Source organism: Mustela lutreola, chromosome 10 (genome assembly GCF_030435805.1).
Source record: "Mustela lutreola isolate mMusLut2 chromosome 10, mMusLut2.pri, whole genome shotgun sequence".
NCBI lineage: Eukaryota > Metazoa > Chordata > Mammalia > Carnivora > Mustelidae > Mustela > Mustela lutreola.
This window is the reverse complement of record NC_081299.1, coordinates 104588693-104869041: the sequence shown is the minus strand read 5'-3', so window position 1 is coordinate 104869041 and position 280349 is coordinate 104588693. Positions and strand designations below refer to the sequence as shown.

Genomic DNA, 280349 nt, shown 5'->3' with positions numbered 1-280349 from the left:
CTTAAACGTGAAGTGTAGAACTCTTAGGAAGAAAAAAAAAAAAAGCTCTTCATGAGCTAGGGCTAGTCAAAGATTTGACACCAGCAGCATGATCCATAAAAGGGAAAAACTGATAAAGTAGACTTCTTCAAAATTAAATATTTTTTTTTTTTTTTTTTTTTTTTGCAAAAGACCCTCCTATGAGGATGAAAAGACAAGCAGTGATTGGGAGGAAATGTTTGTAAACCACATACACAACAGAGGACCATTACCTAGAATATATTAAAAAACTCTCAAACTCAACAGTAAAAAAACCCAGTCTGATGAGAAAATGTCAAAAGACATGAAGGATATACAGAGAGCAAATAAGCACATGAAAGATGTCCAACATTATTAGCCACTAGGGAAATACAAATTGAAATCACAATTAGATACCACTACATACCTATCAGAATGGCTAAAAAAATTTTTTTTAATGACTATCTAATGGTGAGAATGCAGAAAATGCAGAGAAACTGGATCACTCATCCATTGCTTTTGGGAATGTAAAATAGTGCAAGTCACCCTGGAAAACAGTTTGGCAGTTTATTAAACAAAAAACATCCTGAAGGGGTGGTGCAGTGGGTTAAAGCCTCTGCCTTTGGCTTGGGTCATGATCCCAGGCTTCTGGGATCGACCCCCACATTGGGCTCTCTGCTCAGCAGGGAGCCTGCTTTCTCCCCTCTCTCTGCCTACTTGTGATCTCTGTCAAACAAATAAAATCTTAAAAAAAAAAAAAAAAAACAACTAATCCTGAAAGGTTACACACTATATGATTGCTTATATAACATTCTTCTTCTTTTTTTAAGACTCTATTTATTTATTTGACAGAGATAGCAAGAGAGGGAACACAAGTAGGGGGAGCAGGAGAAGGAGAAGCAGATTCCAGGGAGCCTGACATAGGACTTGATCCCAAGACCCCGGGATCATGACCTGAGTTGAAGGCAGATGCTTAACTGAGCCACCCAGTTGCCCCTATATAGCATTCTTAAAATGACAAAAATCACAGAAATGGAGAAGATGAGCTTTTACTAATTTTAAGGTAGGGATGGAGATGGGAGGGAAGTAGGCATGGCAACATGAGGGATCCTTGTGATGGAGTAAGCTATCTTGATTGCAATATCGCGCTATAGTTTCCTGTTACGCCTGAGTTTTCGCATCCGAGAGACCACCAAGGAGGAGCCAACACCGATGCAGTCACATGAGGGTTTATTTTTACAAGCTTAAGCTTGGGCCCAAGTATACCCAACGCAGCGGAGTAGGGACTTGGACCCTAAACCAGACTATAGTCAGAGTTTTTAAAGGCGGAGTAGGTGTGGACTTGGGGGTGGGTGAGGACAAAGGGGTGTTCAGAAGGGCTATCAGGGTAAAGAAGACTGTCAGGATATTGAGGCCTGGTTATTATCAAGCCAAGGCCGTTTTTCCTCTAGTGAGGCACTAACATGAAGACAGTTGAGAGTTTCCTGATAGAATGTCACATTCCTCCTCTCAAGTGTCCTTGTTAGTGAGATTTAGCACTGGGACATTTGTAAACTGAGGAAGACTCCTGTCTTGCAGGATTGTGATTTCTGCAAGTTAACTATTTGTTCACACATACTACCGAGGGGAGGGGAGCAGGTGGAGAGGGGGGGCAAGGTGCCAGCTTTTGCTTTGTCAGGATGGCTGTACTTATGTCAGGGCTAGACTCAAGGTGGGTACAGTCTTGTTTTTCTTGGCCTCCACATTTCCCAGGGGGTTACCATTGGGAGAAACTGTGTAAAGGGTACATGGGATCTCTCTGTATCATTACAATTGCATATAAAGCTATAATTACCTCAAAAGGAAAAGTTTACATTTAATGAGTACGGAGTTTCAGTTTTGCAAGATAAAGAGTTCTGGAGATTTCGTTGCACAATGTGAATATACTTAAAACTACTGAACTGTACACTTTAAAATGGTGAAGATAGTAAATTTTATAGTAAGTGTATTTTACTACAATTAAAATTTTATAGAGAAAGAACAAAGTAATTAAAGAGTAGAAAGATTTTACACACGAACAAAACTAGAACTGAATGAGACAAAATGCAGTTAATTTCACCAGAGGGAGTGAAGAAACTCTGGGAACTCTGCTGCACATCAGTAGCAAAGCTGACAGTAGAATTCATAGCTCCTCTCCAAATTGTTTGAAATTGTCTTTTACTTGGAGCTTTAAGATCCATAGGATTGGAACACCTGGGTGGCTCAGTTGGTTAAGTGTCTGCCTCTGGCTCAGGTCATGATCCCACAGTCCTGGGATGGAGTCCCACATAGGATTCTTTGCTCAGCAGGGAGCCTGGGTCTCCCTCTGCTTCCCACTCCCCTTGCTTGTGTTCACTCTCTCTCTCTCTCTCTCTGACAAATAAAATACACTTATAAGATCCACAGAATCTCTTAGCCCCTTTGTGACATCAGATTTTCCCACACAATGCCAGATGGCATCAATCTCAACTCTTCCTACTGCCCACAGAAATTCCTGTCTACACGGGACTGACTTGTCTTCTTCATCCCTTTAGACTAACGGTTCTCAACTTAAGCCACATGCGCAATTGCACAGGGAGTATTAAAAACAAAAAAATCCTGGCAGTTGTGTTCCACCCCCAGAAGTTCTGATTTAATTGGTTTGGGGTATTCTCTGAACATCAGAATTGTTTCAACCTCCTCAGATGATTATAACATGCAGCCAAAGTTAAGAGCTGCTGCTTCAGGCACTGAATATACAACTTTTCCATTAAGTGCTGTATTACATTTACTTTGTAGATTTTATTTATTTATTTGACAGAGACACAAGTAGACAGGCAGGCAGGGAGAGAGAGGGAAGCAGGCTCCCTGCTGAGCAGAGAGCCCGATGGGGTAATTGATAGGACCCTGAGATCATGACCTGAGCTGAAGGCAGTGGCTTAACCCACTGAGCCATCCACGCACCCCATAGACTGTTATTTTTCATCTGTGTATATTCGTCTCCATGGCAAAACTGTATAATCTCCTAGAAGGCCTTCATTCTATCAAATATTTCTAGCAAATTTTTTTTAAAGATTTTATTTATTTATTTGACAGAGAGGGATCACAAAGTAGGCAGAGAGGCAGGCAGAGAGAGGAGGAAGCAGGCTCCCCGCTGAGCAGAGAGCCCAAAGTGGGGCACGATCCCAGGACCCTGGGATCATGACCTGAGCCGAAGGCAGAGGCTTTAACCCACTGAGCCACCCAGGCGCCCCTCTAGCAAATTTTAAGTGCTCGATCAACACTTGAATTCTCAACTAGCTGAGAAAGTTCCTTGGGTTGGCATCAGAATCCAAGTTAGTTTTGGCTGGTTAATACAGTACAAAACGAAGATGGAACAAAGGAAGGAGATAAAATCTAACATTTGGTGACAATGACAGACATAATTCCTGATACAGGAGTGGCTGAAGTCCAGGCCTAAATAACTGAGAAATCTTCACCTGATTAGCAATAAATGTCCAGGGACAAAAAACAAACAAACAAACAAACAAAATAAACAACCACAAGGCATCAATCATTAACCCTAATTATTAATTGTCTCTCATGACAAATTCTTCTACCAGTTCAATTTGTTTTAATGACAACATCTAAGTATGCCAAAAGCTCTTTGGTAAACAGAGGAGTCTGTATATGCTTGAATCATTCAAAATACCCAAAGTCCTTTTGAGGAACAGTCCAGGTGGATATCACCTCTGTATAACTAAAAATCCAGCAAGTAGACCCAAAGGGGTAGTAATTCACAGACTGAAAACTCGCCATTGAAGTATCTCATGATACTTCTCTGCTAATTTGCAATAATCTATACCCAAGAGGCCTAAAATGTCTGACACGGAGGAGATAATCCTGCTGTGTGATTTAACAGTATAAATGTCTCTGGAGCCCACTCAGGTTCCAAGTTCTGCTCAAACGATGGGACTGAGGAACAGCCGTAATTACAAAGACTTGGAACCAAAAGAGATACTTAGAAACATATAATCTGTTGGCTTTTCAATCCACTTAAGCAATAGAACTCTTTTTTTCTTAATGAAAGCATGCCCCAAATCCCAAAATATAAAAGAGCTCAAACCAGAGCTGCTCTGTTTGGACTGGGGTGTAGGAAATCCCTACAGCTTTGGGAGCATGGCTTTTAAATCCAAATCTACAGGGAAAGGGGCTGAGGGTTAAATTTGTGTGGCCCCGTGTTTAGGAGGCTCTAGAGAGAAACCAAGAATGTGAAGTAAAAGGAATCAAACGTCTCTCTCATATGAGAGTACTGGGAAAGTCGTGTCCTTGAGCTACACACACACACACCCCAAACCTGTTTCTAAAGCAAGCATGATCCATAACGTAAAAACACTTTCAGTAATCCAGTTTATCCAGTTTACGTCATGGTAGTGTGAAACCACTTGGGATTGAGAATATCTAGAAGGTTTCCTCAACCGTGGTGGTATCTTTGGGGTAGGAGGGGGGCTTTAGAAATATGCAGGGGTACTTTAAAAATTTACAGTGACTGGGTTGCAAGTGGCAACTGGATGCAAGTGGCACTTAGCAGGAGAGGTGAGACAAGAATGCTTACTGTCCTGCACTAGGCAGGACAGTTCTACAAAACAAAGAATTGTCCCTTCTCAAATGTTAATAGAGCCCCCACTGAGAAGAACTGCAGGCAAGGAAGCCTAAAAGATTTAGGTTACTTTATACCCAAGATTCCCATGACACGTTTTCACAGAGGATAATACACTCCTAAAATTTGTATAGAACCACAAAAGACCCCAACTAACCAAATAAAGAAAAGCAAAACTGATGGCATCACAATGCCGGACTTCTGCACAAAAACAGACACACAGACCAATGGAGCAGAATAGAAAACCCAGAAATGGACGCACAACTCTATCATTGACAAAGCAGGAAAAAAAGAGTCTTTTCAACAAATGGTGTTAGGAAAACTGGAGAGCAACATGCAGAAGAATGAAACTGGAGGGCGCCTGGGTGGCTCAGTGGGTTAAGCCGCTGCCTTCGGCTCAGGTCATGATCTCAGGATCCTGGGGTCGAGCCCCGCATCTGGCTCTCTGCTCAGCAGGGAGCCTGCTTCCTCCTCTCTCTCTCTCTCTCTCTCTCTCTCTGCCTGCCTCTCTGCCTGCTTGTGATCTCTCTCTGTCAAATAAATAAATAAAATCTTTAAAAAAAAAAAAAAAAAGAATGAAACTGGACCACTTGCACCATACACAATAAACTCAAAATGGATGAGAGCTCTAAATGTGAGACAGAAACCATCAAAATCCTAGAGAACACAGGCAGTAACCTCTTTGACCTCGGCCTCAGCAATTCTTGCTAGACACGTCTCTGGAGGCAAGGGAAACAAAAGTAAAAATGAACTATTGGGACTTTATCAAGATTAAAAACTTCTGGGGTGCCTGGGTAGCTCAGTCGGTTAGGTGTCTGCCTTCGGCTCAGGTCATGATCCAGGAGTCCTGGGATGGAGTCCCGCATCAGGCTCCCTGCTCAGCGGGGAGCCTGCTTCTCCTCCTCCTCCCTGCTCGTGCTCTCTCTCTCTCAAATAAATAAAATCTTTTTAAAAAAAGATAAAAACTTCTGTATAGTGAAGGAAACAGTCAACAAAACTAAAAGGCAGCCTATGGAATGGGAGCATATATTTGCTATAGATGTATCTGATAAAGGGTTAGTATCTAAAATCTATAAAGAACTTACCAAACTCAACACCTATAAAACAATCCAGTTAAGAAATGGGCAGACAACATGAATAGACATTTTCCTGAAGAAGACATCCAGATGGCCAACAGACACATGAAAAGATGCTCAACATGACTCATCATCAGGGAAACAGAAATCAAAACCATGATGAGATACTATCTCACACCTGTCAGAATGGCTAAAATTAACAACACAGGAACAATAGATGTTGTCAAGGACTTAGAGAAAGGGGAATCCTCTTACACTGTTGGTACAAACTGGTGCAGCCACTCTGGAAAACAGGTTCCTCAAAAATTTTTAAATAGAACTATCCTATGACCCAGCAATTGCTACTAGATAGTTACCCAAAGGACAAAAAAATACTGATTTGAAGGGGCACATGCACCCTGATGCTAATAGCAGCACTATCAATGATAGCCATATTACAGAAAGAGCCCAAATGTCCATTGAGTGATGAACAGATAAAGATGTGGGGTGTGTGTGTGTATAATGTATATATTATATGTATATAATATGTGTGTATATATAATACATATTATATAATGAAATATATAATGGAATATAATGTGTTATATATAATACATACACACATATTATATATATATATATATATAATATAATGAAATATTTACTCAGTCCTCAAAAAGAATGAAATCTTGCCATCTGCAACAACATGATTGGAGTTTGGGTGTATTATGCTAAGTGAAATAATTAGAGAAATACCATACAATTTCACTCGTATGTGGAATGTAAGAAACCAAACACATGAACATAGGGGAAGGGGCAAAAAAAAGAGGGGCAAACCTAAGAGACCCTTAACTACAGAGAAAAAAACTAAAGGCTGCTGGAGGGGAGATGGGCAGGGGTATTGAGAGCCTACTGAAGTGTCTGCCTTGCTCTCCTCACTATCCATAGTAAAGAGGTAGCTCCTTGGTGGTCTGGTGGCCAGGACTGAGGGCTTTTGCAGTGAAGAGGAGTCATGTCTATTCCAGCCCCCTTGCAGGAGGTATGTGTACCCTCAAGAAATTGTAGTTAAAAGGTCAAGGAACATACTTGAACATTTTTCTGAGGACAGGGCTAATATCTCTCATTAGGTTTTCAAAAGGAGTTTGTGATCCTCCAAAGTAAGAACCACTGATTTATAAACTCTCAATCCCAAATAATCCCATACTGCTAACACCCTAATAAATTCAACCAAAAGAAACCCATCTTTTACTGCATTAGCAGTCTTTGATTTTAGAAGCATTTTATTTTTGGAACTCTCTTCTTAATGCAGGGAAGGGCAAGCACTGCTTTCTTTACCTTTCCAGGAAATGATAAAAACACCAAATGTCTAGGTAAAGGTGGTACAAAGTAAAGAGTCTGTCTTTATGGAATAGTTCCAAATGGGTAAAATGGTAAAATTTCAAGCTATGAAAAATGACGCTTTTTTATTTAACTTAAATTTAAATTCACACTTCCAAAAATACTTGATTTGTTTTCATTTTAACTTTAATTTATCCACAAGAGGTTTAAAGAGAGTTGCAAAAATGTAAGCAACACCTCACATGCAACCAAAACAAATATAACAAAAACTAGCATAAAGATAGAAAATTCAAAAGCTATAGAAAAAAATATATAATAAAAACCCAAGTGTATATAAATACTATAACTAGATTATATTTTCCTCTGAACTTCAAAACAGTTAAAACCAAAAGAGAAAGAAAATGAGTTACAGCATTCTCACTGCCTCTTAAAAGGAAACATATCAAGCTGCCAAAAAAGTCAAACTTTCCTTAAATGGTGAACTTCTCAAATAGGCCCTTCTACCACAACAATTAATGACCTAATGACCATCACTGAGTTTATCTGAAATGAATTTTGAAAAAGTATCTTGTTTCCTTGTTGTTTCTTTCATTTGACACCAAATAAAAGATATTTATTTATGAATATGGATATTCATGAGGCTATCCAATGATGATCTTCTATGTTTTCAACATACTGGTTTCTACCAGTTAGAGGGTTAGTAATATAGTTTAAACATATTGAACTATATTAGAATTTTGTTTAATTCCTTGGGTATATAAAAGTTGGTTGCCAGCCATCTCTCTTCTTACCCTCAGTGGTGGGCTCATTCTCTGAGCCAGTGTTCTAACTTGAAGATCTTGGGACTGTTTTCTCTGGTCTACCTTCTCTCGCATCCTGCCTAAATCTGTATCTTTTGTTTTTTTCCCCTTTTCTCCATCTAAATTCCGCCACCCGGGAGCCTATTGAAGAAGCTATAATGCAAAGAATATTGACTTCTGGGGCAGATAAATCTGGATTTGAATTAGGCAACCTGAGACAAGATGGTATCTTCAAGCGCTTCGGTTCCTAGAAAATGGGGATAAAATTTGCCTTTCAGGGTTGTTGTGAGGATTAGAAATGCTATCACCAGATCACTCAGCATAGCATGTGGCACCAACAGATGTTCAACAATAATTAAACTATTTCTACTATGATGAGTACCCTTGTCCAGGTGGATCTGATATTTTTGTTTTGTAGTAAGTAAGGCAGTGGACAACTGTTACTCCTTAGTACCTTTTTTGAGAAAAGCTATCAAGTCTGCTCTTCCCCTCATCTGCTTAATGTCGGTGGAGATCATTTTTGTTCCAGGGAGGTACTTCTTGGGGTTCTCCAAATACTCATCAGTGTCTCCTCTCCCCAGGTGATGCCTTTGTTCTTGTTGGCATCTGCAGAAGACAAGTCAGGCCCTTGGTTTATCTTTTGCCCAGATAAACCATGGAGCTTTGGCCCAGTTTTGTGCTTGCCTCCCTTTTCCACAGTATGGCACTAGGGCACAATTCTGAACAAAAATCTTCTTGCCCTTCTCAATATCACCCATTCTTAAATCACTCTTCTGTTGCAAGTGAAACAAAGAAGCCCATTCACAAGTCAGAGGTCTCTCTGTAAACTCAACTTTGTTGACTATAAATGTGTTCTGGGTGGCATTTGGTAGATAGGTTTTGACAAGGATGACGATTAAACACACACACTCAAACACACATACACATACACACACACAAAGGGCTCACAGATAATTTCTGACTTTAAAATTTTGTTATGAAAATTTCAAACATTTACAAAAAGATCCTAGGGTAATGAATACCTGAGTTCTCTATCTCCCAGTTTGAACAATTATCAGTGCATGTTTCAATCTTCTGTAAGATTGAATGCCTATAAGCATTCCAGCTATCATATCATTTCATCTGCAAATATTCAAAGATAGATAAGCTCTTGCTTTTTAAAAAGTACCACCTATCACACTAACTTTATAAATCATTAAGTATTCATGAATTGTTCATTTGCATTCAAATTTCCCCAACTGTCTCATAATTTTTGTTTGTTTTCTTGAATTAGAATCCAATAAAATCCATACTCTGCAACTGTTTGATGTCTCTTAAGTCTCTATTAATGCCTAAGTTCCCTCTCCATTTTCTTCTTTTTTTCTTGAATTTGTTGAAAAATCCAAGTCATTTTGTCCTGTAGAGTATTCTCACAGTCTGGACTTGTGCCTCTGTGGTGTCATTTGATGTCTCCTGTATTTCCTGTAAATTAGTAGTTAGCTCTACACTAGTTCAGATTCAGACTGAAAGGGCTTTTTTGCATGCCTGCTTCAATAGGTGGAATTTATAATCCACCTGTGATCAGGAGGACACAATCTTTGTTTCTCCCTTCATGATGGATAGTAGCCATTGTTGATCATTGCCTAGACACATTAATGTATTAGGAGTTATAAATGTTGATTTTCTAATTATGCCATTCCTTCTTCATTTATCTGCTGGAAAACTTCTATAAAGAGAAATTTCCCCCTCCTCTTGAATTCTCACAGGAAAGATAAGATAAATGTTTGATTCTTTCCAATTATTAACAGTTTTCAAAATAATGAGTTGATCCCCTAGTGCTCCCCAATAATGAGTGGCAAACTCATAGATTTAAGTATATTTGATACAAAGATGATAGTTGAAATATCAAATATGCAAATAGTATCCATTTTGACACTTAAATTAGCCAGTGTAAACTATTCTAGTTGCTGAGTCCTTTTGATACAGTTCTAATAGTTTTTTTTTTAAAGATTTTATTTATTTATTTGACAGAGAGAGATCACAAGCAGGCAGAGAGGCAGGCAGAGAGAGAGAGAGAAGGAAGCAGGCTTCCTGCGGAGCAGGGAGCCCGATGCGGGGCTCGACCCCAGGACCCTGAGATCATGACCCAAGCCAAAGGCAGCAGCCTAAACCACTGAGCCACCCAGGTGCCCCAGTTCTAATAGTTTTTGAAGGCTTCTTCGCTTATCTTGAGCAATTCCTGACCCATACCTGAAATCAGCCATTTCTCTCAGGGGCTCCTTTCAAAGGAGCTTCCTAGTCAAATTACTGTGTTTTTAAGTCATTTGAATAGTTTGGTTGGCATTTTACATTTTTGTAGTAAAATCCTTATACTATGGACTCATGCGGTTGAGAGAAATCTAAATTTTTCAGAAATATATGGATAATGAAGAGAAGAATACTGTGTAGACCTCTAGATTCTGAATTAAATGCAAAGCCAATTAATCAAATGCCTTAGGGACATTATTTGGAATCAGCCTTTGTAGTCACTTCACTTGGCAAGTATAAGAGATGATGATCCCAGACGCCTATGGCCAAATCCCTTGGTTGCAATATCTTAAAAGGTCACAAGATTATGTTACTCTACAAAAGCATCTTTCTGAATCTCTTTTTTCTCGGTTTATCTCTCTAAGTCCCCCTCCCCTGTGGATGAGTAACCTTTAAAAAACTCTTGTCTCTATTCCTTCTTCACCTCTGCTGTTAGCCTCCTCCTCTAACAATGCAGAAGCTTATATTTTGTGTGTGAGTTGGTGAGAGGGAGGGAAGAGGAATGGCTGTATAAACGAAGGGAATAAAATGGATGAGGTAGGGGGATAAACAGCTGCAAGGATCTGGGCTGGTAGACTGAAACAAACCCTCCTCCTAAGCAACTCAGAGCTCAGATTTCTTCTCTGGACAGCTGGCTTTTTTAGTCCTTCTGAAATACTCTGCAAAGATGAGGGAGGGGATGTGGACTACCTCTGCTATGGACCTTATTTGAAGTCAGCTACCTCTTAGATGTGTTCAGTAGAAACTAAATGCAGTATTCAATATAGTGGGAGTGAGGGTGGTGACAGAAAGGTATGTAATTACCTACTCTAGTAGGTAATTTTAAAGGTTGGGCGTTTATTACTGAGAATGCTGGAGGGCTGCCTGGAATAGGCAGTGACTACTCACATAACCTGGAAGTGGATATCTGACTTGCCCATGATATTTCTGCCTCCCCTTCCCCACTTGGCACTGTATACTCTATATTCTTTCTAATCCTCCTACCCTCCCCACTCCCCTCACCCATACCCTACCCCCACTAACCTTCCTGGAATTTTGGACTTAGCTATTTTTAAAACAGTCAACTCAGTAGCCACCTCCCTCCCCCGCTCAGCTGTCCAGTACTCTGGCCAGCCATTTACTCCCCCTTCCCCCCACGCCAAAACTTCTCTGGTTCCCTGACCTCAGTGAGATTGCAGCCGGTGTGGGAACCTGGGGGAGACATGGAGAAAGAGACGGGGGATCCCCTGGCTGGAGCTGACCGACAGAGTAGGCAGTCATGGCTGGAGAATTGGATATCAGAGTAATGTTTGACCTCTGGAAACAGTAAGTCAAAATGAAATTGCAATTCCTTTAATAACTTTTGGAATGAAGTTAGACTTTCAGAAAATTATGACACCTACTTGAATGTCTCTTGTACAAAAGCTAGGATCTCTTTCATACCAAGGTGCCCCATCTCCATTTCTCCTGTCTTATTTCTGGTTGCTGGCCACTGGCCTCTTGAAGTCTTCCATCTTTCCTCTGGCCATTTTAGCCTTCTCCTTACCCTGTTGCCTCAGATTTCTGATGAAGTTTTAGGAGTTTTGCATATCCCCTATTCTGTGGTTTTCTCACCAAGACCAAATTTAGCCTCAGATGATTAGTCATTGGTACCCCTCCACCCTGCCTGTACTCAGCGTTGCCCTTCACATTGGGCTTCCAAGGGTGGGGCTACTCCTTGTAAATTGTTATCACCACACTCTAGTCTTGCCACCCCATTCTCCCTCCCGCATGACTCTGACTCCACTTTACCCCAAGAAATGGGAGTTTGGCAAGAGGGGCTTAGGCCCTCCCCAAGGCCTGTTCTCATCAAAAGATTGGGAACTTCTGAATTTGCAAAAGGAAGATGAAAAGAGTGGTTCTTCAGTCAGATTTGGAAAAAATTTTTTAAAAAATACAAAAACTGTTACCTCAGCACAAATATTGAATTGCATGCTTGGTTTGCGTCCCGTTATTCCTTAGGAGAGAGGGATTATACTCTTAGCTCTCTAGTAGATTAATGAGATGGGTCCCTTTTCCTTTGAATACTGATGTTCTAGAGAGGGAATGGGTAGTCCACCCTCACTCCTTGCAAAAAATTCTGACACAAAGAAGGAAGAGAAATGAATGACCCCTGGAGGGTCTCCCCTCTGGACGGGGAAGGGCAAATAAGAGGTATGTTTCTGAAGTATTTTCAGATCCTAATTTTATGGAGGATGACAGAGATGACTGGGGTCTGATCCATCCACATGATTCCTCCTTTTTTGATATTTCTGTTGTTTGGTAGTTCAGGATGGGGCAATACAGTGGACTCTGCCCATGTCCCCCCACCCCCCACCAGTCCAGTCAGCTTTCCTTCCACCCCCACCTCAGGGTATTGCATAAGTCGCCACAAGAGCAGGGCACAGAGGCTTAACAGCCACACTTGCATTTGGGGAACCCTATCCTCCCCAACTCCTGACCGCTCATCCTTTTCCTGATCTTCCCAAATTCTCTTCACATCATCCTGAATGATTTTCAACTCTTCTCTCTCCCCATGCCCAGCCAAATTTCTTTTTTCAGTCCCTTACAGGAGGTCCGGTCAAAATTCACTAGGTAGGAGGGTCATCAGCTGGAAAGAGCCGGAGCCTGGGGGGACCTGGCCGGATAGGTATGGGGAATCCAGGCTGGTCCCCCTATGGCAGCCCCCCAACTCTAAGCACTCTCACCCTCCTGCTGCTCCTCTGTGGACATGGTAAGGAAGGGCTAGGGAAGGGCTGGGGAACCTAGAGGGTCCTCTGCTGTGCAAGGGTGGGCAGGTGAGCATGTGTGAGGAGAAGAGATGGGTGCTGCGGAGTTCCAGTCACTGTCCCACCTCTCAAACAGATCTATTTTATTTCCCATTCGCCTTGGGGAAGGGCACTGGAAAAGCGCTTCATCTAGAAGAAGAGATCTAGCGGGCTTACACATTTTTATCAAGACTCAGCGAACACAGGAACTAGGGAGCTGGGGGCTGGGGACCCGGGATAGGACTGGAACTCGGGCTCAGTTGGGTTTTAGGAGCTGCTGAAATCCCACGCCCCCCCCCCCCCCGCATCAGACTTGGGAAAGTTGAGCCGGGATCTAGGAGCCTTCTCACAATTTTCTCCCGTTGTCCTCAGCTCATTCTCAATGCAAGATCCTCCGCTGCAATGCTGAGTATGTATCATCCACCCTGAGCCTTAGAGGTGGGGGTTCACCGGGAGCACTTCCAGGAGGAGGAGGAGCAGGAGCAGGGAGCCGGGGTGGCGCGGGCTCCGGCGGCCTCTGTCGAGCCCTCCGCTCCTACGCTCTCTGTACCCGGCGCACCGCCCGCACCTGCCGCGGGGACCTGGCCTTCCATTCGGCGGTGCACGGTATCGAAGACCTGATGATCCAGCACAACTGCTCCCGCCAGGGCCCCACGGCCCCTCCCCCGCCCCGCGGCCCCGCCCTTCCAGGCTCCGGCCCAGTCCGCTCCTCCGGACCCCCAGCCCCGGACCCCTGTGACTATGAGGGCCAGTTTTCCCGGCTGCACGGTCGTCCCCCGGGCTTCCTGCATTGCGCCTCCTTTGGGGACCCCCACGTGCGCAGCTTCCATCACCTCTTTCACACGTGCCGTGTCCAAGGAGCTTGGCCCCTGCTGGATAATGACTTCCTTTTTGTCCAGGCCACCAGCTCCCCCGTGGCATCGGGGGCCAACGCCACCGCTACCCGCAAGGTCAGGGACTCAGCAGCTCCTCCAAACCCTCTCATGGTCGCCCCACGGTACCCCTCCCTCCCATCCTCACTGTTCCACAGCAATGCTGCCATTCCCTTTCCTCCTCCTCCTCCACTTCTCCTACATCTCCCGCCATACCCTCCCACCAACACTTAAGTCATTTAACACTTAAGCTCCTTAAGTCACTTTCCCTCCCTGGGAATTTCACTCAAATGCAGAAAACAAAAAAGAACGTTGAGGGGAGAGCTGAGGAGTCCTAGGTTGAGGAGTTACAGAAGGGAAACTTTTCTTTCTCCTGTGAGTTGCTGAGATCGAGACCAAAAAGGAGAGGGAGGGGTTGAGCAGGGACGGCTGGGCAATACCAGAGTACAAAGAGATCAGAGTGAGGGAAGACCACAATAAGCCTACTCTGGAGGCCCAGATCAGATCCTTGACTGTGTGTGAGCCCGCTGGTGTTAAGGGGACGAAGTACTGAGCCCCAAATGAACTGTTTTCCCTCTTGCCCTCACAGCTTACCATTATATTTAAGAACATGCAGGAATGCATTGATCAGAAGGTCTACCAGGCTGAGGTGGACAATCTTCCAGCAGCCTTCGAAGATGGTTCTATCAATGGAGGTGACCGACCTGGGGGCTCTAGTTTGTCCATTCGAACTACTAATCCTGGGAATCATGTGGAGATCCAAGCTGCCTATATCGGCACAACTATAATCATTCGGCAGACAGCTGGGCAGCTCTCCTTCTCTATCAAGGTAGCAGAGGATGTGGCCAGGGCCTTCTCTGCTGAGCAGGACCTGCAGCTCTGTGTTGGGGGGTGTCCCCCAAGTCAGCGACTCTCTCGCTCAGAACGCAGTCGTCGTGGAGCTATAACCATTGATACGGCCAAACAGCTGTGCAAGGAAGGGCTGCCTGTAGAAGATGCTTACTTCCATTCTTGTGTCTTTGATGTTTTGATCTCTGGTGACCCCAACTTCACGGTGGCAGCTCAGGCAGCTTTGGAGGACGCCCGAGCTTTCCTGCCAGACTTAGAAAAGCTGCATCTCTTCCCCTCAGATGCCGGAGTTACTCTTTCCTCAGGAACCCTCCTGGCCCCACTATCTGGGCTCCTTCTTCTGTGGCTTTGCATTCAGTAACTAGGCCAGCAACCCCATGACTGGTTTGAAATGATCAGGGGATAGAGACAGGCAGGGAAGAACATGAAGAATCCCTGAAGGAAACAGAGGGAACTAGAAGACACATGAAATAATGACATTTAACCAGAGTCAGATAAGGCTATAGTCCAGGACTGAAATGATCACAGAATAAGGATTTTGGGCAAAGCTTCTGTAATCTAGACTTCTGTAGTGGCTCTTTGTCCATTTTCCCAGTCCCAGTTATGATACACGATTGTTGTAGTTCCTCTACTCCTGAAATCACCCCAACAAACTTAGAGTCTATAGGGATCTTGATGACCAGTAGAAAACTTAAGGGTTGAGACTTTTAAGATGAAAGAATTGAAAGAGGAAGACATGACCATTACCTATGAGAGATGTAAAAATCCAACAATATTTTCTCTTGGAAGACGGAAAGAGGAGGAAAGATTAAGGATGGAGTCTATCTGATAAATAAAAATCGGTAAGATGTGCTCTTTCTGGCTCAGAAATGAAACAGGGCTTGTCTGGATCTTAGGAGGAGGGAAACTCTACCTTTGGAGCATGGCATGGATAGGAAAGCAGCTAGCATCCCCACCTCTACATAATCTGTTATTAAAGCTATGAATTCTTCACATCCTCTTCTGCTGCCTTTGTTGAATCTCTTTACAGATGCTTGAAATGGAGTAAAGACGATGTATTTACTCCATCGAAAGAGGGCTCAGAAGTATCAGATACTATATCTGCCCTTGGGATGTTTACAGGCTATTAGGGAAACAAAACTGATTGACGTGGAGGAGTGATGAGTGTGCAATTATTCCCTAAATTCTGTGATGCAATGAATTCAGATGGGAATTAGGTGATGGAAGATAGATGACACATGAAATAATGGAAGATAGTTGATGAGAATTAAAGAAATAATAAGAGGCAATAGAAGGGATGGGATTTGAAGTGATCTTTGAAGACTGGAAAGGATTTGAATTTTTTTTTTTTTTTAAGATTTTATTTATTTGACAGACAGAGATCACAAGTAGGCCGAAAGGCAGACAGAGAGAGAGAAGCAGGCTCCCTGCTAAGCAGAGAACCCGGTGGGACTCAATCCCAGGACCCTGGGATCATGACCTGAGCCAAAGGCAGAGGCTTTAACCCACTGAGCCACCCAGGTGCCCCAGGATTTGAATTGTTAAGGGCCTTCCAGGGCAATGAAGACTGTCCGGAGTTGTGCATAAATTCATTCTTCAATGAGGAAACCAGCAAAACTCAAATGAAGGAGATAGGAAGGAATGGACTAGAAGATGGACAGAGGCCAAATTATGAGGGACCTTGAAAGTGAGTCCAAGGAATTTAAATTAATAGCTAACATTTACTGAGAGCTTAATATTACCAGGTAATGTTCTAAACATTTTTAACATATTAATTCATTTAATTTTCACAACTCTCTCAAGAAGGTAATAGTGTCATCTTCACTTTTATATAAGGAAATTGAGGTACAGCAAGATTAAGCAACTTTCCCACAATCACATAGCATGTAAATGGTTGAACAGTACTTAATTCAGTAACTGACAATAACTGTTGAACCCAGGTGACTGGGCTCCAAAGCCTTAACTCTTCATCACTACACTGTGTTGTCAAGGAAACAGAGCCATTGAAGATTCCGGTTGTGGAGGTGGACAAGGAGTGCAGCTTGTGTGGCTGCCTCCACACAAGTGACTTCTTTCTTAACTGCTCCTTAAATTAGTTTTCTGAACTCAAAAGAGTAACTTTATCCCTCAGATGTGGGAATATCAAGTCAGTTAAGAACTTCATGGCCAGGGGTGCGTGGGTGGCTGAGTGGGTTAAGGCCTTTGCCTTTGGCTTAGGTCATGATCCCTGGGATCAAGTCCCACACTGGGCTCTCTGCTCAGCAGGAAGCCTGCTTCCCATTCTCTCTCTCTCTCTCTCTGCCTGCCTCTCTGTCTACTTATGAACTCTGTCTGTCCAATAAATAAAATCTTAAAAAAAAAAAAAAGATAATTTCATGGCCAACTGATGAATTAGATTTTTCTATGGTACCTGTCATGTAACACAGTTTCTTTTGCCCAAACTTAAGGTTAGCCCTAGTACCAGTGGAGTGTTTATTTAAAAATGGGTAGGGGCGCCTGGGTGGCTCAGTGGGTTAAAACCTCTGCCTTCAGCTCGGGTCATGATCTCAGGGTCCTGGGATGGAGCCCAACATCTGGCTCTCTGCCCAGCAGGGAGCCTGCTTCTCCCCTCTCTCTGCCTGCCTCTCTGCCTACTTGTGATCTCTCTGTCAAATAGATAAATAAAATCTTTAAAAACAAACAAACAAACAAATAAATAAATGGGTAGCTCAAAATAAACGCATGAAAAGATGCTCAATGTTATTAGTCATTAGGGAAATGCAAACCAAATTAGTCACAATGAGAAAACACTACACAACCACTATAATGGTTAACATTAAAAAGACTGATTATATCAAGTGTTGGAAGAAGTGGAGTTCTCACAACCTACTGGTGGAAATGTAAAATGGTACAACTAGTTTGTACAAATGGTTTGGCAGTTTCTCAAAATTAAGCATATACATACCATATGATCTAAACATCCCACTTCTAAGTAGTGACCCCAGGGAAATGATAATGTGTGTCAGCACAAAGACATATGCACAAACGTTCATTATAGTTTTCTCTGAAATAACCAAAAAAATTGGAAGCAACCCAAATGTCCATCAACAGATGAAATCTGATTTCTTAGATTATTAGTATGTTGGTCATTTGAGATAAATTTTATCACAATTTACCAGTTGTGATAAATCCATAGACAATATCAGTCAGCAATAAAATGAAATAAACTGCAAATGCACATAACATGATGAATCTCAAAATAATTATGCAAACAAAAGGAGCCAAACAACAACAACAAAGAGTATATATTGGTTGTTTCCATTTTTATAAAGTTTTAGAAAATGTAAACTAATATATAGGGACAGAAAGGAGATCAATGGTTGCTTAGGAATGGGTGAAAGGAGGGAGAGATGGCTTACAAAGGGGCAAGAGGAAATATGGGAAGTAACATGTTCATTAACTTGATTGTAGCAGCAATTTCATGGGTATACATATGTTAGAACCCATGAAATTATATACTTTATTTTGTTTAAGATTTTATTTATTTATTTGACAGAGAATGAGAGAGAGAAAGAGAGAGAGTGAGCACAGGCAGGCAGAGCAGCAGGCAGAGGGAGAAGACGATGCAGGGTCCCGCCTGATCAGGGAGCTGGATGCAGGGCTACATCCCAGGACCCTGGGATCACGACCGGATCCGAAGGCAGATACCTAACCATCAGTCTCCCAGACACCCCTGAACCCATGAAATTATACACTTTAAATATGTGTAGTTCATCTTACTTACATCAAGTATACCCAATAAAGCTAAAATTAAACAAACAAACAAACAAACAGGTAGCCCACCTTTCCCTTTTCCTTTGGTGGATCTGACAAAGACTTAGAATGACCACAGCATCATAAGGAATATTAGAACAGACTTGTTCTTCTCGGAAAACACAGAAAAGAAGAGAACGGCGGGGCAAGGGAGAGGGAGTATTTCATGATTTTGTATTCTCTTTTCTACTCCTATCACAGGGACATATTCCTTCCTCCAGATTGTCATTCCAAAGGCCAAATACCATAGAAAGCACATTTTCTGGCTTAAAAACATCAGCCCTGCACCTCATAATTCTGTGTTTCAATTCCACCAATAGTCAGCAGATGGCGATGGTGACTAAAAAGAAGTACTCACTGGGGCTGGGGCGAGTCTCCCAGGAAAACAAATGTGATTTCTTAGATTGTTAGGTATGTTGGTCATTTGAGAGAAAATTCTAATAAATATTTGATGGAATAGGCATTTCAGGAATAAATTGGAGGTAGTGTCACAGTTAAATAAATTGTTTAAATAAATTATTACATATAACCTTACAACAAACAAAGGGTTGTTCAAGACATGAAATAATGAAAATATGTTACTTGGCTCCACAGTGGATATTATTTACACAGCGACAGTAATGTAAACACTAACTATTGATACAGCCCAAACTGTGCTATAACTATTAGGAGAATGAGGTAAAAGGAAAGAGAAGGCAGATATACAACATAATGTGAAAGCTGACATTTCAATTACTATAACAAAAATGTAAAATCTGTGTCTACTATTTCTAAATTAAGAAGTCAAAGGAGAAACATTTCACCTAGAAATAGGAAGTAAATGCCAGATAAAAAAGCTAACTGGGGGTGCCTGGGTGGCTCAGTGGGTTAAGCCGCTGCCTTCGGCTCAGGTCATGATCTCAGGCTCCTGGAATCGAGTCCCGCATCGGGCTCTCTGCTCAGCAGGAAGCCTGCTTCCCTCTCTCTCTCTCTGCCTGCCTCTCCATCTACTTGTGATTTCTCTCTGTCAAATAAATAAATAAAATCTTTTTAAAAAAAAAAAGCTAACTGAATTGGAAGAGACTCTAATGAATGTCTCAGTAGGAGGGCATGAGAACTGATGTTTTTTGTATGAGCCCTAAATATGTGATTTTAAGCAACATTATTTTGATTTTTAAAAGGGAAGATATTCCCACTTTGGCCAGTCCTGAGCTTTTCCCCTTAATTATCAAATTTGTGGCCACCTCACACACTTCTTAGGTCTACCCAACACCTCCCAACCCACTTCATCCACTTTGTGTGCTTTATGGCAAATTCCTCCCCATGCTTCTTCTCAAGGAAATAGAGATAATTTCCGTGCTGCAGTAATTATGGTTGCCAAAATCAATGTCAGGAAACTGCTCCAGCATAAAGGAAAGGAGAGAAGGCAAAGCATTAGAAAATAAAAGGCCTTCCTCAATTTTTCTGCCTACTCCCAAACCAAATTATTCATCATCCTTTCCAACAGGAAGAAATATATTACATATGTTTCCTGAGATAAAACTTGTGTGTGAATGGAAGGTGGGCTTTCAGAAAGTGAAAGAGAAATCAGGCAGGATAACTGGAATTTGCCTTCACCACAGGGCTAATGATTTTGGAATCATTATCTGCTCTTGGTTCAAAGAATATATATATATATATATATACATATATATATATATATATATGTATATATATATATATATATATATATGAAACTATATAGTTGACACAATGTTACATTAGTTACAGGTGTATAACATAGTGATTAGACAAGTCTACAGTTTAGTGCTATGCTGACCACAAGGGTAGTCGCCATCTGTCACCATGCAACACTATTGTAATATCATTGACTATATTCCTTAGGCTGTACTTTTCATCCCCATGACTTATTCATTCTGTAACTGCAAGGCTGTACCACCCACTCCACTTCACGCATTTTGCCCACCCTCATCCTCTCCCCTCTGGTAACCATCAGTTTGTTCTCTGTATTTAAGGGTCCATTTCTTTTTGTTTGTTAATTCATTTTGTTTTTAGATTCCACATATAAGTGGAATCATATGGTATCTATCTTTCTCCTTCTGACTTATTTCACTTAACATAATACCCTGTAGGTCCATCCATGTTGTCACTGATGGCAAGATCTCATTTCTTTAATGCTGAGTAACATTCCATTGTATGCATATGCCACATCTTTATGTAATCAGTCTTTGATACAGCACTTTTCTCCAACTCCTACCTCTGAGAAATGAGTGGTCAGATTTTTAAAAAATCAGTCAGCTTCTTCATCCTGCCCTCTCAGCCCACCTCACCCTGGCCAAGAATTGAAAGTCCCTTTGCTAAAACTACAGCATCAAAACCAGAAGATTCTGCTGTGGTATTCTCTGTGTGGAGAATACAGCCCTGCACCTACCACAGACAAGCCTATAGCCTTGAAATGTAGTGATGGAGAACAGACAAGAACAAGAAGGACGAGTCATGGGAGGGGCTGTCTATCTACACATTAGCTGATCAGGCTAAAATAATCCTACTGATTGATTTTGACCCTTCTTTAGAATTTTTGAATCACCTAAATTATGCCAGGCCATAAGACAAACATGGTTCTTACCTTCGGGGAACTTGGTTTAGGTGGGAAGAAACACAGATAATTATAAGATAAATGATCAATATTCATAATATGTAGAAGTATGTCCAACATACTGTAGGAATACAAAGAAGGTGGCGATTAAATCTGCTAGTAGAAATCAATCTTTACAAAGGAGATTAATTTTCTTTGTTTAAGGAGCAGAGATGGACTACTTAGATTTTTCAGCCATAAGTCAGATGAATTTTATCCTAGATGTGTGACCTTAGGCAAGTCAGTTGAACTCTCTGAATCACAATATTCTCTTCTGCAAAATATATACCTGCCTATTTAGTTAGAATCAAATGTTAATGCAATTGCTTAATAATGCACATGTATAAACAGCTCTATATACACTATAAAATGCTATTAACAAAGAATGTATTGTTAAATGTTAGTCTAGGTAAAAAATAGAAAACTGGCTTAATATATAGTTTCTTCCTCTCAGGCATGAATATCATATTCTTTCCTCTGCTCCTTCTTCTCACAATCAAAGAATCGTCTTTGTCACTTAGGGTTTCAGGTTTCAGAAAATCTTTGATGCATTTGAGACAATTCTTGGACTAAGGATCTTGACAATACATTAGTCCACCCACTAGGTGGCAGGGCTGAGCAAATGGATTACTGAATTGTGTAAGAAAAAAAAAATTCTCAGAAAAGAGGAAGTTGGGCTAAGCACACAATGTCCCAAATCTTTCATGTTTATAAATATCAACATAGTCCAATTTTCCCCTCAGAAAAACAAATCATCACCTCTCACTGACTTACCACCCTTGCTCTGATACACGACTGGGCCATAGGCTTTGAGGAAGGGACTGGTTGCATATGTTCTAGCACAGCAGAAGGAAGTGAGGTTGAAATTTAGTCTTATACTGGTAAGAAACAATACTAGGTTCTGATTAGTGGCATATTCTGTTCTATAGACACACCACAACCTACCAATTCAATTTATATTGAATAATATATTTAACCTATGAAATGTATTCTGCAAGGTGCTATAAAGAATACAAAGATTTTTTTTTTTTTTAAAGACTCTCTAGGAATTCATTGTCCAGGAGAGAAAAGAAAACTTATGTGTAGATTTTATATAAGAAATATAAGTAACATTTGTGTCACGGAGCATTTAAAAGAGAGTGAAATTCAACTTGATGGCAAGGTGAAAGATGAGAGGACTGGGAATCAAGAAAGGTTTCATAGAAGAAAGTCATTTGGCTGTCAACAAAGGAGTGGATAGGATTTCAAAATGCAGAGATGGGGGAGGAAGGTCAGGCATTCCAGGTAAAGAGAAAAGCATAACCAAAGACGTAAAGGCAGAGAAGGATGTATTTGGGGAACACTAAGTACTCAGGTTTGGCTGAGGTATAAGGTACATAGATGAGGAAGTAGAGGCAAACGGGACTGGAAAGTTTGGTTAAGGCCAATTTGTGAAGACTTTAAAGGCTAGGTTGAAGCATTTGGATTTGATTCAGTAATCAGTGGGTTTTGGAGCATCACAGGAACAGACAAGAGTTCAATTTTGTTAGATTAATCTGATTATGATCTATTGATTATAGCAGAAAGGTCAGTTACAAGGTATTAAAATAATCTAGGCAAAAGTAACAAGGACATGAATCAGAGTGCTGGCAGTGGAATAATAAATAAGAGGTAAATTCTAGAAACCCTGCAAAGATGGCCTCCACAGAATTTGGCAACTGATTGGATGTGGGGAATGTCATATAGATAGGATGGAATCAAAAGCAATTCCTGGATTTTAAGCCTTGATAATTGGGGGGATGTATAATAGTTCCATTAAAAGAAACAAAGGGAAGAACTGAGTTTGAACACAGGGGGAAGATTATTAATTCTATACTGGACAAGTTGAATTTGCGATGCTAGCTGCAGCTTTGGAAACAGGCTAAAGATAGAGTAAAAATTTTACATAAGTGATATACAGATGGGCAAACTGAAGAGCAAAGCTTAAAGGAAGAAAAGGAGAGGGCCAAGGACAAGTCCTCCAGAAAAGCTTTTGGGATTAGAGAAATAAAAAATTGCCAGAAAAGGAGAAAATCCAAAACTCAAGATGAATGTCTACATTTTAAAAAGATGTCAGTTTCAAACTATATAGGAGCCAAAGGGAATAAGGCCAAAAAAGCCTTCTGGTTTCCTCTGGAAACCTTGAAGAAAACCATTTCAGTGGTAGCAGAAGCCAGACTACAAAGAGACAAATTTAGTCAATGCAGAAAGCCTATATAAGTTATTCTCTTAAGAAATATAATAGTACAGGAAAGAAAACAGAGGAGTAATAGCACGAGAAGGGAACTACATTTCTTAATATAATAAGGCAATTTTAAGAAGTATCTAAATGAGTCTACAGTAGTTCTGAACAAATTAATTTACCTTCTCTCCCTACCTCTCCCTGAAGTTGGGCAACTCCTAGATGTCCATTCTTTCCTCCACATGATAGAAAAACAGACTCCAATAAACACGAAATGTGGGCTTCCAGATAAGGTGTTTTTAATAATTAAACCTAAATTAAAAAAACAAGAACACTTGCAAAGCATCCTGGAGACAAGAGCTTTATATTATGTGTTAAGGATCCTGGATTTGGAGAATGGCCCCGCCGGTTACCAGCTGTATGTCCTAGGGGTAGGGGGGGGGGGGTGTGGTGTGTGTGTGTGTGTGTGTGTGTGTGTGTGTGTGTGTCTTTCTCTGTCTCTCTCTCTCTTATCTCTTTTGTGGGGTGGTGTGTGTGTGTGTGTGTGTGTCTTTCTCTGTCTCTCTCTCTCATCTCTTTTGTGGGGTGGTGGTGGTTGTTGTTTGAAGACTGGTAGAGTCTGCTTTGACTCTAAAATTTTGTTAGTCTTGCCCTGAATCCTTATCCCTTATAGCAAGCATCAAATAAGATACAATGTGTTAAAGCACTGAGAGACAGGACAACACATTAGAAAGACTTCATACTTCAGTCCAGACAAACTTGGGTTCAAGATCTTGCTCTATTAACAAAATCTATGACCTCAGGCAAATTACTTAATCCTCTGAGCCTGACTTAATCAACCCTGAGTCACAGGGTTATTGTGAGAATTCAATAAATAATCTACCTTAAATCCTTTCTGGAACATACAGATGACATATTTATTTATAAATAAAATGTTATTGAAATAATTATGTTAAGGACTTTGTCCATTATAGGTGCTCAATAAATGACAAAAAAGTCACTTTGAACTCTTAAGATGCTATACAATTACTAATATATTATTAATGACTCGGAGGCAGACACACAGTTGAGCAGTCTGGAATTCCATACTTCTTTCTACTTCTAGTTGCCTCTAAACTAACGTTGTCTAGGGGGAAAATGGGAAAAAGCTGATAGGTTAGAGTAAAGGGAAGTTCACAGAGTGGAGGTGACAAAGGGGTTTATTTGTTTATCAGACCAGAAGCTAAGGAAAGAAACACAACCAGCTCTGACTCTGACTGGCAACAGAGTAGTGAGGGCATTTCTCTCCCTGAAAGCTTTGGCTTTACTTAACCAACTCCAGTAAAACAAACTATCACCTTTTGATTTTTATTGGCACAGAGATTGAAGAGGGTGGGGAAGGCACAGGTAAAGACGATCTCACTTGAAAACTCCTTGACTTAACCTGACTAGGCTGACCCTCCTGGACCCCTCCCACCCCCAGCCTGGCATTCCACAAGTGTTTGTACCCCGTTCTCAGGACAGGAACCTACATGATTTTTTATTCCTTTGATTCAGGAACCCAAAAAGAAGAATCAGGGAGCAAATTTTTATCTCAATACCAGGTTATAAGGTGAAAGGTCATAAACAACTCTGTCCAAGAGAGCTTCATTTCGGAACATGCCTTGGCCAGGAGCCTGGTAAGCAGCTGCTTACTGCCAAAGCTAAATAGTTTTTTGGCATTTAAGGGAATCCAGACATAGCACAGAGCAAACAAGTGGTCTATACTGAGTTCTACAAAATGGAAAAGGAAAAAACCCTGAGCCCAGAGAGGAATTCATTGCAAGAGAGAATTGCTTGATTTTAAAAAGCTCAAAAAATTTGGCCCTTCATATATGTGCCCAAATAAACAAATATCAGCATTCTCTTTTTCTCTAAGATGTCCAGAATCACTACCACCCTGATCTATTTCTATTCACCTCTCCTTCTTTCCTCTCAAAAACTATGTAGCTACATATCACACACAGTTTAACAATATTCACTCATATCTTTTTTTTTTTTTTAATGTAATCTCTACACCCAATGTGGGGCTCGAACTTAACCACCCAGAGATAAAGATTTGCGTGCTCCACCAATGCAGCCAGCCAGGCACCCCTGATTCATCTATTTCTTTGTAAACATTTTGCTGTTTTGTATTCATGTCCACTTTCATACCCATCAAAATGAAAGTTATCGGGGTGCCTGGGTGGCTCAGTCTGCCTGCAGCTCAGGTCATAATCCTAGGGTCCTAGAATTGATTCCTGCATCAGGCTCCCTGATCAGTGGGGCATCGGCTACTCCCCCTCTCTCTCCTCCCTACTCATGCTCTTTCTCTCCCTTGCTCTCTCAAATAAATAAAATCTCAAAAAAAAAAAGAAAAAAAAAAAGGAAGTTCTCCCCAAAGCCACAATTCTGAATTTTAAAATTTACTTTGGAGAGAGTCCTACCCTGCCTGCTCCTTGATAATTCGATCAATATTGCTGACCCACTAAAAAACAACTCAGACCTTGTTGACTAGGTTTCTAAAACAGGGTGCCACCTCAAACTCACACACCCTAAGGATCAACATGTTCCCCTTTTTGTTCCTGGGGGTTGATAGTGGGTGTGTTTTCCAACAGAGTTTTGATGTCTGAGTCTTAAGCTTGCTTAATAGTGGGGCTGAGTTCTAACTTGTTAGCCTTAGGGTGTCAACTCAGTTATGGTGTATGAGAAAGTAAGAAGGCTTCTTAATAGCAATGGATAGCCTTCTTTTTGTTGAGAATAAGATTGCTGTATATCTTAATGCTTCTTATTTACTTCCGCATCTCAATCCTGGAAACACTGTCTTCCTCTTTCCAGCACAAAAAAAAGAGAGAGAGAGAGAGTGAGAGAGATAGGGATGAAAATCTCCTGATACCTCAACACAGAAATAGGAGAGGCCCAGGATTCAAAGACAAGTTGGGGCGGGGGGTGGAAATCCCTGTAACTCTGCAAGTTTTTCTTATTGCATTTATGAATAATTTCTCATGAGATAGCTCTTTAAGGTATCTTATGGCTAGGTTGGGGGAAATCCTCACGGCCAAATAACAGCAGAGTGAGGAGTCAGGGTATCTTTTAGCTTAAACTTATAGTGTCGTAGTGACCCTTCTGTCTTCTTCACCGGGATTTCTAAAGGGCTTAGAAAAACACTTTTAAAAGATAGGGAAGCTCTTCCTTCAAACAGGAATACAGCCATCTCTCCACTGACATACTGGTTATAAACAAGAGAACTTTTAACTACGCTGTGAAGAGTATGGGCAACAGATTTAGGGACGTGCCTTTGATTTAGTGGGTCGCAGAGGGCATAAGGACAAGAAAGAGCACAAACAACTCAGAAGCAAAATGGAAAGAGTGAAGTATCTCTTCTCCTTTTCTTTCCTTTCCTGAAGAAGCACGGAGGGAGGGAGAGAGAGAATAGAGCCCAAAGTACACACCTTACTGAAGAGTAATAGGTGACTGGGGGAACATAACAAAGTGTTCCCCAACTTTGCAGGTAGAAACTGAAGAGATGAGAGGATAAGCAACAGGATGTGAACACGCCCTATTTCCGTTCCAGAGAACAGAGAAAACAGAATAGAGGGTACGGGGGGTGAGAACAGTACAAGCGCCGTCCCGAGCTCTGACGGACTAGAAAGGGGGAGAGAAGGCTGAACAGCACACCCCCCCATACTCACAGTCCACTGAGGACTGAAGAGAGGTTTACAATCTGTCACAAGTTCTCCTTTCTTTCACAGTAGTTTGGGGGTTTGACAAAGACGTAGGGCAGAAGGACAAAAGGGATCCTCCTGAACAGTAACGCCAGAGCTCCCTGGCCTCCGCCCCAATTCTGAAGTATTCTTGGAGTTATGGGATTATTCTTCACAGGACTTGCGACTTGTGAGCCGGCCATAAACGGTCGCCTCTAAATTAATTGCACTGGCTAAAGCGAGGCGCGAAATACCCACCTAAGCACATTTTCTTTTTGCCTCAAACCCTGCTCCCAGTCCAGAAGCATCTGCACCCGCCCTCCGACTCCACTAACCCGCGTTAAATCTTAGGGTCAGCGAGGCCGCCAGCTTCCTTCGGGCAGGAGGGAAGCCGCTGCGCAGCCCCTTGGCCCCCTCCTCCCTGCGACGCGGTGGTGCACAACAACCATTTTCCCCGCCAGGAGCACACCGTGTCCACGCGCCGCTGCGACCTCGCTGATTGGTTGGGCTCCTGGTAAACAAGGACCGGGCAGCCAATGGGGGGGCTGTGCACGAGGGCAGCACGAGCCTCCGGACCAGCGCTCGCGTGGCCCTGCTAGCCTGCTCGACTATATAAAGCAGTTTCCGGCTCCCACTTGTAACTAGCCTTTCCTCTTCTCTGACCCAGACGGGTGAACTGCTCCGCCGAGATCCAGAGCGATCCTCCAGCTGTTTGGAGGATAGAAAGGAAAGCTGATTCCCCCCCCCCCCCCCCCCCCGCCTGGGGCTCCCTTGGCATAATCTACAGCTTTTTCTGACATCTTTTTGAAAGCTTAGTGGAGAGTTGAAGAGTGAAATAATTTATTCCAGAGGGGTTTGTGGATTTGGAAATTTGGGGTTTTTTTCCCTCCTCTGTTTATAATTGTTAAGACAACCCAGCCCAATCATGGTGGTGTTCAAGAAGATCAAATCTTTTGAGGTGGTCTTTAACGACCCTGAAAAGGTGTATGGCAGTGGGGAGAAAGTGGCTGGCCGGGTGATCGTGGAGGTGTGCGAAGTCACTCGAGTTAAAGCTGTCAGGATCCTGGCATGCGGAGTCGCCAAAGTCCTGTGGATGCAGGGATCCCAGCAGTGCAAGCAGACTTCTGAGTACCTGCGCTACGAAGACACCCTCCTCCTGGAAGACCAGCCAACAGGTGAGTGGCCGGCTGAAAGCACATTCCAGAGGGCAGTTGAAACGAATGATTGGAGCTTACGCTAAATATTCCAAGTTGCTCAGGTTGAGCAGCTTGAATTTCGTGTTGCTTCCTTTTTTAGTTTTAACTTGCAGACTCTGTCCTCAAAAGGGGTGGTTTCTAGAATTTTTTAGTGTTGTGTTCTGAAGGTGATCCTGAGGGATGTTGCTTTAAGCTGTTATAAGGTTTCCTGAAAAGAAGAAGTTAATTCTTGTTTTCTGTTTGAGAGGATGGTAGCTTCTCTGTCCTGGTTGAGCCTTTCATCATTGCAGGGCTTTGTAACTTTTTGCCCAACACAATGCATCAGAATCTTTCGTTTTAAGAATATAAGGGGTGACTCAGCGGGGAGCCTGCTTCCCTCTCTCTCTCTCTCTCTGGCTGCCTCTCTGTCTACTTGTGATTTCTCTCTGTCAAATAAATAAATCTTAAAAAAAAAAAAAAAAAAAAAAAAAAAAGAATATAAGGGGTGAAATTGGGGGAGCTACAATAGGCTTGCATGCTGCCCAAGAATTCCTTATCACACGGATGCATTTTAAGTGTAACAGGAAACCTGATGGGCTACTCTCTTTTCTTCTTATTAGGTGAGAATGAGATGGTGATCATGAGACCTGGAAACAAATATGAGTACAAGTTCGGCTTTGAGCTTCCTCATGGGTAGGTGTTTTGCTAAATACATCTTTGGACTTTTTTAATGCCTAAAAATTGTCCCCACCTTTGATCATTTACTGTTGGTGGAGAGGACTTTTGGATTAATCGCTTCATTTTTCTTGACACAGGCCTTTGGGAACATCCTTCAAAGGAAAATATGGGTGTGTAAACTACTGGGTGAAGGCTTTTCTTGATCGCCCCAGCCAGCCAACTCAAGAGACAAAGAAAATCTTCGAAGTGATGGATTTAGTAGATGTTAATACTCCTGATTTAATGGTGAGATTCATTTTAAAATTCTCCTCTTTGGGCTTTAGGGATGATAAGTAAAGAGTCTTGGGCATCAGATTGAAACACCTCAGGGGTGGGAGAGAAAGTTGCCTATTCTCAGTAAGGAGTGGAAAGGAAAAAGAAGCGGAGAGGGATCTCTAGAAATTCTCAAAACGCCTTATTTTACTCCTCTTGAATATAGGCCCCTGTGTCTGCTAAAAAGGAGAAGAAAGTTTCCTGCATGTTCATTCCAGATGGACAAGTGTCTGTCTCTGCCCGAATTGACAGAAAAGGATTCTGTGAAGGTAAAAACCTTAAATTTAAAATGGTAGACTGATGAAACTGAAACTGTGGTTTTGGGAATGAGAGCAGGGGATAGAGAATGGAATAAAAGCCATTAATTGTACTAAGCATCAGCTAATAAGTTTTAATCTTTCTCATGATTAGGTGATGAGATTTCTATTCATGCTGACTTCGAGAATACATCTTCCCGAATAGTGGTTCCCAAAGCTGCCATAGTAGCCCGCCACACTTACCTTGCCAATGGCCAAACCAAGGTGCTGACACAGAAGTTGTCATCAGTCAGAGGCAATCATATCATCTCAGGAACCTGTGCATCATGGCGTGGCAAGAGTCTTCGGGTGCAGAAGATCAGGCCTTCTATCTTGGGCTGCAACATTCTTCGAGTTGAATACTCCTTACTGGTGAGTGGGTGGAGTCAGAGAAATTTTTCATCTTTTAGAATAGCAGTGGTTTCTCCTGACCTCTAGTTTAATGAACTACCATTTTCCTTTCTAGATCTATGTTAGTGTCCCTGGCTCCAAGAAGGTCATCCTTGATCTGCCCCTGGTAATTGGTAGCAGGTCAGGTCTGAGCAGCCGGACATCCAGCATGGCCAGTCGGACCAGCTCTGAAATGAGTTGGGTAGATCTCAACATCCCTGATACTCCAGAAGGTGAGCCAGACCTAATGTCTTTTCTTCTTTGGCCTGCTTGGGTTTGTGAAATTGTGATGGTCAGATATTTCATGGGCAGACTTCTTATGCCTATGTTTTTTCCAGCTCCTCCTTGCTATATGGATATCATTCCTGAAGATCACCGATTGGAGAGCCCCACCACTCCTCTGCTAGATGACACAGATGGTTCCCAAGACAGCCCTATTTTTATGTATGCTCCCGAGTTCAAGTTCATGCCACCACCTACTTACACTGAGGTGAGAATTGTCATTTTACTGCTGCATTTGTCCTAAGCCTTCTATAGGAAGTTGAGTGGGAGAGATTGCTAAACTGGGTGGTTCTTTTCGTTCTTACCCAAACTAAAATGGTCGTTTCTTTCTCTTCTCGCCCTGCCTCCCCCAGGTGGATCCCTGCATCCTTAACAACAATGTGCAGTGAACATGTGGAAGAAAAGAAGCAGCTGTACTTAACTTGTTTCTTTCACCTCTCTTCCTGGACTCTTAATTTTTCAGAGACTCAACAGTCTACAGTGGGGTATGGGTCCACCCCAGCCTCTGATTCCACAACATAGGAGGTGATCAGCAGGCAATCTCCTGGGCCTTAAATGGTGCGCACACGTCCTCAGGCAGTGAGATGCTGTGATTTGGGAGTGTTTGCTGGATGGGTTTAAAAACACACTAGAAAAACTCAGGCCCATCCCATTTTCTCAGATCTTAAAAACTGAGGCATTTTAGTAGTTTTTGAAGAAGGGGCAGAAATGGCCTCCTGACATGGTCTTCCCCAGGTTTTTTGGAGAAGATTATGTATCTTGAACTTTTGTGTTATGTGGAGCAGAGCCAATTTAGCAAACAAGGACAACAAAAAGGAAAATATCATGGCCAAAAATTTGGGACAAGAAGGTTCTTAAAAAAGGTGTTGCCCTTTGTTTTTACACTTATAGAGAGAAAAAACAAAGCATAAACCTTCCAGAGCTGATTTGGTTTGAACTTAGGAGAGCACTTCCCATGTGAATTAAAGAGAAAAGGCTCTAAGGTTGTCTTTGCTTAGAATATACTTTAATCTGGCTTAAAGCAGTTGTTAACTATGCCCCACCAAAGGTCTTAAAAGCCATTTTTAAAGCCTATTGCACTGTGTTCTCCTCTTGGCAAATGTTTTCATGCAGGAGAATGTGTTTTTCTTACGTGACTCCTTGGAATGGATTCTGAGGTGATAATTCTTAGCACTTTAGTTCCTGTCAAATTTTGGGTGTTTCTTTTTTTTGTTCCCCCTGATCTCAAATGTAAGCTAAAACTGGTCTACTATGTTTCTAGGGGTAAGCACAGTGACAAAATATATATATATATCGTGTTATTCCTCACTTTTGAGACTTTGTCCCAGTGTATAGAATTCTGTCATTCTGACACTCTAATAATTCTGTGAGAAGGGTTGCTGCTATCAGCCTTCGCCACTGTGACTTCTGCACACTTGAGAAGGAACTCTAGATCAAGATGCCCCTGATACTGTGATCAGAGCTTCCAGACATTGCCATGAGAAACAAGAGGATGGGTCTTCACCAAAACCCACAGGGCTCCCTTTCTGCCCAGTGTTAGGAGGCAAGGATATCAACAGTCCTCTCTCACTGCAGCCCTTGGCACTTGGTCAGTCTCCCTTAGCCTTAGCACTTTGTTCACTGTCCTGTGTCAGAGCACTGAGCTCCATCCTTTTCTGAGAAAGGGCTGAAGGTGGTTTCACTTTTTTTGTTTTTTTAATTGTTTATCTTTTTATATGATAAAAACTGTATTTTGTACTTAACCAGATATATTTTCACCCCAGGTGGGGGGTATTCTTTGTAAAAAACAAAAAAATAAAAATAAAAGTTTTTTAATGTCAGAAATGGTTTTCTTGTCTTTGAGATGGTGTTGAAGCTATTCCTAAGTATGCCTGAGGGAGCTTTGCCCATACTTCACTGTTCCTGGTTTTGGATATCTTGTGGGGAAAACACTACCTATGTGACAGGACCCTAAAGATTATAGTCAGAGTGGGGGTTGGGGTGAATAGGGAAGGAATGTGAGCTACATTTAGTTTTAATTCCAATTAACTAAAGAACTGTGGTGGGATATTCTGTTGGTATAGACTAGTTTTCCACAACTATAGATACTCATGAGGAAACGCCTTCAATTTTGGAGTGCATGAGTTTTTTTTAAAAGATGAGCTCTTTGGGCACCTGAGTGGTTCAGTCAGGAGAGCATGTGACTTGATTTCAGGGTTGTGTGCGTGAGCCCCTTCTTGGGTATAGAGGTTAATTAAAAATAAGATCTTTTGAAAATAAAATGAGCACTTGAGATACACAGAACTAAGATTGGAAAGGGGGTTTTAAAGGAAAGGTTACGATTCCCTGTTTTATCATTTGGTTTCATCCTAGGGTTTCTTAGCTAAACCTGGTTTATATACAGTAAGACATGATAATTATTTAGGACTGAAGGATTTAGATGTATGAGTATTCGTTGAAGGCAGCTACAATCTCTTCTGTTCCTATTGCAGTTCCTATCAAAGAAACACATTATCCTAACTCAGTAAATGTTTGCTGAATATTTAACCCCACCCTCATCCCTTAGGATAGGCTTCTGCAGTACCTATTTCTTCTTTATAGGGTGAGAACAATAAATGGATACCACAAGTCCCCCTCTAATTGAAATGATTTTTATTATTCTGAAAGGGGTGATGAGGATGAGCAACCCTGAGACTTTGAAAGTTAATGCACTTTCTGGTTTCTGGCTTATTTAAACTTTTGCAGACAGTTAATCCAGGCCCTTAACTGGGGATTTGGGGGTTGGCTTTTCTGTAGACTTCCACGTGGTAATTCCGAATCTCAGACTCCTGGAAGTTCATAAAATCAGTGTGAATTGAGGAGCAAGTTTAGATTGAAAAGATTGTTTCCCACTTCAGTCTTTGTTATCTGTCTTTCAATCTTAAGAGCTCTCCTCTCTTGGCTCTTAGTTTTTCCTTCCCAAGGTGTCTGGCTCTAGCTTCCTGTTGTCCTGGTGACTCTCTCCTTTAAGACTACCTCTACTGCCTCCTTTTCTTACCTGTATGAAGAGAGTTTGGTGGCTCCTCCTCTCTTCGCTGAATTTGACCAGGAAACTAGGTCAAAGTTGATGGAAAGTTTTTTGTGCAGCTTGTTTTCCAGGGACTGGAGGGGTGGAGCAAGGAGCAGAGCAGGCCAGAGGGCAAGAGGGAGAGACAGAGAGAAAGCCTGCCTGTTGGAGTAAATGGCTGGCTAATGATAGCAGGGAGAGGGTAGATAAGTTACACCTAAGTTCTGCTAGAGATCTGATTCTTTAGCAGCCACAATATATGCATCTCCTCTTGTTACCGAAATGCCTCAAATTCAGCACTGTCCAATAGAAGTTTCTGTGATGATAGAAATGTTTGCTACGTTCACTAAATCAAGTAGCCATTAGCCACTGGCAATTGAGCTCTGAAACGTGGTGGTGAGCTAAATTTTTATTTTTGTTTAATTAATTTAAATTTAATTAGCTCTGTGTGTGACTAGTATTAAATGACAATACTGAACAGTGTAGCAAAATATGAGAAGGAAGGAAGCTATTCACTCAGAGGAAACTCATCCTTCCCTAGACCACCAAAGGCTCCACTTAACTTCCTTTTGCCTTTTACACACAACTTCTACCTTACCTCAGGACATTTGCTGTATATAGGCTCCTTTAAGTGCACTTCCTTGGGTACTGGCCTACTTGTTTCTCCACCTAACTGGGTAGATTTGGGGCCAACCTTTCCTGTGCTCTTCTCACATGCTTTTTATTTTTTTATTTTTTTAAAAGATTTTATTTATTTATTTGACAGACAGAGATCACAAGTAGGCAGAGAGGCAGGCACAGAGAGAGAGGAGGAAGCAGGCTCCCCAAGGAGCAGAGAGCCCGATGTGGGGCTCGATCCCAGGACCCCAGGATCATGACCTGAGCCGAAGGCAGAGGCTTTAACCCACTGAGTCACCCAGGCGCCCCCTCACATGCTTTTTAAAGAGCCCAAACCTACATGTACAGCCATTAGAGGAGGTCCAGTTCTTAGTATCATTTATTCATTAGGTCCAATCTGGTATACAAAGATCTGCGAGAAGAGAGCAAGAAAATAATTTAAAGGGAGAAAAGAACTAGAAAAAGTAAAATTAACAAAAAAGTGCAGGTACTTCCACAACCAGGGTCCTTGGCTACCTTGATACCTCTGAGCAGACTGAAAACACAAGGGTGTGATTTGGGTCAAGCCCCTGGGAGGGAAAGCGTGGAAAGATCTGTCTGAACACCTGGTCAACAAAAACAATCACGCAGGATTGCAAAAGGTACAGAGTGGGGTGAAGGAGTATCCTTTGCCCAGTTCCCTCAACAACCTATAGACCACCCTCCCTAGCATTTTCCTTGGACTATCTACGTCTAGGTGATGGAATACGTAAGGGAGACAATGAAAATATTTTATTGATCCTCCAATGGCTGGAACCCCTGTCCCAAGCACCCTGACCTCAGTGGTTCTGGACTAGAAGAGCAGACATTTTTGTCCCATTCTCTATTCTTACTCTCATTCACTTCCATTTCCTAAGTTGAAAACCAGCCTGCAGAGGGGCTGCAGACCCAGGACTGTAGGTCCTGGCCCAACAGGTGAGTCTACAGCCTAGAAAAAGTGCAGAGATTAGCCTTCCTATACCATTTAGGAGAAATAATACAGTGTGGATTCAAACTATCTGAACCCCAATCCTAATTCCACCATTTAACAAGCCGTTCAAGCTTGGACAACTTGTTTAAGATTTCTGGAGCTACCGTTTGATATCTGTGAAATGGGGGACAAGAATAATACCTACCTCAGAAGACTGTTGACAGGATTTTAAAAATAAATGTGAAGTGTTAGAACAATGGCAAACAAGCACTTGTTATCTAAAATAAAGAGGAGGCATATCTTCCACCACCCTGATTAGTTCAGTTCCAGGCATGTCTCCAAAATGGTCCCTCCTTTGTGACTGAGCAGAAGTAAGCCCTTCTCTCTTTGCTCCTCTTGATTCCCTTCCTGTGTTAAGGGAACAAAACAGTCTGAGAAGAGGTCCATGTATGGCCGCGGACTCAGCCTGGAGTTAATCGTGGTAGGGGAGAGGTTGGAACTCCCATCTTCGGACCAGGACAGGCCCTCTGAACACTGCCAGCATTGCACGGTATAGCTCAGGAAGTCCTAGAGTTTTCTCTCTCATAATTCCAGGGTGCCTCACAGGCCTCTGGATTAACCCCATCACTTTCTGGAAATTAATTGAGCTTTCTTAACTTCTCAGTAGACAAGTTCAGGAGAAAGCTTCCCACCATTTAAAGTCATAAACTGGGGAACAGAGAGTGCGGGGCAAACAATGGGACCTGATGAAGAACTCTCAGACTCCTTATTTGAATGTAATGCCTCTCCTTCGATTTTCTTTCCTGAGCTGGACTACACTGAGTGGCACAAACCCAGTGGAGGTGAGCCCTCTGTTGAGGTCCAGTTTAGCCTATTTCATCTATTTCTGTCCTGTCTTGACCTTTCCCTTGGCTTGACCCTGCTGTATTCTTTCCTGGGCCCGTTGTTCCGTAAGGAGAAAATAATGAACCGGCTCTGAAGGCTGGGATTTTTCTGACTCCCAGTTGATTGGTCATCTCCAAGCAATGGGAGTGATAGGAGGAGGAGGAGGCAGATAGAGCATGGGTCCTGGATTGTGGCTCTTATGTGCCTTGAGTCCTAGGATGTCAAGCAAGGTCCATTCTCATTCTTTCTTGGTGTGATGGAGCTGCTAATTAGCTCTCTAAGTCAATCAAAGGGTCAGTAAACGGGTTCTTGGAAATGTCCTGGCAGGGACATTTTTAACTTTCTGGACAGATGGAGAGAGGAAGGATTTCAGTTGTTGAGAGGGGAGGTGGAGGTCAGGGGCATGAGAATTATGTTTCGCTTATACGGTTCTATGGCTAAAGACCCTCCTTCTCCACTTCACATATCTAAATTCTGACTTCCTCCTTCATCTACCCAGATTCACAGTGAATCCTGCTTTTGTCTCCTGTTCTCCCATTTCACTCCATTTCTAGTTTTTCATGCCTGTCTTACCTTCTCACTCTAAGGAGACCTCACTTTCTATTCAAGACCCCAAGATATTTTTAGCTCCATATCTCTGTAGATCAAGGAAAGGGTGGTAGGATTGTGGCCAAAGCCTGCTTTGCTTTTCTTGGAGAAAGAAGCCCATCAGTGGTACCCAGAGGCTTCTCTTCAGTCCTAGCTCTTCAAGCTATCCTGTAGGAGTGCTCCAAATTTACTTGCAACCTCATGCACCTCACTGCCCTCAACTTTTGGGAATAGAATTTGAGATCTTGAAAGCTCAGATGAGTCTCATACAGCTTTGGAAAGTTGAAGAAATATTAGTTGAGATCAGGGCCTGCAAACCAGGGGGCCATTGGTGGAATGAGCTTGCAGATGTTTAGAAACCAGTACAGTTTCTTCCTAAAAATTTGAATGGCTGGTAAAGATTAAAAAATCAGATTTCGGGCGCCTGGGTGGCTCAGTGGGTTAAGCCGCTGCCTTCGGCTCAGGTCATGATCTCAGGGTCCTGGGATCGAGTCCCGCATCGGGCTCTCTGCTCAGCGGGGAGCCTGCTTCCTCCTCTCTCTCTCTGCCTGCCTCTCTGCCTACTTGTGATCTCTCTCTCTCTGTGTCAAATAAATAAATAAATAAATCTTAAAAAAAAAAATCAGATTTCACTAAAAGCTACTGTTCTGGCTCCTCTTAAAAAGCAATTATATTTGGTAACAAGCAGCCCACATTCCTTCATGGCGTCCACCCGCGAGAGCTGAAGGGACCAGGCAGGCTCTCATTTGCTAGCTTCCACCACTACTTGTTATATCACACTCCCCAGCTTCACCCCTGTATGCCTGCCTGACTCCTGTCTGGTGTTTAGGTTTGTCTTAAGTTGTTTCCTAGAAGGAGAGCTTCTCAAATATTTCCTCTGAGGGACCCCTAAGATTAGGGAGAAGGAACCATTTTCCCTTGGGGCTTCTGGAACACTCCAAAGTCACCTGTCAGAAGCCAAAAATGCTGTTGAAGTACCTATTTTATGTTTAAAAAGGGCAAATTTCGATTTATACCACACAGTACATTTGTGTGGTGTAGCATAAAAATAATTTTATCTTCCTCCACCAGATCCTAAAAGTTAAATTGAAACACTGGAAGATATACTGTCTGCAACTCCAAATATTCCTCACTACATCACCCATAAATAACCCCAGTTAGGCACCACAGTGCTAAAGACACAAGGCAAAGAGAGACATGGAAAAAAAGACACGGAGAGAGCATCAACAAGAGGAAAAGAATATGAAAGACAATAAGAATGAGTGAGTGATAAGCTCTTTCTGGCCCTAAATCATACCTCCTGACCTGGCCCAAGCCAGCTCCTGGGAAATTTGTAGACATCCCTGATATCTCTGGACAGGTGTTGGAATGGTGGCTCAGGGTGAAAAGCAAGTCTCAAAACAGGATCCAGGCCAAGTAAGGGAGAGGTGAGGGGCTAACAGCAGCCAAGTATGGTCAGACGGGAAAGATTGTCTAGGGGCCAGGAGAGAGGCTTGGAGACAGGAAGGAGAGGGCTGAGAAAAGGGCTGGTCAGCATTTGCCCTTTCTCCCACCAAGCCCATCTTTGTTTCATTTCCTCTTACTTCCCCTGCCTCAGAAAAATGAAGTGAAAGAGTTGCCTTGACCTCCTTATATGAGGGAATCTTCTTTCCAGAATGGCTACATCTTCCGCCATACAAGAGCAGGAGATGAGTACCAGGGTTCCTTTCCCTGTCCAAATGGGATTTCATCTCTTCTCTCCCCAAGATAGGAAATACCCCAGATCTGTGTTCCTGACTTGGGTGAGTTTATTACCCCCACCCTCTTTGGTAAGGCAAAGACAGGTGTAACTAATCTCCCTCCTATTCCAGTACTTTCAATTCTGCCCTGAATGTAACAAAGAATGTCAAAGACAGGAATTGGATATTTCCCATTGACCATTGTGTACCAAGAGAAATGGAATCACAGGATGGGGAAGATTCAGGGAGAGGCAGGGGTCCAAGTTTTGGGAAGTCCATCTCACAGCTGAGGACCGAGGGAGGAGGAGGGGTTTAAGAATGGGGAACAGTCTCAGACCCAAAGGTTGTGGTGACATAGCCTTTCCCTGTGTTAGTCAGGTCTGGACCTGAGGAATCCTTGGACCCTAAAAAGGTCTTAAAAGTCTTGGTCCTTAGCCTCTCAGGTCCTGCAGTTAGGGCTGTGTCCCATTAGGGTGTGTGTATGTGGGGGGGGGGGACTTCCCTCCCTTTAGGATGCAAAACAGCAAATTAAGTTGTTGGAGATAAAGCAAAGGGCTTTCTGAGGTGATGCTAGAACTTTTTATTTTCAGTTTTCTGATCCCAAATGACCTTGAGGAGATAGTGAGTCTCAGTAGGGGAAAGGTCAATGGAGAAGGGGCACTGCTGGTCTGGCTAGGTTAGCTAACCGAGCTATTCTTGTCTAGCTCACGTCTCTTCCCTGTCCTCTGGCCAGACATAGTATGTCTGGGGAGATGAAGAAGCCCTGCCCCACCAGCCCCTTCCTCAGTCAGAAATTTCTCCACACTGCTTGATGTGAGTCCTGACCTGCAGATTGTGACCTTGACCTGTGATGCAGGGGTTGTCATCTCCCTCAATAGTTGATAGAATTGCTGATCCTCCTGTTACCTACCAGGGCTGAGGCAGTTTCTTGGAAAGGACTGGCTGCATGCCTGAGGTATCTTTAGCTTGCCCAGACTGAAAATAGGTGGGGAAATCCAGGGGATGGAATGAGATCAGGAAAAGCTGGACACGTCCTAACCTTTGTTCTCAAAACCATTTAGACTCTTGCAGGTGGATCAATGTCAGCCTGAAGTGTTCTTAGTGGATCGCTAATCCAAATTCTGTCTCATTTGAGGCTTGCAGCCTTGTCATGATTTTTCCAAGGGCACAAGGCTGTGGGGTGGTGAAATTCCATAATCCGTAACTCCATAAACGTCAGACCATAACTAGTGCTTTGCTCGGTGGAGACGGCAGACCTTCCTTTTGGATTAGTTCTTAACCAGCCCATGCCTACAGGCCACCCTTCCTTCCTTTCAAAGTTTACGTAGCAATAAAAATGAATTGGAAATAATTGCTTTTTCCTCACTAAGCCACGGGCGCCCTATCCACCTGATCGCTGACCTTCCAATTTTCTTGGGTCTCCAATCTTCTAAGTAACATGTTGCATCCAGGTTTTCCATTCAGCTGTCCCTCAAACCACTGGAGTCCCTGTGTAGTTTGCAGACCCCACTCTCAAGCTTCCTGCCCAACGTGGGAGGGCACTAGGATGGAACAGAAGAGCAGGGAAGGGTAGGATTCTTGCCAGAGAACCCACCCTGCCTGAGGCCACCATGGGCCTGGCTGTGGGCATGGGAGCGATCTGTTCAACATAAGCAGGCAGGTAGCAAAGGGCTGAGCAAGCACATTGTGGGTCCTCTCTAAATGTCTGCAGATGGATCCTCAACCTCTAACTTCTCAGCTGGTCCTCCAGAGAAATAAACAGTCGTGACTAGTTACTAGACCTTAGGCTTCAGCTTCAGCCTGCATGATGGAACCTATGGAAAGTAGGGGAGAGGTCAATGGAAACAGTCTAACTCTGCCTGGAACAGTTCTGGAATCTGGGGAAGCTGCTAGATCTCGTGTCTCTGGCTTTGTTGAGCAAGGTCACCTGCCAGGAGTGGCAGGACGCCAGATAGGAAAGAATCCAAGAATGGTCTGATCTTTCTGACGCTTTGTTTTTGAGGCAGTGCCACCAAACCCAAGTGATCACTCTAACCTTTGCCCTCCTTTCTCCCATTTCATGGGAAAAGATGTACATATATATAGTGGTTGGGGGAGGAATGTGTCCCGGTCCTCCTCTACTCAGTTTTGTGGAGAATCTTCTTTGCTCCTACTCTTTTAAGGTCCTAGGCTGGCATTAGGTGGGATCTGGGGGGATGGCTATGCCCCCAACATAGACACAGATACAGTTAATCAGGTTAGGACTGGTATATGTGTGAGAGGGGGACAGGAGGCAAAAGATTTTTCAGTGTCTTTCACATTTGTTTCTTGCTGATTTCTCCAGAGCGGCAATTACAGGCTTAAGTGTGACCATGGGAAACCCCAGGGACAGGTCCCGGGGCCCCTCCCCTACCATTCTATTCACCTAACACCTTGGAGAGCTAGAAAAGGAAACATATCACCACAAATTGCTCAATAACTCTGGAATGGTTCTCTTTCGATTCCTGCTTCTTTCTCTGTTCTCTTGGCTGCCTCTACCTTAATACCTATTACCACAGACAAACCAGGCTTTCAAGGTGCTTTCCCTCAATGGAGTCACAGCCCGTATTCATTTTTTACCACGGGGTCAGAAATATCTTACAGGAGACTGCCAGTCTCTATGCCTGAAGATGGCTGGATAATTTCTTGAAGGTTCTCTTCCGTCCCCTCTTTATAACTTTCAAATGTTTAGTAGGGTCGCTATGACAGCATGCCAGCTATCTGTGCCTGCCTCCTTATTCAGTCCCTATTCTGGACACGCAGCTCGCTCGTGACCGTTGCATGGCAAGTGGCTGAAGCCAATCAGCTCATGGAGGGCTACATCGGAAGCCAATCAGGGCCTAGGGAAGTGACCTCACCCCAGGGAGAGCTGTGTGGGCGAGAAAGCATCTCTCGGAGCTGTGAGTGTCCCTAAGTCACTCCCCTCCTCCCCACCCTCTTTACTTCCTGTAAAGCAATACCGCCTACCCCCTCTACTCCAAGAAGGGAGTAAGAAAGGCTAACTAAATTCCACAAAGGGAGAATCAAAAGAGAAACTGCAACTCAGCCACAAAGCAGCTTCTGGAAGTGGAGAATGGGGGTTCCCTTTGCACAGACCTAGCTTTCTATGTGGGGTTCCCAGGGGCCTGGAAGAGGGTGTACAATGAGGAAGAATCAGCACCTCCTCCCCACTCCCTCCCTGCACCTGGCTTTCTTGACTCTCTCTCGCAAAAATAGCTGTAATCTTTCTTTGTAAACAAGGCTAAGATCAAGGTCAAGTGTGGGAAAGAGAGGGCCCATGTCCCTGTGAACACATGTGAAAAGAGACAATCCCCAGGCGTCCCATGGTCCAAGGACCAGAGGCTCAGACGCCAGCTTCAGGGAATGGGCTGGTCTCTACTACTCTCTCTGCGCAGCCTCCTCGATGACTTCCTGACTGTTTCCTGGCAGGGCTTGATTGGGAGTATGTGTCCCACCAAGGGAGTGGGAGGTGAGGGGTAAAGGACAGGAAGGCTGTGACCCCCAGTGTGTCACGGTGGGCTCTGATGTGTCAGGAAAGAATGGCCCAGCTAGGCACTCCCTTCTTTCCTCCAGGCCTCTCCCACCAGGCCTCACCCTCCACAGAGAGACGGATGAAAACATTTTATTTAAAAATATAAAGCTGGTCTTATTCCTCCTAATTGCACACATTCCCAGTTATCTTTCACTATAAGAAAGTGGGTGGGGACATACGTTCAGCTGTCTCAGCTCCAATGATGCCAGTGTTTCTTTGACAATTAAGCCATTGGTCCTTTGCCCTTTGCCCAAGCTATCAGAGGTGATACACGGAAGGAGGAGGGGAAGGGTACAAAAGAGAGCTAGCTGTCAGCATTGTCCATTCCTATCCCCAGGGCCAAACAGTTCATCTGGGCTCTCAGCAAATGATCTGCCTGTCCACAAAACCAAATAATAGGGACAGTTATTCTCTGTATCTTAAATCAAAAAAAGATCCAAAGGCCCAGGGTGCTGTTCAGGGTCCTTTTTCAGTATATAGCCTCATCCATATTGTCATCACTGTCACCCCCAAAGTCCTCTCCATTGTCAAAATATGACATGATGTAATCAGTTTCCTGAAACAGAACAAATAGAAATCCAAGTCAGGCTTGCTTTCAGCCTTTTCCTTCCTCCCGGTGTGTCAGGCCCTTCCCCTCCCCTCCCCAGGAAACTATCCCAGGCCTGGGAAGTCCCTTCTGGCTGCAGTTTGCTCTTGAGAAGACCCTAGGGACACATGAAGTGGAGGGCACAATCCTCTGGGACACATCTCCTTTGGCTCTCCAACCCTCTAGAGAGAACATCGCTGGTGGATGGAGTCGAGACCCCCACAGCTGATGAGGAAGACACGGGGACTGAGGGTGGAAGGAGAGCCCCTTCACCTCTTCATGTTCTTCTTCATCATACTCCTCTTCTTCTTCCTCTTCCTTCTCTTCTTCTTCTTCTTTCTCCTCATCTTCCTCTGAAGTCACTTCTTCCTCCTTTTTCTCCAGGGTCTTATGTGGAGATGAGCAGAAGGAGAAACTCAGACTCCGCTCAGAGAAGAGAAAGAAAGAAGCACACAGAGGCCAAAGGACAGGCAATGAGTCCGGGGTCCAGGTGGTCTCTATGCACATTTCCCCCTTACCTCTAGTTTCTGTATTGTTTCTTCCTTATCTTCTGTGTTCTTAGGGGGCCTCTTGGGGATTAGGATGGTGGTCCCTGGTCAAGGAATCAAAAGGTGAACCATCAGAGAGCAAACTTCCTTATTAGCTTTCTACCACACCCTCTCCCAGAGATGATGTCACTCTGCTGCCCTCATGTGGCCACCATGGCATCCAGCTACAATAGTGGGTGGAGTGGGTTGGAACTGGGAGGGCAGGCAAGACCACCAACTGCCTCGGGGCCCTCCAGCTGGTGAAGGAAATTTCTTTTCCCAGATACACTCACGTTCCTTTTGTAGCTTCCGCACTCGGATCTTTAGCTCCCGGGGTAAACGTCGCCAATCTGGGAACAGTGGGAATGTAAACGTCAATAAGACCCTGCCTGGGGTCTCCTATGAATAACTGGTTTTAAAAGGAGAGGTAAGAGACAGAATAATGGTGAGGAAGGAAGGGATTAGTTGGGTCATAGTTACTTAGAACAAAACTGTGTCTTGGAAACCTCCAGAAAGCGGGGCTATTTAATAGGTTTCCACGTAGAGTCAGAGAGTGGTTTTGGAACACATCTTGGGCTCCAGTTTGTAAATACTTGAATAGAGTGGGGGGGTGGACAGAGAAAGGTGGACAGGTTGGTGGCTTGTGGCACCTTGAGGATTTAAAAAAGGGCAGTAAATGAACGGGCCCACCACCTACCAGGGTTCCAGTCGATGGCATTGTCAATCGGCCCTGACATCTGGTATTTATCTGAGTAACGCTCCACATCTGAGGGGTCAGAGGCCAAGGGTCAAAGTTTTATCCTTTCAGAGCCCTAGAACAGGGTTGTTCCTGAGGGCCCAGCCCACTTGATGCTCAGGCATTGTCTGTTCCTTCACCCCAAACCCAGAACCTGGGGGCGGGTCAGCTTCCATGAGGACCTTCAACATTCTTCTACCTTGTCCCTTGGTCACCCCAAATTGTAATACATCTCCCTTAACCCAAAAGCACAGCCATGTTGAGAGGTATGGAAAGGAAGGGATACTAAAGAGCAAGAGATCAGGGTTTCAGTCTTCTCTGGACTCTTTGTGGAGTTAATGGGGCTACCAGGCAAGTCTTTCATCCCTCTGAGCTTCAGCTTCTAAGGCTTCAGCTGGAAAGCACTGTTTATCAGTAACCTCAAACATTGCACTTCCACACCAGCTGGTAAATATCCACTATCCCAAGCCTCCCAAGTGACTCCCCTTCTTTGGTCCCTCCTGGTCTCCCTGATCTCTCCAGAATCCTGCTAACCTTAGGAGGGCTTCTCACACACCCAGCATCAGCCTCCTTTCTGATTGTTTGATGCCTATAATATCCAACCTGTCAATCATGTTGATATATTCCCTTCATACCTATGAAATGAGCACTGTGATGCTTAATCTCCTACTGTTGTGAGACTGTCGTGAGACTCAGAACAAACCATGGATAAATTTCAAATACAGGGGTAATTTTTATGATCTCTCCAGCTAAATAGTCAGCTTTCGGTGGCTCTTCTGGCCTCTCTGGCCCCCCAGTGGTGCTGTGTACAGGGCACTACTCATGAAAGGCATTCAGAACATGATGGTAGCATTCCAACTGACCTCTTTTGGGGACAGCTGGCCGGATGAAGTAGGGGAGCTGCCTCATGGCCCCTCGTAGCTCCTGCTTCAGTGCCAGGACATACTCCCCTTCCTCTCCTGCAGGCAGAGGTACTGGGCGGAACTCCAAGGGCTAAGGAAGCAGGGGCAGCGGTCAGTTCAGGGAAAAAACAAAACAAACACTAGAGTACAAACCTAGAACGGTCTTTCCCCCCAATTCAATCCAATGCTCCCACTGACCAGAAGTCCAGAGAAAAATGGGGGGAACGACACAGCATTTTGAGAGCTGAGGAGTTGGGGGTGTCAGAAACTACTTTGCCTGGAAAACATCCCATGTGAGTTGAAAGCATAGAAACAGGAAGGGGCAAGCTGAGTTTTATGCTGGCCCATGAGGAATCCAGGCTCATATACAGTCAGCCAGGGGCACACAAGGGGAGAAGATACTCACGGGGAAAAGTGGAGAAGGCTGAAGGGTGGATGGGGGCAGAGCATCCCCCTTCCCAATGCCCACAGCCTCCATGTTGAAGGTCAGCTGGCCCCGGCCACGACCCCGGCCCCCACCCCGACTGGCCATGGTGGAGGGGGCCTGGGTATTCAGTGATCCAGTGAGAAAAACCTGATAAAAACAAAAACAAAATGAAAAGTATAGTAGAATCATGGGAAGCCAGAGAGGTATAAGACACTCAATATTTTCCCCTTAGGACCCAAATAGCCAGTGTAATTCAACATATTTTGATGGGGTAGGCTGCACTGTACCAGGCAGGATATTTTTGGAAGTACAGACATGGATGAGACATGGTCCTACAGGATAGATAATTGCAATATAGTGTAACTGTAGGACAAATGGGAAAGTGGGGGTGCCTGATGACTCAGTAGGTTAAGCGTCCGACTCGATTTCGGCTCAGGTCATGAACTCACGGTCATGATCTCAGGGTCATGAGCTGGAGCCCTGCATTGGCTCCTTGCTCTGTGGGGAGTCTGTTTGGATTCCCTCTCTCCCTCTGCACCTCCCCTTACTCTCTCTCTCTTTCTCAAGTAAAAATTAAAAAGGGGGTAAGTGATTAGACCCTTGGCTACCGAACTCTGCTTCTTGTTATCGATTTTGAGGGGCCAGTGAGAAGCAGATAGGTTAGAAGGTAAAGTTACCAAATGAAGATGAAATTTGCAAGAAATGATATTCCAGTGATAAAGAGCACACCTAGCACCCAGATCTTGGTTTCCAATACCATTTTCCAGCAAAAGGAACATCTTTTTAGAAAAATGGCTAATTCTAGGGCTGGGGCAGAAAATACATAAGGGAGCAGGGAGCATCTTCTAGTGCCAGAAAGCAAAGAAGTACTCAAAACAACGACACACATACATACATGTGGGGCTATTTCAAAAGGGCCTAAGAGTCAACCAAAAGAGCTCCCAATGGCCAAAGCTGGAAGAATTTGAGCAATAAAATAAAGCAGTATTAGCTTATAACCCCAAAGTATAAAACAAATATCCATGAGTTTACACTGATATAAATAAGTAAGTTAATACATGGAGGAGAAAATACAAAATTCTCATGTAGGATTCTGAATAAATTATATAAACTCTACCCTGAAGAGGGGAGCATAACCTTCCACTCCCTAAGTGTAGACTATATATAGGGAATTTTGTCTAATTCAGCTTAGGAAAGGGGAGAGTAATTCTATAGTGGAGAACGTGGACAAACACTACTTTAGTCTGTTGACCAAGTCAACATCAACAATATTAAATTATGTTGCTAGTAAGGGTATATACCCTTAATAAGATGGGAGAAGGGAGAAATCTAGAAAGAATGGGTTGGTGAAATGAGGCTTGATGAATCACAAGGTCTCAAATTTGGGAGAGCTCTCAGAAATCATGTATTCATTCATTCAACAAATAATTACTGAGCATTTACTATATGCCAGACACAGTGCTAGACAACAGGGATCATAGTGAATCCTCTACTCTAGACATGTATACTTCCTGTGTATGTCACGTAGAAAGAAACCTAAACCATTGGTTAGAGTGTCCTTTCCCTTGAAAGGGCCTGAAGACATGCTCACATGATATGATAGACCATATTTAGTAAATTGCTTTTTTTTTTTTTTAGTAAATTGTTATATAGTTTCTATTTACCCATCTTTAGTAAGAGGATTGCTTATCTTACTTCACAAGTTATTCCCTTTTGGGGTATTTGTTCTTCAATTAATATCCAACAAATACTCTAAACAAGAAATACGCGGCTCAACAAAATGCCCTAGTTGGTGAAAAAAAAAAGATTTAGAAATACGAATAAGGGGGCACCTGGGTGGCTCAGTGGGTTAAGCCGCTGCCTTCGGCTCAGGTCATGATCTCAGGGTCCTGGGATCGAGGCCCGCATCGGGCTCTCTGCTCAGCAGGGAGCCTGCTTCCTCCTCTCTCTCTGCCTGCCTCTCTGCCTGCTTGTGATCTCTCTCTGTCAAATAAATAAATTAAATCTTAAAAAAAAAAAAAAAAAGAAAGAAATACGAATAAGGGGCACCTGGGTGGCTCAGTGGGTTCAAGCCTCTGCCTTCAGCTCAGGTCATGATCTCAGGGTCTGGGATCGAGCCCCACACCGGGCTCTCTGCTCAGCGGGGAGCCTGCTTCCTCCTCTCTCTCTCCTGCCTCTCTGCCTACTTGTGATCTCTGTCTGTCAAATAAATAAATAAAAATAAATAAAATCTTAAAAAAAAAAAAAAGAAATATGAATAAGGTTATCTATTTTGTCAAACGCGCATATACATTTTTTATATATACATATACATTTATGCTTTTAAAAAAAGTTGTTCTTGAAGGATACACATTGAAAATTAATATTGGCTAATCTGAGGTGATGGGATTTGTGGGGCTTTTTTTGGGGGGGTTACGTATATTTTAAAGTTTGTTTTCTATACTGAATATTGTTTTTTAATTTTTAATTTAATTTTTTTTAAAAGATTTTATTTATTTATTTGACAGAGATCACAAGCAGGCAGAGAGGCAGGCAGAGAGAGAGAGGGGGAAGCAGGCTCCCTGCTAAGCAGAGAGAGGGATACAGGGCTCCATTCCAGGACCCTGAGATCATGACACCAGCCGAAGGCAGAGGCTTAACCCACTGAGCCACCCAGGCACCCCTGAATATTGCTTTTTTAATAAGAGAAATAATTTAGAAATATAGCAACAGAATAGTAGATGAGATTAATAATAAGTAGCAGGAAGGAGAAGGTGGAAAATGTGTGTCTGAGGAATTTGGAAAGTTTTAGGCTCAGCAAAAAACGTGAGGAAAAATGGCTGTCAGTTAATAGATTAAACTGTGAACTGACTGAAAGAGCATATTAAGGGGCACCTGGGTGGCTCAGTTAGTTAAGTGGCTGCCTTCAGGATCAAGCTCCATATGGTGCTCCTTGCTCAACAGGAAGCCTACTTTTCCCTCTCCCTCTGCCTGGCTGCCTGCCACTCTCCCTGCTTGTGCTCTCTATCTCTCACTCTCTCTCTATGTCAAATAAATACATAAAATCTTAAAAAAAAAAAAAAAGAGAGAGAGAGAGAGAGAGCATATTAGGGGGGAAAGAATGTCTCATAAACACTAGAGAAGGAGAACGAATTTGTGAGCATGTCTTCAGGCCCTTTCAAGGGAAAGGACACTCTAACCAATGGTTTAGGTTTCTTTCCACCTGACATACACAGTTCTAGCAGTGGGGATGGGAGCTGGTTTGATGCAAAGCAGTAAGGAGTCAAGAAAAGTCTGTGAGCTTTGAGGTTAGACAAATCGAACTCCATTTCCAGATACTAACCAAGTGACCTCCAAGGATATGGTGTAAAAGGAAGACAATATTTTTACTTAACTGAGGCAATATACTAGTGATTGGAAAACTACAAACTGCCCATCTCTACCAAACTCAGGTCAGGAAGGTACGGTGTGTCTCTTCTATTTAAGATTGTGATTGAGTCTAACTTCTTGGGGATATTAAGGTTCTTCTATGATCTGGACCCAAACTGCTTTTCCTTACTGTCAACCCTCCCTAGAGGTCATCCTTGTACTCTCCTTCTCCCAAACAACATCTTATATACATGGTACTCACTGTAGTAACTGTATTCTGGTGGAAATTATTAAGAAGCAGGTTTCAACAAAACATACAGAAAACTCACTACATCAAATTCCAGAAAGGCAGTACATGTAGTGGTTAAGAACAGGGATTTGAATTCCAGTTCTGTTATTTCCAGCTGCACAACCTCCAGCAATGAATTTAATATCTCTAAACCTGTTTCCTCACCTACAAATGGGAATAATAATAATAATAATACCATCTTAATTCAGTCAACAAATATTCACTGAGTGCTTGCTATATGCCAGGCACTATTCCAAGTGCTAGGGATATAGCAGTGAGCAAAACAAACAAAAACTGCTGTGCCCGAAGACTTGAAATGGAGCTTACATTCTCGTAGAGTTACCAATAACAAATATTTATTTTCCACCCGAGACTGAGTGGAATGCCGAATGGGGTAGATGTGAACAGAGAAAAGAAGAGATCCAGAGACTGAGGCCTAGAGCACTCTAATATTTAGGATTTGCTATATTTATCATAAATATGACAAGGAGTTAACCCTTACTATATGAACTCATGGAAATCCAAATGAAAAAAAAATCATACCAATAGGATAAATGTGCAAAGGACATGAATAGGTAATTGACAGAAGAATGATTAATAAAACCACTCTTCAAATTTACAAAGACATAATAGATAATCGGGCTGCCAGTTTTTTTGACATGGACCTTCTTATAACTGACTGGAAGGATTTTGTTTATACACAGTCTGTCAGGGGAGCAACTTGCAACAATTTGGTCATTTGAATCGACAGCCTCTTAAATGTTCATATCCTTAATCCAATAACCCTACTTAAAACATCTGTGCAAAGAAATCATCATATATATAATCAGATTTGTAAATACAAGGATGGTCATTATAGAGCTATCCATGGGAGCAAAACTTCTGAAATAACCTAAATGGCCCAATGAACAACGAATGGTCAAAAAAAAGCAAATATCCATTTTAGACTATTATATAGAAAGAAAAATGACTTCAAGTAATATTTAAAAGGAAAAAATGTTCACAGTATAAAGTGGAGGGAAAGATGATATAAAATTGTATTTGTTGTATAGCCTGATTTATGTAACATACACACACACGTATATACATATGTATGTATGCAGAAAAGAAATTGAAAGGATAAGTATTAAAGTAATAATAATGGTTATCACTAGATCATGGCCATTAAATAATAAGCATTTTGACTTATACCTTTATGTGTTTCCAAGTTTTCTAGAATAATAGGCATTTTGATTTACACCTTAATGTATTCCCACAATTTTCTAGAATAAATGTATATTACTTCTTTAATCAGAAACCATAAGGGATGGTTTTCTTTATTTTTAAGAATGCTACTGGAATTCAAATCCATGTTCTTAATCAGGATAGGTCCCTCTCTTTTGCAACGAGAGTGAGGAATGCATTTTGTTGAGCTATATATTTGTCTAGCATATTTGTTGGATATTAACTGAGGAACAAATATCCAAAAATGGAATGACCTGCAAAGTGAGAGAGGGAGTCCTCTTTAAAACAGAAGCTGGATAACAATTTACTAAATACAGTTTATCAGATGAAGGATGCACATCTAAAGTAGAGAATTCACTATGATCCCCATTGTCTAGCATATGTCTGGCATATAGTAGGTGCTCAATAAATATCTGTTGAACGAATGAATGAATACATGATTTCTGAGAGCTCTTCCAAACTTGAGACCTTGTGATTCATCAAGTCTCCCCTTACTGTCCCATTCCTCCTAGCTTTCTCCCTTCTCTTGACTGTGGGAGCAATTATATTACAAGCCACTAATTTAAGATATCTTAATTAGATATTGTGTTGTGTTTTGTGTTTTATTACTTGTTCCCCAATTACGTTAGGAGTTTAAATTCTGCCTTCCCAATCCATTCAATTCAATTAACCTTTATTGGGCACTTCCTATTAGTACAAGAACCTGCTTGCAAAACCTTATGTTCTCAGAACAGAAACATTAGAGAGCCCACTAAGGGCTCTAACGGAGATATGCATAAAACACTATCGTCAGACTGGGGAACGGTTAATTCTTTAGAGGAGGGGGAGTTAAAAGGAGAAGAAGAAAAATGTAGTCCAGGAAAGCTACAGGTAGGAGGTAATATTTCAACTAAGTCCTGATAGATAACAGGAGTTTGTCAGATTCTTAGACAAGGGAATAACAGGAATAGATTCCAGGGAAACTGATGCCACAGCAAACAGTCAGAGATACGAGTGAGCATTCCTCACTTTGTGCTTTAATCTCTCTCCTCTATGAACGAAAGAAAAACTGCAGTTTTCTGGTATATAATCAGTCCAGCAATGGGAGCCCTGGAGAGAAAGGGAAAGAAGAGTAGGAAACTAGAGGGGGCTAGATCCAACAGGCTGCGGGAAAGCGTTGTCTATTTCGCAGCTTGGCCCTGGTGAACTAGTTCGGGAGATGTGGGACAGAACCAGGTCAGGGCCACCCGGACCGAGCCTTACCTGCTGCCCCTCCCCCACGCGGAGCCCTCGTCGCAGCCAACTTGAAATTTGCTGGTCTTCCTCTAGCTGGTGGCGCTGTAGGTCCGCCTCTCAGAGCTCCCCATTGGTGAGTTCTCCCGGCCAATCTAGGAGAAGACGAGGAGGGAGATCCGCCCACTTGAAGGCCTAGGAGACGTAGGGAGGGGGAGAGTTCAACCTGAACCCGGGTTTGGGAAGCAGGCGGCGGCGCGAAGGAAGATGGGGTTGCAAAATCAACCAGGGGTCGGTTTTTTCCGACCTCATCTCAGATGGGGGATCTGCTGGGTAGCGAGAGTCCGCAGACGGAACCTGACACTTAGATCTCACCGAGAGACTCTGTTGAGGAAGCTCCCACAGAAAAATGAAACGGTTGTTCATTAGGATCAGTCTTTTTGTGACTCGGGCTTCACAGCCTGGCCCCTCCATTACTCCAACCTTCCCTCTAATCCTACACGGCTTCCCTCCAGCACCACCAATGACTACTTCTTTTCTATTTTTCCCCTCTTTGTGGGTTGCTGCCATGTCTATGAGAAGATGGGAGGAAAGTTTGGGGAAGGAAGGATTAGGAATCAGAGAACCAGAGTTGTGGCAGGACAGGAGCCCAGTGTTTCCTGCATTTTCGCTTGCCTTTCAGTTCTTCCTAGCCCTTGGTGAAGGGGGGCACGGTGGTGAGGGTGGATGGGGGATGGTGGTGGAGAGGAATCCTACTTTCATACACATACACACACACACACACACACACACACACCCCACAAAAACAACCCCAGAAATGGGAAGAGAGAATAATTCAGAGTGGTGATAAAACTTAGGAGTCAGTCAAGACTGTCCTACATGTCTGAGAAAATGGCCCTGGAAGTGAAGCCTCTGGACTTGGAAGGCTATAGGTGTAGTGGCAAGTGCCCAGTCTTTGGAAAAGGACAGAAACAAAGCTGTGAGGCTTTGGAGAACTTGCTTAACTTTAGTAAGTCTCAGTTTCTTCATCTATAACAAGAGATAACAAGGAGATTCCTATCTTACAGCATTGTTCTGAGGATTTGAAATAACGTATGTGAAGTACTTAGCATATAGCTGGTGTCCAACAAATGTAGCTGGTGCAAATGGGTAGCTTCCTTGCAATATTTCTCCCCCTCCTTCTCCAGAAACACTATTTTTAGTATCTTTTGTCTGGTGGCTTCCAGTCTGAATTATATCAGGTGAGTTTTCCAAATCCTTGGGATTTTTTCCTCATCTTCCACTTCCCCTCATGCCTTCCAGCTGGACACAAACTCCTTCCTAAAATATGCAGATGGAAGCATGGTAACCATGGAGACAGGGCAGGTGGCAAGGAGAGGCAGAGACAGGCAGCCGAGAGACCGATAACGATTGCGACAGATAGGCAGAGAGAAGACTTAAGGAGCGATTGGACAGAGACCCTCAACCAACATGGAAAAATAATGAGTCTAAGCAAGACGGAGTGTAAAGAGATGCAATGAGAAAGGGATGTGTTACAAGGTTCGCGCTTCTCTCTGCCCCTTTTCTCTCTCCCTCTCCCCCTCCAAGAATATGGGGAGGAAGGCATCTGGGAATGCTCCCTGGTGTAGCTAAAAATGACCCAATATATCCACTCTCCTCATACTTATCTGAGGTCTGTACAAGGGATCTGAGGTTCAAGTTTACGTGTGCTGTGTGTTCCGTTTGGGCGGAGGTGGAGTGAGAATGTACCGCTGTGCCTAGCTCCAGTTCTCCCTGACATGTAAACTACAAGAAGGCAGCCAGATCTCTTGCTTCTCTCTGCGCAGTATGGACTCCGGCTGTGGATCTCAATCGCCTTTCTCCGCCTCTGCACAGTGTGCCATGTGCTCTGACCTGTGGCAGGTCAGAGCCGGCGCATAGGAGCGCATAAATACACCTATCGCGGAGAATGGGACTCTGCTCAGCGAAGAATTGGGATGGTCCCAGTCTGAGTCGCGGAGGAGTCTCCTAGAAACATTTAGGTTTGTTGGGGCTGAGGGGAGGTCGGCTGAGCAAGAGAAGTCAGGATTGGAGCCTCTAGGGTTTGGGGCTTTATGTGTGCATGGGTGGGGGAACGGTTTGGTGCCCAACGCCCCCACCCGCAGAGACTAGGCTATAAATAGCAAGGCAGAGCTCCGCCCCCCCCCCCCCCCCCAGCTTCTCTCCTACCGAGCCGGCGCCTTGCCCGGGGCGCACCGGGAGGAGGGACCAGGATTCGGTGCCCGGGCGCAGATACTGACACCAAGGGAATCCGAGTGCCCCTCCCCACGCCATGTGGGCCCCCGGGAACCCAGCTCCGCCACCCAGGCTGCCCCATGGCCCTGGCCTCAGTCCTGGCCCGGCGGAGATCCTGCGGAAATTCAGGTATCTATTTGGGCGCACAGCCTGGGAGGGAAAGAGCAAGGAGTGATGGGGAACATAGCAGGGGCAAAAGAAACCCCCCAATTCTCCCCCACCCGTTTTAGGTCCCAAACGCAAGCTGCTTCCCTCCCCCCATTCAATTTTTGGGGCTGTGGCAACCTAAAAGAGGTTAGGAATGGGAATTATGTGTGTGAATGTATGGGTGCATGTGTGTGGGTGGGTGGCGTTCAGCATCCTAGAAAGGGGTATTCCAAGTGCGGATAAGAAAAGGGGGATGCTGGAAAGGTCTGATAAGCCGTGGGGTGAGGGTGGGGTTGCGGTATCCTTGCGCGTGCACGTACGCATTTGCACGCGCGCTCGTCCTTCAATGCGGGTGCACCTTCCCACCTTCTCAGGCATGCGCTGGGGGGCCGGGGCGGCTCAAAGGCATGAGTTAGAGGAAGTAATAGTGCCGTGGAGATCTCCCCACGCCGTCTCCTTCCACCGGTGCCTCAGTTTCCTTGCCTGAATCCGTCAATAAGATCTCTCTCTTTCTTGCAGGGTTTGACTTCGCCACTGAGCCCTCAGGCCTCCGCCAGCCACCACCCCCACGCCCCTAGACATCCTCGGCGGGCCCCAGTCCCGGCTCCATTGGTGCTCTCGCCCCTGCCGCAGCTATGCTGCACACCGAGGGCCACGCTCTTCTTCGGGCCGTGGGTCAGGGTAAGCTACGCTTGGCCCGTTTGCTTCTGGAGGGAGGCGCCTACGTGAATGAGGGTGATGCCCAGGGGGAGACTGCACTAATGGCGGCCTGTCGGGCCCGTTACGACGACCCCCAGAACAAGGCGCGCATGGTTCGCTACCTCCTGGAGCAAGGTGCGGACCCCAACATCGCAGACCGCCTGGGGCGCACCGCGCTGATGCACGCTTGCGCCGGGGGTGGGGGCGCCGCCGTGGCCTCGCTGCTCCTTGCCCACGGTGCAGACCCCTCTGTGCGAGATCACGCGGGCGCCTCGGCGCTTGTTCACGCCCTGGACCGTGGGGACCGCGAGACTCTTGCCACGCTGCTGGACGCCTGTAAGGCCAAGGGCACCGAGGTCATCATCATCACCACCGACACCTCGCCCTCGGGAACCAAGAAGACACGGCAGTATCTCAATTCCCCACCGTCCCCGGGGGTGGAGGACCCTGCTCCCGCTCCTCCTAGCCCCGGGGTCTGCACGTCGCCTTCCGAAATCCAACTGCAGACTGCAGGAGGAGGAGGAGGAGGGGGAGGGGGAGGAGAAGGAGGAGGAGGAGGAGGAGGACGGGGGTTGCTATCCCCTCGCGCTCAGGAAGAAGAGGAGAAGCGGGACGTATTCGAATTCCCTCTTCCTAAGCCCCCTGATGACTCCTCCCCTTCTGAGCCGCTCCCCAAGCCACCCCGTCACCCTCCAAAACCACTCAAAAGGCTCAACTCCGAGCCCTGGGGCCTAGTGGCCCCTCCTCAACCAGTCCCACCCGCGGAAGGGAGGCCGGGGATCGAGCGCCTGACTGCGGAATTCAACGGCCTGACCCTGACCGGTCGACCCCGTCTTTCCAGGCGTCACAGCACTGAAGGTCCGGAGGATCCGCCCCCGTGGGCGGAGAAAGTGACGGGTGGGGGTCCTCTCTCTCGCCGAAACACTGCGCCAGAAGCTCAGGAGTCTGGTCCGCCGTCAGGGCTGAGGCAGAAACTGAGCCGCATGGAGTCGGTGGAGCTCGATACCCCCGGAAGTATTTGCCCCGACTCGCCGGAGTGCAGCCGCTTGTCCCTGGAGCGCCGCCGATACAGCGCCTCCCCGCTGACCCTCCCTCCAGCCGGCTCGGCTCCCTCCCCGCGCCAGTCCCAGGAGAGTCTGCCCGGGGCTGTATCTCCGCTGAGCGGACGGAGGCGGAGTCCCGGGCTGCTGGAGCGGAGGGGCTCGGGGACGTTGCTCCTGGACCACATCGCGCAAACGCGGCCTGGTTTCCTGCCTCCGCTCAACGTCAGCCCCCACCCTCCCATCCCCGATATTCGCCCCCAGCCCGGAGGTCGGGCGCCTTCGCTGCCCGCCCCTCCCCAGGCGGGGGCGCCAGGCTCTCCTAGGACCAAACGCAAGTTGGTGAGGCGCCACTCAATGCAGACTGAGCAGATCCGCCTGCTAGGGGGCTTCCAGAGTCTAGGCGGGCCAGGGGAGCCAGGGCGCTGAGATGAGTGAGAGGAACCAAGGAGGGTAGGGATCAGGACCTTGATGGGACAGGTGGGAGAACCAACTCACACACACACCACGGACATAGGGGTCTTTTGCATGTGCTGTTGGGCACGGTGCACGCACACATGAGTAAAAAAAGTGTCCACAAGCACAGTACTCTTATTCGCAGTGAAGGGTAAGTACTCTCTTTACTGGGCATAGACACATGCATTCATGTCCTGGTCACTTCACATGCATATGGGAATACTTGTGTACCCAGCCATAGAAATGGCACACACAGGGCCACTTGTGCTAGGGCCCCAAGTGGGTCCCAAAGTCACTTGCATTCGTTCAGAAGCAGTAAGAAAACCCTACTTACGGTTAGTCTCCAATCTCTTTGCCCTTTTGCAGAGGCAATTCCCTGCTTTCCATGTTAAGCCCTGCAACAGCCCGTTCATGACTTTGCACACTCTACCCTCTTCCTGGATATCCCATCCCGTTGTGTAGGTCTTGCTTCTCTCTCCAGGCCTGGCTCCTTGTTCACATCCTGCTTCCAGCCCTAACCACTTTTCAGGATATCTTCTTCACCCTCCTTGGGATTTTCCTGCAGCAATCCTCAGCCTCAGTTCTGCTGCTGCCCTTCCGGCTCTCAGCTTTACTTCTCAACTTCCTGCTTTTTATTCTCACCTTGTTCCCCCAACCAACACAGCAGGTTGTCTCATTTTCCCAAGGAGTGGGTCATGGGCTCTATGCTGCTCTTCTGTCTGAGCTTATGAACACCCCCACAGGTAGAAGTGGGGAGTAACCCTAAATCACTCCTCTCTCCACTTGACATATCAAATAAATGTGTTCAGAAGTCTTTGGTTTGTCACTTCTGCCTGAGGGTTTGGGGAATGAGGAATGGGGAGGGAGGGTGATGCTAACTACAGCTCTAATGATCTAGGGGATACTTAGAGGTTCCATCCACTTCCTTGCAGGAGACCAACTGACCAACTGTGGTTGCAGAAGAAAAGACAAGTGTCCTGTGTCCTGAAGGTTTTAAGGCATTTGACAGGCTTTCAGTTCAATCAGTCTCCCCTATGTCTATCCTTAAATTCTTTGACTTAAGATTTCTACAAAAGTACCTTCTACACAAATTACCTCCCTCCACCATCAACAGATGTATCCCGATAGATTGACTAACCCTCTTTCAAGCTTCTTATTTCATGACCATTCCTGGCGGTTCTAATTTTTTATCTCACCAAGCGCATTTCATCCATTTTTTTCTACTTCTTCTTCTTCTTCTTCTTCTTCTTTTTTTTTTTTTCCCATTTGGCAAACAAGAGATCACAAGTAGGCAGAAAGGCAGGCGGGTGGGGGGGTGGGGTGGGAGGGAGCAGGCTCCCCGCTGAGCAGAGAGCCCCATGCGGGACTCCATGCGATGAGGGGCTCGATCCCAGGACTCTGGGATCATGACCTGAGCTGAAGGCAGAGGCTTTAGCCCACTGAGCCACCCAGGCCCCCTCTACTTCTTTTTTAAAAAAGCTTTTAGTTATGCAAGCTCTACACACAAAGTGGGGCTCGAACTAACAACCCTGAGATCACGAGTAGCATGCTTTTCTGACTGAGCCAGCCAGGTGCCCCCATTTTTTTTTTCTACTTCTGACTTTTCTTTCCCCATCCTGAGCCACTGCAGAGGGAGGAAAGAGAGAGAAAAGTAGTATAACCTCACCTAGGTAAGAATGGCATGATGGTTAACTGACAAAGGATGTGTAGTATGTATCTGTGTGTGTATGTGTGTATAAGAGTAATCTGAAAAACCCAGCCTAACAAGTTATGAACAGGGTAACTGTCTTAATCTGCCCCCTAGACTTCTCAGTTTTCTTTCTGCATATATTCTTATTATTCCTCACTCTAATGGGAGGTAAGGGAACAGCCCATTCCACTCTCTCTCTTGGTTTCCCCCAATCAGAATAGGTGAAATCAGAAAATTACCTAACGATGTGTGATATAAGGAAAAGATCAAAATATTGGGAATCAAAAGACCTATGTCTGAACCCCTCTTTGCCATCTCCTAGCTTTAATTTTGAGCAATTTATCTAGCCTCTCTTAGTGTCCATTTCCTTATCTGTAAAATAATAAAATCTAGTCGTTGTGATTATTAAATAAGACAATGCACTAAAGTATACTGCGCAGTGCCCGACATATAGTAAGCATATGGTCATTAAATGTATTCTTTCCTTGTTTTAGCTCCACCGCCCATTGCATGTGATCTTGGACAAATCCCGTAACTTATCTATTTCCTCATCTCCATCCATGAAATGAAGTCGTCAGACAAATAATCCCTAAAAATCCTCTTACTCTGTCTACAATTCTCCTCAGCCTGACATCCAGTCCTTCCCCCGCCTTTAGTAACCGCTCCCCCCGCCCCCGCCCGCCCCACTGCAAGCTTCGTTCCAGGGGTCTGGCTTGCTTTCCAGTACTCCCCACAGGACTGCGAAAAAGCGCCCAACATAAGCTTCTCCCTTATAAAGAGTATCGCTTTTTCTCTTTGCAATTGGTTGCCCAGAACCTCCGCCCTCCTCAATGATTTGCCTATGGTAGAGCTGGAGCCCTCCAGTTCCCGCCCAGTCTCTGGTGATTGGCATAGAACCGGGCTCGTCCCCGCCCCCTCTTGACTGACGGCTGGGCCCCAGCACCGCCTCAGTCCCTGGGCGCTCGCTGGAGGGGGTGGCTGGGACCGTTAGCTCGCCAGGCTGGCAGGCTCCGGGCCGCTACTCCACTGGCGGCCGGGATGGAGACGATGCGAGCACAGCGGCTGCAGCCTGGAGTGGGCACCAGCGGGAGGGGTACTCTGCGAGCGCTTCGGCCCGGAGTGACTGGGGCCGCGGCTGCCACCGCCACACCCCCAGCAGGGCCCCCGCCCGCACCGCCGCCCCCTGCACCGCCCCCGCCGCCCCTGCTCCTAGCCGGGGCCCCTGGGCTGCCGCTGCCCCCGGGCGCCGCCGGCAGCCCCGCGGTGCTGCGGGAGGCTGTGGAGGCCGTGGTGAGGAGCTTCGCCAAGCATACGCAGGGCTATGGCCGAGGTGAGTCTGCGAGTCTGGCCTCCTGCGGGACACCGTCTGTAAAGGAGCCTTGCTCCCATAGTCCTCTGGATCGCTTTTTCTGGCGCAGAGCCCTCACATGCATTTCCTTTTGGGGAGTTTCCTTCTGGGCTACACACACACACACACACACACACACACACACACACGCACAGGCACAGGCACAGGCTCATACACACGTCTCACCCACTCCCCTTTATTGAGTTAATACTATATTGCTACTATATTCTCCAGGGACCCCTTTTTACAAATACAGCCATCTTTTCTTCCCACCCTTTTCTCCTTCAGAAATGGAATTCTTCCTGTAGCTTAACATTCCTTTGCCTTTGAGGACCAGTCCCCATTGTGTAGGACCCTATCCTTTATGTCAGCTTTAAGACATTTATCATCCATACTCTCCCAATCTTTCTTTTGTGATCTTGGCAATTCCTGGGCTCCCCTTTTTTGTGATCTTGGCAATTCCTGGGCTCCCCTATTGACTTATTACACCTTAATCTTTTTTTTTTTTTTTAAGATTTTTATTTTCTTAAGTGATCTCTGCTCCTAATATGGGACTCAGATTTACAACCCTGGGACCAAGAGTCAGATGCTCCACAAACTGAGCCAGTCAGGTGCCCATCAGCCTCCTTAATCTTGACTTTTGAATTATTTTCTTACTTATCCTGACTCTGAAATTTCCAGTGCAACTTCGGATTTGCTGGGGAGTTAGGTGATGCCTTCACAAGTCACTTATAATTGTGCTTTTGAATCTGGAACCATACTACTGAGCCCACACCAGCTTCCTATGACTTAGTATCTCTCTTTGGTGTCTTTTTTAGTATGGAGCCTCACAACTTTGGCCTCTCTGTCTGTCTGGCTCTGTTTTCCTGGCCCTTGCCCAGGAACTGAGGATAAATCCCAGGCCTTGGCTCTCTCAATGTTAAATTCTGTGGAAATGAGCCAGGCAGAAACCCTATTTCCATTAGAAACCTTCATTTTACATATGCCTAATTTCTAGGGTTTCTGAGAAGGGGAATGTGAGGGTTTTCTTTGTTGTTTATGTTTAATCAGTGCAGATTTTCCTGCATTTGAGCTCCAGATTTATAGTGTAACAAGGAACACAATATAGTGAGGGGTGTGGGATTCAAAATGTAGGTCTGGCATTTCTGAGACATCACTTCTTTCTGCTTCTTAAGTCCTGCCTGAGCTGAAAGTGACTATATCTCTAACTTTCTAGTAAGACAATAATACAGAGAAAGGTTGTAAGGCCTTCTCAATGGACAGCAGTGACTTTTTTTCCCCCTCCTATGAAACTAGCGAAAAGAGCATATGCGGGTTTTGGAGTCAGACAAATGTGGATTAAATCCCAGATCAAATCTCTGTCACTTGCCAGCTATGTTTTTGGGGAAGTGACAACTTCAGCACACTTCAGTTTCCTCAAGTGTTACAAGGAGAATTAAATGAGATATTACAGCTGACATGTAATGGGTACCTTCTATAAATGATAAGAATTGCCTCAGATTTGTTGGTTCATTTTCTTGGAAAGAACAGGTCTCATTTTATCCCATTCTTCAATTCAAACAGTGTAAACTCAAAGATTCCTATGAAAACATATTTTTTTAGCTCCATTTGTTAGATGTGCCCAATAATACATTTCCCATTATTTTCCTTTTGTTCCTCAACATTTTGAACTGCTACCATGGAGCTGGCACTCTGCTAGGTGCTTGGAATGCAAATGCATGTGATTCTGAAATTCATCATGAAGAAATATCATTATTTGTCTAGTTAAATTCCTAGATTTAACAGGGCTTCATGATGGAACTGTCATCAGCTATGGTCCTGCTGCTTCCAGTCTTTTTAAGTTGAGACCAAGGGAAGGTCTTTTCCTCTGGGCATAGGAGCAGTCATCCTCACAAACCATTCCTCTTAGAAACTTACAGGCATTTATTAGAATTGTAGAGGAATGAACCATTTTTCATGTCTGTGTTACCTAGCGAGCCTCTGGTTTGGCATCTAAACTGAGTGTCCTGTAAAACTTTTTCACTTCCTTAGACAGGATGAAGGAGCAAGGGGATTTTACTGACAAAGAGCAATCAGTCAGGCTTCAGACTCTGAGGCGAAGCCTTCCTCCAACCTCCCTACCTCCCACCGCACTCCCCATTTTTTTCTGAGTTTCTCATTTCCAGTCTGGGTGTCCCGCCAGTACTTTGGGAGAGTTTGGCAGATAATTCAGCTTCAGACAAGTAGAATCTCTGCCGATTTGGCTCAGAAGTCCTTCACCACATGGAATTGCTTATTCTGCTTCGATTAATAGGCAAAACTGCCATTGGCATGTACCCATGTACCCTTGTGACTGATGGTCTGGTATTTGGGGGCTGGCACTGTTCCCCTGAGTATAATTTACTTTGATCTTGCCCAGACCTTTATCTGATCCAGCAGTGCTTTACTGTATCATCTGCAATTCACATCCTCACCTTCTTTCTGACTGCTTCAAATTTACCTTTTCTGCCTTTAGATTTACCTGCATCCGTATAGGACCTCAGCATTCATTTTAAAAACACAAAAATGAAACTATTCTATTATTTCATTTGTTTCTCCTATATCTCCCCCTCAAAACACGCACCATAGTCTCCACCAAGACACATATCTAGCTCAGTACACTGTAAGTTTTTTTTTTTTTTTTTTTTTTTTAAGATTTGATTTATTTATTTGACAGGCAGAGAGGCAGGCAGAGAGAGAGATAGAGGGAAGCACGCTCCCTGCTGAGCCGAGAGCCTGATGCAGGGCTCTATCCCAGGACACTGGGATCGTGACCTGAGCCGAAGGCAGAGGCTTTACCCCATTGAGCCACCCAGGCGCCCGGATCTTTTTTTTTTTTTTTTTTTTTAAGATTTTATTTATTTACTTGACAGGCAGAGATCACAAGTAGGCAGAGAGAGGAAGGGAAGCAGGCTCCCCACTGAGCAGAGAGCCTGATGCGGGGCTCCACGCAGGGCTCGATGCGCGGCTCAATGCGCGGCTCCATACTGGGCTCCATGCGGGGCTCCACGCGGGGCTCCATGCGGGGCTCCATCCCAGGACCCTGAGCCGAAGGCAGGGGCTTTAACTCACTGAGCCACCCAGGCGCCCCAGTATGCTGTAGGATCTTAATTAGCTTGTAGTGCATAGGGTTTGAAATCATAGTACCTCACCCCGTGAAACAATGGCTGTGTGATTGCGGATAAATCGCTTAATCTCTCTAGGCCTCATTTACTTCATTCATTCAACAAGTACTTATTGATCACCAGATGCAGTGGTGAACAAGACAGGTACTCCGTCCCTATCTTCATGGAACTCACAGTCCACAAGTATGTGTGAGGGTTAATGGTGCAGTAAGGCAAGATAGGGCAGTTGACATAGGGTCAGCTTTGAAGCAAACAAACATTGATTCTAAAATCCTGGTTCTGCCGCCATGGCCTGTTCCTTAACTTGTTCACTTTTTTTTCTTTGTTTGTTTTTTGTTGTTTAAGATTTTATTGTCAAGTAATCTCTACACCCAACATCGGGCTCAAACTCAAAATTCCGAGATCAAGAGTTGCATGTCCTGCTGAATGAGTCTGCCAGGTGCCTTCTTGTTCACTTTTTGCAAAATGGGTATTATAATACTTACCTTGATAGTTTAGTTTTGTGTGGATTAAATGAGATAATGAGCACATAGTTGGTACTCAGTGAGTGGTTGCTATTATTATTATGCTTTTGGAAACCCTTTGAAAACTAGGTGAGAGGTATTGGTAGCATTCACATTTCCTTTGCCCCTTTTTGCACGTGGCATGTAGTCCCCGTCTAATGTTTGACAACTGGCAGTCACTTTCCTTGCTCTGTAACTTCTGCATTGCCCTCTTCAAACGCATCATTTCAGAATTATTGTTCTCCCTTTATATCACAGTATATCACAGTATGGCTACATCATTGGAAGTTCTGCCCAGCTGCTTCCCTAGGTTGAACAAATGGATCTTGTGTGGCATTTTCTGTTTAAGTTATTGTTCCTTTTCATTGGAATCACAGACAACTTCTTTGTGTACAAGTGATTGTGGAGCTAAATTGGTAGTCTGAATATTTCCATTTTGGGGGATGTTGGATTAGACCCTGTATTAGTTTCCTGTAGCTGCTGTAACAAATTATTGCAAATTTGGGGGTGCTGTTTACCACAACAGAAATTTATTCTTTCACAGTTCTGGATGCCCCATCTCAAGATCCTTAATGGCATCTGCAAAGTTATTGCCACCTAAGGTAACATTCACAGTTTTAAGGATTAGGGCATGGACATCTTAACAGGGGGCATTTTTCAGCTTCCCATAGTCCTTGTCATAAGTCACAGTCATCTTGCCATCCCTCCCTTCAAATGAATCTATGCACTGGGCCATCAGGAGCACATTCTCTTTTAGCCCAGCATCTCCAGTTACTTCTAAAAAGCAATTGTAGTTGTCAGATGTGTCTGTACTACAGACACAGACCTGCTGACCCCTTGATTTTGGCCCATCGTTACTTCCAGACTTCTGGCCTCCAGAACTGTGAAAGGACACATACATACATGATTTCATTGTGGGTTTTAGGGGGCTTGTGAACTCCCATGAAGTTCAGTCATGGACCTGATCTTGGACCCTGGGTTAAGAATCCCAAATTGGAAAGAACCCTGGCATCAGGATGTCTGAATTCAGTCCCTATCTCTGCCACAGCAGGTGACCTCAAGCAGGTCACTTCCCCTTTTGTAGCCTGAGTTGGACTAGATGATCTCTGAAATCCCTGTCAGCTCTAAAGATCAATGAGTCTGTGAGCAGTTTCAAATGAGGATCACAATTAATTGCTCTTCTCCTGATCATTCTGCCCAATTTCCCATTTCATCCATTTCTGAAACAAGTCTCCCCATTTCCTTTGGCTTTGAGTAATCATTAAAAAATAGTCCTGTGCTGTGAGCCAAGAGAAATTTAACTGGCTATAGACTGGACATAGGCTTTTTAATAGGACCTTCCCAGTTGCAGTGGTTTCCTCCCCTTTCCCTTTATTTCAATATTCTCCCTGTTATGTGCATGTCAGGAAAGCTGTCACCCAGTGCATTGTGCTAAATTGTCTCAAAGAGGGAACTGGGGCTGAAAAGATCTCAGTGGAAAGAACAAAAAGATGGCTAAGCTTTCTGGGCTCAGTGACCTTTGAAGAGCCCCTGCCAAAAAACTAAGGGTGGGAAAGACAGAGTTTCCTTTTCATGCTGCCTTTTAATGGAAGAAGGAACACTGTAAGAAGTCAGATACAGAGTGTTAGGAAAGAGCTTGTGCGCCTTTCACACCGCTGATGCAGGGAGTGCTTGCTTCAGTTGCAGAGCAGGTGAGCTAACGGTTGTTGCTGGCAACAAGATTTCGGATGCCTCCTTGGCCGGCAAAGTGTATTATTCATCTCTGCATCTCGAATGCTCAGAATAGAGCTAGGTACATATTATGTGCTCACATTTCTGCATAATGTGTGTGTGTGGCAGCTATGAAAATGTGCTAGTCATATCTCCTGCTGCAGGGGCATAACTGACAGCCTTAAGCTGCTGTCCTCTCTGTGTCCATCACCTCGTGTGCACTGAGGCCACACATCCTGTGGCTGCCCCCTCCCCCCAGTCAGTGACATGGCCTAGCAGGGACATTAACTCACGCACATCCTGGTGATATGTGGATTTCCTTTGGCTTGTGGGCTTCCCACTGGCCTGGCCAAACCTTTTTTGGAACTGAGCTGCCAACTGAGATTCTCACATCCAGACCTCATTCCTTCCCACATCCCCTTCTACAGGTGTCAGACCTTCAACATTGTCTGAAGCCTCTCCTGTCTCCTGCTTCCTCCACAATAAATCTCTTGCTTGTCTGTCCCATCTTGGTGTCTTCTCCTTGGCAGACCTAAATTAACACACTATAAAAGAATGAATAAGTCCTTGTAACTAAGAGCAGAGAGCGGCCATGTTGGGGGATATGGGAGAATGCACGTGATCATTTATTATTATGAGGCTCTTGTTAAAGCCACTTGAAACGTTTGGAACCCTGCAGTCAAAGTGATCCTTTCCAAAGGAAAACTGATTTCACCCTAAACACTTCAATGGCTTCCCGCTGCTCTTAAGAGAAAGCCAGTGCTCTGATGAGGCCTGCGAGGTTCACTTTGGTCTGTTTCCTGCTAACTTCTGCAGTCTCACTTGCATTACACTTGCCCTCACTCTCTCTTTTTGAGCCACACTTGTCCCTTTATTTGCCATCTTCTCTGCTGCTACAGAGCCTTTGGGTATGTTGTTCCTTCTGTTCAGAGCTCTATTCTCTCACCTTTTTGCCTAGTGAATTCATACTCATATCTGTACTTCAATATCACTTTGTCAGTGTAGCTTGCTTTGATCTTCTCAACGAGGTCAGATGCCCCCATGACATTTCCCATCATCTACCAAACTCCCTTATAGTGCTTATCAAGGTTGCAGTTTTTCATTTGCTTGAGGGTCTCTGGTTAATCTTCTCTCTCCCTCTCTAGACTGTAAACTGCATAAGGAGACAGAACAGGATATGGTTTTGCTCACTATTGTCGCCTAGCATCCGGCACGTAGTCTAGCACAGAGTAGGTACTCAGTACATAATTGTGCGATTATTGAGCCCAAGTATTGGGGAAGGAGGGGGCTGTTCTGGAATACAGTATTTTGAGTCTGGTTTTGAGTTTTGAGATTGATTTTACCCTCATACGTTAGCCCATTACTGTTTGACAGATGGTGGCAGAAGTCAAGAGACTTCCGGGTCAGAGACAGAGGACTTAATTACTCACAGTACAGCAGGTAGCATAAACATCAGATTTGTTTGCATCAGCTCCCCTTGCCTCCCACATCTGATGCGAAGGGTTCAGGTGCATGCTCCTGTAGGCCACGTGTTGCATTACAGAAGAAGAACAAACACTGAGCCTGGGGAACCTGCCATTACTTAGCAGGGAGTAAGCAGGCTTGTTCTTTGTCCCAGAGGAAGACGTTACCTCATCCTTCAGGTTTCTTGCTGCAAACACAGTCCTGAGAAATGGCCCAAGGGAAGAGCAACCAAATCTTTAAAATCTTGGCATACCCAGCAAGATGGAAAGGAGCATAAGAGACCTGTGAAGGAGTGTTCCTCCAAAAATCACTTTTACCTAGGGAAATCCTCAGAAGAGACATTCTTGCTCTTGCGCTCGATCTCTCTCTCTCTCTCTCTCTTTCTCTCTCTCTCTCTCTCTCTCACACACACACACAGTATAGTATATATCTACACATAATGTATAACATTCCAGGATGGAAAAGGAATCTGGCTATGGGTTTCCTCACCAGAAGCATAGACCTGTGATGGCTAAAAGGGCCACATTTCTTTGAGTGTCAGTATTGCACAAAGGTTAGGAACATTGACTCTGGAACCAAGATAGTCTGGATTTGAATTCATACTCTGCTACTTTCTAGCTGTTACATCCTTTTTTTCAAAAAATATTATTTAATTGTTTGAGAATGAGAGAAAGAGAGAGAGACTGAGTTGGGGGAAGGGGCAGAGGCAGAGGCAGAGGGAAAAGCAGGCTCCCTGCTGAGCAGGGATTCCTCCCCTGCCCACCAATGCAGTTGGGGGGCTGGATCCCAGAACTCTAGAATCATGACCCAAGCCGAAGGCAACCACTTAACTGACTGAACCACCCAGGCACCTCTAGCTGTTACATCCTTGGGCAAGTTATTTAACTTGCCTGTGTCTCATTTCACTCATCTATAAAATGGGGGCACAACACACAGGAAGAGTTCAGTAAATGCAATTCTTTCTCATTGTGCTGGTGATTATTATTCTAGGCCCCCTGACCAACTGTGGAATGATCTAATGGCACTTCATTAGGCAGGGATAATGGTCTGCTGACCTGGAAACTCTGCCTCCAATATTTTAGTTATTCTGCTTTGGTGCTTAGGGCTAATCAAAATGTGAACCAGAGAGGTGGGGAGGGAGGCCAGGCATATACTGGTCTTACTATGCAAATACCTTAATCAGAGTCTAGGTTTATTAATTTAAATGTTTTTAAGTGATGATAAGGAGCTAAGGCAGGTTAGACTCTTGATATACATACAGCTGGCAGATACTGTCTTGAAACATAGAACCACTCATTGCTGAACTTAACTGCTTCTCTTTTTGTAGTGAATGTGGTGGAGGCACTTCAGGAATTCTGGCAGATGAAGCAGTCCCGTGGGGCAGACCTGAAGAATGGCGCTCTTGTGGTTTATGAGATGGTTCCCTCCAACAGCCCTCCTTACGTCTGCTATGTCACTCTACCTGGGGGAAGCTGCTTTGGGAGTTTCCAGGTAAGAGTTGCAAGCAGGCAGTAGCAAAGATAAATGCTTGGCTGCTAGTAGTGGTTTTCTCCATCACTTTGGCCATTTTTTGGTGTCTGAAATCACATATTTGAGCACCTGAACCAGTTCTGGGCACATCATTCTGGTAAGCCTCTGAGGTTCATTTAACCACAAAAGAACCTCAGTAGCTTCTCTTTCAGCCTACAAAAAACCACATCCACTTTGAATTGGATCCCTTATGAACAGGCCCTTTCTCTGTGTATCAGACTACCAGCACCTAGCCCATGTTCTAATCTGGCCATCCATCTTCCTGCCATCTCGATTTGAGAACACAGAATAGTATTCCTTGCCCACAGGGTTTCTTCATAGGCAATTACTAAAAGAAAGCAATGTTTCAGTTCTTTAAGAGGTCAAAGGGGAGGAGGCACTATGTATGGTGGAGATAGTACTCATCTAAGAGAAGATCCGAATTTTTTTTTTAATTTTTTAATTTTTTATAAACATATATTTTTATCCCCAGGCGTACAGGTCTGTGAATCACCAGGTTTACACACTTCACAGCACTCACCAAATCACATGCCCTCCCCAATGTCCATAATCCCAACCCCTTCTCCCAAACCCCCTCCCCCCGGCAACCCTCAGTTTGTTTTGTGAGATTAAGAGTCACTTATGGTTTGTCTCCCTCCCAATCCCATCTTGTTTCATTTATTCTTCTTCTACCCACTTAAGCCTCCATGTTGCATCACCACTTCCTCATATCAGGGAGATCATATGATAGTTGTCTTTCTCTGCTTGACTTATTTCGCTAAGCATGATACGCTCTAGTTCCATCCATGTTGTTGCAAATGGCAAGATTTCATTTCTTTTGATGGCTGCATAGTATTCCATTGTGTATATATACCACATCTTCTTGAAGATCCGAATTCTTATTTTCCTCACTGCCAGAGAGGGCAAGTCAGGTAAATTCTCTGGGCCTCAGTTTGTCCATCTATAACAAGAAGGAGATAAGTTAGATTATTTCTACAATCTTTCTAGTGCTAGCACTCTACAGTTCTGTGAAAGAACTGTGATATAGGATGGTGAACAGTGGTTGCTTTTATAGGGTAATAAGAAATTTGACTAGCAGTCTTTGTTGGCTTCCACCATGACGTACTGTGGCCAGGGCCAAGAAGTTGCAGAAGGTGTTGGTGCAGTCCATCATCCTCATCTCCAGATACTTGCAAAATAGATCTCGAATTCAGGTATGGCTTCATAAGCAAGCGAACATGTGGATTGACGGCTGTATCATTGGTTTTGATGAGTACACGAACCTTGTATTAGAGGACGCCAAAGAGATTCGTTCTAGAACAACTAGTCAAGAAAACAACTGGGTCAGAACATGTTAAAAGGAGATAATATTACCCTGCTCCAAGGTGTCTCCAAACTAGAAACGATCAGTGAAGTGAGAAATTTTTTAGAAGACCACGTAGATTGTTTTTATAGAGGTCCTTTGTTAGGAGTATAGTTCTAAAACATTTGTTTGTATTGTTTTGATTACCTTTAAGTTATTACCAGAACACAATAAATACTGTGGGATTGTTTTTATTTAAAAAAAAGAAGAGGGCTTACTTTGGCAGCACATATACTACAACTGGAACGATACAGAGCAGATTAGCATGGCCCTTGTACAAGGATAACATGCAAATTCGTAAAGTATTCCACATTTTTGAATCATTGAACACTGAATAACTAATGATGTACTGTGTGCTGGCTAACTGAACATAATAACAAAAGAAAGGAAAAGAAATTTAACTAGTATGAATATTGTCATCAAAGATGGATTCTTTGACATAGGAAGGTAGCCTGCTGAAATGTCAACTTGGAGTCTGAATAGGAATTTAGAGGAGATATCTGATAGACATTTTGTTGTGTTTTATGGTTTGTATAACCCTTTGTCAAAGTTATAACCCCTGCTGTGTGCTTCCAAAGCCCCTTGAACTTCCCTTATCATGTCACTTATCACAACATATCATAATTGATTATCTCATCTAGTGGATTATGCTTGGTGGAGGCAGAGATAGTATCTGTCTTCTTTCTTGTTCAAGTTTATTTTTTTATTTTTTATTTTTTTTTAAACTTTTTTTTTTCTTAAAGATTTCATTTATTTATTTGACAGAACGAGATCACAAGTAGACAGAGAGGCAGGCAGAGGAAAGTAGACTCCCTGCCGAGCAGAGAGCTCGACACGGGACTTGATCCCAGGACCCTGAGATCATGACCTGAGCCGAAGGCAGCGGCTTAACCCACTGAGCCACCCAGGTGCCTCTTGTTCAAGTTTAAATCCTTACTACCAACTCAGCACCAGCCCAGCAAAGAGTAGGCACTTAATAAATCCATGGCATGAATGAGGGCCATTGTGGTTCAGCTCCTGCCTCAAACAGAAAAGTCCTAAGGAGACTTCATTTCAAACACAGTGACTAAATTTTTTCCCTCAGAGACCCAGCCATTTCAGAGAAATAAATATATGCTCATGATGACTAATGTTTATACTTTCTCTTCTAGAGAATAAGATCTTCCTTCTCTCAGGTCATCTTATTACTGAATAAGGATTTGATAATTTTATGGTGATGTCCATAACTGGACCATCATAGTAATTTGATTTCTGTTCCCCATCCCCAAAGAATAGAATTATCTATCTTGGCTTCTTTTAGCTTATATCTCTTATGTCCATTTTGGCAGGTGAAATTTCTCCTGGTGGTTTTCTTTATGGACGACTTTTCAGGAATAGCACTACACTGTAGAATGAACAGCAGGCTAGTGAGTAGAGACAGGCTAGTGAACAGAGAAATTGAAGAAGATGACTTAAGGTTAATGCACCAACTACCATATTCTGAGAGACCTGTCAGCTCAAAGAAATCGGGAGTTATTGATACTGAGGGTAGTTAATCAGTGAACATATGCTGATCGACTTTTAAAAACTGTAACATTACTTCCTTCCTTTCCTCTAACCCTAATCATAAATGACAGAGGCCACAGAGGCCTTTGAGGCTGCCAGTGATGATGAATTATAAAGGAATATTATAGTGCCTGGGGATTTAAGGTTGAGTGATTTAAAACTTCTGAAAATCAGACTTGTTCTATGATACCCATGTTGAATATAACATAAAAAACGTTAATTAACTTTTAATTTTTTCTTGGTTTGTTCAGGTCAGCTTTCCTTCCCCTTGTCACCCCTCTCCTCTTTATTTCCACTGGGGGGGAAAAAGACTATAAATTCCTTCTTCAGATCTTGGACTCTATTCAAGGATAGCTCATTGATTCACGACATTACTGGGGGAAACGCCTGCTTGAAGCTAAAAGCAAAGTCCAAGAACCCCAGATGGGTGCTTCTGGTAGAGACTAGAGGTCTTCTCTGCAGAAGCAACCTAGACACAGATTTGTTCTACTCTTAGGGTATCCAGAGGCATGAAGACAAATCTTGCCTATGCACAGAACAGGAGAACAAGATAGAGATTTTGAATGGGCTGGGCAGAATCTGGCTTTTGAGTAATGAATTCTGTTGACAGTTTAAACGGGGATATCTTTTATATCCAGTGATTATGTGCTGACTTCAGCAGCCTTCCTCATTCTGCATTCAATTTGGTATGAGCTATCGCCATCTCCAGTTCCTTAATGACTTCAGGATGTTGAATCAAAATTATGTTTCCAAACGCCTCAACCATTTTACGTTACAAACTTTGGAGGGTGTGCTGAATGAACTGATTTATACAAAGACTGTCCCAGCCTCTTCTTTCCCAGTGTTTCCCCTCCCACCATTCCTTCTGCTCTCTTAGATATACGCATGGACGTGTTTTCTCTTTCTCTGCTCTGCCTAGTTTTGCCCTACAAAAGCTGAGGCTCGGCGGAGTGCTGCAAAGATTGCACTGATGAACTCTGTGTTTAATGAACATCCTTCCCGAAGAATCACTGATGAGTTCATTGAGAAGAGTGTCTCTGAGGCTCTGGCATCTTTCAATGTAAGTTACTGGGAATTGAAAGGAAGAAGAGCGGGGGTTGGGAAAACTGGCTGGTTGGGAAGTCTTGTAAATCACTGGGAAACAGAGCAGCAATTCTTTTCTTTCCTGTCTGTACCTCCTTCTGTTTATTCTCTATCACTCTTGTATATTATATGTTCCCTATGTCTCAATCACTGATTCTGTATGTATGTTTATGTTTTTGTTGCTATTTTTCTGCTTTCATTGTGTCTCTTTGGTATCTGGAAACCTTTAATTCAAGATCTATGGAATTTTAGAGATAATCCAAAATAAAAACTGAGCTTGAATTCTACTTTTCCCAATTTTGGTGTAAGAACTTACTCCCTGGGGTGCCTGGGTGGTTCAGTGGGTTAAGCCTCTGCCTTCAGCTCAGGTCATGATCTCAGAGTCCTGGGATCGAGCCGGAATTGGGCTCTCTGCTCAGTAGGGAGCCTGATCCCCGTGCCCCCCCGCCCTGCCTGCCTCTCTGCCTACTTGTGATCTCTCTCTCTGTCAAATAAATAAATTAAATCGTAAAAAAAAAAAAAAATTACTCCTGTCTTCCTCCAATGTTTGTTTTGTTTGTTTGTTTGTTTGTTTATGAAGGCTTTATGCCTGGCATGGAGCCCAGTGCAGGCTTGAACTCTTGACTCTGAGATACAAACTTGAGCTGAGGTCTAGAGTTGATAGCTTAACTGACTGAGCCACCCAGGCACCCCTGGGTTTTTTTGTTGTTGTTGTTGTTATTCTTTTTTTTTATATGACGGTTCTTAGTGCCACTTGTCTCCCTTAGTTCATTTATTAATAAAGAACACTTTATAATATAGTGTCATATTTCCTTTTTATCCTTTCTAGGCATGGGGTGGATAATTTATTTACTCTCCTCAAAAAGGATGTCTATTCTTTCAAGTGATGATGATAATGATAACCATAGCTAATCCTAATTGAGTATTTACTTTGTGCCAGGGACGATTCCAGGGGATTTATATGTATTTTATCTCATTTGATCATCACAATAACAGCTGAGGTATAGGAACTGTTTTTACCCCTATTTTACAGATGAGGAAACTAAAAATATGGAAGTGCAATTTTGCCCGAAGGGATGTAGCTAGGAAGTGATAGAGCCAAGACTGGAGCCCATTTGGACTTAGAATTTTCTAGCTCAGGAGTACATCTTAGAAATGAATGCTGCCTTCTTTCTTCCTTTCCACAAGTTCACTGATAGGGTGATGAAGTTCTCTGTTTCTGTTCTCTTTGAATTTAAGATGTAATTACATGTACTAAACCACTTTGATTATCTGTTCATGTATTTATTAGTGTTGAACACTTTATTTTATTTTTTTAAAAAGATTTGTTTATTTATTTGACAGAGAGAGAGGGACAATGAGAGCAGGAACACAAGCAGGGGGAGTGGGAGAGGGAGAAGCAGGCTCCCTACCGAGCAGGGAGCCTGGAGCCCGTTGTGGGGCTCAATCCCAGGACCCAGGACCCCAGAATTATGACCTGAGCCGAAGACAGACGCTTAACGACTAAACACCCAGGCACCTCTGTTGAACACTTTAAATCATAAATTAGCTTCCCTCTGTTACGCAGGACCCATATAATTTTCTCCCATTTCTCTTTGCCCCAGTCAGCAGTATCTACAGGGAATAAAAACAATTTTTATATTAATCAAATTCAATTAAAATTAGGAAAGTACATTTATCACTTTGCATTTATCACAGTACATTTATTAAGTCACCTAATGTATTATACAATGAAACATTAGTTTGGGTTATAGAAAGCAAGGGTTCATCATTTTGAAATTATGGTTCTACTAGTTATGTGACTTCAAGTAAGTTACTTAATCTAAATCTCAGTTTCCTCATCTGTAACAATTATACCTATCCCATAGGATTATTGGATAGAAGAGCATATATTCAAGCACTTAGCATATGTTACTTGTTTAGATGCCTTTGGATGCAAGTAATAGAAAAATCTCACTTCAAACTGACTTAAGGGAATAAATCAAGAAAGGAAATTTATTCTCTTACATGATAGGAAGTTCAGAAGTAAAGATTTCAGGGCTGGTTTATTCCATGGATCAAGAGTGTGAATGTCGGAGCATCTGGGTGGCTCAGTGGGTTAAAGCCTCTGCCTTCAGCTCAGGTCATGATCTCAGGGTCCTGGGATCTAGCCCTGCATCAGGTTCTCTGCTTAGTGGGGAGCCTGCTTCCCCCTCTCTCTCTGCCTGCCTCTCTGCCTACTTGTGATCTCTCTCTGTCAAATAAATAAATAAAATCTTAAAAAAAAAAAAAGAGTGTGAATGTCATCATCTACTGGCCTAAATTCTTTCCATCTCTCTGCTTAGCCATCCTCTAGATATTGGCTTTGTCCTTGGGCTGGCTTCCCTTAGGGTGGAGGACAGCTACAGAATTTCAGACATTAAAACAGACATAACTACAGTTAGAGATGGAAAGAGACCATTTTTCTTTCTTTCGTCTCTTTCTTTCTCTTTATTTTTTAAAAGTAGGCTCCACACCCAACCCAATGTGGAGCTTAAACTCAATACCCTGGAATCAAGAGTCACATGCTCTACCAAATGAGCCAGTCAGGTGCTCTGAAACTTCTAGTATCTCTTCAGTAGTAAGGAGTCTTTTCCCAGAAACCCTCTGGCCCAGAAACCCTTCAGCAGACCTCTCTCCTACTTCCCAATGGCCAGAATTCCCACCTTAAAACCAATTACAAGCAAAAAAGGTTAGGATTTACCCAGTGGAATTAGAGGATAAAATCATTCTTCCCTGAGAGAGACGCATGGGAGATGGGTAGGTACTGGAACAAGATTAAGATTCTGTAGCAGGGAAGAAGGAAATAGATGTCACCAGCAATGTCTACTACAAAGCATTTAGGCAGTATAAATTAGTATTATTCCTGCCATTGTTTCTATTTGATTAACCCCTCAAAATTGAGAACTTGATAGATTTCTCATTAATTTCCCAGTAGAATCGCCATATCCCAAGTAACATTGATTTGGTATTAGCCATGGGTAAAAGGTGATATTCACATTTCTTTGCTTTCAGCCTTTGTTCTTTTAAAGTTCTGACTTGGAGACTGTATGTCTTGACAAATCACCCAGTCTCTGTAGGTCTGAGTTTCTTCATTTGTAAAATGAATAGGTTGAATTTAAATTAACTCTAATTCCTTTGCAATAATATTCTAATGTTCCTACCATGTATCAAGTATTCTGTGATTAAATGTGTATTGAATAAATCAGGTTCCTTTATAACCATGTTAGATGTAGAAGTGTGACAGGAGGTAGATCTTGTGGGTCAAGTTGTGGCACAACTTGTGGGTCATGCCACTTTGGTGTACTTCGAATAGGTTTCTGTTGTGCCATAATACTGAGCCCCTCAGCTTTCAAGGGACTGAGAAAGGCCCAGGGCAGATGGCCTCCTCTGCCAGCAGCCTCTTCTGTATACCCCAGTTGGTTGTACAGATGTGATCATTACTTTCTATGTACTGTACAATGGAAAACTCTGGAGGTACTGAATAAGGTATCATATTAAATATTATAGGAAAAATGAAACTGGTTACTTGCATCAGGGCCGTAAATGCTAATAGTGAAGATTACCTTTTTCTTCCCTCCCTCTAACTTTTCATTTTTAAATCCAGATTTTGTGATCTTTGCTTTGCCATGAAGGTTAACTACATGTTGGCATGTTGTTTCTCATGAGCCACAAAACAGTATGGGTTGATCCTATGTAGTTCTGACTTCTTGTTGACCCTAGCAGAGTGAAAACAAATAATAAGCTAGCACCTATGATATACTTTCTGAGTGCATTGAATTATTTTAGATATAGTACATATATTGTAACCCCCCATGAAAAGTGCCCCATAATGAACTGAATTTGGATTTGGATATAACTTGATTGGCTCCTGACCTCTACCTAGTCCTGTTTCTCAAAAAGAGTAGAATCTTAGGTGTAGGGCAGGAATGATCATGTAGAATGAGCTAGAAAGAGCAGGCAACTTCTCAGGAAGCAGGAAGAGAAAGTTGGGTACTTGCGTTCCCAGTAGTCTCCTGGCTTTATTTTCCTAGATCAGGTTGACAAAAGGTCACCAATAAACCAGGACATGCCCTTATTTTGGAAATCCCAGACAACACCCAGGTTTGGAATTATCTCTAATAATGTTAAACCATGGGGTACCTGGGTGGCTCAGTGGGTTAAGCCTCTGCCTTTGGCTCAGGTCATGATCTCAGGGTCCTGGGATCTAGCCCTGCATCAGGTTCTCTGCTCAGCAGGGAGCCTGCTCCCCCACCCCCGACCCTGCCTCTCTGTCTGCCTCTCTGCATACTTGTGATCTCTGTCTGTCAAATAAATAAATAAAATCTTAAAAAAATATATAATGTTAAACCACCACCAAACAGCACAAAACCAGAGCCAGTATCGGAATGTATTTGGATTGTGTAACTGGATACCCAGCCTAATGTAACAATGTACCACATTTTATATAATTGGAGTATTAAAAATTTTTAATTTTTTATTTTTAAAAAGATACTTATTTACTTGAGGGAGAGAGCACGAGCAACATAGAGGGGCAGAGGGAGAGGGAAAAGCAGGTTCCCCGCTGAGCAGGGAGCCTGATGTGGGGCTCGATCCCAGGACCCTAGGACCATGAACCTGAGCTGAAGGTAGACACTTAACAGACTGAGCCACCTGGGCACCCCAGTAATTTTTTAATTTAATTCTTGAGACAGTCTTAGGAGATGGATCTTTGACTATTCCCGTTTTACAGATGAGGACACAGAGGAACAGAGAAGTTAAATGAACGATTTCACCAAGGCTTCTCGGCTACTAGGAGATCCAGTCCATGTTCTTAACTTCTTTACTGTACTGTTTTTTGCTCAGGATAATGTATCTTAGTTGTACCCTTACAGGGTCATGTCACCAATAAGATACAAGAGGGAAATGTCCAAGAGGCCAAACTGCTATCCAGAATTTACCATGCTGATAGCTCCTACTGTTTCTCTTGAAAATGCATTTGCCCAGTTACCCTTTAGGCTAGTCCAATCCTGTATGCTGAGCTCACTCTGTTATTTTTACTAAGTCAGGGTTCTTCTCTCTGTCCAGTGTTCCCTCTTTGTAAGATAGGAAAAATTAGATTGGCCTCTGTCGCCTGAGTTAGTATGTGTGTTGACTTTGGAGTCCTCTAGGTCTGTGGTGACCAGAATAGCCATCAGCCACCATGTAGCTTTTTAGCACTTGATATGTGGCTTGTGTGAATTGAGATGTCCTGTAAGCATGAAAGAGACATCAGATTTTGAAATCTTAGTATAAGACAAAGAATGTAAAATATTTCATTAAAAAGTTTTATGCTAGGGCGCCTGGGTGGCTCAGTGGGTTAAAGCCTGTGCCTTCAGCTCAGGTCATGATCCCAGGGTCCTGGGATCAAGCCCCACATTGGGCTCTCTGCTCAGTGGGGAGCCTGCTTCCCCCCCCTCTCTCTCTGCCTGCCTCCCTGCGTACTTGTGATCTCTGTCTGTCAAATAATAAATAAAGGGCGCCTGGGTGGCTCAGTGGGTTGAGCTGCTGCCTTTGGCTCAGGTCATGATCTCAGGGTCCTGGGATCGAGTCCTGTATCGGGCTCTCTGCTCAGCAGGCAGCCTGCTTCTCTCTCTCTCTCTCTCTCTCTCTGCTTGCCTCTCCATCTGCTTGTGATATCTCTCTGTCAAATAAATAAATAAAATCTTAAAAAAAAAAAAAAGAACTTCTGTAGCCATTTTCAAAAAAAATAATAATAATAAAATCTTAAAAAGTTTTATGCTAATTATAGTTTAAGATAGTATTTTGAATATATTAGCTTAAATAAAACATGCTCTTAAAATTAGTTTTACGTGTTTAATGTGGCAACTAGGAATTCTTTTTTTAAGATTTATTTATTTATTTATTTAGAGAGAGAACTTACAAATGCTCGCAGGGGGCTAGGCGGGGGGGGGGGGGGGCAGAAGGAGAGGAAGAGAGAAACCCAAGCATGCTGTGCTGAGCGCAGAGCCCTACGCAGATGGATTCCACAACCCTGAGATATCGACCCAAGCCTAAACCAAGAGTCAGACATTCAACTGACTGCCCCACCCAGGTGCCCCTAGGAAATTTTAAATTAGGTTGGGGGCTTGTGTTATATTTCCCCTGGACAGTGCTGCTTGAGGCGATAATCCTGACTGAAAATCTATTTATCTTTTCCTTTCCTCTGTTACAGGGCAACAGGGAGGAAGCTGACAACCCAAATACAGGGATTGGTGCCTTCCGATTCATGCTGGAATCCAATAAGGGCAAGTCAATGTTGGAGTTCCAGGTACTTTTCCACGTACTTCTCTGACTCTGGTGACACAGATCAACCTGTGGATAGATACTAATCCCTAAGTCACTGATACTCAGTTGAAAGGGAAAGGAAAGAAGGTTAGAATATTTTTCAAAATATAAAGACCTAACTTTCCCAAAGGGCGTATCAGAGATGGTATGAGATGCTTGCATAAATACATTTTGTAAGAGGTTCCCCATGTAATTCTAATGCAAACTCCCCATATAAAATCACTGTCCTTATGCTTCATATCTTCTTCCCCCAGGAACTAATGACAGTTTTTCAGCTGCTGCACTGGAATGGCAGCCTTAAGGCCATGAGGGAAAGACAGTGCTCTCGGCAGGTAAGAGGTTCTATAGGTAAGTGCAAGGAGTATGGCAGAAGAACTATTTTGAGGGGGCTGTTGTTAGAAATAAGCAGGCCTATAGTTATCAGGTTGTGAACACTGAAAGTTTCCCTTAGAGGGCCCTCTTCATTCCTATCATCTTTTTAATTTAGATCTTAGCTGTGATTCTTTTGCCGAACTTGCTTCTTCCACCAGAAAGTTCCCTTAAGAATCTCCTTAGAGGACTTAAGTGCAAACTTCAGTTAGGACTCCAAGGTTAAGAGTTCCAATCCTGGGGCACCTGGGTGGCTCAGTGGGTTAAGCCTCTGCCTTCAGCTCAGGTCATGATCTCAGGATCCTGGAATTGAGCCCCAGATCGGGCTCTCTGCTCAGCAGGGAGCCCGCTTCCCCCTCTCTGCCTGCTGCTACTTGTGATCTCTCTCGCTGTCAAATAAATAAATAAAATCTTAAAAAAGAAAAAAAAAAAAAAAAAAGAGTTCCTGGTCCCGTTGGGCCAATGTGGTGTGAACCTAACATTGTCAGTGATCTTCATATTCCTTTCCCCTTCCAGGAAGTGTTGGCTCATTATTCACACCGGGCGTTGGATGATGATATTCGCCACCAAATGGCATTGGACTGGGTGAGCCGGGAGCAGAGTGTGCCAGGGGCACTGTCTAGAGAGCTGGCCTCTACTGAGCGGGAGCTGGATGAAGCCCGGCTGGCAGGCAAGGAGCTGCGCTTCCACAAGGAGAAGAAGGATATTCTCCTGCTGGCTGCTGGGCAGTTGGGCAATATGCATTCTTCTAGCTGTTAGGTGTCCACTCACATACTCCCCGTCCTCTCTCGGCCCTTTTTTTAATAATGTCTTTTCTAAGACTTAGTTGATTTCTGTACATACTTTCTCAATTTTATACTTTAAATATATATATATGTATATGTATATGTATAAATTCTACACTTGGATTCCTATTTGCTGAGAGATACCTTTTCTTCTGGTTTTTGGATGTCGTTTCATTTGAAACATCACCACTCCACTTTGTAAGAAGAGGAGGCTGTCTTCAGAGCTTGTTGGCTCTTACCCTTCCAGTAACTCTGTGTAGCCATTTCAATAGCACAAGATGATTGACAAAGTGTTCTTATAATATGACAGGGAGCTTGAATAAGGATTATGTGCCCTACCCTCACTCTCATTCCTTTCTCTTGGATTCCAGACAGGGTGTGAGTATGAAGCTTTTGGTTTTGGTTTATCTTGAGCTGAGCCTACTTGATAGAGTTGTTCCTCCAGCAACTAGATATTTCCTAGCCTAGACTCCCCCTACCCCACCACCACCACCTTATTCCTTTTCTGCCTTCAAGTGGCACTTCACTTTGAGGCTGGTATCTTATTGTTAAAACCATTCCTGAGAAACTTCCCAGAAAGAGGAGAGGACTTATAAACACACCCATAGGTGTTTATCACCTAAATTACCTCTGGGGCATAGATAACATATCAAGCTGGTCCTCGAGCTTCCCAGATGAGCTTTCTCCGGAGAGGGTCAGTGTTGAAGCTGCTTATCTTCAAGTATTCCTGTTTCTCTCCTTCTCCCCCCTCACCCAGCTTAGCTGAGTCCAGTATTAGACCTTCCTGCCTGCTGAAATTGGTAGAAGGGAAAACATTTCCCTAATCCCACTCCTCCTATCATTTCACTCTTTGGAAACAGCTGTCCTGTTTGGTGAGGGCCATCCATGTTCCTCTCTCTCTCTCGAAGTTGCTGCTATGTGCTACCTTAGATGTCCATGGATTCAGTTGTTTTCTCTCTTTTCTTTCTTCTTCTTCCATGTTGATTATTAGAGCATGAGTCAATCAGGAAAAGGAGCCTAGCATTATGGCACTTCCTAATTGGAATCTTGGGAGACTGTAGGAGGGAGAAGAGGCTCAATGATCAACTATATGTGTTTTTAAGATTCCCTCTCCTGATGCCCCCCCACCCCTGCCCCTGTCCTGGGTAAATAGGAGAGAAATGATAGGGAGTACAGCTGGGAGAATTTTTTGTAGGTTTCTCAAAGACATACTTCCCCTTGTTTCTGTAATCTCCTTTATATTGTATTATATATAGCTCAGTGCACTTTCTAAAATGTGCTTGGGACGTTTCATGTTTCTGCAATTGGAATTTCCATTTAATGATGATACACTTTGTTTTTAGAAATAGTTAGGAAATAGGCCACAATTTTCTCTTTTGGACCAGATAGGGATAAGATGAAAGTCAGCTTTTTGGCCTTCGAAATCATCTTGGTGACTAGTTCATATGGGATCAGTGGTAAGGAGTCTAGCAACTGTTTTAGTGTTTGAAAGGGATCTCTTTGAATTTTCCAAGCTCCATCTCTATACACCATGGAGCACTAATAGGGTCAGAATAGAGGCTCCTACATTAAATAATAGGTATGTCTGTTCAGATTTTATTCATATTTATAATCCAGAAATCCTAAACCCTCATTTTTCCTATGCTCCTTTCTCTGGAAAGCGTGAAGTGGTGTGAGTTTTGGGAAGAATTTCCTCTTGCACCTCCTGGATTGATTATTTTTCTCAAATAACAACCTTAAGATCCCAAAGAACTTGAGAAAAATTCCCTGATCTGTCATTTTCATTGTTACAAGAATTTACTTGTCTTTTTAGTAGTTTCTATGTATTTTATATGTATAATTTTATACAATTAAAAATAGATTTTTGTCTAGTGAGCTACATTGACTCTTTTATTTTTTAAGATTTTATTTATTTACTTGACAGAGAGAGACACAGCAAGAGAGGGGACACCAGCTGGAGAGTGGGAGAGGGAGAAGCAGGCTTCCTGCTGAGCAGGGTTCCATATGGGGCTTGATCCCAGGACCCTGGGATCATGACCTGAGCTGAAGGCAGACACTTAACAACTGAGCCACCCAAGCATCCCACATTGACTCTTTCTTGAGATCTATGTATCAGAGAAGCTGTAAAATGACCCATTCTTTTACAAGTATATGAAAGCAGAATTTTGATTATTATTTTTTGGATGGTAGAAATAAGATTGTACTCCTGGGGGAAGGCATTCTAACTCCCCTTCTCCAGACATTTGAGGAACCCGGATTTTGTCACTGATCCTTTCTCTCAAACTCTACCCATTTCCACTGGCAATCTCACCCACCATGGTGACTTCAACTCTATAATACACACCATTCTTAAATCTATTTCTTTCACCCTTTCCAGCTTTTACATCTGCATTTACATACACTGGACATCACTACCTGAATTTAGGACACAAGCTCTTTGAACTCATATTCAAAATAAAAGCTATTTCCACACATGCTCCTCCTTGCCTCCCCAAATCTGTTATTAAGATTATTATCTACCTGTCTATCTAAGCTGGAATCTTAGGTCCATACTTGACTTTTCCCTACCATGATCTAATCAGTCATTATTGAGTTTACCTCCTATATAAACTAAAAAAAGAAAGAAAAAGTTTTATTTATTTTTTTAAAAGAGAGAGAATGCGAGCAGGGTGGGGAGCAAAGAGAGAGAGAGAGAATCCTCAAGCAGACTCCCTGCCAAGTGCAGAGCCTGATCCAGGGCTCCATCCCAGGACCCTGAGATCATGACCTGAGCCAGACACTTAACTGGCTGAGCCACCCAGGCACTCCCTACATAAACTTCTTAATCTGTCTTGTCCATATCCACTGCCTTTCAGTCATTTATCATTTCTGGGCTGGAGCACTGCAATAACTTCTTAACTAGCCTCCGTCTTCATTCTTTACATCCTCCACACTATTGCTAGATTTCTTTCTAAAATACTTAGTACTATACCACTAACTTGGTTAAACCATCACTTAGCTATCTTTTTTTTTTTTTCTTAGCAGCATTCCCCAAAGTTTCATATGTGAGCCCTTGGTATTGAGACAATTTTAGGTGGTAGATGGGCAAATATTTTTAATTTTAAAATTAAAAAAAATATATATTTATTTATTTGAGAGAGAGAGAAAGCATGAGAGATCACCAGTAGGAGGTAGGGGCAGAGGGAGAAGCAGACTCCCTGCTGTGCAGGGAGCCTGAAAGGAAGAAGACCCTTAACTGACTTAGCCACCCAGACACACACATTTTTCATTTTTATTTAGTTCTAGTCTAATCTGAAACTGTCATAGAAAAAAATACAGATTTTACATTTATGCCAGTGATATTTAAATTCAGTATAAACAAGTCAGTCTACTTAATTAACAAGTCAGTTTACTTAAGGAAAAATACTAAACAAGGAACAGCATGGGGGACTATCTGTGATTGAGAAAAATCATAAATACTCAAATACTTGAAGCTGAGAAATTATTGCCTGCAGGATAGAATTCCAAAATTCTTAGCATGGCATACATTTTGGCCCCAACCTGTACTTTCAGCTTTATCTCCTAACCATACAGCACCAGGCAAACAGAATTTCTTGCCATTCTGGGATCTGTTCCTTCAATAAGTATGTATCAAATGTCTGTGAGCCAGACACTGGTCTAAACTGTTAAGGATATCATAAATAAGAGTGTCTGCCATAAGGATTACACTCTAATGGGAAATCAACAATAAACAAGATAGAAAGTAAACAAGGTTAATTAGATCAGCATTTAAGCTCTGTGAAGAAAATAAACACAGTGACAGATAATAAAGTAGAGAACCCTTCGATTCTGGTAGTATTTTGGGGAGACCTAAAGGATGAGGTTGAATGAGCCATGTGAAGAGCTGGAGCAAGAGCATCAGGAACAGGAAGTTCTAGAAGTCCTGAGATGGGAGAGACAACATAATTGAGGGAAAATGTAGGGAGAACTTAATGAGAGGGAATTTGGTGATGGAAGTTGTTGTAAAGAGGCAGAGCAGGTGGTGTTTGAATTTTATTCCAAGTGCAAAAATAAGAAAAGGTTTTTGGTAGGGATGTGACCAGCTGATTTTTTCAAAGATCACACTGTCTATTGTGGAGAATGGGTTAGTGTCTCCTAGCCTCAGTACAAGTGCTTCGCCTGCAAAACTACCCAGTCTAAAAGGCCCAGTTCAAATGGAAGCCTTCTTATTCCCAGTCCTATTATAAACTTCCTTTATACTGCCATAACAATTTTATGACAGCAATTATCACTCTCATAATATAAAATGATTGTTAATAATGTAATTATTTTTCCCTCTATTGCCAGCACCTTCTATTAGATATACACATTATAATTGTTTGATTAAAAAATTAATAAGTAAGTGAATGTGCAGTCCACTATCATTGAAGACCTACATCAGGACTGCAGAATTTGGGGGCAATATGGGTTTGGCCTCCTAGGCAAAAAACTCCTAGGTTTTTAGAATGAAATACCTGCACCATTCCCGAAGATACTCAAGTCCCTATTTTGTTTACAGCTATGATTTTTTTCCCCCTTCATTTCCAGAGGTGGTGGGTGTTAGGTTCCCCCCCAAAAATGGGTACCCCAATAATGGGTCCGTGACTAAAGAAGCGAGACTGATACAAAGCGAAGGTCAAGCAAAGCTTTATTTTGGGCCAAGCATCAAGAATCAGACCAACCATCAAACAAACAGCCCCATCAGGGATGCCCCTCACAGAGGACAACCCCTCCCTGCTTTCCAGACTTTGATAGAGCAAAGGCCCGGTAGTTGGGCCTGGCCACACACAGGTGGCTAATTGAATTACAATTCTCCCCACAGTAGCCATGGAAACTAGCCCATCACCTAGGTAGCTAGGAGACAGTATGCGCCCCCACTTATTGAATACCTCCGCCTGGCCTAACCCAACCTTGTACTTGGGCTTTGTTACCTGGCGCTGGTTTCCGGGACTTGTTTTTAAGTCCCCTGGGGGAAGGGGAGCAGGGGCTGTTTAAGGGTTAAACAACAAAGTTATTATTTAACCTCAATGGAAGCCTCTGGCTAAAAATATAAAATAGGTCCTTACAGTGGGAAGAGTTTGACTTAAAAGAAGAAAAAAAAAAAAAAAAAAAAAAAAAAAAAAAAAAAAAAGCTGCAGCAGCAGCTTATACCCGCCTCACCAATTCTAGTTCATGGACAACCAGGTCTGTTAGTTTCCTTGAGAGAGACATTCGTTGCTGCACCAACCAGAAGCAGCTTTTTGAGCCACCATTGCTGACTGAACTATTTTAAAAATGTTACATCACAGGTCCAGCCACTCCTCAGAACAGCATACGGGTCTAGACTTTTTGAGAGCGAAAGACATTCTTGAAGTTTCATTTCCTAATATTAAGTCCAAGGAGACGGAAAACAATCTTCTAATAAAGGAATTAGGCAGTGCCTCGCTGTCAGTAATATTTCTCCTCGGCTGCCCTAATCAGTAGGAAATCGTTGCCTACACCTACCCGCTAGCTGTCCCTTAGAGCGCTGTTTGATTCAGGCCACCACCTACTCAAGATGGCTACAGGAACACTTCCGGTATCTTCCCGAACTAGGCCCGCCTTCATTTGCGTATTTGCACTGCGCCGGGGGCGGGACTCAGAATTAGCTTTGGATTGGGCCGCTTAACCAGCGACCTTTCCCCTCCGCGACAGTTTCCCGAGGTGCCTAGTGCCTGAGCGGCCTGGGGAGAGTAAGAAGGCAGGCAAGATGGCGGACGTGCTGGATCTTCATGAGGCTGGGGGCGAGGATTTCGCCATGGATGAGGATGGGGACGGTGAGGACAGTGGAGGCGGCTGCGGGAAGCGGGGAAGGTGCGAGAGAAGAGAGTTAATAGAAAAATAATTCCCTTTCCCGGCAGGGAGGATGGGAGTCGGGGAACCGGGTTTCGGTTGGATTAGAGAGTGCGCCCCCTTCGGGAGGAATGGGGGCGGGACCGGGAAGGGAATGGGACTGAAGGTGGTGTGGGGCTGCTTTCAGATCTGTCCCTAAAGAGACTATTGTTACAAATACCTGTTATTTTTGCTACTCATTCTTTTACTTCTGGGACTCCAGAGAGCATCCACAAACTAAAAGAAAAGGCGAAGAAACGGAAGGGCCGCGGCTTTGGCTCCGGTGAGTGTTTGTGGGGAAAATGGGTCTAGAATGGCGACAGATACGAGTTTTGGAGTCCCCGTTCAGACACATGGGGAACAGTGGGAGAATGGATTTCTGGTGATCTCTTGTATGTTCCCTATAGAAGAAGGGTCTCGAGCGCGGATGCGTGAGGATTATGACAGCGTGGAGCAGGATGGTGATGAACCTGGACCACAGCGCTGTAAGTAAAATGGAGCCTGTAGGGTTCTGTGTTTGTAGTGAATTATGGACCAATGAAATAAAGTCCACTAGGAATGGGGTCGGATATACCTTAACCAATCTCAGGAATCCCCTCTTATCCCACTCGTGATCTTGCTTGAAGTTTTTCTCTTGTGCTCAAACCTCCCTCCCTTTCCCAACAGCTGTTGAAGGCTGGATTCTTTTTGTCACTGGAGTCCATGAGGAAGCCACTGAAGAAGACATCCATGACAAATTTGCAGAGTATGGGGAAATAAAAAACATCCACCTCAACCTGGACAGGCGTACAGGATACCTGAAGGTATCCTAAGTGATACCGTATTGCTTCTCTTCCCCATAACTTTAGACAGCACTGATAATTCTCCCATGTTTGCTGTGATTGGCCAAGAGCATAGTTGAAATAAAATGAGGTTGAAAATTGATTTTGTCAGACATAGCAAAGAGACGGAAGCAGACATTTTGTATCTACAATAAGGATATATGAGGTATATTTGTTGTTTAAAAGGTACAGAATTTTGTATTTGGGTATGAGTTTAGATTTGAGGAAGATGCTTAGGTGGTGTTTGGTGGAATATGAGGGTTTTGATCTCTTTCTTTTCTCTTCTCCCAGGGGTATACTCTAGTTGAGTATGAAACATACAAGGAGGCCCAGGCTGCTATGGAGGGACTCAATGGCCAGGATTTGATGGGACAGCCGATCAGTGTGGACTGGTGTTTTGTTCGGGGTCCACCTAAGGGCAAGAGGAGGTAAAGTGGAGAGGGCAAAATCTTGGTGAAGGGATCATGAGCAAAACAGAATAAGGACGTTGTATTATGTTCTCTGATGGGCCCTTCCTTTTCCCTAGAGGTGGCCGAAGACGCAGCAGGAGTCCAGACCGGAGGCGGCGCTGACAGGTCCTCTATTGTCCAGATGTTCTCTCCAGAGATTCTGTTTGACCATGCAGCCTTGGAGAAATAGGGCTGGGATGGAACTCACCATGTTTATATTTAATCTCTTACCCTACTTGCTTAGTGGTTTGGGTTTTTGATTTTTTTTTTTTTTGAGTTATGAATAAATGTCCCATTTTTGTTTTGTACATTTAAAATTACTTTCCTCTTCTAACATTGCAAGTTCCGAAGCACTATTTACAGTAAGGCAGTATAGGTCACTGTGAAGATGCTTCTAGGGCCTCAATTCTGTGTGAATTTCTACATTAAATACAGTCTCAAGTCTTAGCTAGGATCAAAGTAGAGACACTGCTCAGTACTTCTTTTTCTTGGAAGCTAAGAGAGCAGGGGTGGAAGTGATGTGTCCTTGTGATATTAAAGCATAGTTAGTTTGTTCCTATATACTCCGTACCGTGCTGATGGATGTTATAGGAATGTCTCTTTTGTTTCTCCTGTCCTTCCGCTGCCATACTTGTTTGTACTTGCAGCTTTCTAAGGGCTTGAATCTCCTGTTGGGGCATTCTCTCAGAACCTTTTTCCCTGGAAGAGTCTGTACAGACTTCTTCATGCCTTCTTTGGCAGCCAAGGGTAAAGGCCCCATAGAGGAGAGGATCCAGAGGAGCATTGAGGAGGCCAAAAAGGAAAAGGATGTGGCTGAGGCTTGGGGGGACTTCAGTTAGCATGGTGGGAGAGAACCAGTACCACAGGCCCAGCAGGTAATAAGGTGTCCAGCAGAGGATGAAAGTCACCAAGACGAGTAGGGCCAGTCTCAAGGCCCGCAGACGAACACGGGAGCAATTGTCTAAAGAGCGATGGAGGGCAAATTCGCCGGCAGGGGCTGGGAATTTAGAAAACATACTCAAATTCAGAACCATTCAGCTTCTGAATTGAGTGTAGGATGAACAGGCAGGGATGGTGAACTGGAGTTCTCCTGATACAAGGGAGAGAATGTAGCAGGTAGGGGGTAATGTTACACATCCTCTTCCCTTCCCAGATTGGGACTAAATGCTCCCCTCTTCTCCCCCAGGGATTGTGACACATGCTGGAGGAAAGGTTTTGATTGGGGTGTGGTGTTAGGAAGCTACTGAGACTACCCGGAGACTTGATAGTATCTAAGACTAAAGAAAATACTGATCACTTTTCTCCTTAATCCTTGCCCAGCTAACTCAACAATGGAGGGTGGCTAGAGGCTGGTTAGAATTGAAGGCATTTAGAAAATACTTGCAGCATCAGATGCTAGAGGGATGGTTACGATGTCACTTCTGGTTTGATAGAAAACTATCAAATCAGTAAATGAAGCTAGAGGCAATAGTTCTTAGGGTATGGGTTAGGGCCTGGGGATTGGAGTCTCACCGTGGTTCCCCTTCTTTGTCCGGGGACTAGGCACACTGAGGACAATGCGGCTATAGCAGATGGTCATGGCAGTCAGCGGCAGCAGAAAGAGGCAGAAGAAGTTGAAGAGGTTGTAGGTGATTTCTTGCCATCGAGCCTTGAAACTGCCTTTGGTGACACACTGAGTGAAGGGGACTGGACCAGCTCAGCGGACAGTGTGGAACAGGAACAGCTGGAGTGGAGTTTGAGGACTATTAGAAATGGTCCCCCTTCATCCTTCTCACTAGTCATACTTTCCCAGTTCATCGTCAATTCTCTGCAGAGCTGGGTAGTGCTGAGTTCATCTATAGTGCCATATTTAAAAGGTTAAAAACTTGAGAATCCGTTTTCCTTTTAGGCTATGGAGCTAATCATTGTTAAATCCTGGGACTTAAAGAATCTTGCCTTCTAAAGTACTGTTCTAACATGGCACTTTGTAAAATTTTTACCGCCTCACCAACATTTTTAGCTGAAGTGATTTTTTTTTTTTTTTTTTTTGATATATCTAATTCTGTGGAAAAAGAAATTTTGTGTAAAATGGGTGCTGCTAAAATTTCAGGCCATTTTTGCAGCCACTTTGAAATGACCTTTAGTGATAGTCTTATACAATAATTATACGAGTGAAACAATGTTAAGAAATAAAATTTAACATTTTCCAAATGCTGTTGGCTGCCCCTCCCCCTTTTTGGTAAATTGCTGAGTTTTTGGTTTGAATCCTAAAGAGTATTTTTCAGTTAAGAGCTTCAGGGCTAACACTTTGGTTCAGATAAGGCAGATTGAGTCACTATTAGTTTGATAAAAGGCAAGCTTAGTGGTCTTGGATTCCCAGATATAAGGCATTTGGGAAAGTGATTTCAGCAATGAGGGACTTTTAGGAAAGGTGAATAGTAGCCACAGACAACTGAATGGCTTGGGGTTAAGGTCAGCTTACTCTGAGCTAGCTGGGGAATGGTTTTTCCCCTTCCCATCTTGAGTCCATGTATTTGTAGGTTTTTTGATTGGTTGGTTTTGTTTTGTACTGTGCCTAGATACATCTGACAGATTGTGAAAAGGGGTTTAAAAATAAGCAAGGCTTCTGGACTTAGAGTTTGGTCTGTAGCCCTACTTCTGCCTCTCCTTCCCCCTATTATGCAGTTTACCACCTATTATATAAAGCTTCCTTTCAACCACTTGTGATACTTAGAAACTTGAGCCTTCAAAGATAATTTCTGACTTTTCCGGTACTTCCTCACCACACTTAAGCAAAGGGTTTTTTATTGACATATTAGTCCTGGAAGGTAGGATTAATATTTTAAATAGAACATATGGGTAATGCAGAATTTATACAAGAGGATGCTAATTTGGAACCAAAAATACCATCTTTTGCACATGTATCATAATGTTATCAGTTTGCCATTGAAGCAAATGGAGATTACAGTTGTCAGAATGTAACAAAGGATGAAACTCCTATCCAATATCTTGTGGCCAATAGGTTTCAAGTAATTTAGCCAAAGTCATCAGCTAGTTAGTAGTAGAGCCTTGACCCAGAAAAAAACAAAGTAAAACAATGCAACAGAAACAGGCTTCTAGGGGCGCCTGGGTGGCTCAGTGGGTTAAAGCCTCTGCTTTCGGCTCAGGTCATGATCCCAGGGTCCTGGGATCGAGCCCCTGGGATCGAGCCCCACATCAGGCTCTGCTCGGTGGGGAGCCTGCTTCCTCCTCTCTCTCTGCCTGCCTCTCTGCCTACTTGTGATCTCTGTCTGTCAAATAAATAAAGAAATAAAGAAACAGGCTTCTACCTCCCAGTCCACATATAAAATTTGCTTCATATAAACAACTTTTTTTTTTTTTTTTTTAAGATTTTATTTACTTACTTGACAGAGATCACAAGTAGGCAGAGAGGCCGGCAGAGAGAGAGGAGGAAGCAGGCTCCCCGCTTAGCAGAGAGCCTGATGCGGGGCTCAATCCCAGGACCTTGGGATCATGACTTGAGCCAAAGGCCGAGGCTTTAACTCACTGAGCCACCCAGGCGCCCCCATATAAACAACTTTAATACCTTTTGCACTGAGGCAGCAATGCTGCTTTTTAAAGCTTTGGGTAGCAGAGGTTCCTGCTTGCAACATTGTTGGAAGCATTATTTTTTGCCTTAGACTTAAAGTCAGACTAAGTTTTGGTAGTTATATTTCTAATATTTGAGGATTTAAGGATCAAATTTTAAATATTCTATAATGCATTATTCCAGAGTTCCTTCTAGGTAGAAAATCCTAGTCCTGGTCTCCCAAGATGCTGCTCTACTCTTTCCCTCAGAGGGTGATGTGGTCTTGATTTTTGGTCTTAAAGGAATTGCTTCATATTTCCTTTTTTTCTGTATTTCTAGTTCATTATCAATACACAAGATGTGATAACTGGTACTCAAGTTCAGATGCTCTGTTTTCTTTCCAGTTTTCACGATAAAACTAGAGTAAAAAATACCAATCTGATACGTCACTCTCTACTTTTTACCTTAGTCTCTCTCCACTGTCCTCAGGAAAAAGTACAAGCTTAATATCTGTAACCTGGCTCTTCCTTCCCATCCAGGCCCATTACTCACCCATTTTCTAGCCCTCAACTTTAGCTACAACCACTTTGAATTCCTCTACCTTCCACCCTGCCCAGCATTCCTCCTGCTTTAACTTGTCTAAAGCCTCTCTTATTTTAATAAAATGAAAAATCTGTTGTAATGTCTTTGAGAAGTTTTCCCCGACTGTCCAAGAGTGCGTCAGACATCCTCATTGTTCTTTAGCTTCTATGGTTACCTTTAGTATAATGCTGGACTGCATACTGTATTATAATTACACACTAATATGCCTTCTGCGCTAGTCTGAGTTTCCTGAATGCAGCTCTTCACTGCTCAGTCCTTGATAGAGCATTAGAGTGTGTCTAGGGGTGATGTACATTATATTTTGAGTGGATGAGTGACTACCACAGGGTTTTACCCAAAGCCCCTGACTTCACTGTCTTCTTTATAGACCCACATACATGTTTCATCCCTACAGTTTTCTGCAACAATCTGCTGAAAAAGCTGGGAGGATGCAAAGAGGTGAAAGCCAAGCATAGGGAAACAAAGCTAAAGGAAGAGGCATAGATAGGGTACTACTTTGAAGGCAAAGGCTCTTAATAGAGATACAGATTAACATGCAGTGATCTTAATTTGCAAAACAGCAGAGGCTCCCCTCTGAGGATTAGTGGGTGACCATGGTCAAGCACACCGCTCCACTCCAAGCGCTCATATTGTTTACCCAGATTCTTGTCCCCTCTAGCCTTGGGTCCCAACAAGTCACTCACCTGGGGCAAGGCAAGCAGGAAACTAAGTCCCCAGGCTGCCCCTAGAAGTTTCCTTCCAGCTGGGCGGGGTCCAAGCGGGTGGAGTACGGCTGCCTGACGGTCAAGTCCAATGACCACAGGCAGGAAAGCTGCAGCATACATGGCCATTAGTTTCAGGAACATGAGTGTCCGACATGCGATGTCCCCGGCCAGCCACTGAACAGTGATATTCCAGATGGCATCTAGAGGCATAACCACAAATGTGACTAGTAAGTCAGCAGCTGCTAAGTGTGCAAAAAGTCGTCGTACAGGAGAGGGACGGAGTCGGCTGGGTTGTGGTCGAGTCACTGACCACAGGACAGCCAGGTTCCCTCCAGCTGAAGAAATGAATAGCACAGTAGTCACTCCCACTCGGACCTTGGCTGCAGCTGAGAAGGTGGGCAGCTCTGAGCCCTCTATCTCTACTCCTGATCCCGCCCAGACCTCCTCCTCCGCTAACCCCCTGAGGGGTGCCATTGCCTGCAGACATGGTGACCTGGAAGGGAAAGGGGTGGGATGATTAAGTGTAAGTATGAAGAGGTGAGCTTCGTCCACTGATTCCTTATTAGGATCTGAAGCTGGTTATTGAGAGTTTCGTCCATTAAAGCCTCTGTCTCTGGAGACTCTCCATCTGTGTCCTGGAGGTCACCTGCCCAACTGCCAGGGTCCCGCAGGGAACCGGGATCTGGTGCTGGCTTCTACTTCCATAGACTTCTTTAGCCTAGCCTACTGCCCTAGGTTCGGCCGCAGCGCATTTGTGCGTGTGTGTTAGGGATGTTTGGGAGCACCCCGGGGACAACCCCATCCCAGCCTCGCAGGCGAGATACTGCGGTGCCTTTTCGCCCCGCCCCTACTGCAAGCCCCTCCCCGGTCCTGAATATTTAAAGACGAATGTACCGCCGGAGGCGTGCTCAGGAAATAGTGGCCATCCGATAAGGGTATGCTCTGACGGAGACACACCAAAAAAACACGCCGATATTGGTCCAGAGACACACGCTTCTTGTTCTAGATTCCGAGGTCGGTCCCCTTCGCTTTCTTTTCTGGCGATGTTTGTCCCTCGCGAGACACCGTTGATTGTCCAGGAGGCGTGACTAGGGGCGGGAAGTGGGGCGGGAGAGGGGCTGCGGAGCCGGGGCTGCCGCTGTCATGGACGCCTGGGTTCGCTTCAGTGCTCAGAGCCAGGCCCGGGAGCGGCTATGTAGGTGCGGCCGGAATAGGAATGGGGGTGGGGACAGAGGAGGATCCTCGTGAAGCGAGGTCCGTTCATACTACGGGGGTCAAAAAGGGTCAGCTCGGGCTACGGGGGCCCGGACGGACCGCCAGGCGCAGATTTGAGCGGGCCGTGAGGAGATGATTCGTTTTTGCTCACCAGAAAGATGGGGAAACTGAGGCACGAGTGGGCCAGCGGGGAGGCCGCTCAGGGTGGCCATGTCCACATAAGACCCTACACTTAACCCACTGGGCGGTGGTGGCGTGAGGAGCATTCGCCCCGCGGCGAATAGCCGGACTCTGCCCCCCAGGGCTGAGTGGCTCTAAGTTCCCTTGTCCCCTCACCCTGTTGTCATCCGGGAACTCCTCTGCCTCCTCCTTGTCTTCCGGTTTCGATTCAGCTAGAGGGCTGAAACCTCCTAGTCAACCTACTCTGAAAAATAATCTCTCCACCTGTCCCCCCACTCCCTTATATGTCAGGTATATACTCACACTGGTGTGCTTATGATGGGGCGACCCCCCTGGTGCCTTCACAGTCCACTTCAGACTTCAGACTTCATCATTGTCAAATCTCTTATTTTCTCAACTCCAAGTAATGCCCCCAACTCCTTTTCTAGGCCCCTTTTTATCCTTACGCCTTTCCCTTCCCCTGGCCTGAAGGAGAAACGGTAAGAAATGGGCATAAAGAGGAGGAAAGGGAATGTTCGCAAACGGGGAAAAGGGGAAGTCAGTACTTTCCTTTTGGAAGACATTTTTGAGAGGTAGGTTAGGGATGTCTCCACCTTACCTTGCCTGGCCTCTTCTCCAGGGCCGCCCAGTATGCCTGCTCCCTTGTTGGCCATGCACTTCAGAAACATGGGGCCAGTCCAGAGTTACAGAAGCAAATTCGACAACTGGAGGGTCACCTGAGCCTAGGAAGAAAGCGTAAGTAACCATGCTTTTGTTTTATTACTCCAACACTAACTCCATCCTCAGCTTCTCCCTTAGCCCTTCCTTCCTGTTCTTGACCTTCTCTGCCAGTTCTTACCCCTTATTTAGGTCTGCACTTATCCTCTGCATGCCTCTTGGTTGAGATAAGAGAGCAGGGGTAAGAGACTAGTGAAGGATGGAAGAGAATGGGGCAAGTTGGAGAAAACCAAACTGAAACACAAATTAAAATTTGAAGAAAATTTTTTTTGAACTGTTTCTCTTTTTTAAAAAAAAATTGTAATTATCACTTCTTGACTTTCACCTTCTTGCTTTCTCTTTCTCTGTGTCTCACTCTCTGTCTCTACTTCCAAATCCTTGCTTCTCCTTACTAATCTCCACAAGTTCTACGCCTGGGTAACTCAGCGGATGCTCTTGAGTCAGCCAAACGAGCTGTGCACTTATCAGATGTTGTCCTGAGATTCTGCATCACTGTTAGTCACCTCAATCGAGCCTTGTACTTCGCCTGTGACAATGTCCTGTGGGCTGGAAAATCTGGACTAGCCCCTCGTGTGGATCAGGAGAAGTGGGCCCAGCGTTCATTCAGGTTTGATATCCTTTTATCCTACAAGAACTTTTGTATTTTCCATACTGCATAACTTGCCTTTTATGAGCAAATGATCTTTCAGGGTCTTTCCAGAACATACACATCTTAATCACTTGGCTTCCAATCTTTATTTAGATTTTAAACTATCAGAGAGTAGTGAATGGAGACAGATGGAAGACAGATGCTCTTCCATGATGAATGACTAAGATTGGGCAAGATAAGTTATTATATGGCTTTAAATCTGCTTCTATCTATACCACAGGTTATGCCTCTCACTGCCTGCTTGTTCTTTAATTCTAAAAATATTTAGGAAGTGCTTACAATGGGCTAGAGAATAAAGCAGAGAGTCCGATATGGTTCCCATTCTCACTAAAATTCTAGTCTAGTGGGGGAGTCATATTAAGACAACTACCAAACCAATTATTTTTGGAAATGTTCAGGTGTTATGAGATATATAACAAAGGGAGCTGATTTGGATTGAAAAGCCAGGGAAGAACTCTTTGAGAAGTAATGTTTTAGTTCAGACTTGAGGTGTGAATACAAGTTGGTCAAAGCAAACAGTAGCAGAGAAGAACTTCTCAGACAGAAGATATCCCATTCTAAGGCTTCAAACCAAGAAAGATTTTGTCAAATTAGAGAAATAGAAAGAAAGCCAGCATGATGGAGAGTGCTGAGTGAAGGACAAGTTTGAACTGGAGATGTGGAGGGGACCAGTTCATTCATGCCAGGCCTCTTTGGCAATGGTAGGATTTTTTGGTTTAGTTTTGTTTAAATTTTATTCTAAGTGCAATGCGTTCTGAACAGGGATGTGACGTGATTCAAATTGTGTTTAAAGAAGATCTCTTGCTGTAGTGGAAAATGAATTGCAGTGGGGCAGAAAAGGAGGAGATGCCCTAATATGGTCAAGAGATGATATTGGCTTAGACTAAGGTGCCTCCCATGTGCCCCTAGATTTCATTTAAAATGGGATGGGGGGTGCCTGGGTGGCTCAGTGGGTTAAGCCTCTGCCATTGGCTCAGGTCATGATCCCAGAGACCTGGGATCGAGCCCCGCATCCCGGTCTCTGCTCAGTGGGGAGCCTGCTTCCCTTCTTCTCTCTGCCTGCCTCTCTGCCTACTTGTGACCTGTCAAATAAATAAAATCTTTAAAAAAATAAAATAAATGAAATAAAATAAAATAAAAATAAAATGGGATAGGAAGGAAGCCATGGAGAGTTTTAAGAAGGGGAGGTAATGCTGTGATTTATTATGTGAAATTAGATTGTTGGGGGATGGGCAAGAGTGGCCATGGAGAAACAAGTTACATGACTAAAGTGGTAGTTTGAGCAAGAGGTGCTTGTGGCTGAGACTGTGCTTGTGAGTTGTGAGTGGGAGATGTGATTGGATTCAGGATGTGTTTTGGAGGTAGGACAATTATATTGAGTACAGACCACTATTGACAGAGTGGATTTAAAAAAACATGGACTATTGGAGTGCTTGGGTGGCTCAGTCATTTGAGCATCGGACTCTTGGCTTCTGGTCAGGTCACGATCTCATGGTTGTTCGGTTGGTCGTGGGATCTCATGAGCCCCCTTCACTCCCCACCTTGGGCTCTGTGCTCAATGGGAGTCTGCTTCAGATTCTTTCTCCCTCTCCTGCTGCCCCTGCTCACTCATGCTCTCTCTCTAAAATAAATAAATGAAATCTTAAAAAAAACAAACCATAAACTGTTCATTGGTTCTTTTGCTTGTTTTTTAAGAAGGCTCCATGCCCAGTGCAGAGCACAATGTAGGGCCTGAACCTAGATCAAGACCTAAGCTGAGACTAAGAGTTGGACACTTAATTGACTGAGCCACCCAGGTGTCCCTGTTTGTTTGTTTGTTTAAGATTTACTTATTTATTTGTCATAGAGCACGCAAGCAGGAGGAGTGGCAGGTAGAGGGAGAAGGAGAAGCAGGCTCCCTGCTGAGCAAGGTGGTGGGGGCTGGGGGGGAGGGGGAACTCCATCCCAGGACACTGGGGTCATGTCCTGAGCCAAGGGCAAACTTTTTTTTTTTTTAATAGTTTATTTATTTGACAGAGATCACAAGTAGGCAGAGAGGCAGGCAGAGAGAGAGTGAGAAGCAGGCTCCCCATTGAGCAGAGAGCCTGATGCGGGGCTCCATTTGAGGACCCTGAGATCATGACCTGAGCTGAAGGCAGAGGCTTAACCCACTGAACCACCCAGGTGACCCAAGGGCAAAAGTTTAACCAACTGAGCCATCCATGTGTCCCTGTTTGTTTGTTTTTTAGGTAATCTTTACACCCAACATGGGGCTCAAACTCACAACCCCAAGATGAAGAGTAACTTTACTGACTGAGCCAACCAGGAGCCCCAAACATAGACTGTTTTTAAGGAATTGATAAATCTAACACATTTAGCAAGTTGCTTAACATTTTGGGCCTCGCTTTTTGTTTTTGTTTGTTTGTTTTAACAAAATGATGGGATTTAAAAGATCTGTAATGTGTCTGGGTCTCTGAAACAGCTGAAGCTTGTTCTCTGAAAACATTTGCATTATTATAGTTCAGGTTGAATGTGTGTGTGGCTAATGGGTTGCCAAGTGGACGATTGAAATTTAAGGGTTTTCTTGGAAGATTTGATTATGCTTCTGACTTTAAGCCAGGATCTTAAGGTATATGTAAACACAGATTAGTTACAGAAAGCTGGGGTAGTGGACAGTAGCACTTTCTGCTGGTGTTCTCATGCATAATTCCTCTGTACTTACTCTGTACTGTGGGGGGAAAATGTTTAAGCCTCTGTTTGATATGCCAAGTGGTTTTATGTGCCCTTACTGACTCTTCTAGCCTGTTTATCTCAGGTACTATCTGTTTTCCCTCATCATGAATTTGAGCCGTGATGCTTATGAGATTCGCCTACTAATGGAGCAAGAGTCTTCAGCTTGTAGCCGGCGACTGAAGGGTTCTGGAGGAGGAGTCCCAGGAGGAATTGAAACTGCAGGACCTGGGAGTCCAGGAACTCCGGGAGGAGGCTTGCCTCAGCTGGCTGTCAAGCTTCAGCTCCGAGTCCTGCTCTTGGCTCGGGTCCTTCGAGGTCATCCCCCACTTCTGCTGGATGTGGTCAGAAATGCCTGTGATCTTTTCATTCCACTGGACAAACTAGGCCTCTGGCGCTGTGGCCCTGGGATTGTGGGGCTTTGTGGCCTTGTGTCCTCCATCCTGTCTATTCTTACTCTGATCTGCCCTTGGCTACGACTCAAGCCCTGATATTCTGGTACAGGATGAGGAGGGGATCTGAATTGGTAAGACAGAGTCTAAGATCATCCCCAGTGTACCAGCCTCATTCTAATTCTACTCCTTTGTTAAAGTTAAAATGCCCAAGATTTTGGGGGTAGAGGGAGGAGCTTTGGGGAAGGTGAGGTGAAGAAAGGTAACTTGTGAAGTCAATGGGATAATTCTAATGTTCAGATATTCCGGAGCTTTTGCTTTTTCCTCCTTCATTGCAATGTCTATGTCTTTCTTGACCCTTTTTACTTTGTGTTTCTTACGTCTATTTAAGATTCTGTCTCTGCATTTTTTTTTCCACTTTCTCAGTTTGCTGTCCCAGGAATTTGATCAGCAGAATTACTTTTTTTTGGTAGGGGAGGTAGAAGGTCTGTAAGGTTCTAACCGCCTTCTTTTTCCTCACAAAGGCTGCTTATGGCAGATTTTACCCCCTTCAAATGCCACCAAATCATAATTCTAGAGACTTTATTTCCCAATGGATTCTCCCCTCATGCACTAGAGACTGTTTGATACTTCCTCCTTCATGTCTACCTCACCAGCCTCCCTCATGACTTGGCCCTTCCCTCTACTCATACCTGCAGATTTCTGCTTACACTTTTATTTCAGGGCTTTGTTCCCTAGCCTCTTGTCACCCTTTCTTCACCTATCCAGAAGGATGCTATGTCTAGCGTCTTGCTGTAAATACTGTACAGTGATTCTGTGTAAATAGCTGTGGCCATGCCCACAATGGAGAGCAAGCCTTCCAGGTCAGCATATTAAAGATCAGTTTGCTCATCAATGTCTGGTCTGGTCCTGTGTGTTCTGGTCATCTGAGGTCTCTAATTCCTGTTACTGTGGTATGGGTGTTCCGTGGGATTAGCCACTAATATCATCACCGAGAGACTTTTTTTGAACACCTACACTATGTAGGGCATAATACTGAAGAGGTAGAGATACAAAGAGCTAAGAAGCTCCATGGTCCCAACTTTAGAAGTTTATAGCCTACTTAAGAATATGGGGTCTAGGGGCACCTGGGTGGCTCATTGGGTTAAGCCTCTGCCTTCAGCTCAGGTCATGATCTCAGGGTCCTGGGATCGAGTCCCACATCGGGCTCTCTGCTCAGCGGGGAACCTGCTTCCTCCTCTCTCTCTGCCTGCCTCTCTGCCTACTTGTGATCTCTCTGTTAAAAAAAAAAAAAAAAAAAAAAGAATATGGGGTCTAATATTAAAGTAACTATACTGGTCCCACAATCCCCACCCCATACCAGTTCATAATTTCTAGTCCCTCCAAAAGCTATAATGCCACAAGGCCTCAGAGTCTGAGTCACAGACAGAACTAAGTGAAGTGAGACTGGCAAGGTTTGGTTTGTGGGCTGGCTGTGTTCACATGTTGGGACTCCCTTGGATGGGAGGGGAAATGATAGCACTGTCGCCAGCTCTATCATTTCCCATATCCCAGGGTGAGATAAATAAGGTTAAGAAGTAAAAAGTCTCTGTCCCCCACGCCAACTGTCTATTCCAAACCTGAGGAAAGCATTAACTGCCCAGCAACAGACAACAAAGGATAGAAAAAAAGGAAGAGAAAGAAACTGCGAAGTCAAGACTTGTGCTCTTTGGATAGTGAGATGATGCCTCCAGGGGGCAGCATCAGAGCAGAGAAATTAGGAAGATCGCTCAGTCCTTTCCTTGGTCTGGGGCTCCCGGGAGTTCCCACCATCACTCCTCCCATTTTATTTTTAGCTGCCAGTGGGAGGGGGCAGGATGGGAGGGAAAGTAAAGAAAACAGAAAAGGAGAGGGACAGAGGCACAGAGGACTTCACGCGGGCAGAGAACAGGCAGGCATGGAACTTGCCCTCATCCCTCACCTGCTCTTGCCAGTGATGTTCCTGACAGGTGAGGAAGGTTAACTTGGTTCCTGGTGGGGAAGGAAGGTGTATGGGTGGTTTGGCATTGGGAACTTCAAGGTTAAAATCTTTGGAGTTAGGTGACAAGTCAACACTTGATTATGTATGTGTGTGTGCATGTTTGTGTGTTTGTGTAAGGTTTCATTCTTATGCCTGCACATATGAGTGCTTCGGGAATGAGACTGGCAGGTACTTGGGTTAGATTTGTGTCCCATTATCTAAAATCTTTATCCTAAGCTCTGGAGGAGTGAGTGGACCAAAAGGAAGTATGATGTGACCTTCCACGTGGCTAGTCTGATTCCTATTCTCCTCCCAACTTCCTTCTACCCTTGGTGGTCTCTGGAGCCCGAGGCATAACTAACTCTGGTGAAAACTCAGTTTTTATCTAACCAATGAGCTACGGTTGCTAGTCATACAGCCCTGCCAGTTTCCTGGATGCAAAAAGACTCACATAGAAAACACCTTTCTAAAGAGGAATGTGGTTTGAGACAGAGCTTATAGCCATGGGTGGTGGGGGTGGCCTGAGAGCTAGTTGCTTGAAAGGAGAGAGCAGGGCAGGGAAGAACCATGGGAGGGACCAGAGGCTTGGAATTTTTCCTCATCAGTGCCCTATAATCTTTGTTTCCTAAAATACCAGCTTTGATTTTTTTACATTTTTTTTAAAGATTTTATTTATTTATTTGAAACAGAGATCACAGGCAGAGAGGCAGGCAGAGACAGGGGGAGAAGCAGACTCCTCGCTGAGCAGAGAGCCTGGTGCAGGGCTCGATCCCAGGACCCCAAGATCATGACCTGAACCAGAGGCAGACGCTTAACCCACTGAGCCAGCCAGGCAACCTTCTTTACATTTTTAAAAATTTTATTTTATTTTTGGGACGCCTGGGTGGCTCAGTGGGTTAAAGCCTCTGCCTTTGTCTCAGGTCATGATCTCAGGGTCCTGGGATGGAGCCCTGCATCGGGCTCTCTGCTTCGCAGGGAGCCTGCTTCCTCCCCTCTCTCTCTCTGCCTGCCTCTCTGCCTATTTATGATCTCTCTCTCTCTGTCAAATAAATAAAATCTTTAAGAAAATTTTTTTAAATTTTATTTTTAAGTAAATTCTGTGCCCAACATGGGACTTGAATTCATAACCCTGAGGTCAAGGATAGCATGCTGTACTGACTGAGTCAGCCAGGTACCCCATACCAGCTCTGATTTTATTTTATTTTATTTTAAGATTTTATTTATTTGACAGAGAGATCACAAGCAGGCAGAGAGGCAGACAGAGAGAGAGGGGGAAGCAGGCTCCCCGCCGAGCAGAGAGCCCGATGCGGGACTCGATCCCAGGACCTTGAGATCATGACCCGAGCTGAAGGCAGCAGCTTAACCCACTGAGTCACCCAGGCGTCCCCCAGCTCTGATTTTAAAGGGATTGGCGTGAGTGGGGATGGGGAGAGAATCAGCCAGGACAAGAGTACAGGATGTCTTTAGGGTGGGCTAAAAGTTAAGGAAGAAAGGCAGGTAAGCAGGGGGCAGTTGGGAGGGTGGATGAGCTCAAAAAGAAGCGGGCTATGGGAAACTTAGGGGTGATGGGACCCTTGGTAAGGATGGTTGGCAAACCATGTGTGTGGGCAGGAGAGTGGCCCCACCCAGTTAATGACCAGTCAGGTTTTCAGGGCTGGAATCATGCAAGGAACTAGACAATGGAGAAAGAGATCAAGAGTGTGAAAATGACACTGGGAGTCCTGAAGAGACAGAAAGAGGAGAGACCAGCAGTACTCACTAGCCTCCTCTTGTCCTCCCTGAGTTCCCGAGTTTGGGGAGAATCTGGAAGGAACAGTAGTTCTGGGCTGCAGAAAGGCCCTCTCCTTCTTTGACTCTTGCAGCTTCTGGGGGAGGATGTGTAGGAGGAATGATGTGGAAAAGAGGAACCTGACCCTTCCAGACAGGTCTGTGAATGAGATTTCAGGGATGGGAATGGAAATACAGCTGTGCATCAGCATGGCAGAGGGCCACAGGTTAGACATCTGGACCCAAACACAGGAAGGAGATCATCCTTGCTTGGAGCTCTGAGTATCTGAGTAAGAAACAGGGAGATAGACTAGATCAAAATGTTCCCTCTGTGCTTCCTCTGGTTGTACCTCTCCCAGTATTTATTAGCCTCTCTGACCACATCCTCTTATCCTTATGACCCTGTGCCCCAGGTCTGTGCTCCCCCTTTAATCTGGATGTGCATCGCCCACGCCTATTCCCAGGGCCACCTGAGGCTGAATTCGGATATAGCGTCTTACAACATGTCGGGGGTGGACGTCGATGGTGAGGAGGAAACCAGAGGGCCGTGGGATTGGACTGTGGTAGAGCTCTTAAAGGGAAGGCAAGGCAGATGGGAATCTAAATGACTCTGGTCTTTTGGAATTGGCTTGCTACCCTTATGCGTTTTCCCTTCGGCCTGTCTCAAAGGTCATGTTCACAAAATACTTATACTCATGTCCTCCTCCAGGATGCTGGTGGGTGCCCCCTGGGATGGGCCTTCAGGTGACAGAAGGGGTGATGTTTATCGCTGCCCTGTAGGAGGTTCCCACAGTGCTCCATGTGCCAAAGGCCACTTGGGTAAGAAGATGCCTCACTCTTCCCCTCCTAACCCCTAACCTGATAGGCTAGTAGCCACCTCATGTTCACCCCCTATCCTACACACTCCCTTGTCTTTGACTTGATCCTGATCTCATCCTCTTTCCAAATCAAGAACCTCATAGGGGACCCATGATCTCATTCTCTTCTATCCCCATTCAACCAGGTGACTATCCGCTGGGAAATTCATCTCATCCTGCTATGAATATGCACCTGGGAATGTCTTTACTAGAGACAGACAATGATGGGGGATTCATGGTGAGCTAAGGGAAGGGTGGTGGTGGGGGGGGTCTCTGAAGGATTTTGGCAGAGAAAAGAGCAGCATGGTAAGGGAATCTGATCCATGTGGAGGGTCAAGGTCAAGAAGTTTAAAACCATGGAAAGCAAGGAGGGGAATCCCAGGGGATAGTTCCAGTGCCTCCTGGTTCCTAGGGGCAGTGCTGAGAGTGTGCTCCCAAGCCCTGGGGGTAATACTCCTCCCCCACCCCCCAGGCTTGTGCCCCTCTCTGGTCCCGTGCTTGTGGCTCCTCTGTCTTCAGTTCTGGGATATGTGCCCGTGTAGATGCTTCATTCCGGCCCCAGGGAAGCCTGGCACCCACCGCACAACGTAAGCAGAAGAAAGGCCTGAGGACTCAGTCCCAGAACCGGGTGCAGGGTGGGAAAAGCCGGGGCGACAGAGTGTGATGCTGGACAGGGGGCCTGCGTAGCTTTCCTCATTGTTTCCTAAGGTTCCATGTTTCCTAACAGATTAGAATTCAGACTCTTTGCCAGGGCATCAAGACTCCAAGAACAGATCTAACCAACTTCAAAAACTCAACTCTCACCATATCCTTGCATGCACTGCGCCTTGGCCATGGCATTTCCCTCCCCATTCTCCCCTTGTTATCTATTTTATACCTCCCGTCCTTTTGTTTAAAGTGTTCTCCATGCAAATGCCTTTTCTTATATTCTCTTCTCCTTCAACGTCTTCTGTTGCCACCTCCTTTGACTCCCTACCATCAGAACTGACTCTCTGTTGTCCTACAGCATTGGTGGTGCCCTGTTTTTACCTAGCCCTTAATTCCTCCTACTCCTCCTTTCTTCTCCTTCTTCTTCCTCGTCTTCTCCCTCTTCTACTTCTTCTCTTTCTTCTTCTTGTAAATTGTATGCATGCCTGTCTCCTCTTTTACTCATTTCTACATTGACCCAGGGCCTAGCACACTACCTTCCTTGCATGCTCAGAAGTGCCTAAAACGTGTTTGAATGGAATGTACACTCCTGTGACCTCTTCCCTTGTTGTCCCCATGCCCAATATCCTTCTACTCTGGTCCTCATCAGCAACCTCCTCCTCCTAGGCTGTCCCACCTACATGGATGTTGTCATCGTCTTGGATGGCTCCAACAGCATCTACCCCTGGTCTGAAGTTCAGACTTTCCTGCGAAGACTGGTAGGGAGACTGTTTATTGACCCAGAGCAGATACAGGTAAGAGACAGCAATATGGATGGCCTTGTAGTGGGAGAGATGGCAGGGATGGGGGAGGAGTGGAGGTGAATGTAGGCAGTGTCTTTGGGAGTATCCAAACGCCCCTCTCCCTGCCCTCACATACTGTCTTCTCCTTCAGCATATGCATTCTATGTGAGGGCACACATTGTTTTCAGGTGGGACTTGTACAGTATGGGGAGAGCCCTGTGCATGAGTGGTCCCTGGGAGATTTCCGAACCAAGGAAGAAGTGGTGAGGGCAGCGAGGAACCTGAGTCGACGAGAGGGACGAGAAACAAAGACTGCCCAAGCAATCCTGGTGGCCTGGTGAGGGACTGGGAAGGGGAGCCTGGGAGGCCAGAGTGAGGAGGGCCTGGAAGGGTTAGGGGAGGGTCTGGAGTACAGCACATCTCATCACATTCTTCAAAGTGTCTATGTTTGTGTCTTTCCATGTTTCTCATTTATTTATCACTGTAGCCGGAACTCTCCCTATCCCTGCACTCTCACTTTGACCTTGGCCTTTGGGTTCTCCACCACTCATGTCCTAGCCCGCTTGCCAAACATGATTCATACTCTCTGAGTGTGTCCTCTCTCCAATGGAATTGTTGCTGAATGAACCTTCGAGTAAATGGATTTTGTACTTATTTGCGTGGAGAATATGCCACTCTATATGTTCTATGTCACTCAAACGTTTTAGTTTTTACTCTATGCCAGTCCCCGTGCCAGACACTGTCAGGGAGATGGACTAAAAGGCAAGATGCTGGACTTCAGTGAACTGCTGACAGTGTGTATGTGTGTGTGTGTGTGTGTGTGTGTGTGTGTGTTTGCATACACGTGATCACACCTCACTACTTTCTCTCTCTTCTCAGCACAGAAGGATTCAGTCCATCCCGTGGGGGCCGACCAGAGGCTGCCCGGCTGCTGGTGGTTGTCACCGATGGAGAATCGCATGATGGGGAGGAGCTTCCTACAGCACTGAAGGCCTGTGAGGCTAGAAGAGTGACCCGCTATGGGATCGCGGTGAGAATGTCCTCTGGACCTGGTGGGATGGAGGGGTGTGGTGACACTGAGGACTGGGAACTTGAAGAAGATGGGCAGTAAGCACTTCCCAAAGATCAGCCATCTTTCCCTTCCTTCACTTTGACTGCGTTCTGGGGCCAGCTCTGACATCTCCCTCCGCATAGCTAACTAACCCCACCTGGATCTCCTGTCCCCAGGTCCTTGGCCACTACCTCCGGAGGCAGCGAGACCCCACCTCTTTCCTGCGGGAAATCAGGACGATCGCCAGTGACCCAGATGAGAGATTCTTCTTCAATGTCACCGATGAAGCTGCACTGACTGACATTGTAGATGCACTGGGAGACCGGATTTTTGGCCTTGAGGGTAATGACTACCCTGGAGAAATGAGGGACAGGGAGGGGGCAGGCTGGGTGTAGGTGGGGTTCTGTGGTGAGTTCAGTAAGTCAGAGGAGATGTCTTCCCTGATACTGCCTTGATGTTTTCTCATGCTCAAGGGTCCCATGGAGAAAATGAAAGCTCTTTTGGCCTGGAAATGTCTCAGATTGGTTTCTCTACTCATCGGCTGAAGGTTGGACAGACTCTAACCCTGCTGTGGCACCTCTCAACATGTGACTCCTCCCAACCTGAGACGCAGGCAACTTCACCCCAGGGCTCTTCTAGATTTCTCCTTTAACCAGTGTCCATGCTGACCCTTCTGTGCCTTTCCAACAGATCCCAGCATACTCTTAGTGACTTCTCACTCCTGGGGTTTTTACTCCTCATTTCCTGTTGTCTTTTCAAATGTCTCCATCTGTTTCTGCCCAACAGGATGGGATTCTCTTTGGAATGGTGGGGGCCTATGACTGGGGGGGCTCTGTGTTATGGCTTGAAGATGGTCACCGCCTTTTCCCCCCACGGACAGCCCTGGAAGATGAGTTCCCTCCTGCTTTGCAAAACCACGCAGCCTACTTGGGTGAGTAGCGGAGGGTTGCAGGTGATGAGGGGGTGAGGAGGAAATGTTTTGCCAGTGGGGGGTATGAGAGCAGTGTCTCACTGATCTGCTAATTTCCTTGGGACCTCCTCCTGTGCCTTTAGGGAACCCTCCTACTCTGACCCCATCTTTTTACTCTTTCACCCCTGATTCCCTGCCCACTTCTAGGTTACTCTGTTTCCTCCATGCTTTTGCGGGGTGGACGCCGCCTCTTTCTCTCAGGGGCTCCTCGGTTTAGACATAGAGGAAAGGTCATCGCCTTCCAGCTTAAGAAAGATGGGGCTGTGAGGGTTGCCCAGAGCCTCCAGGGGGAGCAGGTAGGGCATCCAAGGGAGGGTGGGACCCTTGGATCCTGAGGGACCTTCAGGCTGTGGGGGAGGAAAGGGAAGGGCTAAGAGCCTGAAAAGTCTGTTGAATTCTGGTTGGCAGAGGCTGTCAGGGGTGTGAGGATGAGAAGGGCAGGTTGGCAGATACCTCTCAATTGTCCACAATCACCTTGTCTTTTCTCTGGGGTCACCACTCCCCACCGCTCCCCAGATTGGCTCCTACTTTGGCAGTGAGCTCTGCCCATTGGATACGGATGGGGATGGAACAACCGATGTCTTACTTGTGGGTGCCCCCATGTTCCTGGGACCCCAGAACAAGGAAACAGGACGTGTTTATGTGTATCTGGTGGGTCAGGTGAGACTTGCTGGGTCCCCCTTGAATTTGTCTGCAGAGGGGGGCGTGAAGGGGAGAAGGGAGGGAAGTTTCTTCCATTCACAGGCTGGCTGAGAGGCTGGGACTACCAGGCCCGGTCAGCATCTTCTGTCTTCTCCCTCCACCAGCAGTCCTTGCTGACACTCCAGGGAATGCTTCAGCCAGACCCCCCCCAGGATGCTCGGTTTGGCTTTGCCATGGGTGCCCTTCCTGATCTGAACCAAGATGGTTTTGCTGATGTGGCTGTGGGGGCGCCCCTGGAGGATGGGCATCGTGGAGCACTGTACCTGTATCATGGCACCCAGAGTGGGCTTAGGCCCCGGCCCACCCAGGTCAGGAGTGTCTGGATAAAGCAGGGAAGTGGGTGGAAGGAAGGAGTAGGGGGTGTGCTCCTCGTTCATTGATGTTTCCCTGACCTTGCAACCCAAAATGGACAAGTATTTTTTTTTTTTTATCAGTAGTCGGGTAGGATACAGTTTGCTGTACTAGAGAGTCCTGGACACAGGCTCTTTTCTCTTATTCCTTCTTATTCTCTCTTTCTCTCCTTTTAAGATTTTATTTATTTGAGGGGGAGAGGCAGAGGAAGAAGCAGATTCTCCACTAAGAAGGGAGCCCAATGCAGGGCTCTATGCCAGGACTTTGGGGCCATGACTGGAGCCAACGCCAGATGCTTAACCAACTGAGCCACCCAGGCATCCCCCACTTCTTATTTTCTTATTCCTTATTGTGTGCCAGGTGTGTGGCCTGGGTCCCCAGGCGTGAGTGTCCCTGCTCAGTTTCTCCTTTCTTCCTCTCAGAGGATTGCTGCCATCTCCATGCCACAGGCCCTCAGCTACTTTGGCCGGAGTGTGGACGGCCGGCTGGATCTGGATGGAGATGACCTGGTAGATGTGGCTGTGGGGGCGCAGGGGGCAGCTGTCCTGCTCAGGTGAGCTGTCCCAGCTCAGGACTATAAGCTGTGAAAAGCAAGGGCTTGGGAGTCACAGACTGAGATTTGGATTTCTTTCCTTTCCTTTTTTTTTTTTTTTTTTTTAAGATTTCCTTTATTTGCCAGAGAGAGTGAGCAAGGGAGAGCACAAGCTGGGGGAGGGGCAAAGGGAGAGGGAGGAGCAGGCTCCCTGCTGGGATGATGACCTGATCTGAAAGTAGACACTTAACCCACCCCACAGAACCACCCAGGCACCCTAGATTTGGATTTCTTGACCAATTTGCTCTGTTCCTCCATTTCCTAGTTCTGAAAATGGGAACAATCACAGTGCCTACCTCATAGGCTTGTTCTGAGGATTCAGTGCCCCAGTGGGGTAAAGATCTTGATGTGGTGCTTAGCATACAGCTAAGCATGCAAGCATTTCTTCAACGTCAGCTATTCTCTTTCTGCCCGAAGGTTCTGGGGAGGGTGACACGTGTACATCCAGCCCCTCGTTCTTATCCTTGACCTTTGGGAGACCAATACAGGGGACTGCCTTTTTCAAAGGGCTTTCCTCTTGGCTAGCCTTTCTTCCCCACCCTGCTCCCAGCTCCCGGCCCATTGTCCACCTGGCCCCCTCCCTGGAGGTGACCCCACCAGCCATCAGTGTGGTTCAGAGGGACTGCAGCCGGCGAGGCCAGGAGGCAGCCTGCCTATCTGCAGCCCTTTGTTTCCAAGTGACCTCACGCACTCCCGGCCGCTGGGATCGCCGATTCTGTGAGTGACCTGAGCATCCTAAGCACCTCTCAACCCAGCCTGCCTCGGTCCCTGGACCCCTCTTTACCCTCGCTCCTACCTGTCCCATCCAGATCTGCGCTTTACAGCATCCCTGGATGAGTGGACGGCGGGGGCACGTGCCGTGTTTGACGGCTCTGGCCAGAGGCTGTCCCCGCGGCGGCTCCGGCTCAGTGTGGGAAATGTCACTTGTGAGCAGCTGCGCTTCCACGTGCTGGTGAGGAGCGGGTAATGCTCTGTTAGCCACAGGGCCTGGGAGCCAGGGGAAGGCTGACTGGAGGAGGAATTCCTGCTGGACGGGCCCAAAAGCCAAGGCCGAGGCAGGAAAGCGAGGAAGGTCAGCCTGATCTGGGTTTGAAGCCTAGCTCCGCCATCTACTGCCTGTGAGTGAACTCTGGCAAGTCACACAGCCTGCACACCTCAGCTTCCTGGCCTCAGAGGAGGAGATACTAATAATAACTACATCAAGGGAGTTGTGTTAGAATCTGGTGTAATGGGATTGATACCTTAGGACAGTACCCAGCATACAGAAGGTGCTCAGTCATCGCATTGTGCCAGGGGCCAGGGCTGTACACCTAAACCTGGCTCCCCATGATCCTCTACTCTGGTTTTCCTCAGGATACCTCTGATTACCTCCGGCCACTGGCCTTGACTGTGACCTTTGCATTGGACAACACCACGAAGCCGGGGCCTGTGCTAGATGAGGGCTCACCCACCTCCATAAGAAAGCTGGTCAGTGGTGCCAAGCCCCGCCCAGCCCCTGGGTCCCAACACTGCCCCTCTCAGTGAATTCTAGAGACATGGAGGGTGGACACCTGATAGCACGGCAAAATTTGACCTGAGCCTCCGCTCTTCTCTTTTCACTTTGCTCCAATTCCATTCCTTTCTACTTACCTTCCTCTCAGTCCTCACCCCCTTCTTTCCCCTTTAGGTCCCCTTCTCGAAGGACTGTGGCGCTGACAATGAATGTGTCACAGACCTGGTGCTTCGGGCTAATATGGACATCAAAGGCTCCAGGTGAGACAGACATGAGCTAGCCCAACCAAGGTGACCTGAGACAGACCGGAAGGAACTTGAAGGGAGCAAGAGGGTTGTTTCTTGCCCAGGAAAGCAGAAGTGATGCTTTTCACAGCTTTTTCAACTCCTGGGCTCTCCCTTATCCTAGGAAGGACCCATTCGTGGTTCGAGGGGGTCGGCAGAAAGTGTTGGTGTCAGCAACCCTGGAGAACAGGAAGGAAAATGCCTACAACACTAGCCTGAGTCTCAGCTTCTCTAGAAACCTCCACCTGGCCAGTTTCATGCCTCAGGTGCCTGGGGCAGAGGAGGTTTGGGAGGAGTCAGGGCTGGAGGAGAAAGGAGATTGGGGTATTGACCTGGGCTGTGAAGGGCTCCAGAGAAAGGCTCAGTGTTTGAAGGCTGCCAGCAGGAGAGCCCCTGCAGCCTCAGCTCTGGCCCCACTCCCTCTCCTCTGCTCTCAGAGGGACAGCCCAGTGAAGGTGGAATGCACCACCCCTTCTCCCCATATCCGGCTCTGCAGTGTGGGGCACCCTGTCTTTCGGACTGGAGCCAAGGTGAGTGGGGACCCAGAACCTGAAAGAGAGAGCAGCTCTGAGACAGCAGGGGCTGGAATCTGCAGGGCCTGGGAATTTAGGGAAGGGCTACACAAGAGCTGCTGGTGCCCTGCTGGCCTCATGAAGAGGAAGAGACCATGACCCCATATGACCCCAGGTGACCTTCCTGCTGGAGTTTGAGTTTAGCTGCTCTTCCCTCCTGAGCCAGGTGCTTGTGAAGCTGACTGCCACCAGGTGAGAACAAAGGGAACTTCCTCCCAGGCCTCTCCTATTGGGGCTTGTGGGGGGAAAGGGTATATGAGGGGGCTAGGACGTGAGCCTCTCCCTCTAACCCTACAGCAATAGCCTGGAGAGAAATGGGACCCTTCAAGATAACATAGCCCGGACCTCAGCCCACGTTCAATATGAACCCCACCTTCTATTCTCCAGGTATGGCTCATCTCCCTGCTAGCACTCCTTTCTGACCCCAGACTCATACTCTAAGTTTCCTTCCTTTCCTTCCATGTGTTTTGGTGTTTCCCCCAAACCCTTGGGGCTGCTCCATCTTTTTGCCCTCAATCCCACTCCAGTTGAAACTTTTAAGCAACTTACTTTCCTAGGTATAGTTATACCTATACATCCTAGGTTTAGGGCTTTGCTCTAGGCCCTGGGGATTGCAGGTGGGGTGAGGGATATGGGATGTGGCCATCAAGTTTGTGCCAAGTCCATGTCATGTCCCACTTCTATCTTCTTTATGTACCACCATCTCTTTATCCATGTGCTGGCTCTGCCTTCCCTGAATCCCTGTCTGTGGGCTGATCATGTGCCCCTGTGTCTGTGTCATGGCTGTGACCGTGTTCTTCTGACTTGGTGTCCACGCAGTGAGTCCACTCTGCACCGCTATGAGGTTCACCCATACGGGACCCTCCCCGTGGGTCCCGAATTCAAAACCACTCTTAGGGTGAGAAGCTGGAGGGACCTTGGCATGAGCAGGGGGAGGGGGAGGAGTCTCTTTTCATTTTCCAGTGGCACCTAGGGGAAAGGGGAACAGATGCAGAAGGAGCTTCTGTCTCCCGCTTCTTCCCATTTCCAACCCTCCTCATAGGTTCAGAACCTTGGCTGCTATGTGGTCAGTGGCCTGGTCATCTCAGCCCTCCTTCCAGCTGTAGCCCATGGGGGCAATTACTTCCTGTCATTGTCTCAAGTCATCACAAACAATGTAAGTCTGGGCTAAGGGTGTTTGGAGCCCTACCACCTCAATCTGGTCAATTTCCCTCTATCTGCTGGGTCACTGCTCTCAGGACTCCTCACCCTGGGAGAACTTTCTTGAACACATGTGGCATAGGTGGGGAGTATACGTGGGGAGTGTGCTCCTGCTCAGCCAGAGTGGCTGGCCTCTCACCATCAAGAGGGTCACTCAGGGAGCACCTGGGTGGCTCAGTCGTTAAGCGTCTGCCTTCAGCTTGGGTCATGATCCTGGGATCCTGGGATCGAGCCCCATGTGCAGCTCCCTGCTCAGCAGGAAACTTGCTTCTCCCTCTCCCACTCCCCCTGCTTGTGTTCCCTCTCTCGCTGTCTCTCTCTGTCAAATAAATAAATAAAGTCTTTAAAAAAGAAAAAAAAAAAAAGAGGGTCACTCCAATTGCATCTCCCTGTAGGCAAGCTGCACGGTACAGAACCTGACCAAGCCCCCAAGGCCCCCTGTGCACCCAGAGGAGTTTCAGCACACAAGCAGACTGGTATGAGTCACAAGAAGGTGAAGAAGATGTCCAGAGTGGGAATGCAGCGGGGAGTGGTAGACTTCAGAGACTTGAGACAGGGGATAGAACTCGGAGTGGGGAGTAGGTGATTTTTCAACTCCAAGATCTTTATCTGGCTCTCTCTTCCGGCAGAATGGGACGAACACTCACTGTCAAGTCGTGAGGTGCCATCTTGGGCGACTGGCAAAGGGGACTGAGGTCTCTGTTGGACTACTGAGGCTGGTTCACAATGAATTTTTCCGGAGGGTAAATCTTTTCTTCCATTCTTCTCTTCCGCTCCTACCTGGAACTTCAGCCTAGTCTTTGGAAAAGACTCATGTTCAAGTTTCACCTTTATCTCTCATGAGCTGTTGGACCTTGAGCAAGTTATTTAATCTCTGATTCTTTCTCTCCATCTCTAGAGTGGGGAAGATAATACCTACTTCATGGGGTCGTAAAGAATAAATGAATAATGAGATGGATTCATTAAAACTAGTTTTTGTCCCTATATTGTCCTCTGTTTATCATCCCTTGGTGTTATATCAATAACCAACATTTATAGGATACCAAAATTTAGCCAATTAATTAATTATTTTTTTGTTTATAAATTTTTAAAATAAAAAATATTTTGTTATTAGTAATCTAGCCTACTATGTAAAAGGACCTGTATTAGGCAGACACTGAGGAGAATATCCCCAACACTTAGCACCATGCCTAACTCATTATAATGGCCCAATACATGTCTCTTAAATGAATGAACGGATAGTTGATATTATGTGCATGATAAGTATTGGAGGGTACTGGGAGGCAAGATTGTAGAGCTGAAATGGATCTAGGTTATGAAAGTTCTCCAAAGCTAGGGAGATGAAATTCAACTCAATGTGATAGGCAGTCAGGAGTCAGTGTGAGTTTCTGAGTAGGGAAATGACATCTTAATTATAACAGCTATTAATTATAACAGCCATAACAGCTATGAGGGGTGATTTACTGTGAATAGCACAAGATCCCTGGGATGTAGGCATATTTTATGGGAAAGTTAAGTCTGAGACACCATCCTTCTCCAAGTCTGGTTCTCTATCACTCTTTGGTATCCTTTTTTCATTCATTCATTTATTTTTTCAATAAAGCTTTATTGAGAAACCAGTGTGTACTTGAGAGTGTGTTAGGCACTAGGCACTAGAGACACAGATGTTTATGAGACAGAGCTCTTGACCTCAAGGATCTTCTAATCTGGTGGTGAATGACTGAGACGTAAACAGAATATTATGACCTAATCCAGGGTGATGGAGGTTAGAAGGAAACACTTCCTAATTCCCAGAGGGGATGACCTCTAAACTTCAACCTGAAGAAAGGGCAGGGGTTAGCCAAAGAAAGGGGAGCTAAATAATACTGGGTAGGGCAAACACATATATGAAGGGCCAGGGGCTCATCCCTCTATTACCCTTCCTCTCTTTCTCCATTGATCTCCAGCCTTTTCTTCTCGTCTAAAAGATGCTGGAAGTGATGCCTACCAGCCTCATCTTTGCTATTGGGGTTCTAAGACCATACCACCTATGATGGCTCATTTTCAATGTCTTCCACAGGCCAAATTCAAGTCTCTGACAGTGGTCAGCACCTTTGAGCTGGGAGCTAAGGAGGGCAGTGTCCTACAGCTGACTGAAGCCTCTCGTTGGAGTGAGGTGGGACAGAATCCTGAGTTTGAGAGCCACGGAAAGAGTGAGGGTGGGAATGCGGCAAGGGCACCTGGGGGCTTTTTAAGAACAGAGATATCCTCATAAGGCAGCAGCTGGGGAGTCAGAAGGGAAAAATCAGGACACTGGGGTCCCACTCCCTTTATTCCTGCCTCAGTTGCTTTCTTTTTATTCTTCTATTTCGAGGCTTCTATTTCACCCTCGTATGTGAGGTGAGGCTAGCTGGGAGAAAGGATACCAGTACCAAACAGCTCTCCTCCCTATACAGAGCCTGCTGGAGGTGATTCAGATGCGCCCTGTCCTCATCTCCCTGTGGATCCTCATTGGCAGTGTCCTGGGAGGGCTGTTCCTGCTTGCTCTCCTGGTCTTCTGTCTTTGGAAGGTAAGCACAGCTTTGGTGGTAAGTATGGGACATGACGCCTGTGATTTGAGGGCTCCTGGAATATGGCAGGGAGAACTGGATTTGTGCTGGCCAGCTAAGTAGGCTATGGGTGTTCTGCCCGGATCTCTTCCACTATACTCTACAAATGTTGGCTGAATGAAACGAAGCCAAATAAAATAAACTAGAATCTCATTTTTGGGAGCAGAATAAAAGTAAAGATTTCAGATATGTCTGAGGGCCCTTGGCAAGGTCCTCAAGCAGGGCATTACGTGATGACTCTTCTCTCTTCCTCTACAGCTTGGCTTCTTTGCCCGAAAGAAAATCCCGGAGGAAGAAAAAAGAGAAGAGAAGTTAGAGCAATGAATGTAGAATAAAGCCCTAGAAAGTCCTCTTGGCAGCTTCTCCAAAAGACTTGAGTGAGAGCCGAGGTTTGGGGGCTCAGCTGGACAAGAAGAGCCTCTAGACTGTCTCCCCAGACCTGCAGCCTGACTTGACTTTTGAGTCATGAGGATGCTGCTGGCAAGAGATGAGGCCTTACCTCAGAAGACAAGGGCTGGCGCCCAAAGCAGAAACACTCTCCCCCTGTGCTTCCCTTCTCATGATCCCACTGCCACAATCAACCCTGGGGCCTTGGTTGGGTGCCCCTTTTTCCTTATCCCCAGGAATCAGGTTTTTTGCCCAGGTTCCCTGGTATCTTTTAGATTCCCCCTACAATCCTCCCTCAAATTTGGAAAGGGTGAGGGCAGATCCTCCTCCATTCCCTGCCTCTCACCTTCCTGTCTGCTCCCCACTCCGCAGAAGGGAGCTGAGTTGGCTTCAAAAAGTAAAGTCAACATCTGCTGCTTTCCTGTGGAGTCTGGTGATTCAGAGAGCCGGATGGGGAGAGTCAACAGGAAAAAAGGAGGGAGGAGGAAAAGCCACAAGAGACATTCTGTACAATTCCAAGGAACAGAGAAGTCTTTAGACGGGCAACTGCCATCCCCCTGAAACCTGAGACTTCATGGTGCCCTGGCCCGCCCTCAGGTGCCTGTGAAACCGAGCTGCCCCAGGCCTTCGGGGCACGGGTTTCCCAACTCGAGGCCTTCCCTGGGAGCAAAGCCAGGGCACGGCGCCTGATTCTCCGGAGCCACCGGCCCCCAGGTGGCTAGAGCTGGAATAGCAGAGAAGAGTCTCGTTGCTTTGGTCATGGCCAGGGGAGAGAGTTGGATACCCTCGGGGGTGTTTTCTTCTCTCTCGGGTCTCACACACTCACGAGCCCTTCTTAGGGTCACACTCTAGAAACCAGAGAGAAGGGAGACGATTTCCTCTTGATGGTGGGAAACCCTTTCACCGGCTTTGGGAAGCAGCAGCTCCATGGGGTTCTAAACACCCCATAAACCTTAGTCAGGTCTGCATTGATGAAGAAGCCAAAGTGGGTGACAGGAGGTCTCTGGGGAGCAAGCCCTTATATGCTTATCATTGGTTGTGTGGCCCAAATAGCTCCTAGGAAAATGTTTTTGGGGCCACTGAAGTCATTCCTGGTAGCGCTTCTCTGGTGGAATCAGTTTGCCAGCCCTTGCCTGATATTTACTGGAAAATTCCAATTTCCATCTCTGGGTCACCTGGTGAGGTGGTCCTGACCAGTAGTAGAGCGAATTAGATTCTCCACCAATAACGTATAATTAATAATAACGTATAATTAGATTCTCCACTGAATAACGTATATTTCTTTGTCATCAAGACTTTGGATACCAAAGTCTGTTATTGCTCTCCAAGCTGTGGCTCTGATGGCCATTTGAAGAATCTGTACCTGTTTTGTGCTGAGAGGAGAGGAGACCTGACCGGGCAGTTGACCAGCAGTCACATTGTTCTTCAGGGCTGTTCTTGTGATCTGGGCACAATGTTTATCTTGGCACGTCTCTGGTCTTCTGCATAGGACATTGTCTCTGTTTCCTAGCAGGGTGGACAGCGTATCAGATGGTCAGAACAAATAAAGTTCAGTGTCAAATTATGTCTGGCTCTTTTTCAGTTCCCTAGGATATGGACTGCTCAGGAATGGTGAGAGAAATATTCTTGGACTGCCCAAGACCTTATACAGTTGAGTTCCTGGAAGGCAAAGTTATAAGATATTCGGAATGTTTTCTGTGATTCTCTCCCCAGAGATGTCTTCTAGCCTCCTGCAATCCTCACCTAGTTAAGTGACTACAGACTATAAATTGTGTAGGTCTGGTAAGCACATAGGCCTAGACTGAAACCCCAGGTCTGCCATTTATTAGCTGTGTGGTATTGGGCGAGTCATAACTACCCTGAGGCTCACATAGCAGTAAGAGGTACAGTGGTTAAGAATGAAGACAGAGGAGCACCTGGGTGGCTTAGTGGGTTAAAGCCTTTGCCTTCAGCTCAGGTCATGATCTCAGGGTCTTGGGATTGAGGGTCCTGGGATCGAGCCAGCCCACATTGGGCTCTCTCTTCAGCAGGGAGCCTTCTTCCTGCCTGCCTCTCTGCCTACTTGTGATCTCTCTCTCTGTCAAATAAATAAATAAATAAAATATTTTTTTTAAAAATGAAGACAAACTTGGGTTTAAATCTCAGCTATACCACTTTTTGACCTTGGACGGATTTAATTTAAGTCTTGGCTTTCTTATCTTTAAACTTACTAAGGTTGTGAGGACCAAATGAGATAATTCAAGTAAAGTGAACATATACTGGGTACTCAATAAAGGTTAACTGTTGTTATAAAAATATTTTGTTATAAAATAATCAGCCTTCCCTGTGTATGTTCCTAATCTGGTGACCCACCTCCCCTTCACATAGGTCCTGAAGATTTGTTTCTCCTGTGTGTTATTGTTTCCTGATGCTAAATCTTATCCCATGCTTCATCCCCTTTGACATAAGCTCTCATGCCCACTAAGACCATTAGAAGGTTCTAGTGGTAGAAATCAAGTCTATTTGATTTTTTTTAGACATCCAGTGTTCTAGTACCTTCGAGGGACATGTGCACGTAAGCAACGGCCTTAGAAATAAGACCACGTCTCTCTCTCTCTCTGTTGCTTAACTCCAAAAATGGTGGCTGGTCCGTCCAATAGGCAGAGACAACCATTTTGTGGCAAGCTGGTGAGTTATTTGTGGCAGGAGGAGTCCATGGTGACCCTCAGTGCACTTCACATAAGCTATTGCTTATCAGCCTTTGGGGAGCATACATTTCTGATGTGGTAATGTGGACAGATCTCCCCCCTCTTTATCCCCAGTCAGCATCCAAAAGGTAGATGGATTTCTTCGAGAACTGGTTCATCTAATTCTTTATCGATGTGATTAAAAGAGCATTTTAAATATTTTCCCCATCTAGAGGTCCCTCTCTTCTCTAGCCTTGAGCTCCAGAATGGGACTTTTTCTAACCTACCCTATTCTTCAGTAAGCTTGTTACCTCTTCCTTTGAGGCAGTGCTGTTTTGAGAAGCCACCATGGAAAGAACAGGCTCTCCTCGGACACAGGAGTATCCCTTCCTTTCTTCTCTGTTGCTTCTTCATCCCCTCCTTCATTTTTCATTCATTCACTTATCAGCCATTAAGCGCCTACCATGTGCCTGGCGATGAGAACAATACAAAACACCACTCCTACCACCAAAGAGCCCAGTCTTGTAGGAAAAAAAAACATGGAAACAAATAATGGCAGAGGTGGTTGCTATGCAACATGGCAGTAAGGAATAGAAGTGTGTCCTGCACAAGAGGCATGCTTTTTTGAGCAGGGGTGGCAGAGTTGTAAGGAAAATCTTTACAGAAAAGAAAGTGGCTTGGGAGGCCACCAAGTGTGAGAGCAGGCGTTCCAGAGAGGATTAATCACCAGTGGGGAAGGGAGTGGTAGTGGCTTAGGACAGCCTGAGCATGGGGCTGTTTGTGGACATGGGAGAGGGGAAACTGGAGAAGGTGGGGTATGGCATTTGCTGTGCCTTGTAAGCCACATGAAGAATTCAGCTTTAGCAAGTAGGCTTTCGGCTTCCAGAGGCCTTTGAGTGGTGGCTGTGGCCTCAGGGAAGAGAAGATGTTAGGGGATCTTTGAGCATGGTAGTCAAGAAAGAATTTATTTATTTATTTATTTTTATTTATTTTTAAAGGATTTTATTTATTTATTTGACAGAGAGAGATCACAGGTAGGTAGAGAGGCTGGCAGAGAGAGAGAGAGAGAGAGAGAGAAGCAGGCTCCCCGCCGAGCAGAGAGCCCGATGCAGGACTCGATCCCAGGACCCTGAGATCATGACCTGAGCCAAAGGCAGCGGCTTAACCCACTGAGCCACCCAGGCGCCCCAAGAATTTTTTTTTTTAAAGTAGGCTCCATGCCCAGCATGGGGCCTGAACTCACAGGCCTGAGATCAGAAGACATGTGCCTCACTTACTGGGTCAGCCAGGTGCCCCAAGAAAGAATTCTTGAGACCCTGTATGATGCAGCTGAGTAAGCTTTGGTAAGTAGGACAGGGGTAGGACCCGTGGGCAGAAGGAGCTGCACTTTTGCTGTATGAAGCTGGTGCTTATATGCTTAGCGCTCAGGAAGGAGAGGATGCACAGGGAGTATTAGATTGTAAGTATGGTCTTCAAATTTTTACTTGTAAAATTACCTTCTCAAGATTTCTCTGCTGATTATCATTCAGTTCAGTATTAACCTGGTAAATTTTACAGGCAGTGATGAGACCCTTTAAGAATGTAGTAACCAGGGATGTCTGAGTGGCTCAGTTGGTCATGATCATGATCTCAGGGTCCTGGGATTGAGTCCCTCATCAGACTCCCTGGTCAGTGGGGATCCTGCTTCTCCCTCTCCCTCTGCCTGCTGCTCCCACTGCTTGTGCTCTTTCTCTCCGTCAAATAAATAAAAACTAAAAAATAATAATAAAAAGAGTGCAGTAACCAGCACGAATGTGATCCTTACCAAATCTATGCAGACCATAGGTGACCTTTTGGGCTAAAGGTTAACATGTTTCTGCTTCTGTCCCTCATCATTTCCCCCTGATCAATCTTCGGCCCTTAAATATTTAAGCTTGTTGAAAGACAAAGGGCTCATTTTCTGTAACTTCTTCAAGCTGACAGGGGTTGTAGAGATGTCCTTACCTACGGACTGATCTATCTCTACAAGTAACTATTATGGAAGGTCACTGCTGTAGAGTCCAGAGGGGACATTGGTTCGAGTAGTAAGGCTCATCTATCGGCTGGGCAAAGGAGTCAAGAACTGCTTGCATGTATATCAAAAATAGGAGAGAACAAAGCAAAAGAGACAACATATTAGAATTCATATTATAATAAAAATAAGAAGTGTGATAAGAAGACCCTCCTGACCAGGAATTTAACCAACCATTAAGATCTTTAAGACAATGGAGGGTCTTTAAGAGCACTGATTTGGTTATTTATATCAGTAAGTCATCCTGTTATATTTTTGTCATCATCTGGAATGTGGACACAACATTCTACTTTAATAATGTCACATGTTCCTCCTTATGCTGCTGTTAAGAAGTCCACTGCCATTCTATTTTGTAGAAATGCTTTACATATTTGAGTTACTTTAGTGCTTCATAATGTAATGCTATTCTGACAGTCACTTAAGGCCTTAATTGTGTATTTATCAAGGACCTCAAGGAACACAGATCTTGTCCCTCATTGTTTTAGATATGGAAGATTAGCAGGACTGGTGCTAGTCTTAGTGCTATGGCCATGAATCCAGGCATAAGTTGTAGTACATCTTCCAATCCAGCCTGGTGCAAACCATGGCCACAGATTTGGCCCACATAACCATTGTGTTCCATTAGGTGCTAGCATCTGACATCTGGTCACCTTGTCTAGTCAGTAGCAAACCAATGGGTTGCTGGTAAAATAATGGTAAGCTCACAGGCTTCTTGGAGGGAGCTATCTCATTTGGCAAGTATTTTTGGATCATGAATCAAAGGTATGGTTTTTCTGTTCCCAGCATAGTTGTCCTACTGTTGTTGTTGTTGCTTAGTTGTCCTACTGTAGGACTAAGCCATATATATCTGTCCCATACTTGTAATCTTTCCTGACTGTTTTGATAGGAAGGACAACATACTCAGGGAATTTGTTGTCATGAGCCTATCTGTGGGTTGGCATGTTCAGTTAAAATTTTGATAGTTTGAGGGGCACCTGTGCGACTCAGTTAAGCATCTGCCTTGGGATCAGGTCATGATCTTGGGGTCCCGGGGTCGAGCCCTGCCTTGGGCTATCTGCTCAACAGGGAGTCTTCTTCTCCCTCTTGCTCTCGCTCACTCTCAAATAAATATATAAAAAACCTTAAATTTTTTTTTTAATAGTTTGATAAGAGGAAACCTTCTTATGGCCTGGAGAGTCCCATGTAACATTTGCCATAGGCAAAGAAACATACTCTTTAGCTTGGCTAAAGCCTCTACTTGTAATTTTTTAAAAAGATTTTATTTTATTTATTTGACAGAGAGATCACAAGTAGGCAGAGAGGTGAGCGGGGGGCGGGGGGAGCAGGCTCCCTGCTTGATCCCCGGACCCTGAGATCATGAGATCATGAAATCATGAGATCATGACCTAGGCCAAAGGCAGAGAGGCTTAACCACTGAGCCACCCAGGTGTCCCAAGCCTCTACTTGTAATTTTACATTTATAGATGTAAATATATATGTATATGTATATACATGTATATATACAGATATATATACCTGGTTCCCAGATATATCCTGGTTGCCAGGATATATATGGCTAAGGGATAAAACCATTAGGAAGCCTTCTTTGCCTGATGTCCAGTCTTAACAATATCCTAATTTCAAGGAATCACTAGCAAGTGGGAGATGACTTGTCCTGGGAGATTAGGGCATCCCCAAGTGCATTCTCCAATTCAGTTATAGGGAAAATGGGGCCATCCATGATCTCCACAAGTTCATAGCTAATCCCATGGAGTGGGTATGCTTTGACTTTTAAGGAGTGATTTTGTTTTCCCAGCCACATAGAATCAATCAAGGTGACAACTGAGTTACACAGTTTGGGGGGAGTCCATCCCTTTGGCCAGCTGTTTAAATAATCATATGTCTGGGGCACTTGGATGGCTCAGTGGGTTAAGCCTCTGCCTTCAGCTCAGGTCATGGGATCAAGCCCCACATGGGGCTCTCTGTTCAACAGGGAGCCTACTTCCTCCTCTCTCTGCCTGCCTTTCTGCCTACTTGTGATCTCTATCAAATAAATAAATAAAATCTTTAAAAAAATTTTAAAAAATCATATGTCTGTGGGGTCCCTTCTATTATTCCGACAGAGTAATAAGAAGGAAGACTGGCTATATATGAGCTATTATGGAAATCTCTCTGAAATTTACCTCAAGTTGTCTAGCTTAGGCAAACAATTATTTGAAGACAACTAATCAAAACTAGAATCTAACATCCAAAAGGATATATTATCGAAACACAATCTTTCTCTCTAAATTCACCCGTTTTTCCAGAGATAGCCAAATCAAGACTAATTAGGTTGTAAAACAGCCCAGTTTTAACAAACTTGGCCTCAGTATTTACATAAGCTAGGCAAGGATAGTGATTAATCATGTAACTTTCTTTATTTGTTTTGCTGGAATTTTCATAAGGAATTTCTAGCTTGAACTTTTAATAGCCTCTGAAGGCCAGAGCCAAGCCAAACTGTTGTCATCAGACTTGTCTGTAATACCTGTAGATTTGGGCATATTTCTTTTCTTGAGGTCCCCCAAATATCTTGAGGTTCTTGTACTTGCCAAGAAGTGACATTCTTTACTCATCTGGTGAGGCTACTGGGAACTCTGTGAGCAAGGTATCAGGCCAACATTTCCAAGGGGCTCTATTGGCCCCATAAAGTCATCCTTAGTTCCTTAAAACTGTCTATGCATTTCTCTCTTAAATATGACATTTCAGTCAAAGCCTTGGTAATATAATCAATATTTCCAGTGGTGTCCTGTTATAAGGAGAACAGATTCTTATAGAACTTATGCAAATAACTGTAATTGCTGTGGAAGAAAGAAAAGTCATTAAGAGTTTCTGATTTCTGGAACGTTCGGGTAGGGAGAAAAATTGCTTCAATTTGTTCAGAATATTTTATTGGGGTACTTGGGTGGCTCAGTGGGTTAAGTCTCTGCCTTCGGCTCATGTCATGATCTCAGTGTCCTGGGATTGAGCCCCAAATCCGCATCCGGGTCTCAGCTCAGCGGGGAGCTTGCCTCCCCCCCTCTCTCTGCCTGCCTCTCTGCCTACCTGTGGTCTCTCTCTGTCAAATAAATAAATAAAATCTTTATAAAAAAGAATATTTTATCATATTTCTGTAAGTCATGGAAGAAACTTTTAAGAGAGAAACATCATCAATCTGGAAGAGCAAACATTAGAGAACCAGCAATATTTCAAAGAAGAGTCATAAAAAACTATAATCTTCTTCCTCAATTCACTCAGTCCTGTGTTGTTAATTTTTGATCTGAGTGCAGCTTTCCCATGAGTCCTGGAAATTCTTACCCAGTTCAATTCCATGATTTTAAAGATATCAAAAATCTATATTTGTTAAAAATCCTTTTTGTGAATCTCCTTGAAGACAAAATTCATTCTGCAAGAGCATCAGAACAAGCACTATAAATGGCTAGAGTCAAAAATAGACAAGGTTAGGGCTTCCTGGGTGGCTCAGTGGGTTAAGCCCCTGACTTTGGCTCAGGTCATGATCTCAGGGTCCTGGGATTGAGTCCCGCATCAGGCTCTCTGCTGAACAGGGAGCCTGCTTCCCCCTCTCTCTCTGCCTGCCTCTCTGCCTACCTTGTGATCTCTCTGTCAAATAAATAAATAAAATCTTTTAAAAAATAGACAAGGTTAAAGATCTGATATGAGAATTCATTATAATGCAATTGACAAGGAAATCAGTTTTTTTGTGACACATAACACTTTAATATTTAGAACGTCAAGTGATGACCTTATCCCAGAACATATTAAAACTTAAGGAATTTGCGGGCACCTGGGTGGCTCAGTTGGCTAAGTTTCTGCCTTCAGCTCAGGTCATGATCTCAGGGTCCTGGGATCCTTGTTCAGTGGGAAGTCTGCTTCTCCTTCTGCCCCTCACCTTGTGCTCTCTCTCTCTCTTCTGCTCTCAAGTAAATAAAATGTTAAAAAAACCAACAAACCTTAAGGAATTTCATATAATTTCTAGAACAGTTATAGCATTTACCCAAACGACATAACCTACAGCTTATCATTATTAGTTTGACAGTGCTTCTGGAGTAACTTAACACACCAAATAAGCCTAATTTGTCAAAAACTTCATTTACCATTTAAATCTCAGGAAGTTGGGTGCCTGGGTGGCTTAGTATGTTTAGCATCTTCTTTCAGCTCAGGTCATGATCTCAGGGTCCTGGGACCAAGCCCTGTATCTGGATCCCTGCTCAGTGCGGAGGGAGCCTGCTTCTCCCTCTTCCTTTGCCCCTCCCCTGGAAATAAAATCCTTAAAAAATAAATAAATAATCAATCAATCAATCTCAGAAGTTTGTTAAAAACCTTACAAACTTTTATTTTTTATTTACTTTTAAATATTTTTATTTATTTGACAGACAGAGATCACAAGTAGGCAGACAGGGCAGGCAGAGAGAGGGGAAGGGGAGAAGCCTCCTGGCTGAGAAGAGAGCCACAATACGGGGGCTCGATCCCTGGGATCATGACCCAAGCCAAAGGCAGAGGCTTTAACCCACTGAGCCACCCAGGCGCCCCAAAACACCTCAGAAAGTTTTAAAGCACATATCTAAAAAGGATTACAGCTTATAAATTTAATATTTACATTTAACCAAGTTAACAATAAGGGAATCTACAGGAAGCTGTATAGTTGTTAGCAAAACTGAGCTCCTTTAACATTGAGACCTTTTAACTTGCTTAAGTAACCAAACAAAACAGAAGCTTTGTTTTTTTGGGTTGACAGAAAGAAAAGAGAAAAAAACTGTTTATATTTTCTTATCACGAGTATACCAACAATCCAAGAACACTTTGTTGTTGTTGTTGTTTTTAACAAAGAGAAGAGGTGAATTTCAATCCTATACCACCGTACTTTTAAAATTCATTTCAAGCTTAGTCCTGACTGCACATAAAATTCTTTCCCAAGGGAGAAAATGTTTTATAAGAAGATTTCCAGCTGAAGGATGATTGCAAGCTTTTTGAGACCAGGAACATGCTATTAATCTTTGCTGTCATAGAAATCATCTCTCAGGTACAGGTGGGAGACAAAGGAGGCCATGATCAACAGTGTGGCAGGAGGCTGCCAGGACTTAGCTCACAGCAGAGGCTCCATACCTCCGTACCATCTACCCACCCAGCAACTGGGCTGGGAGAGAGGTTCTGACTACATTGCATAAGTGAAGAAGCTGAGACTCAGGCCAAGCAAACTGCCTGATGTCATACAACTACATATAGTGGTGAACCTGAGATTAAAACTTGGATTTGTCTGGCTCTGAAATCTCTATGCCTTCCACAACAATAAACACTAAGAGAGATGGAGGACCACCTTCACTGTAGAAATTGATCCAGTCACCAGATTATGAGATTTTTCAGAGGACAGTATGGAAGCTTGGGGTTTTCTTTCTCTTCTTGCTCTTACAGCTGCCTGCACTGATGCTTTTTGATAAACATGTGGCTTCCTTTTGATTCTAGAAAACACTAAGTCTCAATAACAAAGGATGCAGACTTCAGCAAACTAAGGATTATATAGTAATCACTAAGAGCTGAGCTGGAAAGACTGTTGTAGTGATGCTAATTCTTTCTGTAAAGACAGTAGGATTATAAAACCAAAAGACAAGGGGGTCTGTTTTCTGCTCAACCAAACATATCTAAAGCACATTAGAAGTTTGATGCGATATTTTGTGTTATTTTATGAAGTGCTGCATGGAATTATTACCTGGTTGCAAGAAAACATCATGTAAAATGAGAATATTAGAAATAAAAAAAAGAGCATGGATAAAAGTAAAAAAAAATTATTTCCCAAAGATATCCCTTTACAAGCCGTCTACAACTTTTTCATTCAAATTTTGTCCTAAGGCTTTTCTCTCTAAACCACTAGGCTCGTTTTAAGACTAAATTATCTTCTTTTTCCCTCTACAAAGTGTACTTCCATTCCTATATCTTTCTCATATATTTCCCATTTTCCCAAATGCAAAGTTGCTTATTTCCATCAATGCTAATTACATTTAGCAGAATTTTAACTTAGAAACCTTAGTCTTCAGTGATAACTAAGTAGTAAACCAACTCTGCACTGTCCATTACACCAAAATTCTTTAGATCTGAAACCCATGAATGCATCTCATAATTTCTAAAAACATGTTTTTTCCAAATACTACAGTCTTTCAATAAACCATAAAGCACATTTACCAAGAGACCCAGTTCTCCTCAGTTTCTCTGTGATAAGAAGCCAAAGCACATAAACCTGTGTTCAGTAATCAATGCTTTAGTATTTTATCTCGTTTGGAAAAGATTTAGCTAGCCAATGATTTCAACTTCAAAGTTTCAGGTGGAAAGATTTTGAAAGCTGTTTTAACAATTACCCATGAGGACTTTATGAGACAGACATTAACTGTCATTTTAACCCATCCTTGGGGACAAATTGCAACAGAAAAAACATGAGCTTATTTAACCGTTAGCAATCATTGGTAAAATAAAAGTTTTCTAATTAATCCTGATAACTCCATAGACATGTCTATCTTAATTAAACTAACAAACTTACATTAGCTTAAATACTGAATATGTTGCAAAGAGTCAACCTAAAAGTAAGTCCATTTGTTTAAAAAGTCACTGTGACTTTTCACTTTTTTTCAACTTAAAAGGTCACTGTCAATTTATAGCACCTATGGGGAAATCTGAAGTGGGAGGTTTAAGTTCAGGGAGGAGTGTAATACTAAGTACTAAATAGTATTGAGGTTTAAGAACCCCTAAATGGGCCATTTTTCATTATTCTCCAGAGAATACTGAGGTCAGGCATTATCACAGAAGGAGATAAGGTGCTTTTTTCAATCCTGTTGTCCAAATAGACTCCAGTGTGTTAGAAGACAGCCCATAGGGGAATCCTTTGGGACTGAGGAAGTTGAATTCATAGTCAATTCCTACAAAATGAATGAGGAGAATACATTAACTAAGTGGGAGTCCATTACCAAAATCCCCTTAGGCTTCTGAATGGTGTCCCGTCAGGAATACTACCAAAGTTTCCTGTGGTTCAGAGCTGGGAAGTGTCCCCCTTTCTTGATGGCTCTGACACCTTTGTACTACCTGAGAAGGGATGTCGACCTTCCTTTGCTTCCGCATTGCAGGACCAGCGGGTCCTGGAGGATGGACTGAAACGCTGCAGAGATTGGGGTTGCCTCTTTCCATTTGGGGAGAGCCAATATATTTGACAACCAATAATAGTATCCTTTCTAAGCCTTTATCATTAATGGGTCAGGTAGAGGTCCTGGCCTTTTTTAAGAAGAGGCAGTTATTATTTTTTTAAACATTTAAAAATTGAAATTCAATTAACTGGCATGTCTGGGTGGCTCAGACGGTTAAGTGTCTACCTTTGGCTCAGGTCATGATCCTATGGTAATGGGATCAAGTCCTGCATCCAGCTCCTTGCTCAGCGGGGAACCTGCTTCTCTCTCTGCCTGCCACTCCCCCTGCTTGTGCTCTGTCTCTGTCAAATAAATAAAATATTAAAAAAATAAATTCAATTAATTAACATATAATGTATTACTGGTTTCAGAGATAATACCCAGCGGCAGCTATTTTATATCATATTAAGCATCATATATCTAAGATAGAAGTACTTTCAATCTGAGAGCAGGACCAAGAACACCAAACAGCCCATGCATAAGGACAAAATGATAGATATGAGAAAAGGAAAGTATTACCCTATCTAATCTGGGTAATCCCTCTTTCTTTCTCTCTTTCTTTTTTTTAATAAGTAGGCTCCATGCCCAATGTGGGGCTTGAAATCAGAACCCTGAGATCAAGAGCCACATGCTCTGCCAGCTGAGCAAGCCAGGCGCCCCCAGGCAACTTTGTTGTGAGCTTTATCCACAGTCCAGTCCAAAGAAGCAGTCCTCTGTTGGGTGAGTGCTCCAACCAGGTGATAGCTTTCACCAGTCTCTTTTGGGAAGCACAGTCAGAGTATCTTGGATTTTAGGCTCATCAAGGAATCACACCTGGTTATTTAGGCAGAAACCTTAAATGGGAGTCTTGAAATTGGCAGCTGTCCTAAAGACATATGTGGCCACCCCATGCCTGACCAGAATATATGCATTAAAAGAACAGGAAAAATAGGAGAGTCTGACTTCTGAGCTCAATGCCTTTAGGGTCGAGGTAATGGTGTCCCACCAGGCAGCCAGAGCCATAGTGTAACCATGGGCAAGAGGTCCTGTCCTGCATTCAGCCAAGACACATTCCAAAGCGTCGTACTATTCAGGACATCTCTGAAAAAGGATATGTAAGAAACAAACATTGGGAGTAAAGATAATTTACTAAGTTGCATTGATACTCACTCCTTTGGCTCTGTTCCAGCCACCAAAAATGTTGTGCGATCATTAAGCGATGGTTGAGAAAGAATTCTTCAGATGTTGTATGATGCAGCTTGGTAAGTTTATTTAAGTAGCACACAGATAGGACCGTGGGCAGAAAGAGCTGCACTTTTGCTGTATGAAGCTGTGGGTTATATGCTTAGTGCTCAAGGGGGAGGGGACGTGCAGGGAGTTATTAAATCACAAATGTCTTCTTCAAATTTCTAATTTCACAAGATTTCTCTGGTGATTATCACTCATTTCCATATTAACTATTAGTGAGATATACAGGCAGTCATGAGACCCTTTAAGAATGTAGCAACCATGGGGGGCACCTGGGTGGCTCAGGGGGTCAAGCCTCTGCCTTCAGCTCAGGTCATGATCTCAGGATCCTGGGATCCACCCTCTCATCGGACTTTCTGCTCAGCAGGGAGCCTGCTTCGCCCTCTCTCTCTGCCTGCCTGTTTGCCTATTTGTGATCTGTCAAGTAAATAAAATCTCAAAAAGGAAAAAAAAAAAAAGTAGCAACCATCACATATTTGATCCTTATTGAAACTATGCAGGCTATAGGTAAGCCTTTCCGGCTAAAGGTGAACATTTTTCTGCCTCTATCCCTCAGCAAAAGACAGGCAGGCAGACCAGTTAGCTGGAACTGACTGGTCAAGCAAGAATTGCTGAGAATCTGAATTTAAAGGGCAGTGGAAATAGCGAAGATGGTTTTGCGGTGTTTACTTCAGATGGGGGTTGCTTAAAGTAAGTATTCTCTCCTCCCACTGTGTTGTTTTCTAACTTAGAGGTTGCGTTGCAATATTAAGTCCGATCCCGCTCCCCTCAGGTTTTGTTTCCCAGATTGCGAAGGGTCATGCACCGTTAGTGCACAGTCCTCTGCTCTGCACCCCCATCTCCTCTGGTTTCCAAACAGCTCTCTTCAAAGCCTCTTCTGTGTTTGGGTTTCTGGCCCGGGAATGGGAGGAGGAAGCAGAGGTAAACTACGCGGGCCAGAGGTCTCTGGATATAATAAGAGTGTGGTCACCAGCGGTTAAACGCGACAGTTGGTGAGACCACAGCGCACCCAACGAATCCCGGACCTGCCGGCCTACAGTAACGGCTCCTGGAGGGGCGGGCCCGAGGCGGGGCTTGGGCCGGAGCTGCACCTGAACCTGCGCTGGGGAGCGGGGCTGAGAGGAGTTTTAGTCCCTGCGGGAGTACCTTCTACCGTGTGGGTTGGAGCTGGAGACAGGTTTGGTTTGGGAGAGCGAGGTTTGAGACCAAGCCCAAGTCGCCGCCAAAGACTGCGGGTTTTTTTGCTTCTGCAACGTCAGAGTCGGGCAGGGCCAGGGGCGGAGTTTTAAGCTTGGTTCTCGGCTTCTCGTATCCGATTGAAACCAGCAGGACCTGGGGCGGAACCTGGGGCGGGTCCTGGGGCGGGTCCTGGGGCGGGACCTGGGGCGGGACCTGGGGCGGGTCCGCGGCGGGTCTCACTTGGCTTTTGACAGCTCGCTCTCGCATAGCCACAGCCGAGTCCCTCGGGTTCGGGAACCTGTAGCCCCGCTCTCCACGCGTCCCCGCCCCCCGTGGCCCTGGCCCCGGCCATGAAGCGCTTCTTCTCCTGCTCCAGCTCACAGGTGGCGGTAGGTGCCAAAATGTCTGGGAGGATGGGGCTGGGGTCCAAGCCCTGTGGTGACAGAAGTTCTGAGTCCGGTCTTCATGCACTATCGCCTTTTCTCTTTCTGGGTCTTTCCAGCGCTTCCACTCCCGCACTGCAGCCTGCCGGCTCTGCCTTCCTCAAGGCCCTGTCCGCTGGCCTCTGACTTGCCTTCCTAACCTCAGGCCTTCCCAAGTTCCTTTCCGTTGGCCTTTTCTTGTCGTCCTAGCATGTACACCTCCAACTTCTGAGATGTTTCCTGCAGCCCCTGCCCCTTCCCAAAGGCCCTGTCTACTTCTGCCATCTCCTAGTACTGAACACCTCGGAGCATCTGTCCTATCCCCAGCCCCTGCTCAGCCCCAAGTTCTGCTCTATGTCCCAAGTCCTGTGCCACGGCCCCATTTTCAGCCCTGACCTGTCCTCACAATCCTCTCCCATATAGCTCTATCCTTGCTGTTTCCTCTCAGCCCAACAAAGGTCTGTGCCTGCCCCAAGCCCTATTTCATAGTCACCTCTGTCCCTGCCCCCATCTCACCCCATGGCCCTTCCACTCCCATTCTCTCATCAGCACCACTGGCTCTCTGACATCATTCGAACCCTCTTTCCAATTGGTTGCTCCCACACCAGCAGTCTCCTCCTGTTCCCCCATCAACCTCTGCCCCTCTCTTCCCAGCGGTTGTCCCACACCTTTTTTGCCCCGACTTCCATCTGCCTGCTCTCTGTGGGTTAATCTTGCAGTCCGCCATCCTGACAGGCCCTAGCAGAGGAGGCATAGCTGTCTGGCTGCTCCCCAGGGAACTGGGTAAGTTGCCCACAGAGTTCACCCTGGCCAGCTCACCGCAGTGTCTGGTTATCAGACTGGTTCTTGGGCCAGTCAAGGCCTTCCACCTGCTTCTCCCCAGAATTTTCCTTCATTCTAAACCCTCATCCAGTTGCTTAGGGCTTGTACTCTCTGCTTCCCCGGACTGAGTTAGGGAAAGATGATAGTAGGAGAAGAGGATAGAGTAGATATGCTCAGAGTTCCCAGTAGAAGTCACTCGACTCCCCCACGTTCTCCCAGAACCCAACACAAGGCTGATTATAGAAGGTAGGGCACACAGAGAGGGTGTAGCTGTTTCTTCCCTGCAGATACCTCCTATCTGAGGATGGCATTTTCTGTGGAGATTGGGATTATGGCTCTTTTAGAAGTGAGGTAGCCAACGACCTGTGGACCTGTGGGAATATTACTCAGCCTAACCCGACTTACTGGTGTCATTCATAAGCAAACATGAGAAATGCTAGGCTCACACTCTTCAAGGGCAGGCCGCAGAAGCTTGGAAGGGAGCGAGCTATGAGGCAAGAGTAGGAACTCTGTTGAGGCCTGTTCTTGTCCCACTTGCAACTGCTTCTTCACATAGTCTCCACATGCATAGATCAACCAATCAAAATGCATTATCTGGATGACTAGTATAGGTACCAGCAACTGAGGCAACTCAGACTCTGTCTTAACTGATAATGATTTTCTCATTCACATGGATTCTTCCCTAGTGACTGAAAGTCCTCCACACTTCCCTTTCCTTTCAGGTCTGTGGAGTCTGCCTGCCCTTAGGAATGGGGAGATTATTTCATTTTTCCCAATTCTCCAATCCTTGGTTTCCAGTCTTTCCAAAGTTCTGGAAGGAGCAATGGACTGAATGTTGGAATTTGGAAATATCCATCCCTCTGTTCTTCACCCCAGCTCTACAGACTTGTGGCCATGAAGACTTTACACCCATTCTAAACTCTCTTCTGTATAACAAGCTCATAGGAAGTAAATCAGGTGGCTTTACAACTATCCAACTGGAAAGAAAACTGGTTTCTCAGTCAGGATGGGATCGCAAAGAGCTTACAACTAGGCCAGTGTCAGCTGCAAATTGTTTCCTCCTGAAACTTCCTCACCCTTATGATAAATTCCTCCACTCCCTGGGTGGTTAACCACTCTGAACCCGTTTGTCAGAGAAATAGTGTGACAGGCTTCCCGGCCACTCCCAAAACCTGGTTTCCAAGTCGTGCCAGCGGACTCTCCCTGCCTGTCTCCACTCCCATCCCTGGGTCCAGGGCCAAAGCCCTGCCTCCTTTGAGACCAGGACTGACAGTTCAGGGATCATTTTCAAATTAATCTAAATTATCCAGAATATAGGAAGCTACACACACACATACACACACACACACCCCTAGCTCTTATGATCTCGTTTTATTTTAGTCAAATAGAGGATGCCTTTGAGGGTGTCTTACATATTAGCTTACTCTGCCTATGTAGGAAGTGGACCAGAAAATAGCTTTAAACAGTTGGCGCTGAATCAGCTTGGAGGAATGTTAGTTGCATTAAAAAACAACAACAACAAAAAAAACAAAACAGAAAACAAACAAAAAAAAACCTAAACTGTGAGTCAGTTCTGGTTCCTCTAGAACAGCCTTTCCATTTCCAATCACCTGTCCTACAGGTGTACCCACTCTTTCTCTCTGCTGTTGGTGTGTTCCATCTCAATAGGAAGCTTACCAGCACACAGCCAGAGATAAGGAGAGGTTGCAATTACTTCTACAAAAGCCCCCTAATCTTGGCTGCAGAAATACAAAGCTTATCCTTGTTTTTGACACTGCTGATTAGAGTGGTGATTGCTCCCCTGAGGCTGGGATGGTCATCCAGGGCCTCTTTTCCAGAGGCGCTGGGATGAGCGGTAGATGGATTTGGAATTCGGAAGCATCCCTCTGTCCTTCTTCACCCTAGCTCTGCAGAGGTTTGGTCATGATGAATTTTCCATCTCTTCTAAATTCTTAGTAGAAAAGCTTATAGGAAATAAGTCAGGCAGATTTAGAGCTGTCTAGTTGGAAAGAAAAGTATCTACTTTGCTAAGGAGCCCCTTTACTGTCTCTACAGCCTGGCCGTTATACGTTGGCTGATACAGAGCAAGAGCTCTTCCTCTCGCTCCCCTGAAGGGAGAATTCTGACCCCTGAATTGCTGGCATATCCAAAATGTGCTAGCAATGCTGGGAAGGATGGGGATTGGGATTAGCCTTTATCGTGCCCTTACTCTGTGGCCTGTTACATCACTAGGGAACTGAGGTTCAAAGAAGTTGTTACATGCTGAAATTCACAAGGATAGAAAAGCGTTAGAATCAGGATTTTAAACAGACAACTTCAGATTGAGGTCAGCTGATGGCAGTGTCCCCTGAGGGAGATATAATTATAGCTTCCATATTTTTTTCTGAGGCTAACTGGTCCCCAAGGGACATTAGATGATATTATTCCTAGGTCCCAAAGTCTACTTGGTATAGGGAGAAACCATTTGGCTTATTTTGTCCTTTGAGAAACAACCTGTTTGGAGACTCTTCTCTGTGCAGGGAGTAGCGTCTGGGGGTGGGTGGCTTTGGCCTAGAGGCAGTCTTAGACTGGTTACATGGTAATAAGGAAACCTTCTCCCAGAACTCTGTAGCAGTGTGTGTGGTCTGGTGGTGCGAACCGGGAGTGGATGCCAGGTGGCCTGGGTTCTAGTCTCAGTTTTACCCTGTTTTGTGGTGTGATCTGGGACAGTTATCCAACCTTAGTGTGCTTCAGTTTCTTCTGCTCTCAAATAGATCCAATTATATCAGCTCTAACTCCTTTCCGGGGATGCTGAGAGGCTAATCGAAATAGCACTGGAAAGGACTGTGAAGAATTACAAGAATTACCTTAGAATCCACCTAGCCTGAGATCATTTTATGGCTTGGGCATTTCAAAACTTCCCTGTTTTTGCTATATAATTTTCCCTGGCTGGGCAAACAGTATTTGAAAATTGGTTATTTGGCTTCTGCAGACCCTATGTTTTCCCACCTCCTCCCAAGGCCTCTTTCTTGTTGAGATGACACCTCATAAAATCTAAGGTGCCACCAGCAATCCTTCACCACTTCCTGTTTGGTTATAAGAATACCATACCCTTGTATGGCCTTTTCCAGTTTACGAAGAAATTTTATATGCCTTATATGAGGTTAGCTCACTTAATGCTCACAACGTGATGAGGTAGTTATTATTTCCCACGTGTCAAAGATGAGGACACAGAGGTGTTCAATTGCTTACCCTGGGTCACATAGCTGAGAAAGTAGCTGACCCAGGCCTTCACCTCAGGCCTGCTGACAAAATATTCATCCAGGAGTCTTTTCACCATCATACAGTCTTTTGCATCCCTTCTTCCTTTCCCTTCCTCTCTCTGGATCCAACCAGGCCTTTCTGGGCTTCAGCCCTGGGTGTTTTACACAGCTGTCTCAAATGCCCTGTGATAGCTCAATTATTGTAATTACCCCCACCACCAGCAAAAAAGTCAAGCTGGAATGAGAGAACAATGCAAGCCTAGGTGTGGCTGTTGCTGGGGACAGCTGCTCCCTGCCAGGGAAAAGAAGAGGGAGGGCAGGGGAGAAAGGAGCAGGGGAGCTGCCTCTCGCTGCCTCTGCAGGCCTAGCCAGAGACCTTATCTCTGCCGCTAGGTGGTTGTGCTTTGGAAGGGGAAGAGCAACCAGCTGAAGGGCATAAAGGGCATAGAAATGAGGCTGGAAAAAAGAAACTCTGCCCCCCCTCCCAGTTTTGGGACCCAATGCCCAAGGGCAGAGATGTAATGGCTGGGTATTTGGGCTCCTAGCTGTAATGTGATGCTGGGTGCCTTGACTTCTCATAAATCTGAGGACAAGAGGCTGAACAGCCTGGGGAGATGAGAGGCAATGTGGCTCAGTTTGCTCCAGCAAGACCCCGAGAGGAAAGGGGAAAGGAGTCATGGCTGGGATCACTCTGAGCATGCGCACCTAACCCCAATAGTCACGTGATGACTTTAAAAAAAGGACATCTAAATACTACACTTTCAGTACTAGAACATGATTTTTAATCCAGGAGTCCAAGCACTTTTTGACCCAGGGCTGACAAAGGCCAGCAGTAGTCTCTCAGCTGCATATGGATGTCCCTTTTCTTTGCAGGGCACCCTAGCCATCTCCTCCCTTCCTTTTCCCATCCCACTCCTGCCCCCTGTATTCACACAACCCATGGCCCCTGACCAGGTGGAGAGATGGAACCGCCGTGATCAGAAGCTGCTGGAGGCGGTGCAGCGGGGGGATGTGGGACGCGTGGCTGCCCTGGCCTCGAGGAAGTCAGCCCGGCCCACCAAGCTGAACTCGAATGGCCAGTCCCCGTAAGTGAGCCGTCCCAAGTCCACCCCCCTCCCCCCGCCCCCCCATATGTGGTTACCATTAAAAGCCTTAAACCCGGAAGGAGGTAAGACCCGGGAAGCCCTACAACCCCAGAGCCGTTTTTGTCTTGACCAGCAAGCGTGTCTATCAGCGTTTGTTTGCTACACACCAAGGGCTGCACACAGTGAGGGAAGAGACATTGTCTCTGAGTCCCACCCCTCTCACAGTCCAGAATGACAGAACTGCTCCTTGGCCTTGATTCTGGCAGGTTCCATCTGGCAGCCTCCAAAGGCCTGACAGAATGTCTAACTATACTGCTTGCGAACGGGGCTGACATCAACAGCAAGAATGAGGATGGTGAGTTAGACCGCACATTGGGCCCCACGGCGGGCCTCTCCCTTTAGAGCAACAGTGGTGGTGGGGGCCAACCCCTGGAGGTTCCGAGTGTAGCCCCCCACTTCTCTCCTCATCAGTTCTGGCCAGCGTCCTCCCAGGGCGCTCCTCCCTGCAAGCTGGCTTTACCTCAACCCCCACTCCCACCTCCACCACAGGTACCAGGTACTCGGGGAACAGGAATTTCTGGCCCTGTGGGGCTGAGAGCTTCTCTCTCTAATCTCCCCCTGATTATCTGTGCGTCTTTTGCCTTCCCTCCCTGTGAGTCATCGGCATGCGTAGGGCCATCCATCTTCCATCTCCCCTCTTTCTCTTTCCAGGAAGCACGGCCCTGCACCTGGCCACCATCTCCTGTCAGCCACAGTGTGTCAAAGTTCTGCTGCAGGTAGGAACAACCTCTCAGTACTGCTTTAGTGAAGGGAACAAGTGGGCCCAGCATCTTCTATCTTGCCCTTGTAGTCACATGCACTATTGGGTCACATGGACCGCTCTCCTCCCCAGTAAGACAGGTGGTAATCCGGGGTGCCTAGGTGGCTCAGTGGGTTAAAGCCTCTGCCTTCGGCTCCGGTCATGATTCCAGGTCCTGGGATCTAGTTGGAGTCCCGCAGCAGGCTTTCTGCTCAGCAGGGAGCCTGCTCCCCGCACCCCGCCCCCCCGCCCCCGCCTGCTTCTCTGCCTACTTGTGATCTCTGTCAAATAAGTAAATAAAATCTTAAAAAAGAAAAAAAGGCAGGTGGTAATCCTGCACCCATCAGTTCACAAGCATTTAGGTAACACCCACTACATGCGGATAACATGCTTAAGGCGGCCCTTGAGGGCAGATCAGAAAGCAGAGTTCCCCCGGGGGACTGCTGGCCAGTCCTCTGTAAGCCATCAGCAGAGCCCTGCGCAGATGGAGTGCTGAGTGGCTGGGCAGGTGGCAGGAGGACAGAGGTGTTCAAATTCATCCACACTTCTACTGTCTGCTTTTAAGGAACTTGCAGTCTAGGGGCACTAAGGGAAATATATATGTGAAATGACACGCAGAAAATCCAGAAACCTGTCTCCAAAAGTGCCAAAGGCACAGTTCAGCAGGCCACTGGGCAAATGGCTGTTCTGCTTTTGTTCTTCCCTGACCTTTCCAAGTTCCCTAATGCTTAGCCTGAAGTATCCCGCGGGGACTCAGATATCATTTTCCCTAACATACTTATTGGTCTATCATCTGATTTTTCTTAGGCCCTAGGTTTAAGAACTGCGGCTGAAATTCAAGGCTGCCTATAATCTGCAAGGAGTGGACTGGCTCTCCTAGTAGTTGGCCGGAGCCATGGTCCTCCTTCCCCTCACTGTAGTGCTATGGAAGTTGGGGAGCCAACGGGGGGTGGGGGTGGGGGTATGGGATCAGGATGGTACCACCATGCCCCATGCTGCTTCCCTTTGTGGCTGTTTGCAGCATGGCGCCAACGAAGATGCTGTGGATGCAGAAAATCGTAGTCCGTTGCACTGGGCAGGTGTGTGCTGGGGACAGGGGGTGGGGTTGGGGGGATGCAGGACTGCAGGGACCATGGGCAGAAGGCAGGGGGTGTGGGATGACATTTGGAGAGCAGGACAGATTGAATGGTTGGAGGGAATGCTGGGTCATAGTCTGACTAGTGTCCTTCCTACTTCTCCTTAACCCAATCATCCCTCAATCCTCCCAGCCTCCTCTGGCTGTGCCTCCAGTGTGCTCCTGCTGTGTGACCATGAAGCCTTCCTGGATGTCCTGGATAATGTGAGTGTCTGCTGGGCAGGGCCCTGCACAGGGAGGCTGCTGCTCTCTCTGAGCTTGACTGGCTAAGCTCTGGGATGAGGAGGGTGGGGCCAGGGGGGCATGCCTCCTCTTCCTTCTCCCCCTGCTGCTCCTCCTTTCCCTCCCAGAAGAGTTTTTTTTGTTTTTTGTTTTTTGTGGTTTTTTTGGAAGAGGGCTTTTCTTTAGAAGAAGTGTCGGGAGAGGGCATTTGGTAGAATTGTCAAGCCTCTGGCTCCTCGTGACCTCCCTTCCCACAATCTGTGCAGGACGGACGGACACCCCTGATGATTGCATCACTGGGGGGTCATGCAGCTATCTGCTCACAGCTACTACAGAGAGGTGCCCGAGTTAATGTCACAGACAAGGATGACAAGTGAGCCTTCCCCATCTCCCCAGCTCAAACCCAGGCATTGACCACTCTAGAAAGGAGCCCCTGGGCAAACGTGTGTGTGCGCATGCGCGTGTATGTGTGCGTGTGTTTTGTGGAAGAAAGATTGGTCTCTCTTTTCCTGGGAACCTCCTTCCTTCTGAGCAGTTGTTTGGAAGAGCTACATGCTGCTTTGCACTTTTCCTCTCAGGGAGCTGAGAAAGTTTTACTTAGACTTTCCATCTATGATGGTGGTGGTAGCAGCAGAGATGACCAGCATAGATGACCCTGGAAGTCGAATCAATACTTCTGGATCCATTAGTTCAATTTACTGGTTTCAAACCACCATCTAAACAATGGGATCCTTTTTCCAATAAAGAATTTATGTGGAACCTCGATAAAGAAAAGATGAAAATAGGGCCCTTCTACTTGGCTCCTGGCTTTCTGATGCTGCAGCTCCAAGGCAGGGTGGTCTGGTTTCATGCCTTGTTGTTGGCTGGTGTGGGTCTGTGGTTCTCCTTGCCACACAGAGTGAGATCTGATTCCATGAGTGGAATTTCTAGAAGCAGGACTCCTGGATTTCCTGGGGAAAGCCTTTGCCCAGCTTTGTCCCCACTCACAGATCGGCTCTGATCCTGGCCTGTGAGAAAGGCAGCGCCGAGGTAGCAGAACTGCTCCTGAGCCATGGGGCAGACGCAGGGGCAATGGATGGCACAGGGCACGACGCTCTGCATTATGCTCTTCGCACTCAAGACAAAGTGTTGTGTCGGCTGCTGCGGCAGGCTCTGAACCGGCGGGGGCAGCGGGGAGGTAAAGCTGAGTCCCTTTTTTAACTTCACAATTCTCCTTGAGAGCCTTAGCATCCAGGAAGCTGCTTAGAATGCCATTTATTCCCATTGAAATAATCCCTCTGACAAAGAATTTTCACTTGAGTTTAGAGTTTAACTTACTGATTGCTGCTACTGTGAAATGACCCCAAATTCCCAAAGCATGGTCGCAAAAGTCCTTAATGCAGCCTTGTGTCCCCTCAGAAGGCAACTCTGGCTCGACTACCTCTATGTTTATGAGTTGTGATTGTTCATCTATTTGTATGGTTTGCCAGTCACCCTCCATCTCCCTTGCTAGACTGGAAAGCCCTCAGATGACAGGCCACTGCTGTTTTGCTCCACACTGAGATCCTGGTACCCATCAGTGCCTGGCACCATGCCCACTAAATAAGTGAGCAAACAAAATGAACAAGCTGGCCCGTCTCCAGGATAAGGGAACCAAGGATGCTGGATGCTTGGGGACCCATTCAACAGGGGTGGCTCCTGTTGACATGTGTGGGAAGGGTCCTCACACTGGGGGAATGTTCTTCTCAGAAAAAGTCTGAAGATAAAGCGTGGGCTAGAAGAGGGCCTGTCTCTATTCTCATTTTCCCTGTGATTTCTCGCATAGGTCAGGGGCTTGTTCAACATCCAGATCTTGCATCCCAGGTAAGACCCTACATGCCTTTTGCTTCCGACCCACCCTAGGCTGTCCCACTGGGGTTTCCCCTAGGTAGTGATTCTTGGGGGCATCGAGAGAGAGTAAGATAAGAAAACCCCTCCTGGGTCTTGGCTAGCTGCCTGCTTTTAGTTCACTATTCCTTTTTCTATGTAGGCCTCCTCATCTGAGCCTCACATGGGTTCTCCACCTAAGAGCCCATGGAGAGCAGAGCCCGAGGAGGAGCAGGAGGAAGAGGAAGAGGAGGAAGACCCATACCCAGATGAGTGGAGGTGGAAGTATGAAGAGGAGCAGAGGAAGGTTTCTCAGTTGGAGCAGGAGCTGGTGCAAAAGACTGAAGAGGCGAAAACTCAGGCTGCAGCCTACCTGGGCCTGGAGAACCAGATTCGAGAGCAGGTGCAGGAGCTGGGGCTCCTCCTAGCTCAAGAGCCTGGAGCTCCCGGAGGGCAGGGCTCTAGTCTTCGGCCTGGAGGAGATGGAATGGAACAGGGCTGTCCCTTGGGCCTGCTGGCCAAGCGCATTCAAGAGCTAAGGAAACAGCAGCAGGCAGCAGCCGCAGTGGCAACCAAGCCAGCATTAGCTCCTAAGAAGGCTGAGGATTTAGCCTCGGGGGGCATTCAGCATGAAGCCCAAGGAAGGCTCCAGCCAGAAGAACAAGAGCCACCCCAGAGCCTAAGGTGTGAGACCGCTGGGAAAGCCACAGGACAGCAGCTGAGTGCCAATGGTGGACAGGCCCTTGGCGGGGATGGTACTGATGAGCCATCGGCTGGTCAGAAAGAGAAGCCCCAGGCCCCTGGGGCTGACCCGATAGGCACAGCGGCTGAACCCATGGGCCCAGCAGCCATGAATCAGCTCCTTGTACAGCTGAGGGAGGAGGTGGCTGCCGTGTGGCGAGAAAAGGATGCTGCCCGGGGGGCTTTGTCAAGACCAGTCCTGGAGGGGGCTCTGGGGACACCCCAGGTGGAGGCTGCAGCCGCTGCCTGGGAGAAGATGGAGGCCAGGCTAGAGCAGGTGCTGGTGAGGCTGGATCGGGCAAAGGCAGGATTACAGGGCAAACCTCAGGCCCCTGCCCAGGAGCCCAGAGAGGGAGCCCCAAAGGCAGGCCTGGTGATCATCACCAAAGAGAATGAAGGGAAGGAGAAGAAGGCTCCTGGGGCCCGGGGAGAGCCTTTGGGGGCCCCTGGAGGGGAACGGCTACCCGGAGGCTGTCCGGCTAAGGGCCAGCTGGAGAAGGAGGTAGCAGCACTGAGACGGAGCAATAGCAACTTGCTGGAGGAGCTGGGGGAGTTGGGGCAGGAGAGGCAGCGGTTGCAGGGGGAGTTGCAGTCTCTGAGCCAGCGGCTCCAGCGGGATTTCGTTCCCAAGCCAGAGGCGCAGGTCCAGCTGCAGCAGTTGCGGCGGAGTGTGGGGCTGCTGACGGACGAACTGGCCATGGAGAAGGAGGCCACCGAGAAACTGCGGAAGCGTCTGGCCTCCCAGAGCAGTGGCCTCCAAGGGCTGTGGAACTACCTGCCACCAGACCTGGTGGGCAAGGGGAGTGCTGGGCGCACAGCGGGCGAGCCCCTGGAGGAGCTGCAGGCCTGCATCAGCACCCTGGTGGAGCAGCACCGCGAGGCCCAGAAGGGGCTGGCTCTCCTGGAGGAGGAAAACCAGCAGCTGCGGGGGACCCTGGCCCCATGCGGGGAGCCGGGCACCTTGTCAGAAGCCCCCGCACCGCCCCAGGTGGCGGCTCTGGAGCAAGACCTGGGGAAGCTGGAGGAAGAGCTGCGGGCCGTCCAGGCCACGATGAGCGGGAAGAGCCAGGAGATCGGGAAGCTGAAGCAGCTGCTCTACCAGGCCACCGAGGAAGTGGCCGAGCTGCGGGCCCGGGAGGCTGCTAGCCTGCGGCAGCACGAGAAAACGCGCGGTTCGCTGGTGGCCCAGGCTCAGGCGTGGGGCCAGGAGCTGAAGGCCCTGCTAGAAAAGTATAACACAGCGTGCCGGGAGATGGCTCGCCTGCGCCAGGCGGTGGCGGAGGAGCGGCGGCGGAGCGGGGACCTGGCCACACGCGCGGCGGAGCAGGAGCGCCAGGCAGGCGAGCTGCGCGCGCGCTCCCAGCAGTTTGAGCAAACAGCTGAGCAGTTCAAAGATAAGGTGGACCATCTCATTGGGGCTTGCCGGGACAAGGAGGCCAAGGTGAGCAGGCTGGGCAGCCGGTAGGGAAAGTAAGTGGCCATGTGTTTAGGGGGTTTTTTAGCCTGCCTCTGTCTTTGTGTTGTCAGTTTAATACCTGTAACGGAGCACCTGTGGTTTTCAAGGACGGTTGTGTTCCCCGGCGTCGGCGTCGCGTCTTGCCTCTTGTTTCTCGTTTCTCCAGGAATTGGGGTTGATATTAGTGGTGAGGCTAAGGTATAAACAGAAGAGAGAAGGGGGCTTAAGTATTACAGTTGGGGATTCAGGATTCAGAAGCAGTGCGGGTCGCAGCCAGCTAGCTACTGCCCTGGAGGGATTATGGTTATGAACACTTTCACTTAAAAAGTAGATTAGCCCAGGTTGCTGGGGTTTTGCTAGGGTTCTGGGGAGGTAACTGGGGGGCTGATGGGGGTTAGAAAAGTAGACTAGCCTCTAGCTCCTCTTCTCCTCCCCACCCCACCCACTTCAGTCAGAGGGAGTTCTAGAGATTTCCATTGGCAAAGAGAACACCAAATCAAATAAAAACGTTTGAAAACCACTGTGTTAGAAACCGGAGTTTCCCAAGGATTGCTCCAGAACTCAGTGTAAAGGCTGTACATTTCTAGGAGGCATGTTTTATGAATCATAAAAAAAATCCATTTACGAATGAATTTAGTAATTTTATTTATTTATTTATTTATTTATAAGATTTTATTTATTTGACACAGAGAGAGAGACAGCCAGAAAGGGAATACAAGCAGGGGGAGTAAGAGAGGGAGAATCAGGGTCCTGGGGTTCTCTGCTCAGCGGGGAGCCTGCTTCCCCCTCTCTCTGCCTGCCTCTCTGCCTACTTGTGATCTCTCTCTATCAAAATAAATAAATAAAATTTTAAAAAAGATATAGGAAGTATATGTTTTGTATACTACAGAGGGCACACAAAGAAGGAATGTTATACAGAATAGCAATCAGTGTGCAGTGGGGCTGATTAAAAAAAGGAGGAATTTTGTGTTGGCGTTGAAGGAAAAGATGATGTAGATAAATGGGCGAAAGAAAATAGTGTAGTCTGACATTGGATTTGAAATTCAGTTTCAAAACTTACTGCTTGATCTTGGGTGAGTTCTCTAAAGCCTCCAAATCTCATCTAAGACTCAGTTTTCTCATCTCTACTATGGGTATAATGACAGGGTTTCAGGAAGATTACATTAATAAGACATTATATTTAAAATACTAGAAATGCTTTTTGGTAAATGGTAAGCACTCAATAAATAAAAGTGAGCTATTTTTATAATTCCTACTGCCACCATTCCTATTACTGCTGGTTATCAGTAACCAAGTTTGTGCCTCAGTCTCACAAACCACAAAAATAAAACTCATCTCTTATTTCTTGGTGGTCAACAACCATGAATAGGGCAGGATCCAGTGCAGACTTCAGACCATGGGCCATGAATTCAAAGAGATCTTGGTTCAAATCATTATTTCATTACTTACTAGCTGTATGATTTTGACAAGTCACTTAAGTCAGTCTTATCTGCAAAATGTGAATACTAATACTTCCTTCAGTGAAGTATTATTCTCCTCAGAACAGAAGAAGAAATGTCTTGAGTATTAATTGAGACAATGTGTATAAAAGTACCTGGCATATATTACATACCCACTAAAAGGAAGTTGACCTTGACCGTGGATGGTATTGGGGTGGGAAATGACTTGGGCCACTTCAGTTGCCTTTCTTTCCTTGTGGCATCAGATCAAGGAATTGTTGAAGAAGCTGGAGCAGCTTTCAGAGGAGGTCTTAGCTGTTCGGGGAGAAAATGCTCGCCTTGCCCTACAGCTTCAGGTATGTTCTGGCCCTCAGAGAAATAGATGCTGCTAGAAAAGAGGGCGGCCAGTGGAAGTGATGTATGTGAGGGAAAAAGTCTAGGAATTGTAGAGGCCTGGTCAGGCAGTGGTCTAGGCTGGGCCAATGGTGGGCCAAGGGAGCCTAATTGGTATAGCTGACCACTTCTTTCTTCTCCTTTTTTTAATTTTTAAATTTTTGTTTAAATTAATTTCATTAACATATAGTGTATTATTTGTTTCAGGAGTAGAATTTAGTGATTCATCAGTTGCATACAACACCCAGTACTCATTCCATCAAGTGCCCTCCCTAGTGCCCATCACCCAATTACCCCATCCCCCAATTACCCCATCCCCTCACCCACCTTCCCTCTAGCAACCTGTTTGTTTGTTCTCTACAGTTAAGGGTCTCTTGTGTTTTGTCTCCCTCTCTGTTTTTATCTTATTTATTTATTTTTATTTTTTATTATTAAAATTTTTTTAAAAAAAATTTATTTGACAGAGATGACAGGTAAGCAGAAAGGCAGGCAGAGAGAGAGAGGAAGGAAAGCAGGTTCCTTGCTGAGCAGAGAGCCTGATGCAGGGCTCGATCCCAGGACCCTGGGATCATGACCTGAGCCGAAGGCAGAGGCTTTAACCCACTGAGCCACCCAGGCGCCCCATTTTTATCTTATTTTATTTGTCCTTCCCTTCCCCTATTCATCTTCCCCTGTTCATCTGTTTTCTTAAATTCCATGTCTGAGTGAAATCATATGGTATTTGTCTTTTTCTGACTGACTTATTTTGATTAGTATAATACCCTCTAGTTCCTCCCCCATAGTTGCAAATAGCAAGATTTCATTCTTTTTGATGGTTGAGTAATATTCCATTATAGAATCTCTACATATAGATGTAGATAGATATCGATATAGATATATATCATATCTTTATCCATTCATCTGTCTATGAACATTTGGGCTCTTTCCATAGTTTGGCTTTTGTAGACATTGCTGCTATAAACATTGAGTGCATGTGCCTCTTCGAACCACTGTGTTTGCATCCTTTGCATAAATACCTAGTGGTGCAATTGCTGAATCCTAGGGTGGTTCTATTTTAACTTTTTTGGGAACCTCCATACTGTTTTCCAGAGTGGCTGCACCACTGTTGTGTTACCACCAACAACTGACCACTTCATTCTATTTTTCCTCATCCTTGGTGGGGGGGTGGTAGTATGTGTGTCAGGGTGGGTGTGCTAGGATGGGCACAAGATCTCTCACTGATGCTCACTCCTAGGATTCCCAGAAGAATCACGACGAGATCATCTCCACCTATAGGAACCATCTGCTGAATGCTGCACAGGTGAGCATGGGAGGAGGTAGGGACAGCACCTTGGGCGGGGGGTGTTGCATTTGGGATTCCTCTTTTTACCTGCATATACCTGTCATTTCTTGGAAATTTGGACTTTATTTTTTAAAAATATTTTATTTATTTGACAGAGATCACAAGTAGGCAGAGAGGCAGGCGGGGGGAGGGGAGGGGTAAAGCAGGCTCCCTGCTGAGCAGAGAGCCCGATGTGGGGCTCAATCCCAGGACCCTGGGATCATGACCTGAGCTGAAGGCAGAGGCTTAACCCACTGAGCCACCCAGGTGCCCCTGGACTTTATTTTTTTTAAACAGACTTCATTTATTTATTTGACAGAGAGAGAGAGAGACAGTGAGGGAGGGAACACAACCAGGGGGAGTGGGAGAGGAAGAAGCAGGTTCCCCACAGAGCAGGGAGCCCTACTCAGGGCTCAATCCCAGCAACTTAGCCACCTGGGCACCCCGGAAAGTTGGACTTTAAATGTTCCAGTGCCAGGTCTCTGGATCTCCTTAGGTAGATCAAGAGAGGTTGTGCATGAATGTGAGTGGGGAGAGGTGTTTGTCCCTCCTTGTCAATACCCTGGTCTACTGGAAGGCGTTTTCCTGTTCCTTATGCCTTTTCTCAGTTTTAGCCTGAGCCAAATTATCCCTCACTAAGGAAGAAGAGATGGGTCATTTGCTCCTTTATTAGGAAGAATGATAGCTACAAAGAATTGAACACTTGTTGTCTATCAGGTGCTCTGCTTCATATTCACTATCTTTTTTTTTTTTTTTTTAAACCCTCACAGCAGTCCCAGCAAGTAGACATCATTATCTTCCTTGTAGAGAGTAGGAGACAGCCATGGAGAAGTCACACACTATAAACCAGGGCACAGAGGAAAGAGCGTTCCATGAAACCACACAACGTTCCCTTGCCTGTCCTCACTTCCTGTTCATCATCTCCTTTTCCTTTCTTCCCACCACTTACAGGGCTACATGGAACAAGATGTGTACAATATTTTGCTGCGTATCCTCAGCATCCAGGAGGAGTGAGACAGCCATGCCCTGAGGGATGTGCGATTTCTCTGTGGTGAGTTGTGGGTCTGGATGATGAGGGAAGGAACCCAGAGAAAGGACTTGGGCAAAGAGGCTTAGGGATGGGACTTGGAGTCTCCTTTTGCCCCATGCAGTGGCGGCTGACACTGGGGAGCCCTGAGGGGTGAGGAGCATATGAAGTGAGATTAATTGAGAAGACAAAATCTGGGGACTCCCTGGGTAGAGGCAGAATCAGGGAATAGGTAGACCAAAGGGGTCTGATGTGGGACAATGAGGACTGAAAAGCCTGGCTGAGTGGCTCTCCTAAGGCCCAGTCTAGAGACAGCCATGGTAGCAGAGTGGCAAGGAGTGGTTTGCTAGGGCGGGACTCTAGAACCCCAGACTCTCTCCTTCACTCGCATACCATTCATTCAGAGGGTAGTCACCTCTGACTCTTATTGCTGCCTCTGTGCACATGGCCATCTTCTCCCGTCCAGGTGGATGACATCCCGCTTTGCATCTTGTCATGGGTGGGAGGAGGCTGGGGAGGTGGAAATGTGTGCATTTCACCCTTGAATTTCTTCTTTCAGGGAGTAAGAGCGTCCCTGGTCGCCAGAGGCTCCACCAGGTTGGGGAGGAGGAAGGGGCAGTTGGTGGGGATGGGTGGGTGGGGTTTCACCTGACATTATGGATCCCAGACCTGAAAACCTGAAGCCTGGAGTCAGCACTAATGAGACCAGAGGAGGGGGCACATGGAGGCCAGCTCTATGGAAAATAAAGCAGGAGGCATGTAGTGTTGGATGTCCTGGTTTTCTCTGCTTAAAGGGGAGTGAGGGGAGGAATCTTTCTCATTCTCATTCCCCCCCCCCTTTTTTTAAAATCACAAATCGCTCCAAAAGTCTGCAGCTTTCAAACTTGGATTATGATCCACAGTAAGAAATACACTTTGTATCATAGTGCGTATATCTGAAATAGTAATTACCCTTACTCTTTTCACTCTATGATTGTCTCTGCTGTTACACTTCAGCAAAAAAATATTGCTCACAATACATCCACAAATGGGCCAAGATTCATGATTGAGAAACAGCTCTCTGTGAAAATGGAGATGGACACTCTTTCTCTTTCTCAAATCTGGCTCTAATCTTTTTTCTCCATCTTGAGATTCCTGCGTCCACTATCTTTTTTAAGAAGGAGAAATTGAGAGACCTGGATTTCCTTCAAGCTGTACAATCTAAAATATTTGATCCTGTGTCATACCCTGCATCTAGATCTGAGGCACAAAGACTCACATGGTCTGTGTTCTTTGCCCAGGTACAAAGTGATGTGAAAAGTCAGATTCCTGGGAAAGGGAGGAAGGGATACTCAGAGCTGGCTTCTTCCCTCCACTTCTGTTAGACTTTAAAAAATGTATCTCTGTTGCCCACTTCCCATGGGCCTCCTCCCCTTCCTGTCCCTCCACTCGCCAGACTGCTAGGTGAGAGAGAGGCAGCGAATTCCTCCCCATCTGGAACTGCGGTTTAGATTCCCCCCTGGTCCTTCTCCCAGCCTGCCCCCTGCTGGGTTTTGCTGTGTAGGAGGACTCGGTTTTGGCCTTAGAGAGCCACACTGGGTTGGAAGGAGAGTGGGGAGGGGCTGCCTTGGAAGACAGGGACCACCCCAGGGCTGTAGGGGGGGTTGGCCCAGAAGAGAGCAGCTGTGTAGATTGCATCCTAGAGAAGATGAGGACAAGCTTTGGGATTTGTATGGACGGGCACAGGACTGCTTTAAAGCAGGAAGAATGGAGACAGGAGAGGTTGATGGGGAAAGAGAGGGTACAGCTGCTGGAAGAAGGGCATCAAAAGATCCAAGTTCCCCATGAAGGGGAACAGATCCTCTCTTTCCCTTCTTGCTCTTTGAGTTACCAAAGAATATAAAAGGACTATTACAATCATTATTTATGGAGTGCGGGGTGGGAAGAATGAAAAAATTGCTTAGAGAGAGAGAGAGAGAGGGAGAGATCCACACAGGCGGAGAGTGTTTGGCTAACTTTAAGTGTGAGTTAGAAGGCAGCTTTAGTAGTGGAAACTGATCTCAGGATGGCTGAGCTATGGGAATGGTCAGTGGTGAGAATACTAACACAGGATGGAATGTTCCCAGCCCCTGGCCTTTCCAAACAGTCTCCCTCTGTATAACCCCATGAACTCTTACCCCAACAACCCCAAGGCCTGAAATTTTCCTTGATTTCATAAACAAATCTTTGTTTCCTAAAGTAACTCTAGTCCTACTGTTCTCCCCATTCCTCCTAGGAGGGACTTAGGTAGGTACTTCCTACTCCTTTTTCTCTTCCTTGTTCCTCAGGCTTCAGATATAAGAGTATATGGGTGAGTGTAGGTGAAGCGTGGTCGCCACGATGGGGTCAGACTGTATCTTTGAATGCCTCCCATCAGAACATGGTCCTAATTTGTAGTTTCCCTCCTTTATCAGATAACAATTCATTAAACTGACATTGAACGAGTCTACTATGGGCCAGGCACTGGGGATAGAGAGTGAGCATCACAGAAAAAATTCTTGTCCTTGCCAAGCTGGGATACAGGATCAAATTCAGGCACCCTGTTTCCTACTTTATGTTATCCTGGAGGGGTGCTGGAACTTATAACCTCAAATTAACTATTAAAGGAGATCCCTTCTTTATCCCTCCTTTATGAAACCACTAAGATTCAAGGTGAGGTTTACTTTTTTTCTTTTACATTTTTACAGCTTTAATGAGTTATGATAATTGACATTCAATAAACTGCAAGTACTTTGATAAGTTTTGACACATGTGTATACCCATAAAACCATCACACAATCAAGGTAATGAACATGTCTATCACTCCAGAGAATACCCCCCCTTTTAAAAAAAAAATCCTCTCTATCCTCCTCCTCTCCAATCACTGAAAATTCTAGAAGATAAAAACTAATCCATAGTAACTTTGGACCTAGAGGTCTGAACAGAACAAAAGCTTGGGGCCTGATGAAGACAGTTGGGTTTTAGAACTGAATACTTGAGCTTGAATTTAGCTTTAAGTCCCACCATTGCTGGAAGCAAAGCATCAGGGAAAGAACCTGAGTGTCATGGGAAGGTGCAGATCTTCCCCAGGGATACAAGCCACAGAGTAGCTGGGCATGGTCCAATTCAGCAGGTACCTGGGGGTATTGCCGGGCTGGTACCTTCATTCTTGCGGCTTGGAAGGGGTCTCATGGGAAGGATTATACTGAAGGTTTAAGCTAAATGAGAGGGTAATTCATATTATTTATGATTATTTTTATGACAATTACAGGTTTAACTGTCTTGTTGCCACTGCTAGATAGAGAGCTCCTGCAAGGCTTTTTATGTCCTCAGCACCTAACAATCTCTGAACAGCATTCTAATGTTTGTTGAACAAATGACATTATTGCTTCTGTCCCAGCCACTAACTATAAAATGTTATGAGTTTTTCCAGTAGGTAGGTTGGGTAAACGGCCCTAAAATTGGTGCTTTCATGGTACCTGCATGTGAGTGATGAGCTTGGTTGAGAAAGGGGTCTCTGGAAGGTCAAAGGCTTTGGAAGAAGAGCAGGCAGTTCAGAGGGGAGCAGAAAGATGAATATTGAGGGTAAGGAAACCCCCCCCCCCTCTGTTCACCTTCAGCTACACCAAAGGCGTGGGGTCTCTGGTGACGTTCTATTTGGGGTAGGAGGATGGGGGACCACAGGTAGAGTTGGCGCTTAGGTACACTTTGGATTCTCGAAGCCCAGGCTTTCTCCTAGGCAGAAGAGCCTCATTTCAAGTAGGAACCTCCAACTGCGGGCAGATCCCCGTCCATCCGGCCACATTTGCAGCAGGACTCCACCCCAGGCGGGCGAGAATGAAGAGATCCAAGAACGTCCTCCCTCCTGACCAGCTCACTCGAGGAGTTAATCTCTCCGCTCGCGGCTCCGAATCCCTCCCTCTCCCGCCTCAGACTCCGCCCCCTCCCTCAGTCGCCGCGGTCCTGGCGGGCTCACCCCGGAGGGGGCGGCCCCAGCCCCAGCGCTGGGCCGGGCGGAGCTCCCGTCCGGGCGGAGCTGCGGCTGCAGCGTCCAGCTGCCGGACCGACCTCCAGCCTTGTAGACAGCGGGAGCGGCGCTGGGCCCCCTCCCCCCACCTCCCCAGTCCACCCTCCGAGCCTCCCGAGCTCCCTCCCCGCTCCGTGCAACTGTGCTGGTAAGTCCCGCTCATCGCACCAAACTTTTTTGCTGTCGAGTTTGAGTCCTACCGCGGGACCACGAGCAACACCGTAGCTGGTGGTGGTGGTGGTGGGGGGGGGCTTGGGGGGACGTAGGATTGAGAACAGCCGTCTAGAAATGAACTATTCACAACTCCATAGCTTCTCTGAAATGATTCAGATCTCAGGTATTTCCCGAGTTGGTAGAACTCTTGACTTTAGCCGGTTAAACTTGTAGAAGAGATGACGGTATTCGCTCCAACTCCGCCACCCCTCCCCCATATCTCTTAAAATTTAGCAGTTCTCGATACTTTCCCTCCATATTTCAAGTATCTTTGGCTCCCTAAAAGCTCATCTCCTCCCAGCTCTGGCGTGGCAAAGCCCCCTCCCCCAGGCACTTCGGGTCCGCCTCCTCTTCGTTACCCCCGGGAACCCCGCGGTCTTTCGGGCTACGCTCCCTCCGGTCTTGCACCGAGGCCAAAGACGTGCAGGGGCTGGGTCCGGCGGTGGAGGGAGGGGCTGAGGCTGGGGCCTGTCCGGAGCCGGGCGGGCGGGGCCGGGAAGGGGAGGTGTAGGGGGCCGGACGGGGCGGAGCAGGCGGCATTTGCGGCCGGCGCTGGGGTGGAGAGTTGTGCGCCGGTCCCTGGGCCTGAGCTCGGGCTCGGGCTCGGGCGCCTGCGATGTCTCAAGATGGCGGAGCTGGGCGAATTAAAGGTACCGGCCCCCTCCCCCATCCCCATCTGGACTGAGCCCGGCGGTACGCCGAGTCAGGGAAGCGACCGAGACTGGGTGCTGAGGGCTCGGGTGGGGTCTGGAGACGTGGCGGAGACTAGCTGCAGGGGGTGGGAGCCAAGTGGCTGTGGGCGAGGACCGGGCTGCGGCGGGTCTCCGGGGGCGGGGCCGCGGGGCAGATGTAGGGGTGGGGCCGAGGGGAATTGCAGCTGTTGGGGGCCGAGGCGCAGGGGGCGGGGACGCGGGGGTAGAAGTCGGATTTGGTAGTTGGGGCAGATGGAGGAGGAGGGCCAGGGGTAAAAGCTGCTGTAGAGGCGTAGGGGGCGAGTTGATCGATGCCAAGAGATACCACAGTAGGGGGCGGATGTGGGGATGGGACTGGGGGGCAGCTGTATGGAAGGCTCCTGGGGAGATGCAGCTGAGAGGATGGAAGCTTTGGGGCTGCTGTTGGGATCAGAGCCTTAGGAAGTACCAGTAGGCGGCTGAGATCTAGGGGGCGGGGCTGTGCGGGCGGCTAGATCGAGGGGTGGGGCAGAAGCATCCTGGAGGCTCAGAGGAAGGTGCTGCCTTAGTGAATCGGTGTCTTTGGGCAGAGACCGAGGAGTGCGAAACTATGGGATAGAAAGGGGGAGGTTCTTGATAAAGCTAATGGAGAAATAAAAACAGGACAGAGGAAATAAGGGTGGGAGAAAGATGGAAGAACCAAGTTTTTCATCACGTTCCTCAAAAGGGGCCCAAAGCCATAAAACCTCCTTTGACGGGGCGAATTGTGGAGGGCTAGCAAGGCCTGCCCATGACAGGGTCTCCCAGAGATTCACAGAAGGGTGTCCTTTGAGGAGAGAGTTTTTGGTGCCCTCCTACTGCCAGACAGTCTTGAGGGTAACCATATCTGAGGACATCTCACAGAACCTTGAACCGCTGGGTTCATCCCCCTGCCTCCTCGCTTTGTTCTGTTTTTTTGAAATGGAGCCATAGCCCTTGGTGGGCTTGAGGTCTAGTCACTGGGCCCAGCTGCCTTTAGGAGAACTTGCAGTTCTGCTCAGAGGCCCCACGCTTTCTCCTCATCCACCCATCTGCTTAGAGCTTTGCCCTCTCCTCTTCCACCGCTGTGGAGGGAGAGGATCATTTATTTTCTCTATGTAGGAGAGAAACAGGATATTAGTTCCTGGCAGATGGAGTAAACAGATAAACAAGAGGGTGGCCTGGACTCGGTGATTTACTGTTAACCTCTTTGCCCCAAGTTTTGGTCCTTTGCCTCCCAGAAAAACAGGACTAAGGGAGGGGTGTTCATGTAAATGATGCTTAGAAAGGATTTGGGGGGAGTTACAAGTATTGAACCCTGACTTGAAAACCCTGGCCACAAATGCTTCAGAGGCTTGGGGAAAATAGCTGAGGTAGCTTGAAGTGTTGGGAGGGGTATGCCGTGGGGCTCTCTGGCCTGAATCCTTTTCTCCCCCTCCTTCTCCCTGTCTCCTATGCTCTTCCCAAGAGGCTGGGATGGGTATGAGAGTCTGAGAAAGAACAGGAGAGGAGATAAGCAGCTTAAAGGAGCTGCCAGGCTCAAGGCAGGGATGGAGGTAGGCTGTAGAGGACCCATTGGTGTGCCTATGGCTGGCTTGCTGTCTGCACCCTGCTCCACCTGGCTGACCTACAGGCATGGGGAGTTAGAGTTCCTCAAGCTCTGGGGGGCTAGTGGTATGGTTGACCTGAGGGTTCCTGAAATGGGACTGAGATGTCCCTTTGGCTAGATGGACTGTGTGGCAGTCATCCATTGGCTGCAGAAGGTCTTTCTGATGAGTGCCCCGGGGGAGGGGTGTGGGGAAGGGACACTGCCTACTTGGTAGCTCAGCCCCAGCCTCCTTGGCAGTATTCTTTTTTTTTTTTTTTTTAAAAAGATTTTATTTGTTTATTTGACAGAGAGAGATCACACGCAGGCAGAGAGGCAGGCAGAGAGAGAGAGAGGAGGAAGCAGGCTCCCCGCTGAGCAGAGAGCCCAATGCAGGGTTTGATCCCAGGACCCTGGGATCATGACCTGAGCTGAAGGCAGCAGTTTAACCCACTGAGCCACCCAGGCACCCCTCCTTGGCAGTATTCTTGAGTGTCTCTGTTCTCCACAGCATATGGTGATGAGCTTCCGGGTGTCTGAGCTTCAGGTGCTGCTCGGCTTTGCAGGCCGGAACAAGAGTGGACGGAAGCACGAGCTCCTGGCCAAGGCCCTGCACCTCCTCAAGTCCAGCTGTGCCCCCAGTGTCCAGATGAAGATCAAAGAGCTTTACCGCCGACGCTTTCCCCGGAAGACCCTGGGGCCCTCTGATCTCTCTCTTCTCTCTCTGCCCCCTGGAACCCCTCCTGTCGGCTCCCCAGGTCCTCTAGCTCCCATTCCCCCAGCCCTCTTGGCCCCTGGCACCCTGCTGGGCCCCAAGCGTGAAGTGGACATGCACCCCCCTCTGCCCCAGCCTGTGCACCCTGATGTCACCATGAAACCGTTGCCCTTCTATGAAGTCTATGCGGAGCTCATCCGGCCCACCACCCTTGGTATGGCTCTGTCTTCCTCAGGTTTCCTGCATCCATACCTCTCGCCCAAACCTTTCTTAGACTTTAGTCCTGTGGGATCAGCGGCCTAGGTTGGGGGCAGCATCTGTGGCTGCCTGTCACAGGCTCAGGAGTAACTGCCCCTTTGTGTTCTCAGCATCCACTTCTAGCCAGCGGTTCGAAGAGGCACACTTTACCTTTGCCCTCACGCCCCAGCAGGTGCAGCAGATTCTCACATCCAGGTACCTGTCTCCCAGCCCTCCTACCTCATCCCAGGGTGGTGAACCCTGGACTCTCTTCTCCGACTCTCTTCTCTTCTGTCTTGCTCTCCTGCTTGTCCCCATCTTCCTGCGTCTGCTTTGTCTCATTCTCTTGTGTGTCTCTTCTCAGCCCTGTCCTCTGGGGGCCATATCCTGACATGTCTCCCTCTCCTTCCCTGTCACAGAGAGGTTCTCCCAGGAGCCAAATGTGACTATACTATACAGGTGCAGCTAAGGTGAGTTGATCCTCCTCCCTTCCCTGCGGGGCTCTGCGGGGCAGGGCGAGGGGGCTGGTGGAGGGAATGCCATCAGGGTGTGCTGGACACGGCTAGGAGACAGCGCCGCTCTGTCACGTCCATCCCAACCCTGGGACTCGTCGGGTGCTAAGGGCTGCAGGTGCCGACATCTCTGACGGACCTTCAGAGATTCCCTGCCTTTCCACCAGAAAGAAGAAACCACCTCCCCCACCCTCTCATCCTTTCTTCTCGCTTACCAGGTTCTGTCTCTGTGAGACCAGCTGTCCCCAGGAGGATTATTTTCCCCCCAACCTCTTTGTCAAGGTCAATGGGAAACTGTGCCCCCTGCCGGTAAATGCTCTTCCCTTCTTCTGGCCATGACCCCTTCCCTCTTTCAGTTCTTAAATGTTCAGTGCAAACCTATTACAAAGGAGCCATGCCTAGCACAGTGCCTGGGTATGTCATAGGTTGTCCGTTCACTAAGGGATTAACACAATCTCAAGAATACTGAGATAGGGCTGATGCACAAAGGGTTCTGTCAGAACCCAAAGAGGCACATTAGTTCAATCCAGAGGTTGAGGGAAGACTTCTCTGAAGTGATGACCTTAGAGCTAAGAGTTGGAAGAAGTGGGGCATCCCTGTTCTTCCCTCCTCAGGAACTCAGGAAGTAGGTTTCTGTCTCCCTGGTCAATGAATAAGCTCTCCTTTGTCCCCAGGAACGAACCCCCCCCCCCCCCAACCCTCGATAGTTCTGTAGTTTTGCAAGTCACTGAATGGGCCCCCATGTTCTTGGTCACTGAGCGAGCTGGTCTTCCCTCCAGGAAGTGAGTAACTTGAGATAAAAGTGTCTTGACCCATGTCTGCCTTCCCCAGGGTTACCTTCCCCCTACCAAGAATGGGGCTGAGCCCAAGAGGCCTAGCCGCCCGATCAACATCACACCTCTGGCTCGTCTCTCGGCCACAGTTCCCAACACCATCGTGGTCAACTGGTCATCTGAATTTGGACGGGTGAGCAGGGCTGGGGCAGGGAACCTAGAGAAGCCTGCAGGGTGTGAGGGGGACAGCATCCAGTGTCGGAGTTGGGGAAAACATCTTCCTCTGCTCAGACCCACTGTCTGTGGTCCTCCTGGGACAGAGGGTTGGGAAGGTGGTGGTGATGTGCAGAACAGAGGCTAATTGCCTCCCCTCCCTCCATGTAGAACTACTCCTTGTCTGTGTACCTGGTGAGGCAGCTGACTGCGGGGACCCTTCTACAGAAACTCAGAGCAAAGGGTATCCGGAACCCAGACCATTCTCGGGCACTGAGTGAGTAACACCCTGCCCCTTTCCCCCCCCTGATCTGGATCTGAGTCTTCCTGGTCCTCCAGCCTTTATGGTCAGACCCATCCCCCTCTTGTGACAGTACACCTCACGTCACACACGAATCCAACCCTACCCCTAGCCCCTTCCCAGTCTTTGTTGTTGAGAAGTCAGCCCAATCTCAGGCACTGAGGGACACCCTTGCGTTCTCAATTATACATCTGCTTTGCACCTCATAGACCCTGCTTCCAGCTTCTTTAGACTGGAGGCTTGTTTTAAAAAAGATTTTATTTATTTATTTGAGAATGAGAGCGCACGAGTGGGGTGAGGGGCAGAGAGAGAAGCAGACTCCCTGCTGAGCCACTGAGCCTCCCAGGCGCTCCTAGACTGGCAAGAGTCTTAGGGGTCCTCTGATCTGGGTGCCTGGGTGGCTTAGTCATTAAGCATCTGCCTTTGGTTCAGGTCATGATCCCAGTGTCCTGGGATCCCTGCTTAGTGGGAAGCCTGCTTCTCCCTCTCCCACTGCCCCTGCTTCTGTTCCCTCTCTTGCTATGTCTTTCCCTGTTAAATAAATAAATAAAAATCTTTAAAAAAATAAAAAATGAAGAAACAGGATCCTCTGATCTAACCCTCTTGTGATGCTTCAGTTACCTTTAAGTCATCTCTGTCCCAGTGTCCCACAGCTGTGTTTAAGCATCTTTAGGGACAGGGAACTCTCCCTCACAGCCAGTCTTCATGTGACATCCCCCCAGCCCCCAAAGGCACTCTGCGTGGCTGCCTCTCAGCCAGAGTCGTCTGCTTCTGGCCTCACCGCCTCCTGGGCTTCATCTCCAGCTTTGCTGACCCCGTGGCTCTGGCCTCATTCTTGTTTCAGTCAAGGAGAAACTGACCGCTGACCCGGACAGTGAGGTGGCCACTACGAGTCTCCGGGTGTCACTCATGTGCCCGGTGGGTACAAGGGAGATGAGAAGGGGGAGGGGGAGCTGGATTAAACTCTGGGCCCAGATGAGGGCTCCTAGGGCGACCAGAGTAAGGCCTCCTGGGATGTGGGGACTCTGACCAGAGAACTCCTCTCTTCTCAGCTAGGGAAGATGCGCCTGACAGTCCCTTGTCGGGCCCTCACCTGCGCCCACCTGCAGAGCTTCGATGCTGCCCTTTATCTACAGATGAATGAGAAGAAGCCAACATGGACATGTCCTGTGTGTGACAAGAAGGCTCCTTATGAATCTCTTATCATTGATGGGTAGGGCCACTCTGCTTCCTCTTACCTAGGACCTCCACTAGCAACCCCCCCCCCATCTATATATGGAGAGACCTTCCTTCCCCTCCCATGAACCCCAGCTCTTCACCTATCAATCCCTTTATATGTATAGGTATAATTTTTTACCTTTATAATATACCGTTGACCCTTGAACAGTGTAGGTCCACTTTACACAGATTTTTTTTTTTCAATACAGCACAGCACATATAAATTTATTTCCTCCTCTTTATGATTTTCTTAATATTTTTCTTTTGTCTAACTTACCCTATTATAAGAACGCAGTATATGATACACATAACATACAAAATGTGTGTTGATTGTTGATGATATTGGTAAGGCTTTTGGTCAACCGTAGGCTGTTGTTATTTAAGTTTTGGGGGGAGTCAAAAGTTATCCATGAATTTTTTTTTAAATAGTAAAGACTTAAAAAAAAAAAAAAAAGATTTATTTATTTATTTGTGAGAGAGAGAGAGAGCACGCGGATGTGCTTGTGAGGCAGGCGAGAGAGAATATTAAGCAAGCTCTGTGCCCAAAGTGGAGCCTGACATGGGGCTCGATCTCATGACCCTGAGATCACAACTCGAACAGAAACCAAGAGTAGGATGCTCAACTGCCTGCGCCACCTAGGCACCCCATCCATGGATTTTTGATTATGTGGGGTCAGTGCTCTTAACCCCCATGTTGTTCATTGTCAACTGTATATATTTCCAACATTGAGGATTTAAAGCATTAGGCATTATGCTGTGAACTTTGCATGCCTCATCGCATTGAATCCTTATAATTAACCTTGTGAGATGGGTATGGTCATTACAGGTGAGGAAGCTGAGGCCTAGAGAGATTATCTTGCTCAAAGTTCTCAGTGTTACTAAGTGGCAGAATCAGTGCATTGAACTGATAAAATATATCTCCTAGAACAACTACCTGACCTTTCATTGACAATGGCAAAAAAGTTCTTCTGAGGGTCTGTTATACTGATCTAGCTAATCCTAACCCTCGTCCAGAGCCTAAATGACAATTCTCGTTCCCAGTGCCCTCTTTGAGATGGTTTATAGAGTTCGGTATCTTTGCTCCTTTTGTCTTGTTGCAAGTACCACGTGAAACGTGTGCTTAGAATGTTTGGAAAATTAAGCATTTAAAGTTGGCAAATCTCTTTTATATTACCTTACTTTATTTGATTCCGACAACTCAAGAGTTAGTAGAGTGAATACAGACAAGGAAACCTCAGTTCCTGAGGTTCAGGAAGGTGAGTCCCAGAACTCCCCGGCTACTGTTCCCAGCCATCTCCCAGCCCCATGAATTCCCATCTCTCCCCTTCCCCCAGCTTATTCATGGAGATACTTAATTCCTGTTCGGATTGTGATGAGATCCAGTTCATGGAAGATGGATCCTGGTGCCCAATGAAACCCAAGAAGGAGGCATCTGAGGTTTGCCCCCCGCCAGGGTATGGGCTGGATGGTGAGTGACCCCCTGTCCCCCAGCTGAACTACATCTTGGATGGCTTCGTCTCTGAGACACAGTCCTCTTACCACCCGCAGGCCTCCAGTACAGCCCAGTCCAAGAGGGCAATCCATCGGAGAATAAGAAGAAAGTTGAAGTTATTGACTTGACAATAGAGAGTTCGTCAGATGAGGAGGACCTGCCCCCGACCAAAAAGCACTGTCCTGTCACCTCAGCTGCCATCCCAGCACTACCTGGAAGCAAAGGGTATGAGGAAATAGGCTGAGTCCACGGCAGAGAGGCAGAGGAAGAAGTCAGGAATGCCTTCTGATCACTGGACAAACCCTAGGGCAGAGAGGGGACTCAGGAGGCTGAGCTGGGTAAGGGCATCTGTGGTTCGCTGGCTGCCTCAGCTCTTCCTCTTTCCTCACAGAGTCCTGACATCTGGTCACCAGCCATCTTCGGTGCTACGGAGCCCTGCTATGGGCACACTGGGCGGGGATTTCCTATCCAGTCTCCCACTACATGAGTACCCACCTGCTTTCCCACTGGGGGCTGATATCCAAGGTAGGACACTGATCACAAGGTGGGCTGTTCCTTGCTACAGCTGCCCCCAAACGAGATCAGAACCCCTGTTCCTTTTCAAAGACTTCTGGCTCTCTTGCCAAGGCTATAATCCAAGGGACTTCTTTGGGGATTTTTTTGGCCATGGAGGGGTCAGACAGGAGATTGATTCTGATTTTTCTTTTCTTACCAGGTTTAGATTTGTTTTCTTTCCTCCAGACTGAAAGTCAGGTAAGTGGTCTCTTCTCCCATGAAGCTATCAGATCTCTGAAGATTCCTTTCTAGGCACTGATGCCCTGCCCCCCCACCCCCCTTTTCCCTTGAGACCTAAATCTGCTTCTCTGTGAGGAAAGGCAGGGGCTGGGAGACAGGGGCTGGGCAGTTTATTTCCCTACTAGACCCTACCCGTGCTTCTTCGGATTCTCACCCATGTCTTCTTTGATCTCCTGTTACTGTTCTGTCTTGAGTTTTTAAAATTCTGCCCCCAACTGCTCTCCCTCCAACCACCCCCTTACTGCCCCCACCCCCTGCCACCCACCCACCCACACACACACACACACACACACAGGAGTCATGTGTACTTGAGTGCTGTGCCTGCCCCAGAGGGACATTCCGTGCATTTCAGACGTCCACAAGGCCAAAAACCTAGCAAGCTAGAAGGGCTGTCTCAAGGCAGGGAATAGGGGCAGGGCATGGGTGGGGTGGGGAAGTGGGGGAAAGAGAGTCTCCCCTGCTTCTCAGAGGCTATTTGGGGATCCAGGGGGTTGATTTATCCCAGGATATTTCTGAGATGAGTGACTGGGAGGCGGGTGAAGTCAGGAGAAAATCTTAAACTGTGCCCTTGATTCCTCCCAGCACTATGGTCCCTCCGTCATCACCTCGCTAGATGAACAGGATGCCCTTGGCCACTTCTTCCAGTACCGAGGGACCCCTTCCCACTTCCTGGGTCCACTAGCCCCCACATTGGGGAGCTCTCACCGCAGCACCACTCCAGCACCCCCTCCTGGCCGTGTCAGTAGCATTGTGGCCCCTGGGGGGGCCTTGAGGGAGGGGCCTGGAGGACCCCTATCCTCAGGTCCCTCTTTGACTGGCTGCCGGTCAGACATCATTTCCCTGGACTGAGTCCCCTGGACGATGGAAACTTCACTGCCTCCCAACACTGAGCAAATACTCTGTGCAGTCCAGACTCCTGGCTACTCTGACCCATCAGGGGGCTTTGGCCCAAGGTCAGAAAGACCTTCATGGATACCTGATTTTGGCCTTCTCTCTGCCTAACAAGGCCAGCACCCAAAGGGTTAATATTTAACCTCTTTTTAAGGACATTTGGGTTCTATTTTTGGAAATGTTCTTTAGATGGCTGGCACATTCCTTTGGGTATGTTAACCTAGGCAGTGGGAGGCACATGGGTTGGGGTGTGAGTTGGGGGAGGGGCCGAATTGGCTGGAGCGTCATGGGGAAAGGGCCTTTCTCTTGTCCCCTAGATGCCCTCTCTTCCCCAAACCTATGGTTCTGTTCCTTCTCCACATCCATTGTCTCTTCATGTCCATTCCGTTCTCTTTGGTCAGACAGACAGGCAGACATAGGGACAGAGAACTCTATTTTGGGTTGTAGATTTTTTTGTACATAAACAAGAAAAACCAAAATACTCCAAAGATGATTTCCCCTGCTTCCTACTTCCCAGTATGACTGAGGAGGACATAAGGCCTTAGCTCTGATCCCCAGGGCTTTGGGAGCAGGGCCTGGCCTGTTGCCTCGGTCTCTCTCTATTTATATATTTAAGTTCACAATGTTTCATATGCTGACCAGCTTGGGCCATGAGCTTCAAAAGGCCCATGGCCCCATGGTTAGGTCTGGCTCATTCTGCACCTTTTCTGGGAGGTGGGAAGACCTCATGCTCTCCCCATTCTCCTTTTTCAGGCTCCTCCAGGGCCTAGGGCCTATGTTGTAATTTTACTTTTTATTCTCAAAGTTGTAGCAAAGTTCTTACCCATAATAAAGGTTGTGAATGTCTGTGAGTGTCTTGGAGGTGGGCTGGGGCCAGGGGAATTATGCACTTCCATTTCCAGAGCCCTGGTTTGCGGGGAGGAGGCCCATGTTCTATGCTTCCTTGCAGACCCTGGGCCTACTTTCACATGGGAGGGGTGTCCCACTGAGGAGTTCTGGGAGCATTTGTTCTTCCTTCCTCTCTTTCATAGAGCATTCGACCCAATGTCGCAGAGCCCTTACCTGCCCAGATGTTGCAGCCAGAGCCTGAGGGCAAACTTCGTCCCAGAGCTGACCCTCTCTTTTCCTTCATCTGTGGTTGGGGTTGTCCGCAGCAGTGTGGACACGGGCAAGGCCAGGGGTCGAGCTCCTCCATCCTCCTTTAGTTCTACTATACTGCATAATGATGGCTCCTGTTTGGGCTGTGCTCCTGTCAGTGGCTTAGCCCTCTTCTATGGAACCCTCCCAGCCACAGGAGGAAAGGGGTGGGTGGGTGTTCCCCTCATTTACCAAAAGGAGCAGGTTCAAGGGGGGTTAAATGACTTGCCCCTTTGGGGGAATGGGACTCAAACCCAGTGGTCAGTGCTAGCCAGCTGAAGCAGGAACCCCTGGAGTTGGATGGACAGTGTCTTTGGTATCATGTGCCCCTTTCATCATCAGCTGACCAGCCCACTCCCTAAATGTCCCCCAGGACACAAAATCCCCCTGAGGAGGGGAAAGAGGTGGGACTATTCAAGTATGTGTTGGTGTGTTGGAGGGTCAGGCCAAAGCTCTTACAGGATGGAGGGTGGTAGCTCCTGGGAGAGATGCCTGGATGTCTCTGTACCATCCTCTATAGTGGCCACTGCAGCTGCTACATCTGGTCCCAGCCACATAAAGGCGCTCACTTCATTTGGGTTTGGTTGGATCCGGGCCTAGGCCAGATAGTTAGATCCCCTTAGCCGTGGCCTCTCTTAGGAGGCCTGTTCTTGACTGTGGCCTACCCACAAGTGGAATGGGGAGAGACTTGGGACAGGGGCAAGTGGGGGGGAGGCTATTGGATTTCTTGAATATCTCTGACACCCCCCCCCCCCCCGGTCACAGAATTAGTCTGCTTGGGTCTCAAGCCCCCATTTCCTTCCTGCACTGTCAGCCCTACCTGCAGCTGCTGCTGTGACTCCTGGGAGACCACGAGAAGATAGAGAATGATGTGATGGTATTTGGGGAGACCCCAGCTCAGCCTTGGAGGGTAGGCAGACTAGGAGAGAATACAGCAAAAATGAGAACTTCCTAATTCTTTTTGAGACTTTGTAAATATAGCTGAAGAAGTAGAGGGTAGAGATGGTGCAGAAGGGACATGGGTGGGGATTGTGGGTTTGGGGATTCCAAACCATCCACCCACAGTTAATCATTTCTCCTCTGGCCCAGGCACGTGAAGGGCTGTTCTTTGGCTTTGGTGGGTTCAAAGTTGTTGAGGGCTCTTGGTTAAATAAGGAAGGGACCTCTTTCAGGTTCCTGTCTCACCTCCCATAACCCCAGAGGGACCCAAGAGAACTGGTCCTGGGGCAGCTGCAATCCACTCTCCTCCCAAAGCTCTCGGAGCCCTCCGTCTAACAGCTGGAAATGAGAATTGCACAGGTCTCCTTCAAGTCCTTTGTTTGCCCCTCCCTCAGCCCACACCCAAGGCAGCCCCAGCCAGAGGTCTCTGGTTTCAGGGCCTCCAGTAAAGGTCGGGTTAGCTGATTGGTTACCTCTTCATCAAGTTCCACGTGCCCACCTGCAACAACAGTGGGACCAATAGGTAAGTGGTGATGGTCTTGGTCAGGAACCACCCCCGTATCATCCCCCACCCCCCACACTATACTACCCCTCTCCTCCAGTCGGTGTAGATGCCATTGCAACTCCTTGTGAAAAGGGGACTCACCATATTTGTAGGCTGGCCTGTTTTCCTGAGACTGGGATTAGCACTATTGGTGAAGGACCACTTTCTTCCTGAACTTGGAATTCTGTTCTCAGGGCACTCACCTGGGGGTACCCAGAGGTTGGGAGAAAGGCTGAGGGTGCTTGTCCTTCGGGTTAATAAGACAGTCTGGTCGCTGGACTGCAGAATGACGGCCACACCCAGATCCACACCTCGATTCGTGGGCAGCTCAGACCCCCGAGCCCTGAGCTGCTGCTGGTCCAGTGCCACAAAAGGGCAGAAAGGGGGTCGCTGGTGGGGGTGCGGGGGGTAGGTGGCCGTTTGGTTTAAGGCTTCAGAAGCCGGGCAAAAATTGGGCAACGCCGCGCGATGGGGGAGGAGGTCGAGTCTGATGGAGCCTGGCCTCTGGCGCCAGCTCCACACCCCACTCCTGCCCCCCACCCCGCTCCCCTTTCTCCGGACCTGAAGCGGAAGCGTGGTCGAAGCGCCTGGGAATGGCCGGTCCGAGAGGACGAGTCGTCCTCGCTTAAAGCCGCAGTGCGTGGGCCACGGCCCGAACCCTGGCCCGGCGCCCAGGAGGCGACACACACTCTGCACGAAGCTCGGCGACACAGGGCGCCCGGACAGGAGCAGCAGCACCCGCGAGGCGGCCATAACGCGGCTTCTGGGCTGCGGTCCGCCTGGCGCCCTCTGCTGGCCCAGCGGCGCCGCCCCGAGTGTTGGGCCGGGTCGGAGGGAGGCCGGGGAAATTTAGGCAGAAGCCTTGGGGAGGAGCCAAGGGTGCAATGCTAGTAAATGACAAAGAAGAAAGCCTCTAATTCCTCGGCTCCTCTTTTTTTTTTTTTTTTTTTTTAAATATTTTATTTATTTATTTGACAGAGGGAGATCACAAGTAGGCAGAGAGGCAGGCAGAGAGAGAGAGAGGAGGAAGCAGGCTCCCTGCTGAGCAGAGAGCCCCAATGCGGGACTCGATCCCAGGACCCTGAGATCATGACCCGAGCCGAAGGCAGCGGCCTAACCCACTGAGCCACCCAGGCGCCCCCGCGCCCCCCTCGGCTCCTCTTTTTCCTCCCTCTTTTCTTAAGGAGAGTGATTCAGACTGGATGATTTCTCAACTCACATGTTCCCTCCCACCAGCCACAGGCTGTGTATACTTAAGCACCCCTCTGTAGCTCTATACACTCATCTGCTGTAGTAGGTGTCACCTCGAATTAGTGTCTTGACCAGACACCCAGGAAACATTCTTTTCCCCTCCCCTCTCTTTCTTCTCACTCATATGGCAACCCAGTGCAGTAGATTCTATCTCCTTAAAATTTCTCGGATGTCTTGCTCTCTAGCCTCCATTGTTCTAGTCCTAGCTTTACTCCTATTCTGCCAGAGATACTACTGCACATCTCCAAATAGTCCTTCCCCTACCAGTTCATTCTCTAGGGTGCTTCCAGAGTGATCTTTCTCAAACAGATCTCATCATCTTGCTTCCAACTGCTTAGAAGATAAACTACTAAGCACAGTATATTGAGGACCCCCTCACCCCCAAACCCCCTTGCTCCTGTGGGCTGTCCAGCCTCAATGCTGGCAGGACTTAGGCCCTGTTTTCTGGTTATATCCTATTTGCACTTCTTCCTGGAACCAGGCTCTGCTTCCTTCTGGGACCCTTTCCCCCTCCTACCTGGCAAATCCTCTTCTTTCATAAGACAGATTATCACTTTCTCTGCGATTGCTTTCTTTCTTGACCCTTTTCCCTCTTACCTCTCTGTATACAGTACTTTTCTGCTAGAGCCCCACCCAGTATTTCCTTGTATTTGTCTCCTCCCACTAGGCTGTGTGTATAAGGCTTATTCATCTTTGTATCCCTAAAGCCTAGCCCACTCCTGGGCACATAACAGTTGCTCAGTAAAGAATGGTGAGTGGCTTGAAGGCAGAGACAGCAACTTATTGATCCTGGTATATTATATCCAGTATAATGGCTAGCAGTTAATTGGCACTTGATCGAACAATTAAATTCATTAATCTTAATGAATTAGAGAGAATGGACATTGAAGAGGAAACTGAAGAGACTGTAATAGCACCTACCTGCTTTAAATGAACTGAAGCTGCTGGGACAAATTACATCAGGTAGGTTAATTATCTACCCAAGTCACTAAGAGAGAAAACTTAGAATTGCTGCTTTTAAGAAACCATGAAGAAGAGGAAGGCAATGACTTCTTGAGTCCTTACTGTATGCCAGGCATTGTGCTAAGTCTTACATACACGGTTTCAGATGTGCTAGAAGCCTGGAGCTGGCAAGTTGTATTTTATCCGTAGATTCCAATGTGAATGCTGGGGCCAATCTAGGTATCTTTCAGAACCTGCTAGTTCTGAAAATAGCTTTTACTTCCCTCTGTGTGGGTATCTTTCATATTCCCTACACTGTGTGTGTGTGTGTTTGTGTGTGTGATTACAACTTAATAAAGAATAGGGGTAGCCTTTTGAGAACAGAATGAACTGCTTAGGAAGAAGTTTCTTCCACTGCCATGGATATTCAAACACAGGCTTGGCTTAACTTAATGCATCTAATAGATGATTAATCTAGTTGACTTGAGGCCCTTTCTCCTAATGAGATCTGATGAGTGGAGAATACAATGATGAGGATAATACAGGATCAGCAAACTTCAAAAAACATGTCAAACTCTTTCTGATGTTTTCTGGGCAGTAGAGATAGAGAGGGCATTTCAATATAAGAATCAGCAATGGGGGCACCTGGGTGGCTCGGTCGGTCGGGCAACTGCTTTCGGCTCAGGTCATGATCCCAGGATCAAACCCCATGCTGGGCTCCCGCTCAGTAGAGAGTATGCTTCTCCCTCTTCCCCTGCTCATTCCTACTCCTTCCTTCTCTCTCTCATGTGCACACACTTGCTCACTTTCCCTCTCAAATAAATTTAAAAAAAAAAAAAAAAAAAAAGGAATTTGCAATGTATCTCACTGCAGAGAATGCATCAGTCACCTCCTTTATTTTTCCTTCCAACCGCCCCAGATTTTTGAGAAAGGCTCTTCTTCTGGGTCATTGCCTCTTCATGGTGCTCTCAATATATGACTCCAGTAGGAAGATGGTTTCATCCACTTGGATTTCACTAGCATCCAACCTGAGTGAAAAAGTGAAAGCATTTACACAGACTGAACATTCATTATTTAAGATCAGAGGCCATGGAGAATGGCACTGAGGGCATTTTAAGAGATGGTTTGAAGGGGGAGGTGACTACAAAAGTCCAGGAAAGAAGTGATAAAGGCCTGCATGAGGACCAAGATGAAAGGCCAGATTTGAGACACATTATTATTATTATTATTTTTTAAAGATTTTATTTATTTATTTGACAGACAGAGATCACAAGTAGGCAGAGAGGCAGACAGAGAGAGAGGAGGAAGCAGGCTTCCTGCTGAGCAGAGAGCCCGATGCGGGGCTCGATCCCAGGACCCCGGGATCATGACCTGAGCCGAAGGCAGAGGCTTTAACCCACTGAGCCACCCAGGCGCCCCTTGAGACACATTACTGAAGTTAAATCAACAGACTTGGTGAACAAGAGTGTGCGATAAGGCAGTAGAAGCTGAAATGCTTTTAGAGTTTTTAAGCCTGGGAAAACAGGTGGATTAAATTCTGCCAACTGAGCTGGGGAAGAAGAGGGTGCGTTTAGGTTTGCTTGGGTGAGGTTGGAAGGGTAACGGGGTGTTGAGGTGGACTTGTCTGGAAGGTATTTTGAAACATAGGTTGGAGATTTATGATGCTTACTTGTTGACATTACGCTTCAGGGTTTCTAGCTGCTGGCGTTCAGGAGCTGTGATCATCTCCTCTATTTCTTGGAGCTGTGCCTCCTCTGCACCTGTAGCCTGCATAGATGCGATAATGGCTTCCACCCTCTGAGACTTTTCTAGTAGACGCCTGTCAGACAAACACAGCTCTGAGGCATGTCCCTCTTGTCGATTCTTTTACCATTTTGGCATAACTCCTTCTTCTCCCATGTTCCTGGTCAAAGTGGATATTGCCACCTTCCAAAGATAGTTTTTACAAGTTTAACTAGAAATATGACTTTGCTCCTGAAACTCTTACTGCCTCTCATTTGCACTTAAAGTTTAATGCCAATTTGTACATTTCCTATAAATTTAAACTGCAAAATTATTTCACTGGGGGTATATCATTAACAGTTTAGAATAATGTATGATTTATGTCAACCTAAGCCAATAATTCAATGCAACTAGATTTGTTATTGTCTCTCTTGGTTCTTATTTCTATAGGATATTCCCCTTCAAGACTTTGACCTTGAAAAATGTTAATTACTCAACTGAAAATGCTACTCACTTGTTCTCTTTGGTTTCAAATTGTCTCCTTTCTATCAAGTTGGCTATGCTCTGAGGGGAGAGAAGAAATGCACATGGTTCTATTTAGTAGCTCAAGTAAAATGGCTAAAGGGGGCATGAGGGTGAAGCCTTATCTGTGTGGAGGGAATGGGGAGAGGGTCCAGAAGAAATCACCTTGTAGCATCTGTGCAGCAACATTCGGGCAGCTGACAGGATGTTCACGGTATATAAATAGAAGGTCCTGGATGGGGCATGGTCTGGCGTTTTGGGAATTTCCTATTTGTCCATAGAAAGAAAGAGAAGAGAAATCACACTGTTCTTCAGAAATGGCAAAGTAAACACCTGTCCCATTCAGAGCAACTCAGCTCTCTCTCTTTCACTTATACTTTCCTCTTCCCCAGTCATTCAGCATTTGTGGCAAAATCAGCCACATGGAGAGCTTTTTCTATTTGACTGTAGGCATCCTCAGTGAGGAAGAAAGAGAAGGCAATTAACATTTTCTGAGCAATGCTTATGTGTCATGTTGATCATATTTGATCTTTAGGACAAATCATATTATTCTTTATACCATAGTATTCTTTTTATCATTGTTATTATCATATCATATATCATATCATATCAAATCATATTATTCTTTATATCATTTTACTGATGAGAAAATGATGGTAGGCAGCGTTAACTGGATCAGAGACAGAACTATGATTCTGACTCCCAGATCCACTGTCTGTTCCCGCATAGGGCATACTACATGGCTGTGCACATTGTGAGGACCCAATATAAACCATTGGCAGATTTCATCTATAATAGACTTAAGGGCTGAGGAAAGGACAAAGCGTAAGGACTAAGAACTAAGGAAAAAGGGCAATTCTGGGTGATTTCATGGCTGTGCCTCTTTTTAACCAGGCTACTTAAAGTTTCCCAATTCTCTTTCAAGTCCTTGCTATGTCTCTATAATTCTTTTTTTTTTTTTCTCCTTTTCCTATCTCAGAGTTGGAAACAGAGTTTGCTTGGGGTTCAGGATGTTTGCCTCAGAAGTTTCTTTCACCCTCAGCTAGCTCCCTTGGTTGGGGACTGTTATGCCACTGATTACCTGGAGTGATATGAAATTTCCCGAGAGCATTTTGTAAAGCATATCCTTTGCCTCCTTTGCTGGAATCATTGCAAAGTCTTCTACCTGCTTCTGTTCCAGGTGTTTCTTTTGCAAAACTAGACGGAATATTCTGGCACAGCGAGACCCAAACCTGGGAAAGAATAAAGACTAAAGAAGGCAAATGGCATGACACAGATTAGTTTTAGCTACTAGTCACAAATGGCGGTTGCTCTGTATCCATGGAGCCAGGACCAGAGAGAGGAACAGTGATCGGGGATTTCTTTTACAACTTCACAGATAGTTAATGATACTGCTAATCACGATGGAGTTACCAACTGCTGACTCACCTGAGTACCTGAGTTCCTGCATTTTAAGTAAAGGCTTTCAGAAGCCTGGTTAAATGGCATCATTAGGAATTAGGCAGTACGGTATTTAGAGTGAAGAACAGTAGTGGATGGGATCTATAGCAATCCAGTGGAAAAATGGGCAAAATGCACCAAGAAGTGTGAATACTGGGTGCCTACATAATGATCAAATTGCTTATTCAAATAAAGTGTGGAAAGGAAGTGTCTGACCCCAACCCTGAGCAGGGTGACCATCTTACCTCTCCTGTACGACAGACTCCAGAGTGGCTGTGGCTAGGGATCCGAGAGCTTTATGCAAGTCTTCATGCAGAGCATTAAGGTCAGTAATGTTTTGGCCTGGTCACTGTGATCTTAGTTTTAATCCTACATCTCTAATTCAAAATTGAAATGCTATTTTGTTTTTCACATTGGTCTCATTTATGGTATGTAAGTATTTCAATAACTCAATTTACTAGGATTTAAGTCAGGCTTTTGTTTAACTAAAATTTGGCTAATTAAAAGTCCTTTTTACTTCTTTATCATCAATGTATTAGTTCAATTTTCTGACTTATTTAGTCTACTGAATATTATCTAATCTTTTTTGCATTAAGTCACCATTCCTCTTCATAGTTCAGGCTGCCTGACTATAAGGAAATAATGGGTAAGGATACTGATGACATACATTCCTCCACCACTGTCGCCAGACTTTCCAACAAACTCTAGCTATTAAAACAAAAACAAAAACAGAGAGACACAAAGAGTGTTAACTGAATGGAAAGTCCAGTGATTCTATTTCCAAAGGAGCAAATCTGGCCAAGAGTCTGTAGCAGGTAGCCTTCCTATCAGATGATGGTAGAGAAACTATCTGAGCTAGGTAGGTAGAAAATGAGGCTACAGAAGAAGGATAACAGGTTTCAGTGGCAGAAATAAATTGTAAACACAGCAGGAGAAAAGAAAAAACAGACTTACTGGATCATCTGCCAGCAGAGTGAGATACTGATCAAGAACTTGTTTAGAGATGTTATAGCCAACAGGTAGGGATCTGAAGATCTATGGAGCAAAAAGAGATGGTGAAAATGGGTTTGGAAACTTAGAATTGCTGACATTATTGAAATAAAGATGTTTTAATTTCAGATATCATAAGTATAAATATGTCCAAATATACAGCGATATTGTTTCTAAGAGTAAAAAACGAGAAACAATCCAAATGTACAATAATAAGGAACTAATTAAAATAGAGTACAGCATGGCCACTAAATGGAACATGAAACTGCCATAAGAAATGAGATCTACCTATATATACTGACATGAAAAAGAAGGCTTCAATACACTGTCATATGAAAAAAGCACCCTTAGAACAGTTTATAGAGTATAATCCTATTTTTTTTGCTAAAAAAATGCATATAACTACATAAATTTTTTTGCTAAAAAATATACATATAACTACATAAAATTTAAATATACATATAACTACATAAAAAAGACATACAACTACTTTAAAAAATATACATATAGCCACATTAAAAAAAAGGTCTGAATAAATATAGGTATCAAACTATGAACAAGAATACCCAGGGCTGGGCTGGGATCACACAAAATTACATACATATTTAAACTGAGGTATGTTACATACAATAACAAGCCCAGATTTTAGAGGTTCAGTCTGATAAGTGTTGACAATTACATATACCCATGTAACTACCACCCACAATAAGATACAGAACATGCCCATCATTCCTAAAAGTTTAGGGGCTACAACTTAACAAATATTATACATTTCTATGTAGGTCATGTAATTACTTTTGCTGAAAGAAAAGAAGCCTGAAATTTTTGTTTAATAATAAGTTTAAAATTTTAAAAATACTATAAAGTATAAATACTATTTATACTATAAAATACTTCCATTTTATAAAGTGAAAATATAACTATATTTAATATGGGTAAATGTAATGAAATAGAATATAAATAAAATGTATTTGATACATTAAGTATTCATGTTTTAAGAAACACACATACTAAAAACAAATTTAAAATACGCAAAATAGGGGCGCCTGGGTGGCTCAGTGGGTTAAGCCACTGCCTTCGGCTCGGGTCATGATCTCAGGGTCCTGGGATCGAGTCCCGCATCGGGCTCTCTGCTCAGCAGGGAGCCTGCTTCCTCCTCTCTTTCTCTCTGCCTGCCTCTCTGCCTACTTGTGATCTCTCTGTCAAATAAATAAATAAAATCTTTAAAAAAATAAATAAATAAATAAATAAATAAAATAAAATACGCAAAATAAGTACACTGAACAAAACAAATATAAGTGGCCAAATAATGTTTTGAGCACCAACAAAATTTCTCAGATTCCAAACAGTGGATTCTTAGAACAATTAGGAATAGCTTTACTTTGACCAAGAGAATGGTTTAGGTTCTTAAAGGATGGATCCCTGAGACCAAATATTTCAGTACCTACCACCTGAAGAAAATCCTTGTCTTACCTCAAACAGTAAAAACTCTTTCAAAGGCTCAGATCTCAACCTCATCCCAGGCTCTGTGTATAAGAATTAAAATATCCAATAGTCTGTCAGACTAGTACTACAAGAACATGAAAATCACCTCATTGGAAGACAACGGCTGGGTGAAGGGGGCAGCTGAGGGAGTGGTAATCTCACTCATCCGAAGCATAGTCCGCACGATCTCGCTGCTGGTCTGGGTTTGAAAAGTGAACTGCAATTCAGAATTCACTCTGCTGTGATGGCTCTGGCTATATGCCAGTGGCCATATCTGGCAAATAAGTGAATGTGACTGATTCAGGCCACCGTCCCACCCACTTAGGTATCACCTGGTCCATCCTGTTGGCAACTGCGCTGACAATGGCTTGGTCACGGAAGTGCTGGTGGAATCTGTCAAGGTTGGCCTGCCAATAAATCCCATCATCTGGAATGGGCTGGGAGGAGAAAAGGATTAGAGGGAAACATTTAGACACAGTGTACTTGGTGAGTTTTCTGGTAAGGAGCTTGGATTTAACTGTTCACTATTTCTTAGTAGCAATTACATGGAGTAGAAAAAAATCATTTAATCATGTGGATTAGTGCCTTGACAAGACAAATTCACAATATCCAAATAGAGATTCTCTAAACTCACTTATAATCTTTCTCTATCTGAACTCTTCTCTAGTATCCTAAAGTCTCCCATTTACCCCTCTCTTCTTGCTCTCAGCACATGACCTTCCCTCTTATTTCAGAGAGAGAAAACAGAAGGCCTTTTTTTGGCATAAGATGCTGCCTCTGTCCAATGACTGAAGTAAGTTAAGCCTCAGAAGGGAGACAGCAATGGAGTTTACACTTTGTTAGTTTATTCTTTGTCAATATTTAATGACGTTCATAATCTTACTACTTCTCAACCTTGGGAACTCTCTTGGGGCTTGTTATCTAGGTGCTCTTTCTGCCTTGCCTCAGGGTGAGGACTCCTAGTCCTGTTACCTCTTTGTTATCTGTGCTATGTTTTGATCTCTTGGCTTTTGGCTCCCCAGTAGCATCTTCATCAGATGATCTTCTCCTTTTACCCTTCCCTGCCAAATAAAACAGATGAACAGCTGGGTTACATCTCAGAAAATCACTGAACCTCAGAGCATGTGTCCCTCCATCCCAAGACATCTCCAGCTGCCTCTAGGTTAATGTTGCTAGGGAGGCTGAGGAGCTACAAGAAATTCAAGGCAATGATGAAGTCATTTGAAGCTCAACATATGCAAAAAATAAAGTACTAACTTTCTCCCTCAAACTGCTCCTGCTCCAAATACTTCCTTTCAGTGAGTGGAGGAGGACCATCCTCCTCCACATGCAAGTCAGACTCAGAGTCATTCTTGGCACCTCTGTCTCCTTCACCTTTCTGTATCTAATTTTTCACTGGGTTTGTCAATATTTTACCTCTACCCCATCCTTTCTGCAAGCAGGAAAATCTTTTAAAAATACAAATTAGATCATGTCATGTCCTTTAAATCCTTTAGTGGTTTTCCTTTATTCTTAGGATAAAGAACAGACACTGTATGAGGTCCTGCATGATCTAGCCCCTGCCTTTCTATCCTTATCACATGGCTCTCTTAGCTCACTGTCCCTTAACTACATTAACCCATATTTTACTTCCTCAACTATCCTATTTTTTTTTCTCACTGCACTTTTGCCAAAAATGTTTATCCTCTGTACCCCTTCATACATTATTTCACTGGTTAGTTTAAAATCTTAGCTCAGATGCTCAAATGCTATTTTCTCAAAAAAACATGCGCTCTAAACTCCGATAAATCTAGTCCCCTGTTAAATATTTTCATAACATCTCATACTTTTGCCTGGGTGGCTGAGTCGGTTAAGCATCTGTCTTCACCTCAGGTCCTGATCCCAGGGTCATGCATCGGGCTCCCTGTACCGCAGGGAGCCTTCTTCTCCCTCTGCCTCTGCCTCCCCTTAACCCTGCCTATCTCTCATGAATGAATAAAGAAAATCTTTAAAAAGAAAAAAAAAAAAAAAACCACACCTCATACTTTTCCTCCATAGTACTCACGTGGTTATTTGATTAATCAAAGTCTTTTGTATTAGACTTAAGCCCCAAAAGGACAGAGACTTAAGTATCTAGCACAGGGTAAATTTGTGATAACTGATTCATTCATTCATTTAACAATTATTGAGGAAGAATCCACAACTAGAGCAAGTCCCATGGGTCAAAATTCCTTACCAATCAAACTAAGTTTAGGAACCAGGTACATGTCCTTTTCACTGATGACAAGAATGGGGGCAGGTGGCAGTGGACCCAGGTCTGAATTCTCAGTGGCAGGCACCCAGGGGCAACGCTGTACAAAGTGTGTGTCTGCTAGTCGCATAAATGTGTTTGATACCTCAGCATAGTCCATGGTCTTGCCATCTGTACAATAGGAGGAAAGAGGCCATTGAGACGGCTTAAGTTAGCTGAGGGTCCAGTCCTGTAGCCAGCCAATCTACACTTTTGCTAACAGCTATGGATATGCTACTGACCCTCCATAGTCTCTGTGAGTCGGTCTGCCACTTTCTTCACAACAGCTGACATTGTCATTTTGCCATTCAGTAGCAGCTCCTCCACAATGAGCTCTCCAGTGTCGCTATACAGTGTTTTGGCGGTATAGATATACCGGGGATACCTAAGCATTCGCAACACACGGCTGCACTGGGCTTCATACTCCACTACACCACGTTTGTGCACTTGATATATCACCAGGTTATGCTGGATGAGCACACAAAGGGCTTTTTTCACCTAGATAGGACCCAAAAGAGACAAAAGATCTAAAGACACAGCTCATTTTTGTTGTCAATTTTTGTCCAACAATTTACTAAGTATTCAGAGATGGCTGGGGTGCCTGGGTGGCTCAGTTGTTAGGCCTTTGACTCAGGTCATGATCTCAGGGTCCTGGGATTGAGTCCAACATCAGGCTCTCTGCTCAGCGGGGAGTCAGCTTCTCGCTCTCAGTCTCCCTCTCTCTCTCAAAAAAAAAAATGAATGAAAGCAAATTAAAATGTCACCCACACATACCTGATCCAGCGATGTTCCTGTGTCGTGGGCAATTACTCTCAGTGGCTGGCTGCCTGTTCTGATTAGGTGGACTCCAATTTTTTCTACAATCTCTCCAAAATGCTCTTGCAGCAACAAAGAACAAAGTTTAATTTCTGCTTGAGTCATTGTACTGAGGAGTCTCTGATGCTGGAAGTAAAGCTGCTGAGTGTAAATTCACGTGTTTTCTGGAGGGCAATTTTGACATTAGAAATTTTTAAAATTTCATTTTAGATACTCTGTCTCAAGAAAATAATAAAAATGTCACTGTTATTCTCATTATAGTGATAAACTAGAAACAACCTAATGTCTAACAATAAGGAGTTAATTCAATAAATGATGGCATACCCACACGGTGGAATACTAGCCACCACTTAAAGTATAATACGTATGAGCACAGAAAATTGTTCATTAAGTGAAAGAAATAGATTAGAAAGCAAAATGTAGAGGAAAATTCAATTATTACAAAAAAAAAGTACATATACATAGAAAAAAAGACTGGAAGATTATATACCAAATTTACCTTTATGGGATTACGTATGATTCTAATTTTCCTTAAAAATTGGGTGTAAATGGTTTTGCGATGTCATAGACTTTAGATTCTATACTTCATTGATTGTAAGACTTAAGGCCACTGTTCACAGCCCTATGGGAATGAACAGGTAGTGTCATTCCCAGTCCATGAAGAAAATGACAACTTAGAAAAAGAAAATGAGGTAAAGGAAAGCTTCTCAACTGGGTGTTTCAAATAGGAGATGAAGTATGTTGTCTGAAGGGCAGTATTTAATTCTAAAATTCCTACTCCTTCAAAAAGCAGACACAAACAGAAACAGACACAGTTGACTATACAGTATAATTATTTCCTTATTATCCCAAGTGCTCCCAATCATCGGTTTGTTCATTTATTTGCCCAAATCCCCAGAGGCCAAGTCTCTGCCTCTCAGCTCAATATTCCCAACCACACGTCTTTGGGGAAGCATCCCCAGACCCTGTGCCATCCCGGAAAAGCACTTCCAAGGAGCTTAGCTCCTGGCTGTTCACTCCCTTCACGCAGGTCCCCGTTCCAGACTTGGTCCCTTCGTCTAGAGACAGGGCCGCTTCGTCCAGGTAGCTTTTTCCACTAACCTCTGGGTCAATGCAATCTAATGCTGCCGAGTCGCCCACGGCGGCTTCTTACGGCTCCCGCGGGCCGCCGGGGCAGAGGGGGAGCCCACGGCCCTTTCTCGCAGAAAGACGGACAGCCCGGAAGGAGGTAAAGAGGAACAACGCGGGCCGCTCTACCCCGGAGTTTCGGTGGTTTCCGGTGACGCTCTTTCTTTCTTCTCGCTGGAAGGCTGGAGGACCTGCGAGCCGGTGTCTGAAGAGCCGGCGGGCGGGCTGCGGCGGGCGGACTCTCCTTCCTGCGCCTCTTTGGTGCTGGGAGGCGGGCCGCGGGGTCGCCGTCCGCGCCGCCGGCTCGCTGGGCCCGGCGGGCTCACGTGACCGACGCGGGCTCTGGGGCGGTCGGCCGCGCTGAGGAAGCGGCGGCGGCCAAGGCGGCTACCGCAGGCGGGTGGTAGCGGCCTGACAAGGGACCGGCCGCTGCCCTCTCGGACAGCCGCGGCGGAAGAGAAAGATGGCGGAGGCCTCGGCGGCCGGGGCGGGCGCAGGCGCCGCTGTTGCCGCGCACCGGTTTTTCTGCCACTTTTGCAAGGGCGAGGTCAGCCCCAAACTACCGGTAAGAGCCCCGTGCCCTCTGCGCTTAGGTATCCGCGTTGACTTTTTGCCCCGAAGTCCCCGAATGGGTCTTCAGGTTCTCGCACAGCTCTGATTTCTCTGACACCCGTCTCCCTGATATCCTCTGCTCACTTTTCTGGTCGCTGGCCCCAAATCCCGGGCGTCCCGGCCCTGATTCCGGAACTCCCGCCCAGCCCACTTCCCCCACTTCTGATGTTCCACCTGCCCCTCACTCCCTTACCGCCCTTTACCTATCCCCCTCCATCTTTTTGTCTTTCCTAGCAAGTTCTCTGACAACTCTCCCCTCAGTTTTCTTTCACTCTTTTTCACCATGTCTCCTTCCCACGTTGACCTCCCTTTCCCCCTCTCGATACTCTTTCTCTTCAATTGCTTCTCACCTTCCCCTGAGGCCTCTTCCACTTTTAACCAGATCCCCCTCCCCCATCCCCAGTGGAGCCAAATAGCGGATTGCTGAAGATTGTCCCTGTCCGGTTGTCTCTAGGGAAGGAAAGAAGAAAGGAGAGAAAGAGAGGGTTGGAAGATAACTGTAGGGAGGTGAGGAGGATTTGCTCTTCCGTGGTTTCTAGGGTTCTTGTGAAAGTGAAAATAAGTATACTAACGACTTGCAGAGTGCCTGTGCTCCCTGTTACTATTGAAGGAAATGGGTTTAGGAAGAAGGCAGGACATACTGGTGCAACTTGGTTGTTTTGGTTGTCCTGCTGCCAGTGTCTTTAACATTACCTCCCTTACCTGCCCTTCCTGGGTTCTGTCTCTTCACGTAATAAAAAGATCCAGGCCAGAATGCTGGGGACTGGATCCTTGCCATAAAATTGGTTTTTACCAGTTTCTGCCAGGTTGTCTGTTAGTCCCTGGAGAGGTGGTGCTACCGTTGTGAAGAATGTGCTTCTGCAGCAGGCTTTCCGGCTACAACACTCCAAACCCAGCTCTTTTGGGTTGGATTACAAGCTACTGCAGGGAAACCCAGAAGGGTGAATGTTCAGTCTACCCTTGGCCAACCATCTTTAGAATTAGCTATAATTGTCCTTTTCCTTGGAAATAATCCAGGTTCAGCCTTAAGACAAGGTGGCTACGTAACAACTCACCTCTGTTATTTACTGTCTCAGATACAGTCCATGAGAAATCCTCCTGAAGGTGTCTGCAGTGGTGTCTTGCTCCTTAGAAACACAAATGGAGTCTAGAAATTCAGTGTCTCACGAGTATTTTAATAGCCTTTTTCACCCAAAAGTTCTGTTTTTTTTAAGGCTTTTATGGCATTTTCTTTCCTCTGTTTGCCCCACACCCTCCAGGGTCATAGTTTCATCTATGTGCTGTTTTACTTTTGCTTGTGGAATCCACTCAGTGCGTATGCGCAATTTTTGCTATATTTCAGTGCTAGGAAGACTAGGTGCCTTGATTTTTGTTTTTTGTTTTTTTTGTTTTTTTGTTTTTTGTTTTGCCAGCGGACACCAGAGCCTCCAGAACTCTCTAACCACAGAAAGGGAGTCTGGGAATTCAGCCAGTATGTGTGTGACCACTGACATGCTGAATGTGATGCCCTGTTGAACACTGCTGTCTTCTGATCTTTTATGCTGTTCACTGTTTGTCTTTAAGAGTGAGAAAATGGTCTAACTCCCCACAACTTAATATATCTTCTCTTCTTAACATCTCAAGTTCCCACCTCGTGCTCTTGAAAAGGGATAGTTTGAAAGACTTGGTGGGTGTTTTTATAAGCCTTAGTTTGATGCCCAGAGGAGAAGTTCTTGAACTTTTTAGTCTCATTTATTATCTGTCATGCTTGATGTGTAAATTGAATACTTCCTGCATACATACAAAGTTCTCAGCTGAATGTCCTGGAGGCAGCACCAAGGAATATGTGGTTCCTGCCCTTCAGAACCTCAAAATTTTATTGGAAAGACAAGACAAATATGGAAAAAGTAACAACACAGGTGGATGAGGATGGATAGTATGTGGTTTAGAATTCAGTGAGAGGGGGATACAGTAGCATTGGTGATGTGAAATCAGGGAAGTGACAGTTGAGATAGGATTTAAATTGGGTTTTGAAAGATAGGTAGAATTCAGATTGAGAATAGCACAGACTGTAGAAAAGAGTAAATTGAGTAAGAAGGAAGAAACATTTAATAAATCATTGTTGTCATGCATTTTTAGGAAAAGGTGCAGTGAAGTCAGGGTTATAGTTTGATTCACACATGAGACAAGTTTTATTTTGTTTCATGGCTGTTTCTAGATCCTTAAGCCTAAGCTGTCACCTTGAACATGTTGGTTTTTTTTTTTTTTTTTTTAAGACTTTATTTATTCATTTGACACAGAGAGAGAGAGGTCACAAGTAGGCAGAGAGGCAGGCAGAGAGGCAGGCAGAGAGAGGAGGAAGCAGGCTCACTGCTGAGCAGAGAGCCCGATGCGGGGCTCAATCCCAGGACCCTGAGATCATGACCTGAGCTGAAGGCAGAGGCTTAACCCACTGAGCCACCCAGGTGCCCCGAACATGTTGGTTTTAAGAGTGATCAGATCAGATAAGTATCTGGCTCAGTTTAAATCGGACTCTGCTACTGAAAAACCAGCCCAACACTGGTAAGTCAGTAATATGCTTTTCATATGTATAGGAAAAAAATGAAGAGTTTTATAAACGTAATTTTATATTTGAACTTGAGATTTCCTTCACTGTAAGTACTCAGCATATAGTAGGTGTGCCTTGAACTGGATGAATGTGATGGGAAACCAAATGTCTTTTTGAGGGTAGCCGGACCCACGTTATCTGGAATAAAGTTTGTCTTTGTGTTGATATAATTTGCATCTCAAAAGGATGCTTAGTCTCGTGCTAGTTGGATCACAAGAACAGTCAGTTATTCCTGAGTGCTATCCTCTCTGAATATGAGAGGTAGAGTATTGACTTTTACTCTCAGCTTTTAATGAGCTATATTGCCAAGTGGCTTTCTTTCTTTCTTTCTTTTTTAAAGATTTATTTATTTATTTATTTGACAGAGAGATCACAAGTAGTCAGAGGCAGGCAGAGAGAGAGGGGGAAGCAGGCTCCCTGCCAAGCAGAGAGCCCAGGTGTGGGGCTCAATCCCAGGACCTGAGATCATGACCCGAGCCTAAGGCAGAGGCTCAACCCACTGAGCCACCCAGGTGCCCCTCCAGGTGACTTTCTTCACCCAGTCAATGGGAAGGACTGCTTGCTTTAGAGCCATCTCATCTCTTTGCCAGTTTAGGCCCCTGTAGAATCATAATGGTGTTCAGTGGGATTAAGTTGCAGGGTTTTGGAACTCTTATTTCTTCTCCCTTCCCCAGTTTCTAGGGTATAGCACTTCTTGATACATTCGCAAGTGTGTGCAGGTAATAGCAATAGCTTACCCAGTGGTTCAGCCCTGAAACTGTTCCCTTAACGTTTTGGGTTATTGTTTTTCTTGTCATTTCTACTACTCTGAAAGATTCTCAGGCCCAACTAACTTTAGTGTCTGTATTAAAAGAAATAATTTTGGTTATAACTTCTGAGGGGGAATGGGATATGCCTAATGCTATGTAGGTTAAGTCACATTCAGTTGAATGAATTTGGTGAAATAACAAGTCTTACTGCTAATCCTGATCTATCCATTTTAACTTTGTGTGTTTTCACTTTGGATCCTCCCAGATAAGAGAACAAAATATTCATTTAGAAAAAAGATACAAAGAAATGAAAAATCAAGATAATTTTAGAATGAAAATATATTCAGTGGTACTGTTATCATTAGATATCAAAAAAGAATCTCTGTTGGGGTGCCTGGGTGGCTCAGTTGGTTAAGCATCTGCCTTCGGCTCAGGTCATGATCCCAGGGTTCTGAGATCGAGCCCCACATCGGGCTCTCTTCTCCACGGGAAGCTTGCTTCTCCCTCTCCCACTCCCCCTGATTGTGTTCTCTCTCTTGCTGTGGCTTTCTCTGTCAAATAAATAAAAATCTTTAAAACAAAACAAACAAACAAAAAACACAGCAGAAGCTTCTACCTCACTTTACTGTCCTCTCTTGAAAGACAATGTGAAGCCAAGACTGATGGAGATACTATGCTATATTGAGGGATGACCGAGTAGTACCATAGAAGGCTGTGTCATGCAATGTAATTACATCCCTACACTACACTGTCCCCCTTTTAAATCAAGGCCAGAGATTGCATCTGGTAGAGTGTTCATTAAATGGGTGAGATAAATCATATGCAGAGTAAACTATTTTTGGTATTGATGGACTAGGGTGATTCTTTTTTTTTTTTTTTTATAAAGATTTTATTTATTTATCAGAGAGAGAGAGAGGGGGAGAGAGCAAACACAGGCAGACAGAATGGCAGGCAGAGGCAGAGGGAGAAGCAGGCTCCCTGCTGAGCAAGGAGCCCGATGTGGGACTCGATCCCAGGACGCTGGGATCATGACCTGAGCCGAAGGCAGCTGCTTAACCAACTGAGCCACCCAGGCGTCCCGGACTAGGGTGATTCTTAAAGTGTTTTATGGAGATCAGAGTATCCAAATTCAGAGACCAGTCTAATTAAGGGCTGTCAAGGAATTATTCACCTCTGAGACTCTCCCTGAAGGAACTAAAAGGCTTCTCTTTCTCTCACACATCTCCTTATTATTCACCTTTGGTCTAATAAAATGTTATCCTTATAATAAGTTGTTATCTACTTTGGTTCGTTACCAGGTGCTATACAAGTGACTATCATTGTGCTGTGCTTGTAATGACTTTACTACAGGAAAACTTTATTAAAGAAAAGATTTTATTAGAGAGAAAGAGAACGCACTTGTAAATGGGTGGAGGGGCAGAGGGAGAGGCAGAGTATCTCAGTGAAGAGTCTGAGGTAGGGCTGGATCTCTGAGATCATGAGTTGAGCCAAAACCAAGAGTCAGATGCTTAACGAGCTGAGCCACCCAGGTGCCCCAAATACAGGAAAACTTTCTAAGCACCCCATAGTAAGAGAAGCTAAAAAGTAAATTTCATTTTTTTAATTAAAAAATTTTGTTTAAGTACATTTCTAAAGGACTTTGTGATTCTTAAAACTCTAAGCTCACTGATCTTGCTTTTTAGGTTGCATTATTTGTTGAAAGGTCACAGAGCAGTATCCAAGTAATATTAGTAATGTTATTGAACTTGGGGTAGGAATTTAGTGTTTTGAGCTGGGCTAGAGAGGTTTGAATTAATAAGATATCTTATATTCTCCTGTTGGTGGTTCACCAGCTAAAAAGTCTGCTTGATTTTCTAACATCTATCTGGTACTGTGCTTGAACGATGTGATGAGTTATATTTAAAAGTAGTGGCTTTAGTGTTGTGAGATCTTTATCAAACTGGTTCCAGTGGTACAAAATATAGGTACTACTATGTGAAGTTTGAATATACAGTGTTAGTAAATATATTCCCTGCCAGGATCTAGAAACAAGAAATACGTATTCTTCTAAGTAGAAGGCTAGTTCTGGCCTTGAAATTCTGATATGTAGACATGTAGGTACTGGGGAAATCTGTGGGATTTTTTTTTTTTTTTTTTTTTTTTTTTAGTATGAGGAAGAACAAAAATCTTAAACTCACTGCAGATAAAATCCCTTGTACTTTTTGGGAAGTACCAGTTGAATGCTAACACTTCATGTTTCTTTATGTTTACTTGGCTTTTTATGACCTTTAGGTACATTCAGGGAGGAAATGCTAAGGTCTTTCAGACATCTATCTTATTAGAAAAGGAAAGAAGATGTGGATTCCTTCTAATTCTCTATAGTCAAATTAGAAGGGGTCTAAGAATAAGCCTGTGAATGCTGACTTTTTTTCCCATCTTTTCACAGCCTAATAATGAACAAGAAAGGAGATAGCTTAAAACAGTGGTTCTCAACTGGAAGCAGTGTTCTCCTCAGGAGAACCTTTGGTAATGTCTGTAGTCATTTTTCGTTGTCAGGATTGCAGGATGTGGGAGGGAGAATTGTTCCTGTCGTCTTGTGGATAGAGGCCACGGATGCTGTTAACATGCTACATAATGCACAGGACAAACCCCCACAAGAAAGAATTATTGGGCCCAAAATCATAAGAGACTTGAGGTTGAAGAATCCTGGTGTAGAAGGATAAAGAGATTGTTCTCTTGTATCTGTGGTGTGTAAGGTTTTGTTCTGATGTGGCTTTGATTTCTAATTTTGGGATACTGATGAGAATTTTCAGTACGATAATTGAGACCATATAATTTTAGCCAAAGCCCTGATGGGAGGGATTATTTAGAACAGTAGTTAGTGGCTGCTATTCTATTATAGCTGTATCTGTTAGGGTCATTTTCTCTCCTTGTGGTTACTGAGACCAGAGGAATTGGATCACTCCTCTCAGGTTACACACTGTAGGGCAACCTCTAAAAGAAAAGTATCCACATTTTTTTGTCAGTTGGGAATTAATTGAGGTAGTAGCATCGCTTGTAACTCAGGAAGACATCTGGAAATTCCAGTTTGAAAACAAATCAAAAAGCAGACAGTAAGCTAACTTAGTTTCTTTGTAGTTCATCTTAGCATTAATCAGGTTTTACTTTTTCTCTTTCTCTTACAGCTCTCTTAGAAGTTTCATGAACTCAGGAGATTTTGTGTTTAAACTTTTAGTTTCTTTTCGCTCTCTCTCTTTTTTTTTAAAGATTGTATTTATTTATTTGACTGGGATCACAAGTAGACAGAGAGGCAGGCGGTGGAGGGGGGCGGGGGGCCAAGGGGGAGCAGCATGCTCCCCACTGAGCAGAGAGCACGGTGAGGGGCTCAATCCCAGAACCCTGAGATCATGAACTGAGTCGAAGGCAGAGGCTTAACCCACTGAGCCACCCTGGCGTCCCAAACTTTTAGTTACTTTAAACTCTTGGCTCAGAGGGTGAATTGAATGATCAGTCCTTATTCTGATACTGGTCATTAGAGCTGAGTCACCTGACCCTCTCTGTTTACCTTAGTATATACTATTGTAAAATAATATTGAGGTGTTACTGGAAGCCTGAATGAGCATTCAGAGAAATAGAGTTATGTAGTCTTGGATTGAAAGGTATTATAGGAACAAGCAAATACTTTCCTTGGTCGGGAAATAGGGTCTTTGCCATAGTAGAAACATTTTAGGTAGTTTTTCTTCCAGAAGTTTAGGTTAGATTCTGAAAGATTTTTTCTTTAATTCTACTTTTAAGTTCAAACGTTAGCAAGTCAAAATTCCTTAGAAGTGTCAAGGTGAATGTGTATCAAACAGGAGTAAGTTGGTTCTCATGATTTTTAGCTGAGCACTTCTTATATGTTAAATTGCTTGTCCGGCCTCTTTTCCCAAATAGGCCATTTAGTTTTGTTTTCCTTGAAAATCTGTTTTAAGATAGGTAATCTCTCTCCTTGACAGTTTCAGCAAGTGTCACAGAGAAGTTCTTATAGACAAGGTATTCTTTGTTTACCTCTTTGTCATTGTCTTTGATATTGTTTAGATTTGAACAGACTTTAAATCCAGAGAACTATCTTCCAGTAGAGGTTTCATTATGGTTACTTTTTTCCATGCTTAGAATATATATTGTCAAAATAAAGAGAAAAGTCCCATAGTTACATGCTCTTTAATGCCTTTTTCTGGATTAACTGAGACCTGCAGGTATCCTACAGTGATGCTGATCTTCTGGCCTTGTGGTTCTCAGACCTATTAGACCCAGTGCCCTCATTTTATAATAAATATTTTGAAATGCTCCTTTTAATGAAATTCACATAGCACAACTTTCCTACACATACAGTTTTTTAAAAAAAAATTAGCTGTAAGATAAAGAATAAATAAAAAGAAAATTATTCATGACAAAATGTTACACATTTCAGTCTGTAAATACTCAGTTGTCCATAACAGGAAGATATATATAATGTGGTAGGTACTGGCACCAAACATTTACATAACAACTACCTGAGTAGATGTTATAAGGGTATTTGCAACTTTCATGCCATGAAAAGTAAACCATCAGAACGGTGAACAATTCTTAGAAAAGGTACAAATAAAGTATAATTTTCCCTTTTTTTACTCTGAGTTGTTTTTCTGGACATTTAGTGCAGACTAAAATTATGCAGAAAGACTTGGTGTTTATCTATAAAATGAAGGTAGGACTGAGGCTTTGAAAAAGGTGTTTTTTAAATCTACTTAACTATCCGTATGAAGTTTGAGAATAGAAACATTTATTTGTGCTGCAGTTTTCTGTGTGTTCCTCCCTCTGTCCATTAAATGGACAATAAATTTTTAAATTGCTGTGACAGCTAGAACACTTCAAGAGATATCCAGAATGTCCCCTAGATGATTGTATTTTCCTCATTAAGAATACCTTCTAGTATACAGGAAAATATTTTCCCCTTTTATGTTTACTCTTCTTTTCTCTTACTTATTATTTCCTATGTTAGTGCAGTAAGTAAAGCACATGTTGCCAAGATTCAGAGTTTGTCCTTTAGATTTGGTTTATTTTTCTTTTAGACAGTTCCTCCTGTATACCTTTAAATTTCTTACTTCCTTACCACTCTTATTATTGCCATTTCCATATTCATCAGTGGTTAGAATGGTGCTTGGTGTGTAGTATTCATTCAATAAGCATTTGTTGAATGAAGGAATTGTAATTGGGGGCCTTTTCTTCATACCACTTTCTGGTTTTATACATGTTGAAAATCATGGGGGTACTAGTGTTCATACAACACACTAAAATAAAGCACAGACCTGTAGACCACTGAATAAAAGTTTGGCTCAAAGCAGGGGTCTAATGAACCACTTATCATTAGGTAGGGGCTAGACAGAGTTGAGCCTCTTGTTTTTTGAATGTAGCTTTGTTTGTGTATCTGACAGTTTATAAGTAGAAGAGCTTCCCAGTTACCTGTCCTCCATATGAGCAGCTGATTGGCTTTTAAAATTTATGATTTATTTATTTGAGACAAAGAGTGCACACACTTACACACGTGAGCATGAGCAGGGGGAGAGGCAGAGAGACAAGCAGACTCCCTGCTGACCGAGCAGTACCCTGGAATCATGACCTGAACTGAAGGCAGAATGACTGAACCACCCAGACGCCCTATTTTTGAGTCTTTCAAGGGCCTTAGTTTTCCTTGTTTGTAAAATGAGGTAGTTGTGTTTATTCCTCTCTGTTGGTTAGTGATTTGAGCTTTTGTGTATTTTTGGATTTTGTATGAAGGAATTTTGTTCTGTAGTTTTCCACATAGATCATGTGATACCCACTGAATTCTCCACCCCCTGACTCCCCCACTGAATTATTCTTACTGGGATATAGATTTTACTTCTGAAATGATTCTCCTTTGTAAGTTACAAAGTATATTATCTTGTTTGATGATAATGAACAATCTTGAAAATGTTAGGATTGAGGACATCATAATATAAAGCAATGCTGAGATTTTCCTTTGTTAAATGAAAAAAACAGTATACTCTTATTGCTGGTAATGTTGATTGAATAAAGTAAAACCTCAAGTTTTGAAGACTTGGGATTCTTTGACAGGTAAATTTGGCCTGGGATAATTTCTTTTTCAGGTCTTTTCTTATAAAATCTTTGTTTCTTTTATTTTTTAAAGTTCTTCAGTTAATTCATTATTCTCTTACTTTGTAAAGCTCAATGACTGCTTTTGTCAGCCAGTTTGTATGTGATCTCTACTGACCTGAGAGTTCCTGAAAGTGAACTAGATCATATTTGTAAAGTTCTCTTACCTCACTGATGGAATGTCTATACTATTTTATTTAGATGAAGAGGTATCCATCAGAGGTTCAGAGATTGCTCTTGTGGGCACATGGTAGAAAGGAGGATGGTGCTAAATTATTTTATTTAAAAGGGTTTTACTTAATGTAATGTAATCTAAAGGCCTTTATTCCTTTTGGATTTTAAACTGATACTTTTTTTTTTTTTTTAAGATTTTATTTATTTATTTGTCAGAGAGAGAGCAAGAGAGCCAGAGAGTGTGTGTGCAAGCAGGGGGAGTGGCAGGCAGAGGGAGAAGTAGGCTCCCTGCAGAGCAGGGAGCCTGAGGCAGGACCTGGGATCATGACCTGAGCCTCGGTAGGTAATTAATCGACTGAGGCACCCAAGTGTTCCTAAACTGATACTTTTAAAAATGAAATGATGGTGATAGTAGCTGATGATTTTTTAAAAAAATGTTTTTACTTGGCAAAATAGAGTTGACAGTCTTGTGTGTGTCCTTAATTTCTAAATTTTAAAATTGAACTGCTTTGGGGTGCCTGGCTGGCTCAGTCGATAGAGCATGTGACTCTTGATCTTGGGTCATGAGTTTGAGCCCCATGTTGGGTGTAGAGATTACGTAAATAAATAAAAGCTTTAAAATTGAACTGCTTTATGGAATCTAAAAATCTGGAGATCAGGCTAAATCAGTATTTCTCAAAAATTTGTGTCAGGAGACTTAACTATGAATTCAGAATCATGGTAGAATGCGTCATACTAAATCTTGTCTCCATTCTTCCATTTCCCCTTTGACCATACAGAATGGTATATTAATGGTTCTGAAAAATCATTCAGTAAAGCAACATACTTTTTTTTTTCCAAAGATTTTATTTATTTGACAGAGAGAGACACAGCTATAGAGGGAACACAATCAAAGGGAGTGGGAGAGGGAGAAGGAGGCTTCCCGCTGAATAGAGCCTGATGTGGGGCTTGATCCCAGTACCCTGGGATCATGGCCTGAGCTCCGCCTGAGCTGATGGAGCCACCCAGGTGCCCGTCAACATACTTAATAATATTGTTTAATTCAACCTTTTCCAGATTTGTTTTTTCTTTTTCTTAACAGACCACTGATTTAATATCCTGTGAAACATGGTTTAAGAAATGCTCTACAAAATTGCTTCCAGGAGTTTATTAGAATCTACAGTTAATTGAAAACTTCATGTTCCAGGTCCTAGTTCATTAATGAAGTGTGACTTGCTAAATATCACACAGTTCGTTTGTTTCTCTGTGCTTCCAGTCCAGTTTTGATTAAAGTTCACATTCACTACTTTTCACTGCTTAGGCTCTTCTGAAACATTGCTCAGTTCTTCTTTCAAGGCGAAGTACCTGATATGAGGATATTCAGAAAAGTTTGTTTTATTTCCGTAAGTGTGATTTCATTAAAACATATATTTTGTACCTGATTTCAGTGACTTCTAGTCCCAAGTTATTTTTCTTTCCCTACCAAGAATGCTTTCTTTTCCCTCAGTGTTTGGAATGGAGAGCTTCAAATATGTTTTCTGGGAGAATGAATGTTGTCAGTTTATGTAAGAAGATTCTGTCAGCCTAAGCTGAATGCAAGAAGATAAAAATTTTCCTCCAAACCAGTGGGATGCATCAGAGCTGAAGGCAAACTTTTTGGATCATTTACCATTTTATATCTTTGCCACTGGTTTTTCGTTCTTCCTGCTGCCTTCAGTGGCAGCAAGCACAGAACATTATAACTAAATCTGTTCTGGCTATATTGTGTTGTATGAAATTAACTTTTTCTCTGGTAATTTTTGTAGTTTAGTCTGTTTTTTTCTTAGAAAATTTGGCTTCTTGTTCATCTGATCAAGCTTGTATCAAGTAAAGTTTTGTCCTGTGTGACCTGATTTTCTGCCTTGTTACACAATGTGCTGAAGAAGGTTGATTGATTATACACTCCTGTTTGGAGTCCCTGATATTGTTGGTGTTCAGTCATGGCCTGGAATGGAGAGACAAAATTATGAAGGTTGTATATGTTACTATTCTTAGGGAATGAGACCATAAATGAAAGCAGTTTTGTTGGCCTGGAACTGAATCACAGCTCTTCAAACAGTATTTAAATTGTATAGGTATCCTTGTATAACACTAAAACTAACTGTAGCCTGATGTTTTGTTTTGTTTTTTTTTCCTTTTCTTTTTTCTTCTTTTTTTTTTTCTTGTGAACTGGTTTTCTTTCTGGTTAATAGTCAAGGGAACAATCACTTAAGATTTTTTGGAGTTCAAAATGCTTAAACTGAAAACTTTCATCTTCTTTTTGAATGAGTAGTTGGCCACATGAAAGAGTAAGACTTTCTTGTTTTTCTGAAGGAGAGTTGGGGGAGATAGCATTTGTGCTCTAGTTTTACAGATGGAGAAACAGGTCTTCACAAAGACCTGTTACCTTCACTAAGGTAATGCTGGAACTAGAGACAGAACTCAAGTTCTTTTGTCTTTGTTTTGGGGTATACTTGATGCTTATGAAAAGGGAGGAAGTGTACCTTGGTTTGAAAAGAAATAATCAGGGGATTTATGGAAAAGGTCTCTAGAAAAAAGCAGTATCTTTGATCTACACCTGTGAGCTGGCGGGAAATTCAGGGTGTGGTGAGTTCTGGTGTAAGAGCTGTGATGTGTTTCTAACAGTGTGTGTTCCTGGGGCACCTGGGTGGCTCAGTGGGTTAAGCCGCTGCCTTCGGCTCAGGTCATGATCTCAGGGTCATGGGATCGAGTCCCGCATCGGGCTCTCTGCACAGCAGGGAGCCTGCTTCCCTCTCTCTCTCTGCCTGCCTCTCTGCCTACTTTTGATCTCTCTCTCTGTCAAATAAATAAATAAAATATTTAAAAAAAAAAAAAAAACAGTGTGTGTTCCTAATCCTTCCAGTTAGGAATTTCTGAACAGTTCTGCCCGATGATACTCAAAGAGACTATGAACAAGAGGATATGAGTAAATATTGTGATCTTAGTTTTTGACTGTCAGACAAGACAGAAAATAAGCTTCTGTGTTTTTTTTTTAATTTAAATTCAGTTAATTAACATATAACATATAATTAGTTTCAGAAGTAGAGTTCAGTGATTCATCAGTCTTATATAATACCCAATGCTTATTACATCACGTGCCCTTCTTAATGCCCATCACCCAGTTACCCCATCCCTCCACGCACCTCCCCTCCAGCAACCCTCAATTTGTGTCCTTTGCTTAAGAGTCTGTAATGGTTTGTCACCTCTGATTTTTTTTTTTTAAGATTTATTTATTTATTTGACAGAGATCACAGTTAGGCAGAGAGGCAGGCAGACAGAGTGAGTGAGAGAGAGGAGGAAGCAGGCTCCCTGCTGAGCAGAGAGCCCGATATGGGGCTCCATCCCAGGACTCTGGGATCATGACCTGAGCTGAAGGCAGAGGCTTTAACCCACTGAGCCACCTAGGCGCCCCGTCACCTCTGATTTTGTCTCGTTTTATTTTTCCCTCCCTTCTCCTACGATCCTCTGTTTTGTTTCTTAAATTCCACATATAAGGGGCACCTGGGTGGCTCAGTGGGTTGGGCTCTGCCTTTGGTTCTGGTCATGATCTCAAGGGTCCTGGGATCGAGACCCAAGTTGGGCCCTCTGCTTGGCGGGGAGCCTGCTTTCCACTCTCTCTCTGTCTGCCTCTCTGCCTACTTGTGATCTTTCTCTCTGTCAGGTAAATAGATAAAATCTTAAAAAAATATTCCACATATGAGTGAAATCATATAATTGTCTCTCTCTAATTGACTTATTTCAATAGCATAATACTCTCTACTTCCATCTACATCATTGAGAAATGGCAAGATTTCAATTTTTTTTGGTGGCTGAGTAGTATGTCATTGTATAAATACACCACATCTTTATTCTTCTGTCTATGGACATCTGGGCTCTTTCCATAGTTGGCTATTGTGGACATTGCTGCTATAAACATTGGGGTAAAGATGCCCCTTCGGATCACTGCATTTGTATCTTTGGGTAAATAAGCTTCTGTTTTAGATTTTAAAAACTACTTAGATGCTGATAGTGAACATTAAGAAAAGCAAAGCTGTGGGAATTAGGAAATAATTTCTAGTCTATTTCATGTTCTGAGTAAATATTGAAACAAATTTGCATAAAGTTCAAGAGTATGCACAATTCAGAGTGGAACTCAGTATAAATAAGTCTTGGCTTGTAGCTCATTGTCCTAAAACCTCACATGTTTTGATAATTAATCTTGAAGTATAAGAAGGAAAAGAAAATAATGCATTAAAACTACTGTTTCCCTTTCTCTTCAGTATTACAAGTGTACTCTTGTGCTGTTCATCAAAGTGGGTAAGAATCAGGGCTAGGCTATACTTAAGGAGTTGTTCCTGATTCAGACGATTAACGGTGAAAAATATTTCTGGTTATGGGTATTTTTAGATGGAATAGGCAGTGGAACATTTGAAGCAGTTCATTCAAGTGTTCTTGCCACTGGTATCTTCACTAGAGTTTTATACAATAAACTTTTAGACCCTAGGGGAAGCAGCTTAGTTGGGTACAAACAATAAGGTTCCAATTTCCAATGATTCTGGGTAATTAACCTAGATTTGTTATACTTCTCTTCTACAGATTAAATGATACAAATGACCTAATGAATTTTTTTGATAAGACTTTGTGACTGTGTAGACTGTATGTTGGCAGTATTTTGGTTGAGGGGGGGTAGTTAGTGTGGTGATTTGATGTGTTAATGTTGAAGCAGAGAAGAGAGATTTCCATAGTGCCAGACATATGTGGGTGCTTATCATTATCCTCCTTGGGAGGGCTTGCCCCTCCTCTTCTCTTCTAACACAAGCACCTTATGCTTAAAATTCAAAACTTTGTATCTGAATATCTGTGTGTGTGTGTGTGTGTCTATATATGTATATATGTCAGGATGAATGATTCTAAAGCCAGGATTTGGATGTGGGAGGAGTATAGAGGCAAAGAAAGACTATGTTTGCTTCCTGTTTGACAGCACCCCCCCCACACACTTTTTCTTAGAAAGATTATTTATTTATTTATTTATTTATTTATTTGACACAGAGAGAGAGAGAGCGCACGCGCAGCACACAAAGCAGGGGGAGTGGCAGGCAGAGGGAAAAGCAGGCTCCTGCTGAGCAAGGAAGGATCCCAGGGCAGGACTGGATCCCAAGAGCCTGGGATCATGACCTGAGCAGAAGGCAGATGCTTAACCAACTGAGCCACCCAGGCATCCCCTGTTTGATCCTTTTACAAATTTACCTTAATTCATGGACATTCCCCAGTTAAGGTTAAGATCACTCCTGGAAAAAAATTACGGAAATTAAAATGTAAAGTAGCCATCTTTAGAAGTGACTTGAGATAAGTACTTAAAATCCAGTCTGGTTGTAATATCAGTATAGGGTAAAACTAAACTGTGTTTGTAACTAAGAAAACATAGCTTAGTAATTTTATTATATTTTGTCAGAAGAAGCAGTATGTCTCTTAGAAGAAGGTGTGGGAATTGTTGGTGAACAGGAAAAGAGTAGAAAAAAAAAGTCAGAGGCAAACATCATCCTCTTCTGGTACTGCCGATGGGAAGAGGAAACCCAGGTCCTTGATTTTTGAGGATCTGGTTTGTATTCATGGTGGGGATGGGTATCTTAGGCTGTTGTAAAGTAAAATGGCATTTTGGGTTTTATATACATGGCCTCTGAATTTGGTTTTTATGTGAATCTTTTTCTTTCTTTTTTTAAAGATTTTATTTGCTTATTTGACAGATCACAAGTAGGCAGAGAGGCAGGCAGAGGCGGAGGTGGGGAGTGGGGGTTGGGGGCGTGGGGGGTGGGGAAGCAGGCTTCCCACTGAGCAGAGAGCCCCTTGTGGGGTCTATCCCAGGACCGTGAGGTCATGAGCCGAAGGCAGAGACTTAACCCATTGAACCACCCAGGCACCCCTATATGAGTCTTTTTTTAATTTTTAGGACAGATCTTCTCTTGGTCTGCTAACTTAGATTTCTGAGTCTGTAAGATTGAAGGTTTCAGACCTTGGATTGTGTGTTTATTATGATAATGCTCCTTTATGAGAGAGGGAGGGGGCTGAATGGCTGCTGAATTTTCCAAGGCCTTATTGGGCCTCACCATAAACTTTTTCATCCTGTCCTCAGGAAATTATAGTTTCTATTACTTTCTCTAAAAGCAAAGTTATTTTTATTTAATCAGTGTGGTATAATGAAAAGAATATATGAGGAAGAGAAGACCAAGACTGATATAACTTAAAACAAAAAATTTTATCATGAAAAGCTTTAAACATAACAAAAATAGACTAGGATAAGAAGCCCACATGAACCCAGCTTTAATAATTATGAATTTAAGCAAGTCATATTTCATTCATCTCTACCGGAAGTCCACATGATGTCTCCAGATAGTTTGAAACAGTTGTTACAATTTTTGAGTCTTTTGAGTGAAGGAGTGGCACCCTCTATGCAGCTGGAAGTTAGGAAGAGTAGGACTAGTGTGAATTGAGAAGAAAAAGGGCAGTATTAAGTCAAGTGCTATCAAGCCTTTAAAAAGAAAATCTAGAAACTGGAACTATAGCAACTTCAGAATGTTATTTTGGGATTTTCAGTCCTCCAAGAGAATGGAAGTGAGATAATTTTCTAAGAACAGACCTTTGTTCTAAGATCAGACTATTGAAGTATGTAAGAAACAAGAGGGCATTTTTCTTTTTACTTTGATAATTAGAGAATGATGAGGTTACAAATTTGAAAAAGTTCTCTGTATGTTCTGTAATGTTGATTTCAGTAGACAAAATCCACAGCTGAGAAATCTATATGTTTTATAATTAGCTACTTTTATCAAGGATAATTTACAAAGCATTTGGAAAGAATTTTGGTTCTCTTCCTTGTAAACAAAATAGAATTATTTAGGAAGGTTTGATTGTGGAGGGAGTACCTAGGGATAGGAGGGAATCCATAGTACTTCTGCAATTTGGTTTATACCTCTGAAGTGTCCTGTTCTGTTGAAAGAGCTGTTTGTGGCTGACAGCCTGGTTCCTAGAACTGTGCCTGGGATCATGATGAGAAGACTTGTACATTTTCTCTACTCCAAATCAACGCGTTTCTTGTTTCAGAGTCTTTTTTTTTTGTCTTCCCAATAGTGATTATCTGCTTTTGAAATTACTCTTTCTGCACCATACATCTTTTTTTTTTTTTTTTTAAAGATTTTATTTATTTATTTGACAGAGAGAAATCACAAGTAGACGGAGAGGCAGGCAGAGAGAGAGAGAGGGAAGCAGGCTCCCTGCTGAGCAGAGAGCCCGATGCGGGACTCGATCCCAGGACCCTGAGATCATGACCTGAGCCGAAGGCAGCGGCTTAACCCACTGAGCCACCCAGGCGCCCCAGTGTAAATAACCTTTTAACGCCAAAGATCTTCATCCCTACTCCATTTTAGCCACCTATGCCAATTGATATATCTTGGACTTTATGATCATCCAGAACAGTTCTTCCTCTGAAACCTCTCAAGCTCTATTATCTTATGATCCAGCCATAACTTCTTAAGTTTTCAGCTCTTTGGGGCATGTGGGTGGCTCAGTTGGTTAAGCATCTGCCTTCACCTCAGGTCATGACCCTAGTTTCTTGGGTTCGAGCCCTATGTTAGGCTCATTGCTCAGCAAGGAGTCTGCTTCTCCCTCTACCTCTCCCCCTGCTTATGTTCTTTCTGTCAAATAAATAAAATCTTTAAAAGTTTTTAGCTCTTTTATTTCTTTACTTCCATTCTATGTGTTTTCTGATTATATTAGATTCTGGTACTTTAACTCTTATTTGTGAAGTATATGGCAAGTAATTTCATGTTCATGTAGTCAGTAAATATTGAGAACCTATCTGTCCTAGGCATATACTGGTAAACAAAACAGATCTGCACCCTTCTGTTACGAAACTTGAAGCTTACTGAATGGAGACAGACATTAAAAAACATCTAAATTGTGGGGATGCCTGGGTGGCTCAGTTGGTTGGGCGGCTGCCTTCGGCTCAGGTCATGATCCTGGCGTCCTGGGATCGAGTCCCACATCGGGCTCCTTGCTCCGCAGGGAGCCTGCTTCTTCCTCTGACTCTGCCTTCCACTCTGTCTGCCTGTGCTTGCTCTCTCTCTGACAAATAAGTAAATAAAATCTTTTAAAAAAAAAAAACAAACATCTAAATTGTGATAAGTGCTATAAAGTGATGAATGAGGTGCTGAGGAAGAAAATAATAGGGGATCAGAAGATGGGTGAAATAGGTGAAAGGGATTAAGAAGTGCAATCTTACAGTTATAAAATAAGTAAGTCACAGGGATGAAATCCAACATAGGGAATATAGTCAGTAATACGGTAACAACTTTGTATGTTGATAGGTGATAACTACACTTACTGTGGTCATTTCATAATGTATAATGAATCACTATGTTGTACACCTGAAACCAATACTATATCTTATGTATTCTTCAATTACAAAAAAAGAGAATAGGAGGTAACCACTGTAGATTCCATGATGAAAGACATGACTTGGCATTAAAATGGAGGCTAAAGGATTAGAAATTCCTTGCTGTTCACAAAGTTAGGGAATAGTGTTTCAGTTACAGAAGCAATATATATGGAAGCTTAGAGGCATGATGAGCTTGATGAGGCAGAAAAACTGAAAGAAGGCCCTTGTAACCGTAATATACTGAGTGGGGGAGAGTAGCATGAAGTGATGTGGGCCAGTTGAATAGAGACCTGCTGAATCAGGGCCTTGTAGGTCATGTTTCAGAGTTTGATTTTATTCGGGGTGTTTTGGGAGATAGTTGAAAGGTTTTAAGCTGGGAAATGACATGGTCCATTTTTATATTTTAAAAATCATTCTGACTTCAGTGTGTGGAAGAGATAAGGAAGAGGCTAGAAGAGAAGTGGGACGACACTTAAGAGTGAAGGTATTTCAGTGTCTAGGGTCACTGCTGGCTTAGGTTAAGATAGTGTGGCAGTGGGCAAGGAGTAGATTTGAGAAATGTGTTTGAGCTAGGAGTGCCAGATTTGATCATTAGTTGTTGGAAGATAGGGGAGATAGACTCCCAGGTTTCCAGTATGAGCAAGCTGGTATGTATGCCACATCTTTAGAGACAGAGTATGTGTGTATGTGTAAGGAAGAGAGAGAAAGAGCACTGAGAAACCTGGTCTGGGTTGGAGATACATGTTTGGGAGATGTTCCTGTATAGGGGGTATTTAAAACAGTGGGAATGAGCGAGAGGGAGAGGAAGGAAATCATAGGGCCCAGACCTATGATTGTGACAAATTACAACACTTTGTAATTGATTCCCTTTTTCTTTTTAACATTTGACATTAGAATAGGTTTAGGGTTAGCCTTCTAAAATCAATCTCATTTGTATTCAGATAAACTTTCTTAGTGGGAGAGAAAGGGATGGAGTTACTGATAGCTTGGAGGGTGGCGGATGAAGGAGTAGGGGGAGGGGCTCAGGGATTTATATGGTCTCCAGATTATTTTATTTCTGAAGTGTACAGTGTGCCTGTTTTGAGTGTTTCTCAGCCTTCCTGTGTATAGCAGAGCAAAAAAACTTGAGAGCTTCTGATGCATAGGTTAAAGCTCATGGTATATCTGAGGTTTTCCACAATGTGGTCCCTGCCTACCTATTGACATTCAGACCACTCCCCTTCAACCTCTGTGCCTGTTAGAGTCTGTTGTGTTAATCCTTAGCCCATAATTTCCTTTCTCGTGGAGCAAAAGACTAATAATTTAAGTCACTGTTTCAGAGAAAGCCTTGCCTGGCCTTTCCTTATATTCCAAGTGTGCATTAATTATAGCAATTATTTTATTAAATTTTAATGTTTCTTGGATTGACTGTATCCTCACCAAACAAATCTTGTTGGAAAGGATTGGTCTTTTTATATCCCTTTGGTTTTCTTTTTATTTATTTATTTTTTAATTTAAAAAATTTTTAAAAAGATTTTATTTATTTATTTGACAGAGATCTCAAGTAGTCAGAGAGGCAGGCAGGGAGAGAGAGGAGGAAGCAGGCTCTCCTTGGAGCAAAGAGTCCTATGTGGGGCTTGATCCCAGGACCCTGGGACCATGACCTGAGCCGAAGGCAGAGGCTTCAACCCACTGAGCCACCCAGGCGCCCCGGTTTTCTTTTTTAAAACAGTATTTATTTCCTTTTTTAGAGAGCAAGAGAGAGAGCAGGAGGAGAAGGAGAATTTTTTTTTTTTAAAGAAACTTTATTGTTTAAAGATTTTATTTGAGATAGAGCAAGGGCGAGAGAGAGTAAGAGAGCATGAATGGTGGGGAGGGGCAGAAGGAGAAGGGAGAAGCAGACTTTCCACTGAGCAGGGAGCTTGACTCGGTGCTCAGTCCTAGGACCCTGGGATCATAACCTGAGCCAAAGACAGGTGCTCAACCAACTGAGCCACGCGGCACCCCCAGGAGAGAGAATCTTAATAAGCAGGCTCCCAGCTGAGCTCAGACCCTGATGTGGGGCTTGATCCCAAGATCCTGAGGTCACAGGTTAAGCGGAGACCAAGAGTAAGATGCTTAACTGACTGTGCCACCCAGGCGCCCCTCTTTTTATCTCTTTTAAGAAAGCATTTGAATATTTGAGTAACTATTCTGATTGTCTTTGACTAGCCAAATGTGGCTTACATCACTTTCTGGTAAGACAAAGTTTATATAGGGTTTACAGGGAGCAAGAAAATAGTTGAAAATGTCTTTCCCAGTCTATTTTAATAGGTAGTTAAAAATAGTTTTAGAAGTATGGTAAGTGGATGATAAAGGAAAGAAATACTTTAGGATGGTTAAAAAAAAATGTATGACAAGGCAGTCTCTAAAGTGTATTCTTTTTTTTAAATAAGATTTGCTTATTTGGATGAAAGAGTATGTGAGATGGGGGAGGGCAGAGGGAGAGAAACTCGAGCAGACTCCATGCGGAGTGTGGAGCCTGACTGGGGGCTTGATCTCACCAGCCTGAGATCATGACTTGAGCTGAAATCAAGAGTCAGATGCTTAACTGACTGAGCCACCCAGGCACCCTTAAAGTGTATTCTTTCTTTTTTTTTCTTTTTTAAAAAATTTTTTATTTATTTGAGAGAGAGCGAGCCTGTGCATGAGTTGGGGGTGGGTCAGAAGGAGAAGCAGAATCCCCATTGAGGGGAGCCAGGAGACCAACCTCGATCCCAGGACCCTGGGATTCTGACCCGACTCGATGGCAGACTCTTAACCGCCTGAGTCACCCAAGTGTCCTCAAAGTGTATTCTTTCTTATCAGTACTAACGCTTGATAAGATTCTTGGTACTGAAGGAAGTAGAAGCTGATTTGGAATTGTTCTAGTTATTTGAATTAACATTTCTGTTAAATACCTGAGAATGTTAAGTTTTATTTAGAGCCATTGGTAGTCAGAAAATAGATAAGAAATACTGAAAACTTCATTGTTAATTCCTAGTTTACCACTTGATTTATGTCGTGCTTCAGTTTGTGTCTTTTACACGTGTATAATATCAAATAGCAGTTTTTGTACCCATCAATTTTATAATCCCCCCCTGCCAAAGATTTTATTTATTTATTTACTTGACTGAGATCACAAGCAGGCAGAGAGGTAGGCAGAGAGAGGCGGGGAAGCAGGTTCCCTGCTGAGCAGAGAGCCCGATTCGGGGCTGGGTCCCAGGATCATGGGATCATGACCCAAGCCAAAGGCAGAGGCCTTAACCCACTGAGCCACCCAGGTGCCCCCAGTTTTATAATCTTAATACTGCTCTGATAACTAGTGGAGGTTTTTCATTAGATTTGAAGAGAAAATTAGATCATGAATTTATCCCAGTTTTTTAAAAAATCAACCCAAATTAAAAAACAAAAATCTGACATTCTCCCTTTCAGTGGGAGCTCTCAGAGGGAACCTCTTATGAAGCTATTCTGCAAACTTCTTATCGAATTCTTTATTTGCCAGAGTGTGATCAAAAAACCGTCCTTGGAGTCAGCAAGTACATGTAACATTTCATCGCATCAGCTTGTATACTGCACATTACTCTGAAACTACATGCTTAGCTTTCTAATGAAAGATTCCTGTTTCTTTCTTTCTCTCTTTTATAGGAATATATTTGTCCCAGATGTGAATCAGGCTTTATTGAAGAAGTGACAGATGATTCCAGGTATTGTATAAGCTCGTGAATAAATCAGGCATTTTGTTATCAAAATTGTTTTCTGTCACCATTGACTGAATGAATAAAAGGAAAATTGTTCTATAACTTATGTTCTCTGCTAAGTGGAAGGAACGGAGGGAGGGAAGAAGAGGGAAGGGTAATAAAAATGGAAGAATTTGGGATGTGATGTGATAGTGGGTATGGTGAGATCCTCTGCTTCTGATTGTGTGTGGCATTCCTTTGAAATCTCTATATCCATATCAGAGGAAATCTGGTAAGTTTGCATTTGTTTTCTGAGTCTTTGGTGTCTTTTTAGATTATTGGGTGGTTTCAGTGACCACTCTGTTGCCTAAAGGTAAATGGCTGTTAAACCTCTTCGGTCAGCTTGGGACTGACTTCTGACAAAGATATCTAAGAAGGTAAGCAGGCTGGTCTAGTCAGGGAAACCGAGTTATTACTCTCTTTTGAGGAAAGCCTTTGGATCCTTCATCTTACTAAAATTATTGCAGTCAGACTTACGCCATTTTATAGCTGTAATATTAATTTGGTTCATAATGCTTGAAATCAGCTCTTATTGGTCTTTCTAGAGATATAAACCTTATAAAAGGGGAAGTGTTCCTGAAAGTGACAGTATTTTATATTACTTTTTGGTTAATATGGATAAAACTATAAAAACTTAATAAAAAGTAGAATAGCGTTGGTAGGATGGCCTTTTATGGCTAAACATAATGGCACATTTGTTCTTTTATGGCTGTTGGTTAGATAATTTGGTTGGACAATTGATGAAATACTGACTGGATGAAAAGAACCTGTAATCTGAAGCTTCTTTTAATCTTGGAGTGACTTTGGAGATTTTAATGGCAGTAAATAATTCCTTTGCTGTTGCTATTGGCAGACTCCAAAGTTGAAGGGCCCTTCCACAACCAGGAAAAACCACACATTTTACAGTATGTACTATTAGTTTAACTTTATTAATGAGTGGTGATTATATATATAAATGAACTGGAGCTTCTGGGGCATTATATGGCATGGGATCAGGTTTGGTACACTTACATGGTGATCTAATAATCTTGGTTTTTGAATAACACAATACCAGCTTTAAACCTGTAAGATTAGCATGACAGCAAAATGAGCAATTTTGTGAGAATAGCATGCTAACTTGGGGCAGCTTTTTATTTGTGCTTTTATAATGGCATCAAATACTTACTGCAAACACTTACGCTCTGCATGTATTGAATAAAGAGCATATTGGTTATTGGGAGGCAATTGATGGGCTTACTTTTTTGTTCTAAGTTTTTAAGTAGTAATCCTGGTTTCTTTAGCCTTGTGTATGAAGTATGGTTATAAATGCAGATAGTGATTAGCTGTAGGATGAGTCATTTTTTTAGAAGGGAACTATGAATTTTATGGATCCTGCTTTCACTTGATTTAATTCTTTTATTTGTGCCTTTGTAGGCCAAAGGTTGTCCACCTACAGGTGCCATTAGTAGCAAATACTCAATTGTACAGATTATATGTCTTTTGAAAGGTTGGTGTTCTAAATGGTTGAAGAAATCTTTTTCTTAGAATCAGTTTCTTAGAGGTAGCATGGTATTCCCTTTATATTAAGTTCATAAACATTGGCTGATTTTTGAATACTTAGCAATTACAGTGGTAAGTAGTAGATGGTAAAAATGAACAATAGGAGGTCCTTACGTATAAATATTGGGTAGTGGGCTCCATATGTTACTGGACATTGATCATAGGGGCATCTTGTAAGTTTTCTTAAGCTTTGTAACATCTCTCAGAACATGTGGTTGTTTTATTATCCCTTCTCTATGATTAGCCTTGTTACTCTTAAAATATGGAGGAATTTTAAGGAAAGGGAATGCTGAGGAAGTTTCAGGGGGAGCAGAACTGTAAAAGATAAAGTTCATAGCTTTAATTACCAGGGATATTTGAATCCCTGAAACAATATAGTAGGCTTGAGCAATAAAATGGGTATACAGTGGTAGTTGAATTATTTACTAATTTAGCATAAATGTACCAGTACTTCTGGGCTTATTCTACATTTGAAGTGTTTTTAACTTCTGAAACAAATGCAAGTGTTAAATGGTTTCTAATTAGTGAATAAGGCCTGAGCATGACTACATAGAAAATGGCATTAGCTTTGCTTTTTCACTTTTGGTTTCAGACTAACCAAACTGTGTTTGTTTCCTCATTGAGCTGAGTGCAGTTGGTGTTCTGAAAATGAAAGCTATCTGCAGTAGTTTGTAGACTTGTATTTGGAGTGACTATGTGTACATGTTCATAGGCGTGTGTCTTGAAGTAAAAGTGATACCTGGTAGTTCTTGTGATTTTTTCCATTCCTTTCTCCACAAAATATTAGCCATTTTTCCTCTCCTTTTTTTTTTTTTTTTTTTTTTTTGCAGATTTCATGGGGACAATGGGATCTAATATTTCTCCCCAGTCTTCAGGAGTAGTTATTTTATTGTTTACACATTTTTTTTTTTTAAGTAATCTCTCCACCCAGTGTGGGGCTTGAACTTACAACCCTGAGATCGAGTCACATGCTGTACCAGCTGAGTCAGCCAAGCGCCCCTGTTTTCACATTCAGCAATTTTATTTTCAAGTTACCAATGTAGAGTATGACGTTGCAGGGTTTTTCAAAAATGATGAATGCTCTGTATAATGTTTTACACACAGTAAACACTTTACATGTATTTGTGGTATGAACACATTCTTGATCCTCTGAATTTATATGTATACATATGCTTTTTAAGGTTTTGTTTATTTGAGAGAGAGAGGGAGGGAATGAGCAGGGGGGAGGGGCAGAGGGAGGGGGAGAAGCAGACGCCCCACTGAGCAGGGACACCCCCCCCATGTGGGACTCCATCCCAGGACCCTGGGATCATGACCTGAGCTGAAGGCAGCCACTAAACCAACTGAGTCACCAGGCACCGTGAATTTATATTTATGAAAGGAGGGAAAGGGTTAGAAGGGGATGAGATAAATTCTAGATATTAATAAGGTAGAATTTATAGTCAGAGTCAGAGTGCAGAGGGCTTTGGATCCTCATTTGGTCGGTGAGTTCAGAAAAGACTTAATGGAGGAGGTAGCATTTGAGATGAGCCCTGAAGGATGGGTAGGATAATCAAAGAATAGTATAAACTATTAAAAGAAGAAAAAATATTTATTGAGATCTTTTATAATGTGCTAAGTATAGTACCAGGCCCCTTGTAGCACTGTATTTAATCATTCCCAAGTAGGCTCAAATGTTATGTTCATCTGGTGGTTGAATGATTTTTTTTTAGCAAAACGTTATTTTGAGAATCTTGTTTTATTCCTTTGCCTCCTTGAGAATAAATGTTTTTTTTCTCTTGCTAGGTCAAATTTGAATTGCATTGCTGGCTGTGGTTCCTTCTTCCTACTCTGTGGTGGCCCCTCTTTCTAATTTTTCACTTAATTTATACTTGATTTTGTGGTTTGTTATAATATCTTTTGTAGATTAATCCACATGCCAGTTCTTCATAATTTCCTTCGTAGGTGTCACATTGGGATGAGTTATTTTTCCTTATTGGGCTTTGTTCTCATTGTACTATTCTATATTTAGCTTCTGGGAATGAAGCTTGTTCCTAGGAATAGAATCAGTACTCATTTCTTTTTCTCTTCAGTTTTTTAGGTGGTGGTGGCAGCCGGATAGACAGTAGCACATCAACACATTTTGCAGAGGTAAGTTTTCCTTTGGCTGTAGGGATTCTGTAGATAGTGGGTGGATGTTTAAACCATGACAGAGTTCCACCTGCCGCAAGTGCAGCAGAACATCAGAAAGTATAAGAAAAGTGTGGGCAAGAGTAGCTCTTAGAAAGATTTGTGTTTTTAGTAGTTGGGCCTTTGACATGTTACTTTTGGTAAACCTTTGACAAAGAGAGGAACCTTCTTGATCTGTGCTGTTTTAAACCTGGTGTTGTTTCCAATTGTTTTCTACTTCCTTAACTGTGTATATGGTGTGAAAGGAAAAAAAAACCTTGTGGTGTTTGTGAAATAACAGTGCTATAAACTCTGCTTTGGTGATGTGGCAGCCAAGGAAATAGCAGGCCAGAATGAGTTGTAATTGAAGTCACCATTCAGCTTTACACAGAGGTACTGGTTTTTAGAGATGGCCTCTAATAAACATGGTGGTTTGGTATGATTGGAATTGGGGGCCAGATTAAGTATATGGTATTTACTTGCCTTCCAGATCTCAAGGTGGGACCTATAATTAATTTCCAATTATATACATAACGTAGCATCCATAGTTTTGGGAAAAAAATCTTAACTATGATTTGAAAATGAGGCATTAGTTTCCATCTTGGAATACTGTTTTACATTAAATTGAGAGTAGTTTTGTTTTTCATTTTATTCATTAACTTAAAATCTCTTGCTTAGTTTTTTGGGGAATTATTTTAACCATTTTTAAGTGTACAAGTAAATGGCATTAAATGCTCTATTTTTAATCATTTAGAGACTATACCCTGTAAAAGACAGACCATCTATCTCATCCTATGAGAAACACTGGTTTGTTTTGCTTCTATTGCCAGACAACTTGGTTGGCTTTAGAAAGCTAACAGATGCCAAAAGAACAAAAAATTAAATCCCATAATCATGATGTTTCTATGTGTGTGTTTTGGGATCACATTAGCCTTTTCCAAAGATATCTCAGTTGCCTAGAAGCCTGGCAGAATTTTTTGTATTTATTTATTTGTTTGTAAAGTAAAACAGTTAGCAGTACATTGGACAATTGGTGTTCAAGAAGCAGCCCATAAAACCCTAAGCTCCTCTCCTTCATCCTCTGAAATTATCTCAAGACCTGTATTCCCGCAGATTTTTATGTTGTTAGAATTATAGTCAAGGGACACCTGGGTGGCTCAGTTGGTTAAGCAGCTGCCTTCGGCTCAGGTCATGATCCCAGTGTCCTGGGATCGAGTCCCGCATCGGGCTCCTTGCTCGGCAGGGAGCCTGCTTCTCCCTCTGCCTCTGCCTGCCATTCTGTCTGCCTGTGCTCGCTCTCTCCCCCTCTCTCTCTGATAAATAAATAAAATCTTAAAAAAAAAAAAGAATTATAGTCAAGAATCTTGACAAAATGTTTGAGTAAAATTTCTGTTTTACTAAAGGTACTTCCTTTTACTTATGGTCTTTGTAGTTCTTAACATCCAGTTTTAAGTTTTTTGGTTAAATCTGAAATGCCTAACATGGGCTGGTTAAAGTGTGCGTTGCAAGACATTTTGTGTCTTTGAACTACTATTTTTATTTTCTCATTTTGATAGATTGAAAAACATTATTTAAAGTTTATTCTTGCCAGGCCTGGAAGCCTTTTTAATTTTATTATGTATTTCCCTGTGTGTGTTATTTCCAATAACATAGATTGTCACTTACTAATTATATATATGCTGAAGAAACTTTATCTGATTTTCTTTAAATGTTAGTTCTCTTAGGAAATGGAAAAACATTGGTCTGTCAGTTTTATAGATATGACTCACCAGGGGAGATGCATTAAGAAGAAAAATAAATATAGGTAGTCATTTTCCTAACTTTAGTAATGCTAAATCTGTCACTGATGGCATGAGCTATCCTTCAGGTGTTAAAAGTAATTTTGCTAAATCATAGCCTGTGGCTTCATGTCCCTTAGGGTTTATAGCAAGGGCATGTTTATGCCCAGTTTTCCCTCTGTAGAGATCCCTTGTTATCATGCCTGAGTATGTCAGTTTTTTCCTTTTCTAATTATATTTTGCATTTAAAAAATAGAAAAAAATCTGTCTTTATGATATAGAAGTTGCCAGGGATTTAAATCTGTCAGCTTCTTAGCTAAATGTTTTATACACAGCATTCTCCTAGCAGTAGGGACAAGAAGCAAATGTCATGGTTACCTTGCCTGCAAGGAACTTAAAATTTCATTGGGGAACAAGTGCAAACACATGAAGCAAATGGGAAAATAACAAAGAGTATACAGAGAGTGTGATAAGCTTATTGTGGGAGGTATATAACAAGTACAGTAGAAGGGAGAGATTGGTAGGCTGCAGCCTCTGGGAAGACTGAAGTGTTTAGGAGGAGAGAGGTCAAATGACACAGTAGTATGCCTGGAACAAGATTGCCTGAGTTCAAATTCTGGGTTCACCACTTAACTGGCTGTGTAACCTGGGAAAAATTACTTAGAATCTCTTTGTGCTTCTGTTTCTTTGTAAATTGGGGAAAATAATATCTACCTCATAGGTTTGTGAGGGTTAAATGAAGTAAGACATTCTAGGTGTGTAGGCCAATGTGCCTGCCATGCAGTGAATTTCAATACATTTTAGCCATTCTCAAAACTTTGTTGAAAAGGTAAAACTCCTTCATGAGGAAGTTAAAAGAAGGCATCAAGCATTGGAACCTTACATGGTAGACAGAATTCAAATACACAATGAGGTGAAAAAAACTATCTCAAAATAATATTCATAAGCTATAAGGTTTTAGACTCATGTCCCTGGATGAAACACTTAGAAAATTATAAATAGAAACCAAAGTTATTTTCCTTTTCCATATTTTAGTTTATAAGTTGAGCAAAAGCTTATGCTGAGTTTTGTTCAGTTTTCCTCAGCCAGAGTTCCTTGTACAAAAAAGATGTTATTTTCTATAATTAGCATTTGCTGATAGCTGAATTCTTAAAATACTAGGTATGTTAGAAGAGGCTTAGTCCAAGCAAAATTTTAACAAAGTTAGTATTGATTTTTTAAATTTTTTTATTAAGTGGCTGTTGGGTCAGGAAATAGAGTGGGTAAAGTTGGAGTGAGGGTGGGAGGAGGGTTGCTAGTTAAATGGGAGTTTTGTCTGAGTATTGTGTGAGGATCAGTGTAGAATGAATCTAAAAATGTTGCTAGCAGTTTTTAGGGAGGAAGGGCATTGCTGTATTGAGGTTCCTGGTGGTAACCTGGTGAATTGAGCCCATGGCTGCCTGAGGGTTTCATTGACTACTTGAAAGTTTCTGACCATGACCTGGTGCCATTGAGACATCTGATCTGAGAGTCTCAGCTTACCAAAATGGATCACTTCAGTGCAAAAGTGGCTGTGGCTGCTGCCTCTGATTAGCAGAAAATAAGATAGGTGGCTTCCTGGAAGCAGAACTCCCAGGTATATACATGAAGGTAGACTGCTCAGTCTGATTTGCATTTATTTAAATAAAATTTCTTTTGGTACATGATGTAGCATTAAAATGACAATAAAAAAATACTAAAAACATCTGGAGTCCCACTATTCCAGGAGCTTCTTTTCTCCACATATTTCCTTTCAGGTTTTATCTTGAGTCATTGGTACTGAAAGATACTATAACAGCATTAAGATTTTTAAAAATGAAAAATCTGTATTCTCATTATTTTAGCTTTATTTCTTTGCATATTTTACATTTTTCACCTACATGATTCATAACTGTTTCCAGAGGCATTCACAGAGTATACTATATTGGATTTCTGCTTTTTAACATTTACTTAGGGTTATGTAAAAAAACTTTTTTTGTCTCCTTGTAGTTAAAAGAATATAAAATTTATGAGTTCATATTGGTTCATGCCTGTACTGTGTTAAACTGTTATCCTATGTTAAACATATCTGGTTATGTGTGATAGTTCATTGTGGATTGTATCTCTTCCCTCCACCTCTAAATCTAGAACACATTGAGAAATACAGAAGCCAGACAGATGGAAACAAAAATTTAGTTTTACTCCTCCCTATTGGAGAACATGGTTGGTTGATCTGTGGCCAAATGGACATCCAAAGTCTATATAGGATGACTTACCTAAGAATTAGAGGTTGCAGAGGAGGCATTCATACTCAGAACCATTTTTTTTTTTTTTTTTTTTGCATTTGTGTAGCTTCCTAATAGGTGAACCCCATCCGTTGGAGAAATGAATGAATGGTGAATCAGCAGATGTTAGGCTCTTGCCACTCACCAGTCAGATACATTACTCCTCTGGTAGAGAAGAATAATGAGGAATGATTGAAGAGGTCAGCGATGGAAATGAGAGATCTGATTCTTCCCTCTTCACTCTGGGTTTAGTGACTTAACCCTGAAGTTAGCAGGAGTATGGGAGTAGTGACTGTGCCATCTTGGGGAGATCAATAATATGTGATAGCAATTTTGCCTTTACCTTCATGAAGAAAGACTCTGCTCTTTTGTGTGTGCTTCTGGGACCTGTGGAGAAGGCTCTGAAATAATAAAAAAACATTAAGTAAATTATGTTGAACTAAATAAAGTTGTTAATATTCTACTATTTTTGACCTCCAGAAATGGCAATTTTATTTTATTATGTTTTTAAAAAAGATTTATTAATTTTAGAGAGAGCATGTGCTCGCATGAGGGAGCACAGAGAGGAGCAGAAGGAGAGAGAGAAAATCTCCAGCAGACTTGCCACTGAGCACATGGTCTGACGTGGGACATGATCTCAACAACCCTGAGATCATGACCTGAGCCTAAATCAAGAGTCGGACACTGAACCAACTGAGCCACCCAGGCACCCCCACCAAAATGGCAATTTTACATGAGTCAATCTAGTAAAAAGAAGTTAAAGATTTTAAACCATCTTTCCCTGGGTTAACCATTCTTTTACCTGTTTGTTATTCTCAGTCTCAGCCAGATGCCAGTAGAGTTTGGGTTCTTCGAGCTGTTGCAACTTGGATTGAATCTTAAAGTTTGGATTAATTCAACCAAATCTTTGATGTGTCTCATTTTTTAGTGTGAAGAGCTCATTTCATGTTACCTGCTTTACATCCAGTCAGTTTGGAGATGTCAAGTAAAACTCCTGAGCTTTTTGCAGTTGTTGAAAAAAATAACTCTTTGCATAATTGAGTGCATACTCAATTCATACCAATGACCACAGATTAGCAGAGACCACAAACTTAATGGTAACAGATGGAAAAACGGTAAAACAGAATATTCTTGGTGTCAGTCTTGCCAGTTGCCCAGAATCCATGGCCTGTAAATTTAAACTTATTTGGGAAAAAGTACCTTTCAGGAGATTGTTTATGGCACAGTGTTTATTTTACTGGGGAAATAGGGATGTGCGTCATATTTTTTGTGTGTGAATGGCATTTGAGCTCTGTATTTTGATCAAATTTAGGAATTCGACATGGTTGCAGCTACAGTGTTGAGGTTTCTTTTTGAGGGCCCTTTCTTTCCTAGGCAGTATAGTATAAACCTCTGAATTTCCATTTACTTTTATTTTTTTTTTTTTAATAAGAAGGTTTTATTTTATTTTATTTTTTTTAAGACTTTATTTATTTATTTATTTATCAGAGAAAAAGAGCACAAGTCAGGGAGGGGCAGGCAGAGGGAGAAGCAGGCTCCCTGCTGCAAGGAGCCTGATGTGGGACTCGATCCCAGTATCCTGGGATTATGACCTGAGCCAAAGGCAGATGCTTAACTGACTGAACCACCCAGCCATTCCTCCATTTACTTTTAAGTCTTATATTCCAGGTACCCCTGAGTTGAATTGAGGATGAGCATGTTTTTTACTTTTCTTTCAGTTATCTTCTCTGCTTCTTAAAATCATTCTAATGTTTATTACTATTGTTTTAAAAAATTATTCTAATTTTTCCTTAATTTATTGAACAAATCTATTTTCCTGGAGATAGATGTCTTAAAGTATGGGTCTATTAAATTGTCCTCTTAGCTTTTAGGTTTCAGTAATTTTATTCTACCTCTAAGTAGAAGCTTTGTTTCCATGGTAAATGGGACCCCTGCACTTATTTGCCTGTTGGCTAATAAAAGCTACTGCCTTTCTCAGGATGAAGATATAGTTTAGGTCTCCAGTATCTAAAAAGCAAGGATCAAAAGTTAGGCTCCTTTTGGGTTCACACACAGTTCAAAATAAGATAAAAGGTGGTTGGAGCTGGTAATCTAATGCCATTTAACTCTGCTACCAATGGCAGATTAAAGGTAGAATGCCTCTACAACCATTATAACCATATAATAACCATATAATCTTCCCAAATGGAATATTTTGTGAAAAGTTAAACTAAAAAGAATAAAAATTATATAATTTTTTGGAAATCTACTGATTAGACAGAAAATTGGTTTTGTTATATAGGTGACCTTATTAAGCAGTTGTTCAAACATTTCTTGAAAATAAAATTCTAGGGGGGACCTGGCTGGCTCGGTCGTAAGAGCATGTGACTCTTCATCTCGGGGTTGTGAGTTTGAGACCCATGTTGGGTGTAGAGATTACATACCTACCTACCTACCTACCTACATACATACATAAACAATTAACTAACTAACTTAAAAAACACCCCAAATTCTAAAAAATAAAAATAACTTAGGTCCTTAAAACCTGGCAGAATTTTACAAGAACAGAAAACTATGGACCAGTATCCCCTTGTGAACATAGATGTGAAAATCCTCAACAAAATTTTAGCAAATAGAACCCAACAGTGTATGAGAAGGGTTAGACATCATGTTCAAATGAGATTTATTTCATTTGGAATGTTAGTTCATAATTTGAATGTTAGTTCAACATTTGAAAAATCAAACAACGTAACTCACCATAGTACACTACAGAGTAAAAACCATATAGTCATCTCAGTGGATGCAGATTAAGTATTTGACGAAATCTAAAAAAAATTTTTTTTTAAAGAGAGAGCAAGAGCACATACTTTCCTTGGGGGATGCGGGCAGAGGGAGAAAGGGAGAATCTTAACCGGGCTCCATGCCCAGCACAGAGCCCAACCTGGGGCTTGATCTCACAACCCTGAGATCATGACCTGAGAGAAGATCAAGAGCCGGATGGTTAATTGACTGAGCTATCCAGGTGCCCCTAACATCAATTTTTGATAAAATCTCTGAGCAAACTAAAGTAGATGGCAACAGCCTTTATCTGACAAAGAACTTCTACTAAAATCCTGTAATTAATACCATTATTAATGGTGAAACACAGTGTTTTCTAGCTAAGATCAGGAATAAGACCAGGATGTCCTTTCTCATCACTTGTGTTCAACATTGTTTTGGAGGCTCTAGCCAGTATAATAAGGTAAGATAGGTAGAGACAGACAGATGTAAGTAGTATCCAGATTAGAAAGGAAGACGTAAAACTATCTATTCACAGTTGGCATGATCATTTATTTTGAAGGAATCTGTAAGAGAGCTGTTAGAACTAGTTAGTGAATTTATTAGCAAGGTTACAGGGTATGAAAAAACAAGCAAAAATCAATTATATTTTTACTTATTAGCAATAGTTGGAAATCGAAGTTAAAAAAATAATTTACAATAGTATACAAATGTGAAATACTTTTTCAGAAAAGATATATAAGATCCAAAAGTGGAGAATTACAAAATGTACTTAAAGAAATTGAAGAACACCTAAATAAATGGAGAAATAATGTCCCACTCAGGATGAACTTAATATTGTTGGGATGTCATTTATAATTTGGTGTAATTCCAGTAAAGATCCCAGTCAACTTTTTTTTATAGAAATTGACAAGCAGATTGCAAAATTCACATGGAGATGTGAGGTGGTTAGAATAGCTAAAACTTCTTTGAAAAAGAAGAAAAAAGTTGGAGGACTAATACCTGATTTTAGAGCTTATTATAAAGCTACAGTAATCAAGACTGTGTTATTGCCACAAAGATCAAAAGAGCAGAATATCCAGAATCCAGAAGCAGACACACACTATGGACAAGTGATTTTGACAAATGTACAAAGGCAATCCAGGAGAAAAAAGATGGCCTTTTAAATGTGCTGAAACATTTGCAGTACAATAATATGAGCTTAGATACAAACTTTAAACTATATATAGAAATTAGCCCAAGATGGATAGCCCAAGATAGACCTAAATGTAAAGCTTTTTTATACTTTGAGGAAGAAAACACAGGAGGAAATCTTTTTTTTTTTTTTTAAGATTTTATTTATTTATTTGACAGAAATCACAAGTAGTTGGAGAGGCAGGCAGAGAGAGAGAGAGGAGGAAGCAGGCTCCCTGCTGAGCAGAGAGCCCCATGCGGGACTCGATCCCAGGACCCTGAGATCATGACCTGAGCCGAAGGCAGCGGCTTAACCCACTGAGCCACCCAGGTGCCCTTGATTAAATGTTTTTATAAAGTTGCTTGTGACCTTTTTCAAAATTGTACTGTCGATTGATTTATCTGTATGAGACTAGGTTTTGTTTTGTTTTTGAGATTTTATTTATTTAAGAGCGAGAAAGAGGGACCACAGAGGGAGAAGCAGACTTCCCTGCTGAGCAGAGAGCCCAGAGAGCCTGATGCGGGCTCTATCCCAGAACCCTGAGATCATGATATGGGCTAAAGGCAAACGCTTAACCAGCTGAGCCACTGGAGACTGTAGTGTTTTTATTTATTTTATTTTACTTTTAAGATTTTATTTGTCAGAGAGAGAGAGCATAAGCAGGCAGAGTGGCAGGCAGAGGCAGAGAGAGAAGCAGGCTCCCCACTGAACAAGGAGCCCGATGTGGAACTCGATCCCAGGATCCTGGGATCACAACCCAGCTGAAGGCAGCAGCTTAACCTGACTGAGCCACTCAGGCTCCACTCCACTCCACTCCAACTGCAGTGTTTTTAAAGATATAATTCATATACCCTGTAATTTTACCTTTAAAGTGTACAACTCAGTGGTTTTAGTATATTCAGTGTACAGCCATCCCCACTAATCTTCTTCTTCTTTTTTTTTTTTTTTAATATTTATTTATTTATTTATTTATTTGACAGAGAGAGAGAGATCACAAGTAGGCACAGAGGCAGGGAGAGAGAGAGTGGAAGGGAAGCAGGCTCCCTGCTGAGCAGAGAGCGGGATGTGGGACTCCATCCCAGGACGCTGAGATCATGACCTGAGCCAAAGGCAGCGGCTTAACCCACTGAGCCACCCAGGCACCCCCATCCCCACTAATTCTAAAACTTCTTTATCACCCCCAAAAGTAACCCTGTATCCATAATCACTCCTTTTTCTCCCTAATTCCCTCAGCTCTAGGTAACCACCAATCTATTTTCTCGCTGGATTTGCCTATTTGGGACATTTTATTTAAATCATACATTACGTGACCTTTGTGACTGATTTCTTTCACTTACCATATTGTTTTGAGTGTTCATCCATGTTGTAGCATGTATCAGTACTTTATTCTTTTTTATGGCTATGTAATATTTCATTTGTATGGATATAGTACTACACTTTATTCACTAATCAGTTGGTGGGCATTTGGTTGTTTACACTATTTAGCTGTTACGAATAAGGAATATTTGTGTGTAAATTTTTGTGTGAACATATGTTTTCTTAGATATATAACTAGGTGTGAAATTGCTGGGTCTTCTGGTAACTGTTTAACTTTTGAGGAACAGAGCATAGTATTTTAAGGGATGCTAATGTGATTATGGTTAGCTAATAGCAAATTCTGGAAAAGTATTGTCCATCCTGTTTTTTATATTGAAATCTGTAAATATTTCAGCATGGGTGTTTTCAGAAGTATTTGTCTTTTTACCTCCATTCAGAGTAACATTTCAGTTTTTCAAGCAAAAATTGTCAAATAAACGGTCTCTATGAATCTTTTGGCTGTTTCACCAAAACTTTGTAATAATGTTCTCTGGTTTTACTTATACATAAGCCATGTGCTGAATATCCAGTTTTATAGATAGGCTTTTTTTTTTTTTTTTAAACCTCTTATGCTTGTCTAAGTTTGCTCAGAGGCATATAGCCTGAAGCTGTTCTTTTCCTTAGTGTTGATTTGGTATAAATTTGTTTAGCACACTTTATATCCTGTGTTCTGGGGCCAGTGTACACTGTTTGGGACAAATACATTGTTTGCACTAATTGTCAGTTTCCAAACATATACCAAATACCTCATGCTTGTATTGCAGCTGTTCCTAATCTTTGGCTCCTTTAGAATTTTTGTATGTATTAGATGTGATAACAATTTGTATAATTATCAATGCAGATTATTATGCTCTTGGTACTTGATTTTTCTTCTAGTCACAATTCTCAAATATTTAGTTTTTATGTTAATTATAATGATTGCTTTGAGAGTTCTTTTCTGTGAGCAGACTTTGTGGAATTTTATTCTTATAGTAAGGGTATTGTACATTTCCTGTATTTATGTAAGTGATTTGGATGATGGAAAACATGGAAGGGGTAATACTTTTCACTTATTAAAGGCAAGTACAGTTTTGGATATTTAAAAGTTGCATTTACTTTGGAATTTGGGGTCATGAAAATGTTGTGTTTTAGACCACTTTTCAGACTAGAAACCAGTAATCTTTACTGGGGGGGGGGGGGACTGTCATTAGAAGGGGAGATAAGTCTGATGATGAAGTACAAATGGCAGTTAAAGTGTAAAGGTGCTTTATTTCACTTTTAGTGTGCGTATTATTTTTTGTTCATCTAGTTGGACATCAGAAGTTTTTGGAAGTTATTAAAAAACAGTGTTGGATGGGCGCCTGGGTGGCTCATTGGGTTAAAGCCTCTGCCTTCAGCTCAGGTCATGATTCCAGGTTTCTGGGATCGAGCCCCGCATCGGGCTCTCTGCTCCTTGGGGAGTCTGCTTTCTCCTCTCTCTCTCTGCCTACTTGTGATCTTTGTCTGTCAAATAAGTGAATAAAGTCTTAAAAAAAAAAAAAAAAAAACAGTGTTGGCAAGAGTATGGGAGAATGAAAGCTGTTATACTCTGAGGAGTATCAATTGGTATAGCCCTTTGGTGGATGGCTTGGTGTAATCTAACAAAATTTAAAATGCTTATACCCAGTAATTCTTTATCTGTGCTACAGGATATCCATATGAAAAAGAATGATTCCTAATATATTTTACGGGGCTAGGATAACCTCATAGCAAAACCAGACAAGGAGAGTATACAAAAGGAACATTAGGGGCTAATTCACTCATGAACATAAGATGCAGAAATTTACCCAAACCCCAGAAATAGAATGCAGCAATATATTATAAAAGCCAGCTTGTGTTCATCCTAAGAATTCAAGGTTGAGGGGTATGTGGGTGGCTTGGCTCAGGTCACGATCCCAGGGTCCTGAGATTGAGACCTGCATTGGGCTCTCTGCTCAGCAGGGAGCTGCCTTCTCCCTCTCCCTCTGCCTGCCACTCTGTCAAATTAAAAAAAAAAAAAAAAAGAATTTAAGGTTGGGCTAATATTAAAGGCTAGAAGGCAGTGATGTTATTTTAAAGTGCTGAAAGAAGAAACTGCCAGCCAAGAATGTAAAATCTGGCAAAAGTGGGGCGTCTGAGGGGCTCAGTTAGTTAACTGTCTGCCTTCATTCGGCTAAGGTTGTGATATCCAGGGTCCAGCCCCTGAGTGGGCTCTCTGCTCAGTGGGAAGTGGGGTGTCTGCTTCTTACTCCTCCTCTGCCCTGCCCCCGACCCTGCCTGTGCACTATGCAGTCCTTCTCTCAAATAAATAAAATTCTTTATTAGGGGGGAAAAAAAAAACCTCTGGCAAAAGTATCTTTCAAGAATGAAGGAAAAATTAAGACATTCCCAGATAAACAACATTTGAGGGATTTCTTTGCTGATAGACCTTCTGTATAAGAAATGCTGAAGGGAGTCTTTCAGGCTCTCTGCAGACCTATTGAATTTACTTTCTGGAGTAGAGCCAAAGAATATGCATTTTAAATAAACTCTCCTATTTATTCTTACACGCCAGGAACAAAAACCTTACAATGAGATACCATTTTCTATCTAGCAGATTGGTAAAAACTAAAAACAAAAACAAAAGCCCTGTGCTATCTAGTGCTTGCCAGGATTTGGTACAATGGAAACTCTTGGTGAATGTGTGAATTGATGATAACTTTGCAAAAATAGTTTGGCATTGCCTAGTAAAATTGAAGATATATAGACCATATAAAGTTGTACAAACTGCGAAATGGAGAGACTTTTCTATCTCTGCATATATGAATGTTCACACTGGCTGTTTGTAATAGCAAAAACCTAGAAACAATCTAGATGTTTATTGAGAGGAGAAAGTGTGGTGTAAAATGTGTGTGAAAATGAATGCACTGACATGTGCGACCAAAAATGCAAGTGCTTTCATAAGGCACTTTCATAATTCGTTAAGTCACATTTTATTAGAGATACATACATTTCTAGTAAAACGATAAAGGAAATCAAGGGGATGTTTAAAAATTATGGGTTGTGGTTACTGGAGGTTGGGACAGGGAGGGACACACAGAGGGTTTCAGTGGCTTTAGTGATGTGAACTAAGAGATGGTTATGTGGGTATATATTTTATTTTCTTAATGCCTCATTATGTTTTACATGTATCAAATACCAGTATCATAATAAAAATGTTAAAACTACGTGAAATATAATATAAAAACATCCATATTGTGCTGCTATTGAAAAGAATGATAGGACTTTGTATTCTGAGTCAGTGCCTCTTTTTCCTCTGTGGCTTTAATCCCTAACATCTACAGTTTCCTTTGCCTTCCATTTGTGGGATAGTATCTCTTCAACTTAAAAATCAAATCCATTGGGGCGCCTGGGTGGCTCAGTGGGTTAAAGCCTCTGCCTTCGGCTCAGGTCATGATCCCAGGGTCCACATCAGGCTCTCTGCTCAGCAGGGAGCCTGCTTCCTCCTCTCTCTCTGCCTGCCTCTCTGCCTACTATAACCTGTCTGTCAAATAAATAAAATCTTTAAAAAAAAAAATGAAATCCATTGAGGCAGAGGTGTTTTGTTTTTTTTTTTCCAACATCTTATTTACTGCCATATCTTAAATAGTTCCCAGAAAGTACAGAAAGAGTACATGCTAAACAGGCATTTATTGAATGAAAGAATATGTGTGTGTTAACACGGAGATATTTAAAGATTGAAATTCTACACACTAAATTAACTTCTGAGTAGGAGAGTAGAACTGTATTGCACTTTGTATTTTATATTCTGCATTTGCATTTTTGTAATATATTTATTATGTATTTTTTTAATTAAAGGAGGAGGAAACATCTTTGAAAATCAAGAAGCAAAATGTAAACTGGAGAAAGATGACAAAAAATAACATTGTTGACAAACCTAAACAAACTCCTTAATTTCAGGAATTAATTTGACAAGTTATTAGATGTTAGGTTGAGACTGGAGTTTGGTCTGGAATCAGATCAACTTTAACATACAGCTGGGCTGGTATCCCTTTCTCTGAATGTTTCTGGAGGAGACAGTTGTTAGCATGGGTCTCTGGAAGAAATAACTAGTCTTGAGCAGATGGGCTGTGAGGATTTTAAGACCTAAGATCTTGTGCTGAGCAGTTTTGTGTCCCTGTAATTATATATACACTAAATAATGTGTTTTCTGCTGGACTTAAAATTTTGAAACAAAATGAAAAGACCAGGATGTAACCAGGGTTATGTACTTGGTATATAGTAAAATAAATAGTAGTCTCTCTGAAAATACCTGGTGTACAGGTAAATACAATTTAAATTTGGTGGTTTGTTTTTTCCATGCAGTCTTTGTTGAATAATTCCAAACACCTCCCCAACCCAACCCCCCCAACACTCCCACACACCCAACAACACCTTTGTAATGATAAAATGTGTACAATAGAATGGTCTTATCAAACATTCCTGCACTGCTTTGGCAGGCTTTGACAATGCCCCTTTCTGATGCAGCTTCTAGATAATAGAAGTATTTTATAGACCTCTGTCTCTACTTTGTGGTAATGGTGCTCTTTATAAAGTGTGTAAATACATCCATTTTATTTAAACCTTAGATAATTACATAGTAGAAATGTGGATGTTATTTGTGACAAAGCACAAGAATATGATGATCTACATGATTATGCCTAGGACAGAAGTCCATGATCATGTCTGGCTCGCATTTTTACTTCAGAAGGAGACACTGGCCAGAGGCATGTGGACATGAGATCAGTGTTAAGGAAAGGGTCCAGCTGTTGGCTTGTTTCTGTATGAGGAAAATTAACTTTCTCAGTGTCTAAGTGCCTCTCCTGCACACACATACACCATGCATGCTCTTGAAAGACATTTTTTTTTCTCCTTCATGAAACTAGGGAAACATACACGTCTTTAGTTTGGAGCTACTGAATTTCAAAGTGTTAAAAACTATTCCAAAAAAATTTTTTTTCCTCTTTTTCAGTATTTATTCTTTATCATTTCCTCTGATCTTGAAACCAGTAACGTGTTGTTTATTTCTGGTTTTTTACTAGCTCTGGGAGCATTTGGACCACACGATGTTTTTCCCAGATTTTAGACCATTTCTAAGTAGCAATCCACTGGACCAAGATAATAGAGCCAATGAGAGGGGTCACCAAACTCACACTGACTTCTGGGGACCAAGCCGGCCTCCACGGCTGCCAATGACTCGAAGATACAGATCACGAGGAAGTACTCGTCCTGATAGATCCCCAGCTATTGAAGGGTGAGTTTTTTATTTAAGTTTCTTTAAGGGTAGTTTCAATGAAGGACGTACTGGCATAATCTAATCTTTATAAGGTTCTCATACTTCTTACCTTTATGGATAAGATGGAAGTATAAAAACGGAATGAAGGTGAAGTTAAATAGAATGTCTCTTTTCAGCTGCTACCAATTAACAAATGATGCTAAAACTAATGATATAGGTCTCTGGTTAATTTTATTAATGTCTTAGATTAATATATAGGTGATACATTTATTTATCGGAAGATACTGAAAGGGAATATCCAATATATTGGGTGACGTTAGGATTTAAAAAGACCTCAGTAGATTGAAACAATGGACTTAATATGAAATTTCATAGAAATAGATATAGCCTAGGGGCTCCTGGGTGGCTCAGTGGGTTAAAGCCTCTGCCTTCGGCTCAGGTCATGATCCCAGGGTCCTGGGATCGAGCCCTGCATCGGGCTCTCTGCTCAGTGGGGAGCCTGCTTCCTCCTCTCTCTCTGCCTACCTCTCTGCCACCTCGTGATTTCTGTCTGTCAAATAAATAAATAAATAAATCTTTTTAAAAAAAAGAAATAGATATAGTCTTGTGATGATAAAAACATTCATGCAACAGATGTTTATTGACTGTCTTTTATGCTGGAACACTTCTGTTAGACATTGAGATACAGTGGTGAGCAAAACAGATGCTGGCCCTTGATCTCATAGAGCCCATTTTGTAGGAGTAATAAACATTAATTTTTAAAAATATTTGCCATATGCATGGGATTGAACTTCATGCTTTATCTGCTTATTTAATCTATATGAATTAGTAGGTGCTATTGCTATTCTTTTTTTTTTTTAAGATTTTATTTATTTATTTGAGAGACAGTGAGAGAGCATGAAAGGGGAGAAGGTCAGAGGGAGAAGCAGACTCCCCAAAGAGCTGGGAGTCCAGTGCAGGACTCGATCCCAAACTCCTGTAACATTATATGAAGGCAGTGGCTTAACCAGCTGAGGTACCACCCTGCTATTGCTATTCTTTTTTTTTTTTTTTTTTTTTTTTTTAAGATTTTATTTATTTATTTATTTATTTGCCAGAGAAAGAGAGAGAGAGAGTATGCACAAGCTAGGCAGAGCGGCAGGCAGAGGCATTGAGAGAAGCAGGCTCCCTGCTGAGCAAGGAGCCTGATGCGGGACTCCATCCCCGGATGCTAGGATCATGACCTGAGCTGAAGGCAGAGGCTTAACCAACTGAGCCACCCAGGCATCCCACTATTCTTACTTTAAATTAAAATAAACTAAGACTCAGAGAAATAAAATAACCTGGATCAGTGGTAGACCCAGGATTTACTTGAATCCTGGGATATATGAATCCAGTGCTGCATGGCAGCCACTAGCCACACGAGGTTATAAGGATTTAAATTAATTAAAAGTTAATAAAACTCAGAATTCTTTAGTCATAGTAGCCACATTTCCAGGGTTCAGTAGCCAGAGATTGCTAGTAGTTACCATATTTTACAGCACAGATTATAGAACATTTCCATTATCTCAGAAAGTCCTGTTGGACAGTGCTGTTCTAGAATCTACATTCCCTCACATACACACCTTCCACATTTTACTATTAATAGGTTACTATACTTGCTTTATCACATATCTATCCATCTATTTGTCCATTAGTTCATATTATACTGTATGAATTTCGGGGTTAGTTGTAGACATTTCCTCTTAGGACAATGATAGGATATAAGGAATCTGATTTAATGGGATTGTCTAGGACAAAAGCCAAAAAATCGCAGACCATTGTAATGATATATGGTGCTGAGATGCAAATCTGTGCCAATTAAACTGCATGTAGATTACTTTCCTTTCTCTATGTGGTATGGACCCCATTGTTGAACTCCTCAGCTACAGTTCATCTATAGTTTAAAACTCTTGTGCACTTATTTTCTCCGACCCACTAAACTGCCAATTTTGGATCAGTGCTGTGGTCTGCGTTTTCTTTGCTCCTCCCCTAAGGGATGGCTGAATATTGCTGGAGGAAAATCATTAATATTCCCATTGGTGCCCCTACAGCTGGCAAAGTCTGTTTAACAATCTCCATTAGACTGTCACTGCTTTTGATTAGTCTTTTAATTTGCATTCCCCTCAGGAAATATTTTGAACTTCTGCCAAATTTGACTCCACATTTCCTGTCTGGTAGCTGATTCTCAGCAGCTGACTTGTATTCTTCATTTTAGAAAATTGGAGCCTCAGATATGAACTACCAAAAACCCTGGGTCAGATTTTTCTACATTAATATTTATTTCTCCTTCCAGTCTCCTGAGATGAGGTATCCTTCCTTTGTTTTCAAAATAACTCCATCAGTTCATGTTTCTGACTCATTCTTTTCCTGTTTCTTCTGAGATTTAGTTTCATTCATTTTCATCTCCTTGCTTCCTTTCACCTCTTTGCTGCTCCCCCCACCTCCCACACTTTAGCAGCTTGATTTTCAACTCTGGCTGTACATTAGTGTCTCAGGATTTTTTTTTTTTTTTTTAAAGATTTATTTATTTATTTATTTGACAGAGAGAGATCACAGTAGGAGAGAGGAAGGGAAGAGATCACAGAGAGAGAGGAAGGGAAGCAGGCCCACTGCTGAGCAGAGAGCCCGATGTGGGACTCGATCCCAGGACCCTGAGATCATGACCTGAGCCGAAGGCAGTGGCTTAACCCACTGAGCCACCCAGGCGCCCCTCAGGATATTTTTTAAAATCCTGATACCTGGTCCCTTTCACCAAGGATTCCATTTCAGATATTCTGGGTGAGATCTAAACATTGATAATTTTAAAAAGCTTCTGCAGTTATTCTGATTGTAGCGAGTTGAGAACCATTGCTTTAGTTACTGCCCAATCTTATTTCCTTCCTTTTCCAATAAAATTTCCTGAGAGGAGTCTGCTTTTACTTTGTGTACTTCCTTATCTCTCATTATTCCTGTACCACTGTAATCTGGTCCTCCTTCATTAAAATCCCTGTGTTGCAGGGGTGAAGACCCAGTAGGTACTTCAAAATCTTTATTGTATGGGTCTAATGTACTGAATTCGATATTTTCCCCCCTTGTGAAATTCTCTACTTTTCTGACTTCCATGACAGTGAATTTTCTTGATTTACCTCTTCTCTCACTTTTCCTTCTAGTGGATACTTCCTAAATACTGGTTTCCCAAGGTGTTTTCTTCATTCTGCTTTTCCTTAGTCTGCAACAGGGTTCTTAACTTTGGAGCTTAGTGACTTTGTTGGGCTGGGTAATTCTTGATCATGTGGGGGGCTCTCCTGTAATGTTACATTGTTTAGCAGCATCCCTGGCTTCTGTCTACTACCTGTAGTAACCCCCCTTATCCTCCTAGTTATGACGATCAGAACTGTCTTCAGACCTTGCCAAATGTCCCCTAGGGAGCAAAATTGTCCTTGGTTGAGAACCACTACTTCATAAGTTCTCTCTGGCCATTCTTAGATTATCTCACAATTCTAATAATTACCTATATACTAAAGACTCCCAGATCTATATTTCTGTTTTGACCTTTCCCCTTAATTTGAGACTTGAATATATATCCCCTTGTTAGACATTTCTGTTTGGATGTTCCACAGATACTCTAAACTCACCAAGATGGAAGCTAAACTCATTTCTTCCAAACTGAATCCTTTTTCTTTATTTGAATTTGATTGGGGCTACCACTCTCTACGCAGTTTAGAAACTGAGGTCTTAACATAGACTCTTTTCTTTGTCCTGCTCAACTTTCTGCTATATATGCATCCAGTTACTTATTCTTCCTGATTTTTCTTTCCTGTTTCTCATCTCCTATTTTGTCCAACCATTTCCCTTTTAGTTCACGTCCATATCTCCTTCAAATCATTACCATTCTTAATTTTTTTTAAAAGGATTTTATTTATTTGACAGAGGGAGACACAGCAAGAGAGGGAACACACACAGGGGGAGTGGGAGAGGAAGAAGCAGGCTTCCTGCCAAGAAGGGAGCCCAATATGGGGCTTGATCCCAGGACCCTGGGATCTATGACCTGAGCTGAAGGTAGATGCTTAACAACTAACTGAGCCACCTGGGCGCCCCACCATTCTTAAATTTGATCCCTTATTACCCTTGCAGGATTATCTACCTAAATTTTCAAATCTCTGTCACTTCTCTGTATAAAATCCATTGTCATAGGGTCCATAACTTCATATATAAGGTCCTCTATGTTTCTGAACTCTTCAGCCTTGTTTCCTGTCACTTCTGCTTTTCTTTTCTTTCACCAATACAAAACTTACCATTCTCTACATACACCATGGTATTTCTAGCTTGTTTACCTTTACTTAATCTGTTTCCTTTGGCAGAAATATCTCTACTACTTTCTTTTTTTTTTTTTTTTTTAAGATTTTATTTATTTATTTGACAGAGAGAGATTGCAAGTAGGCAGAGACGCAGGCAGAGAGAGAGAGAGAGGAGGAAGCAGGCTCCCTGCTGAGCAGAGAGCCCTATGCGGGACTCGATCCCAGGACCCTGAGATCATGACCTGAGCCGAAGGCAGCGGCTTAACCCACTGAGCCACCCAGGCGCCCTCTCTACTACTTTCTTAACCCAATTAATCCTTTGGTGAATTTAGGAAGCCTCTTGTTACCTCAGGATTAGATCAGAAGCCCTTCTTTGTGCTCTCCCAAAGCACCTCATGTACTCCCCTGCCCTAGTTCTTTTTATTTTTATTTTATTTTTCATTTTTGTTATTATTATTTTTAAAGATTTTATTTAATTGAGAGAGAGCACAAGCGGAGGGAGCAGCAGGCAGAGGGAGAAGCAGGCTCTGCTGAACAAGGAACCCAGTGTGGGACTCGATCCCAGGACCCTGGGATCATGACCCTAGCTGAAGGCCAGATGCTCAACCAACTGAGCAATCCAGATGTCCCTCCTACCATAGTTCTGACTATACCAGTTGAAGTTATCAATACTATGTACTACATAGCATTACATAGTAATAGTACTACATAGTACTATTGTACTATGTCAGGCTTGACATCCATTAGCCCATTTAATGTTCCCCAAAATACTGTGAGGTAGGTACTGCTGAGGAATATTGAAATTCTGGCTTATTAGAGTATATATTAGTTATCTGTTGTCACATAACAAGTTATCCTAAAACTTGGTTACTTGAAAGAGTAATAATCGGGGTGCCTGGGTGGCTCGGTTGGTTAAGCGTCCTGGGATCGAGTACCACATTAGGCTCCCTGCTCATCAGGGAACCTACTTCTCCCTCTCCTGCCTCTCCCCCCAACTTGTGCTCTCCCTCTCTCTGACAAATAAAGAAATAAAATCCTTAAAAAAAAGTAAAATCATGTATTATTGCTCACAGTTCTTCGAGTCAGGAATTCAGATAGGGTAGAAGGTAGTTTCTCTGTGCTGTGTGATGTCTGGGACCCAGCTACAACACATAAAGCCTGAGGGCTGAAATCATCTTTAGGCTTATTTGTGTACATGTCTGGTGGTAGGGCTAGCTGGTGGCTGGGCATTTAGTTCATGCTATCAGGGAAAACACATGACCTTCCTTAGTTTTAAGTCAAGTCTAATTTTGTTTTTGTTTTTGTTTTTTAAAGCTGTCCACTAATTTGAATTTGTCTGATTGTTTCTTCATTCAGATTAAATATCTGGGCAAGAGTATTAGATAAGTGATGTATCCTTCTCCGTGTATCACAACAGAGGGGGCACATGTCAGCTTGTGGGTAATGTTAAGTCTGACCATTTGTTTAAGGCCTTGTCTGCCAAATTTTTCTTATAAGGGTACACTTTCTTCTCTGTAATTAATAAATAATCTGTGGCGATACTTGGATATTAAATGGATATCTGGTTCCCTAAATAGTTTTTTTACCTAATGATACATCTATTGATGATTCTTGCCTGAATTATTACCATAATGGCTATAAAATAATGATTTTTCTATTTCTGTGATTCCTTCTACAAATATCAATCTTTTGTAAATGAGCTTTTTTCTTCTCCTTGCCCTATCTTATCAATCTACTTACTTATTTTAGTGTGGACTCATAGATTTTATTTTTAATCATTATTCATTTTGATGCTCATAATCCCAATTTGACCAGAGTAATTTATCTAAGCATTTTAGGCAGTAACCCTCATTCACAGCCCTTAAATTAATAAGAGAGTTGAGGTGTCAGAGTAAAGTGATCAGCTTGTGTTTCTCTGATTATTAGCTGGTAATTTCTGGCCTACGAGATGAACACAATTTCTGCTGGGGGTTCCTATAAAGGAAATAAAATTCTTCCAAGAAGAATTTTTTAGTTGCTACATAGGAATGAGGAGAATTATTCTAATTTGTTCTTTGTACTGTATGAATGCTTAAAAAACACAGTATGTATGTCCTTTGGCAGCCTTGTATTTTGTCCACAATCTGAGAAGAGAAAGTAACTAGCACTTAATCAAATGCTTAGAATTTTTCAGGTACTGGGCTATATACACTCTTTTTACAGAGCCCTGGAGCTCGGCCATGAATAGCTAAAGAAGGCGGGGGTCAAATTTTAATATCTTTTGCTCAGAAATTCCTTGCCAGATTAATAAAATAATCAGTGTGAACACATTAGCTTGATTCAGTCCTCCTTGATTGCTTTGCCACTTTATTCCATTGGAAATTGTGGTCTGCTCCGTTACTACATTGTCCCTTTAACTAATAGCAGAGTGGGAGAAGGATATAAGCTTCCTTTTCTCATGTGTTCTTTTTGATAATCATATTACCTGAGTAACAGATAACCTGACTTAATGATAACTTAACAAGAGGTTTTTTTCCTTACATCTAGGGAGATGTCTATAGCTGGGTGGCAGTAGGATATTTCTTTATCTTAACCATGTTAGGGTTGAATCTTTGTGGTTCTCTTGGTCTTTCTCTCATGCTTACTGCCTTAGAGCTTCAGGAAAGAAGAAAGGGAAAAAGGATAGCGTCAGCTTATTTGTAACCCCCCCTTTTTTTTTTCAGAAAAGGAAAATCTTTTCCATTGCCCCACTCCCAACTCTATAGTCCTTGCCAAGAAAATTCCACTCACTTGGCACTATGTCACATTTTCCCCATCCCCAGCTATAAAGAAAGCTGGGCGAGCATGGATTTAGCTTTTGAATCCTTTGTAGTTGGAGGTGGCAAAGGAGAAGGGTGTTCAGAATGGATTTGGAGTCAGTCAGCCAATGTCTGCTAATGAGATATTTTATTAGCTACTTTAGCTAATAGAAAAAAATAACACGTTACTTCAAATTAATTGTAGCATAGGGTTAATATTTATTTTACATAAATAATGTTTTAGCAGTCTTCTGAAGATTTTGATCTTGTAAGATAGGTTAACCATGGGCATCTCCCTCCCTTCCCCCCCACACCTTTTTTGCAGGGGGTGAGTGTCATGAACTTAGTGATTTTGGGCTCCAAATCAGCATTTTGTATATTTTAGTCATTTAACTTTTTTTTTTTTTTAAGATTTTATTCATTTATTTGAGAGAGAGAATGAGAAAGAGAGCATAAGAAGGGGAGGATCAGAGAGAGAAGCAGACTCCCTGCTGAGCAGGGAGCCCGATGCAGGACTCGATCCCAGGACTCCAGGATCTTGACCTGTGTTGAAGGCAGTCGCTTAGCCAACTGAGCCATCCAGGAGCCCTTAACTTTTAAAAAATTTATTTAGAGAGAGAATGAGAGATTATGAAAGTGGTGTGAAGGGTAGAGGGAGAAAGTCTTTTAACTCTTGTTGGTTTTTTTCTCATTCTATAATTATTATTATAATTTAAAGTCTTAAAAATTTATTTATTTATTTATTTATTTATTTATTTGGGAGAGGAGACGGGGGTTTGGAGGGTAGAAGGGAAAGGGAGAGAGAAACCCAAGCAGACTTCTGTGCTAAGTGTTGAGCCCAACGTGGGGCTCAGTCTCACCATCCTAAGTTTGTGACAAATCACAATCACAGAGAGATGTCACCTCACATCTGTTAGAATGGCTGTTATGAAAAAGACAGAAAATAACTAATATTGTTAAGGATGTAGAGAAAAGGGAAGGAACCCTTGTGTACTGTTGGTGGGAATGTAATTTGGTGCAGCCAGTATGGAAGACAGTATGGAGATTCCTCAAGAAAGATCGAATATGATCCAGCAGGTCCATTTCTGAATATTAATCCGATAAAAATGAAAAGACTTAATTTGGAAAGATATATGTACATCCCCACCTGTTTATTGCAGCATTATTTTTAATAGCTAAGATGTAACCACCTGAGTGTCTATCTATAGATGAATGGATAAAGAAAACATGGTATAGATACATAATAGAATATTATTCAGCCCTAAAAAAAAGAATAAAATCTTGCCATTTGTAACAGTGTGGATGGACCTTGAGGACATTATGGTAAATGAAGTAAGTCAAACAGAAAAACACAAATATATGATCTCACTTACATGTGGAATCTTAAAAAAAAAAATCCAAATCCCCAAACCAAGCTTGTAGATGCAGAGAACAGATTTATGGTTGCCAGGGGAACAGATTTGTGAAATGGGGTGTGAGAGGTGAGCAAAACGGGTGAAAAGGGGGTAGGGGTCAAAAGATACAAATTTCCAGCTATAAAATAAAGAAGTTGGGGATATAATGTATAGTAGAGTGTCTATAGTTAATACTGTATTGCATATTTAGAAATTACTAAGAGACCTTAGCAATTAGATCTTAGAAGTTTTTAACATGGTGATGGATGTGAACTGGATTTATTGTGATCATTTCACAATACATACAAATAACAGATTTTTAAAAGTCTTTTTTTATTTTTGAGATTCAAATGTTTTTCGATATTTATTTTCCCCAGAATTATATATATACACATGCACATATATGTGTGTGTATATGTGTGTGTGTTAGTGTGGGTCATAGAAGCTATATATATACCAAAAACAAACAAAAGTAGACAAATTGTATATACCACTACTACTTTGTTATTTTTTTTCCATCTCCAAAACAAGTGCTTTATTTAACTTTTTTCCATTTTATTTCTTTTCAGTGTTCCAGCATTCATTGTTTATGCACCACACCCAGTGCTCCATGTAATCTGTGCTTTCCTTAATACCCACCACCAGTCTCACCCAACCCCCCACCCCCTCCCCTCCAAAATTCTCAGTTTGTTTCTCAGAGTCCACAGTCTCTCATGGTTCTTCTCCCCCCGCAATTTCCCCCAACTCACTTCTCCTCTCCATCTCCCCATGTCCTCTGTGTTACTCCTTATGCTCCACAAATAAGCAAAACCATATGATAATTGACTCTCTCTGCTTGACTTATTTCACACAGCATAATCTCCTCCGGTCCCATCCATGTTGGGTGTTCATCCTTTCTGAGGGAGGCATAATACTCCCATTGTATATATGGACCATATTTTCTTTATCCATTCTTTCGTTGAAGGGCATCTTGGTTCTTTCCACACTTTGGCAGCTGTGGCCATTGCTGCTATGAACATTGGGGTACAGGTGACCCTTTTCACTACATCAGTATCTTAGGGGTAAATACCCAGTGAAAGTCTTCTTTGTTAAAACTAGTTGTCTGAAGGTTGTTTCACGAATGTATTGCATGTTATAAAAGGTGAAGTGCAGTAATGTCTGAAGACTATAAGTGATGGTCTTTCTTGTTTCTAATAAGATAGATACTTTTATCTTTGCTTATCATCTTTAGGAAGTAATATGTTAGTGTTTAAAATGCTGTGTGGTATAATTGTAAAACTCTTTAAAAAAGAGGGGTACAGAAACTAGCCCTGTGCATTTGTTGGTGCATGAGCTGGAATCTACAGCTTTTTTGGGGGTGATGGGGCATTCCGCAGGTTTACTGTCAAGAGGTGTGGTTTTTTTGTCTTTACGAGTTTTTGTTTTTTTTGGAGTTCGGCAAGGACAAACTTTAAAATTGTATTCTGCTTGCAATGTGTAGGATGGCAGAAGGATATCCTAACCTTTTGTCATGATCATATGCAGGAAAATAATGAAAGTTGACTAGAGCCCACTTTTTAAAATTTTAATTGAGTACTTCATTTTTGTAGCTGCTGCTTCTGAAAGAAGGAAAGTTTAAAAGAATGTCAGTATTTTTAGGAGAATTGAATAAACCTGTTGCAATAGGCTTCTCTTGAAACAAATGAAAAAAAATCCTGATTAACCTGGTTAATAAAATTGTCTTGGTCTCTATGGTGCTTTTGAAATGCATTGACAGGAGAGTGTTATATTACTGAGTTCTCTCTCATCTACCACAAGCACCATTGCTCTAATGTTAAGATTTTCTAAAATAGTGAAGAATGCTTGGGAAAATTTTGGGGGGAGGGGGCATGTGTAATTTTTCCTTGATTTTTCACAGTAGTTGTATTCCTGGAAAATTCAGTATATTTTAAAACCAAGTAGGAAATACTTTATACATAGAATGGAGTTGAGTTTGGGCTCAGTAAATTAGAGTTTTCCTCCAAGTGAATGTTCACACAGGACATTCAAAGGTTGTGCGTGTTGGAGACCACTGCTGGGCATGACTATCCTCCTATTTCTTGGAAGGTTACTGGCACTTGCGAGGTCCCTATTTACTAAATATAAATGGTACCTCCCCATTCATTGTAACTAGCAAAACTGTCTCCTTGGATTTCTAAATCAAGGGCAGTATTGAGAATTCCTGGTGTCATTTAGAAGTCCTTAGAATGGTTCTCAGTGATCAGTCACTGTGTTATCCTTTTTTTTTAAAAAATATTTTTATTTATTTATTTGACAGAGAGAGAGATCACAAGTAGGCAGAGAGGGAGGCAGAGGCAGGGGGGCGGTGGGGGAAGCAGGCTCCCTGCTGAGCAGAGAGCCTGACACGGGGCTCCATCCCAGGACCCTGAGATCATGACTTGAGCTGAAGGCAGAGGTTTAACCCACTGAGCCACCCAGTCACTGTGTTATCTTAAGCTGTCTGTCTCCCTTTCTCTGTCTCTCTCTTCTGTGCTTTCTTGTATTGGCATCATTATTGGATAGCTCTCCCTGTTTAAAATGAAAGGTGGCTGGTGGTAGCTCCAAGTTTTCAAGAACATTAGAGCATTCATCCCAGAGGGTATATCCCTCTTTTGACTCTCAGAAAGGGCACCTGGTTCAGCTTGGGTTTTGTGCCCACACTTCTAGTGGGTGCAGGTATTATTCCTGTGAATTTTTCTAAGTTAAGGATTCACCCCCCCCCATATGAGTATCTAGTTGTTTGCAGTGTAAATCATTGAATCATCCATCTGACCTGAAATATATATCTTTATATATATACATTTATATATCTATAAATATATATAATATATATCTTTATTTATATTCTATATATTTTATACAATATAAATAAAGATATATATTATATATATTATAGATAATATATATTTATATAATAATATATAATAATTATAATATATTATATTATTATATTATGTTATATAGAAATGATATATATTATTTATACAATAATATATATTTATATTAATAATAATATTTATATAGATAATATATAAAAATATATATTAATAATAATTATATATATAAACTGATTTAGTTTTGGTGAAGTCCAGTTCATTATTGTCCTTCCTCAAAAATGCCCTGATGCTTTTTACCCTTCCACATGGATTTTAGATAAAATTTGTTAGTCTGTGCCCTCTCTCTTATCCCATTGGGATTTGGATTGGATATGCATGGGAATGCAGCTATGCTCACCACTGTATCACCAAGGCTGATGCATCGGATTTATTTATTAACTTGGGGGCATTTGTCACTTTTTATAATATTGGAACTTCTCATCTAAGTCCACAGCTCATGTCTCAATTTATTTGGTTCCTTTGTGAGGTTATTCAGCAAAAATTTTTATAGTTTAATTTGCCTTTTTAACTGATTATTGCTGGAAAGTTCTTTGTCACCCATCCCCTTGCTATTTAATTGAATTCTCTTATTAGCTCGAATAGGTTTTCCCGTTATTCCCTCGAGTTTCCTAGCTTAGCAGTTGTATCATCTACAGATAATTGTGTTTTTTTCCCTGTTTATGCCTCATTATTTTTTATCTGTTACATTGACTGTATTATCACAACAAAGTTGTTTAATAGTAGGCATCTTTGTCTTCTTTCTGATTTGAGTGGGAATGCATGTTTCTGTGTTAAGCATGTTTACCTCTGGTTCCTCAGATACACACTGTCAGATTAAGAAAGGTTTACTTTATTCCTAATTTATTAGGGGCTTTTAATTAGGAATGAGTAGTGATTTTTTTTTTTAAGATTTTATTTATTTGAGAGAGAGAGGTCACAGGCAGGCAGAGAAAGGGTGGGAAGCAGCCTCCCCACTGAGCTGAGAGCCCAACTCGGGCCTCAATCCCAGGCCCCTGAGATCATGACCCGAACTGAAGGCAGAGGCCCAACACACTGAGCCACCTAGGCCCCTTAGGAATGAGTAGTGATTTTATCATATGCCCTTTGTAGTCCTGTCCGAATTATTTTATAGTTTTCTCCTTTAAGCAGTTAATGAATTTTATTAACTAACAAATTTTCTTTTTTTTTAAGGTCACTTTTTTAAAAAAGATTTTATTTATGTGACATAGAGAGAGAGAACACAAGCAGGAGATGCGACAGGGGGAGGAAGAAGCAGGACTCCCCACTGGGTAGGGAACGCCAGATATCCTCTGGAATCATGACCTGAGCTGAAGGCAGATGCTTAACTAACTGAGCCACACAGGCGCTCCAACTAATAGATTTTCTAATATTGAAGCCACACTGCAAGCACTGAACAAAAACTACTTTGTCAAGAAGCATTAATCTCTTTAATACATTATTGGAGTTGATTTATTCCTAATCTTTTTGTTTGTTTGTTTTTGCATCTGTTCATAAGGGGACTCGTAATTTTTTTGTGTTGTCTTTATCACATTTTGGTATCAGGATTATGTTAGTTTGATAAAATGAACTGGGAAATCTTGCTGTTTTATTTTATGCTTAGGAATAGTTTAAATAACATAGGAATTATCTATTCCTTAAAGGTTTGATAAAAATTAACTATAATTCTGTCTCCATCTGGCATCTTTTGAGGGACCAGATCTGTTACAACTTTTGAAGTTACTTCTGGGTTTAATGCTCCAGGGTGGTGGTGTATTCATTTCTATTGCCAGCTTCTAGAATAGTGTCTGTTTTATAGTGGATACTAAATATATTTGTGTTGAATGAATGGATAATTATGTTCCTAAGAGGTATATGGAATATATGCATTAGTGGTAATTATAGCTAGGAGTTTGTGCCAGGCCCTAGTCTGAGTGCATTACGGATAGTAATTTGTTTAATCTTCTCCATAATCCTATGGGGAAGTTACTGTGAATCTCCATTTTACAGTAGAAACTGAGGCACAGAGTGGTTAGGTAAACTGCCTGAGATTATAATACCAGTTAAAAATTGCAGCCAGGATATTATACAAGTGATGATATTTGTATTTGGTAGGATTATGTATGTTTAAAAAATACTCTTTTTTTTGTTTGTTTAAAAAGTACTTTAAACAAATCTAATAGTATCATATAGACTTCCCAATTAAAAAAAAAAAAAAAAAAGGCATTTCTCTAACTTTCTCAGAAACTTTCCTTCCAAAGCACACATACCCGTATGAGAGGGCTATCTCTCTGCGATCTGTCACCCCATTGATGCCAGGGTTGATTTAGCCGATCTGGCTGGCTAGGCTGGTGTCTCCTTCCTCCCTCATTGCTCCGTGTGCGTCCCTCCCCAAGCTGGTGCACTCGAAGAGGAGGACTTTCTCCCCATAGAGGAGGACCCTTCTTTGGTCAAGGATATACAAGTAGCTGCGATCCCCTTCTAGAACCTCCAGACAAGCTCCAAAGCACACATACCAATATGATAGGAAGTAGTACTTTTAGTTCACTTTCTTTTTTCCTTTCCTTCATGTGAATGGAACACAACATGCCTGTTTTGGTCATGTTATTGCTCCTGCTTAGCAGGTCTACCCTTTTTCTTCTACATGATTGTTACTCCTTTACATTAGTTGTCATTGTATGTCACCCAGTGGTTTTTTGTTGTTGTTTTTTAAGATTTTATTTATTTATTTGTGAGAGAGAGTGAGAACACAAGCAGGAGAAGTGGCAGGCAGAGGAAGAAGCAGACTCCCCACTGAGCAAGGAGCCTGGTGCAGGACTCTATCCCAGGACCCTGGGATCATGACCTGAGCTGAAGTCAGACCCTTAACCAACTGAGCCACCCAGGCATTCCCTCACCCAGTGTTTGGAAAGTACATTACAATTGCATATTTTATAGATTTCTTTTTTGTTAGATTTTAGCTTGGCTTCTTCCTAATGGGATAGTTCGTTCTGTTGATTTGAGAAGGAGTATAATGTTTTATTCTGCTCATCAGGTTTTCAACTGGTGGTTTCCGTCAGCTACATTGCAGGCTCCTCCTGTTCAGTCCACGGATTCCACTGTAGACAGAGTACTTTGTCATTTAAAAAAATCATATGTCAGAGATTAATTAGCCTTCATGGGATTATTAATGTGTTCCTTACACCAGTTTAAGGAGTTACTCTGAAGTGAGATCTGTTTTCTTTTTCAATGACATGAGTGAAACCTCTTTGCAAATGTAAGGATAGGTAAGTCTCACATTGTTAATTCATTTTGCAAATACTTGTGAGAGTGTCTAAAGTATGTCCTCTAATCTGCAGCTTTCAAATGATGTTTATCCAGGTGCAGTTGGGTCCTGAGTAGACTAGCTCATCCTATCTAACCTTAAATGAATCTGACCTGTGCCAGAAGACTAATTTATTAATTTGCAGCTGCGGGTATTCTGTTTCAGTGACTGAAAAACTCATTTCTGCTTGTTAGCATAATCCTGTCTTTGAATTTCCCAGATAACAAGAAATCAAAAGCGGGGCACCTGGGTAGCTCAGTGGATTCAGCCTCTGCCTTCAGCTCAGGTCATGATCTCAGGGTCCTGGGATTGAGCCCTGCATCAGGCTCTCTGCTCAGCAGGGAGCCTGCTTCTCCCTATCTCTCTCTCTCCCTGCCTGCCTCTCGGTCTACTGGTGACCTCTCTGTCACATAAATAAATAAAATCTTAAAAAAAAAAATCAAAAGCAGTCATGGTTGCTTGGTGTGTATAAAATAAACAAAGGAGATTGCACAGTCTTTAGGAGAAATTTCATTCAGGTTGTGACAAGTCTAAGGAATTACTGATATTTTACCCTAAAGAATTCTTTTTAGGATGGCGAAATATTTATATTTGTCAGTGCTTTTTCCTTGTCTCTGTTAGATCAACACTAACACAGTCATACTTTCCAGACTTCATAGAGGTTACTCATTACTTTGCACTTACTACATTAAGACCTGTCTTTATTTTAGTTTGTTATACTCCTTTAACATTTGTTTTTTACTGTTACATTTTAGCCTGGTTTTTTGATCGGCTGTCTCTGAATCACTTTGTAGGGCAGGTTACTACTAAGGTTTGCTTCCTTAAAAGTATGTTCCCCTGAAGGAGATTCTGAGACCATAGTATTCTGACCACTGATCACTGTTTATATTTTGAGAATTGACTTTTTTGGTTATTTAAATATATTAGGGGTTTTTCGTTTGTTTGTTTTTTGTATTAAAAAGGCAGCATTACCCAGTTATACCCTGATGCATAATCTTGTGGAACTTTTTAAATATTACACCTACATCTATATAATTGAAATGGAAATCATACTGTACCTACATTATCATCGCCCCCCCCTTTTTTTTAAAAGATTTTTATTTATTTACTTATTTGACAGAGAGAAATCACAAGTAGATGGAGAGGCAGGCAGAGAGAGAGAGAGAGAGGGAAGCAGGCTCCCTGCTGAGCAGAGAGCCCGATGCGGGACTCGATCCCAGGACCCCGAGATCATGACCTGAGCCCAAGGCAGCCCTTCATCCCCCTTTTTTATCTTAATAGATTAGATAGGTCTTTCACTGTGCTCGCTTCGGCAGCACATATACTAGATAGGTCTTTCACTGTATTTCTGGGCCCTATCTTTGGGTCTTTTAATTAACTCAACAAACATTTGTATATTACTTTGCCAGGTATTCCATGTATTAACTATACAGTAGTGAATGAAACAATCAAAAGTTGATTGCCCTTGGGGAGCTTAATAAGGGGAAAGTCAGACAAGCAAAATAAGTTAAATCAGTAGGCTGTTAAGCAGTAGTAAACGCTATGGGGAAAAAAAGGCAGAGTAGGGAGTGTGGGAGAAGTGAAGTTTCAAAAAGTATAGTCAGCTAAGGCCTTACTGAGAAGACATTTGAATAGACATAAATGTAGTGAGGAAATGAGCTAGGAATGTGCCGACAAGAAGAGGCCAGTCAGGGGCGCCTGAGTGGCTCAGTGGATTAAGCCTCTGCCTTTGGCTCAGATCATGATCCCAGGGTTCTGGGATTGAGCCCCACATCTGGCTCTCTGTTCAGCAGGGAGCCTGCTTCTCCCACCGCCCCCTGCCCCCTCTGCCTGCCTCTCTACCTACTTGTGATTGCTCTCTGTCAAATAAATAAATAAAATCTTAAAAAAAAAAAAAAAGAAGAAGAAGAAGAGGCCAGTTAGAGCAGAGTAAGTGAGGGGGAATAGTAGGAGATAAGGTCACAGAGAAGGTGGTTGGGTGTGGTGATGGGGAAGAGAGTATTAGATAATGCAGAGCATGGTAGACTAGGGTTTTTGGGTTTTGGTCTGATTGCAGTGGAAACCCAATGGAAGGTTTAGGGCAGAGAAATGACATAGTCTCACTTCAGTCTTAAAATGATCATTCTTACTGCTATTTTGAGAATAGAATGGGGGGCTGCAAGGAGTACAGGGGCAAGGGCAGAAGCAGAGAGACCATTTTAATAGGCTGTTGCATTAATCGAAGCTAGAGATGCCAGTGGCTTGGTTGAGGGTACTGAGAAATGTTTGAATTCTACATATAGTTGATAGTGGGCATAATAGTATTTGGTAGCAGATTGGATATAAGGTATTAAGAGTTGCAGATAATTTTAAAAAAGAGTTAAGGATGTACTAAGGTTTTTTATCTGAGCAGCTTGAAAAATGGAGTCACGATCAGCTGAAATGGGGAACCCTGGGAGGAACAGATATGGGGGAGAAGATTCAAGAGTTCAGTTTGGGACGCAGTAAGTTTGATGTGCTTATTACGCATTCAGGCGGTCAGGTTGAGTAGGCAGAGGTCTTGGGTGGCGATAAGATTTCGAAATGTGGCTTGTATGTAAAACTGGGTGAAATTGCCAAGAGTCAAAATAGAAAGAAGAAACGCTCAGAGAATTGAGCCGTAGGTCCTGACTGATTAGAAGTTTGGAAGATAAAGAGGAATAAGCAGAGAAGACAACCAAGGAACAAAGAGGAAAACCTAGAATACAGCTCTAGAGACTGGATGAAGATTCTTATATATATATATCGTCTTAGCATATGTCTTCCCCTCTAGACTGTGTGGATTGATTTTTCTCTTCTTTGGGTTAAATACACATGCTATCCTTCCCATCTTTATTTTAGCTACCTATTACTTTAACAAAACAAGATTTTATGTTTTTAACAATAAGAAGATCATTGTAAGTACTGCATGTATCAGCTGAAGATAATGTTCTCAGAATAACTCTTACACTTAGAGTCCACCCTGAGCAGACTCTGCAGGGATGTGGGACCAGCATCTGACTCCCAGGGAGTAAACAGCCAAGAGAGGGGAATCTGCAGCTAGCTCCTCAGCTGAGGTGTCCCTTGCAACTCTAAGCATTTTTGTAGGATCAGCTTCAGAACCAGGATTTAGGCTCTTTCTCAAAGTTAAGTACTGCCACTACTTACTGATTAGTTCAAGCACGTGATAATTTACTCTTCTAGTTATTAGCAAGCAAGGAGGGTATATTATTTATTACTGTGTAACAGATTACCCTGGAATTTAGGTGCATCCAGCAACAGACATTGATTTTCTCACAGTTTCTGGGGGCCAAAAATTTGTGAGCAGCTTAGCTATGTGGTTCTGGTAAAGGTTTCCATGAGGTTATAATCAAAATGTCAGCTGTGGCTGCAGGCATTTGAACACTCAACTGGGGCTGGAGGATCTACTTTCAAGATACCTCACTCCCATGGCTGTTGGCAGGAGGCCTTAATTCCTTACCATGTGAACCTCTGTAAAGGGCTTCTTTAGTGTCCCCATAACATGACAGCTGGTTTCCCGAGAGTAAGTGATCTGAGAGAGAAAGGAAAAGGAAAGAAATCATAATGCCTTTTATATCCTGATCTTGGAAGCCAAACACTGTCATTTTGGCCATATTTTATCTGTAGGAAGTGAATCACTAGGTCCAGCCCACATCCAATGGGGGAAGAATTAAACTCCACTTCTTGAAGGGAGGAGTATTAAAGAATCTGTAGATTTATTTTAAAACCTACCACATTTCACCTTCTGGCCACAAATTACTACGGTTCTCTCATGTGCAAAATATACTCCCATCCTCCCAGCACCTACCTAAAGCCTTGCCCCTTTATAGCATCAACTTGAAATCTGGGTGGTTGGTCCAGTATGGATGAGGCTCCTTTGGTTATAGTTCTGCAAGTACAACTTCTTTTGATGTGAACACCTATAAATTAAATAAGTTTTCTGCCCCTCATGCACCCAGCATATAGTGATGGGACAGGCATGTGCTAAACAGATACAGAGATTCCTATTTAAAAAGTGAGAAAATGGGAGGCACGAAGAAGTCACTGACTCATAGCAAATCCGATTTTATCTGGATAAATGTTGGAAGTTTCTTGATTAGGACTTAGTTCTTCTTTTGCCCAGGAATGCTGCTCTATGGCTCGTTTCCTCCTTCAAGGCACTTGGTTTCACCTTGTGAGTTATCTTTTTTCTTTTCCATGAAAAGTAGCCCAGAATTGCAGTTGCATAGTTTTCTTACTCTGCTTCTTGCCAGTAGAATTTTGAGGGTCCAAGAAGCTTCTTTTCATTTTGTTTTGCCTCGTACCTTTCAGTGTAACCTGGTAACGTTTCTTTTTAAAACTTAGGGTCTTCTGTGAATGTTACTGAGATTCCTGCCATAAACAAAAGCCACACCCACAAATCTCTTCCAGATAATCTCCTTTCTCCCTTGGGCTTTTGCTGGGTTTGCTGAGGGACAGTACTTGCAGTGGATAGAATTTTACCCTCCAAAAAGATATGATCAGGTCCTAACCCCACACAACTGTGACTGCGACTTTATTTGGCATAAGGTCTTTATAGATATAGATATAATCAAGTTAAGGTGAGATTGTATTGGGTTAGAGTGGACCCAACTGCAGTTGTTGGTATTCTTAGAGAAATTTGGACATAGAAGACACAGGAAGGAAAGTCACCTGAAGACCAAGGCAGAGATTAGAGTAATGTGTCTGCAAGCCAAGTAATAGCAAAGATTGCTGGGAACCACCACAAACTAGAAGAGGGCCATGGAACAGATTTTCTCCCAGGGCCTCCAGAAGGAAGTAACCCTAACAACATCTTGGTTTCAGACTCTGCCTTCCAAAACTTTTTGAACTGTATAGTTTGTGGGAATTTGTTATGGCAGCCCTTGGGAACTAATAGAACACCTACTTAAGCTTCTTGGAAGCCCAGTTGTTTAACTGAGTAGTTCTCAAGGCTATATAAATCTTTCAGAGGTCTTAACAAAGGATTTTTATAGCCACATTCTAGGCTTCCTTGTTAACCATTTTCTTTCAGCAGTGCCCTGAATTTGATATTCCATAGGAAGCCATTTCTTTTTTTTTTTTTAATAAATTTTATTTTATTATTTTTTAAAGATTTTATTTATTTATTTGACAGACAGAGAGCACAAGTAGGCAGAGAGGCAGGCAGAGAGAGAGGAGGAAGCAGGCTCCCCGCTGAACAGAGAGCCCGATGCGGGGCTCAATCCCAGGACCCTGGGATCATGACCTAAGCCGAAGGCAGAGGCTTTAACCCACTGAGCTGCCCAGGCGACCCTGGAAGCCATTTCTTAATTTTAGTATCATTTACCATCTGGAGAGGCTGGGAATTTTCAGAATTATTTAATCTTGACTCCCTTTTTGTTTAATTATTCTTCTGCATAGAGGTGTCTGGCTGGCTCGGTTGGAAGAGTATGTGACCTTTAATCATGGGGTTGTGAGTTTGAGCCCTGTGTTGGGTGCAGAAATTACTTTAAAATTTTTTAAAAAATAAACTTTATTCTTTCCTTTAATTTATCCCTCTCTTCTTACTTTTTTTTTTTTTTTTTTTTAAAGATTTTATTTATTTATTTGACAGAGAGAGATCACAAGTAGGCAGAGAGGCAGGCAGAGAGAGAGAGAGGAGGAAACAGGCTCCCTGCTGAGCAGAGAGCCCGACGCGGGACTCGATCCCAGGACCCTGAGATCATGACCTGAGCCGAAGGCAGCGGCTTAACCCACTGAGCCACCCAGGCGCCCCTCTTCTTACATTTTAATGTAAGAAGCAAGAAGAAGCCAAGAGGTACCTTCAGCATCTGGACAATCTGTTAGCTAGACCCAGTTCATGAGCCACAACTTCTACTTATGTGTTATGATGGACAACTTTTGCTACTACATAACAAGGATCCCTTTCCCTACAGTTTCCAAGACTTTTCTCACTTAAAGCTCCCATCCATAAATTTCTCAAAGGATATATCATACTTCTCTTTCTTCAAGGCTCTTCAAACTTTCTCTGATAATCTCAGAATCCTTCCAACTTTTACCCACTGTTGGGGTCTAACTCTATTCTCATGTTTTAGGTTTTTGTTGTAACAGAACACATTTCCAGGTATCAAAATCTGAATTAGTTACCTGTTGCTGTGTAACAGATTACACTAGAGCTTAGTGGTTGAAATTAACAAGCATTAATTATCTCATAAGTTCATTGGGTTAAGAATTTGGGGGCAGTTTAGCTGGGTGGTTCTGGCCCAGTGTCTTACGAGCTTTTCATCAAGACATTAACTATTACTGCAGTCATCTGAAGGATCAACTGAGTATTACTCATACTCTGGCAAGTTTGTTCTGGCCATTGGGGAGGCTTCAGTTCCATATCATATAGGCCTTTACCAGACTGTTGGACATAGCACTTTTTCCAAAGGTGATTCAAGAGAGAGCAGTGCTCTTTATGACCTAATCTTGGAAGTCACAGATTATCCTGCCATATTCTATTGTTAAGAAGTAAGTCACAGTATGATATTGGCTTAAAACAGACACCTAAATCAATGGAACAGTTTAGAGAGCTTAGAAATAAATTCAAAAGCCAAGAATATATACAGCAGGGAAAGGGTAGTTTCTTCAACAAATGTTGGGAAAACTGGGCCACTATCTTAGACCATACATAAAAATTAACTCAGATGGGATGTAAGACCTGAAACCACAAACCTTTTGGAAGGGAACATAAGTGATTACCTCTTTGACATCTGTTTGGTAATGATTTTTTAAATCTAACTTCAAAAGTAAAGGCAACAAAAGCAAAAATAGACAAGCTAGGGGCGCCTGGGTGGCTCAGTGGGTTAAGCTGCTGCCTTCGGCTCAGGTCATGATCTCAGGGTCCTGGGATCAAGACCCGCATCGGGCTCTCTGCTCAGCAGAGAGCCTGCTTTCCTCTCTCTCTCTCTGCCTGCCTCTCTGCCTACTTGTGATCTCTCTCTGTCAAATAACTAAATAAAATCTTTAAAAAAAAATAGACAAGCTAATAAGCTAAAGAGCTTCTGCACAACAAAGGAAATTGTCAACAGAATGAAAAGGCAGCCTATTGAATAGGAGAATTTGCAAAGCTGATAAGGGGTTAATAGCCAAAATATATAAAGGTCTCATACAATGCAATACCAAAAAAAGAAAACCAGTCTGATTAAAAAAGGGATCAGAATATCTGAATAGTTGTTTTTCTGAATAAGATACACAGATAGCCAAAACATACATGAAAATGTGCTCAAGATCACTAAGCAGGGAAATATAAATCAAAACCATAATGAAATGTCACTTTCCACCTGTTAGAATGGCTGTTATCAAAAAGACAAGAAAAAACAAGTGTTGGCGAGGATGTGAAGAAAAGGAAACCCTCATGAACTATTGGTGGAAATCTAAATTGGTGCACCCACTATGGAAAATAATATGGAGGTTCTTTTTTTTTTTTTTTAAAGATTTTATTTATTTATTTGACAAAGAGAAATCACAAGTAGACGGAGAGGCAGGCAGAGAGAGAGAGAGGGAAGCAGGCTCCCTGCTGAACAGAGAGCCCGATGCGGGACTCGATCCCAGGACCCTGAGATCATGACCTGAGCTGAAGGCAGAAGCTTTAACCCACTGAGCCACCCGGGCGCCCCTAGTATGGAGGGTTTTTTTTTTTTTTTTTTAGATTTTATTTATTTATTTGACAGAGAGAGAGATCACAAATAGGTAGAGAAACAGACAGAGAGAGAGATGAGGAGAAGCAGGCTCCCTGCTGAGCAGAGAGCCCCATGCGGGACTCAATCCCAGGCCCCTGGAATCATGACCTGAGCCGAAGGCAGAGGCCTAACCCACTGAGCCACCCAGGCGCCCCTAGTATGGAGGTTCTTAAAGAAATAAAAATAGAGCTACCATATGATCCAGCAATTCTACTTCTGGGTATTTATCTAAAGACAAAAACCTTAATGTATCCTTATATGTTCGTTTCAGTATTATTTATAATAGCCCGAACATGGAGCCAACCTAAGTGTCCATTGATGGATAATGGATAAAGAAATTGTGACTTGTATAAATATACACCAACACACAGACACACACTGGAATATTACTTGGCCAAAAAAAAGAAAAGAAAGAAAGAAATCTTGCCATTTGCAACAACATGGATGGACCTTGAGGCTGTTGGGATAAGTGAAATATGTCAGACGGAGAAGGACAAGTATCTTATGATCTCACTTATATGTGGAATCATAATTTTTAAAAAAGCTTATTGATAAAGAGAATAGATGTGGTGGTTGCCAGAGGCAGGGGGTAGGATGTGAACAAAATAGAAGGGGACCAGAGGTACAAATTTCTAGGTATAGAATAAGTAGTGGGGATGTAATGTATAGCATAGTGACTATATCATCAGGGAAATGTAAATCGAAACCATAAAATTATTATACTTCATTATAGTAACAAGTAACTAAAGTATTATAGTTAATATATTACATATTTACAAGTTGCTAAGAATGTAGATCTTAAAAGTTGTAATCACAAGAAAAAAATTTTGTAACTATGTTTGGTGATGCATGTTAACTAGTCATCTTCTGGTGGTCATTTATAATATATAAGAACATCAAATGATTATATTGTACACCTGAAACTAATACAATGTTCATGTGAATTTTACCTTAATAAAAAACAAGAAGTCACTAAGTCCAGCCTACACTCATAGGAGGATCATAAAACAATTGTGTACATTTTTTTGGTGTGGACATATTTTAAAATACGTAGTCTAGTTAGCTTTAGGAATAGGGAGAGTCTAATATTGGCTACTGTCATTGTTATATCAATTGAGCCTAATAAAGTGGGAACGAGGGGGTTAAAATTATGTAACATGTCAGTTATGTCTCAGTAAAGCTGGACGAAAAAAGCGCATATCGTTCACAAAACAAGAGATTTAGGAGAAAGATTTCTTGTCTGTCTTTTGCCCACTATTGCTTTGGGTAACAAAGATCAACTCCCTAATATAAAGGACTGGGTAAGTATGCCATCCTTAGTGTTCAGAATGACAAGATTCAGGTGTGTGTATGTTTGAGTTTGTTTGTGTTATAGGCAATTGAAACACCTTTTGAGGGCTGATATAGCATGTTGATAAATGTTGGTAAAGTGGGATTATTATCAAAAAAAATTTTTTACAGGGCTTTTTGAATAATAGCTTACACAGAAACCCAGTGTGTAAAAACATTTAAAAATGGAACTACTGTTGTTACAGGATGGGCCCAGATCCCACTGATTTAGCATCCCTTTCAGCCTCGCTGTCAGGGATCCAAGGAACATCATTTGAAAACTACACCATGTAATCAGTCCCTTTCAAGCCTAATTCACAAAAAAATCTATTAATACGTAAGATGATAGAGCTCATCAAGAGCCATAATAGCAGAATAGCCCTTTACCACTTTACCAGTTAGGAGACTGATTTCTGGTGTTATCTGCTATATAATGGTCAGTGAAAACCCATCGTGATTTGGAGAAGTAGTCGATGATCGGTCAGCCATTGATATCTGTAGAATACTTTCATTAGTCTGTTGTCTCACCTAACTGTTTTTTCCTTCAACAGAATAATACAACAGATCTTTACAGGATTCTTTGCAAATTCTGCAATTCCTGGATCCTCACATCCTTTTTCCTGGTAAGTAACTAAATGCCCTGTGCCTTACTTTGCTGGAGTAGCAGCAGCGTTTTAGGTATCCATACCATTGTGAGAGAGAGCAAGAGCTGCACAGGTGAGTATATAAAGATATGATTGGCATACTGTTAGATTGCCTTTATTTGCTGAGCCCAAACTTAAATCAGAACTTTTTTTTATTTTTCAGTCTCCTGAGGGCCATCCTGGTCCCCCAGGATGTCCAGGCACTGGATGTGTCGGTTTTGGTTCATATTCTGGCCTGAGAGTTGTGTTGAGAGGGGAATGAGACAGTCCCACCAGGCCTGGTATCTGGACTTTGCAGGTTTCTTTTCTAGCTCATATGGGAAGATTTTATTCCTTAAGAATTTCTGTAATTAAGAACATGTTGCTTAACTTTCTATTCTCAAAGTAAGAAGGTTTGTCAGAAGAAACAAAGGCTGTAATTCAGTATCAGAGTGACACTTAAGTACGATAGGGGTTAAGATGGAATTTCCTCTTGTCTGGACAATTACGTGCCCCTTCTGTCTCTGCCCCAGAAGGCTCCTTTGCTCAGAGGACCTCAGTCCTTCCACACAGTTACCCTATTTTCCAGCTGCTCATTTCTTTTAACGTGTTCCAGCCAAAGAGTCTGGGCATCTGTTATCCAGGGTAGTGCACAGGCAGCTCCAGAAAGAGGTGCTGCCAAGTTCCTTTTGTAATTGCTCTAAGTTGTGATTCAGAGAGACTGCTGTGGCTGTTACTCGACTTGAAAGCTCCACATTGTCAAGGGCCACGGGCAACTTCTTTGAATGAAGGAAGTCTGCTATAGATTTTGGCCAATCACAAAGGGAAAACTCTCTTTAAAAAGCAGCTCCATTTATGTTTACTGTAAGTGGGCACAGAGAAGACAAACTTTTCTTAGCCAGTAGGCAATGAGTCACACTTTTTGCTTTGGTGTGTCATGTGGTATTTTAGGTAGCTTCACATTTTATGTTCTATTCGGTTAAATAAAAATTCCTTACTTAAGAGAATAAGAGACTACTTCCGGATAATCTGTTTGACCTTTAAATATTGAGAAATTCTTTGCCTCTTGATTTTAGAGAACTAGTGACTTTCCAGCTCAGAGGGAGAGCAGGATCTGCCAGTATTTTCTGTGGTGTAAGGCAGAGACTGGTCACTCCATCTAATGCTGTCTGTCTCATCTCCTGTGTAGGAGCGGGATGCTGCACTCCAACCCTGGGGACTATGCCTGGGGTCAGACAGGGCTTGATGCCATTGTAACCCAGGTGAGGAGCTACCTTTTGAGGGTGTCTGTTCAGTGTGTCTCATGGTTCCACAGGCTTCCTGCTTTCCTTCTGCTACTTTCTGAAATGGCAGTCACTCTGCTTTCCCTAGTATTTTGAGCTTGTGGGTTTCCATTTTACAGAAGGAATAAATGGTTTATGGGTTTAGTTTAGCACCCATGTACCTTCTAGGTGCTAGGGACTTTTTGGAAGATGGCTTTACCTCCATAGGAAGAAAAGACTTCTATAACAAACAGTATTTTGTATTTTTGGCCTCTTGTTCAGTCCTATGAGTTTTTTATAAACAAGTGCTTCACAAAAGAGGAGGGTCTCCTCACATGTTGAAGCAGGGGTTTCTGCTAGTTGGAGCAAAGTAGGGGAAGGAAGCAGAGAAAAAGGTATTCCCATGCCATGTATAATTGCTCCCACTTATTTATGTTTATTTTAATTTAATTGGGTTTTCATTTCCCTTATGGATTGCTGAAGATAGAAAGCATGTCATTTATATCCAAATCTTCTCATAAGTAGTAATTTACCTATTTCTTGGCTTACTTTATGCTACTTTCCATACTCCCACCCTTTTTTTCTTCCAGCAGAATGAAAGTTTTAGAGCAGTTCAGTATTACTTTTTGTTCAGTTATAGTTTTATTCCTGACATCACAATCCTTATGCTGCCTCTGAAGTTGCTTTATGCCCAGAGGCGGACCTTGCAATGACAGTTTTATCTTTAGACTTACACTATTGTCACTCTGAAATTGTAAAGGAATTATGAGTGTTCTGGAAGCAGGAAAGAGGAAACCGAAGCCTCTCAGAGCCTTGCAGAAATAAGAGCAACTAACATTTCTTACATATGTACTGTTTATTCTCAGTTGGAGGAGCTCCCTCTCCAGGGATAATCTCTGCCACTTCTTCTTTTTCTTTTTCCTTTTTTGTAGCTTTTGGGACAACTGGAGAACACAGGGCCTCCCCCAGCTGACAAGGAAAAGATCACATCTCTTCCAACAGTGACAGTAACTCAGGAACAAGTTGGTAGGTTCAGTTCTATACTTACTCTGTCAACTTCTGATTCAAAATTCCAGCATCTTCCTATACTAAGGATCTTCAGGTGAAGCTATAGCACTCCTAAAATTCCTGCCTGGGTGTCATATATTTAAGATGTCTGCCTTTTCATTAGGGTTAGTCATGTTGATGCAGAATTGGACAAACCTTTTTTTAAATTATAAAGAGAAAGAAGGCTAAGTTAGGACAGTTGCTGATGTTGCACAGTTTTTAATAGAGAAGAGGGAGCTCCAGGGATAGACCATTTGGTGAAGGGTTATGTATGTTTGTTTGTTTGTTTTGAGGTAGGCTCCATGCCCAGTGTGGGGCTTGAACTCATGACCCTAAGATCAGGAGTTGCATACTGTACTGACTGAGCCAGCCAGACACCCATTTTTAATATAGTTGGAAATCATTATGATAAAGGACAGTTCAGAAAGTTACAGACTTTATCTTACGTTTTTAGTACATGCAAATCTGTATGACTTTAATCTTATGGGAACAAGGGAGTTTTTTGTTTTTACCTTTGGAATGTTCCTTTTTGGTTATTATTACTATTTTTTAATAAGCAGGTGTACAGTGTGTGCTCAGGATAGAAGTAGAGCCCATGCTTTGATGTTTTGTGGAGTCATTTTGACCTTGGTATGTAGATTTCCTGGGGCCCAGGAGAAGGGTCTACAAATGTTGAAGGCTGAGAATTTCTTTTATGAGCCAGTAAGTATTTCCTCAGCAGCCGCCATCTCCTTTTTCTAGGTGCCATGGAGGAGACAAAAGAGGTACAAGATAAGCCTTGATTTCTTGAAGAGCTTAGCAAGGAAACCAAGACTCAACTGAACTATTAGAAAACAGTATAAAAAATAGTATTGAGCAGATGATACAGAGAACGAGAAAAAATGGGGGGCTGGGAATTTGTTTCCTATTTACTTGCCTGATACAATTAGGTACTTTAGACACAGATATTATTTTTAAGCACTGAAGGAATTTAGTGACAAGGAACATTATATTGAACTAAGCAGTTCTTTCCCCACAAATTCCAGATTAAGTTAGAGAAGATTTTGAAGACAGGATAGGCCATCTTAGAAGGGTCATTTTGCTCAAGGAAAAATATGAACCAATGTGAGAATGTCAACATGGACATAGTGTCTCAATCAGGTATAAGGAGAGTCACCTTATTAGCCCTGAAATAGAATCTGGTTTGGGGTTAGTGGGAAGCGTGACTGGTTAGGGGCCAGTTTGTGTGGACCTTGAAACTGGCAGAGTAGTTAGGGCTGGATATTTTAGATAGGAGGCAGGTTTCATAGCTCCCCAAGTGGAGGATTGCAGAACTTTAGGTAGTCTTTAGAGATGATTAGTTTAGAGGTGGTGTCTCAAATAGATTGGAAGGCAAAGAAGGCAGAAGCAGGGATTTAAGGGGCTGCTGCCACATGTTGGGGGTGCAGCTAATGGTGGCAGTGCTGACAGACAGGGAGGGGTAGACTCAGGATCGTTTTGAAGAAAGGCTTTCCTCACTGATTGCATAATAGGATAAAGAAGGGAAGAAGGTCAAACAAAGAGTACAGAAGGTTTTGCAGCTGGGGAACCACAGAGCTGGTGCTGCCATCTGGCAGGGGTGGGGGAATTGTGAGCAGGCCCCAGTTGGGTTATGGAAGTGATGTGATATTTTTAATTTTAAACATGTTGATTTTGAGTTATCAGCTGGGAATTCAAGTAAAGATGAGCTGGGGATTGCTGTGAAGCTAGTATTAGGGAAAAGTAGCTGGTTGCAAAGCTTAGGAAAATTTGGAGGGTTGAAAGCTAGGGTCGAGGATACTACCTGGGGGATTGTTCCAATAGACCAGACATTAAGAAATAATAGCTAGAATTGAGGTGAAGGTGTTAGGGAATAGTGGAGAGGGAGGAGTAAATCTATTAAGTGGTAGTCTCACTCCAGATCCTTGACTGCTGCTATGGGCACGTCGCACACCCTGGCCACTGGAGAGAGAGACTGTCTGGTATTGTTAGCCAGACTTGGGAAACTCTTGACTCCGCTGCCTGGTACTCCCAATTTAGTTTGCGGCTGTTCCTCACAAAGTGTTTCTTGTCTCTGGACTTGGAACCTGAGCTTTCCTTGGGCTTTGCAATTCTGCAGCACCACCTCCTGGTATAGCTTTTAATTAACAACTTGTACAGAGGCTTTAGGACAACCACCCTGAAAGAGAATGCAGAGTGTGGAAAATAGCAGGGTAAAAGTGGCTTGAGATACTAAGAGGCCCCTTTTTTTCCCTAAGTAGACACTTGAGTCACTTATACTAAGTAGAAACTGCTAGAAGTCTATCACACGTCTGGGAAGATGTTTTTCCTTTTTCACTTAGCAAATAATCTAAGCCTGGGGATATTTTTTTCCAAGTCTTGACTTTGAAAAGTAGACCTTAATAATTTCTATGCAGTCCTTACCTAAGCCCATTCATGTCCCTGTCTACTATCATGTCCTCCCGCATTTTGAAATAAAATTCCTGCTTCCTACCTTCTCCAGTGGCTCGGATGCACTTTGTATTTTTTCTTTATGCATTCCTTTGGTTAAAGACTGGGCTGGTTTTTTCTTCTTTCCTTTTGCTCACTTACTTTAGAATGCATTTCCTCCTCCAACAGATATGGGTTTAGAGTGTCCAGTGTGCAAAGAAGATTACACAGTTGAAGAGGAAGTCCGACAGTTACCCTGCAACCACTTCTTCCACAGCAGTTGTATTGTACCATGGTTAGAACTGGTGAGTATAGACAGCTGTCGTATGTGATGGGCTGTCTCTGCCAGTCCCATCTCTTCATGGGAGCGGGGGGAGGCGGTGGTTTGGAGTTCATAGAAAACCAAGCAGAGCAGATATTAGTCCCTGGCTAATTCCTGCTGGTGCCATTACCGTTTTTTAGATCACTGTGTGTTTGGAACTTCTCTGACCACTAGTTACCAAACCACAGCCTACAGGTCCTGGGCCTGCCACCTGTTTTTGTAAATGAACTTTTGTTGGAACATAGCTACGCTTATTTGTTGACAGTTGTCTATGGCTACTTTTGTGCTGTGTCAGCAGAGTTGAGTGCTTGCAATATAGGTGGTATATCCTATGAAGTCTAAAATATTTACTATCAGTCCCTTCACAGAAAGTTTGCTGACCCCTGCCATCTCAGGCCACTTTCTTTATCTCTTTCTTTCTTTATTTTTCTTTTCTTTTCTTTTTTTTTTTTTTAAGATTTTATTTATTTATTTGAGAGAGAGCATACATGTGGAGGGGGGATTTGGGGAGAGGGGAGGGAGAGGGAGAAGCAGACTCCCCACTAAGCAGAGAGCCCGACACAGGGCTCAATCCCAGGACCCTGAGATCATGACCTGAGCTGAAGGCAGACGCTTAACTGACTGAGCCACTCAGGTGCTCCCAGGTCACTGTTTCTGGTTAGTTCTGTTTGGTGATGTGTGGTAGCTGTTGTTAAGTTGCTGTCCTAGAATTCTCTCTGGCATTTCTGTTTAAATTCTTTCGAAGATGTCCTGGTGTTATACCTTCGAGCCCAGCATGCACTGTGTGAGAATACATGCCCTTTCTGTTTTTCTGCCTGCCAGCTCTCAAGATTTCTTAAAGTGTTTAGCATTTCCAGCTTCTCAGGTCATGCTATTTACTAGGCATTTTACTATTTACTATTTACATGGTATCTTTGTGTTTCAGCACGACACGTGTCCTGTATGTAGGAAGAGCTTAAATGGTGAGGACTCTACTCGGCAAACCCAGAGCTCTGAGGCCTCTGCAAGCAACAGATATAGCAATGACAGCCAGCTACATGACCGATGGACTTTCTGAAGCTAAAGCCTGCATCTGAGCCAGGGCTGTGGTAGTCTTCTTATCACAGCTGTCAATTGTATCAAAACAAAAAAATAGTAGGTGGATTTAGGAATTGCATAAGAAACCCCAACCCATAATATTAATGCAGTGAGTGTTTTTCTTCTCTAAATTTAAAGTTAGTATCTGCAGATGGAATCGTATCTACAACCAAATGCCTCTTATTCCTGAATTCAGAGTGATACTTTTTTAAGTGTGAAACTTGATTATGTGGGTTTCCCCCGCCAGAATAGAATCACTTTACCTTAAAGTCTAGCTAGGGTCCCACTATCTGTCATGTTCTCCTGTAGTGGATGTTACCACCTCCTTCTCTAACCTCTCCCCTATCATTAGTATATTTTATAGTACATGCAGTGGAACCACAGCCCTAAAGTCCGCTGATACAAAGTCTTCCTGTTTTAATTGTACAAAAGCATCTACTCTTGGCCACAGAAGCCACAAAGCAAGAACAGATTAATTCAGGAATCTGAGACTAATGATTTTGTTTTGTTTTGAATTCTCAGAAAATCAAAGGAAAATTAGAGTGGGGAGGAGAAAATGGCTGATCATTGTACTCTTTGATTTTCTCATTTTAATTTTTAAAGACTACTTCACAAGGTGCAGTTTCTGCAGAAGCCAACATGATATATCTTAGGAATCTTAAATTGGTGGGAATCTGATTCTGGTTCCCTTTTGAAAATGGGTTGGGCAGCATATAGGCACAGAAGAAAAGGCATTTGAAATCTTTGGTTCTGAGGTTCCTTTAATAACCCCCAACTCATTGTTTACTGCCTTTTGTCATGGAGACCTTAAGATAATTTCCCTCAGAAATAGAATTATTTCATTACTGCTTCTACAGCCAATTCACTGTTTTTAGTAATTCATTGGCCTTCAGGAATTGAGATTTCACATTGTCTCATTTTAATTTTTTAAGCCCTTTTATCATCTCTGAAATCTTTCTGTTCTGCTTGATTCTGGTTGTACTTGGAATCAAACTGATTATTGTGATCATGCCTAAAACAGCTTGGCCTTGGAGAGGTGGGCCTTCTATTTTCAGCCTAACAATGTCTCATTGCACATGCACATGCTCTTTGAAGCATTTAAGTGTTTAAAGTTGAATAAATGAAGAAGATCAAGAATGTTGTTGGAACTTCAGAGTCTCAAAAGGAAATGATGGGGGCATGTAACCACTGTTAACTCAGCATAGAGGGTGATGGGGGCTCCATTTGTCTGGTCACATCAGTCCTTCACAATTTGGAATGATTTGAACAGGAAGGCCACTCTTTGGTGAGTGTCTTTCTTGGATCGGAGTCTTTCTTCAGTTTTTGCTGACTATCATACACTGGTTTTGGGGTGAAGGAAGGGGGTTAGGGATATCTTTGTACTTTGGTAGAAGATAAAGAAGTAGGGGAGGGAAGAGAGAAAGTGGGAGAGTGGCTTGCTGAATTAACAGCCTGCCTGTAGAATTGTGACCGTAAGGTCTGATTCATGTTGGGCCCAGGGAACCAAAGATGTTTTCTCCTCTGCCTCTTATGTAATATCTCTGCAGAGATCATTTTTTGGAGAATGTGAGCTATTTACTATGGGTATCAGTGTGTATCCTGAAACTACAGATTGGTTTGAAGGTGGAGGGAAGCTTGGGGAGAGGGGTGAGAGGTAGATTCTGAATATTTTTTTTTTTTTTTTTAAGATTTTATTTATTTGTCAGGGATAGAGGGAGAGAGAGCGAGCGAGCACAGGCAGACAGAATGGCAGGCAGAGGCAGAGGGAGAAACAGGCTCCCCGCCGAGCAAGGAGCCCGATGCGGGACTCGATCCCAGAACACTGGGATCATGACCTGAGCCGAAGGCAGCTGCTTAACCAACTGAGCCACCCAGGCGTCCCAGATTCTGAATATTTAATTGCCACTACGTAGATGGAGAAAGGCCATGCTGAAGTTGGAGCACATCTCAGTTTTCAAGTAGAATAGTGTCCACTTTCTCAGAAAAATTATGACAGCCAGAAATTATTGTCTCTCTGTTAGAGTCTAGAGATGCCAGGACAAACGATTGTATTTTTACTATGACTAGAAAACTAGAGAACCAGAAAGGATCTGAGTAGCTCACAAAGGGTCAGAAACAAAGTATTGGATTAGGGGGTTACTTTTTCAATACACAGAATAGTGTCAGTCTCAGTTATCTGAGATTTTGATAACTTTCTTTGCTCTGATAGAGGCCACGAGGCTCCTTTTGCTATTTCCTGTATCCTTTCCACTTAATGATTCTGTAGCATTTCTTCCTAGGAGCTATCTTGGAGTTTAAGGTTAATTTAGGTTAAGGAGTGTACTAGGGTTCTCCAGAGAAACAGAATCAGCAAGGCAGTAAAAGGTGTGTGTGTGTGTCTGTGTCTGTAAAGAGATTTATTATAAGGAATTAGCTTGTGTGATTAAAGAGGCTAAGAAGTTTTAAGAACTTCAGTCACCCAGCCAGTTGATCTTAGGGTGTAGTTGTAGTCTGATTCCAAAGGCCTGAGCACTAGGAGAGCCAGTGGTATAAATTCCAATCCAAAAGCTGGTGGAAGTTTTGAGACCAAAGAAAAGCCAGTTTGTTTGTTTTTTTAAAACATTTTATTTATCTGCGAGAGAGCAGAGAGAATGGGAGAAGCAGACTCCCTGCTAAGCAGGGAGACGGGAGCAGGGCTTGATCCCAGGACCCCGAGATCATGACCTGAGCCAAAGGCATGTAGTTAACTAACTGAGCCACCCAGGTGTGCTGAAAAGCCACCTGTTTTAGTTTGAGTCCAAAGGCAGGAAAAGATGAATGTCCTAACTCAAATAGGCAAGGGGACTTCTCTCTCTTGCTACTGGAGTATCAGACATTGTGTTCTAGTTGGGCCTTTAATTGCTGGGATGAGGCCCACTGACATTGAGGAGAGCAGTCCACTCTAATTAGGCTACCAATTCAGATGTTAATCTTACCAGATATACCCTCACAGACACACCCAGAATAATCTGTGACCAAATATTTAGGTACTCCTTGGTCTGGCGAAATTGACATAAAATTAGCCATCATAGGAGGGAAAGTAGAAATGCACAAAGGGAGACAAAGCATGGGACTCTTGATCATAGGAACGAATTGAGGGTTGCTGGAGGGGAAGACGGCTGAGGGGTGCCGGGTAACTGGGTGATTGACGTTGAGGAGGGTATGTGTTGCAATGAGCACTGGGTATTATATAGACTGATGAATCACAGACCTGTACCCCTGAAACAAGTAATACACTATATGTTAATTAATTGAATTAAAAAAAATACAGAAATGCACACAGCAGAGTGATACCCATCCCACTTAAGTTTTGCCAGATAAACAGTGTGTCTCTATGAGAAATGTCTGCTTTGATTAGAGACCTCAGTAATAGGGTTGAAAAGTAGAAGAAATACATATGCGTCAAGGGCAAATTTGCTGTGTGCAACGTACCTATTTTTTCCTTAACCAAAATTAACCTGGAAGTCTGAGATGCGTCCCATTCTAGGAAGAAACATTGCAGATTCATTGATCTAATACCGGAACATGGCTTGGGTTAAGAGTTAGTTTTTAGGAATGTCTTGCTCTTAAATGTTTCAAACAGTTTTGGATATAGTGCCCAAGGCAGAGGGCTGCATAATCCGTACTTACATAACTTCATTCCTATACAGTTGGAAGGTTTACAGACTCAGGAATCTGGAGCCTTGATAGGAGTCAAAGGAGAGATGATTTAATTCTTCCTGATTGTCAGAATAGGAAACAGTTGCATTTTCTGATCTTTAACCCTTACACTTGAGGCCTTTATGTTCATATTAAATGGCCTGTGGATTCCATGCAGAGCCGAACTTGGCTCTGCCAAGATTATTTTGTTTTGTTTTTGAGAAAGAGAGCATGTTCACACAGTGGGGGAGGGCAGAGCAAGAGGGGAAAAGAGCGTGTAGCGTGGAGCCCAGTGAGGGGCTGATTTCACAACCCCAAGATCAAGATCATGACCTGAGCCAGTTAAGAGTCGGAGGCTTAACTGACTGAGCCACCCAGGCACCCCAACAGATTTTTTTCTTGTTTATGAATGACTTTTCTTCTTTATCTTCCCTTTGCCCACTATAGTTTGAAAATAGAGGGGTGCCAGGGTGGCTCAGATGGTTAAGTGTTTGCCTTTGGCTCAGTTCATCTCCAGGGACAGGGATCGAGCCCCACATTGGGCTCTTGGCTCAGCAGAGTCTGTTTCTCCCTCTGTTTCTGCTCCTGCTTGTGCTCTCTCTGTTCCTCAAATAAATAAATAAAATCTTTTAAAAAACTTTTTTTTTTTTATAAAGAGGGAAGAAAACTATTTTGTTAGCACATAATTAGGAGGGAATGTCCTAGAGATTGGTAAGCTTACAAGTTGGGAACTGAAAAGGCAAATCCTTGCTGGCCTCCAAGTGATGATTGCTTCTTGGGTAGTTTCCAGGGATTTGTTCAACTCAGGTTCCTACAGGTTAGCTGGCTGGATAGAACTGGGAAGTTGGGTGGGAAGAGAAGAGTGGTGAACATTTAGCTGAGATCTCGAACGTCTTTAACACTTTTTTTTTTTTTTTTAAGATTTTATTTATTTATTTGGCAGAGTGAGAGATCACAAGTAGGCAGAGAGGCAGGTGGGTGGGGGGGTGGGAAGCAGGCTCCCTGCTGAGCAGAGAGCCCGATGCGGGGCTCAATCCCAGGACCCTGAGATCATGACCTGAGCTGAAGGCAAAGTCTTTTTTTTTTTTTTTTTTTTTTTTAAAGATTTTATTTATTTATTTGACAGAGAGAGATCACAGGTAGGTAGAGAGACTGGCAGAGAGAGAGAGCGGGAAGCAGGCTCCCTGCTGAGCAGAAAGCCCCATGTGGGACTCGATCCCAGGACCCTGAGATCATGACCTGAGCCGAAGGCAGCGGCTTAACCCACTGAGCCACCCAGGCGCCCCTGAAGGCAAAGTCTTAACCCACTGAGCCACCCAGGTACCCCAACACTTTCCCAGCTGGGAGCAGGAAGAAAGAATAACTCTGCCTTTAAAAATTCATTTTCCCTCAGAATTCCTACTGCCAGTTCCCTAAAGAGTTGGGAAACGGGGAAAATCCAGAATGGCATTTTGTCCCTGTTGTTGTAACTCCTGAACTCTTCCTTACAGTGTTTTAATTTATAAGAAAAAGGTGCATCTCTAGGCAAGAGATGCGGAGACGGCTATAAATGAAATAGCTTCCTTAGCTTATTATAAATTTTAGTTGTCAACATTTGCAGCAATTGAACAAGTGCTTATTAGATGTTTTCTTTGAGCAGTACACTCTCTGGTCCAATAATTATTTCTCAAGTTCGAAGGAAGTTTTCTGGGGAAGAATTTGTTTTTTCCCCCGATAACTCTCACTTTGGTTTAGTAGCTAATAGGAGAAAAAAAGTCCTTGTTTATGTCTTTGTGTTTCACATTTGTATGTGTGTGTGTGAGAGAGAGAGAGAGAGAAAGAGAGAGGATATGTGCGTTAATGGATATACGTATAGATGCACATATCACAGTAGAGGAAGAAAGGGATGTGGTGGCCACTGGCATAATGTTAGCAGGTACAGCAGAGGGCTGGAGCCTCAGTGCAATTCTCTCATTATACATATACTTCAGGCCCTTTTGTTTCCATAGTTCTCTCTTATGGGGCATTGTTGGCTTGGTTGCCAGCCAGACATCCTGCTATATGGTATGAGGCCCAAGGGATTCACTGGAGGTAAAAGCCTTGTCATTTCTAAGGGTTGAGGGGAAAAAAGGCTTTGAGGATAGCCTTTCTCTGTTTCTGTAGTAGTAGAACACAAATACGATTATCTATTGCTTTTTATTTTTTTTTTCTTTCTTTTTTTTTTTTAAGAAATTACTGTTACCAAATTGACTTTTCTCTTGACCTTCTGCATGCTTCAGTTTCTTTCAATCTGATATCCACTTGCTCTTTCCTCAAGCAAATTATATCAGTCTTAACAAAAACTAATCAGGAGGGAACCGTAGTATGTGTCTGTTTCAAACAAAAACCAAACAGCCTTTGGGGTGTTGGAAGGGAGGGGCTCTTCAGACTTGGTTGTTAGAGCAGATCTAGGCTAGCTGGTGATGTCTGTGAAGGAAGATGATTTTAGTGGGAGGAGCAGGATAAATAAATAGTAGCTTGAGAGGAAAGCCCTCTTCGGTTTCTGAGGTAAAGAGGTGGGAAGATGAGAATGCTTTTCATCAGAATAAACCAACAGGGATTTGGGAGTTAGGAGAGTAGACTTTTTTTTTTTTTTTTTTAAGATTTTATTTATTTATTTGAGATAGAGAGAGGAAGAGAGAGCACAAACTGTTGTCAGAGGCAGAGGGAGAGGGAAAAGCAGACTCCCCACTCAGCAGGGAGGCCGATGTGGGGCTCCATCCCAGGATCCTGGAATTATGACCTGATCCTAAGGCAGATGCTTAACCAACTAAGCCACCCAGGCATCCCTGGAGAGAAGACTCTTATTAAGAGTTTCCAGAATGAGTCTCACATAAGTTCTGAGGCAGGAAGTTGAGAGAATGTATCACAAGTGGCCATTGTGTGGGGGGAATCATAGCTAACTGGAATGTCAGTGCCTTAGCACTCAGGCCAGGAACCACAGGGCTGCTCCAAGGTTTAAAGTAAAATGCATAGAATACAATGTGTACAACTAGAGATATTTTCTAGGATCCAAGTAGAACCCTTGTCTTAACCAAAGGACATAAGGTTTTGATCTTCCCTGCCAGATAAGTGGAATTACAGACATTCAGCTCTAAGATTATATACATATAAACTTTGTAAAGTTTTGACAAATTGCTCTTAGTTGGTGTCCACGGAAGTAGAGTCTGTGTTTGTTGCCTTTCCCCTTTCAGTGGGATATCTGTGACTCATGGGATATAAGCTTGTGCTTCTTTACCTTCTCTAATAAGGTGTGCTGTTTTTTTAAGGTCCAATAATTATTAGACTCTTCACAACATGAAGATAGCTATGTTTTTTTCATCAAAAGGGTATCTTTTAATGAAAAAAATACATAACAAAAAGCTGCTGTGATTTGCTTCCAGTGATGCTTTTTTAAATTAAGTGTTTTTTTTCCCCTCAAGAATCTACACCCCGGGGCGCCTGGGTGGCTCAGTGGCTTAAGCCGCTGCCTTCGGCTCGGGTCATGATCTCAGGGTCCTGGGATCGAGCCCCACATCGGGCTTTCTGCTCCGCAGGGAGCCTGCTTCCCTCTCTCTCTCTCTCTCTCTCTCTCTACCTGCCTCTCTGCCTACTTGTGATCTCTGTCTGTCAAATAAATAAATAAAATCTTTAAAAAAAAAAAAAAAAAAAAGGATCTCTACACCCCATGTGGACCTCAAACTCAGGACCCTGAGATTAAGAGTAATGTTTTTCCAACTGAGTCAGCCAGGTGCCCATCAGTAATGCTTTTAAATCCATTTGTCTTTATTAGTAACACCATAATCTACATCTGGTTGAAATATAGTATATAAATATTTGTAAGATATATATTCAGATGAAATATAGTGCTAATACAGATTCCTTGTAATAGCTCCATGGCCTCAAGGAAGTACAGATTCCATGCATGGGTTGTGAATCACTCATTTGGATTGAAGTTAGGATGTGTATTCAGAAAATTACCTATTCATGCATGGAAAATTTGTAGGCTTATTTGAAATCAATGATGTCAATAATTTGGATATAAATATTTCACATTTATGTTTAACCAAGTCTTGAGATAAGCAGAATACAAGAAATGGGACTTCTAACTTGCTGTTGCTTTGTTTATTCTGCTTAGTTCACATCAGAGCTAATAGTCTAATGCTCTTGAAGGTCTTAACAAGCTTGGACAGCGGTCATGTATCCTTTTGCAGTTTTTTGTGTGTGAACTACAATTAGTATAGCACAATGGATACAACGTTTTCTGTAGTAGGATGTGGCTTCTTTGTGAGACTTCCAGTGATTATGTAATGCTGAGAAGTTTCAGAAGATTCTTTTAATAGTAAAAAGCAAAAGACAACATCTCCACTCACATGCAGCTTAAATTTAGTTAGAAACAAAACCTACATAAAACAGAGAAAGATTAAAGTGAACATAATTTAATGGAGAAAACTTTGGAGTCAGAATTCAAGTGGCTGTGGGTTTAAAATTTAGAATCTCAGATTTGATCCTCAGAGCAATCCTATGGAAACAGAAGATAGGGTAGACAAGATCCCATTTAGAGATAAGTAGACAGAAACGGCATCTCAAAACTTCCATTTGCCCCAGGACACAGAGCTGGTACACTCAAGAGCCAGAATTTGAATCCAGGTGTTTTGACTACATGGCCTAGTCTTTTTTACCTTCCATAAGGCACAAAATCCAGAGTCCTTAGTTTGAGGGTCAACACCAACACTAATAAGGGTCTAAGCCATCTTTTTCAGCCTTTTCTCTCTCTCTTCCCACAAAACTTCGTTCCCACATTTGGCAGGTCCTGGCCAAGGATCGCAGGTAAGCTGTTTCCTTTTGATGGTTTGCTATTTAGCTCCAGTGAAATTGTCTGTGTTCTTAGAATCTCCCGTTGATGTCGTCCTCCACCCTTCCCCCTTCCCCCACTTGACTATGACAAAAGGTCATCTGTCTGAAGAGAAAGACAAGAGGATTTGTGAATTTAGGAGAGAAGAAAAGGCTGCAAATACTGCTCTGGGCATTTATTTAAAAGGAAAGAGATATGACCAAAGAGGCTGACCAGTACTTGGTTGAAGCTGGGCGGTTATGCTTTGTGGTGCACCTGGGTGCACGAAACTTTCTTGTGCTGTAGGGGTGCTGTTGAATGCCAGGGTCTCTCAATTTCTTCATTTTCATGCCAAGTCAGTCACTGGGCTCTGGCTCTTTTCCTATCCTACATATCTTTGCTTGTTTCTTTTCTCTTCTTTTTAGTGTTAAATAAAAATTTCTTCCAAAAAAAAAAATTTGTGTTCTCATTTTGTTTGGCTGCCTTCTTTATTTACCATGTTAGAGAAGGGGGAGGAAGACTTTCTTCCGTATAAAAACACACATACCACATACTTATCCAGCATTTTAGTGAGAACTGTCCACAAGCCACTTTTGTGAAAGCTGTTCTTTATTTTTTCTTTTTTCTTTTTTTTTTCTTTTTTAAGTGGTGACAGAGGGAGAAAGAAAGGCAGGTTTCCTGTGGTGATGAGGAGGGGAGGTCAAGGAATACATTCATTTGTCCCACCTTGCATTCCCCAGATTCTTGGCATATTTAGCATCTCCTCCCCTGTGCAGTATCTTCTCTCTGTATTTTGTAATGTGAAAGGTAGCAAGCTAAAGAGAGTCAGGTTTATCTTGCTGTAACTTTGTTTTTTTTTGTTTTTTGTTTTTTTTTTAAGTTTCTGGCACAGGCTTACAAAGCTGTAGAAAGAAAAAGGAAGGTTATGTTACTGCCACACAACTTAGATAGCTTATGTAATTCATTGTTTGATTGGTCCTAGTGACTAGGGAGGAAATGGAAACGGAAAGGAAAGAAGGAAGGGGTTATAACCCTGCCCTATAATCAGTTGTCTCTTACTGCTAAAGTGCAGATGGGACCTCTAGCAAATCTGACTAGTCTGGTTGAGGTGGGGAGGAAGCCAACCTTCGATTTCTCCTTGCAGGAAGGTAGGGCAATCAAAGAAGAAAGAGTTGCCTCCCCAAAAGTTTCATTGGTTTTCCATGTGAAGGCTGGCACAGTGATAGGACAGGGATACTGACTGAAGGTGGTTTTATGAGCTGAGGGAGGCCCAGAGATGCAGGAAACTAACTAACTTCCTTACTTCCTTCCTTTTTCTTTCTTCTCTCTCTCTTTCTTTTTTTTCTTCTGTTTTTAAAGATTTTATTCGTTTACTTGAGAGAGAGGGAGAGCACAGAGGGAGAGGGAGAAGCAAACTCCCCACTGAGCAGGGAGCCTGATGAGGCTCTCTATCTCAGGACCCTGAGATCAGGACCTGAGCTGAAGGCAGGTGCTTAACCTCCTGAGCCACCCAGGCGTCCCTTCATCCTTTGGATAAACGTAAGCATCCTAACTTGATCTACGTGATCTCTCTGGGCCTGACAAAATTTATTCTACTGAACTAGAACCTTTTCATAGTTATGCTAAGCCTTGAGTTGTGGGGGAGAGGGATAAAAGGCATCAACTATCAAAAGTTCATTCTCTTCACCTGACTGGAAAGAGTTTTTGAGAGTTTTGAGAGAGTTTTTGCTCTAGTATAACTTGGGAGCCAAAGATAGTAAGTAGTCATGGGTTGCATGGTTAAACTCAATTTCTTTCTCAGAGTAGTCGTTTCTGTATGAAGAAATACAATTTATTTTACTAACAGAGTAGCTAACTATCTGAGGGAATTTAGATTCAATAAAGAATTAGGTCTAAAGGGTTCGACTGCTGGATATTCATCAATTTCCTCCTGACAACTGTCATAGGCTTATATTTGGCAGGTCCTTGCCAAGTAACACAGATAGGTCTGTTTTCTTGTAATAGTTTCCAAATAAGAGGCTGGAATAGTGGGATGCCTGTGTCACTCAGTTGGTTAAGCATCTACCTTGAGCTCATGTCATGGTCCCAGGGTCCTGGGATTGAGGCCCATATTGGGTTCTCTGCTCAGCGGGAGCCTTCTCATTCTTCCTGCTGTTCCCCCTGCTTGTACTCTCTGTCAAATAAATAAAATCTTTAAAAAAAAAAAAAACTTTAAAAAAAAAGTCTGGACTATGGGAGTGTTAGGTGATCCTATTTCTGGAAATGGGAGGAGGCAATCTAAGAGTGGGGAGGGTGGTGAAGGAGAGAGAAAATACTTAGCATATAGTAGATAATTACTGAGAGCACATGGTTTTGGAGTGAGAAGTTCCTCTCTTAATTCCTGTGAACTAGAGCAATATTAAGCTCTTTGTGCCTGTTTACTGATGAGAAATCAGGGAATGTTTACCTGGAAGGGCTATATGGGGCAAGAATCACCATATATAAAACCTAACCTATCACACAAATTGTTTAAACAAATTTATTAAGAGCTTACTATGCCTGGTACTGTCTTTTTGCTGGGGTAAATGTGACAAAGCCCCTGCATTTATAGAGCTTACATTCTGGTGACATGCAAACAGTGGTAGTTATTAATAAGAGGAAAGCTTAAAAGAATACATGGAATTAAGAATGCCAAGGACAGGGCGCCTGGGTGGTTCAGTGGGTTGAGCCGCTGCTCAGGTCATGATCTCCAGGGTCCTGGGATTGAGTCCCGCATCAGGCTCTCTGCTCAGCAGGGAGCCTGCTTCCCTCTCTCTCTCTCTCTCTGGCTGCCTCTCCGTCTACTTGTGATTTCTCTCTGTCAAATTAATAAATAAAAGCTTTAAAAAAAAAAAAAAAGAATGCCAAGGACAGGTGGGGTGAGCCTGGGTGGCTCAGTTAAGGGTCTGCCTTTGTCCTAAGTCATAATCTCAGGGATCTGGGATCAAGCCCCATGTGGGGTTTCTTCCTCTTCTGTTGTGCTCTCTTTCAAATAAATAAAATATTAAAAAAAAAAAAAATGCTGCCTTTGGCTCAGGTCATGATCCCAGGGTCCTGGGATGGAGTCCCTGCTCAGCAGTGAGCCTGCTTCTGTCTCCACCTCTGCCTGCCACTCTGCCTGCCACTCTGCCTGCTTGTGCGCTCTCTTGCTCGCTCCCTCGCTCTCTCTGACAAATAAATAAATAAATAAAATCTTAAAAAAAAAAATGCCAAGGATGGGCAAAGAGCTCCATCAGTTACTGGTAATTGCAATGGCAAATCATTCTGAGTTCCAATCTCTTATCCAATAGGGAAAACCGAGATCTATATTGATGTGACGCTCAGAGGACTCATCTGCAAATGTTTATACCCAATCCACCCATCACCCTTTGCCAAGAAGTTGCATTTTTAAAACCCACTTCCAGACCCAGTCTAACTCTTGCCTTGTTCATCTTCACATAATAGGCAAACATCTGTTGCCTTAACTTGTAGCCTTCTGTTTGTCCCGTGAATAGAGGCAGCTATATTTATTTCTTTGCCTCTTCCACAAGCTTTCTTTCCTAATAGGTCTGATCTCCTGGTCTCCAGGTCTGACAGATGTGTTTCATCTGTCTTCCTCTGATTAGTATAGTCTTGAGTCCTTTTGGTCCAATTTTGCTCTCATGTTGGTTTGATGTTTTCCTGTGGATAGCAGGGGCCTGCCTTCCTTCACTCTCCCACTCTAGGCTTCCTTTCTACCCTACCTGTCTCCTCCTGGAGGATAAGCAAGATGTCAAAGGTGTAGCACCCTCATTTCCTGGGCTGCTGAAGACTCTTTGGAACATACCTTGAAGGGCCAAGGTCACCTGGCTAGTGACCAGCATCACCCAGGCGTTTTCTTGGCAGGAAGCCTGAACTGAGAATGCCTTTGCTGTGACTGAACTTGGGGTGTTCTGTTCGTTTCAGTCCTTTCACTGTACAGTTCCCTGTCTCTAGTTCAAAAGAAAATTAATTGGTCAGCAGAGGGTTTCAGAAATCATTAATACCTCCTTTTGCGTCATCTCAGAACATGTTTTTTGATCTCCAAGGATAACGCTCAGCACAATTTATTGCCCAAATAAGTATTTTTTTAAACATTTCTGGGTAATGATGATGAGGTACTTAAACAGCAAAAAAAAATAGATACAGAATTTGTCACACTGGGGATGCAAACAAGCCTACCTTGAAGGAACTTTCAAGTCTTGTTAACTAAAATAGCTTAGGTACCTTGGACTTGGGTGCCCCTTCACGTAAAAACCATCTTCCAGAGTGTGTCAAGCACTTTGGTCTAAGTTAAAATCTGGGCTTTGGAATAGATCTGGATTTTTATTCACCATTTACTAGCTGAGTAAAATTACCCTCAATTACCTTTGAGCCTGACTCTTCACAAGACAACAATAGCTGGAACTTCAAAAAGGCAGTGAAGACTAAATGAAATAATCAACACATCATTCAGGACAATGCCTGGCACATGGTAAGCACACAGTGAACAGTAGACGTTATTTACTGATATTATATGTTAAGCGTCCAGCTTTGTTAGTTTCACCTTCCAAGAGGAAGTTTATCATCTCTGCATTTGGTGCATGTGCTGACTCTAATACTTCAGTATTAGAGTCGCAGAGTACTGAGAGGCTGAGAGAGGCTAAGAAAGGCAGTTTATCTTACAGAGCGCCATCACCAGTAGAAAAGCTTAGGATGTATTAAAAGAATGTGATCAGATTATAGACTATATATAGATTAGTTTATAAAGAGTAAGGGCCTTGTTGCTCCCCCCATTCTGCTCTCCAAGCTCAGCACTGTGCCTGTGGGATGCACAATCAATATGAGAAGCATGAGAATGACAGAGGAGTTTCCCCTCGTGAGGTAAACGGGAAGAGAGTATTCACATAAATAGAATGGCATTTTAAAAAGCCTCTGGAGTGAGGCAAAAATAATTTAGACTTTGTCCCATAGCAAGTTAAAAGCTGGGATGCCTGGGTGGCTCAGTTGGTTAAGCAGTTGCCTTCGGCTCAGGTCATGATCCCAGTGTCTTGGGATCGAGTCCCACATCGGGCTCCTTGCTCCGCAGGGAGCCTGCTTCTCCTTCTGACTCTGCCTTCCACTCTGTCTGCCTGTGCTCTCTCTCGCTTGCTCTCTCTCTGACAAATAAATAAATAAAATCTTAAAAAAAAAAAAAAAAGAAAAGAAAGTTAAAAGCCATTAAAACTGGTGGTGTGGCATGTACAAATTAGCATTTTAGAGAGGTTAGCATTTTATTTTTTTTTTTTTTTTTTTTTTTTTTAAAGAATTTATTCATTATTTTGACAGACAGATCAGAAGCAGGCAGAGAGAGAGGGAGGAAGCAGGCTCCCTGCTGAGCAGAGAGCCCGATGCGGGGCTCGATCCCAGGACCCTGAGATCATGACCTGAGCCGAAGGCAGCGGCTTAACCCACTGAGCCACCCAGGTGCCCCGAGAGGTTAGCATTTTAGAGAGGCTGTTTGGTTTGGAGGCAGAGATATTATTTAGAGCTGATGGGATCATTTATTAGGTAATAGCTTAGTGCCAGGCCCTGGGGTAGGTGTGGGAGGAGATACAAGGTTGAGTAAGACATGGTCAGATCCCAAGGAGCTTGTCAGACTATTGGGATTTTTTTTTTAAGATTTTATTTATTTATTTGACAGAGATCACAAGTAGGCAGAGAGGCAGGCAGGCAGAGAGAGAGAGAGATGAAGGGAAGCAGGCTCCCTGCTAAGCAGAGAGCCTGATGCAGGGCTCAATTCCAGGACCCTGGGATCATGGCCTGATGATCATGACCTGGGATCATGACCTTAAAGCCAAAGGCAGAGGCTTTAACCCACTGAGCCACCCAGGTGCCCCAACTGTTGGAATATTTTAAGTGTGAGACAGACAATGAAGACTTGGAGAGCCCCTTTGGAAAGAAAGGAATAAAACTGGGGAAGAACTAGTTGTACTTAGTAACCGACTGTATGGAGAAGAGGAAAAAAAGGCACCAAGATTTTGACCATAAATCATGGGCAGAACTAGGGTCTCAGGATAGGTTTGAGTCTGAGGAGATGGCAGAGCAGTTAGAAGCTAGGAATCCAGTTGTCAGTGAAAATGTTAAATTGAAACTTAGGAAAATATTAGAGCTGGAAGAGTTGATTTGTGGATCATTTTGCAAGAAGGGGCAGCTTAAAGTCATGAGGGTGAATGAGAACTTGGGAGAAGCAGTAGGGGAAAGATCAGAGAGATGAGGAATGAGACTTGGCGAATGAATTCTCATGTTTGAGAGGTGGGAGGGGGAAATGGAGGCAGAGAAGGAGCAAAAGAACCCCCAGAAAGGCGGGAAAACCAGGGAAGTAGAGTCGTAGAAGCCAATAGGGATGGGCGTTTGTTAAGGGAGAGAATGTGTAGTGCTGGACGCTGTAGTGAGGTCAGAGTGGAAGACACCAGGAAGAGACAAGAAAATATAAATCAATTTAGAACAATGTAGAAAATGTGAATTAACTGCTAACCATAAGAAATGATTAAAATATTTGTTAAAAGACTCTGGGCTAGGTTTTTATTTGGGAGGGGGTGTAATTTTATTTTTTATTTGTTTTCTATTATTTATTTATTTATTTACTTATTTATTTTTTTGACAGACAGAGATCACAAGCAGGCAGAGAGGCAAGCAGAGAGAGAGAGGAGGAAGCAGGCTCCCCACAGAGCAGAGAGCCCGATGCGGGGCTCAATCCCAGGACCCTGGGATCATGATCTGAGCCAAAGGCAGAGGCTTTAATGCACTGAGCCACCCAGGTGCCCGTTTTCTATTTTTCTTAAAGTTAAAATATAGTATTTGAAAGTTCATAAAGAATAATAGCAGTGTCCTTTTTTCCTCCTAGGCCTATTCCCCCGAGACAACCACTGTCCGCTCTGAGATGTTTCACTGCATTCCTAAATAGTATGCTTATGTTACCACTTCTTGAAGATAAAATTTGGGCATTATCTATAGATTTTCTGTTAAAGGATGAGGATATGTTTCTCTTAAGCTGCTACCCACTTCCCTTCTCTGCATCTTTCATAAATCATTATATTACACATTGTAGTTAAATGAATTATGTAATTTGGATTCTGTAAATGTTACATTATTACGGAACCAAGTTGTGTGCCGTGATAGGTTTCCTTTTGTAAAATTTAGTGTTTTCCCTGGAGATGATGATTACCTTATTTTTTTTAACCAGGCAGAATTTTCCATATCCATATCTTTAATCCTTTATCCAATCTATCACAGGCCTTCAAAAAGATGATCTATCAATTCTGTTTTCACCTCCTCAAGATCTTCCAGAGTCCTCTTTCTTTTTTTCCTTTTGGACTACTTGTTTTGGCCATTTTTCATTTTAGAATTTTCTTATCTCCTTTCTCCTATTAGAGTCTTTCCGTTCCTGGATCCCATTTTATCCACTCTACCTGTTCACTTCCTGTTTTTCTGAAGTACACCTCTGGTGGCTTCTTAAGATCACATGGGAGGCAATCTTTTTTTTTTTTTTTTGAGTCATTGCCTGTCTTTATTCTTTCCTCACATTTGACTGGCAATTTGGTTGGGTATAGAATTCCAAATAGAACATAATACTTCGTTTTGAAGGCTTGTTCCTTTGGGAATATAGAAACAAGAGTCACTCTCTGCTGGCCGTATGATGAAGTCACATATAAAGCTGAGTCTAGAGGGGGCCATGTTTAGGTTTTGTCTAAGTAGTAATAGAGTAGAGGAAATAAAGGAAATATGCAGAGATGAGAGACCTTGCTGCCCCAGAGATTGAGACTGTCACTGTTTAGGTTCTGTTGGCTTTCTGGTTTCTGATTTCAGAACCCGGATCTCATGAGGGCTTTATTCCTTTATTCCTGCTTTATTATTTGTTCCTTTTAACCCATGGCAGCTTGAGCAGATTCTGTTTCTTTACAACTAAACGTTTATTAAGGCAACCATCCATTTTATCTCAAATCCATCTCTGTCACAGCGTGAAGGCTCAGTGTCTGTATTTAGAACTAGGACCACATTTCTGAGAGATCTCTGAATTAGAATCAAGAAAGCCTAAATTTCAGACCTCTATCTGCTTTACTGGCACTGGTCAGCAAGACAAATTGAACAAATTGCTTTACCTCCATGTAACCCATAAAAATGAAATTATTTATCTCAATAAGATTTTTAAAATAAAAGACAGAATGAGATCACTTTTGTATTCATGCTGTGAGCATTTGCCACTACAGTGGGACTGTAGGAAATGACTGAGTGACTGAGTCATGGGAAGGACTCTGAAGTAACTATTTCTGTCTCCAGTTGCTGACCCTGCTTATTATCTCATCTGGTGGCATGTGAGATGTCAGAACTCACCTGTGACTAAAATAGAGAAAAAGTGACCCTGGAGGCAGATGTCTGGCTTCCGGGCTTGTGGCACAACACTGGTAGGACCCACTGTCCGATGGTGTGATTTGGTTTATGGTGAACACCAAAGGAGATGGTATTTCACTGACACCATCTCTCCCGGGATTCCGTTTAAATCTCAGTTGCTGCAAGCTGGTCTCGGGGAAGCAGTCAGAAGATCTGTTCTTGCACAAAAACACCATAACCCCCTCAGCCTCTTCTTTCTTATACTGCAAAGTACAGATCAAGCGTAGTTGTTTTCCTTCCTGGTGAAATGAGCTTTGGATCTGCATGCCCCCTGGAATGGGAAGGGAGAAGAGTTAGCCAGGGGAAGTTCACTCACATAGACTAAGTGCACTCACCCAGAAATGTTGAGGCAGAGGAGGCGGCTGCCCAGCCTACATTAAATACCACCTCTTAGAAGAGTAGTTTACGGACTATACCTGTATCTGAGGGAGACCTGTAATCCCAGTTACTTGTTAATTCAGAAATGGTTTAGATTTTATTTGTACTCCAAATGGAACTTGTATAGGACCTTAATTAAAGTGCATTTATATACATCTAATCCTCGGTATAGCCCTAGAACCACGTACTGATGTTCTCATTTTATAAACTGAGCTACACAGTGGTTTAGTGGGTTGCTAATGCTGACATATATATTTCAGAGAGAGGAGAGGCAGAGGGAGAGGAGAGAGAATCCTAAGCAGGCTCCACGTCCAGCACAGAGCCCAAAGCAGGGCTTGATCTCATGACCCTGAGATCATGACCTGCCTCGAATCAAGAGGTGGATGCTTAACCAACTGAGCCACCCAGGCGCCCTCAAGTTGACACACATTGTAGTATCTGGATCTCAAACCTGGATTTCATAAATTCAGAATGTATAAGATCCTGAAAGTATCTTAGATTGAGGGCCAGATTACCAGGCTCTTGGCAACACATAGCAGAGGCAGAATGTCTGATGGGGAGGGCAAAAGCATTAGTTTTAACAGAAAAAGAAAAACTATTATTTTTCACCCTTCCATTAGTGTCAAGAGGGAGTGGGTCCTTTTCTTCCCTACAAGAAAAAAAACCTTGGGATCCATCCCTCCTCCTGAATCCAGGATTTTCCCTGATGGCTATCTCTGTTCTGGGGATCTGAGGAGGGGCTGTCCTCACCACCAAGCTGGGTGTCCACAATTGCCAGCAGAATGGCCAGGGCGAAGCATCCTCTGCCAGATGCCATCAGTGTCCTGCACAGTGTCAGCAGCCACAGGAACTTGAAGCGAATGTTGGCTCCAAAGATGTCCTTGCCTCACTTTCCTGAAGCACATGAGGACTCCTCCCAGGGCTCCAAGACCATCTCCATGTTCCAGGCCCTAGCTTAAGTTGGCTAGAGTCTGGTGGTAAAAGGCTTTGGCATGAGAGTCCAGCTGGCTGGGAAGCGAGAAAGTTAATCAAATGAGGTTCACTGGAGAGAAGAGAGGAGAAAAGAGGGAAGAGACAGAGACACTAAAGGCTCTATTTTCAGAATATGTTTTTCTAAATTAAGTTGCATTACTAGGTCAAAGACTAGGAACACAATTTTTTTTTCTACTACATATTATCAGATTGCTTCCCAGAAATATGGTTGAGATTCAGATATTCAGCAAGAATGCGCTTGTTAGGGCGCCTGGGTGGCTCAGTGGGTTAAGCCTCTGCCTTCAGCTCGGGTCGTGGTCTCGGGGTCCTGGGATCGTCCCGCATCGGGCTCTCTGCTCAGTGGGGAGCCTGCTTCCCCTCTTCTCTGCCTGCCTCTTTGCCTACTTGTGATCTCTCTCTCTCTGTCAAATATTTTACATTTTTGCCAATTTTGAATGAAAAATTAGATTTCACTGTTGATTTATTTTGCATTTCCATGACTAGTGAGGGTGAGGCTCTCTTCTTACATTTATTCGTCATTAGTATTTCCTCTTCTATGAATTGCCTGTTCATATCCTTTGCTTTTTTATTCCCAAATCAACTTTTTAAAAAATCAGCTTTTCTCTATATTAGAGATATTACCCTGACTTTTTTTTTTAAACAAATATTTTCTCCCAATTCATTGTCTCTTGAAAAAATGTTTTTTTCCATCAGGAAAATTCACATTTGCATGTAGTTAAATACAGTGCACCTATCTGTCTTTTCTTTTAAGTGATCTATAGTTCTTTGTATTGTTTAAGAAAGTTTCCCTCAGGGGCGCCTGGGTGGCTCTGTGGGTTAAGCCTCTGCCTTCGCCTCAGGTCATGATCCCAAGGTCCTAGATCAAGCCCCACATTGGGAGGCAGGGAGCCTGCTTCCCCCTCTCTCTCTGCCTGCCTCTCTGCCTACTTGTGATCTCTATCTGTCAAACAAATAAATACAATCTTAAAAAAAAAAAAAAAAAAACTTTCCCTGAGGTTGAAGTTATACTTTTTCCCAATATTTTATTGTTTTGTCTTTTATGTTTATATGTTCTTTTTTAATGTTTATATCTTCTAATCCTGGCTAAGAAAAAATGCTCTCATCTCAAAAAACCCAAACTGAACCCAAAGCAAAAGCAAGATAAAACCAGGGTTTTCATCAGTTGGAAATCCTTGAAGAAATTTTGAATCATTCATACAGTAGAAAATCATATATTATTAAAAAGAATGAGTTCTGGGACGCCTGGGTGGCTCAGTTGGTTGGACAACTGCCTTCAGCTCAGGTCATGATCCCAGGGTCCAGAGATCGAGTCCTGCATCGGGCTCCCAGCTCCATGGGGAGTCTGCTTCTCTATCTGACCTTCTCTTCACTCATGCTCTCTCTCAAATAAATAAATAAAATCTTAAAAAAAAAAAAGAATGAGTTCTTTAAATATGAGCTTGAGGAGGGATCAATAATCCACCATTATATCAAAAAAGGCAAATTGAAAAAAAAAAAAAGGCAAATTGCAGGGCTATGCATATAAAATAAATATTCTTATTTTAAAAAATCCCCTCTCTTTATATAAGTGTTTTTAAAATATATTCAAACACTTTAATCATTTATAACTTTTTGGATAGATAATTTTATTCACAGGGTTCAAAGGGGTAGAGCTGTGTAGTTAAAAGTTTCCTTCCTACTCCTACCGCCAGTGATCTATTGCCTCTTCCCAGAGTCAACCAATGCTGCCTTATTGGGGATACTTCTAGAGCTATTCTATGCATATTTAAGAGGTTCCATTTCTTTCCCTTTGTAAAAATAAATAAATAAATAAATAACAATGAATGATAGCATACTGTATATTCTGTTCTATATTTTGCTTTTTTCACTTACCAGTGTGTCCTGCGGAGACATTCCTTATCAGTACATAAACAGCTTTCCCTCCTTAAAAATTGTTGCACAGGGACGCCTGGGTGTCTCAGTCGGTTAAGCCGCTGCCTTTGGCTCGGGTCATGATCCCAACGTCCTGGGATCAAGTCCCGAATCGGGCTCCTTGCTCATTGGGGAGCCTGCTTCTCTCTCTGCCTCTGCCTGCCACTCTGCCTGCTTGTGTTCTCTCTCTCTCTCTGACAAATAAATAAATAAATAAATAAAATCTTTTAAAAAAAGTTGTTGCACAGTGTTCATAATTATGTGAATTTATTCTCATAGATTCCTACCAGTGAAGATTTTGATTATTTCTAATCTTTTTATAGAGGTATAATTGACATACATGATATGACTTACAAGTAATGATTTGACAATAGTTATGCACTGTGAAACGATCACCACAGGAATTCTAGTCACCATTGATCACCATAAAAATTTACCAAAAAATGTTTTTCTTTTGATGAGAACTTTCAAGATTCACTTTGCTGGCCACCTTCAAATGTGCACTACAATACCATTCACTGTAGTCCCCATGCTGCGCACCATATCCCCATGACCTGTTCATTTCACAGCTGGAGGTCTGTACCTCCAGACCCTGTTCACCCATTTCACCCACCCCTCAGTCTCCTCTTCTCTGACAGCCACGATTCTGTTCTTTGTATCCAAAAGTTAAGTGGAAAATATTAAAAGAGGTGAACTTTAAGTGGGGAAGGGCAGTTCCTGTCAGTTGGGAGGCACATAAATGTAAGGAGGCTTTTTTTCCCTCATATAACACTCTTCCACTTAATGTAGTACTACTACTTCTTATTTTTTTTATTAAAAAAAAAGATTTTATTTATTTATTTGACAGAGATCACAAGTAGTAAGTAGAAAGGCAGACAGAAAGAGAGGAGGAAGCAGACTCCCCATGGAGGACAGAGCCCGATATGGGGCTCCATCCCAGGACCCTGGGCTCATGACCTGAGCCAAAGGCAGAGGCTTTAACCCACTGAGCCACCCAGGTGCCCCTACTACCACTTTTTAAAAAAGTAGTTTTATTTACTTTTGCGTGCGTGAGATAGAGAGAGAAATGGAATGAGCAGGGGAGACAGGCAGTGAGAGAAGCAGGCCCCCTGATGAGCAGGGAGCCCAAAGTGAGTGGGACTCGGTCCCAGAACCCTGGGATCATGACCTGAGCCAAAGGCAGATGCTTAACCAACTGAGTCATTCAGGTGCCTCTTAGTTTGTTATAATCCTAATGAAAACTCCCAGTCGTCTGGCCCCCAGGGCTACTGCCCTAGCCTTGACCTTGTGTTCCTTCTCCTGTGTGTTGTCTTACTTTCGTGCTCTTCCATGTCTCCACCAGATTGTCCTGCTGACTCTTGAAACAAAACATTGAATGACATGCTTTGTGTCTAGCCACAAAGTATTATCTGATTTGAAAAGGAAGATAAAGAAATGAAATTTCGTCATTTGCAAGGACAAGGAAGGAACTGGAGGGTATTATGCTAAGCCAAAGTAGTCTGTCAGAGAAAGACAACTATCATATGATCTCATTCATATGTGGAATTCAAGAAACAAAACAGAGGAACATAGGGGAAGGGAAGGAAAAATAAAACAAGATGAAATCAGAAAGGGAGACAAACCATCAGAGACTCTTAATCATAGGAAACAAACAGAGGTGCTGGAGGGAAGGTGAGTGGGGGGATGGGGAAACTGGGTGCTGGGCATTAAGGAGGGCACGTGATGTAATGAGCACTGGGTGTTATATGAGACTGATGAAACACTGAACACCACCTCTGAAACTGATTATACATTATATGTTAATTAATTGAATTTAAATTAAAAAACTTGAAAAAGGAAGATGAAGAAGAATTACAGTTATTCATTTAGCCTAGGTTTGTGGTTTAAAGCATAGACTCTGGAACCAGACGGCTTGTGTCCCAACACTTACTGATGCCAGATCTAAGGAAACACTTATACTTAAGCTCCTGGGATAGGAACCATCTTCAGCCCTTAATAAATGAATATATTTGACAAACACCTGAACAACTGTGATGTGTTAGGCACCACAGAGCCCAGAGAGACAACTAAAACAGAGGCTGATTCTCTCAGTGGTTCTATGCAGCCTCTAGTCAGAAGGACCCATCTGTACTCTGGCTTTGGCAAGTTTCTTACCTCTCTGAAAAGCAACTTACTGAGCTGTAAAATGATGATCATATTCTCTTTCCAGGGTTGTTCTGTGGGTTAAAGGAGGCAATCCATGTAAACTACTTACATGGTTTAATGCCAGGGTAGTGGCTGGCATAAAGACTCAGTAAATGTTAGCCATGATTATTTTTATGCTTCCTCATATTTGCAGCAATTTACAGTGTCCCAAACACCTCCACATCCACATCCACAATTGTGTTTCGTTCTTATAAAGCACAGCTTTTCTAGTTATTTAAAAATGTGTCACTTTTACCAAGCGTATGGAAGCTTAGAAAGGCATTGTGAGGAGCTTAAAAATCACAGCTTCTAAGTGAAGGAGCTAGGATTCGAACTCCCAAGTTATGCGGGTCTTTCATGTCCTTTGTCCCTCTCCTCACATTTATCTAGCCACTCAGGAACGACTGCAATCCAAGGAAGGCTGTGATAACAATAACAAGGTCATAAAGTATATCAAGGAATAGGAAAGGAGAAATTCTGCATGAGAGGTCTGGAAAGGCTGCAAGACCGGAATGCAGTTGGGCCTTGACAGATGTTTGCTGACTGGGGATCTGGTGGTGAGGTAAGGCAGGGAACGATCTGGAAAGATTGGGCTTCCAGTCCCGGCTGTGCATTAGCTAGCTGCGAGATGTTGAGAAGGTCACGTTCCCTCTCTAGGCGTGTTTCCTGAGGGACTGGTGCAGCGGGATGGGAGGGGCGTGGTAGGGACCGCTTCCAAGAAGAGAGCGGCAGAGTGGCGGGCGACTCCCAGGGGCTGATGCCGGAGTGGCCGCGCTTCGTGGTGCCTAGGGCCGAGCTGGAGCAGAGCGTGTAAGTTTATCATGGGCCGTTCAGGGGGCCTGGGCAGGTGGGGGCCATGGGGAAAAGATGCTCTTGGAGTAGGTGACCTTGGTGCCTGGAGGGGGAGCACCCCGGTGTGATGCCGGCAGGCCGGGTGGAGAAGGTACCGTTGCTTCTGCATTATGACCACTAGAGGGCGCTGCCCTCTAGTTGAAGCCGGAGGTGGCGCGGGGTAGGGTGTGCAGGCTAGCTGGGGAAAACCTGAGCTAGTGCTGGAGGTGTGGGCGGTGCAAGATCCGGTCTGGGGGGTCCTGAGGACACAACCTATACTAGACCCCTGCAAAGCGGGAAGAGGTGTTGGGGAGCGAAAGGTGGGGACTTTCTGGGTCCACAGGGTAGATGCAGGTCTCTTCTTCCTCATAAGACATGGAGAGCCCTGGAGTTGGCAACGATGAGGGTCCAGGTTAGGCTGGCATCGTCACCTTTCAGCCTTCCCCGCGGTCCCTGAACTATGCTGGGTGCCCAGGACCTCTGGACTCTGAGGATGTGCCTCTGGAGGTAAACACCCTCCTTCTCCCTGACCTTAGAAAGCAGGAGGCACCTGGAGTCCCAGACTCAAATCCAAGCTTCATATGATCTGGGGCATGTTACCAACCTTGCTCAGCCTTACACTCCTCTTGTCTTTAAAGCTCCCTCCTGTGAATGTTGCGATAATTAAATGACACGTGGGTCTGTGCCTGACATTTTCTGCGGAGTGTGGACCCACTGCTGGTGGGTAAAGACTGGAAGGAAGAGGCTCTTCTTTTTGCTACCAAAGTCCTGATCTAACCTCTCAGAGGAGCTGGAAGGTTAGCAAACAGCTTCACAAATATTCGTTTGCAGATTGCCATTTGCAGATCTCCCACCAAGCTGGAAAAGATGCCCCAGACCCAGAGATGGGATTTCATCAACCACCACACACCCAACTTTCTTAAAATAGAAACAGATTAGTAAGTAAACTGAAGTCAGTCTCAGAAGGCCCTTGGAGCACTTGTCTGCTTTCTCAGGCTTGAGGCCCTGACCTGCCATGACACACAGAGTTGGGCTTCTCAACCATAACATAAATGCACCACAGACACCTTTGGTTGTCTGGTGAAGCCTGTGGGTCCCCTTCTCAGAATAATTTACAAATTAATAAAACAAAATATAAAGGATAACAAAGGAAACAAATTATATCAAAATAGTCATCTAAACATTGGAACATGTGATAGTGTAGTGTGTTTCCTAAGATCTAGCATCAGTAAATCATCATAATCTCATAGTAGTGATGAATCTATGTGACATTTTGAGAAATATGTAACAACTGTAATGAGATTTGGAAATGTTTCTGATTTCTATTGATGGCAAATTCTATTGTGGTTGGTTTCCTACATTCATAATTGAAACAAATGCTAACTTTCAGCTAGAAACTTGTGGAAATAAAGATATAATGTTTCTCTCGGGTTTATGAATCTCATGAATGGACCCTCAGTTAAGAACTCCTACAGAACAGGCTCCTTGTTTTGTAATTAGGGAAACTGAGGAAACCAGCTTTCCTGATTTCTAGATGAAAAGTCTTCCACTAAAGTGCATAACTCTGGAACTTAGAGGAAAGCCCTTTCTTTCTCTCTCTCTCTTTTTCTTTTTCTTTTTTTTTTATATGGGCCTTAATTCATGACCCTGAGATCAAGACTTGAGCTGAGGTCAAGAGTCGGTTGCTTAACAGACTGAGCCACAACAGGTGCCCCAAGGAAAACTACTTGTTCTTCTTTCTCTCTCTTTTTTTTTTTTTTTTTTTGGATTTACCCATTCATTTTACAGAGAGAGAGAGGGGAGGGAAGGGGAGGGGAGGGAGGAGGGAGAGAATCTTAAGCAGACTCTGCAATGAGCATGGAGCCTACGTGGGTCGATCCCACGACCCCAAGATCACAACCTGAGCTGAAACCAAGAGTCAGACAGTCAATTGACTGCACCACCTGGCATCCCATGGAAAACTATTTCCAAATCATTATTTTCACTCTGGAATTCACAAGTTTATTCTGCCAAAACATGCCATTTGGCCTGAAGCCTCTCTTGTTGGTATTCCCCCTCCCAGAGCATACATCTGGGATATAAACTTCCCTTGGGGTGCTTCACAGGACCAGTCTGAAGCTCCATGGAGCCCAGTGGCTTGTCCTAGGCCAGGTTTTGAGGGATCCGGAGGACAGTGGATCCAAGTCTTGAGAACTTTCCTCTAGTGACCATGTCCTTTTTATTGATAAAAATGACCCTTTGTCATTCATCCCCCATGAACATTGACCAAAAAAAAAGTGGCCTGTAGGATTTAGAACAGCATAAGAGATTTGTGCTTGGTCAGGTTTGTTACTTTGGGAGCTTACCTGGATTTCCCTCCCATGAACATGCAGTACAGTTCTTTCACGTTTGAGGCAAGTGTTAGAATGGGGCCCGGATCCCTGGAAGCTGACTTGGGAAGAGCAAGCATGGTGCCCCAGCTGGCACAGTAACACTTCTCTTTCTAGCGTCCTAAGGGTAAAGAGCATTGCAAAAATTAGGGGTTCTCAAGGACCTCACTGGAAGCCTGTCCTTACCTGAGCAGTTCAGTCAATGGTCCCATTCCCACTCCCAGACCCCAGTTCCCCAGTGGGCCTCATTACCTTGGGACAGAAGTTCTTCTTTCTTGATCTCAGCCTGGGTGCTCTGGTGAAAGCACTTTGAATGAGCTCTCAGCCCCTGTCTTGTTCTTTGGTCATCTCCCACTTCCGTCATTGCTCACACCTTCATGACTTGTATATATGGTCTTTGAAAACCACAGCATGGGTTTTTGTAGCAATCAGGGGTCTTCCTGCCTCTCTCTCCTCCACCCCCACTGTGAACTTTTTCTTTTCCACCTCATCCTCTGCTGCTTTTCCTCTTCCTTTTTGTGTTAGAGACAGACTATCTGCTGAGGGGGCTGAGAAAAAGCACTCTTTGAAATTGTTTCCTTCACCTTGGGGGACAAAGATTTTTCACTGATAATTCATAATGAAGGTAAGACTGATGATAGAATGACTGAGCATGTGCTCTCAAGTATAAAGAAGGGTATCAAGTCCTTTCCTGAGAGAAGGCTTTGCGTAAGGACAGGACAGAGGAGAAAGCAGCTCCAGGCTGAAGGGGGAAGCGGGTGGCACAGTGAGGGAACCCGAGGGCGGCGTGGAGGATGGAGAGGGGGACAGCCCAAACGGTCCTGCATGGGGGGGGGATGAGTGGGTGAATGGCTGACCTTGTTTCCCCATCTGTGACCCCTTCAACCCATTTCCATTCTGTTCTGATCTGTTCCTCCTTGGTCACTGGGGTCCAAGGGAGGTCACTGGGAGATTGCCGGGATTATCCCCGAATTCTAGTGTCACGCACCTTGATGGAAAGAGCATCGGTCTGAGAGTGAGAAGTTTGGGGTTCTAACTTCTGCAAGGCTGGGCCAGGCTCCATGCCAGAGAGGACCCAGCACAATGAGAAGCCCCATGGTTCTGAAACAAATAACCAACGTGATTGTTGACAAATGCCAAGCTACCCAGGAGCCCAAGGACTGTCAGAAGAAGAGGGGTCAGGGAAGTTTTTCACGACAAATCTAGAGTCACTCACCCATGTGTGGACAGGGATTTCCTGGTTTGTAGTACTCTGTGGTCCTTAGACCTGAAAAGTGCTCTGGGGTTTGTGGTCCTTTCAGGGGACCCACCAAAGCCATTGTCATGTTATCAGGTGAGACAGGCATCAGCTCCATCTCCTAATTCTGTTAAACTGCTCAGCTTTCACAATAGAATGTGTGGATTCCTGGGGGATGGAAACCAGCTGGGTGGTGGGAGGTTGCTGGGATTGCTGTGGGGTGGGGGAGGGGAGTCTCTCCTCTCATCTGCAGGTCTCTCACCATCATCCTGGGCCCAGGACCGGTCCACGACAGCCATAGGACACCGGGCCCCACAGACATGAACTGCTGAATGGGGTCTAGTATTTTCTATCCCAGCCCCTACAAAAGTGGCCAAATTTATGACTTCTCTGTTCCTTGAAATGGAGAATTGCTGGTGCTCCTCTCTGTGGGACACCCAGAAGTTTGGCCATGACACCCTTCAGTCTTTGTCATCAGCTGGAGGCTATGCAACAATGAAAAAAAGTCAAAGATAACAAAACTGTGGAGTTGCAACTTTGGGGCCCCTTGAGCACCAGCAGACACACGTGTGTTCACAGTGGTTGTTGCAAAACCCTCAAAATTCTGCAAAGACCTCAGGCTTGAAAGCGAATGGCAGAGGACTTCCTTCCAATCAGGGTGCATCTGCCCGTCGTGCAACACCTGCGTACATGATTTCCTCAAGATGCTGCTTCTGCTCCCTCCTCACTGAATGTCATTGTGTTTTGGGCCCTGCGGGGTTGATGTGACGGAGCACCAGCTGGCCTGTTCTCAAAGAGAGCACGCTTGGTGGTGAGGGACAAGGTGCTGGCCCAAACATGGTATAGGGGTAACTTGACAGGCTTATTGGAAACCAATGAAGCCACTGAAGTGACCAGAGTGTCGGCTGTGTCCCCTTGGGGGGCTTGGGGCAGCCTCCGGCCCACAGCCTCCCAAATATTTATCCTGTCAGCCTTAGGATGTCTGAGGTATCTGAGGCCAGTTGTACAAGCTACCAACTGATACGTTGTGTTCTGGGTATTACTAGGAAGTGCTCAACATTAAAAGAAGATCTGGTTGGATGTTAAATAATCTCTTGCTTCTGGAGAATGGTGAGGTCTAGTCCAGTCGCTGGCAGGGTGCAGAAAATTCTAGGCCAGTGATTCTCAGACTTGAGTGTGTATTAAAGCCACTAGACAAGGGTTAAAATGCAGATGGTTGGGCCCTGCCATGGAGTGTCTGATTCCATAGGTTTGCAGTGGGGTCCAACCATGTGTTTGTGTCCCTCACAAGCTTCTTGGTGTGGCATTCGCCGAGTTGCTCCTTGCGAACTGTTGTGTGTGATACCTCTTGCAGACTCTGCTTTCATCTCTCTGGTGGTGTGTGGCTCATTACCATCCAGACTACCCGTCCAGCGTTCTCTCTGAGCACCTCCGGTTTACAAATTCTTTGTCGTATTGCCTTCAGATCTGCCTCCCGTTAACTTCCAACCATGGCTCCCTGTTCTGCTGAGGGCCACACACAGAACATGTTCTGGATGGTGGTTCAGCCCCAGGCACAGGAGTCAGACTGCGAGGTTCATCTTCTGACTCCATTTAGGAGATGGCCTTGGGCAAGTCACTCAACTTTTCTTAATTTCCTCCTCCGTGGAATGGGCCTGATAATAGCACTTTTGTCATGGGATCAATAGCTAGTTTCAATGAGAAAATGTATGGAAAACAGTTAGTGTGGTACTTGGCACATAGTAAGTACTCAGTTAATGTTAGTTATTGTCATTACCTAGTTTCCCTTCCTACACAGAAGTCCATCAAACCTCTGAAGAAAGGTCATTATACTAGTTAACACTTCTCCTTTCGGGGCTAAGTGTCCCCGGCTCCTTCAACTACTCCTTATGGTCCAGTGTCAGTGTGTCCTTCAGCCTCGTCATTCTCTCTGAACATAGTCTAGTTTGTCCCGTTCCCTTGTCAAGTACATGGAACCTCAGACCTGCCCCCTGTCTAGCATAGTCACAGTCTTGTCTAGTCAGTGTAGTCAAAGATCGTTTTAACTTTGGTGATGAATTCTCACTTTTCACTTGACCACATTGGACTTTTAGGCAACGAAGATGCTAGCGGCTGACATCTGCAGGCAGAGGGAAAATTCTGTCATTGTGTCACATTCCCCCTGAGGCTTGCCTGGTTGCAGCCATGCAAGGCTCTTACTGTGTGGGTTTGTGGGGGTGTTGGTTGGGGAGAGTACCTCTGATCCTTGATCGGACTTGGGGCTTACACCTGTTTCATGACTGGTGTGATGGTTAGGAGCCCAAGTGACTGTGAGGAAGGATGTCAGAAGCTGAAGGATCTAAATCCCTCTCTGCCGTGGCCTCAGCCCGTCCTGGCTCCAGGGACTTCGTGGGAAACCCAGCAGCTCCCCTGGAGAAGATGAACTGAGCCCTCTGCTGCAGCCAACAGTTCTCTGGAAGGAAACCAATCTCCAGGCCAGAGGACATTTAAAGCAAAGCTGTGTGGGCATTCCGAAAGTCCTCATCCCCAGCCGCTGTCACCACTGGCTTCTTGCCCAGAGTCCTTGGTAAAATGTGAGGAGGGAGTCAGGGCTGTTTCACTATGGAGACCGGGTTTGAGTATCAAGATGGCAGAACAGGCCTTGGGAAGGATGTCTCTCTCAGTTTCACTTCTCATTTCCAGTCTTTAGTGAATGGTTCCCCAGGAATATTGACCCGAAGTTCTGTCTTGTAAATAGAAGGCAGAGAAAAATCTCCTCATGTCACTATGGTGCACTAGAGAGTCTATCTTGTCTGTCCCTGGTCCCAGAGGACACCAACCAGGCCAGGCCTTGTGCTGACAGGGGACCAGGCCCACAGGACCACTGGCTCAGCTGTCCAAACCCTGCCACCGGCTCACCCACTGATCTGCACAGAGGCGCACTGAGCTTCTCCAGGACACACCAGCCTCATGGTAGAACTAGCCACAGTCTCAGCTCTGTCTGTGCTCTGTCTATGCGCCCCCTCACTGCTACCCCAGAGCCACGCTGTGCTGTGTGAATAAATAGGAAGAAGTCTTCTCTCCGCAACTCCGGGTACACTGAAGTCATATAACACACAACACTGTGGCTACAGATGCCCCATCCTCCTCTGTCTCCCACCTCCTGGGAGCAGCCGCATGAAGCTGTCGCCCGAGTTCCTCCCTGAGGCTCCTGCCAAGCTCTGCCTTTGGCCACAGGCGCTGAGGAAACCAGCCTCCCATGCTTTGTGACATCTGCACTTTCTCAGCCTTCCCGCAGCCCCCGGGAACCTCAGGCCTTCCTGATGCCCGATTCTTTGAATCAGGGATTCACATTTTGTCCTCCAGGATATTTTCAGGCTGATCTAGGGGAAAGGTAAAAGATGGTGTTTAGCAAAGAGTACCCTGCCAACAGAGGACTCGCAGGCAGTCTTCTGGCTGGCTGGGCACAGAGGCTGTGCTCCACCTAACGGCAGATCAGATGGGACTCTCCTGGTCCAGACTTGGGCTTTGAGAAGAAAATGTACATTCTTCAGTGGATAGCGAAGGCAAGCATCACTATTATCTTTTTTCTGGCAAGTTAGAATTCTTTTTTTTTTTTTTTTATTTTAAATATTTTATTTATTTACTCAACAGACAGATCACAAGTAGGCAGAAAGGCAGGCAGAGAGAGAGGTGGAAGCAGGCTACCTGCTGAGCAGAGAGCCCGATGTGGGGCTCGATCCCAGGACACCGGGACCATGACCTGAGTTGAAGGCAGAGGCCTCAACCCACTGAGCCACCCAGGTGCCCTGCATGTTGGAATTCTAAACAGTGGGAAAAAACAAGGTCTACATAGATTAGTGCTCCAAACTGGAGTGTCAGGAGGCACTAGAACCATCCCAAAGGAGGCAAAACTTTGAGGTAGTGGTGTCTTTAATTTTCATTTATTCATTCATTCATTCATTTTAAGTAGGCTTCAGACCCAGTGTGGAGCCTGACATGGGGCTTGAACTCTGAACCCTGAGATCAGGACCTGAGCTAAGAGTCAGATGCTTAACTCACTGAGCCCCTGAAGAAAGGGTGTCTTTTTTTTTTTTTTTTTTTTTAAGATTTATTTATTTATCTGACAGAGAGAGGGAGATCACAAGTAAGCAGGCAGAGAGAGAGGAGGAAGCAGGCTCCCTGTTGAGCAGAGAACCCAAAGCCGGGCTAGATCCCAAGACTCTGAGATCATGACCTGAGCTGAAGGCAGAAGCTTAACCCAGTGAGCCACCCAAGTGACCCAAAAGGGTATCTTTTAAATCATGCTATAGACTTGGGACAACTAGGCTGCTCCTGGTCTTGATTCTCTCTCACTGGCCCTTCCGCCTTGGATAGTCTCTCCGTGAAGGGTAGAGGCTATAACCTCGAGAGGCCTGGTACTTTCCTTGCTGTTCTCCTGTTCCCGAACTTGTCCCTCTGGGGCTCTTGAGAAGGGGTCCAAATTTCCCAAGGACCACTGATCTTCTGTTTCTGTGTTTCTCAGAAAGACGCAGGTGGAGACCCAAATCCAGACTCTGAGAGGACTCAGACTTGGTCCAGGCAGGAACCCAAGACTGTTCATGTTCTGCACCTCAGTTTTCCTTTTAGTGGAAAAGTATTGTGTATTCTGCCCCCTCAGCTGGGAAAAAGAATGAGGGAGGGAATGACTGCTAAAGTATCATTTGCAGCCAGCTTGCAAGTGTTAATAATTCACAGCTCTCTAGGGGTCCTCGGGCCTCCCCTGACCTGCCACCTTGTTGCGGAGAAAAACGAGAAAGTTCAGATCAGCAATCATGTGGGGCTCCAATGTGCGATGTGGCGGGGGACAGTGGCCTTGCACCGCTGTAAAACATTTATCTCAGGTCTGCATCTGGACCCTGGCCTAATAAATTCCTCAGCAGGTATGCAGACTACACAGATCGTCTCTTCAGGTGGTGGATGAGGCCAAAGTAACATGGGGAGTCCAAGCGGGGGGAGGACTGTCATAAATACTGACTCAGGACAGGGACAGAAACCCACTGGAGCTGAAAAAGCTAGACTCCAAGTTAATGAGCTACTACAAAGACAGGGTAAGACAGGGATAATCAGATCTGAAGTTGGAGTAAAAATTTGGGGGTATCAGGGATGAATCTTAGAAATTCTTTTTTTTTTTTTTTAAGATTTTATTTATTTATTTGACAGAGAGAAATCACAAGTAGATGGAGAGGCAGGCAGAGAGAGAGAGAGAGAAGGAAGCAGGCTCCCCACTGAGCAGAGAGCCCGATGCAGGACTCGATTCCAGGACCCTGAGATCATGACCTGAGCCGAAGGCAGCGGCTTAACCCACTGAGCCACCCAGGTGCCCAGGGATGAATCTTAAAGGTGAGGATTGGAGGCTGTTATCTTGTACTGAGCCGGGCAGATTGGTGTAGTAGGAAAGGGCTTTGGCCTTGGGAATAAAAGTGCTAGGTTTTAGCCATGGGTCTGCTATGAACCTGAGGTGACCTTGGCTAAGTCACTTCACCTCTCTGGATCTTGGTTGCATAGCCAAAAAATTGAGACTGTACAACTCAACAAATAAAATCAAACAAGCAGATTAAAAAATGGACAAAAGACTTGAGCAGACATTTCTCTGAAGAAGATATACCAAAGATCAATAAGCACATGAGAAGATGCTCAGAAGCATTCATTTTCAGAGGAACATCACTCAAGTGAGATGTCACCTCACACCCATGAAGATGACTATTATTGGGACACCTGGGTGGCTCAGTCAGTTAAGCATCTGCTTTTGGCTCTGACCATGGTCTCAGGGTCCCGAGATCGAGTCCTGCATCGAGTTCCTTAGTCAGCTGAGAGCCTGCTTCTCCCTCTGCCTGCCACTCCCCTTGCTTGTGCTCTCTCTCTCTCCCTGACAAATAAATAAAGAAAATCTTTTTTTAAAAAATCAGGATGACTATTATTTAAAAAAACCCAGAAAATAACAAGTATTGGTGAGGATGTAGAGAAATTGGGAACTTTGTGCTGTTGGTGGGAATGTACATTGGTGCGACCACTATGGACAAGGGTATGGTGGGTTCCGAAGGACTCTAAACAGAAAATCACCACATGATCTGAGAACTCCACTTCTGGGTAAGTACCCGCAAGAACTGAAAGTGGGGACTTGTGTTCATAGCACCATTATTCACAATAGCCAAAATGTGGAACTAACAAATTCATCACCAGACGAACAGATAAGTGAAATGTGGTATGTCCATGCAATGGAATATTCTTCACCCGCAGAGAGGGAGGAAATTCTGACCCATGCTACAGTATGGATGAACCTTGAAGACATTTGCTAAGAAAAATAAGCCAGTCACAATAAACAGATACTATATGATTTTGCTCATGTGAGATATCTAGAGTAATGAAATTCATAAAGACAGAGAGTAGAATGGTGGTTGCCAGGGCCTGGGGACAGGTGAAAATGGGCAGCTGTTTACTGAGTATGGAGTTTTAGCTTAGGAAGAAATAAATGAGAACTGAAAGGAATACATCAGAACAATTTATTGGAAAAGACCAAATTTTCCCTCTGTTCTTTGTCACAAATCAACTGTTTTTATTTGTTTGGGTCTGCTTGCGGGGGATGGTTTCCGAGTCTATTCCGTTGGCCTATTTGTCCATCTGGTGCCCATGACATATTATAGTAATTACCATCACTCTACTGTCTTGTTATCCAGGAGGGCTTCCTGAGTCTTATTTTTCAGAACTAGCTTGTCAACTTCCACCAAAAAACCCCAACCAAGCAAGTAAACAAATATGCCCTGCGGGAAGTTTGATGGGAAATACATTAATCTGTAGGTCAGTTTGGAGAGAACGAACATCTTTACAGTGTTGAAGTTTCCGTCCATGACTATGATATAATCTTCATTTACTTAAGTTTTCTTTAGTGGCTCTTAGTAATATTTTATAGTTTCCTATGAGTGTGGCAAAGTAGCAATCCCTTTAACCTTTAAGGAGTTTGGGAGAGCTTAGGGAAGATGGTCCTAGATGAGTCACTCCAGCCTTGAAGAGCCTCATCTGTTTACCCTCGTGAACTAGACAACTGTTAATTTCTGTGTGACATGGTGGGGAAAGTGTTGGGAAGCACTGGGAGGTCTTTGTATTTTCTGTTTTCTGACCAGTTTTCTGTTTCTGATCAGTTGCACAGAATGCTGTGCCTTGGGCTGGCAGGCGTACCATCCATAATGCCCCCAAACATCCTGAACTCCTGACTTGCCCAGGGTGTACTCCTAGCCTGTTTGTTTATATGAGCTCGTCTGTACAATGTGTGCCCATAAATCAGGAGAGCATGACTTGCAGAAACAATAGTAGTAATGGTATTTTGTGCTGCACATTTACTAGGTTCCGGGAGATCAACAAATGTCTTTTCACTTAAGCCTTCTAAAAACCCCATGAGGTTGTTAATATTACTAATATTTATAGAAGAAGAAGCTGGAGCTTTGAGAAGCAAAGTAACTGATAAGTGGCAGAGCCATTTCTGGAAACATGGAAGACTGATAACCTGAAAATCTTCCCTCCTCATAGAAATGCTGGGTTAAAATATATCAAACAGTTTTTCAATAGATAGTTAAGCTTGCAAGAAAGGAAAGAAATTTCTAAGGTCCGGAAGTGAAGAGGAAGCTGAAAAAACAGCAAGCAAGCAGTTTGTTCTCATAGGGTCACTTTGGGATAGGAGATAAGACTGAGGAACTGGGACCCTAGATAGAGCTGAGACCCCAAAAATCCACCTTCTTAGTAAAAGGGCCAGACTAAAACCAAGCTGGCAAAATGAGATGAATATTTTCACTCCTTTGCTCAATTTCATTTTTTGAAAAGCTTGCTATAATTTAGGCTCCTATTCCAGGCACTTGGGATGCAGTGACAAATATAATCTTGTCCCTGGGAATTTATATTGTGGTGGGGGAGGGACATAAAATAAATAATAAACACAATATAAACATATGATGAAGAGGGATCTATTTATGGAAAACACAGAATAGGGAAGAACTGATCAAGGATAGCAAGGAAACCATCTATCTTGGCCTGGACTCTGTCAAGAAAAAAGAATTTCCTCCTGTGAGTTCCCAAACACAGATTTGCCTTTAGAAAGGGCTTGAGTAGAGATGTTTGGGTGACTCAGTGGGTTAGGAGGCTACCTTCGGATAAGGTCATGATCCCAGGACCCTGGGATCGAATCCCACATTGAGCTCGTTGCTTGGCGGGGAACCTGCTTCTCCCTCTGGCTGTGCGCTTGTGAACACTCTCTCTCTTTCTCTGACAAATAAAATCTAAAAACAAACAAACAAACAAAAAGAAGGCCCTTGGGTTGGGGGGCCTGGATGGCTTAGTTGGTTAATCATCTGGCTCTAGATTTTGGCTCAAGTCACGATCTTAGGATAGTGAGATCAAGCCTTGTGTTGGGCTCTGTGCTGGGCATGGGGCTTGCTTAAGATCCTCTCTCTTCCTCTCCCTCTGCCCCTCCCTGACTCAAAAAAAAAAAAAAAAAAGAGAAGGGGCTGGGGTTGTAACTGATGTGAATTGTTTGCATGATCTAGAAACAGTAAGGCAAGTAACTAACACAAATTGGCCCTGTTGTCAGTGTCTTTCTTCATCATTCTAAGGGATGAGGGGTGGGCTGCCTCACAGAAACAAAGCAGACCCTCCACCCAGGCTGCCAAGAGTTCCTGCAGATAAAGCCCAAACTTGAGCTCACAATAAAAAAACACAAACCCATCCAAACTATTAATGGCAGAGTTAGGGTTCACTGCAACATCTTTTTGATGCCGGAGCCCATGCTCACGACCCTCAGCCATACGGCCTTCCACATACACACCAGGGCTTACAGCACACACCTTCCTGGCTCAGCTGTCTTAGATCCGTGGTGTTCAGCATCTAACAGATACACAGCCATCCACCTCTGCTTGAATACCACTATGGAGGAGAGCACATTCCTTCTTGGGTGGCTGGGGGCCTTTTTGTACAGGTGCCACAATGCCCAGACAAGCTTCTCAGTTCTTCTGCACCAAATGATCCCAGACAGAATAACTGACCACGTGAGTTTTCGCTTTTCTTATCTGTGAAATAGAGATATTGGCCTTAAGCATTGTGCCCTTTTAAACAGAATAGTGGATATAAAGGCTTACCAGGTACATAATAGATAATGCTGTTTGCTCTTCTCATTAATGTCTAGGTCTAAGCAATCAATAAGACCAATTCTGCTTTGTATTAATCAGATCAGATCCATTCATAGGCAGGAGAGCTTTTAAAACTCAAGCTCTAGGGGCCCCTGGGTGGCTCAGTCATTAAGCGCTGCCTTCAGCTCGGGTCATGATCCCAGAGTCCTGGGATCAAGCCCTGCATCAGTCTCTCTGCTCAGCGTGAAGCCTGCTTCTCCCTCTTCCACTCCCCTGTTTGTGTTCCCTCTCTCACTGTCTCTCTCTGTCAAATAAATAGATAAAAGACTTCTAAAAAAGTAAATAAAATTCAAGTTTTAGTGAGGTTAAACCACATTTCATTCAACATTCCACTGAGAAATTCTTTAGTCACTTAAAAAAGATGTTTGTTTCTATTTGATTTTGAACCAAAGCTTTCTCTGCATTTCTTTCTTTCTTTCTTTCTTTCTTTCTTTCTTTCTTTCTTTCTTTCTTTCGAGTTCTAGCAGCGAGGAGGGACAGAGGGAGAGAGAGAGAATTCAAGCAGACTCTGTGTGGAGCTCAACATGGGACTTGATCTCAAGACCCTGAGATCAGGACCTGTGCTGAAATCAAGAGCCTGACGCTAAACGGACTGAGGCCCTCAGGTGCCCTGCTTTCTCTGCATTTCGATGTCTTTTCTGTTTCCAGTCTCAAAGATTGTGACTATTTACCCTTCTGCACTGGGATGGAGGGCCAGTCTGAGAAGTCTCCTGATGAGTATATACTCCACTGGGAGGGCTGTTTTCATTTGATTTCTGTCACCCAACTTTTTAAATTTTACAAGTGTCAAGAATAAATATTACTGATGTAGGCTTCTTAGCAATTAATGATGAAGTTCCAGAACCTAAGTCAGGTTCAATGGGGTGAGGTTCGGAGCTGACGACTAAAGAAAGAATTCTTAAGACATCTTTGGTGCAAAATGGTGGTTTATTAAAGCACGGGGACAGGACCCGTGGGCAGACGGAGATGCTGCTGCCCCGGGTTGTGAGGAGTGGCTGGTTATATACACAGGAGTTGGGTAGGTGAGGACAAAGGGGTGTTCAGAAGGGCTATTGGGGCAAAGAATACTATCAGGATATTGAAGGCCTGGTTACTATCAAGCCAAGGCCACTTTCCCTCTAATGAGGCACTAACATAAAGACAATTGGGAGTCTCCTGGTGGAATGTTACATTCCTGCTATCAAACATCCTTGTTAGTGAGATTTAGGTCTTAAAAGAAATTTAACTTTATTTACTTTTCCTTCTACCTCCATCTCCTTCGGTTTTTTTTATGGAGGGGAGGGTGACGTTAGGGCTTGAGGAACTGAGTTATGTATCTTTGGAAATTGGGCTATTGATAAGGTAACTTCTTTGTTGTAAATCTCAAGGACATTTATAAACCAAGAGAGACTCCTGCCTTGCAGGACTATGATCTCTGCCAGTTAACTATTTGTTCTTCTTTTAGGGCAGTCAGGGGTGCCTGTGGAATGTCACACATATTACCAAGGGGAGTGGGTGGAGAGGGGGTGCAAGGCGCCAGCCCCTGCTCCATCCTCAGCCAGCCTCCTGTTCCCTCATCATTAAGATATCTTTTATATACAGTGTGATTCACCCTTTTACATGTATAGATTGATGAAATTTGGTAATTTTAGACAATCGAATAGCCACCCCCACATTCAAGATAGAGAACAAGATCTACAACAATTCCCTCACCTTAAAGTTCCCCCTTTAGACCCTTGATTTTAAGAGGCAAATTGGGGACACTTGGGGAGAAGCCATGAAGTCATGGCCTCCGCAGATAGCCTTAGGGAATAAGGGGCATTCACTTTATCCCAGAGAAAAGGTTTATGGAGAGTATAAGAACCTTCAAATATCTGAAGGGCTGCTATGTAGAATAGAGTAGACCTAGAGTAACTCTGGAGGGAAATATTA

General features: G+C 43.7%; 15 protein-coding genes, 1 long non-coding RNA gene, 1 other non-coding gene and 2 pseudogenes across 34 annotated transcripts; 13 read left to right on the top strand and 6 right to left on the bottom strand.

The window, feature by feature from the left end:
- Positions 1-8266: 8266 nt before the first annotated feature.
- Positions 8267-8584, bottom strand: LOC131810133 (cytochrome c-like; annotated as a pseudogene).
- A 2672-nt stretch (positions 8585-11256) lies between these two features.
- Positions 11257-15591, top strand: HJV (hemojuvelin BMP co-receptor). Of its 2 annotated transcripts, none has more exons than XM_059137755.1 (4): positions 11257-11417; positions 12672-12843; positions 13250-13827; positions 14339-15591. In XM_059137755.1, exons 2-4 carry the CDS (start codon positions 12762-12764, stop codon positions 14957-14959), a joined length of 1281 nt encoding a protein of 426 aa, XP_058993738.1. In that variant the 5' UTR covers positions 11257-11417; positions 12672-12761; the 3' UTR covers positions 14960-15591. The 2 variants fall into 2 exon arrangements, with proteins under 2 accessions (XP_058993738.1, XP_058993739.1); XM_059137756.1 differs by having other exon boundaries at positions 12654-12843.
- Positions 15592-27649: 12058 nt separating this feature from the next.
- Positions 27650-31862, top strand: TXNIP (thioredoxin interacting protein). Its single transcript, XM_059136670.1, has 8 exons — positions 27650-28080; positions 28701-28773; positions 28896-29043; positions 29237-29339; positions 29482-29738; positions 29833-29989; positions 30095-30246; positions 30392-31862. Exons 1-8 carry the CDS (start codon positions 27831-27833, stop codon positions 30425-30427), a joined length of 1176 nt encoding a protein of 391 aa, XP_058992653.1. The 5' UTR covers positions 27650-27830; the 3' UTR covers positions 30428-31862.
- A 9583-nt stretch (positions 31863-41445) lies between these two features.
- POLR3GL (RNA polymerase III subunit GL) lies at positions 41446-50794 on the bottom strand. The gene is made up of 8 exons (XM_059136788.1): positions 50653-50794; positions 44529-44696; positions 44084-44213; positions 43182-43250; positions 42778-42834; positions 42476-42549; positions 42231-42344; positions 41446-41927 (listed from the first exon to the last, which is right to left on the bottom strand). The coding sequence occupies exons 2-8, from the start codon at positions 44652-44654 to the stop codon at positions 41841-41843; spliced, it is 657 nt and encodes a 218-aa protein (XP_058992771.1). The 5' UTR covers positions 44655-44696; positions 50653-50794; the 3' UTR covers positions 41446-41840.
- A 1252-nt stretch (positions 50795-52046) lies between these two features.
- On the top strand, positions 52047-56052 carry ANKRD34A (ankyrin repeat domain 34A). 3 transcript variants are annotated; one of them, XM_059136785.1, is made up of 4 exons: positions 52047-52161; positions 52449-52643; positions 52819-53025; positions 53563-56052. In XM_059136785.1, the coding sequence occupies exon 4, from the start codon at positions 53679-53681 to the stop codon at positions 55209-55211; it is 1533 nt and encodes a 510-aa protein (XP_058992768.1). In that variant the 5' UTR covers positions 52047-52161; positions 52449-52643; positions 52819-53025; positions 53563-53678; the 3' UTR covers positions 55212-56052. The 3 variants fall into 3 exon arrangements, with proteins under 3 accessions (XP_058992768.1, XP_058992769.1, XP_058992770.1); XM_059136786.1 differs by lacking the exon at positions 52047-52161 and adding an exon at positions 53127-53190 and having other exon boundaries at positions 52333-52643; XM_059136787.1 differs by lacking the exons at positions 52047-52161; positions 52819-53025 and having other exon boundaries at positions 52333-52643.
- A 1804-nt stretch (positions 56053-57856) lies between these two features.
- LIX1L (limb and CNS expressed 1 like) lies at positions 57857-79949 on the top strand. Its single transcript, XM_059134868.1, has 6 exons — positions 57857-58258; positions 66424-66587; positions 70433-70573; positions 76808-76903; positions 77175-77252; positions 77806-79949. The coding sequence occupies exons 1-6, from the start codon at positions 57967-57969 to the stop codon at positions 78046-78048; spliced, it is 1014 nt and encodes a 337-aa protein (XP_058990851.1). The 5' UTR covers positions 57857-57966; the 3' UTR covers positions 78049-79949.
- On the top strand, positions 67723-69345 carry LOC131809849 (small nuclear ribonucleoprotein E-like; annotated as a pseudogene).
- Positions 68179-68285, top strand: LOC131810626 (U6 spliceosomal RNA). The gene has a single exon (XR_009345629.1). It is a non-coding gene; the product is annotated as a U6 spliceosomal RNA (small nuclear RNA).
- Positions 79950-83728: 3779 nt separating the features above from the next.
- On the top strand, positions 83729-85520 carry RBM8A (RNA binding motif protein 8A). 2 transcript variants are annotated; one of them, XM_059134872.1, is made up of 6 exons: positions 83729-83887; positions 84166-84225; positions 84353-84427; positions 84609-84745; positions 85055-85191; positions 85290-85520. In XM_059134872.1, exons 1-6 carry the CDS (start codon positions 83821-83823, stop codon positions 85333-85335), a joined length of 522 nt encoding a protein of 173 aa, XP_058990855.1. In that variant the 5' UTR covers positions 83729-83820; the 3' UTR covers positions 85336-85520. The 2 variants fall into 2 exon arrangements, with proteins under 2 accessions (XP_058990855.1, XP_058990854.1); XM_059134871.1 differs by having other exon boundaries at positions 84350-84427.
- Positions 85521-85647: 127 nt separating this feature from the next.
- Positions 85648-90899, bottom strand: LOC131808793 (gonadotropin-releasing hormone II receptor-like). Its single transcript, XM_059134867.1, is given in 5 exon segments — positions 85648-85810; positions 85812-86209; positions 86725-86935; positions 90046-90523; positions 90525-90899. Coding segments are annotated over 5 exon segments (1158 nt in total). The 5' UTR covers positions 90554-90899; the 3' UTR covers positions 85648-85768.
- Positions 90900-91142: 243 nt separating this feature from the next.
- Positions 91143-96823, top strand: PEX11B (peroxisomal biogenesis factor 11 beta). 2 transcript variants are annotated; one of them, XM_059134870.1, is made up of 4 exons: positions 91143-91265; positions 92081-92196; positions 92584-92785; positions 95622-96823. In XM_059134870.1, exons 1-4 carry the CDS (start codon positions 91210-91212, stop codon positions 96025-96027), a joined length of 780 nt encoding a protein of 259 aa, XP_058990853.1. In that variant the 5' UTR covers positions 91143-91209; the 3' UTR covers positions 96028-96823. The 2 variants fall into 2 exon arrangements, with proteins under 2 accessions (XP_058990853.1, XP_058990852.1); XM_059134869.1 differs by lacking the exon at positions 91143-91265 and adding an exon at positions 91393-91940.
- Positions 96824-96939: 116 nt separating this feature from the next.
- Positions 96940-113734, top strand: ITGA10 (integrin subunit alpha 10). The gene is given in 31 exon segments (XM_059134866.1): positions 96940-97916; positions 100108-100219; positions 100404-100471; positions 100474-100513; positions 100698-100789; positions 101024-101138; positions 101866-101993; positions 102170-102318; positions 102861-103011; positions 103209-103374; positions 103506-103579; positions 103819-103963; positions 104150-104298; positions 104519-104662; positions 104809-105012; positions 105478-105608; positions 106198-106364; positions 106457-106599; positions 107001-107114; positions 107314-107399; positions 107548-107689; positions 107861-107953; positions 108111-108187; positions 108293-108382; positions 108815-108893; positions 109038-109151; positions 109591-109671; positions 109825-109938; positions 111255-111350; positions 111631-111744; positions 112042-113734. Coding segments are annotated over 30 exon segments (3420 nt in total). The 5' UTR covers positions 96940-97916; positions 100108-100131; the 3' UTR covers positions 112108-113734.
- A 12570-nt stretch (positions 113735-126304) lies between these two features.
- ANKRD35 (ankyrin repeat domain 35) lies at positions 126305-146273 on the top strand. 3 transcript variants are annotated; one of them, XM_059136074.1, is made up of 15 exons: positions 126305-126329; positions 126740-126859; positions 131911-132041; positions 132308-132396; positions 132753-132817; positions 133862-133919; positions 134109-134179; positions 134464-134570; positions 135187-135374; positions 136002-136039; positions 136206-138224; positions 139945-140034; positions 141306-141371; positions 142344-142443; positions 142979-146273. In XM_059136074.1, the coding sequence occupies exons 2-14, from the start codon at positions 126821-126823 to the stop codon at positions 142404-142406; spliced, it is 3024 nt and encodes a 1007-aa protein (XP_058992057.1). In that variant the 5' UTR covers positions 126305-126329; positions 126740-126820; the 3' UTR covers positions 142407-142443; positions 142979-146273. The 3 variants fall into 3 exon arrangements, with proteins under 3 accessions (XP_058992057.1, XP_058992056.1, XP_058992054.1); XM_059136073.1 differs by lacking the exon at positions 126305-126329 and adding an exon at positions 126338-126447; XM_059136071.1 differs by lacking the exon at positions 126305-126329 and adding an exon at positions 126338-126468.
- Positions 146274-146447: 174 nt separating this feature from the next.
- On the top strand, positions 146448-156923 carry PIAS3 (protein inhibitor of activated STAT 3). Of its 2 annotated transcripts, none has more exons than XM_059136076.1 (14): positions 146448-146591; positions 149442-149859; positions 150014-150098; positions 150302-150352; positions 150613-150703; positions 151226-151360; positions 151552-151657; positions 152526-152599; positions 152734-152894; positions 154234-154367; positions 154448-154616; positions 154783-154916; positions 155107-155144; positions 155769-156923. In XM_059136076.1, the coding sequence occupies exons 2-14, from the start codon at positions 149445-149447 to the stop codon at positions 156033-156035; spliced, it is 1860 nt and encodes a 619-aa protein (XP_058992059.1). In that variant the 5' UTR covers positions 146448-146591; positions 149442-149444; the 3' UTR covers positions 156036-156923. The 2 variants fall into 2 exon arrangements, with proteins under 2 accessions (XP_058992059.1, XP_058992058.1); XM_059136075.1 differs by lacking the exon at positions 146448-146591 and adding an exon at positions 147173-147306.
- Positions 154059-159643, bottom strand: NUDT17 (nudix hydrolase 17). 5 transcript variants are annotated; one of them, XM_059136081.1, is made up of 8 exons: positions 159259-159634; positions 158901-159048; positions 158627-158652; positions 158400-158492; positions 158035-158133; positions 157674-157810; positions 157140-157292; positions 154059-154603 (listed from the first exon to the last, which is right to left on the bottom strand). In XM_059136081.1, the coding sequence occupies exons 1-8, from the start codon at positions 159448-159450 to the stop codon at positions 154600-154602; spliced, it is 852 nt and encodes a 283-aa protein (XP_058992064.1). In that variant the 5' UTR covers positions 159451-159634; the 3' UTR covers positions 154059-154599. The 5 variants fall into 5 exon arrangements, with proteins under 5 accessions (XP_058992064.1, XP_058992063.1, XP_058992060.1 ...); XM_059136080.1 differs by having other exon boundaries at positions 158901-159087; positions 159259-159633; XM_059136077.1 differs by having other exon boundaries at positions 158901-159638.
- Positions 159644-161754: 2111 nt separating this feature from the next.
- POLR3C (RNA polymerase III subunit C) lies at positions 161755-171376 on the bottom strand. 5 transcript variants are annotated; one of them, XM_059138563.1, is made up of 16 exons: positions 171236-171362; positions 170634-170756; positions 170093-170298; positions 169561-169816; positions 169265-169450; positions 168022-168110; positions 167382-167486; positions 167156-167266; positions 165529-165609; positions 165231-165282; positions 164820-164880; positions 164216-164366; positions 163300-163401; positions 163127-163176; positions 162560-162709; positions 161755-161918 (listed from the first exon to the last, which is right to left on the bottom strand). In XM_059138563.1, the coding sequence occupies exons 3-16, from the start codon at positions 170237-170239 to the stop codon at positions 161837-161839; spliced, it is 1623 nt and encodes a 540-aa protein (XP_058994546.1). In that variant the 5' UTR covers positions 170240-170298; positions 170634-170756; positions 171236-171362; the 3' UTR covers positions 161755-161836. The 5 variants fall into 5 exon arrangements, with proteins under 5 accessions (XP_058994546.1, XP_058994545.1, XP_058994547.1 ...); XM_059138562.1 differs by lacking the exon at positions 170634-170756 and having other exon boundaries at positions 171236-171376; XM_059138564.1 differs by lacking the exon at positions 170634-170756 and having other exon boundaries at positions 167156-167248; positions 171236-171376.
- Positions 171377-171552: 176 nt separating this feature from the next.
- On the top strand, positions 171553-243569 carry RNF115 (ring finger protein 115). 2 transcript variants are annotated; one of them, XM_059138569.1, is made up of 10 exons: positions 171741-171827; positions 193584-193642; positions 194529-194580; positions 197287-197344; positions 211767-211978; positions 236226-236297; positions 237487-237559; positions 238492-238585; positions 241223-241338; positions 242281-243569. In XM_059138569.1, the coding sequence occupies exons 2-10, from the start codon at positions 193633-193635 to the stop codon at positions 242410-242412; spliced, it is 819 nt and encodes a 272-aa protein (XP_058994552.1). In that variant the 5' UTR covers positions 171741-171827; positions 193584-193632; the 3' UTR covers positions 242413-243569. The 2 variants fall into 2 exon arrangements, with proteins under 2 accessions (XP_058994551.1, XP_058994552.1); XM_059138568.1 differs by lacking the exon at positions 194529-194580 and having other exon boundaries at positions 171553-171827.
- Positions 243570-254460: 10891 nt separating this feature from the next.
- Positions 254461-260862, bottom strand: CD160 (CD160 molecule). Its single transcript, XM_059136289.1, is given in 5 exon segments — positions 254461-254798; positions 254800-254888; positions 259288-259339; positions 259341-259615; positions 260473-260862. Coding segments are annotated over 5 exon segments (630 nt in total). The 5' UTR covers positions 260540-260862; the 3' UTR covers positions 254461-254651.
- LOC131809329 (uncharacterized) lies at positions 254761-262544 on the top strand. The gene is made up of 2 exons (XR_009345127.1): positions 254761-256178; positions 256393-262544. It is a non-coding gene; the product is annotated as an uncharacterized LOC131809329 (long non-coding RNA).
- Positions 262545-280349: the final 17805 nt, after the last annotated feature.

Excerpts from the sequence above, each read along its gene's own strand:
- HJV (XM_059137755.1), top strand. The coding sequence starts at position 12,762 with ATGGGGAATCCAGGCTGGTCCCCCTATGGCAGCCCCCCAACTCTAAGC. Across the intron at positions 12,844-13,249 it reads GCTGCTCCTCTGTGGACATG|CTCATTCTCAATGCAAGATC; the intron begins GTAAGGAAGGGC and ends CGTTGTCCTCAG. Across the intron at positions 13,828-14,338 it reads ACGCCACCGCTACCCGCAAG|CTTACCATTATATTTAAGAA; the intron begins GTCAGGGACTCA and ends TTGCCCTCACAG.
- TXNIP (XM_059136670.1), top strand. The coding sequence starts at position 27,831 with ATGGTGGTGTTCAAGAAGATCAAATCTTTTGAGGTGGTCTTTAACGAC. Across the intron at positions 29,340-29,481 it reads CAGAAAAGGATTCTGTGAAG|GTGATGAGATTTCTATTCAT; the intron begins GTAAAAACCTTA and ends TCTCATGATTAG. Across the intron at positions 29,739-29,832 it reads GAGTTGAATACTCCTTACTG|ATCTATGTTAGTGTCCCTGG; the intron begins GTGAGTGGGTGG and ends TTTCCTTTCTAG.
- POLR3GL (XM_059136788.1), bottom strand. The coding sequence starts at position 44,654 with ATGGCCAGTCGGGGTGGGGGCCGGGGTCGTGGCCGGGGCCAGCTGACC. Across the intron at positions 44,214-44,528 it reads AGCCTTCTCCACTTTTCCCC|CCCTTGGAGTTCCGCCCAGT; the intron begins GTGAGTATCTTC and ends CTGCTTCCTTAG. Across the intron at positions 42,345-42,475 it reads AAACAATACAGAAACTAGAG|ACCCTGGAGAAAAAGGAGGA; the intron begins GTAAGGGGGAAA and ends TCTCCACATAAG.
- ANKRD34A (XM_059136785.1), top strand. The coding sequence starts at position 53,679 with ATGCTGCACACCGAGGGCCACGCTCTTCTTCGGGCCGTGGGTCAGGGT.
- LIX1L (XM_059134868.1), top strand. The coding sequence starts at position 57,967 with ATGGAGACGATGCGAGCACAGCGGCTGCAGCCTGGAGTGGGCACCAGC. Across the intron at positions 66,588-70,432 it reads GCTGCTTTGGGAGTTTCCAG|TTTTGCCCTACAAAAGCTGA; the intron begins GTAAGAGTTGCA and ends TGCTCTGCCTAG. Across the intron at positions 77,253-77,805 it reads AAAGACAGTGCTCTCGGCAG|GAAGTGTTGGCTCATTATTC; the intron begins GTAAGAGGTTCT and ends TTCCCCTTCCAG.
- RBM8A (XM_059134871.1), top strand. The coding sequence starts at position 83,821 with ATGGCGGACGTGCTGGATCTTCATGAGGCTGGGGGCGAGGATTTCGCC. Across the intron at positions 84,428-84,608 it reads TGAACCTGGACCACAGCGCT|CTGTTGAAGGCTGGATTCTT; the intron begins GTAAGTAAAATG and ends CTTTCCCAACAG. Across the intron at positions 84,746-85,054 it reads GGCGTACAGGATACCTGAAG|GGGTATACTCTAGTTGAGTA; the intron begins GTATCCTAAGTG and ends CTCTTCTCCCAG.
- PEX11B (XM_059134869.1), top strand. The coding sequence starts at position 91,777 with ATGATGGGGCGACCCCCCTGGTGCCTTCACAGTCCACTTCAGACTTCA. Across the intron at positions 92,197-92,583 it reads CCTGAGCCTAGGAAGAAAGC|TTCTACGCCTGGGTAACTCA; the intron begins GTAAGTAACCAT and ends AATCTCCACAAG. Across the intron at positions 92,786-95,621 it reads TGGGCCCAGCGTTCATTCAG|GTACTATCTGTTTTCCCTCA; the intron begins GTTTGATATCCT and ends TGTTTATCTCAG.
- ANKRD35 (XM_059136074.1), top strand. The coding sequence starts at position 126,821 with ATGAAGCGCTTCTTCTCCTGCTCCAGCTCACAGGTGGCG. Across the intron at positions 134,180-134,463 it reads TCCTGGATGTCCTGGATAAT|GACGGACGGACACCCCTGAT; the intron begins GTGAGTGTCTGC and ends CAATCTGTGCAG. Across the intron at positions 141,372-142,343 it reads ATCTGCTGAATGCTGCACAG|GGCTACATGGAACAAGATGT; the intron begins GTGAGCATGGGA and ends CACCACTTACAG.
- PIAS3 (XM_059136075.1), top strand. The coding sequence starts at position 147,283 with ATGGCGGAGCTGGGCGAATTAAAG. Across the intron at positions 150,099-150,301 it reads CAGCAGATTCTCACATCCAG|AGAGGTTCTCCCAGGAGCCA; the intron begins GTACCTGTCTCC and ends TCCCTGTCACAG. Across the intron at positions 154,917-155,106 it reads ACTGGGGGCTGATATCCAAG|GTTTAGATTTGTTTTCTTTC; the intron begins GTAGGACACTGA and ends TTTTCTTACCAG.
- NUDT17 (XM_059136077.1), bottom strand. The coding sequence starts at position 159,450 with ATGGCCGCCTCGCGGGTGCTGCTGCTCCTGTCCGGGCGCCCTGTGTCG. Across the intron at positions 158,653-158,900 it reads CAACCTCTGGGTACCCCCAG|GTGGGCACGTGGAACTTGAT; the intron begins GTGAGTGCCCTG and ends CTGTTGTTGCAG. Across the intron at positions 158,134-158,399 it reads TCCCTCTGGGGTTATGGGAG|TCTGCCTACCCTCCAAGGCT; the intron begins GTGAGACAGGAA and ends ATTCTCTCCTAG.
- POLR3C (XM_059138562.1), bottom strand. The coding sequence starts at position 170,239 with ATGACTCAAGCAGAAATTAAACTTTGTTCTTTGTTGCTGCAAGAGCAT. Across the intron at positions 169,817-170,092 it reads CAGGAACATCGCTGGATCAG|GTGAAAAAAGCCCTTTGTGT; the intron begins GTATGTGTGGGT and ends GGTCCTATCTAG. Across the intron at positions 167,267-167,381 it reads TTGCCAACAGGATGGACCAG|TTCACTTTTCAAACCCAGAC; the intron begins GTGATACCTAAG and ends TCTGAATTGCAG.
- RNF115 (XM_059138568.1), top strand. The coding sequence starts at position 171,726 with ATGGCGGAGGCCTCGGCGGCCGGGGCGGGCGCAGGCGCCGCTGTTGCC. Across the intron at positions 211,979-236,225 it reads AGATCCCCAGCTATTGAAGG|AATAATACAACAGATCTTTA; the intron begins GTGAGTTTTTTA and ends TTCCTTCAACAG. Across the intron at positions 237,560-238,491 it reads TTGATGCCATTGTAACCCAG|CTTTTGGGACAACTGGAGAA; the intron begins GTGAGGAGCTAC and ends CCTTTTTTGTAG.